Raw genomic sequence first — 282,091 nt, forward strand, 5'->3', positions numbered from 1 at the left:
GATGACAGAGATGCATTTCAAAACTCTTGAACTCTCACATTGTGTCTGTGCTGCCCTGATGAATGCAAATAGCTGCATTAAGATCTCAGGGCCACATGGGACACAATGGTGTGAAGCTCACTCTGGGACAGCTGAGGGTGAAATTGTTCATTAATTTTGACACATCCATGTGAGTTGTGTCAAGCATGGGGACATTTCTCCTTTCAGTGGTGGGAAGGTAATTAGTAACCAACTTGCTCCTCTCATTCTCTACCTCCAGACGAACGTATCATAAGCCCATCTGTCATTTTGTTCTTTAGGAATGACAGTCAGAGAACACTGTGTGCTGATCAGCTCTGTTAAAAGCTAAACCATGTCTTTAAGGCACAGCTGAGCCCTGGGAGTTCAATGTGATAGATGTTTGCTGTTCTGGACTGCACACAATGCAGCAGGCACAATCCTGGCACTCACTGAGAAGAATAGCTGCTTTGCTTTGGCTCTAGGGAATTTGCATAGCCCTTCTGCACAGCAACAACAGGACAAGAAGCTTCCAGGAACCACAGGAAACCTCACTGTTCAGTGAGGTGACAAGTTGCAAAAACATAACTATGCTTTGTTTTCAACATGCAAATTGATTTAGACCCATTAAAAGGATTTAAAATCTGGTGATGACTGAATTTTCCAAAATACAGGACACTGTAAATAAATTTCTTTGCTGAAGGAATTCATACTTGCATGACCATGCAGATGGGATCCAGATGGTCAGCCTTGCATGGCAGGCTCAGCAGCTTCTTGCCACCTACAGAAATCCAGAGGCTGAGGACTAACTCTGCTGAGACTGGACTTTGTCACAGCCTCAGACCTGAAAAAGATCACTAGTCTCATTTTCCATCCCATTTGCCTCACCTGCAGGACCTATTCAACTAGACATTTTTGAAGACATGTAATGAAATAGATTTTCCACACCAAACTCAAGCAGAAGAAAAAGGAGTCTCGTCTCTGAATCAGGAGGCAGAATTGAATCTCCCTGGCAAATGCTCTATCTGTTCAATAAGATTTCAGTGCGCAAATCAGTACTGCTCTAACTGTTCTAATGCAGCTTGAAGAGGGTCTCTTGCACCTCTCTAGCTGAATCTGTTCCACTTCACATCAGGTAAATAATGGCCCACAAGGCGACAGTAAAAGGGAGACCATGCAGCTTGGTGTTTCCAGCACTTAGCTGGGTGGAACAGTGTGTCACAGGCCCTGCTTCAATAAAGAGCTATGAAAGCACCCTGACCAAGCAGCAAAGACTTCCCAAACACACAGCCTCCTCTGGCCCAAGCAATCTTCAGTTGAGGGCTTCAGTTCGGAAGGAAGTGAGAGTCTCCACACACTACAGACATATGAAGGCAAAACTTCTTTAGAGTACCTCACAGCCTAATGGCTATGGGCCAAAATCACTGCCAGATACAGAGGAGATTTCTGTCCCTTCAGAAGGACAACACATTGTGACCAGCACCACCAGGTGCCATTTGGGCACCCTGAGCACCAAGGCCATCACACTTTGGGCAGCTCAGCTTACCTAGCAGCTGCTCCACTCTCTTTTTTCTCAATGCACTTTGTCCCCTCATCTGTCATCCAGACCCACCATCTCACAGATGGCAGCTTTGGTATCACCCTGACTACTCTGTGCACTGACTGAGCACACAAATGTGACTCTTTGGAGGAGTGGGGATAGATTCTCACTTGGCTCATGACCAGACTCAGTGCTGAGAGCTCTCACTAGCACTAGAGTTGGCACAAGGTGCAGTCCAGAGGACACACCTCTGGCAGTGAAACACTAAGCATAAGGCTACGCAAAGTTGCTGCATTTTGTTTTGCAATATCTGTCACGTCTGGTCTGCTGCACTTGAGGAGGTGAATTGGAGCTTAGTGGAGTAAGCTAATTTCCAGAAAATTAGAAGTTAGTGTTTGTTAGGTTTTTTTCCCTAAAGCTTTGTAATTTTCTTCTCTGGATTATTTTATGCAGTTTTCTGCCTTTGGCTTAACTGTTTTTATTTTTGGGGTGACAAGCATTAGTCTGTGCATTTTAATAGGAAAGATTATGCCTAAATTTGAAGTACCATTATAGGAGCCAGACAGTGCCTGGATTGCTCAGGGCTCTGTCAGTGCCACTACTTGTTACACTGCCTGTGTAGATGGGAAATAGAAAGATCCTTCCACAAATTCTCTCCTGCTCCTACCATACAAAGGAGATCTCCAGTCAGCTCAGAGATAGGAACAAGTTCATATTCCCACAGAACAGACTTTTGAGAACCTGCAGAAGGCTGTGCAAACCTGTATCAGCTGGTTTTGAAAGAGAATGAAGAATTTTTGCCTTTTTTTTTCTTTTTGACATGTTTCTCGCAGAAGACTCAGTTAATCTATTGTGCCACATCCACAAAGACTTTCAGTAGCATCACTGTCCCTAAATTACTCAAACAAAACAGTCAAGTGGTAGACATGATGACATCCGAAAACAACGGAGGAGAGTCATTATTGTCTTGCTTACTTGCATTCCATACGGCTTTGGCAATCAAAAGGTTTTGAAATAACACATCGAGGGAAAACATGCTTAAACACAACAAGATGGGCAATACTACTAAAGATAAAGTAGACAGACTTTTTTTGTGAGATGCTAATTTGGCATAACTAAGGTTTTGGGGAAACAGGGTGGAGAATTCTCAAACTACTGAGAAATTAGAAATCTCTCTAAATATGGCCATGCTAGAGTCTTCTATTTTAACTAATTGCAGATACTAATGAGACACAGAGGGAGAAGGAAAATATATTCTATCACTATGTTTCACTACAGACTTGGCAAACATGGTGTCTTTGTAAGACAAAGAAACAGTCAGTTTATCTGGATGGCCTGTCTTCATTTTAGGAGAACCAAGTATTGTTTCTTCTGCTTAATTTAGTCTTGGGAATTATTGGGGGGAAAGTGGGATGAAAAAGAACAGAACAGTAAAAAGGAAAAAAATGAAAAGGAAAGAAGAATTTTTTTAAAAAAAAATATGGGTGCGGGTAGTAGAAATGTAGAGTCTGTCCCTATATGAGCTAGTGGAAAGAATTCCACTTAGAATAGGCTCCTGCACAAATACTGTCTTTGAAGAACATCACTTTTTTAGTGCAGTTTAGGAGCTGTTTACTTTTCTCATTCAGAAAGATAATACTTAAAGGGGTAGCTGTGTACACCACAGATTAATAGACATCTGGTACTATTCCCAGGTTTCTAAGGCAAATAGCAATATTCAGTCTTTAAATATTGTAAACAATTAGTTTAATTGTAATATTAAACTAAGTGAAATTTTAAAAATATCAATTAGGAATACTTCAAGGTTTTTGATGAAATATAATTACTATCAATAAGACTAAAATAAAAGACATCACCTTGCTTAAAAAAACCTTCAACTGTTTAGACCATTCTAGTTTTATGTCATGCAAAACTATGCTTATCTACTATTTCAAAACTTTCATTAACTTCTTTATTTGGTAGTATAAAAATTACCTTTGCAAATTACCATTTGTCAAAATGTCTTTTGACTGTCATCCAGTCCTTTATCTAGGACTAAAATAGTGAAAGGTCAGAGGTAGAAGTTTTTTATGTACTTAGTTAATTTAATGGAAATATGCTGAGAAAAATTAAAGATTTCTACAAGTCTTGAGATAGAGATTATCATTGGTTTTAAAGAGAACTTGTCAGAGTCGAGCTCTACTCTAAAAAATTACTCTTTGTGTCATTCAAACTCCTGCAGTAGATTTACTCGATTTATAAGCAAAAGATTTTGACATCATTAATAACCAGATAAGCAATTACCATACTTTAAAGCCAGTCTTTTGTCACCACTTAGTAACTGCTCTTCAGGCCACCAAGTTAACTTTTTCCTTCACCAGTTTTGGCAGGGGCTGGTGGGGGGGACAGAAGCAAAAACCCCCCAAAATCAGTGTGTTCAGGAAAATTCAGGAAATCACAGGCAGGTTGCGACAGCACCTTCCACTGTGCTGGGGGGCCTCTTCAGGGCAGGACAAAGCAGTTGGGTGGGTCTCCTTGTGGGAAGAACCGCTCCTGGCATGGAACATTGTTCACTGCTGCCGCTCAGAGGTTACAGGCTGCCAGATTCCCCTTTTCCTTAACAATATATGCCTGCTACCTGCTATGTTAGCCAGGTGTGCTGCATCTTCCTCAGGTAGTCTACCAAAATCCTGAAGTCTTGTCACCAAGGGTGTTTACACTAATGTTCAACCATTTTTAATTCATTTGAAGATAAGTAATTCTGACTTATCTCAAACATCTTTAATTGGTACTGCCTATTTTTTTCACTGTCCACTATCAAAGGACACAGAATTTAAAAGAGGCTGTAAATCTTTTTACCTGTTTAGATAAACAGTGAGGAAAAAACATAAAAATTGAAAATGCCTACATAGAAAAATGGGTGGTATCAATTTGTAAAACAGCCTCTGAAAGCATTTCAACTGTAAGAACAACAGTTCTTGAAAGAACAACTGCCTTGAAAACTAGTGCTGTCACCAGGCTGTGAAGATGACTTCATGGAAGTGTTGTGGCAGCTGATGTTCTTCATCTCACCACAGCTTGGGAGCAGAAACTTTAACAACCACAACACCCTGAACCAATTCTCATATTAACTTATTATTCTTCTCCCCGAAAAATGTTTTCTCAGAGATGCTTAAAATTTAGTCTATCATTAAAATAACAAACCCTGGTTTGTTTTTGTTTTTTTCTTTTTGTTTGATTTTGTGGTGGTGGTGGTGATGGTTGGCTGTTTTGGATCAATTTTCTTTTTACACCTCCAAGTGTCTTAATTGTATCTGCTTTGCAAAGGGATAAAAAGTTTTTGATGACTTCTTAATTCAATGCTTATAGCACCTGCTTCTCTATGCCTGTATACCCAGAAGTCCTGTAGGCTCCCTCCTCTATGCATTTTATTTTTTGTTTAAAATTCTAATAAAAGATGTAATCCATGTAGCCACACTCTAATAGTTAGAGTACAGACTGACAAGACACTTGAATGGCAGGCAGAACCACTTGTGGGGAGGACAGCGGAAATCAGAGAATGAGCAGGATTTTCCCATTGTGTAAAGCATAAGTGCACTTGTAAGACACATTCTGACTGAAAGATGTATGAATCCAGCAATTAAAACCATCTTCCATGACAGCAGATGACGAGATGGTTCAATCCACTTCAGCCAGTACAGATGGGTTTTGGCAATGATCTTGAATCTGATAATGCCAAGTGTTAAATGGGCAGTACAGGTTTCTTCCAAGAAACCAGAAGGAAATATGTCTTGATTAATGCAATGAACTCTTGCATTAATCTGTCTTAAAGATGCAAGAAATTAAAAAGTCCCACTTTTTGTATCAGATTATTATAGTTTAATTTTTCAGATATAACACAGGAATTAAGAGAGCACATAGTATAACTCCATAAGTACCAAGTGGTGTGCATATGTGGGCATGGCCTCGTGTCCGTTGTGACAGTCTACAACCTAGGTAGACAGGAGATGGACAGGACTAAGAAAGCAAGTCTCAGTTATGGGTCACAATCTGTCTGCAATGTGTATACTGTCCCCAAATACTCCTCCTTTATTTCCAGCTAAGTCAATCACAGCATTTCTGGTAATCCCACCTTCTCCCTCAGTTCTGCACTCAGAAACAAACTCAAAGTCATTGTGTACATTTTTTTTGCTTTTGAAGAAAAGTAGGAAAGCGAAACACTGCGTGCTCTTGGTAGATCCTCTCGTCAGCAGCGAAGGGCAAGGCTGATTCTTCCGTACCTTAAACCAAGAGCTACTAAGGTCCTACTGCACCCATCTGCATGCACCTACTTCCAAGATAATGGAAAATACACTGTTACACAGTAACATATATCAATACCAAGGAAGTGGGTCTTCTGTCTTCTAAAAACGGAAAATAAAACAATCATTACCACCTCTTCTGTCCTAGCACTCACAATGGTGGTTCACCCTCCAACTTCTGCTAAGTAAGGTGAGAGGTGCTGTCTGGCCACAAGCGACAGGCATTTCACCTTGGGAAAACGGCTCTAAAACAGATGCTCCATAATTGCTGGCACAGCCTTTCTTCTGAGACAAATAGCAAACAAATAGCAGACAGAAAAAATTCCTTGCAGCCTGTGCACTTCCATTGTTTTCTTAGCAATAAAAAAATTACTGCAAGCTACATGAAGATGCTGGCAATAATTTGAGCACTTTGATAACCTAAAGCATGCAAAAAAGTACATCATAAACAAAAAAAAAAGCATACATACATTGGAAAAAAAAAAAAAAAAACAAAAAAAACAAATCAAGGAAAAAACCACTTATTATTTCAGAAACTTTCAAAGATTTACTTCTTCGCCTCCACACAGCCACAGAGACCCATGGCAGACTGGGACAGATATGGCACTGCATCCAACCAGTTTCCTCACTTGGAAAAAACAGGCCACTCTTGATGTAGCTTAAGTCACTGAAACAATCTTTCATACTCCACATACCCTGCTTTTTCTCTCCTTCCATTTAGGCTATTCTAGAATTTGTTTTCAATTGACACTAAAGACACACCTTAACAGTAAAATTTATGTTCTATCTCTGGTAGGAAAACAGTGACAACTATAGCATAAACTTAACTGATGCCTACTTAATGAAGAGAGGCATTTCTCCGCTTTTCCTGTGGTAAGGAAAACAGCCAGTCACTGCAAATTACTACACATAACTTAAAATAAATGATGTATGCAGACTCAAAAATGCAAATAAACTGCCTGGTACACATCCAGCTAAAGCAACCATAATTAAAGTACACAATCAAAGCATCAGATCAGATTCATGTAAGCACACATTCTTACACAGCTTTTTGCTGTTCTAGTTATTATCATCTTCTCTAGCTATGACTTATTTTCATTGCTCCCTGTAATCCTCTTGATTGGAAGTATGTCTGTGCCAGATTCTAAGTATTAGTTCCCCTTAATAACCCAAAAAATTGAGAAGTGTTGTACCAGACTTTTTTTCCTCTCCCGGTTTTATTATACCATTAATTATTCAGTCACAAATCTGTTGCATATTTCATTCAGACTGAGTTTTTGGCAGTAACTGTGACTTCTTTAGAAACAGTTCACTACAGTTTAAATTCATTATCTGCTGCTAATTAAACCGATCTGTTTTATTGTCACAAAAGAAAATCCTGTTACAGAAACTAATGAGCTCCAATCTTCAGTAAATGAGAGGACATGTTTACAAGCAGGAACACTTAATGCCATTGCCAATCAGATGCTGGAATTAAGTACATTTTCTAGATGTGTATGTTTAAGTCTAAATAGTTTAAAGCAGTGAAATGCACTGTTTCATCTTTATAAATAATCTCTTGCTTCTCACTGGGGGCAGTATTTGTTAGTTCACAAAACAAATTATAAGATACTCAAATAGGCAAATTCATACAAAAAAATAAATCATAAACCCAACTGTAATTTATAGTTTACTTAGGCTACTTTGGGCAGTACATAATGTTATAGTTATGAAAATGGTTTCTAACATTGTTTATTTGCATCTGTTGATTTACTAATACTTTGCTGACTGTGCTCTCCTCTAATTCCACCTAAGTTTTTGAGTAGGTGTAAATACTTAAAGGTTAATCCCAATTAGACCTGCTTGGCAATGGCATTACATGTTCTGCTTGTAAACACATCCTCTCAGTTACTGAAGATTGCAGCTCACTAGTGTCTGTAACACAATTTTCTTTTGTGACACTAAACCAGATTGTTTTAATTAGCAACAGGTAGTGAATTCATATGGTAGTGAATTGTTATTGGGAAGTCTAAGTTACTGCCAAAAAAGCCAACCTGAACAAAATATGCAACAGATTTATGATGAATAATTACAGTACAGAATCACAAAACAAATCAGTTTGGAAGGGACCACAGTGAGTCATTTGATCCAACCCTCCAGCTCAAGGTCATCTACAGCACATAGCACAGGATTGTGCCCAGACATCTGTGGAATACCCTCAGTGAAAGGAGACTCCACAACCTCTCTGAGCAACCTGTTCCACTGGACAAAAAACTTCTTCCTCATGTTCTGGTGGAACTTCTATGCATCAGTTTCCACTCTGACTCTTGTCCTATTGCTCAGCACCAAGAAGAGCCTGGATCCATCCTCCTGGCACCCTCCCTTTGGACACTTACAGACATTTATGAGGTCCTTACTCAAGTCATTTCAAGGGTGAGCAGGTCCAGTTTCCCCAGCATTTCCCCATTGGAAAGACGCTCCAATTCCTTGATCAACTTTGTAGCTCCAGTTAGTGGTAGAGCAAAACAGGGAAGGCAAAAAAAATCCCCTTTGTTCAGGTTACTGAGGGCAATATAATGTTCAGAACCTGACACAGACATATGGGAGCAATGAAATTCAGTCATAACTAGAGAAGCTGCTGATAAACTGGATAGCAAACAGCCATGTGAGAATGTGTGCTTACATTAATCTGATGGTTTGATTGTGTGCTTTAACATCAGGACCAGTCTTCTACCTCATGCTATGCATTCAAGTCTGAGTCTAACACTGGGTAATCTGGTTGTGGTGTGTGCTGAGCACTGCAGTTACCAATGGAGTGCAGGACTAGTGGTGGACCATAACGACCTCTGTCAGTAAACACAGTAGTTTAGACTGATTTCAAGAATGTTAAACATGGGAATTTAAGCTAGTTTACTTAACCACTGGCAACCAACCACTGGCAGTTGCACTGTACTTCACATTGAAGAAGCTGCTATCTTAGGAGAAGCAGTACCTAAGTATCTGCTATTACTAATGGAGCCACATCTTGTCAAGCTAAGTAACAGTAAAGAGCGACTCCTACAGCTGGAGATTTAATCAATCTGGTTCAGTGCTTGGATCAGTCTATCAGCACAGCCCTGAGCACCAGCAGGGTGGGTGTTCTTTGAATGCCTTATGAAGGAAGTTTTGGATTTTTTCCTAAATGGAGAAAATAAAATATTGGCTTCATTTTTCTAAATCAAAATAAGGTATAGGAAAAATTGATACCAATTTGGTATCATGTGGAAGTGAATTCACCCTCCCCCCTTACCAAAAAAAAACCCAAAAATCCCTCCAAATCCCTTGGGTTCATTAGGGCTTAAAAGAGTGTAGTTAGATGTGAATGAAAGCAAACTATGATCCATTGGAACAGTCAGCTGTTCCTTCAGGGTCTTCTCTGAAAAAAGTCAAAGACACTATTTTCATTCTATTCTTGTTAGTTCCTAGGGAGGATAGCCTCCATCACAGGGTAAGAATGGGACTTAAGAAGTCCTTCTGGTTGGTCTGGTTTTTTCTTTTTTTTAAGGAAACCAGGAGGGAAGGGGATTAAAACAAATACAGTTGCTCAAATACAGTATGCCCAGAACAGATGCTTGTGTTTCTACGGTAACCGTGACACGTTACATGCAAACGTTAACAACACTTAAAACATTTTTGTGCAAGTTATCAGGAAAGATTGAACGCCCTGATTACATGTTCAGAAGTTTCCATTAGCTCTTAAATCTTCAGATTTCAATCTCTGAGGACAATGTTCTATTGTGCACAAAAGAATGAGTACAATGACAAGTTGTTTTAGAAATTATTTAATATATAAATGCATACACTGCTTCGTAAAACAACCATGGTACAAAATCTTACCAAATCTCAGTTGACTGCAATGATGTAAATAATTATTTTAGGTTCATTTACACTACGAAGTCAATTTCTCCAGTAGTGCTTCTATTCCTTTTACATGTTTATTCTGCTTCAGCTTTGGGATGAGCTTTTTCAGTCCTTTTTTGACTGTGTTTGCCACGTTTTCATCAGTGCTTCGGAGAAGGCTGCAAGACATAGGAAAAAAATGAAGGATATCAATGGTCAGCATGCAGGTTAGGTTATAGAAACAGAAAATGTCCATGATGGGAAACAATAACTATTTAAGAAGAATATAGTTCAAGCTGTACACTATCATCTGGCTATATATACTATAAAAACAATGTAAAACATTCCATAAAATATGAAACACCTAGTCAGAACACAGCCAACAAAGGATAAATCAGCCTGCAAGAAACTACTGACCCCTATTCAATGCACGTTCAAATATTGAGTCAGACCAGGTTGTTCTGGGTTTCACCCAGTCTGGGCTTCAAAGCTGCCAGGCTGGCAACAGCCAGAACTCCCTGGGCCCCAGCCCCACTGCTGCACCATCCTCATAGGGAAAAGGTTTTTCCTTATCTCCAGCCTAAGCCTCTTGTGTTTAAGCTTGTGCCACTGCCTCTTGCTCTCTACCCATACATTGCTGTGAAGGGACCAGCTCTCTATCCATCCCCTTGGTGCCAGACATGCTCTCAGGAGCTCAAAGCTGCCCCTTTTCCCAGCTGAAACAGACTTGGCCACATAGCCTCTCCTCCCAAGCCCAGGGACCCAGCCCAAGTCTACGCCAGTCACCCTCCATTGAATTCACTCCAGTTGTTGGTGCCTTTCTTGTAATGTGGATCCTAAAACTGGATGCAGTGAAGTGCATCTATCATACATGCATTGCTTATAAATGACAAGCTCAAAGGACTAGATAGCCAAAAATTTTCAAATGGACTCACTGAGTAATTCTGAGTTTCAGATCTGCACATATGTGACAGATGGCTTCTGAAAGCCAACAACAAAACAAAAATCAATCATGGCTTTAGGTGGAGCTAGCATTGTCTGAAAATTACCTCTGTCTGAACATTTGAGATTCTTTATGACAAAAGAAGTTTGTTTGTTTTACATGGCCTGGTTTTTGGTAGCTGGGGGTGCCACAAAAGTGGTTCCCGTGAGAAGCTGCAGAAGCTTCCATCATGTCTGGCAGAGCAATCCCTGATGGTTTTGATGATGGACATGCTGCTGGCCAAAACTGGACTAATGAGAGATGTTGGTAACGCCTCTGTGATCATATATTTAAGGAAGAAATTCAAAACAAAGTAGATACACAGTTTTTTTCTACCCAGAGAACAGGAGCAGGTGAGAACATGCGAGGGAAACAACACAGCAACACCAAGGTCAGTGTAGAAGGAGGGCAGGAGGTGCTCCAGGTACCAGAGCTGAGATTCCTCTGCAGGCCGTGGTGAGACCAGGCTGAAGCAGCTGTGCCCCTGCAGCCCATGGGGATCCAGGGGGATGCAGAGATCCACCCACAGCCCGTGGGGGAGCTGCCCATGCTGGAGTGGGTGGATGCCTGGAGGAGGCTGTGGTCCAGTGGGAGACTCTATGGAGAGAGGGGGCCCTGCTTCCAGGCTGGAGCAGCCTGTCCTGGGAGGACTGCACACCATGGAAGAGTGACCCATGCTGCAGCAGTTTTGGGAGGACTGCTGCTCATGAGAGTGGACCTACACCAGGGAAGTTCACAGAGAACTGTGTCCTGTGGGAGGGACCCCACAGCCACACAGGGGAAGGGCTCCTCTCCCAGAGCAGCAGAAGAAAGCCTTGGGTGATGAACTGACCAAACCCTCACATGCTGTCTCCCTCCCTGCGCTGTCTGTGGAAAGGAGGGGTTGGAGGAGAAAAAAGTGGTTTTTTTTTTCAAGGGCTTATTTTACTCCTCATTATCCTCTGCTGATTCTGTTAGTAATAAATTCACTTTCAACCTTTAAGTTAAACCTGTTTTGCACTTGGAGTGTTTTTGCCCAGCCCTTATCTTAACTCATGAGCCCTTTGATAATTTTTTTTTCTCTCCTCTGCCCAGCTGTGGTAGGGGAGGGTGAGCGAGCAGCTTTCATGGGTGCCTGGCATTTGGTCAGTGTCAAACCACGACAAGAAGTATCTGTTTTTTTTAAATTAAAAGGTTTTTAAAAACTCAGCCATTACTTTATGTTAAAAAATACCCTGCTGTTACTAAACACCAGACTAAATTAATCACTTCTGTACAATTTAGGCAGTCTCTTGACTTCAGTGCATGCAGTTAAACAAAAATGTGATTAATTGCTACGTGATAGTGAGGTACACAAGTGTGACATGAAATGGAACAGGAGATGATTATGTTTGTGCACTCTCAGCTGCCTAAACAAAAGGACATCATGCCTAAAAAGTCATCAAGAGAAGATCACTCTAGAAAGAATTTAGATTTAAGTGAAATAAACCAAAGACTACCAAAAAAATTCCATCAAACTTACAACAAACAGTCCTACAATATACTTTTTTCTCTCGTTCCTGTTAGTTAAGTTTCATTATGGGTGAAAATACTGCCAGCCTGGGAGGTAAGATTCCCCCATTTGGTAACAAAGGACATTTCTCAAGGCTCCACCTGTAGTGACATGAGTAATAGCAGAGACGGAAAAAGACTGCCATTCCTCACAGATTTTTCCTCAAAATACAAACGCCTGTGCCAGTTTTTTTAAAGCTCAATTATCAGTTTCCTGTTTTATCTCTAAGTCTTCAATCTCTATTAAAAGACTATTGTCACAGTGATCACAAACAGTTATTAAAGTGTTAAATATGGGGGGAAAAAAATGTTAATTCACTTTACAACTTTATTTGGACAATCCCAACAGCTTAGTACATACACCAGCAACATCACATGTTAAATGAATCTGTTCAGCTTTGACTTAAAGGAAAAACGTCCAAGCATTAATATAGTGTCAGTGAATAAGCCTTTCTAACAAAACTTCAATGAACATCTGTGCACAGGATCAGATAACTTAAAGGCATTAGGTGCATTTGTTGAATTCTAAAGGCCTGTTATGAGAGGCAAAGAAAGAACATTACCATTTTGGCAGCTGAACAATCTTAACAGCTACATACAAATGACTAGTAAGATGTTGTGTGAACTGGTTTTGTATCTGGATTGCAACTACTCCTCTACTACCAGTTCCTCTCACTAGTGATCTGAGTAACAAGGACTAAAAAAAGTTAGAACTAAACTCAGATTAGCTAGCAGAAGTGAAAATGGCTTTTGATTCACCTTGCAAAAGAGCACGAACATCAAAGTAGCCCTACTCAAAAACTGATAAGGAGCAGAGATGGAAAGCAAAGAGCGAGGAATCTAAAATAACTTTAGGAGAGAGAAAAGTGGAGCAGAAAAAAGAGATCAAGGGACTTAATGTTGTCTGTTTGAATTGTTTGCTGAATTTGGTTCAGTGAAAGTCTTTATGAGGCACCAGAAGGGCAAGGCTGATATACAAGTTCCAGAGCACAGACCACACACTTCAGGTTATAGGACAAAACCTTGGGTTTCTATGACCTGATACTGACAGGTAGGTACAAAGTGAAAGCAGTGAGTTCGCTCTTGATAAAACAAAATGTTAATCTTAATCTGATCCCTGTAGGGTGCTTTTGTTTTCACCAGCTGCATGGTTCACTGCTTCAAATTCGTGAGCCAGTTAGCTCATCATAGGCCTTTGCACTGTCCATTCTTATGTATGGTCTCTTCCAAACACTTCTCTGCTTCAGTGTGAGAACTTCTTAGGCTTTGCAATTGAGGCATCAACAAACAAAACAAAACAATTTCCAGATTTTTGTATGCTGCCACCAGTCCAAGGTATTCTAAAGTTAACTATTTTAATGTAGCTATTTGTGGACTGCTCTTTTGAGTTTTGTGCTTGTAAAATAAGACAGGGTAGGCACAACTTTAAAAATAGTTTTGTTTTTAATCTTCAGATTTTGTGATACTGAGCTGCTTCCTAGTACTAGAAAAGATGAAACTCAAGGAATAACCTATGGAAACTCTGATATGAATCTTTCTAACCCCTATTTCGTTCCAGACTTGCCAGATGCATTCAAGATAGCACACACTGAATGTCCTTTTGTTGGTAGAAATTTCAAATGATGCTCTCTCAGCTGTTCAAGACATTAAAAATGTAATCTTATCAGAAGTAGTCATGCACCATACTTACCAACAAAGAATAATGGCACCTCGATTTACTTCTGCCCAGGTCTTCAGATTCTCGATACCAACATGTTCCACCAACGTTCTTCCAAAGCAAACTGCAAAATGTGAGAAAAAAGCAGGGAAAGGAAAAAATGAGACAATATCTTTCTACAAAGAAGCCTGTTTAAAGTTCTCTGTAGTTTTGATTTCATCAAATAGTTTTAGTACCCACCAAGTATTCACAAAGTTCTGCCCCCTAAAATAATTGACTGTTCACTGCAATGCAGACCTTTATAAATATTGGACTGCTTCCAAGTACTGCATGGAATTTGTTAGACAACAGCAGCACTGTGTGACAGTTTACTATTATAAAGTACACAAACTTGTTCATTTTTTAAAATAGTGTGTAAAGGGCTATAAATATCTTAGAGCAGGCATCCAGTCCAAAGAGAGAACCCAGCAAGAATCACAGAATCATTCTGGTTGAACAGATCATGGTATGCAATATATTAAATACATAAACACCTCTGTTGAAAAATGCTACATTTTTAAGCATCTGACTCTACAACTGAAGGAAAATAATTTGAACAGAAGTTAATTAAAAATTCAGAGCTAATCCTTTACTGATGCAAAAACTTTTGTCTTTTTTAGCTATACTGATGTTCCAGGGCTCTATTTCTTTGGTGGCTTTGAAAGCCTAAGTTTGACTTCAGACTCATTACATTAACCTAGGCTGACTTCAAGGCCCCAGCTGAATTTGAAGAACTGAACTGCATGGAAACTGCTCTTACAACTTAGCCTGCTGAGCAAACTTACAGTAAACAATGCAAAAAACCCCACCCAACCCCAACACCAGCCTCCAAGCACTGAAGCTATTTTTCACTGTCTCTTTAGATCCTAATTCCACCAGAAGACAGGTTAGGTTTTATACAACTTTATACAACTATCTCCTTGTGATAGCAATTTGTTTGGGGTTTAATAACAATTTAATAAACTCAGAACAGCAATTCTGAATGATACTTTTTGGAGGAAACCAAAGGGAACAGCGTGTGATTAAAATGGAAATTTTACAATTTTTACTGAAATAAATCCAGATTACAATCATCATTTCAGATAGGCAAATCTCTGAAAGACACTCACAAAAGTCTTCCTTTGGACATTTTCAATGATCTGCTTGAGAAGTGGGAAAACAGCCTACTTTCAGAAACATTTAATACAACAGAACTAAAATTTTTAAAGGAAATACTGGCTACCTGAATGTAGCAAGAGGAAAGGAAATAAAAAGTTTAACAAGATCTGATAATTCTACATAGAAAAAAAACTATTACAGAGAAGTTCCCTCAGATTACACTTTGCCAACCATGTGCTTTCATTTTTTGAGTTTTTTTGTATGAGAAAAAGTAATCACTATTAGGATAGAGTGATACACACAGATTTTATAGTTACATAATAACATAAGTTTAAAAGCTAAATTAAGATGAGAACATCTGTGCCCAATATCTGCCTTATGGAACATAAACTAGCAAAGATGTCCTATTTTTGTGCACAAATTATTTTAGTAACAGTTACAAAGCATTAACCCAGCAGCACTAATGAGCACTCAAGATTACAGCTTGGCTTACAAGCACTAATGAAAAAGGGGCTCCTATAAGAAAGACTTCACTGTTTCTATTATTATCCTTAAACTACTAAGTAATTTAGCAAAGCTATGAAGACATTTTAAGCACAGAAATGAACTCCACCCCAAATACGCATTAATGCACTGAGAAAAGAAACCCAACTACTACTTGCATTGCAAAAAAAAGCAAACATATCCTTGGTGTTCTGTTTGTATAGCAGCTCACAACAGCAAAAAGACAGAAACAGTAACGTTATATTTTCCATATACTAGTATACTCAAAGAAATAACTGCAACTATCTTATCTGAGAAAATAAAGCTGTATTTCCAACATACCTTCTTTTCCACTCTCCTTCATTTTTTCATCTTGCTCTATTAACCATTTCAAAACTAGATGGCCTGCCGGATGTTCTGCAATGTGGAGCTTTAAGGGGAATAGACAAACCAAACCAAAACAAAATTATTTAGTGATGTAGGTTCAAAATTCAGTTACATGTCTGGCATAAATATTTCTGCTTGATTTATTCATTCTGCTATCACACTGATTCACTGAGTCATGGCCTATGCTGATATTAACAAGTTTGATGTAAGTTATTGGTTACTATTTAAATTGACTATTTAAACTCTTACTCCCTGCAACATTTAATTTTCAGTACATCAACCAACATTTCATCCACCCTTCCAAGGACTTCATTCTTAATAAAGAGAACTTCCTGGTCTAACTGTCTCTGCCAGAACTTCTGGACCTCTCATATTTCCACACTTGAAAACCAACTAAAGTATGGTTCACAGAAAGTCACAGAAAACAAGTATAGTTCACATTAAAATTTCATAGAACGTGTATCAAAGAATGCAAAACACATAGCTAAAACACCACAACTATGGAAATCTGGAGATATCTACCTTAACTACAGCATACACTGTATTTTTTTTTTTGTTTTCTACTCTATCACATATCTGACTGAGTTTAACAAAGTAGGGGAGGGGAACTCTTTGAAGAGAAGGTCATAATGTGAATACAAACAGCTCTTATCTAAGATCTTTCCTGGCATGGAGATATGCACACCTGAAAGGTAAGAGATCCTGTCCCTCTCCATGTAAACAGTCCAATGACCTATAAAACTTTGCTAAGTGCTTGACTGCACAGTGATAATATTAGACTGTGTAACATGCTTGTTAGCAGCTTTCCCACTAAGCATTTAAAGCAGTTCTGAAGATTGAAGATATGAAGCACTTTGCCCCACAACTCATATGAAATGCTGGCTCAAGCCACCATCTCTCCAGATGCACTAATAATAAACTATGAATTCACAAGTCAGAAAGCTGGATCGTATCTAATGTGCAAGTGCTATCAGGGCAGCACACTGATGATTTACATAAAGGAAATCAAGACCAGACTTCATTTTAGTAATGCAGAAGATCTGCAGGATCTCAGCACCTTGTCTTCTGTACATTACCTGTCCATCACGGCCCCCTGGAACCAGCTCTTCTGCTGCTAACTTAGCAATTGCATCTAGTGCAGGCTGGATATCACCAAGGGCTGTTCTTAAAATATCAGCAACCAAGACAAAAGTAGCTTTGTCTATCACTACTTCTTGGGTATGTTCTTGCAAATATTCTAGCAAAGGCGAGGAAATGGCCTCCAGGAGTTCATGGCGACGGAGTTCAGTATTCTTCTTACTGATGAAAGAGACAGCACATTACTGCAGAAGATTTGCACTGTATGCACATCAAGCAACAAGAAATTTCAGAATGTATGTGCTATTTCAGACATTTAAATTACTGCTAGATTCAAATACAGGCATTATTTTTCCCTCTGTTTCATGTACAATTAAACGCATGTTGGACACAGAATTTAAGAACGCATGGAGTGAAAACGTGTTTAAAGCTGACTGCCTCAAAACCTCTGAATTTTTTCTTGTAAGTTACATTTATTATTTCTTTTCATTTTGTTATCTCAACTATGGCAATGTATTTTTACACAGCTTACTAGTCATCTAGAACTGCTCCATCTTGGAAAGCTGGTAAGCATCAGTGTCAATACCAGACTGAAATCAAATTCACAATTTCCATTCTTATTGCTAGATTTTGAGATATACTTTTATGCTACCCAAAGCACCACTAATGCATATTACAGATTTTATTCTACACTGATTTGATACATGAGCTTACACGCAAAATATATCACAGTATTTGCCTTTTACAAAAGGGGCAAACATGTATTATTTATTTATATTTACATTACTTAGATTTATTAAGAAGCAAAGTTGAAATTAAATAATGACAACAAGTTGCATGACTTCTTCTGGACTCTTAAGAAAAAAACATGTAACCTTCACATCTGAGTTACCTATAGGCATTTCCATCTCCCTGTTTCAGAAGTGTGATGATTTCTGGAACAAAATGCGCAGGATCTCTAGGACTTAGCAAGTACAACAAGACCTTCTTTCCATATTTGTTGTTTATTATATCAGGCAAAGAAGCCTTTATTTCCTGTGGGAGTAAACAAAACATTAATGAAATAACAGTTCTTAGTCACTATCAGTATCAGAACTGTGAAAAAGTACCAGAAGAAACTCTAAATGACAGAGACATGCTATCTCTTGTTGGTAACGTCTCCGTCTTTTTGGAGTCCTCATGAAAGAGAGGAATTTTGTGCTGTAATCTGCCTGAGTCCTTACACATGCCAAGCGCTCAGTGTGCAATTCCAATCACACATGAAAGTTCAAAGCACCACAGACTTTGGTCCACGACTGAGATTCTGTGGACCTGAGAGATGATGATAAGAAGAGACTTTCCTTCAGAGGATTTAAAGAGCTTAGAACCACCCTCCTTTACCTACTAATTCTCAGCCATACTGCCAACCCAGACAAATTACGAATTTCGTAATATTACCAAAAAAAATCCAAACCAACAAAAACACCCCACCCCCCCCCCAAAAAAAAAAAAAAAAAAAAAACCCAAACAAAAAAAAACCAACCTACAAAAACCCCCTTGCTTTTTCTCCCTCTCAAGTTTTACTAGGTTTTTTTTTTTTATCTTCCTAAAGCTAGATTTTTTTATGGACAGAATGATCTCTATAAGGTAACTCTGAAGTATAACTGCTCTTTGAAATAATTTTAAAGATGAGTTTTCTCTAAAGAAATCAAGCTCCAGTGCTTGATTTTAAGATGCCCCCACCTCATCATCTGCTACTAGTTTTCACTGACTATATGAAGAGCTGGTTTTGATTACAAGATTCTTTTTCCTCTTCCTGACATCCCTTCCCCATTCCTGACCACACATAAGCCCTGATGGGCCAATTGTGTATTTGCGAAGGCCACGTTATGTTCTCCATTTGCTGTCTGGACTGATGTCGTAGGATAAAACATTAAACATTCCATTACCTTTGATAATGGATTAATTCTTGATCTTAGATGATTCTGTAATTAAATGACATCTTGGAAGCTCAATTAAAGCATTATACCTGTACTAATAAACTCTCCAGAAAGCAGAGTGCTTGTTACCCAGTACAGGAAAAGGTCAAATATCTCATATTAGGACAGCTCAGATATGTCAGAACTTACTCCCTTAGACCTTTCCCAGAAGTTGTTACATTCCAGACCTGGCTGTGGGAACCAAACCCAGCTGCAATCACAGCTGAAATCCTTGAGTAACAAAAGCCACCTCTACATGAAGACCCATTAGAGAGGGTCTTTTCATCACTCCAGACCCATTAGACGGGCACAGTCTAAGGGCCAAATCCCTGTGATAGGGTAAAAAATCCCAATTGCACCCTACACCAAGTTGCACAAGGGAAGAATTGTTCCTACTTTGCAAAACAAGCCTCATCAGAACCACTTTCTCCTCATACTCCATCTCCACACACAGAAGATTTGCCTCAGCTTTATCTCCCTGCCACTTCCCTTAAACCCATCAGCCCTTACAGCTACAGCATGAGTACTACTGCAGGGAGATTACAACACGTACATCAATGTGAATTTCTCTGCTGAGAGATGCAAGTAGTTTTGCTTGTAAAATCAATAAGACACCATCATAATTCTGAAGTTTTCCACCTACTCCATCTCTAGAAATACTAGTAGAGCTCAAACTTCTATGATAAAACGCATTGACTTTAAAGAGACTCCAGTCACCCCTTATCCAGAATGAATGTGTACTAAAGGGGAAAATTTCAGCAAGTACTGAACCTAGATTAAAAAATAATTCAAATAAAGAATTAAAATGATGTCTGGAAGTGCTAAGGTCTGCTAGGAAAAAACTAATCATGATACATAAATATAATGAAACAGAAAAGATGAGAAGTATTTAAACAGTCAAAAAAAACAGATGGATTCCTACTCTCATCCTCCTATACACTGACAAACATACTGACACTATTTAATATACTATTTTAGGAGAAATTCAATTACTTACTGATATAATTAACTGCTTCACAAGTTTAGTGTCATCAATGCAATCAAATGCTGCCAGCAAGACCAAATGAGAAAATTCACCCTGCAAAGATGAGACATCAGAAACCACATGCAGTCATTTTTTATGAATATGCTAATTGACTTAAAATAAGGATTTCTGAGGGTTTGTCTCAAACATAACACAACATGAAGCACAAGCAAATTCTGACTACTGTCACAGAATGAGAGAAGTCCAACATTTAGGTTTCTCTCCAAAAGCAAGTCTTGTTAAGAGATATATGTTGTTAAAACAAAGGTAAATCTTCCGTTTCAAGTAGATATACTGTTTTATCACATTCAAGCTATTAAGCTAATCCTACTGTATTATTAACTTTTGAAATCATAGTATTTTCCCTACAGCAACATTACATACAGACTTTATTTCTATTATTGATTTGCTCAGAAGTGAACCAAGTCACATACAATGTTTTTGGAAAACATATCTCTACAATGAGCCATACAGTTTTTATTGCATTGCAGGAGATCAAGTCTCCAGTACACTCAAAGGAGCACAAACCAATTCACTTGTATGTCAGTGAGGCTGTACATCGAAGTGAAACCAGATCTTCTGTGTTCCAATGTTGTGTCAGTTATTATTTACCGACTGTCTCATATTTCCATATAATACCTAATTTATAAAATGAAACAATTCATTTATTCTAGTGGAAAATTACAGAGAGAAACATTACCTACACCCTGTGGTGGCCCTCAAAGTGGGTTGCACAAGACAATCCATTGTGGTGCAGAAAGGAAATATTTTTGGAACCATTAATGAAAATAAAATAGCCTCTGGTTATTTTATCATTATCTCACCCTTTCAAATTTTCTATTTCTATTACAATGTACACTATTATAGTAGTAAAGGCATGTGATTTATACATAAATATATACATTGTGGATACATGCCCAGGATGTGATCAAAATGCTTGAATGTCACTGGTTGAGACCACAATAAGTATTAGCAAATAAAAAAAAACTCATAGCAACCAGGAAGGGAAATTTTAAAAGCTCTTCTTTAAAGCTATGGTTTTGCCCAACTCCATGAAACCTGGTTTCAACTGTTACTCTGCTGATGCTGCAGACACCAAACACATGTTATTCATTAAAAAATAAAACACACTTCCTTCCATTGTATGCCAATGTATTTCAAAGCTTCGTGACTTGAAAAAAATATTGAGCATCTTCTAAGAAATACACATGTTCAGAGAGCCTTTTCAATGACATCTCCACCATACCTTGATTTTTCTCCCTCCTCTTTATGCAGGCTGTTTTGCTCCCAGCCAAGGAGAATTAACCAATGAGCTGCATGAAGATGCGGTACAAAGTTGGGATCAACAAAATAAAAAGTAGAAAGAAAACTGAGGAATAATAATGAACTCAGCTATAATGAAGCATACTACTACATGTAGTGCTCACAATGAAGCTTCTTGGTGTGCCTCTAAATATTTCATACAGTTCAATTATTTTTAATAATCTCATACATCACTGCTATTTTAAGACTGGTTTTATTAACCAGTCTTTTTATTGTTCCCAGTACCAAAGAATATTCTAGCTAGCCTCTATCAAATCACTAGTTTCAGACACTATTAAATAAACGGTTAATGAACACTCACCGTTGCTATTTTTTCAACATATGTCTTCATAGTTTTCACAATGACTTTTCTGTCCTATCCAAAAGAAAAGAGGAAACTCAAATGAGCTAGAATACCAGTGATTCTGAGTAACTGAACTGCTATTTACACCTTTCAAAAAGATAATCTTACATGTGCTTTCTAAGGCAAAGGCATCTACTAAAGACTCACACACATTCTATTAGTTTACACTCAGAACCAGTATGGAAAGTTAAAGTTAAATTGTGACTTGATCCCAGAGAAATCCTGCGGTATATTTACAAGTCCAGATCACCAATGGGACATGTCAAAAAAACTTGGAAAAAACCACAGCAAACAAAAAACTCCAAACCATCACATATGTTCACCTATATTTTGTCCATTAATTAAAGAAGAATGCATTTCATATCTTCATTTGGAAAGAAACATATTCAACAGAACTTGAAACTCTAGCTTGGTTTAAACCCCTATTACTAGGCAAGAATATTTTGTCAGGAAGTTCCCTTCCTGTATTTTGGCTCTTGGAATCACTGCTCAGTCTCTTTAGATGCCTCACTACGCCTAGGAACTTAATTTTTTTCTGCATTCTTTAACAAAAGGAATATTTTAATAAGTCATCTTTTTTATTTTTTAATATAGAAAAATATAGGAGGCATTACAGTATTTCCAAGATGTATTACATGTATTAGACCAAAAGAAGTCCTGGATACTGTATCAGCTGATGAAACTAAACCACACTTTCTGTAATATTTTGCAAGTCTTTGCATTCCAAAGCCAAACATGGCTTCACATTATAACCTCTTTACTATCCTCTCCCTATTGTCAATTTCACTTATATTAAGAAATCCATGGGATAAATGAAATTCCAATAGCCTTACAGTAGAAAAATTACTCCATGTGTCACTGTCAAAACCTCTGCTAAAAATAAAAGGAGGTGCTTCTGCTATAGAAGTTCTAATGAAAGCATTTGATTCACAAAAAGCACAGCTTAAGTTTGCCAACAGATAAAGATGGGCCAGTTGTCAACCTCACTCTCAAATTCTAAATTGCCTGAAAATGTGCACAAGTAGAAGGACCCACATGGGCAGTCAGAGAGAACTAAGTAGAGGAAAACCAAACATTACCTTGGGAGTGCCATGCCATAAACAGTGCATCGCTACTCGGGCTCCATCGTGCGTGTGTGCCAGGTAGATGACAGCCTCTCTGACAGCTTCTATCATTTCCTGAGGAAGAAAAGGTGATAAAGCAAAAAGATCAAGAAGAGGCTTGAGGAACTCAAGGCAGGTGGGCAAGAAAGAATTATTCTGTCTGCCCATACAATACTGCTCTACAATCCACCACTGGCTCTACAGACCCACTCTCATTTCACGGATCTATGAAAAACTGCCTCAACAGGAATCCAAAAGATTGTAAATGACACAAGCTTTCTTTAAAATTACACTGTTCATCATAATCATGCCATGAAATTACAACTGTATGGAAGCTTGTCAGCTGTCCTACTACAAAAAATTCAAGAAAGGGTGCTCAGAACTGAGACAAAAATTAAGAGAAAAAGACAACCATTAATTTAGGAAGAAATCTTTGAAGCTGATGCATATTCACACATACAGAGTATAAGCCAGAAAGTAAGAAGAACTCAAGTAATTTAAGCAGCAGGTTATGTTATAAATCAGATATTACAAGACACAGCCAAAAGTTTTGTCTTCACATCAAAGGAATGAAGTTTTCTGAAGCTGACAATATCATCGGCCAAAGAAAAAAATCAAAGCAAATCAAATTACACCCTCTTGGGTTACTAAATATTATTTCTGTTACTATCTAATAGATTTCCTTGAAATGCACCTCCTATCTATGCCTCTTTCAATCCCTAGTTCTTCTTGCTCTCTAGTCAAAGGCTCCAAGCATTTTACCAATTATTTACAAACTGCTCAGTCACAATACAGTTTGTGTCACTGCCCATAAGCACAGGTAGGAAGAGATCTGCAGAAGGGGTTTCCAAACCCCAAAGGGCATGTCTATATACTAGTACATTTGCACAGAAAGCCAAGCGAGGAGATATGACCTTATTCCCCTGATTCACACAAGCTTGTAAATCCAAAAGCATTCTCAGACATAGCATTACATAAAACCATGCACAGGAATGTTCTAGGCTCAGAAGATTTGGACTCAGAATAGGCCCCAAATAGTCCACTTCCCTACCCTTAGCTTTGGGTTTATTAACAGTAACAAAGAAGTATTCAGGAGTCCAGTCTGGCAGAAAGAAGCAAGAGACAGCAAATTTAGAAGGCTCTGCCTGACATGAAGTGAGATGGTTCTGAGCTGCAGAACCACGTGAGGCTGATGGACACACCCTGAAGACAGGTAAAGTCAAACAGGATACCAGCTTAAACCATGTCACATCACACAGACAGATTTAGGCCTGAATACAAGAATGTCTGACATAATCTTAAACCTGTAATTTAATACAGATATAGCAAAGAAAGTTTTGGTTGCTGACAGAAGGGCCAATCCCATTGTATTTTGGTCAAGAGACTTTTGGATAATCACTGCAAGTTGTTAAGAAACTACACCCTGGAAAGCTAAACTACTGCAAGCAATGGTCCTCACTTTAATTATATTCTCCACCTATGGAGAAGGGTCATTTATCAGGAAAAGAAGAAACATCAAAGTCATCTCACTTTTTAAAAAAAATTCATGTATCACAAACACTTGTGAAAGTTCACTGTGGCTATAAATCTCTGTACAACACTACTCTTCATCATCTATCTAGAATCACCAGATGTGTAGAACTCTATTAATGAAATATGTGTATTTTTGTCTAGTTAACTTGCAACATTTTCACGAGAAGATAAAAAGCATTTCACAGAAAGGCAAAAGAAGATAAAAAGCAAAATAAAGATACTTACAGATCTTTGTTTCGGAAGAGCGTAAGTGAAAAAGTCCAAAAATACTTTATGTACCAGTGAGTGCTTTATCACCGCCTCTCTGTATTTGAATAGATGAAAATAAGCAACAAGCTTCCCACAATCATTTTAAATTATGTTAGCAATACCTCATTTGTATTTTAAAAAGTTAGGCAGCATGATGAGCAAAAAACATACAGTCATTTTGGATTCAGGTGTTTAACATTTACAGTGTGTGGAAGATTCTAGGACAAATTACAAATTATAGACTGTATTTTCTTCACTGGAGAAGCATATCTAATATATCATAGTGTAACATTTCTACCAATGGTCTGACTGGGACAGAAGATGCTATAACTCACAGAAGGAGAGTTCAAAATTAAGGGAAGATGCTCATTATGACACCTGGGACAAAATCATAGACTATTCAGCACAGGAACGTAACAATTTAAAAGAGTATCACTACCACTGTCATCTGAACTTACAAATATACCAGTTGTCAGAAACAGATTTCTGCTAGATTGTCACACCTTCAGCTGATTTTTGTCCTTACTTTTGTGCCATTGGTGTAAGAATCTGCTTCATTTCATCCAAGATGGCCTCTCTCTTTTCAGGTTGAGCTTCTATCACTTTATCCAGAGTTGGGACAGCCGGTGTCTGAAACGAATGCACAGAGGTTTAATCGTACCAGTAAGAATCAGAGTTCATAGAAAATTACAATGCTTAGACATTTTTTAATCAAGTTCAGGAATATCAAAAACAAAATGAATTTCCTGCAAAACTAACAAATTTTACGATTTTAAAAATAAAAAGCTACCTTTTCTGAGTATGTCAGAAGCTGTAAACTTCAGTTTCTACAAATTAAATATTCCTCATTAGCAAACAAAATCCCCTTCTATAGCCTGAGCTGCTTTTTGCCAGTTACATCAGCTCTTCATGCCAGATACAAGACAAAATACATAAAACTGGCATTGTGTTAAGGTGCTGCTGGGCTAAGCAGAAATCCTGCATTAGGCACACATCAGAAGGCAACACAACAAGTTAATGAACTGAGAAGCTAACAAAGGCCCAGGAAATTCCAGGTCAGGAACAGCAGAGGGGGAGAATATATACCATGTACCTTACACACAGAAGTACTTCCTGGTATCTTAACAAAAGAATTACACTGGTAACTCTTAAAATAATCTGCTGTTAGAAGACTGACTGGATAGACAATTAGAAGAAATATTTTTTAAACCATCCCTGCTACTTTTTAAAGACTGCACTGCAATATTTTACAGACCTACATTTTGCTGAATCTTGGTTTTGCACCACAATGTATGGCTACTTAAAGCAGTTATGCCAAAAATATCAGAATGATGGAAGCTAACAGTGCACTTCATTTCATAGGCTGTTTGACTCTCAGTACAAATTACAGCCCAACAAATATACGTCTCTACTACTCAGTGTTGCAAAATGCCTAACTAAAACTTACAATAACCTGTCAAGAAAATACAGGCTCAGAAATGAGCTGTTAATTTCTTAAGACAGTTCTAACAGAAATCTTTGGTATAAGTGAACAGGTGAAAAAGTAATTAGAGTGGAATTAGTAATGGTGTAAAACAGTTCTGTACTTTGTAGCAAAATTCCTAACCCTAATGGATACCAACTTTACAAGTCACCAAAAATTAAAAACAGAATTCAAAAGAATGGAGGTTGTAGTTTTTAAGAATACTCCAACTGCCTGCTGAGGATCTACCATAGACCTAGATTTCAGTGGAGTTTGGACTCAAGTCCTACAGTCTTCACGGGAAAAGGAAACAAAGAGAAAAATATAAGCCTAAATGGAACACTGTATGTGGATACTGGCCCATTCTGCCCACACTCAGTGTTCACAAGATGTAAGATAGCTCTGACACAAGAGTCATCAACAGTATTAATGAAGAATTATGCCTACATCTTACCTCAGCAAGGATGATATCAGCCTAGACATGAGAACTGAAACTATGTAAGAACAAACCGTCTTTGACGAGCAGAGCAAGCTCATACATGAACATAGCACATTTTACATAGTTCGAACTAAAACAACCCACAACAATCTCATCTAAACTAGAAATGAGCAAGTAATCATTACATTTAAACATGCTAAACTAGACTACCTTTGGACAGCTGACAGAAAGAAACATAATCAAAAAAAAATAGTAGGTGAGATAGGTAAGGCATTACGAACACACCACCTTATGGGCTAAACTATCTTAAACTACAAAGTATTGAAATACCACCTTGTAAACCTGGAAAGTGTTCCCATATAGTTCTTCTGTCAGCATATTCCTCTGCTCCAGAATGGCTTTGTCATTATATGCATATTCCACCACAGCAGATGCTTCGGCATGACGGAGCATTTTTTTCACGTGGCCTTTAAAACTTTTTATTATTTCTGCAACTTGTGCTTTTGTCCTTTTTTACAGGGAAATACAAATAGCAAGAGTTAAAACTTCTAGAGATAAGTATACCTACTGATAGTTTTACTTTTAGAAACACATTTATGTAGTAAGTTTTATCACAGAAACCATGAAATTCATGAATGTGAATCAGCCTTATTGTAAAGAAAGCCAGGAATGTGGAAAAATTGTAAGGCATTTTGAGGGAAAGTCAACAGTGAACAAATTTTAGAGAATAACAAATGCCATACTGAAATGCTTAGCAAAGAAAATTTTTAAAAGCCAGTGTTTTATATACAGCAGACATCAACTCTGACAATAAATCTAACCTTATTTTTGGTCATGTTTTCCTTGTCATGTACAGCATTACCTTTATTTCTTGCACCCCCCTGCCTTTACTCCATAATATTAAAAAGATGTTGCCAGAGATATATTTTTTATTCATGCTCACCACTATAGATTAAGAAGCAGCATTCACACTGGAAATGAAACAACACTGATGAGCAAATACACTTGATACTCACCCATACATAAGAAACTTCTTCACAATATTTCTGGAATATTTTGACTTGCTCAACTCTATTAGGCTATCTAGAAGAAGGGAAAAACATTCAGCTGGTTTATTTTTCACTACATTAACTCCATGAAATTATAAGTCATTATTTAAATAAGTATGAAGAGTTCACTAGAAATGATGCATCAGTTCAGAAAAAAAGGTAAAAATATTCAAGAGAAAACAACATGACTTGTTAAAATCCTCCCTAACCACAATACAGAAGCCTGTAAGTAAAATGAAAATACCTTTCAGTTCTTCAAATGTCTCTTGCCTTTGCTTCTCATTACCATACTGAATAAAGCACTGGATCACCCGGGTTGAATCGTGTGCAAACGCCAACTAAAGGACAGAGATATTCTGTTACTCTAAGCCATTCAAAAGGCAGTATGTACCACAATTATTTTTATGTATGTGCTCTCTGGTATAGTGTCATGCCACATGTAATGCCAATTATAAAATTAGAAAAGCAGTTACCTACTTATAACAAACCAAGACTTTGGACTATGGATTTTTACCCTTTCACAAGTACTCTATCAAAGAATATACAGACAACAGCTGCTGACAATTAAGGACAAGCATTAAGGTTTTTTATACTGAAATAAAACCACTAAATGGTATTTCCATTTTGTTCCTCTTCTTCATAATTTCAGAGTAAGTATGATGAAACAGTTCCACTTCAGCACTGAATATGAAAAGCTCAACATGCTCTTTGTGGCAGATTTATGTATTTCAAGAATAAAGCAGAAAGACTGTTTAGTATGATTAAGCATGAGGACACTAACTTCCCTAGAAAACTGCAAAGCAACAGCTGTGACTAATCAAACCTCTGAGCTCCTGATCTCCAGCTAACATCAAACTTCACAGGACTAAAGCTACTTGGCAGCCTTTTACAGCAGCCAGCTAACCACAAAGCATCCCAGGACTACTGTCCTGAAACACAGGTGCTAAATGCAGTCTTCCAGCCCTGTTTTTATTCTCTTTACTCACAGTTTCACCATTCATTAAAGAAGAATTTGTGAATTTGTGCACTATGCCATTTGTTTTTTCTTACGTTTTTAATTTTCCCACGAAGAAGCTTCTGCAGTTCATTCATCAGCTTTTCTCGTTTCTCCTTATCGCATTTCTTCCTACAAGCAAAAAAAAATCTACTAAAACAATTCTAATTGAGGAAGCAGCTTTTTTGCAGTATGATTCACTTATATATATAAATTAAGAAGCAACACAATACAAATAAAACCAGATTGGCTTCTGACAATGCAAATTTATACTGCCATTCATTAACCCTGTACAGAGATGTGATTAAGCTGTTTCAGTTCATGGAAATCAGAAGAGAATTCCACACTTTAACTTTATTCTTTTTTGAGAAAAAATACTTCTTTAAACATAAACTCAAATTAACAGTCAGAGCTGTTTACAGGTCCAAAAATCCGTAAGCATGCAAAGCACAAACACTCAGGACAAGCAAAATGAACTTTTTTTGCTGACATGGGGCACTAGTTCTAGAATTACACCCTCAGACAGAGACAATGAACCTTCACATAAAACTCATACAGTAATCATACTGCAGGATCAGGGTGAATTGTGCGTGCTCTGTATTTCAGGGCTAAAAAAACCCCAAAACACCCCACAATTTCTTAAGCAATTATTCACAAATTTAAAAATTTTAGTCGAAAATACAAGTTAAATCCAGACATTCCTAGGAATACTCTGTTTGACCTCCGTATAAAATTGCATGCAATGTTACTGTTGACTCAAAGACATTCAGTTTAGAAATACAGTTTTATATAATTGCAAGATGAGAAAGATTATATTCTGGCAATTTATGACTAGAAGTCAACAGAGTGGAAGAAAAGAAGTCATTACCTTCTCACGCATTCCCATACTTGTTTAGCTTTTACAATGATGTCATAATTACTTTTATCATTAATTTGTCTGGTTTGCTTTAACTCTTTCCTTTTCTTTTTGAAGTCATTCCAATTTGGCTTCTTAGAATCTGACCCTTAGGACAAAAATAAATATATTTTCTACAGTCAATAAATAAAAGAGCAGCAATAGAATAATTTACCAGTCTAAACTGCGGCAGTTCTATGACTTGAATTACTAACAATTCAGGACCTTTGCCTGCAGTTACCCAGCTAGCCAACATGAAACCATAAATCTTGGATAAGTATGCTAAGCTAGTGATCTAGACTACTGGGAAAACAAGGCAAACAATTAATTTTCCTCAAAACTGTCACAGGATGCATCACAAATCCCTTAATAGCTTGAAAATTGACTGAAGATGTATTTAGCAGCTATGGCTGCCCCAATAATTCTCCCATTTTAATTTACTGGTAATTCATGCATACCTTTCCCCTCTCTAAAAAGGAGAACCCTAACTCAAAGATAAATATCTGAAAACTCTATAAAATAAAAAAAAAAGTCACAAATTATGAATTAAAGACATCACCTAAATGTGTAGAGCTTAAAGCACTGTTCACTGGTGTTTAGCAGCATGCACTTAACTGTTTTACCAATTCAAAAACCCATGCTTTTCTTTTTACAAATAATATTGATTTTTATATCACTGTTCCAAAGCAACAGTGACAAGAAAAACTTGTAATACTTTGAGAGTAGTGCAATACACAGAGGCTTTCATTTACTCTTTTGAACAACATTTAAATGTTTGCTGTGGGTTTCCTTTTTTTTAAAGCAGCCTAATAAAACCATTCTTCTGTCATTAAATTTCAGACATCTAGTGTATATTCCATGTGAAGCCATTCTGCAAACATGCAAGAACAGAATAAAATACTCAACATAGTCTACTGTCCTTCAAACAAATGACATATTTCTGCAGAACTTCAGAACCCCTCATTTAAAATCCCACTTCTCATTTTACAACACTGATTAACTGCCCCAGTAGAGCTTTACTTTAGAGGAGAGGATGGGACAAGATGAAGACCTCAAGCAAAAGAAATTAATTTGAAAAATAAGTCCATTTAAATATGATAAAACCAGACAACTATTTAGTTTTTCTGCATAAACACCAGAAAGAAAAAAAGCTGTAAAACATAAAAGCAGTGTTAACACCCATTATGCTTTTTTTTTTTCTCTTAGAGCATGTGACCAGATAGTCTGGACCACAGAAAGTAAAAAATGTAAAGGATAATCAACTTTGTTTCATGAATTTCTGTTCCAAAGCTTATAGCAAGTACTTTTACAAAAGCCCTGCATTTGCAAATCATGTGTAACAACTGCCAGTTTCTACATGACCACTCAACACTGCCATTAAAATAAACAGAACTTTAGGATGTTATGACAATCTCAAAATTTGCTACTGTGTCTTACTTTTGACTTCCAAGAAAACTCCAAACTGCTGATTTTCTTGACTTGACTAAGCCTCAAGCTTAGTAAAGTGAAGTAATTTTTCCCACAGCAAAGATTAAACAGGAAGTAAACCTGGAGTTATTCAGCCAATTTAGAATGGCAGACAGAAAGAGGAAAATCTAGATAAACAGTGGTGTTTCCCAAAACCTGGTTTCCCTGGATAGCCAGGCTTAAAAATCTGCTCACCTCCCTCTTCACCATCCTGGAGTTTTCTTTTCTTTGCAAACTTTAATGGTTGCTGTTCATTCTTGAATTGTTTGACAGTAGCTTTTCCAGGTCTTATCTGTCCTTTAACAAATTTCTTGGAAATGGATTTAGGCTTTCCTTCCTCATCTCCTTTTTTAAAGACTTTCTTTGGTGGACCTGAATCTATTAACCAACACAAAAGAAATTAAAATGCTATCCTATAGCTACTGTTGCTTAAAAAAAAAAATTACTGTAACGAGAATTAGACTACTTTCTAACAACAATTCTGTGTTTAACAAAAATTCTTATGTGCTTCTCAAAGCTGGAGTTTTCACTGCAGCCCTTGGGTGTGTGTTTTCTCTAGGGAAGTTCTGTCCAAGCATTATCTTCTGGGCAGCAATGTAACAGCTCAGGCACAAAAAGGATTATTCCATATTAACAATTTCACCATCCCCGACATTAAACTCATCAATCCCAAATCCCCAAACTTTTCATAGTTCATGATCAGAACTGTTTCAACATCATCTGGCAGCAGCAAAAGGCGTCTTCTCAATCCTAACCCACAGCAGGTTCCCATCTGGCTTCACATCTCAGATAATTTTGTCTTAATGCAGCAACGTCAAGTCTAGAATCTAGAATCAAAAGGTTATCAAATTGAACTTTTTAACAGAGAGTATTTTAGGTGAATCAAACAGAGATGAAGGGCTTTCAATGCAACCTGCTTAAAGCACTTCAGCAAATTAGTGGTTCACAGACAGTACAGTTTTGAATGCAAGACAGGGTTAAAGAATGGCTGTGGCTGGAAGCCACCTCTCATAAAGTCAAATGGTCCAACCCTCCTGCTCGCACAAGGCCACTCAAAACCAGCTGCCCAAGCCCACGTCTGGGTGGCTTTTGATATCTCCAATGTGGTAAACTCCACCATCTCCAGGAACAGCCTGTGCCCATGTGCAGTCACTCCCAGAGTAAAAAGGTCTTCCTGATATTGAGAAGGAATGTCTGTGTTTTAGTTTGTGGCCACTGTTCTCTGATCCTGTCACTGGGCACTACTAGAAAAAGTCTGGCTCTGTCTTTGAACCCTCCCTTCAGACACCTGTACACACTGAGCACATCTCCCTCAGCCTTGTCTTCTCTCTGGGCCTGGCTGAACTGACCCAGATGTCTCGGCCTTTCCTACCAGAAGAGATGCCCTGGTCCCTTCATCATCTTTGCAGCCTCCACTGGGCTCTCTGCAGCATGTCCATATCTCTACTGCACTGAAGAGCCAGAGCTGGAGCCTCACCAGGGCTGAGGAGAGGGCAAGAACACAGCCCTCAGCCTGCTGCCAGCACTCCTCCTAATGCAGCCCAGGATGCAGCTAGCCACCAGAGCACACTGCTGGTCCATGTCCAGCTCTGACAGCAGGAGCCCCTGGGCTCTCTCTCCCCAGTATCTGAGTGCATGAGGGAGCTGTTCCCTTTAAAGCTGCAGGACTTTGCCCGTTGCTCCTAGGAACTTCACCAGGCTCCTGCCATCCCACTCATGGGACCTGCTGACATCCCCCTGGAGGGCAGCACGACCACCTGGTGCATCTAACACTCCCTGCAGTTGTGTGTAAACCAGAAGGTGCTGCACTGTGCCCCAGCATCCAGGTCCTCCATGAAGCTGCTGAACTAACTCGACCTTGTACTCACTCCTGGGCTCCACTGCTAATCAGTGGTCTCCAAAGAGCACACCACTCTCTGGACCCAGCCCTCCAGCTGGTTTTCAACCTACCTCACCAACTGCTCCTGCAGCCCTCAGTTCATCAGCACCTCTGTGAGGATCTCAAAGGAGAGGAGACACTGTCAAAGTCTCACTGAGCGCCAGGCAGACAATCTGCCAAACTAATCGTTTCAAAGCATGCATGTACCGAGAGAATAAAAACACAGAACTCCAAGCATGCCGGTACACGACCGTAACCATTTAGTCAGGGCTCCTACTGACGACCCTTCGCCTCCTTACCATTATCTTTTTTAAATCTCCTTTTCCCGTGCGGCGCTTTTCCACGAGGTCCTTTTCCACCCTTCCCCACGAACTTCTTTTTACCCATGTTCTCCATGGCGGCAACACTGCAAACGGAGCAAGAGACAACATTAGCGGCCCGGGAGGGAAGGACGGCCCGCGCCTGCTGCTGAGCAAACCCTCCCAGCGGACGGTACCAGAGGCCGCGCACAGGCAGGCAGGCAGGCAGGCTGGGCCCGGCACGCCCGCTGTCCCGCTGTGTCCCTCTGTCCCGCTGTGTCCCTCTGTCCCGCTCCCGGCCCGCCGCTCTCACCGCACACGTGCGGCCCGGCCGCGCCTGCCGGCTGCGTACGCCGGGCGCCGCTCCCCATTGGCCGCCGCGCTGCCGCCGCGCGACAGTGCCGTGCCGTGCCGTGCCGCGCTACCGTATCGTGCCGTGCCATACCGTACCGTGCCGTGCCGTGCCGTGCCGTGCCGTGCCGTGCCGTGCCGTGCCGTGCCGTGCCATACCGTACCGTGCCGTGCCGCGCCGCGCTACCGTGCCGTGCCGCACCGTACCGCGCCGTACCGCGCCGTGCCGTGCCGTGCCGTGCCGTACCGTACCGTACCGTGCCGTGCCGTGCCGTACCGTACCGTACCGTGCCGTGCCGTGCCGTGCCGTACCGTGCCGTGCCGTGCCGTGCCGTGCCGTACCGTACCGTACCGTGCCGTGCCGTGCCGTGCCGTACCGTGCCGTGCCGTGCCGTGCCGTGCCGTGCCGTGCCGTGCCGTACCGTGCCGTGCCGTGCCGTGCCGTGCCGTACCGTGCCGTGCCGCGCGCGGCGGGCGGGGGCTCCGAGGGGCCTCAGGAACAGAATGCCCAGCGGGTCCAAGGAGGTGATCCTTTCCATCCTGCTGGGGCCTCACCTGGAGTGCTGAGTCCAGTTCTGGGCTCCTCAGGATAACATGGAGCTCCTGGAGCGGGTCCAACAGAGACCCTCCAAGAGAGGCGACTGAGGGAGTGGAGCATCTCTTAGGAGGAAAGGCTGAGGGAGCAAATTCCGTTCACAGAGTTGCAGAATGTGCTGAGTTGGAAGGGACCCAGAAGGACCATCAAGTCCAGCTCCTGGTGCTGCACAGCTAGCCCCCAGAACCACACCATGTATCTGAGAGCATTGTCCTAATGCCTCCTTTAGTACTGTCACCACTTCCTTGAGGACCCTGTTCCAGTGCCCAGCCACCCTCTGGGTCAAGAATGTTTTTCTGCTGTCAAACCTAAACCTCCCCTGACACAGCTTCAGGCCATTCCCTCAGGTCCTGTCGCTGGTCACTGCATATTCTTCCTCTCAAGATGTACTTATTAGCATAGGAAACTTTTTTCTTGTTGGGACTTTGTGTGATAATGATGTCTTCTAGAGAAGTACCGTGTTCAGTTCTGTGCTATTTTCTGAACCCAGGTATATTTCATGCTTTGTGGTAATATCCTTCTTTATTAATGTTTTTATGAGTGTTTGATTAACGTACATTTAGGATCTCTGTAGTGTTAGCTGTATCACCTCTTTTCTGTGTAGCACAGAAAACTACCTAAAACTCTGAAAACAAGTCTCTGCTTCCCCTTGCACCACTGAAGAAATGCTAAAGATTGGGATTGCTCCACAGATACTCACAAACGTTTACTGTAGAAAAAAAAAATCAAATTAAAAATAGCAATTCAAAGTAAAAGCTGACTTTTGTTCAGAGGCCATTAAACACAAGATTTATTATCTTAAGTTCCATTGAGCCATAGAGCATTGCTTTGTTGGCAGTAGTTTGGAATTGGGATGCATTGGATTTCTGACTGCAGACTAACCAGTTACACGGGGAACATCTAAAAGCTCCTGCAGAAAAATGCTGAAGTCTCCATTTAGTGTTGAGAGATGACATGCCTGAGAAATGGCTGATCTGGAGAGGGGCAGCCACTGACAGATATTTTTATACTTCCCACTCCCTTTTCTTTGTTTTCTTGGCTTTACTTTTGTTTCTTCTGTAAATATGTGCATCTAAGAGTCACTAAAGTCAGTGTGGGTTTAGCCTGGTGAGCTGAACCTGAACAGCTAACAGGTATTCAATGCCCTCTTGGATGCTTACACCAAGAAAGTAATTTTTCTGCCTGACTCTCCTGTTGAACTGTTGTCCTCTCTCCCTCTGGCTCTCCAGCTACACTGTGACAGTGCATCTTTCCCCAGTTTTAGCTCCCATTTGGTCAATGCACAATTGTAAATATGTGTGTTTTCTAATTATGAAACATAGAAATGTGCATCTCACATGCCAGGGCTTAAGGAAGAATAAAATACATGCAGTCTGGAGACTTATTCTTCCAACCTCTAAATGCCTTTTTCTCCCTCTTTTTTTCAGGTTTTTTAAATCTAAAAAAAAGAATAAAGCACAACATGTAGAAACTTAGTACTTAGTTAAGCAAATTGACACCAACGTAGTTATTTCACTGCAGTTAGATCCAGATGCAGCAAAGTTGTTTTTTGATACCACAGTTGTCATAATTGTTGCAAAGAATTCTGTGGATCTAGCACACACAACATGCAGTAAATAACTGGTACTCTTAGCAACCACTACATTAATGGTAAACACATTGATTTCCTATACTATTCCTAAGGACAGAATAGTCTAATACCAGTTCATATAGATAGCATTCAAAATGAATGCTACTGAAAATGCAACTTACCATTAACTGCTTACAAAAATTTAAATTTTTAAATCTGTATCCGTGTGGGGTGAATGTAAAAAAATCAACCATATGCAGTTGAAAAGATAAGCCACAAAAAGCATTTCTTACTGCTGTAATTTCTTGAAGATGAACCTACTACATGGCCATGGATCCAACCTGACAGTGCTGTCTGCTGCTGTTGTTTTCCTCCCTCCCATTTATTTTCTTCCTTAAAAATATGTGAAATTTTCACACAAAATTCACAATGTAAGGTCTTTCCCCGTAGAAAATAAGTGTACAGATACTTTTAGAAGAGGTTTGAGACTGAAATTTGAGATCAAGACAGCCATGCAGGTCAATAGGAGATACAACAAATCTCTCAGCTGAATTCAGATTTCATGTACTCCATTCATTGTTGGCAAAGGAAACTTGCCAGACTCTCAAGAACTGAACAATGGCCGCCTGGTATTTGGATTCGGACATTCCTGGATTTGTTGCCTTCTCATACAGGCCTCAAACCACCAATCCCTGTACAGACTAAATTTGGGAAGGATAAATAATCAACTACGTGAAATTGTGTCAGAAATCTCATTCCACTGCTTGTGTAGGGTAGAATGATTGTTTCTGTTATAATTCAGAGACGGCACCCCACATTAAACAGTTGGGGGTTTTTTAAACAGTGTAACAAAGCAGTTGTTTGTTGTGCCAGCTTAAGTTTATACTAGAAATCTCTCACCTGCTGTATTAAATTCTACTAGAAATAACAAGCCAGTCATAGTCTGATGCTACCTTCAGTGGTTTCATGGCCTCACCCAGGAAGCTCCAGCCATTTACAATTCCAACAGTTTTAGGGACTACTTTCCATAATGTCACAAACTATCTTTAAATATCTGCAAATGGCCGTTGACTTGGAGAAAAATCTCTGAAACTACAGCTGTTTCTTAATTATTTTGAGCAGCATGTAACTTCCCCAGGGGAGGAGGGTTAGTTTTCCTGGGGCTTTTCATTCAGACCAGCCTTTCAACAGCATGCGGAAGGCTAAAGGCTGATTGTATTGTGCTAGAGGTAACACTGCAGTTATGTTTTTGGTATTAAAATGATATCTGCATTTCTGATTTGACTCTAGCTCATTTGTTCAGAATTAAGCATACATATATAAAAATCACTGCGTGCTAGTGGATGACATTACATGGAGAGAGATCTCCTTAAAATCTGTTCTACAACTCTATAGATTTCTTAATTTGCTAGGTACACAAATGAAAAATTGATATTTATATAGCTTGCACTATCAATATTTCTCACAGAGCTACAGAAAAGATGAAAAACACACATATCCTATAGTTTTTAGTTTTTCATCATGCTATGCTGGGGGAAATTTACAGATACATTTTGTTAGACTTCTATAGGTAAAGAGAAATTTCAGAACCGTTACAAAGGGTATGCAAGATGACTCCAGGTTCATGTCTCAAAATGAACCAAATTGCTGAGTCTATTGAGAGAAAATTGCAGTATTTAACAGACTTCTGTGGTGAGCCACAGGATTATCCTCACACAGGGGAGTACCTGGAAACAGTACTGAGTGCTTAAAGCATGAATGCTGCATACTGCTCAAAGATCTTCTGACATGTTACATTCACATCATGAACATGATGTGGGTTTTGTTCAATAACCTAGAATATTGGTAAGAATATTTTAAAAAGTAAGACCAGTGAACCTGTGCAAGCTTACTGTAAAAGAGTAAAAAGAAATGCGAAGAAATAGTTCATTTTCTATCTAGTGATCTCTCAGGAATAAAACTGCGTCTGGTACAATTCAAGTTTAAATGTCAGTGCAAGCTAAATTTCAGATTAAAAAAAGGAAGTTCAATATTCCTTTCTCATGTGACTCACATACTGTGATGCACAGCTGCAAACTGATTTTATACAACACCAGTAGGTCTGTCAGTAACCTCTGTTTTCAGATGCTGTATTATGATATAGTCTATCCATACCTATAAATTGATGAAAGAATAAAATGCTTTTAATAAAAATATACAATTCTACAGCTTACAGCACTAGCTGAACTAAGTAAACTTAATAAATTCCAATATATTTTTTATTTTACTCTGTAGTAAAACTATTGGTAGCTTTTTGGTATTTAATAAAGAGTGTTATGAAATTGAAAATGTAAGCACAACACTTGGCCAATGTATGTCAGAAAAATATCATTGGAATATAGCCAGGAAATCAGTTCTCTGTGGCATTACTGGATTTGTTTAAAAAAAAAACAAAAACCAAACATTATTTCAAATTTGGATTGTAAGTCTTTTAATCTTGATTTTCAGCTGTGCAAGCAAATGTGAAATGCTGCCAAATCCACTGTCGTTTACTTTGCAAAGGCAGAGGCTTTCTTTTGCTCTCAAGTATAACATCTCAGACCATTGCCTTCATAGAAGTGAAAGGTTTCACTGTCTGGTGAAGTCCAATATTTTCTTTTTTACCTTATGCTGCAAAATTACTACGGAGGTGTTTTAAATCAGAAAAAATTGCCCAGAACTGCCCCTTCCCTACTATCCATCCATGTGGTACAGACGTAAATATTTGCATCTGGGAGACTTTGAAGCAGTGACATAGAAGAGAGTCAAGCCATATGTGTAGGCAGAATGTCCCACCATGCACAGGAATTAACGTGTCCTAGTTTAAAACCTGTAATTTTTTTATGCCTTACAAATGCTCTGAAAGTTGTCTCTTGCTATTGTGAATAAGCCTTTTTTTTTTTTTTTTTTGGAAGTATTCTTTGCCTTTGCTTTTTCTTTCAGATTTCTGGTAATTGTTATGGGAGGGCAGAGGCTGATGGAGAAGAATAAATTTAAAAAAAACCCAAAACTTTAATGAAGCCTCACAAGGAGATCCTATTAAATATGGTTAATATTAAATATGGTTAGTGTGCTGTGGCAGGATTTCACAACTGAACACTCTAAGAACTAATGTATATAAGAACAGTAGTCAACATAATTGAACTCAATATGGTTAAGTGGCTAGCAACTATGAACACATACAGTTATCCTTTACTTTCAATTTTCAAACTAGAATACCACTTCATATAACTTAGGGTATTTCTAGATGTAACACACAATTTGAACATTTTACTTGGTGCTTTCTTACAAACGAGTGATAGCACTCTGAAAGTGATTTCTACTTTTTTTGTTGCTTCAAAACTTACTAAAAGTTTATTTCACTTTAAGTAAATAGACTTGTATCATCTTTGAAGTAATTCATGCAATGGGTGCTGAGAATAAGAACAGAGATTTTAGAAAACCAGTAAACTTGCTCATAATTATCCTCACAAAAAGCTTTTAGACTTGAAACCAATTACCCAAACCAAAACATAAGAAAGCTAGGCCCTGTCAATGTCACAGGTCAAACCTAAGGAAATTGATATTTTTTAGTGCTGCACTTTTGATATGCTGATGAAAATTAATTAATTTTCATCAGACTCCGTGGATATTTGTTTTTTAGCATTACGGTGGAATTTTCATATAGGTCTGAGTCAAAAATACAAAACAGGAAACAATGTGTTTTCCATGGGTACTTCCAGGAAAAAAAAATCAATTCCACCAGCTGTATTTGCATATTTTTATGGTAAATACAGCATAAGAATGCAAACAGAGCAAGCCTGTTTTACTTAGAAATACTTTCTTTTTCTTCTTCTTCTTCTTCTTTTGGAAGAATTGATGGCTCCTTCCTCCTGCTTATTTTGATCTGTAATTAACAGTTTTTCTTCCAAAATATGCTGCTGTAAACACCTAATTAAGGTCCCTGCTCAGTTGGAATGGATTGCAGCAGGTTGATTTCTTTTTCCTCTCTGCAGTTAAAACAGAAATGATGTCTCCTTCATTTCCAACGCCAATATATGTACTTAGCAGAGTGCATCTTGGCATACTGCTGATTCCTCCAGTCATGCATAACAAAAGGAAACAGCAAAAGATTTAAGTACACATTAGTTAAAGTAAGTAAATGTCAACTATTTTGTCACAGCACTAAATCATTACTGAAGTTATATAAAGCTTTTGTCTTTTGCTCTTTGTCACACAGCCTAAATAGAATTTTGACTTATATAAGTAACCACTGCTAATACAAAATAACAATGCCTGTACAAATAAAATAAACTGTAACTGTAATAATAAGATCAGAAACTTGCTTTTCTACAGTATGTGTGCTTTATTTCCTGTCCTACAAGAGCTGACCACCATTGTAAAATACAGTGGTGTATTTTAGTCAAAATGATTTCTTACCTAGAAAAATTGAAAGTTCATCTTCTTTTGCAATAATAGGACACCTGCTTTGGCATGATCTCCTGGAGTAGGGTTGTACTTTCCAAAACTCAAGACCACTTTGGAAAATGTTACCCTCTTCTTTAAAGTAAACCAGCAGAAAAATGATTCACCCAAGAAGGAACAGTGCCCACCAGGTTTCAAATTTATTTGCCCCTGACTTACTTTCACAAGTTGCCTTAACAGTAATTTCACGTACTGGTAAAAATCAAAACAGACCTCATCGTGCCTTCTGTTTCAGCTTACCTAACATCAACTAGATCCTGTGAAGTATTTCTTTAGTACCTTTAGTACCTTTTGGGAACCCGAAAGTCTCCTTTAGTACCAAGCTTCTGTTCCTGATCTTTCCCCTTCTCCCTGAGAAGTTAACCAGACCGGGTTTCTCATCATTAGGCCCTTTTGACCACATCTCCTTTATGTTCTCATGGCTTTTCTCTGCAACCTTGCATTGGGTTTAACTGGCAAAGTCTTGTAAAGGGAAGCAGGATAGAACAGCACGGGTGGCTGCTGTGAGAAGACACCAGAAGAGAGACACTGTTTCTCCCATTCAGCTCTGCTCAGCAACTTCAACAGATGTGGCTGGCTTCTGCTTTTCTGCTGTGACTGCCCTGCACTCCAGCAGGTGAACAAGGCTGCAGCAGCCAGACTGATGAGATGAGACTGGTATGGGATTTACCAAAGCCATGGAGATTGGCATGTGGGGCTGAGAGTAGGACCATCCTTCCCTGTCTACTTCAAATTGAAAGGCTACACACCTCAGATGCCAAAACCATCCTTGTCAGTGTGGGCCCAGAACAGCAATAGAAGCCACAAACAGCAAGGACACGGAGTCTGCCAGAAGGTGTTACTGTAGCTGGCATGGCAAACATGTACTGTGCTGCATCTGTGTTTCACTGTGCTTTGTATAGGAAGGCTGACACTGCCTGGAAGCACTTGGTTTATTAGGCTTGCACTTGGGCTTGCACTTTGTTGCTTACCCACCACAGTTGAAACTGGATTGGATCCTCAGCAACCAAACACATGCATACTGCTCTCTGTTGAATGTTTTTTGGAAGGACCTGTTGGCAAACTGATGTAGAGAGCAAGGTTTCAGTGAACTTTCCAAAGACGCTGTGATGCCCCATGGAGTATATTCCTGGGAGCTTTTAACAGGCAGTGCTGGAAGCCAAATACTGCTGCCTGCCACAAGGCCTGCACACCCTCATGCGACCAGCACAGTATTCACTGGAGCCTGTCAGGAATGTACAGTCCCAGCTTCTGCCTCCCTTCCAGCTTGCCACTGGCACAGGCTGTCTAAAGAAGCTGTTCTATGCCTGGAAGTGTTCGAGGCCATGTGGGAGAGGGTTTCAAGCATCCTGCTCCAGAGTAAGGTATTCAGGCAGGGGAGTTGAAACTAGATATTCTTTACAGTCCCTTCCAACCCAAAGAAGTCTATGACTCTATGACTCTATGCTGCCCCTCCACTGTCCACTCAATAAAGCCACTGTGCCCAAAACACTGAACCAGCTGCTCTGTGACATCAGCCCTGGGGCCAAAGGTACTGCATTAGTTGATGGCTGCACTGAATGAGCCCTCACTCCTTGCAGTTGATGCATGCCACAGGAAGTGATGAATTTGCTATGCCTCCTTGTCCTACTGGCCATGTGTAGATCTGTGCTCAGCACATGGGACACCTGTGGGTAAGTGGCCTCAGGCTCTTGGAGGTAGTTTGGACAACATTTGAGGGGTGTTTCCCATCCCCTCTGGCCACAGTTGTGTGACCCCCATGCAGGAGCTTCAATTCCTTGACAGTACCCAAGCTGCAGCACAACTTGTCTACGGAGGCTTAAGCAGAAACAGGGGTGGACAGACACATGTCCCATGGGATTCCCTGGCTCTGCTGTCCATGCAAACAATGCCATGTGGGGAGGGAAGCTGGCTGACCTTCAACCTGAGCAGCAGCAAGCCATCAAGCAATGACTTTCTGTCTACAGAGGGACCTGTGGTCTCTGGCCCATGTCTGCTTCCTATGAGCCCATGGCTCCAGACTATGACCCCATGGCTCCAGACTATGGTGAACTGCACATCGTTGGTGGCACAGCTGTCCAACCAGGAGCCTGGGCTGGGATTGTCAGCATCCAGGATCCCTGGGAACCAGGCACAGGGCATATCTGTGGAGGGTCCCTCATCAGCACAGAGTGGGTCCTCACAGCTGCCCACTGCTTCATCAATGCCAGGTAGGGAGCAGCGGGGAATGGGTACATCTCCACTACACCAACAGGTACCCTGTCGGCAGCAGCATGGGCTACTCCCATTCTGTGTCCCTGCAGTATGCCCAGTACCTGTGCACTGCAGACCCCAACTGAGAGATTACTCAAGAGAACAATCTGTGCTCTTGCCACTGCTTTCTAGAAGCCTCTAGGTCAACATTCTCAGAGCATAAATCATGCTAGGGCAGTCATACACACTGCTTTCTTCTCTGACTTGCAAAGGAGAGGACAGGGAGCTCCTGTGCTGCTGCAGCACATGGCTCTGCTCCCTCTCATCTCTTTCTCCACGTCCTTCTTAGGAACACCAATATGTGGCATGTGGTGGCTGGGGCTACCCGTTTGACTCAGCTGGGCCCTGAGGTGCAAGTGCGCCAGATTAAGCAGCTACGGGTTCATGAACACTATATTCCTGGTGAGGAGAGGAACAACATTGCCTTGCTGAAATTGGACAAGCCCGTCGTGTGCAGCCACTACGTACAGCTGGGCTGTGTGCCTGACACCACACTGAAAGTGTCAGAGCTGGAAGCCTGTTACATTGCTGGCTGGGGTACTACCACTACAAGAGGTGGGTCCCAAAAGGAACACATGCTCTGAGGGCAAACTTGGCACATAAGGGAGATGAGTTGGGCTTCCCAACAGCAGAGGCCAAAGTCAGAGTCAGTCTTCCAGATGTCTGCCTCCAGAGAGATAGTCCTGGATCATTCCCCAAAGCCAGACATGGTATTTGCCTGGGGAACCCCAGGGAAGCCCTAGGGCAGGGCTTCACCCCCAACAAGGGAGGGGAGTGGCCAAGGAACTGCTGTATGCTCATTTCTTTCTGTGCTCACAGCTCAAAGACCAAGTGACATCCTACAGGAGGCCAAGGTCCACCTCATTGATATCCAGCTCTGTAACAGCAGCATCTGGAACACCGGGGCCATCCACACTCAAAATCTGTGTGCTGGTTACTCAGTGGGTGGCATCAACCCCTGCCAGGTAGGAGTGTGAGACAAGCCACTCAGCCCCCAGCAGCACGGGCAGCCTGAGTAGCACCACTCCAACACAGTCCAGGGCCTGCTTCGCCTGGCCAGTCACCCTCCCAGCCCCAGCTGCCCACCACTGTTAGGGCTTCCCTCCTCTTCCCCATTTACATGTCCTTCCCCAGTGCCCGCATTGTTCCAGAGGTATTACAACCAGAAAACACATTGAAGTGCTCTTGGCAGTCCAGAGGTCCAGATGCCAACCCTGGAACATCCATCCCGCACATCCACGATTACTGTGCAGAGACAAGAGACAGCCCTACTGTATAAGCCCCTGACCTGTTCCCAGACAAGGTTCTGAAGGCTCCAGCACCTGAGCTGAAACTTTCTCTACCAGGAATACAGCTCTGTCAAGAGCTGTGAGAGAGGAGACAGATCTAGCGCTGACAGCAGCTACCCAGTATTACCTTATTCCTCTCTTGCTCCACTGCAGGGTGACAACGGTGGTCCTCTGGTGTGCAAAGATAACAATGCTGCCTTCTTCTGGCTTGTTGGTGTGGCCAGCTTGGGGAAAGGCTGTGAGACAGCAAACCAGCTTGGAGTCTACACCTCCGTTCAGCACTTCTATGAGTGGATTCTGGTCCAGATAGACCCGCAGCCAGACAGAAGGACATCAAGACATTCTATGACTGCCCTAACCCCCCCTCAGAAGCCAAGGCCAATACCAACACCGCTGGACAGGTTTAGCTCCTGCCCATTTTCACTCCAGAAGCTGGTGGAATTTTTTACTCAGGTGCAGGATCTCTTTCAGGTCCTAAGGAGAAAACTGGCCAGAGAAAGAGGATGAGCAGGATCCAGTGCAGGCTGCAGTGGACCATGCCCATTTCCAGGGCAATGCCTTGTGATCCAAAGAGCCTCAGTGTCCAAGGCCTGCCCTATCCATCTCATACTTCTCCTCTGTGTGCACACAAATCCTGAATCTGACTTAGTTGTGGAAATAAAGTTGCCTGATTTCACTGCTATCGGTGTTTTCAGTCCCAATCAGTCTCCCATGCCAGGCAAGGACTTCCATACCTCATACATGCAAAATGAGGCTGAGGACAGACATCAGGCTCAACAGAAAAAAGTCAGTCCAAAGGACTGAAACTCTGCTTGGTCAGAGAGGAGGGCAAGGGTGCAGAAGAAGAAGGGAACACAGCTCACAGAGCAATGAGGGTCTTACAGATCCTAGAAATAGCACTTGGAAGTCTAAAGTGCCTAAGGCTGCCTACTGATGGGATAAATCTGTGTTTGTGCACAGTGCACTAGGGAAACAGTGGACTCTTTCATGGAGACATGGTTCATAGAAAGACCCAAACTTTGCACCAAGGACTGGGTAATGGACTTGACATCCAGCCACAGACAGTACATGGATAAATTTCAATTAATTTCTATACTGTTATTTGAGGAACATGATGTGCTTATGAATATAGGGAGTGAAGGTGTGTTCATGTTTCACTAGAAAACATCCAATCCAGATCATTTAGAAAGATAGAAAAGGACTGGACTGTGTCAATGTTCATGGAGGGGGATGGTTATGGATACTTGGGTGCTAGTAAAGGTATTGCTCTGTCTATGTCAACCTGGTTTGTTGCTCACAGTAACTGTATAAGTCTCTGTGTCTGTTTCTCTATCAGTGTACCTGGCTCTTCAGAATGCCACAAGCACAGACACACAATTTTGTCCTTTAGGAAGCACCTAAAATACCTAACAAATAGTTCAGAGCTATCAGCTACCACAGACACTACTCATCTCTGATAATTGTTTCCAAACATGAATTATTATACCGGCCAGGCAAAGTTTATCCATCTCAAGAAGTCTCATCATATATAAGCCAAGTTGAGAATTCCTTGTTATTGTTATGAAATGCAGAATGAGTAACAAATTGCCATTATTATGGTAATGATATCATAACTAGTGGTTCTTAAGTAAAATATTAACTCTGAGTAACAGAAGAACTACAGGGCTGAATAGCACTGAATTTTCATTGCTATTTGTTATCTATGCATTGAGAAAGAAAATTCCTTTAGGAAAATTATGACTAAGACCTTTTCAGGAGCTTGTATTTCTTGGCAGCTCTCACCTTCCTTTCAGTCTCATAAATGCATGCAGTGTGAGCTGTGAAAAAAAAATGATGACAATCAGTTTTCCTAAAGCAAGCTGATATGATTGCTCCAACATTTTTATTGCAGTATAAGGATGGAAAATTTCAAGCAGAAAAAAAAAAAAATCTAATAATCTATTCAGAGGAACCATAAGCCACCATTATCCAGCAGTATCGCTGAGATGCCTCTATAACGCAAAATCCATAGCAGTAAGAGTGATGCCTGACTGCATTTTCCTTAAGGAACTCCATTTGCACTATAAACACTCCTAGCTTATTACCATAGGAGAAAATGGCCAACACTTCATACCTTCTTTTTTGAAATTATACTAAACAGTAAGTTGCAGACTAAAACTACTAAGAAATCATTCACTTGCCAGAAATGATGGTTCTTTTCAGCTTGATGATTTTCATGTGTTCCCTACAGTATATTTTCTTGTATTATATACTTATATAATGGCATTTTTGTTGGACATGAGGAACAATATGTAATTACATGCTTTACTGTTGCAATTTGAGTCTCTGGGCACAGTGTTAGTAATGATATTTTCTTTATCCACTGTTCTTTTATAGCTTTTTCAAAATTAATTCTTTCCCCAATTTCTTTAGGGAATCCTACTTACAAGCATGGTCTCTACTAAATACTGTTAATTTAAACAACCAGACCTGAATCATAAGAAAGGTTAAAAAGGAAGCATGAGTGGAGTAAGATTTATTATTTTTTTCTCTCACACTACATTTGCCTGCGCTCTTGGACAAGTCTCTGAACTGCCTTTCTAGGGTATTGTTATATATATACTTAGCAGCAGGACAAAACACAGCACTAGCTGCTGAGAATAAAATCCCAGCCAAAACTGGGACAAATGCAATACATGAATTATCTGCTCTTGCAACAGTGAACAGTGAGAATTCAGAACTGGAACTTAAAATATGATTAATTTTAGGTGCAAAACTACCATGTTTTAAAGGAAAAAACCTGCAAAGAAACAAAACATTCTACACCCTTCAGTAACCCACACTAATAATAAACATGCTCAAAACCCAAGCAGTTTGAACCGGACTATTTAATGTCATGACATATTTGCAATCTGAAATGCCTATATACTTTAACTGCATAACCAGTATCAAAAGAGGCCTCTAAGTTTACAGTGCCTTTGGTACAGGCACATAGCAAATGGCAGGGCTGAGGAGTAATGTGCTCTGTTGACATGTGAATGATGATACAGAGCCAGAAAAAGAAATAGTTAAGAATAAAGACATAGAGTAAGTATATAAGAAATTTATAGTAAAACCAAGAATGAGATACTTTTTTAAGAAGTGTCTTATTTCTGAAATGACAAACTCTCATTTAGCACAGAACAAGACAATAACGTGAAAAATATCCCTGGTTGAAATGTTCCTTGTACTGAAAAAGTGTATTTAGCACTTGTGCACTGACATGCATTTTCCTTTCTCAAACATCCTACTGTTCGTGTTAGCTTCGTTTTCTAAAACTACAGTGACCTTGTTTTCTTACTGATGGATCTTTACCAATTGCAGGATCCTATGGGGTATTCTACTGTCCAGTAATTAATTTGTATGTCTTTGCACAGCAGTTCCAGGTATGGTCCCTGATGACTATCTTTTCTACTCCCATCTTCATAGAATCACAGAATCTACTAGGTTGGAAAAGACCGACCTTTGAGATCATCGTGTCCAACCTATAACCAAACACCACTTTGTCTACTAGACCATGACACTGAGTGCCACATCCACTCTTTCCCTAATACCTCCATGGACTGACTCCCTCACATCCATGGGCAGACCAATCCAATTCCCAATCACCCTTTCTGTGAATAAATGCCTCCTAATTTCCTCCCTCCCTAACCTAAACCTCACCTGGCACAGCATAAGACTCTGTCCTCTTACCCTGTCACTGGTTGCCAGGGGGAAGAGCCCAACCCACACCTGGCTACACCCTCCCTTCAGGGAGTTGTAGAGAGAGAGGAAGTTCCCCCTGAGCCTCCTAAACAACCTCAGCTCTCTCAGCTGCTTCTCATACTGTGGACCTGTGCTTCTCAGGACCCATGCTCCAGACCCTTCACCAGCTCCATTGCCCTTCTCTGAACACATTCTAGCACTTCAGTGTCCTTCCTAAATTGAGGGGCCCAGAACTGAGCACAGGATTTGAGGTGTGGCCTCACCAGTGCTGAGTACAGGGAGAAAATCCCTGCCCTGCTCCTGCTGGCCACACCATTGCTGGTCCAGGCCAGGATGCCATTGGCCTTCTTGGCCACCTGGGCCCTGCTGGCTCATGTTCAGCTGCTGTCAGTCAGGTTCCCAGGTTCCCTTCTGTCTGACCACTATCCAGCCACTCTGTCCCCAGCCTGTGGCGCTGCCTGGGGTTGTTATGGTCAAACTGCAAGACCTGGCACTTGGTCTTGTTAAACCTCATACCACTGGATTCAGCCATCGATCCAGCCTGTCCAGGTCCTTCTGCAGAGCCCCACTGTACTCCAGCAGATCAACAATCCCCTCCAACTTGGTGTCATCTGAAAATTCACCTGTGGTAAACCCTAACAATTCAGCAGCTATGATACTGCAGCCTTCCTTATTACAGGAGATGTGATATGTTGTAATATTATCAAGAGGGGGACATCTTTAAACTAAAATGGGGTAGGTCTAGGTGAGACATTAGGAAGAAATTCTTTACTCTGAGGTTGGTGAGACACTGGACACTTCTCTGGTTGTCCAAGAGAAGCTGTGGATGTCCCATCCCTGGCTGTATTCAAGGCCAGGATGGATGAGCCTTTGAGCAACCTGGCCTCAAGTGGAAGTGGGAGTGGACTAGATGGGTCCCCTCCCACCCAAGCAATTTTATGATTATATGAATGTATATAAAACTTTCAACATTTCATATTTCCTGCTATCCAAACAGTAATAATTTTTTTTTTTTAATCTTTGTACACTTCTAGCAAAAGGGAATGACATTAGGGAAGCAGAATAGGTATTTGTTGTAATCTCACAATTTAAACAATTTAATTTTTCCTACTTTTACTAATCCTTTTTCCAGGACAGAAATCTTGGCAAAAAGATAGAGAAGGATGTGGGCATTGGGGTTTAGGAGGTGCAGGGAAAGGAGCAGGTAGGGAGTCAGATGCTGCAGAGTGATTTCAGCCAATGATAGCTCTTTGAGGACACAAACCTAAGTGCCAGCTCTCAAAAACAGGCCACCATTACCCAGGGAATAGGTCTCTTGGGGGTAGCTGGACAAGCTGCCTCCAAAGAGTCTTAGAATGGCATTGACTCAGCAGGGAGCTGAGGGAGTTGCAGGGAGGACAGGAACACCAAGGATGACTGAAGCAGTTGGCACTTGCCTGGGACAGAAGGGGGAACCCTCATGCTAAGGACCTGCACCCCTTTCAGGGACAGGGTGACCACATCTATTGAGGGGAGTGCTGGGCTCCCACGGCCCTGAGGGTCCCACAAGCCCTATTCCCCCAAAAGTGGGGGTTGTGACAGCTCTGGGGCTCCTGAAAAGCTCAGGAGCTGGTCCCAAAGAGGCGTATCCCACAGAGAGGGATGAGGTATCACAGGTATCACAGACCTGAGGGTCCTGATGAGCCCAGCCATCCCCCACAAAAGATGTGTCATTACCCTGGTTGTCCCACAGAGAGAGGATGTCATTACACCATGGTCTGAGGTAATAGGGGTGTGTCATTGTCCCCGAAGTCCCACCAAACCCAGCATCCACAGGAAGAGGGTTCTTATGGAGAGGGATGTCCAGAGCTATGCCGCTGCCATTCCGCCACACAAGAGCAGCAGTCATTGGCCAACACTTGTCCCTGCCCCACCCACCATCCCTTGAAGGTGTCTCCAGGTCTGCAGAGAAGTAATCATTCCAGCCCTCTCCCAGGCCAACGGGTCTCCATTTTCCCAAGCCTGCACATCCTTCCAGCTGTTATAAATGAGAGGCTTGACAAGGTAAATATTCAAGCAGCAATTAATTTATTAATTAATATGGTAAAGTATGAGCAATACAGAGCAGTACAGTGGGGGAAATTTTCCCTCTAACTGTACACTGATAGTTGGGGCTTACAGGTATTTATAGGAGTACTCATAAGCTTTCTCAGCAGTTTCTAATTTTTTACGTCACAATTCTATACACTATTGTGATTTAGTTTTTTTCAGGATGTATCCCAGAAAGGAGTATCCCCAGATGGTGGGGTCCAGCTTCCAAAAGAAGAAAGAAGTCTCCCAGCTGGTGAGGTCTAGATTCCAGATGTGGATTCACCTTTTAATTGCAAGGACTATAAATCTCATAACAGTCATGTCTAGATTCCCTTGGTCGAAACTACCAATCCTTGAGTTGATGTTCATCTTCCTTTCTCAAGCTGCTTTTTCATGTTTTATGAAGGTGTCAAGATAAGCATGTTTTCATTTTATATATTCTAAACCTATAGTTTCAAAGATTCTTACTACAAGCAATATTTTAAAATTATACTTCAAAAGGTTATTATTGCAAAACTCTTTAAGGCTTAGCTAGAAGCAGAAAGTTCTTGTCGAACAGCAACATCCTTAAAGCTTTAATTCGAATGCTCCTAAATCAACTTAAGACTTACAAAGGTTAATTGCGAACAAAGGATAGGTTCAAAGGCTTTCTTCTATGTTTTACTTCCTCAGTTATTTATTAAAATTGTCTTTATAACTGTCACATGGTCAGTTTCTACACATATCACAATTACAGATACACGTTGCCTGTATGTACCTGACACAAAACACAGCTTGGTATTTCACACAGCCCAGCCTGGCACCTAACTTAGAGCCCCAAATCAGGGAGCACTGACCCCCAGCAGCCAGCATTATGGTGTAATACAGGTCAGGATCCAGGCTTGTTCTCTCTCCAGGAGTTATCCTGACTGTGTATAAAAACAATCATAATAAACAGGATGAAACCAAGATCCCACACTGAAGGAACACTTCCCATCCTCCAAGCTTCAGGGCTAGAATGAAGTCCCTCCTGTCCCCTGAGGTTCAGCCATAGTAGGAGGCAGAACAGTTCTCTCCAAAACCTCAGAAGTCCTTGAGGTGGCTGTAAAGTTCCCACCTTCTGAGCTTGCCCTCATAGGTGAAGCTCTTGAAGCAGAACTTGCACAGCCCCTCCCTGAAGTCCGTGTAGTCCGTGGGCCCATAGTCTTGGGGTCTGCAGTGTCTAGAGACCCGTGGCCCCGTCAGCATCTGCAGCACAGCCCTCAGCCCCGACCCTTCCGGGGCACCTGTTGCGTTCCACTGTGGGGAACTGCAAGTTCTTTCAGTACTGGAACGAAAACGAAAAGGAGTTGTCCAAATGAAAGAAAGACAAAAGAGAAGAGACAAAAACGACGAAGGAAAACGAGGAAGGAACGGCAGAGTCGGTAGAAACAGAAGACAGAGGAAAAGAGGGCGTTTCCCGGAGCGAGTCAGGGAAATGCTATCGGCGCCCAGGCGGCGGGGGTGTGCTAGCTGCCTGCCGTGGGTGGGAACGGGCCAGTGCGGCTCTGGGAAAGGCGCAGTCCCGGTGGCCACCGGCTGCGCCGGGGCGGCAGCGTGCGACCCGGAGGGCAAAGGCACGGACGCCGAGACGGAACAGGCGGGGCGTTGGTCAGACACACAGGGAGGCGGGGCAAATGGGGCAGAGCCAGAGCCGGCGAGGACAGGAGAGCCAAAAGGCAGGCTTGGGGGTAGGGCAAAAAGCCTAAGACTCAAAAAGCCCCGACTCAAAAGCAAGATTCGAAAAGCAAGTCTCGAAAAACCAAGCCTCAAAAACAAAAGCACAGGCTCAAAAAAGCTCAAGCTAAAATCAGAAAGATTCGAAAAGCCCCAGGTGCTTGTTACGCAGTTACTTTTTATGCCCCTGGCCTTGGCCCAGTCCAACCTTTTGCCACCCGATGGAAGCAGCCCGCCTGGGGCGTTCAGTGTCTTCTCTGCCTGCCCCATGTGAGGCGTTGCCAGGTGGAATCCTCCCAGAGACAAGGCTTTTCCTAGTCGCTTCCTGCTCATGCACACGTGCAACCCCTCCCCCATCCGTCTCTGACATCCGTTGTTGAAGCGGAACAGAACTAAATGAGCTCCTCACAGCACCCATGATGTCTTACTGTGTCATCTGTCTTTTGATTAAAAGCCAGCAGCTCTCAATATGTGTATTTCCGTCTGTTCATTCAGAGCCTGTGTGGCATTGTTCTAGGTTAGGACTACATTAGTGTTACTGTGCAACTAACAGCTTCAGCAGTCAATGAAGTAAACTTACACTATAGTTTGCACTGTAGGACTTAATTTTTAGTTGCTTTAAAGATATTAAACTTTATTTTCTCGACAGTTCGTTGTTATGTGTTTCTCAGGTTGTGTACACAGACTGGGGATTCCCAATGCTCTCTATTCTTGTCAGAAGTGTCTTTAAACCCCGTAGATAAGATGTCCCTTCCCACTCAAATTCTGCTCCACAACAGTATGGCAGTAGCCTACTGCCCTCCAATATTATTCTAGTTCTGGCAAAGGTGACCATGAGTTATTTTCCTTACTGTGATTTCTTTAGGCTAAGCAGTGAGATGGACTTTCAAATTTAAACATGCATTCAAATTCTCAGAAGCAATTTGTAATGATACTGTTTAATGTAGGGGCTGGACATAATCAAATATTTACAGTAAAACAGATAGAATGTCCAATAGAGATTACATTATGGCTTGCTTCATGTCACCCTTAAACTTTACTTGCTGTACTGTTTCATCCCCTTACAGGGCCATTAAGAAGTGTGGTTAAAAATGGTTTTCTGTTCCTACTCTGTTAGATGTAAATGAATAGTAATCCATTATTTTTCTAATAATAATGCTGATAAATAAATGTAATAGGAGATTTATAAATAAAGACAATAGTTAACTAAATTACAGTAAGATACCACAGGTGCAATTACAGAAAATTCACATAACTGAAGCAAAAGCATAAATAAGATCTAAGCAGTCCAATGGGTAATACTAATGAATAAAGAAAAAAAAGTCATTTCAACAGAATTATTTGAAATATTGATCAAGATGCTAAACAGCATTGATTTAAAACTAATAAACATTTGGAATTCCAATTTGGCATTCCAAATGTGTTCTTCAGAAACAAAACCTGCTGTTGTGATTTTTACATTTCAGAAAAAAAAAAAAGACAGTGCAGTTATGCTTTGTTTATTTTCAAGTGGGAAAGAAATCTTGGGGAAAGTCTATACTCCTTTTGTCATCAGGAACACTATAAAATCAGGAACACTATGTAGTTATATTCCTTCCACCAGCTGGATTCCATGGCTGGATTCCATGGCACTTTTATTAATGTCATGCACACATGGCAGTGAAAACACTAAGCAGTCCAACTATTTAAAGAGCTATATTTAATAAATGATTTATAAGTGGTTTACAGGTTGAAGGTGAGAATTGACCTTTTTGAGCCTTGTAGCATTTTCGCCACTGACCTCAAGTAGAGCCAAAATGTCACTGAGACCATTCAAAACCACTGTTCTCTGCTCTACGTCGGCCCATGACGAATGGACTGCAGCAGACAGGTCAGCAACAGACTGTTCAGACTGTTCAATTAGGGTACGTACCAGCTTCTTTGGCACTAAACGATGTTTCTTCATGTTGCTCTTATCTCTGCTGGCAATTTCTCTAAACTAAGAAGACTTGCCTGTTACAGACATCCAGGTGTGAGTTTTGTTTCTGCTCCTTCATAGTGTAGTGTGCAGGTATGTCCCTGCTTCTTCCTTTCCAAGCTTGACAAACTCCTCCTGACCACCCTTGTCTTTCTGTCTTGTTGCTTATCCAGCTTATGTCTCTCTTTTCCAGGGGGAACACATGACCACACATCAGCTCGGCCACTGGAAATGTCCTGCACAAAGATTACCAAAAGAGTCAAGTCCTTTATCTACAAGCATCTACTGCCTACCTTTTGATTCTTGCTCCTGGGAGGCAGAAACCCTGAAGCAGGATATATTGTAACCTAGCTAGTTTGGGGCTCTAAGTGTCTTAATTCACAACAGAATACACATTAAATAACGTTTACAGGGCAAAATTGTGCCTGCTCCATCAAAACCAAAAACCAAAACCAAAACAAACAAACAAACAAAAAATCCTGAATGTTTTATGTTGTTTGGTGTTTGGATTTTCTAAACGTGCCAAGTTTGGCAGCAGTCTTCTGGCCATACCAATTGTTGGGGTTTTTTTAATATTTCACTAGTTTTTTTCCTTTTTTAAACTAGATTTTCAGCTTTTTGAAAAGAAATCAATGGAACTTCAAGAGTTAATGGAACCGCAACAGTTAATGGAACCAAAGAACACTCCCTTTCTTTTAAAATATAGACTAATGTCCCACAGTTTTTCTTCCTTCCCTCTGCATTTTGGCAGAAGTCTCTTCACATGGTACAGTATGCTTTTACAGGACTTCAGTGTGCTGGAATGAGGCTGTTAGAGATGGAGAAAACATTCTATTCATTCTCCTATCCATCCATCCATCCATCCATCCATCCATCCATCCATCCATCCATCCATCCCTTGCATCATTCACCTATTAGCCTACTTTTAGATCTCAAGTTACAAGTTTGAGAGTACACTATCACTCAGAAGTGGCTGACCTTTAAAAAGCTGAAAGTAATTTAAATCAGCCAATAGAACTTGAATTTGGCACTGAATGAACCACTGTGCTTCTGCTTCTCAGTATCTTCATAGATCAGTGGCAAATACAACTTGTTTGCCACAGAGATGCCATGCTGGTGACTTAGCAGCTGTACAAACACATCACAATATGCAGTGAGAAGTACTTATGTGGGATCTCATTAGGCAGAACAGGAGACAGGGACATTGCATCATCCCTAAGCAACCTGGTCCCAGGGGGTCACAGGTCAAAGTGATCTCTGCTCACTCTGCTGTGTTACAGGGACTTGGGTGAATGGAAGACAGCAATGTCACAGCACTGACAGTGACATCAGCTTCAGAAGAGGCACACCATACTTGGCAGGCAGTGAGGCAGAACAGAACTTCTGCTGGATGGCTGCAGTCCTGGACAGAGTGTAGGGCCACCAGTGTGTCTTTAAATTTATTCAGATAAACATTTCTTCTTGTTATGTGTCTGATTTGCCTCAATTTTTAGAAGATGCTTTCCTTCCCAGGCTTCTGGGGTTTCTGGAGTCTGGCCACTGTCTTTTCCCCTTTTCTAGCACTGGCTGTGCTCCCCCTCTTGTGGCTGTTGTCCTGTCATGATATTTCTGCTCCTGGAGCAGACAACTAGGATGTTTCCTGTGGCTGTAAGTGGTCCCCTGCACAGTGAGTTTCAAAAACTTGTTAATGATATTACACTTAAAATCTTCTAGTAGACTGGTGGTTTTTATTTTTAAACACGCTTCAACTGTACTTGCCAGTTGCTGTTCCCACTTGCAGCACAAAGATGATATGTATTTGATGAGATGACAGTATGCAGCATTTGTCATTTTGCATTTTCCTTTAGACATGTCTTTTCTCTGTGCTTTTAAAAAGATTGAGAAACCCTCCCATTCTTTTCCTTTCTCTCTGCCTTAGAAAAATATAGTTGCATTAAGTACAATTAAGGTCTGAGTGAGTCCCCCAAAAGAGGAATGTGTCTTTAGGAATGTAGTTTAAATGCTTCACATGTCAGAGGCACATTAACTGTGGTTCATGATAATTTCATTAATTCATCTTCTTAATGCAGGGGTTTACCATGGCCACTTCAGGTAAAATGTAGAAAGACAGTGTTGGTCAGAATTTATAGAATTCACAGAATGACTAGGTTGGAAGAGACCTTAAAGATCATCAAGCCCAACCCATGCCCTAACACCTCAAATAAATCATGGCACCGAGTTTCACATCCAGTCATTTCTTAAACACATCCAAGGATGGTGACTCCACCACCTCCCTGGCAGACCATTCCATTACTTTATCACACTTCCTGTAACAAACTTCTTCCTAATATCCAACCTTTATTTCCCTTGGTGCAGCTTGAGACTGTGTCCTCTGGTTCTGTCAGCTGCTGCCTGCTGAAAAATACCGACCCCACGTGACTGCAACCACCTCTCAGGGAGTTGTAGAGATTGATAAGGTCTGAGTCTCCTTTTCTCCAGGCTTCTTAAAGAACCCCAGCTCCCTCAGTCACTCCTTATATGGCTTGCGTTCCAAGCCCCTCACCAGCCTTGTTGCCCTCCTCTGGACAATTTTTTAATTTACGTCCACTATGAGGACATCGGGGGAAAAACCCCAAAACAAGTCAGTAACTTACAACTGATGAACTGTGTGTTGCAACAATTCGATTTCTAAATCTTTACTTAAAGGATCTCATATGTGCGATTTTTGGCTCTGATTCAGGGGAGCTGAGCCCATAAAGCAGCAAAATAATAATTTAATCTGAACCCCAGAATCACAAAGCCATAGAACCTTCTCTCATAGTATCTGCCCTGAACACATTAAGTTTTACATAAACTGCTCCAGCTTTTCTTTCCATGTATGTCACAGCAACTGTGAGATCTGAAGGACCCATGGTATCCTTAGGTAGCACCACGGCTCAGCGATTTGCAGTAGTAAACTTGTGAAAGGACACCTAAGGCTGTGAGATGGTACTGCACTATTTTAGGTGCCTGTTTGGGTACTGCACTTAAACCTCAAAAAAGCCTTGCAAGTTCGAGGTGCTATGTCTTACTTCACTTAGTTTCATTTGCTCCTCACTATTATGAAATGGTCTTAAGAGGAGAGAATGACAACACAGACTGAAGATTCGGGTAGGAGCTGTCTACCCACATGGAGCAGAGAGCAATGAGGTAGTGCTGACCATGTGAATCAGACACAGCCTTTTGCACAAGCTTTACAAAAACTCCAGACTTTCTGAGCTCATTCCCATCCCAAAATTAGGAAGATCTGGATTATATCATCTGTTTCCCTTTGTTGTGCTAATGGAGGGCAGCAATGTCACAGGTCTCTGCTGGGCTGCACGATCCTGCCCATCCTCAGCCATCCCAGTAATGGCCCAGGTAACTGTGATACTGTTTGCAATGCCCTGGACTGGGGAACTTTTCTTTGGATGAAAGGTGAAAAAGGTCTTTCAGATATCTAAGGTAGGCCTCATGTGAGCACATCTTAATGTTATCAGAAAAGCAATATGGCCAAGAGCTATGTAATGTGAAATAAGATCAGAAGCTAATTTCAAACAAAATAAACAAAAATGAAAGAGTCTGATGAAATATTATTTGAAGGAAAAGGCAAGGTTTTGAAATTTACAAAGTATCCACGGATATATTTTCAGTTCATGTGATGAATGTTACTTAACAATTCATATTTTAGAAAACTGGTATGTGTTGAATAATAGCTGTTAGCATATTCCTTCAAGCAAAATTTTATTGAGATAATAACTGACATTTCTATGAAATTTTTCCCTGAATTTGAGAACATTGAAAATTACTCAATTTGTGTGTGTTGCTAAAGTAGATCTCAAAGTCTTCCCTTCTCCTTGCCATTCTTCTCTATGTTGTATATGGTTTCCCACAGCTGAAAACACAAAGATTCAAAAAGCAGAACTGCTGCAGTATTTTCCTTTGATTGGCCTCTTCATTTTCAAAGCACACTGAACTTATGTTTTGGGCAACTTTTTTTTTTTTTTTTTTTTTAATACGAAGATTTTAAACATACAAAAGAATGCATGTTGCACCTTTTACCTAAGGACAATTTGGTGTGTGTATATTACTTTTAGGTCCTTGCTACACTGCAGGCAGTCTACAGGCACACTGAAACACTGTGAACCATGTCACTCATTGTAGATAATACAAGCAGGACCTGTGACATACACAGTGAGAGGTATATAGATATTGAGATTTGCCTATTTATAAATAGGCAGCACAGTTGTAGCAACTTGTAGTTACATGCCCTGTGTTTACTGGCAGCAGATCTACCTTCCTGCAGAACAACCCTTTTCTGACACCGCGTGGACAGAGCAGCCACCAGCACGGGCAGGTGACTGGCTCCCCCCAGGGCAGTGCCAATTTTCTGAGCCCTTGCCACCCCCAGGCCGACCGCGGCCACCCATGACCCGCCCGTCTCACCGGTCCTTCCGACCCCGCCGAGGGACGTGGGCGACGGCAGCGAGGCCCCTTCCAGTAATGTATTGCAAGTCGTCGGTCAGGCGGCTGGTCACCTCCAGGCCAGCGTCCAGCTTCTCCTTGTTGGCCTTGGTCAGTCTCTTGATCTTTACGAGGAGGTCGGGGCGGCCGAAGCGAAAGTGGGGGTTCCAGAAGTGGTGCAGGGGCCCACCAGCGTGGCTGGTATCGCCCCCCGCCGTGGCCGGCCTCGGCCTGGACCCGACCGCGCTGCTGGCCGGACTCACCGTCAGCTTGTGGAACCCGTATAGGTTGAGCTGGCGAACGATGCTGCCGAAGTTCTTGGTTTTGAAGAGCTCCTCCTCCCCGGCGGCGGTGGGCCTCACGGCCAGCAGCTCCTGCTCGAAGAGCCCCTGGTCGATGAACAGGCCTTCGCCGCGGGCGTCCCAGCGCACCGAGTGGACGAACGGGCTGTTGACCAGCAGCCACAGCTTCATGGGGAAGGTGCAGGGCCGCGGGACGACAAGGCGGGAGAGGGGCCAGAGGGCGGCGGAGGAGGGGCGGAAAGCAGCGGGCAGCGGCCCCTTCGCCATCGCGCCGGGCGGCAACTGTCGCCACACGCGGCGGCGCGCGCCCAACGCCCCGCCGCCGCCAACGGCAGCCGCGCGAGGGCGGTGCCGCCCGGCACGCGCCCGGCGCACGACGCGCGGCTCGTGCCGGCGTCAGCCTCGCGCCCCGGGGCCCCGGTCCCCTCAGAGCCCCCAGCCCACTGCCCCCCGCGTCGCAGAAAGGTCGGGAAGAGTACAACTCTCTAGCACTGTAATTTCAGTGTTACAAAGCGGGGGGGGACACCCACTCCTCCTAACACACGCCAGCACAGTTCCAGAATTCTCGTCCCCCTTATTAATAAAGCTGTACACCTTATAGCTTCGGCATGCATACACAATTGGGGAACAGTCTCAAGAGGGTCTCTGGTGGATATTTGGGGAATAGCCCCCACCTTACTTTATCCTTTCATGGACACAAGTTCACCTGAGGACATGACTTATGAATTGGCACACAATATGCTGTCTTGGTTGAGCAACTTCTTTCCTTGGTAAGAAAACCTTTTTTACGGTTTATGAAACTCTAAACAATGGGTCTCAGTTTCTCGTCACAACTGAGATACTGCAAACAATATGCTTTTTGAGTATTTACATTGTCAGTTTCATGTCCCCTCAGCATCCCCAGCCCACACCCTAATGTCCTCAGCCCTCAGCCCCACCATCCCCCCACTGCCCCCAGCCCCCTCAGCCTCTTGTCCCTTCAGTGGCTCCCCAGTTCCTTCAGACCTGACGGCCCTGAAGAGGACAGTGCTGATGCCGCCAGCAGCTCCGTTGTTCCTGTGAGTGACCCATCTGAGGGGGTAACACAGGGCGGATGAGGGGGCCAGGTGGGAAGGGGTTCAGGGGACATGAAAAACAACCCTGGTGCCGGTGAGAGAGCATCCCTGCCTGGCCATGGGCATGACAGACTGGCTGAGCTCACTCCGGGGAGGCACGGGGCACTGCCTGGATCAGTGGTAGCACACACAGACCATCAACCACTCCTCAGACCCAAAGGTCATTAACGCCATGTGCATCAGAGCATTGCCTCTATCTCGGGAACCCATAATGAGCAGTGCAAGTCAGTGACTGCAGACTTCAGTAGCAGCAGTAAAAAAATGAGGGATATTTCATGGCAGAACAAAGGGAATAGGAGTGATGTAGTCACCCTAAAATGGAGTAAGGGACTTTTGCAAAAGCCTCAGAGACACTTTATGCTCTTGATTCAGAATGTGAAAGGGAAGTGGTGAAACATAAACCAGAAGCTGGTTGCAATGTCCTGGGCACAGTTACATTAATAAATGCAATACAACTGCTGGAATCTGATATGGATGACTAATTGCCCCTGTTACAATGTGGTATCTACTTGCTAGGTCCTGCATATTTATCAAAAACTGCTCAGGACCCACAATTATGAGATGATGAAGAAAGGCTCATAGACCCATATTTTATTGTAATTGCTGTGTGTTGTTAATCAGAATCTGTTTTTATGCTTTGATCCTTTAAAAGGTCCTTAAATGGTTTTCTTTTGTAGTTGTTTTTTGGGGTTTTTTTGCATGCATGCATGCTGACTAATGCATGCTCCTTCTATAATATGGAGTATGAAGGAGGCTGATTTTCAGTCAGCAGTGCATCAGGGAGAGACAGCTCAGCCATTATTTGTCAAAAGAGAAACAGTCTTTTGTAATATGGGGCAATCTCTGGCTGAAATTCAATAGAACCAGATTATCTAGCCAAGAAGCTATTGAAGAGTAAAGGGATTCATCCTTTGGTGCAGTATTGTACAGACTTTGGGATCACTGTCATTGCAAATTGCTTTTCCAGCAAAAGAGGCCTATGTGCAAAATAGCATGAGGGATGGAGACAGCACTTCCTCTGTCACTTGCAAATATTATGGTTTTCTGCTCCATTTAACCTTAGCTAAGGATACTTGTGCTGGCTGTGTGATTAAAGCTTATAGAAAAATACTTACCAAGAAGTCTGCCTGGGCCAACACTTTTGCTCTTACCCTGAAAAAATGAATTGTTTCTTGGATTTACAGCAGGAAAATCAGACAAACCTTAAAAAAAACCCATTTCTGGCTGCTGACTTCAGTCAAGGTTGCAGCCAGAGAGAGAAGGTGGTGGCTGAATAAACTCAGAGACCAGTGCTGGACCAACTGTGTGTGATGATTTTGCGTGCACGTGTGGAGCAGGAGGTACAGTGGCTCTGCAGCTGGCAGGAGTGAAGTGGAGCAGCAGCCAAGACTAGCTCTGGCAATTAAATTTTACTAGAAATAGTTGCTCTTAGGTTACAAAGCAGGTGGCCTGGCACTGCTCCAGCAGAGCTACAGCTTTGCTGTCCTCCCCCTGAGCCATGTCACATAGCTGCTTGCAATTCACTGTCCAGCCAGTCACGTCTGTGAAGTCGATCAGAGAGAGGGGTTCAACTTGCTTTGTAAGAAATAGGCCCAACAAATTCTCAGAGGTCACAAAACACTATTTCATCACACTGTAGTTCTCACATATGAGGGGCTTTTTATCTTTAGCAAAATACTCAAATAAAATAAGTGAACCAAGCAAACTCGGTCTGCTCAGGCATGAGCTCATATTTTCAAAGGCACTGAAGCATCCAATGCAATAGTCTGGAAGCAATGTCTGAGACTTTTTCTAATGGTTAATCAAAAATCTGTGATTTGCAAACTGTCTCAAACAAATTGCTGTTTACTCAGGCAAAAGCTTGAAAACTGATTGCACATTCCTGTGGTATAGCTATATTCAGATCTACTTGTGGAGGTCATTTATCACCTCAACTAAAGCTGCAGAATCAGAACAGATGCCTGGAATTCTAAAGTCGGATTAATTTTACTTATACCATATTTCACAGCCTTTCAACAATTCTTTCTTCCCATGTGCTCTGCTGCCCTTTCTTTGTCATTTCACAAGCAAAATCAGTCATTGGTCTAGAGGTAGAAGGGTCTCAAAACCAACCTTCTTATTATAATGAGTAGTAAGTCATAGCTGTACCATCCCTCAGTTTCTGCATGCCACCACAGGGGCGGTGGCATTTTCTTATTCATTAAGGCAGTTGAGCATAGGAAGAGGTGGAAATAGTCAGATGTTATGAGACTGCACAAGAATATCTTCTTTCTGCCATGCCAGACAGAGTCTACATTTCAGGAGTCTGCAAAACTCTGAAAATCCCTTACTCCATGAAGAACTTCCACTCTGAAAATCTTTGTGGTTAGCTGCATTTGCCCTAGATGAGATAAACCTCACAAAGATACAATATCAACAAACTTTAGGTCATGTTAATGTCTGGAGGAATCTAGAGGCTCTGGATAAGGCTTTGATCTGTCTAACTTTCATCATGGATTGTGAGATGTGGTTACTCAAAAGCCTTGCAACGAGGTCATCCTTGGCACAGTTAGCCCAAACCACGCTCAGAGCATATGCTAGAGCTGCATGCCCATCCTGCTGCTCTGCCTGTGCTGCTCCCACATCTCTTCTGACCCTTGTTCAGCCTTATCAGATCCACATTTCCCCAGACAACTGCACCTGGAGATAAATGGACAGGTTCATCTGTACTGGAAATGTTGGTATAAAATTGATTGTGACAATAGGAAAAACCAGAGTGGAGTCCCTTATCTCTCCTACACCTTTGTCATACTCTCTTTGTCCCACCTCAGTCAGTGCCTGTAGTAAGGACATCAAAGAACAGTAACAAAGCCAAGGTGTTGCCAGAGGTGTTGTGCAGTGCAATGCTCCTGAAACACCTCTGCTGGACTTGCAGGCCTCTGCCAGGCAATGCAAGCCATGGACATCTAAGGACAAGTGACAGGGATTGCCAAAAGCAAAGGCACCCCTGAAGCTTCCAGGGTTCCTGAATTAAGTACTTAAGATGAATACAGAACAGGTATTTGTAAGTCTAGACTGCTGTTTGCTGTGAGAAATTAAACACTCCTGAGATGTCAGCACTTTTTGCAGTGCTGTCAGATCGTTTTTGCATCCTTTAGACTTTCTTGTTTTAAGCAATTAAACACCAGTGCCTTCATCCTGTTCTTACTATGCTTCTTTATGAGTAGTCTCAGTACTCCTAAAGGCGTGAGCTACTGAGATAACACATTCACTATAGTTTCAGCACTATTGTTTCCTGCTGTCTGTGATGAATGAGAGGGCAAGAGCCCAGGCAAGTCCTGCCTTAGATGCAGATTTCTGAGAGTGGCTGTTTGAGGCGGCCTGTGCCACTGTGAGATTGCTCTCACTCACAAGTTCTTAATAACAGTTGATTAGGTCTATTACAAGATGAATTATTTATTGAATTAACAAAATTAACAGACATAAGACTTTAAACAGACTACTTCCTACATAGGAGTAAGACAAAAAGAACTACTAGTAGATAAAACACAGTGCATGATAAAGGTACCTATATTTACAGCTAGCAAAGAAATAGTATAGATTAGGATTCAATGTAATTTACCACTGAATTGGTGATGGAGTACACATAGAATTCTTTCATTCAGTTCCTAGGAAAGTATCTGGCAAATTTGCATCCAAACTCTGATTGAGAAGTCCCACACATTTCCAGGGTGTGTGTAGGTGGTTTCTGCCTCCATTAAAGTTTGTGTAGCTTTTATAGTTTGTAAAGTAGTGTCTCTCAGTCAGGAATTTCCAGCTTATATCCCTACATCTGTTCTCACACTCAGGTGTTTATTGGGAGTTCTAGCCCTGGTGCCACAGAGAGAAATAACTCACTAGCAAGTCAAGAGAGCTGGCCTGGGTCGTCTCATCAGGTGTAGGGCAGAATGTCCAGAGCTATTGCACCAGAGCTATTGCACCAGCTGATCGACAGAGCAGATAAGCTCTTCTGTGGTAGGGGGATGTGCCATCTCCTTGTTTCCTCATAAATTCCCTCTCAAATTGCACATCAGTGCATGCTCTATTCCTCATCGATACTGCTTTTCTTCAAAACCTGCAAGTGTCCATAGTTTTCCACAGGCAGTTAAAAAAATCTCCAAATAACCAGACTAAAGTTTCATACAAAGGGTATCATCAGGCCCACTTTGACAGCAAAGCAAGCAAACCTGATATATATTCCCTGGGAGGTCACAAGGCAAATGTCCGTGATAAGGGGTAGTCATTTACTTGAAACGCCGCTTTGGAAGAACTAGAAATAGCCTAAGAGACTGAAGTATCTGATGGTTGAATAGAAAAGAAGGAAACAGAATTCCATCTAGCTGTTTTGGTGAGCAGTATCTGTTTTTAAAAGCCTATTTTTTTTCAAGCCACAAGAAGATAGGAGACAAATTAATGAGTTGATTCCTGGTACTTTTTTCATTGGGAGCATCTGATTCATTGTACAACCAGCAATGTTTCATTGAGCACCACAAAATACATTTCTGAAGGCAAAGGAGGGCAGTATCTACTGTCAAAGATTTAATTTCAAGTACCACCTGTTCCAGCTACATGCACTAGAAATGCTTCCTTGGCATTCTGCAAGAGGGCTTTTGTCTTTCACTAATCATCCTAGTGTGATTTAGAGCAGGATTTCTCCTTTTCTTCTATTTTGAATAACTTGTTTGCCATACAGTAGTATACTTACTTGCCTTGCTTCCTTCTTGGTAAGTTGGAAATGTAGCCCTTCAGTGAATTTTTAATATTGAGAGACCTCCGAAGCCCAATGTTACCTAAAAGTGCTCTGACAACAACCAGAAGTTATGCACCTCAGCCACTTTATTGTATCCAGTTATAGCTCGTGCAGAACTTCACACTGCTATTTGAAAATTGATTTTATGCTGTTCCTGTCTGTTCAACTTGACATTTAATAAGTCAGTGCACCTCCTTCTTTGTACAAAAAAATCTTGGACCTGGTGTAAAGTTACAGATTTGCAGAGAGAAGGCCACACTCTTTTTCTAATTACAGATATATTTATTTTTACTAATTTCATGTCCACATCCTTCTGAGAATATCATTACATTTCAACTATAGTTTTATGTGAATAATACTTAAAGAGAATGCGCTACCATAAAACAGCAAAGAAAGAGTTGTGATGATACATGACTTCTGATCCTTTATATTTCAACCATAACAACATCAACAAGACTGAAATTATCAGATCATCATAACCTCAGCACGGATGGTTTGCTTTCCAGGTATCTGTATTAAAGAGCTGCCTGCAATTTGCTTTTGACACAAAATAACATAATCCTATAAACACATGCAAGTGTAATGCCACCCATGCACCTTCCAGGTATATGGCAACTGAAGTCAATGGCAATAAATCACAGCAGAAAATTTATTAGTATACATTTTTATAGGATGAGGATTTGTGCCTGACTCATACAAAATTATAAAGCTCAGAGAGGCAACTCCCAAGGAAAATGTGAAGGATCTTAAATAATATAAATATGAGTAATAATATAAATATGTGATAAGATACAGCAGACTTTCCCTGGGGCTTTCACTAATTTACAAACTCTTACAAAATTAATGGCCTTCCATAAATGAAGACACCAACAATCTAAGAATATAGTCTTTCTTGCATATGTAATGCCCAAATTTTACTCCCTGTCTTAACTTGACCTAACACATATAAGGACCAAACCACAAATTTATTACAGATTATCAACTGTAAATAGATAGAAACTAATCTGCAACCCTCCCAATTTTTAGGTTTGTCATTTACAATTAACAAGACTATTGCAGATACTGTTACATGGAACGTAACAGGAAAGAAAAAAATCAGGATTTCAAAAAAGACTGTTTGCTCACTTTTCAAAACAAAAATAAGGACTACTCTTCCAGTTTCTTCTAGACCATACTATCCATGTCCTTTAAATAAAAACACAGTTTGCAAAAACAGCTTATCTAGGCATTGGTGAGTATACTCTGTATATAACTAGAGAGAAAAATTACATTATCTTTTAGGCTGCTGTTGAATTTTGTCAAAATATATGCTGAATCAGAAAAATACTACTTTCTCCCCCCGACACTCACTCCAAACTACTAGTAACAGCTAATAACCCTTTTCTAATACCTTTCAAAGGTATCAGGGATTTTGTTTCCTAGTAACCTCAGGCAAAACAAATGAGTGAAGATCTAGTGTAATGGGCTTTTGTCCAGAATTGCACTTTAATGCAGAAATACATGGGTTCTGCACCTGTTGGCTGTGAGTTCTTCTTTTCAGCTTCAACAGATCTAAACTTTGTTTCACATTAAAATTGCCATGACTGAGGACATTGTTATCTACTTCTGCTAGGTACAGTGAAGCTGGATGTGTTTTTCTCTTTAGAAGCTTAAATGCTGTCTGTGTTTATATTCTTGATACTTGCAAGGGACAAAAAAATACAGTAATAAATCAACAGAAGAAACCAAAACCATTACAAGATTCCAAGGATTCTATGCTTGTAAGTGTATTCAATAAAGTTTATTTAGACCCTGTATTGCCCCAGCATTCATCCACATGAAGAGGCCTGAGCTGGTGGAATTCTTACAAACAACTGGAAGCAAAAAGCACAAAGTCCAGCAGCCAATCACCCACAGTATAACCTACTCACTTGTTAGACTTTAAAATCACTCTTGAGTACCAGTAATAAACTATATGTAATGCTATGCAATGTAGTCTACATTCCTCGTTAGCTCTATACTTAATTACTATTATTCAATTACAGACAATAACACAAAAGAATCAGACAAATGCAGTAGTGATACATGAAGTATAAAAACTACAGATAAACTGAGTGCTGTAACAACATCCAGTCCTGATGGATCTGAACTTGGATTAATTTTTGACCAGACAGTTTGACCAGGTAGTACTTTATTACTTGAAAAGTACTTTATTACATAAAAAAGTGTATGCTTTATTTTCTACAAAAATATTTTCCAAAAAAATAAATTCTTATTGATAAAGAAAAAAGATGGTTTTGAAAGCTAGAATTTTTTTTCATTTTATTTTTTGTTTTTGTTACTTAAGTGACAAAATCATTTAGGTTGGAAAAGAGCTCTTAGGATCATTAAGTCAACTATTAATTCTCTTTTTTTCCCCACACTTATTCAATACGTAGTTTGGGGATGTAGGAAGTTTGAAAGTAAAGTAATTTTCATAATTTCAATTTGAAGCAGGGAGGGGGAAAAAACTGAAGATTTCAAATTATGTAAATTCCTTTTATTGCTTAAATAACATATATCTAACATACGTGGTGTGTTTTTCTAGTACTAGTATCTGCTTATTAGAATGATCTTACTAATGTTTAGTAATGTATGTATTACAGTATATAATGTTTAGTAATACTTAATGTATTTTCTCACCTACTACTACATTATCAGTATTAATAATAGGCTGTACCATCTAGCTATTTGCAGACTTCTCTTAGCTAACACACAAAATATTCAAGTTGCATCAAGTTGCTGAACTACCAGATACCATTAAAAAGTTTTATATTATCCATAGGGTCTGATAGGGCATAACTTGACCATCTTATGGAAGGAAAAGAAAAAAGAAGACAGCCTGCACTTCAAAACAGGTTTGCAATATTCCTCTCTTTTAGCAAGAGTGACACACCAATGCACCCTCATCCAAAACTTCCAAATGTGGTTTTATTAAACTAAAGCCCAGTGTTGCTGGACACAAAAAACTCAATATACCCACACTATAGCATGAAAGTTTTCAGTTGTGTTCTATGTGAGCCCTTACATTAATATAAAAACATTAATATATAAAAAATCCCCAAAGCAAGAAATTGTTAACTTTGAATATGTCTCTGCTTCCAGCAAGTCTTTCACATACAAGAATGTGTATAAAAAGAAACCCCAAGAGAACAGTAACTACAGATCAGTCTTCTAAATAATACAGTGCAAGAGAGAAGCCCATATCAGCTGTGATTAGTGGTCAGCTTATGTCACTCATGCCTTCTTAAATGACATGTTAGATGACTGAAAACCCAAGTCCATATGCCAGTACTAATACTGATTCATTTGCATTGCTGAAAAAAACCAAGCACAACTGTAAAACATCTATTCCATCAATCCTTTCAGAAGTTACTGAGATCCATTTTGAAAAACCAAAGCCACGACAAAGCACTGCATGTCTAGAGCAGCTCCGGGTTGGTCTCATTCGTCCACCTCACTACTTTCTGCACATACGCCAATTTCAGATGGGGTTTTTTTTCACCATCTTCCCACCACATACCTTCAAGCAATTGGTTTTATTTTAAAATTTCAGCTGTGCTATTACCCTGTAAAGACACGAATTTGAAAGACTGCTTTCAAGAAAGTAAGTTAAGGTGTCCATGCAGACATTACTCCTGCATGTTAAGCCAGCCAATCTACAAATAGCAGAGCCAGGGAGAGTTACTTCAGGGCTAAGCAGTACCCTTCTGGACCAATCTGGACCTGCCCAGCAGCACAGTGCATCTCAAAACACTGCTGTGCTCTGCTGCCGTCCCAGCACAGCAGGCCAACTAGCAGCAGCAGCAGAGAAACAAACGTAGCTATGTTCATACAACTACAGACTGGCTTCCATTACTTCCTTCCCTTTCCAGCTGGTTATTTTCTCTCTTCCATTTGGCTGTATAGTAAGAAAAGACCCTGTCTTTCAGGTGAGGGGGAAAGACCTCTTCTGACCATCCCTGCCTTAAGTTACACACTCGAGAAGAGGGAGAAGAAACGACCCTGACACGGCAGTGTGTACCTTCCCCCGACGGAGCAGCTGCCGACAGCCGAGGAGCGCTGCCCCGCTGCCGGGCTCGCGGGTAGCCGGGACAGCCGTGCCGGCCTGGCCCTCCGCCCGAGTGCCAGCTGGATCTTCGCCAGCAGCACCAGCGTCCGCACCCGAGGAAAGCCTCTGGCACAGACACGTGCTCCAAGGGCTGAAGTGACCCGGCCTGACCAAGGCTGCCGCTGCCGAGTCCCAAGGTACCGCACACCGCGAGAGACGCGGCCCGGCGCCCCCCGGCCCCGCTTCGAGGTCACCACCTGGGGAAGGCGAGGGAAGACGGCGGGAGCCTCTCTCACCGCACCGGGGCTGCGCGCAGTGCCGACGGCCCGTGAGCCACAGCACGTCTTCCCGCCGAGCCGTCAGCAAGAAGTGCTCAGGGCGCTTAGGGACCAGCTGCTTCCCGGCGGAACGGGATGCGAAGCCGGCCCTGGGCGGCGACGCGCGGGAGGAAAAGTCGCGGGCTTCGGTACCTACCCGAGTGTCACAGTCACGTCCGCGCACCCCTCTCTCCAGCTGCAGCACGCTCTGGCCGGGGCTGCAGTCCCTGGCGCGGAGCATCCTGGCGCTTCAACGCTGCGGGTACGGAGAAACCCCACCCTGATCCCGCGCCCGCCGCTCGCCCTCCCGTCTGTGTCGCTGCGCCCAGGGGAGGCAGCGGGGCACGCGAGGCGAGGAGGCGGTGACACCATGACACCCTTCCTCCCTCCGCCCGTGTCTCCCTTCTGAATGACCACGGCCCTTGGGGGCAGCCCTGTGTTGAGACCGCAACCTGAGGTTCGTGGAAGCGATGCAAGGGAGAAGGTTCGCGAGCCCCGTGTGAGTCCAGCTTCCCCCTTCCTGGCGTTTTCACCTTCGCTTTATTTTCGAGGAGCATAAGGGTGCAACTGTGATGTCCAGCAGCGGGTGTCGCTGTTTTGCTATAAAAGTTTTTCCTGGATTGTGCGGTTTTTGTTGGTTAGGTAGTGCCAGCCCCGCCCCGTCGTGGTAAAAGGGGAAAAAAAACCAAACAACCAAACGCCTGTTAATTAATTTAGTATGTACGCCTCTGTGTCAAAAATACACTATAAAAGTTAATTAACCAATATTTGAGAAGTGCTCTTGCGTTTAAGTACTGTGTGGCCTCAGCTCACTGTGTTTCCATACATTTTGTAAGAAGTATGTCAGTGATTTGTGGACTCAAATGGTTACTTGGGCTATCCTGTATGGAAAGGAAGCAGACTGACCCACCCTGAATGTATTCAAAGGATTGTGCAGTTGTACAAAGTGGCGTGTCCTGTTACATAGAGAATGGTTGATCAGAGAATTGTTCCTCTGAGCTTCTTTATTTACAAAATGTACAGATGTGGCACACATTGCTGAACCTCTGTTTGCACTAATGACTGAGAGGGTTCATCTATAACGATAACCTCTTGACTGTTCATGAGTGAATTTGATGTTACTCCTGTATGAAGGAGGAGCAAGGATATCTGCATGTGCCATCAGATGCATAGCGCACTGCACACAGTCAGTGCTTCAGCACTCAGCAGGATCCTTACACCCAAAGCCAATTCCACCACCTCTTAATTAACATCTAGTCCAAGTAACAGAGATTTCTGGGCTGTCAAATTCGTTCTTGCAGTGAAAGGTTGAATACAGGTAATGCAACACTGCATTTGTTTAGCATAGAAGAAGGTATCTATAGGTAGCTCAAATACAGGGCAAATGCCAGCTAAGAGTTGTAGAAACCTAGTGGATAAGCAGGAAAGTGACATGCAGATAGATTTTACATCTCCTAGATGTGAGAACTGATGACACACCAGTAATAAAATGGAGCAACAGGCAAGGTGCTGCTCACACTGCTCTGGAAAAGATGGTGGCAAGACTAGTTTGGAGGGGTAAGATTTTTTCACATGTACAAGGAGACAGAAGAGTATATTTTTTTTTACCAGGGTCTTTACTGGATGACTACCTCACCTCAGTAGAACTGTGACACTGACTGCCATGAGCATAAAACAAAAACTGTGTCCACAGAAGAGGCCAGCTTCAGACAATGGCTGTTGCTGCTTTTACTGCCTCAACTTCAACTTGCATCCTTGGTTCCAACTGCAGGCACCACCACAAAACCACTAAACAGCTTTATGCCTGCGGGTCCCATGCGCTAGTTTTTAGCTGCAAGAGTGAGTATATGGTAGCAAGCTTGCTTCCTGAACCACATATATGTGGTTTTGAGGAAGGAAGGGGGGAACAGGGACATGCGGGGAAGAGTTCTGAGATAATTTCTGTGTTGCAGCACTTTATCAAACATTCACTAAGCAAATATATTTTCTAAAGGCATAAATTAGTTTTAATTATCAAACCAAATAAGAGGACAATGTGTCTGAAAAAAACCATCTGTATTCCTAAAAATTTGAACACAGCTAGTATGAACTTGGAATACTGAAGACAGGGAATTTTGATTCTTCCTTTTAGTCTTTAACGCACATGTTGAATTGTTAGGTGAATCAGCAAAAAAAACCCCAAAAAAACAAAAACCAAAACTCAAAAAAACCAAAGCCCAAGTGATGATCAATTTATATTCTGCCTTTGTAATTTCCAATTATTTTCCTATCCAGATTTCCATCTGTCTCTTTAAACTATGGTGTTATTCAAGAATGCGAGGAAATAACTACAGGTGTTATTGCTCAAACAAGTCACACCATATACCCTCATGCAGTGAATTCCATCAAAATTTGACTGTAAACACTCTGCAAGATGTTGCTTACCTGAAATTGCTATCTTGTTGTAAATGCTTTCTTGTGCGTGCACCATTTTGCTTTCAAAACTGATCTGTGGAAGTAATAGGAAAACAGTTTTTAATTCAGTTTTGCCTTTCATTGGTCATCAACAAAGTCAGCAGTAATCCGTAGTGTCAAGTTAATGCTACCAATGAGCTCCTTGCTAATACTATAAACACTAGATTTTCAGTCTCTCTTGTTAAATCAAATATTTTATACTTAAATCCAAATTTAAGTCTAGAGGTGCAAGAACATGTTCTATTAAACATTATTGTTTAGCTGCTGCTTTGACATTGAAGGCTAAAAGAGATCAACCAACACTTGTTCCACAAGCATACCTGTAGCTGCAGCTCTCTTCACAGAGAGCAGAAGGCACAACATTCCCAGGTTTGTTCCTGGGGAAGGCAGTGACAAAGTTCAGAGAAAGAAGAGGAAACATTTCCTGTCTCTATTTACTGCGCCTGTTGTTTGGCACATGTGGAATGTGTTATGGAGATTGTTTACCAAAGAAAGATTTCTTCATTGGACACTGGTGATTATTGTTTGCATTGATTGACTGATTAGGTCAAAGCTGTGTCATGACTGTGTGTAAGGGGTCACAGGTTCTTCTTTAGTTTAGTATAGAGTAGTATAGTATAGTTTTAAGATAGTATAATATAATATAGAATAGCTTAATAAAGCAATTGTTCAGCCTTCTGAATCATGGAGTCAATGTACACTACTCCACATTCTGGGGTTCCCTGTGCTGCAGCACAGAATTGGTTTTGAATGTCACAGTCTTTCCCAGCTGGACTGTTGTCTCTGCAGAGCCCCATTGCTTTTAAAATTGAGAGCAACAGCAGGTACAATCCTGCTTAGTGGGTTTAAAGGTATCAGATCTGGTGGTGTTAAATGAGACCATTTCTTTCCCCATCAGGCATCACAACAGGACTGTCTATAATGGATTACCTATTTGACCACTTTTTTGTTTTTAACAACAAGTCCACCCCCAGTTTAAGGAACTTTAAATCAATTAAATTACCTTTAATAGGAAAAAGACAAAAAGCTTGATTGGGGTGGATTATTCAACATAGATATTGTTAGTTATTCTGGCAAGTTTGTCAGCAGAAACATCCAAAACCAAGGGTTTTTTGTCTATTTGTTGGTGTAGTAAAGCATGGATTTGAATTTGCCATAGTAAGTGGATGGAGGTAAAGTGTACCTTTACCTAAAGGCAGAAGAATTATGCTTCCCAAAGACACACAAAACAGTACCACTGCAGGAAGGTAATGTGGTCATTTATGTGGTGATGATTAGGGCTGTCCCATTTTTGTGATTTTAATTATTGCAACTTTTGATTTTGTCTGTTTGACTTTCTTGGGTGAAACCTGGAGGAAGAAGGGAAGTCTAATTTTTTCTTGGGCATTGGAAATCATGGAAGACCAGGGAAATAAATTAATGAAGTGATTGCTACTGTTTTGAGTGACAGTCACTGTGTTGCTCACATGGACCAGTAAATTCAATGCCTGTGTTGCAATGACACAATCTGTGATCCTCACTTCAACATGTTGCTATTGCAGTTTTTTCAGCTGTTTCTGACTTTATCTGCCAGGACACCACTTATTGTGGGGGAAAGGTAACATCCAGCTGCAGAGCATTGAGACAGCAGTTTTTTAATACCTCTTCCATCTAGAGCTCTGAAAATATGTCTGACTAACAAGTAGGTTACTAAATAAGTACTGACCAGCTACATCTGCCATGAACGCTGATCATAAAAGCAGCAGCAGATCTTGTGTACAGTGTGCCCATGGCAAATGTCCATACACAGAGTTACTCTTTGCTAGAACAGTTCTGCTTATAAAACATTTAGAATAAAATGTCAGCAGTAGCATATTTCGCTAGCATAAGAAAGAGTTGTTTTGGTTTTTGAACAGGAAAGTCCAACATGTTAGGTTAGTTAATGTATTGGGGAAGTACATGTACAATGGGATTTAGCAAAATTTTGAATAAGACCAGCAGAGCCAAGTCAGAATAAAAACTCTCCCTAGCATACTGTGCCAAAAATAGATCAAGGTTTCTTCTTCTTCTTCTTACTTGCCTTGGTCAGATGCTTTTGTGGAAAAATAACTGGCTTATATTTCATGTGGTTTTTGGCATAGACCTTGATACAGAATTAAACAACTGATGCACACTGGATTGCTGCAGGCTCTATGTGATTTTACATAATTAAAGTGAATGCTTTAGGTAAGTCAAATTAAATACATGTAAAATAACTCAATGTAAAATGTATCTTACTTATTTGGCAATAACACTGTGCAGAAAATTACCTCACAGAAATAATAGAAATAATTAATTACCTTCCTTACACTTCTTTTTTCTTACAATACCCAGTATTTTCAAATTTCTCCTACATTTTACCTGTACTTCATGCTTAGAGGTCTGGATCTGTGGATCTGTGTTACTGTGAATGAAACTTCCAAAATAAAATCAGTTCAATGAATATGAACAGCAACAGAGGTTGAATTTTGCAGGGTCTTCCTGGTAGCACTGTCAGTGGAAAAGAGCTGAGCAATGTAGCCTGTTGGCTGTTTCAAGAGTTGGTCGGTCCCTCTAGGGACAATGTCCCTCTACACATTGTTTTGCCATGTATGTGTCAGAGAAAAACCTATTTAGTCTCAGCAAGGCACATGCTAGAAAATGAAGCCTCGTCTCAATTAGCAAACCAATTAGGAGTATTCTGAAAACATAGAATAGCACTCTTAGGGAGTGATTTGATTGTATTGAAATTGATGATTATGACGAAGATGACACGGCTGAGTGTTTATGGTAAGACAGGGGACAATCAGCAGGGCATATGTCATGGTGGGAGTCTGTTACAGACTACCAAACCAGGATGAACAGGCAGACAAGGCATTCTTCAAGTGGCTGCCAGAAGTCTTGTGGTTGCCCTTTTGTATGTGTATGACTTCAGCTTGCCAAATGTCTGCTAGAAATAGAACACAGCAGAGATGAAGCAAACAGGGGCTTCTTGGACTGTGTGGAAGGTAACTTCTTGACACAGCTGGTAAAAGAGCCTACCAGAGAAGATGCCCTGCTAGATCTGGGTTTTTTTTTTTTTTTTTTTTTTTTTTTTGTTTTTTTTTTTTTTTTTTGTGTATGTGCTCATTTTGGCAGGGGTAGAGTTAACTTCCTTCATAATGGCTGGTATGGGGCTGTGTTTAGGGTTTGTGCTGAACACAGAGTTGATAATACAGAGATGTTTTTGTTATTGCTGGGCAGGGCTTGCACAGAGCCAAGGCCTTTTCTGCTTTTGGTACTGCCACACTGGGGAGGGGAATGGGGGTGCTCAGGAGGTCAGGAGGAGACACAGCCGGGAGAGGTGACCCAAACTGACCAAAGGGATATTTCAGACCATGTGGTATCATGCTTAGAATGTAAGTGGTTCTGCTTGAATTGTGTGCATTGCTTTTGCTTTCCCTATTAGACTGTCTTTATCTCAGCCCACAAGTTTCCTGGCATTTATCCTTCTGATTCTCGCCCTGATCCCGCTGGTGTGGGAGTGAGCAAGTGGCTGCCTGGTGCTTGGCGGCTGGCTGGGCTTAAATGATGACATCGAGCAAAGAAGGACTAGTGGGTGATGTGGTGGCTGGTGGCTGTCTTGGGCAGAGAGAACATGAAATAGTAGAGTTTTCAAAACTGGATAGAGTAAGGAGAGGCACCAGCAGAACTTGCACATTGGATTTCTATCTAGCAGACTTTGGCCTGTTTAGGACATTGATTGACAGAGTGGTTTTGGAGTCAGTCCTGAAGGATAAAGGAGTCCAGGAAGGCTGGATGTGCTTTTAAATATTCAGGATCAGGCTGTCCCCTTGTCTAGAAAGACAAGTCATCAGGAAAAAAGATGTGTTAAAGAGAACTTGGGGGTACAAAAGAGAATCTATCATCTCTGGAAGGAGGGTCAAATAGCTTGGGAGGACTGTAAGGATGTTGCAAGATCACATAGGGAGAAGATTGGAGGGGCCAAAGTCCCACTGGAACTTGATTTGGCCACAGCAGTTAAAGACAGCAAAAAAGGCTTGCATAAACACAGTGATAGCAAAAGGAGGGTCATGGAGTGTCTTCATCATTTGTGGAATGCAGAGGGCCATGTAGTGAGTGACAGGGCATGAGGAAAAGGCAGAGGTATTTAATGCCTTCTTTGCCTTGTTCTTAATACCATTCCCACTTGTCCTTGGGATACCCAGCTTGAGAAATTACCAGAGCTGGAAATTGGTGATGGGCAGATGAGTGAAGCCCCCATAATGCAGGAGGAAATGTTTAGTGACCTGCTGTGCCAATTAGACACTCACAAGTCTATGGGCACTGGTGAGATCCCCCCAGAGTAATGAGGGAACTGGTAAAGTAACTTGCCAAACCACTCTCAATCATCTACCAACAGTCCTGGTTACTGCAAAAGTTCCAGAAGAATGGAAATCAGCAAATGTAAGAACATCTGCAAGAACTGTTGGAAGGATGATCCTGGGAACTAAAGGGCTCTAGTTACCTCAGTTCTGGGCAAGGCTATGGAAGATATGCATGAAGCCCATTACATGGCACATGCAGGGCAACTAGGGGATCAAGCCCAGCAAACATGGATTTACAAAAGGCAGGTTCTGCTTGACCTGATCTCCTTCTATGACAAAGCAACCTGCTTTGTAGACAAGCAGAAGACTGTGGGTGTTGTCCATCTAAACTTGAGTAAATGCATTTGATACCATCTCCCACAGGATCCTCCTAGAAAAACCACTTGTGGCTTAGATGAGTGGACTGTCATGGTCTGGCCAGGAAGTGAGTTTCTGGAAAAGTCGTGGTCAAACCAATCAGTGGCCAGATTTGAAAATGGCACCTGTGGGTGGCCACTGAGGATCTGGATACGCCTCTGAGAACACACAGGGGTTAAAAGAAGAGGATTCACAGAGAACTTCCTCTTTTGGAGTCCAGCAGTGAGTCGATCTGACCTCTCCCCTGCCCAGCTGCACCTGGGTGGGGGAGGGGAAAGCCATGCGGCCTGTGGGGAGGGAGGCCGGAGACCCTGCAAGGTGCAGGGGTGGAGGAGACCTGGGATGTTTGGGCAGCTCCCCCCCGGGAGAGAGTGATAGAGACTATTGGCAGCACAGCCGGCCAGAAGCGGGGGATGTGGCAGAGAGGTGCCCGGCAGCTGTGGGAGTCCTGGGCAGGCAGAGGCGAAGATTTTAACCCTTTTGTAGAGTAATGGAAACCTTACAAATACTGAATCCTCCTGAATCACAATGAGGAGAGAGAGATGAAGCTGACAAAATGGGCAAGTGTGAGGAAAGCTGGAAGAGGTGAGAAGAAACCTAGGTGGGAAGAGATGATGGAGTGGCCTTGGGCTGGACTCTTTCTTGTATGGCCATGGACAGACCCATGTATTTCCTGTGACCCGGAGACTGAATTTAGGGGGAGGCAACACCTGGGAGTCAAGAGTGAAGCAGCAGCATGAACAGAGACGGCTAAACGGGGTGTGAGATGCCCTCTGTCTTCAGAGAAGAGGAAGATCTCTGTTCATGAGGCCCCTCGGCCCCAGGGGGTGAAATTTGGGGGGGACTGGTGTCCCAAAGTTGAGAGACTGCTGCTTCTGGAAGTGGGTGGAGCATCTTTAAACGGGGAGCCCTAAAAGCAGTCCTGGCCTGTGTCCAGTGGTGAGAGCATTGGACATGGAGGGGGAGAAGTCAAGGGGGCAGATGTTCTCTGGGCAGTGCCACGAGTGACATGGAAACACAAGAGGTTTCAATTGTGCTTCTAGGGGAGCCTATGATGAAAGGGAGGACTCTTCTCTCCCTGATGGACTTGAGAGTTGATTATTTGAGGGGTGATGATGGACTGAAAGTTGATTATGTGAGAGATGGTGACAGGGTGGAAATCTATGGTGTTATTTCATTCTGTGGAGAAAATGGAGGGGGGAGGAGGAATGTATTTGGAAGGTTTTCATTCTTAGCTTTGTGTGTGTTCCTTTTTAGATATTGTAATTAATAAAGTGTTGTGGTTTTCCCTCCATCCCCAAGTTGGAGCCTGCTTTGTTCTGTTTCCGGGTCACATCTCGCAGGAAATACACCTTTCATGGGGGCCCTGGCATTGTGCCAGGGTCAAACCATGACATGGACTCTTTGATGGGTAAAACACTACCAGGATGGCCGGGCCCAGAGAGTGGTGGTGAATGGAACTAAATCAAGTTGGTGGCCAGTGACCAGTGGTGCTCCCCAGGGCTCTTTTCGTCATGTTTAATGTCTTTAACAACTATCTGGGTATTGCAATTGAGTGCACCCTCAGTCACTTTGCAGATGTCACAAGCTGGATGGGAGTGCTGATCTGCTGGAGGGCAGGAAGGCTCTGCAGAGGGATCTGGACAGGCTGGATCCATGGGCCAAGGCCAGTGGTGTGAGGTCCAACAAGGCCAGTGCTGGCTCCTGCCCTGGGGTCACAGCAACCCCAGGCAGTGCCACAGGCTGGGGCAGAGTGGCTGCAAAGCTGCCACAGGAAAAGGAGCTGGGGGTGCTGCTGACAGCAGCTGAACATGAGCCAGCAGGGCCCAGGTGGCCAAGAAGGCCAATGGCATCCTGGCCTGGACCAGCAATGGTGTGGCCAGCAGGAGCAGGGCAGGGATTGTCTCCCTGTACTCAGCACTGGTGAGGCTGCACCTCAAATCTTGTGTTCAGTTCTAGGACCCTCACTATTAAAAAAGACACAGAATTCCTGGAATGTGTCCAGAGAATGGCAACATAACTTGTGGAAGATTTAGAACATGTCATATGTGGAATACTTGTGAGAGCTGGGTGTATTTAGTCTTGAGGAGGCTCAGAGTGGACCTTATTGCTCTCTTCAACTGCCTGAAGGGAGCCCACAGTGAGGTATGCCTTGATCTCTTCTGCTGTGCTTGCAGTGAGCGGATGAGAGGAAATGATCTTAAGCTGAGACAGGGGAGATTCAGGTATTAGAAATTTTTTTTCACTGTTAGGGTGATCAGAGATCGGAACAGTTTGCCCACAGAGGTGGTAGAGTGACTATCCCTGGGGGTGTTCATCTGGGTCTGGTGATGTGGTGTGGTGGTTTATGGGTGACAAGGGTAGTGCTGAGCAGATGGTTGGACTGGGTGATCTTGAAGGTCTTTTCCAACTTTGACAATTTCCCGACTCTTTAGTTGCAGCTGGTCACTGGTGTAGTTGTAGTCTTGTAAGGTATAATGTAATGCAGGGACCAATAATGTACTATACTAAGCTTTTGGTCTTCATTTGAAATTAAATAATAGGCAATGATTGGACCATAATTTATGGCTGAACATCCTGAGAAAAGTAAGATTTAGGATGCAAGTCTTCTACCTTTACCACAGTTCTGTGTGAAATACCTGTTTTAATCTTGGTATCCGATAGTTATTTTATATGTTCTAGCATCTATTACTTGGTGGGCCCTCCCCATTAAAATGAAATTCAGCATTTCTTTATATGAAATATAAAATGAAATATATATGGTGCCTGCAACACATACTTAAGACTCATAGAATATATGAACCTGTGAGATTAGGCTTTCAACTATGTTTTGTGAAACTGTCAAAACATCTAACACATTACCATATTGCAGAATATTTACAGCAAAAAATGCAGAAGTAGGTTCTGCTGGTACTAAACTGACACCACTAATTCCTGGAGGCCAGAGTCCGCATGCCTCTCACTGTTAGCTGTTAACTACATAAATCTGTAATGGGAAATTAACTGTTAACACTGAAATGAATAAGTACACTAAAGTCTCTATCTACTGGGAATATGACAGCAACTCAGTTGAACCGACACTTCCTAGGTTGATCCTGCCTTGGTGGGATGGGCTGGATTAGATCATCTTCAGAGGATCCTTCCAACCCTAGCAGTTATGTGATTCAAAATACTTGGGGTTTTTGCCATCTGAGACACATTTGTTACTTAGTTCTGTTGTTGTTAAATTAAAAAAAAATAAGTGGTTTTATTTCAAAGGTGTAAGTGCAATAATTTTTCTCTCAAAATGAACAGTACAACAGTCCAAAACTGCTATGCAAGAACTGAAGCCATTCAGATATGTTTGTAACAAGAAAACAAATTTATTGATTTTAAAAGACAAGACACAATTTTGTTTTGAAAAACACAAGAAAGCTAGCCTGAGTTCAAGTCTGAAATATTCAGAAAAATCCTACTGTCTTTAGTATGTTCCAGTCATTTTTTTTATACAACACACTAAAAGTTAATATATATTTTTATAATTATAAAAGGTCCCCAGTTATTGTACAGTACACAATACAAATTGCCAACAAACTATTATTTAGCTCCTGCCAGTTTTGAGAGGACATTATATACTAAAAGATTTAGCATTTGTCACAAAAATCACATCAGGAAATACGTATTTACAAAATCAAATACATTATACAAAAAAAACCATCACGTTATTCTGTAAAGATGTCTTCTTTAAATAATTAAAAAGTATATTCAACTGTAGCCCAAAAACTGGAAAAGAACATTACATTATCTCACACATACAATCTACAAAAAGTTGCTTACCTCATTTACATAATATATTCAGTCAACTGGAAAATAAGAATTTGAATATGTCCTAGTGTTATGATGTTTCTGTGCTGTGGGACTGGATAATGTAATCTGCCACTTACTAAGTGAAATTTAAATGATGGCACTTAAAAAAAATACAGTATAAAATAAATGCAAGAAGGGAAGTTTCCTAGAAGGTAAGAAAGCCCTGAGTGATGATAAAATTACTGATTGGTAGCTCTAGAATTAACCTAATTAAAGTTTACCACCTCAGGCACAATTTTCCAAGTTTTTGAAAGGCACTCGAAGTTTCTTTAACAGCCTCATTGGTTATAAACTGTAAATCCAAATTTTCAGTGGGTATGAGTGGAAATGGGCAACTTGCTTTGGTACAAAAGTGATATCTTCTCAACATAGTTTAAGTTGCTTAACTGGGTTACTTAAAGATGGGTTTTTAATGTTTAAATACAAGGCAGTCACTTTAATATTGTATGGAAGGAAACTTTACTTGGGGAACCCATTAAATATTCTTTGTGTAAAAAGCTTTTGCTGGTATCAGTGAGTCAAAAAGAATTGAACTGAGTTCCTGTTAAAACGCAATCCATTCAAGGTTGCTCCTCTGAAGTCTAAATTCCTCCTAAAAAGACATTTATTATTTCAGAGTAAAATGAATCTAGAACTGAAAATTCCTGTAAGATGTTTGCACCATAACCGAGAAAGTGCTTAAGAACATACAAAGAACATCTTCCTGAATTAGTGTTAAGTGAGGCTCATTTGATGCCCATAGGCTTTTTCTGGGCTTTGTTTTCTACAGTGAATTTCAGCCTTAATGAGCAATCTCTAAGAACAATTCTTACCAAATATTTAACTACTCAGGGCTTCCAATCCCAAAATGCCAATTTATTTTTTTCAACAGGAAAAGGAGAACAAAATCAGAATAAAACAAGAGTTAAAATGATAGTTTTCAAACTAAGGCATATTTTACTTCAAACAAACACTAGGCAGTCACTTTGTAAGTGGCTTTTACTATTTCTTAGTTAAACTGGTAAATTAAACTCAGGTCTACTGGCACATAAAATCACTAGCAGCAATGATCAAGGCATGCAAACTCAGAAGCATTTACAGTAAATCATGAATAAAAAAAAGTTGTTAAATTAAAACCCTTTGAGTATTGCATTTATGTCAATTAATTATGCATTAATTTGCATTAACTGACTAAAAATGTTTACAACTTACTTGCACTATACTACTGACGTAATTCCCTTAAATAACTTTAAATGATACTCTTTTTCTTTGCCCTCAGCTAGACTTAAATAAGTACAGCTGCTTTAGTGTTTGCTGACTGATATTGCAAGAAACCAGTAGAAAATGTACTGTATTCTCACTTAGTAAGGTGGCATCAGTATCTTTAAGTTAAAAGAATCTTTACTTGCTGCTACACTTGTTCCCTTGTTCCTGTAAGCAGTAATTTTAAGAACAAAGGGGCTTTTAAAATTATTTGCTCGTGCAATTTCTAGGTTGCTTTTAAAATTCTGACATTCGGTAAGGGCCATCCAAACTGTACCCTTGTATGTGAAATTTAATAAAATACCTTAATCTTCTAGCTAGTCATTATTGCAGTGACTGAGTTTTAAAAGGAATATTAACATAATTGTGCACTTTTTGTTCCTGTTTCTCACAAACACTGCCAAAATTTTATTGCAAACACATCAAATATTCTGCAAAATTTATTATTACTAAACCTTCTTTTAATCCTAAAGATTTCTCTTTTACAGTACCAGAGTATTCCAATACTAATCTATCTCAGGAAATTTTCAAAATAGCTGAATATATTTTCTAAATATATTCCTTTATCTTCTAAAGGAATCTTAAAGTAGACAACTTCCTATCTGTAGAATCATGTTTGATTTTCTTTGTATATATATGCAGTTATGAAAACCAGGGAGCTGAAGTACTGTTTTATATTACACAGTACATATAAATGGCAATGAATATTTTGCCTACATCTACTGAGGCCCCTATTAATAAAAAAACATCCCCATATTGTATGCAAGTAATGCAAGTATTTACTTTAGACATAAGTAAAAAAACATTTACAACACTATAAGCTATTTCAAAGTATATGCTCAGTGGACTAGTTAAATTGTCTAAAAATCTTTGTTCCCATCATGTTACTTACAATGCTCAAAGGGTTAATGCAAGGCATTATATCAAATTACTATCCTAGTCAGAACTAGAACTAAGCACTGTGTGTTTATGCTTCTATTCCAGTTTTTATTGTCAGTGTTAAATCACCAAACAAATTAGCAGAGATACTAGAATTCCATGTACCAATTTGCTTTAAACCGTATACAAAGAGCATGTCCTGTTAGTGCGACAAGGGCCCAATTTTCAGAAATTCATCTTGCTCTCTCAGATCTGTATTTTAAACTCTGAAATTATTGTTGTATACTTATATTACTAATAAATCTGGGTTTTTTGTCAGCACATTTATGGCTCTCAGTGGTTGTTTTTGTTTTGTAAAATCATTCTGGATTAAATTGGATTGCAGTGCATCTCTAACATGGATTTTTTTCTAAACAGTGCAGATGTCAATTGGTGAGAATGATAAAGATACCAGATAATTTCTCCTACGGTAAACAAGATAAAACAAAAAGTGTTTCAGATATTTAAAAATACCTTGCTTTAAATTAAATTTATATACAGACCTATGCATTCCTGAATGACAGAACTTCATTTTCCTATTTTTTTTGAACTAAAGGCAGTGAATGCCTTTAAAATCATCATTTTATAGGCAAATAATTTAACACCTATTTTCCAAATTTTTACGGAAATTTAAAAAAATGAAGGTGCTTTGAGCATACTACAGTACAAGCAAAAAAAAACCACCTCAAAAAAAAATGTTTTAAAACTGATTTACCACAAGAAAGATGAAAATGTAACAAAACACTTTAACATATATAAAACTTTTGAAAATTGGGCCCTGTGCTTTGAAAAGGTAGTTCAACAAGACCTCCTTCCCCACACTGTTCACTGTGCTATTTTGTGCTAATGGGGGAAATGCCTCTAAAATAATTATTCTGGATTCCATTTCAAGATTAGATAAAACACATAAATCATGTCAACTCTCATAATGTCTACCCTGTGGACACACGCTACACCTCTCCATAGCATTGACAACAGACTTCAGCGCTGGTGTGGCAATGCAGCCGCACGCTACACGTTACAGAATACACACTGAGGTATTCGTATCTCTCTACTTCAACAAGTACTAAAACCCAGCTATTAAACAGCAAGAGTGTGCAAAATGTGTTATCTAAGCATTTGATTGAAATTTCAGTAAGAACAAAACAAAAGACCCCCAAATCTGTTAAGTTTACAACACAGTAAGATAGTTGCTCTGAAAAAAGCCTGGTAAAATCTTTAGAATTTAAGAGTAAGAATACAGACTCCAGTCAGTTTTCTGAACCTGTGAAAGTTCCAATTTGTCTTTATAATTCATTGTTTTTAGAAGCTATGAAACACATTCAATTTTTTGTATTCAGATTTTTGTTTTTCACTTTATGACATTTAACAACTGAGTGGAGTGGAAAGCTAAACAATGAAAGATAATCAAGTCCCACTGTATTTAGCAATCTAGATTTACCTTTTACAATTATACTCTCTTCTCAGCAACAACAAATTCAACATTAAACCAAGAAAGAATAAGAAAACACAAACACAAAAATTAAAACAAGTACTACAGTATTAAAAAAAAGCTGAAAATGAAAAAAAAAGTTGAATTATTTCACTTTATTTTACTTGTAAACATCTTATAATGCACAATGAAGGGGAGTAAATATTTATCACAGCTTAGTTTTAGCATTTTTGGTGAAGGGTACAGATGTGCTGATTTCTAAGGAAAAATCAGGACACACTGAGCGATATATGTGACAACAAAATCTATAATGAGATTCAGTGCATTTATGAGTTTAGAAATAATGAATATAAATGTCACTTTTACTTTTTACTGAGGCAAAAGCCACCTACTGACATTAGTAGGAATTATGCCTACACAGAATGAGCTGGATGGGTTCACAATTCTGCAAAGGAGTTAGTTTTTTTTTTTTGTGCACCAACAGTGTTAGGACATTTTAGTTTATGTGCAGCTGTATTTGGAGCATATGTAAACTCTAGCAACAAACTTGTTTGTTATAAATACACTTCCATTTTACATGCTCTTCTCCCATTTGGTATATATGACTTTAAAGTCATTTCCAGACACACTAGATAAACCGGAATAAAATAATCCTATTTTTTTACACAGTCTTTCCTGTAAAGTTGATCTTTTTGTGTTCTCATTCACTTTTTGGATTTTTTAAAATTTTATTACACTACTTTAGTGTAGCAAATTTGTGTGTCTGCATAATGAAATGCTTATGAAGAAAAACTTGAGTTCTTTAATGTCAATTAATATGGTCTCTATAACTGATATTATTTAACCATTAAAATGTAATATCTGGCTGATACACCACAAAATATAGAAATTGAAAACATGCACTGCATTATGTACCTGCTCATTTATTTCTTTTTCATTTTTAAAATTAAAAGTAGGCAAGGGTTTAGAAAATATATAATCATGCTTGGGACTATGGTCAATCTATTTTGACATTTGAAGTTGGTATTAAAGCTAGTTTTGCTTTCCAAATTCCCAAGCAAATTTTATTTCTATTAAAGTGAAATCCAGCTAGAAACGAGAAAAAATAGGTCTATTGTCATTCTAAGAGGGATATTAAAATTATTTGATAATAAAAAATCCTTTTATTCTTTTGAAGGCTGTGTAACCTGTCCTTACTTCTTAGGGAATTTGAAAATGACAGGCACACCTTGTTGAATTAATTTAAGAGTTAAGAATAACAAAAAGTACTAAGTCTTAGCTTCAGTTCTGTTTAAGGCACCATGTAATAGCCGAGGTACAATGATCCCTGATGTACATTCTTAAATGGCAATGGTCCATCTAGCCACCTATTCAAATTCTACACAATTGGGAATAGGTTCAAGTGAGGTGTGCCAGTTACACTGCCTTATCTAATTTTTGTAAAAATTTAAATCCACTTTAACAACAAGGAAATGTTTTTGAAAGGAGAATGATGCAGGTTGCTACATTCCTTGCATTCTATAAATCATCTTTTCTAAGAGCAGCAGATTGAACCACTAGTAGGAAAAGACCTGGAATAGAAGAAAGTCATCCAAATGGAATGTTTTCCTGTATGTCCAGTTCAGCATAAGTAGCACATACACTTAAAATTAACAATAATCAAGTCACTTCTTTTTTAGCTTCAGTTTCTAACAACTACAGTGCCACTGAACAATCAAAAGCATCTGTTCAGTGGCCTCACATATAGAATCAGTAGTCTTCAAAAGAGAGGAACTGGTATGCAAATAATATCTGAAACTGTTGATTTTAAATGAAGCTTGCATTGTTTACATCATGTTCAGATAATTAGGTACATTTATGCCATACAGATTACCACATTCTGATACAATTCTGTCTTTTAAACAGCTTCTTCCTCACAGGAAGAAACTAGGAGATCTTCTCAACCCTCCAGCATTATTACAAAAAAATCCCCCTGAATACTCACAATTTTATCAAAATAGTGTCTTCTCGTAGTACGATGAAAAGCACCTTTTATAACAAATTTGATACATCTGCTGTCAAATAAGTATGCCTCCAGTGTAAATCAAAGAAAATAGTTCTTTTGATATTTCACAGAAGTGCATCTAATTAAAAACCTATCTATATGAAATCAGCATAATAACTAATAATTAACATTAAAATATTTTTAAAACTATGAAAAAAATTAAATTATTATAAGAGGACAAAACATTAACATTAAACTTCGCAAAAATCTTCCTTGCATTTGATACAAAGAAACCTCTTCATATTGAGTGGCCAAAGTAAAATGATTTCGTTTACAAAAATTTTTTTGTTTCTAAACAGACCTGGCAAAATACGTACACCCATTCCATTTAACAACTCCAACGAAATAATGATCAGAACAGTTACATTTGACAACAGTCAACCTTCAGACTTATTCTCTTTTTTTTTTTTCTTTTTCATATTAAACCTAAACAGCTAATGAAATGGGGTGTGTGTCGGAGGCCAGGGAAGTTTCACATTAGACTGCAGTATATGTATTTCCAGTAGCACTGCATTGTCTGATAGTCTGAGTAGTTGCAACAATGTGCTCATTATGAATTGGGTTCAGGAGGTTCTGCTGTACTCCACTCTCAAGCACTGGCTGCATGCAGCCCACCTGGAATGCCTGGTTTAGCTCAGTTTTCTCCCTCTTAGCTTGTGGCTCTCCACTTTCATCCAGCTCTTCATCTATTTCACTTTCAACTTCGCTGCCCTCATCTGCACAAACAAACCAACATGTAACTACCACAAAGCAAGAAGTTTCTAATACAAGGCTCTTTATTTTGTATACAGGGGAGCAATCTCCTGTAAATAAACTGCAAATTAAAATTTTAATGGAAAATAAGTCAACTGTTATCTCAAATAGATAAACAGATTCAAGTTTCACCACTTGAGCTACACACTTTTGATGTGGAAAAAAAGCCTGCAATCTCAAAAGGTCTTACAAACAATATTAACTTCATAATGGAAAATGTCTCATTTCCTAAACATGATGAACAGGAGTTGTTACTTTTAGGTACAGGTAGGGAAATTGAGGCGAGGAGAGCTGTGGTCACTTGACCCCAGATTTTGACAAACATTCTTATATTCATTAGTTGAGTTCTGAAGTCAAATCACCCCAAATCACTCAAGTAGTCAGTATAAGAATGCATGTCAAAATAGGGCATGAAGAGAATTTAAGGAACTAATTTCTCCCTGATTACATGCAATTCTGCCTCTTGACTTAGCAAAACATTCAGTACAGTTAAATATCCATAAGCATACTCTTGCCTTTCTTTCCATAGCTGTTACCCTCCTGCATCCTATTAGATGTAACAAAATTTGCATTAAAATTGGAGTATTTCTTTATGACAATAATAAACATCTTCAAAATAGTCTTACTGTAAAACAAACCTACAATATTCCAGTCATTATTACATGTGGCATATTACATACAGAGCTATTGTATTATATCAATGTATCCATACAGCATATACATGCATTTTCAAGGATGATACAGCTCTAAATTCTGTTTGACTGTTTTTTAAATCCTTGTGTTTTTAAAATATAAGGATTTATTTTTCTCAGACACACATTAGTTCTAAACAGACTTATACCCTGGAGACACTAAAATGCTTACCTTTATCCATATTTCCAGGGGACACAGCATTTAAATCACCAAACTGCAAAATAAACAATTAAAAAATGGACACAGTCTTAAGCAAATGTGGACTTAGAATATCTGTGATGTAGAAATCTGTGCTGTACTGGTTTGATGCATTCATTCAAATGCATGGTCTTTGCTACAGCCATATCTATAGCAGAACAATTTCCCATTCCATTTCAGTCTTGTGCTTATTAAGACAATTATCACTAAGTAAACCCTCAAAAATTAGAATGGAGAAGTACAACCTTTTTTAAAGATTGCCTTCTCAGGGCCTTTGTTGTTTGAAGTGAGCAATTTCTGTGTCTTATAAAGCTATAAATTATAATGGATATTCATTCTTAACTGCCAATATTAGAACAAAAAATTCTCTTTAAATTTTCCCAGGCACCGTTTTAATTGTGCTGGAACAAAAATGAAGTATGTCAGTGTTGGTAATCTACCTGTAAGGCATATGAAAGGCACTGCTGAGAAAGGGTTTATAACCTGTAAACTGATTTACATAAAAATCCAGAGCTTTTAAAAGCATGGAAGTTAGAAACCTTCTTCCCTTTCCTTCCTCCGTTTCCCTTGTGTGAAATTTGGAAGAGTAAAATGCCACCAGTGGATATCAAATGAAAAGCACATTGTTTAGATAGATACATTTCTAGCCATAAATGATGATACCAGTCTTTTCCAGAAGAATTTTGCTGATACCTGTGTCCAAGGGTGGAAGAAGAGGAAGGGAGAAGTATGAGAATGCTTTCTCAGCTGCAACCAGTTTATACTGTTTTACAGTGCTTGTTGGACTATAATGTTCCTCATTTTATTTCAGCCTTTGAATACACAGAAACATAAGAAGACATGCATTTAATGTATTACTTCTATTCTGCCTCTCATCTCCAAAAATTTTGCAATAATTACTTCCTCACAGTATTTCCATATTCACTCTTGTAAGATTTTTAGATGGCCCAATGCTACATTTATGTCTCTATCATATAAAGTCTGCTGAGACAACAAAAATGTAGTAACTGCATACTTGTGTAGTACTTTCTGCAAATAAAAGGCAAGAAAGGTAAGAGCATCTTATACTGATGGTAGGTCTTTCTACTAAGCAGAAAAAATATTTGTTATGAAACATGTCATGACACATGATATAAAATAATTTGACAAAGCAAGCTGAGACACTTTCCAACTTCTCTTGAAAATATACTATTTCTTTATAATATTTAATAAGCCCATCAATATATCTTGTGGGAAGAATGACAACTCAACTAGCAAAATTACCTGCAATTTATAGGTAACACAGAACATGACAGAGTGACTCACAAATGTAAAAATGTAAGAAATCTGTCCTATTAACAATTTAGCCTATTTTCAAATATATTCATTTTCCAGCATCTTTGAAGCACTATTCTTTGGGAATAGTTCATGCTTTCCTTACTCTCTCACTCAAAATAAATGGTCAGGTGAACTACTGAAAAAAAGAGGGATAAGAGAAACTTTGCTTGAAGATGCCATAGCTGAGTACAAAAAAACAGTTGTGCTTTGAGACTCTAGATCTTCTTTTATAAGCCAATAGTCTTCGAAATAACTGTATGAAAATCGAATGTGTTGCAATCCTCTATGTATATCTGCACTGGTATGTGAACAGGTCTGTACAAGCCAAAATTCTGCGTGTAAACCAGCCTTCTTATGTCAAAGAGGGTATACATTTTGTGTGGAAATTATGCGTGCAAATGCATGTAAATAGATCAACCGAAGTAACATTTTCCTATAATTGTGCTCTTTTTTATTTTAAAATAAAATATTCAGGTCTCAAAAAGTGGAAAATGGTTGCAGGTTGATCAACATTCTTCAAACTATGCATATGAATCTGTGTGCAGATTTGTAAAAGAGTAAGTTCATTTAGAAATAACTGATTTTAAGAATTCAGTGTTATTTTAATACTCTTACAATGAACCAGTGAAACAAGTTTGAAACCGTATATATTTGTAACTCATCTATTGTAATACTGCAGAACATCCGACCATTCTACATACACACTTAAAAATGTGCAAAAACACTTTCTCCAATTCATGACTAAATCTAGTCTCTTACATATTATCTTACCTCTCCCATAACTGCAATAGGTGTCTCTCCTGTTGCCTGAGCAACACGATGTTCTACTAAGTAAAACATGTATTCATCGTAAAGCAAGCGGATCAGATGAAAAGAGCCAAAGCTAGCAGCACTGCGCAAGGTTAAATCCCGAATCACCATTGAGCTATTCAAAAATAAAAATATATATATATGTTTATGTATTGTATGTCACAGGCATTTTAACATTTATCCATGTAGACAGACATTTCACCTCAAAACAAATATTCTCAAAAGTAACATTATCCTCAAATATCTGATTTAAAGCGATGACCAGGAAAGGGCAATCATTGGCTTCTCTCCTTTCTCATAACGTACTGTTGAACACCACATAGGAAATAACCAGACTGGTTTAGTTTTGGTATTGACCTATGCATAACTGCCACTAATTGAACGTGTGTAAAACTCAACTTGAAAGAGACTTTGTTGAAAACCTAAACAACTAAAATGGCAAGAAAACTATTTGTTTTTAAAGAAACTGTTGCTTAAATAATGTCTGTTGTGTCAATCTTTCCACAGCAACGCTTTTAATTGCCAGAATTTAAAAAGCTTTGAAACATAAAACTCAAAAACAATAGACTTATTGTGTGTTCATATTATATCTTTGTATCTTGAGCAAGCAGTCACTACAGTCATGTTCAAAGAACAAGGTTTACTCTGATAACTGTTTCAATAAGCAGCTAACATGAAATGATTGTCTTAATGTTCTTTTAATTTATTAAACCCAGCTTTTGCCTTTCTTATCTAATAAACATTGATGCCACAATGTTTTAGAATGTAATACTAAAAACAGTGACTTAATAACTGTGTAGTTTTTAAACCAAAACAATTCATAATATGTTTCTAACTCTGGACAAAATTACACCTGCATTCATTTTCAGATGGCCTTTAAAACAATAAACTGGGGTCATTTAGGTCCCTGTTCAGTTGCTGACAGCCCTGAGTTCAAGGTTAATTACAGGAGTCCTCTGGAAAAAATCCCATGTTTTTTATGATGTACCAAGCCACTGTTTGATATTAGATTTGTCAGCTTCATTACAATGCACAATTTGGCAATTAATAGAATCGTTAGAATGTTTTAAGATCAATTTAATACTACCTGTAGAAAGACCATTTTAACAGAAATTGCCGTGCTGCTTTAGGAAAGCTGGGTCTTCCTTCATATGGTTTCAATGCTTGCATCATTACATTATCAAGCCAGGCAGCCCACTGCTCCAGAGTGCTCTGCTGTTGAAGAGTCATCTTGAAATCTGTTTCGAGTCTCTGAACCATGTTGTCATCACACTGGCACACCCAGGAAGCCTGCTCCTGTTATAGCACATGGCACCTCTTGAATTGACAATACATAAGCCAAAGCACACAATGTAATTGTATCTCAAAGGTTCAGCTGTTCAATGGATGAAAGAGACCAGACCCACTTACTAGACAGTCTAAGAAAGTGGTTTTAATTTTACATCTCTTGTAATTTTGTTGAAAGCAAATAGGTGGGAAAAGCATAGGCTGAAAGAATAGATATCAATTAAAGAAATTAGAACAAACAATGTAAACAAACAAGTTTCCTGTTTCCCACATTCATTTGTGAAAAAAGGCTTCTACTTTTGTAATTTTTCTATTGAAGTACTTCTATCTTGTAATTTTTTTCTGGGACTTCAGGCAGGACAAGCAGGAGGAAGAGTCAAATGCAGGGGACTAAAGTAATAAAGGAATTAGTGAGAAATCAAGTGTAACATTCATTTTGTTCTGAAGAAGTTAAGCTTTAAGACAAATCCTGTTGCATCATCTTATAAAAGAAACTTTGTATGCAAACAAGGATTGTTTGCTGACTCTACACAGTAATAGATTACACATCACTTAAAGACAACATAAACTGCACACAAGTGGAGAAACACACTATGCAGCAATCAGCAATTTAGTCAGTGTTACCAAGTTTAAATAAAGTTAACTGTTAAATTCAGAAAATGAGAAAAAAATGACAGTTCACTTACTGCAAGCCATTTCCATTTAAACTTTAGTTGTCATGTGCCAATTTAAAGTTTTATTCACAGACTCTGTATCCATGTCAATATATTACTGTACTTAATATATTGTATCTTTGGTCAAGAACTCTTGACTAGATTTCTGTTAAGTGTGTTAACAAGTACATTAAAACACTCTTTTACAATGAAGAGAAACAGAGAACTACCAGGAATCTGAAACCTTTCACTTCACTGGCCAAAAGGACAAAAGTATTTTTCCTTGGACAAGCAAAAACATGTAGAGAAATTAAGCTTAGTAAAAACATGAATTTATACTCAATAGGTTCTAATCGTACTAATCTAATCCATTATTCAGCAGATCTTGTAAAATTAGGCAGAGGCATGTAGAAAAAAAATACTAATGTATGGGGTTTTAATACTAATGTATGGAGATAGTCTCTACTGAAAATGCTATGCATTTAACAACTTTAAGAGACATTCAGAAGATATGCTATTGAGTTCTAATCCTAAAATAACATTTTTGCTATTAGTAAGATACGATTCACGGTACTCATTCTAAGAAAGTATTGCTCTACATATGCACAGAAGTTGGAAGAATACGTGCATTTCAAGACAGTAAATAGAAACAGGCAATGGTTCTGAGCTCTTACTTTCCTAAAGCATAGGACTGAGTCACAAAATATATGAATGAGCAAAATATTAGCACTTGACTTTCTTGATAGAATAATGCCTGACAATAATGTTCAAAATCACAGAAAAAATGAAACTGAAAAAACCCCTGCTATTCAAAACTAAATTTTACCTGAACATTGGCAAAATCAACACGGTTGAGATCATTGAGCATCTGGTTGATTTGAGAAGTATTTTGAAGCACAGCACGAGCTGCTTGAGCCAGGTGATTAAGAGATGTGTATCTTCGCAGAGTCTGGGCAAAGGCACTTACAGCGGCAACCTATGAAGAAATTTATTATTTTTAAATATGGTGTTCCACAGATTAATTCTACAGATTGAGTCTTGACTTTCATTTTAATGGTGTATATTAATGAGTCCTCATATTTGAATTATACCACGTAGCAGATCAAATAATATTGTTTCCTCTGCCATTTGTTTGATGCTTGATGCTAAACCTGAAATTTAGCATTAACGTTAAAATGCTTCTCCTTTTAGATGCTATTGCCCACTTGGTTTGCCACTACAAGAATAGTACTTCAAGTTTCATCTACCTTGGTTTGTATCATCCTCTGTGGAATATTGTTCATGGCATTTGAAAGCCAACCTTCAAGGCTTTTTGCAAAATTGCGAATGGCTTGGGTCAAGGCACCTGTGCATTGGAGAATAAAAACACAATGAAAAGAAAGCAGTGCACGTCTTGAAATGTTTTGCATCCTCAGACCTCTTTTACACAACTTTCAGGTCTGCTGCATTTATTTACTAGACAAATCTATTCTAGGTTCAAAATGTCTCACTGAGATGAAGATTACACAATAATGTATTAATAATATTATGTAATAATTATTTTTACTTTTGGTTCAATAACCAGTTCTGACTTCTTCACCAGACAATCTTCCAAAGAAGTTTGTTACTTAGCATTATTGTTGGGGGCTCTCCTATACAAGAACAACACTAATTGCAGCAGTTGTGGTGGAATTTTCCAACACAAATTTTCAGCTTTCCATTTTACCTAGACACCTCTTTCAAAAAGCTAAAGTCTGGGGGAAAAATCCACTTATAGGAATACTGCAGTTTCCTCAAATAAGTCCAAAGTAATATTAAACTATGTCATAGTGCTGCTTAGTACAGTTTTAAAGAATAAATTCTGTTCGCATGCAGTCCTTAAGATACCATCAATAAGCAAGATATAGGAATGTGTTTCACTGACAAGAAGTGAAATTATTCAAATGACTGTGAAATCTGTGTGCATTTTGTTTCTTTTCTATAGCATCCACAGAAATGGTGAATGGCTGACAGATTTAGAGAGACACTGAAGAAGCCCCTATAGTACTCTGCATTACTAAAACCAGAGATTTTGATTTTTCAAATGAGGAGAACAGGAAGTATTGTCCCAAGGAATAGTATCTGGAAAAAATAAAATCATATCTTCTGAGTGATAGAAACTCAGCTTTCCCATGCCTAAACCTTGCACATTGACATTACAGCAGCACACTCAAACTGCTGCAAAAATTAGGCAAAAAAAGAAAAAAACTAAAGGTTTCTGATGACTACTAGAGAATGAATGCAACTACAAAAGTGAAGAGGAAAATAGCTATTGAAGTAATACCTTTTTTAATAATACCTTTTTAAAATAAAGCTTTCTAACAGAAACATAAATTTACTAAAAGAGAAGCTGTATATTTTGTGATATCTTTTCAACATGCAGTCATAAGCAGTAGAATCCATATTGGTAATTCTTATAACCCACCACACCTTTGGATGCTTATCTGACCACAATTTGATCTTACAAACTATCTATGTTAGCTGAGCCCTCTTATGGTATCAGGTTTTTTCTCCTTTAAGGTTTACATGTGAAGAACAAGCTTTTTTCTTCAACCCTGTCAATCCCCTAGCTCACTTGTGTCGCTTTGTAAATTATTTCTGTGCACTTACTAATTGACTATGTATTCCTTTTCTTAACTACCAGACGAGATGGAAGTAATATGTAAAATGTAAATACTGTATGAATAGTACTTAGATATTTAAAAAAATATTACCGCTTCTTCACTTCTATTGTTCTCACTACTCTTTTTTACCCAAGTATACATATATATGTTACAAAATTATTTGCATCACTGTAATGCTGATCTCCTTTAAAAATAAACATGGAAAAGCAGCTCAGGCCTTAAGAAAAGCCTTTACCTAGAAAGAAAAAGGAACAATTAAAAGGAATTCTAAGTTGTGAAGAAACAAAAATAGCTAAAGTAGCTAATCAGGCACCAGTATTGTATAGAACCATCATGAATTTCTAATAACCTCTGGAGATATATTAAATACAGAATTTTTCTCATATCCCCAAGTACACATATAGCTATTGCCAAAACCATAAGTACCTACGTCCTTGAACTTTTAAGGTCACCTGAACCCTTTCAAAGAATCTTTGTATGATAAACATGGTTCAAAGTAAATGGCCTAAATCACTAAGTGTTCCTTGTTACACACTAAAGGATGTGGCAATAACAGTTATAGAAAGTTGGATCTGCAGAAGCACCTAAAAAGCTTGACTTCTGAACCAAAACACCTCTGACTTCTACAAAACTGAGCTTTACAGTCTTTCCAGTACTTCAATTTTTTGTCTGTCTGGAATTGTGTAACATGGAAGTGTGGAAGTGTATTTTGCATAAATTCTCCACCTATCATGGAAACTAACTCACAAGGAAATTTGTTACTTTCCATTCTGCCATGTGTGAAGATGCAAGATGTTCATTGTAAAACATAACGGGGCACTAGATAATTATGGTCTCTATTCCTTACTCCAATGGACAGCATTTCACTTTCTTAGGAAATGGAATTTTGTTGTTTTATACACAGCAATTCCTCACTCTTTCTGTCGGTACAAAATATTTCAGCTGATAAATGTAATACAGAGGTTAAAAATAAAACTTTTTTTTCCTCAACAATCTTTTTTTTCTCTAGTCCAGTAATATGTATCAACAACAAGACTTGTTAAAAAGAAAAAACACTAAAGATCTCAGTAACAAAAAAAAACCCTTGAAAAAAATTATGCTTTCTTCAAGCCCCTTTCAAATTAATATTTTCCCTATTTTGAGCAGCAGCTGCTGCTATCTTCCCATTTTTTCAAAAAAATCATAAATATGCCTTCAATGAAGCATTTATAGTCTCAGCGCCTCTACAGGGTCAAAACTTTCCTACAAACTGCGATTTTCCCACAAAGGATGATGAATTTCTTTGCTTCACCCAACTGCATTTTTGTTATATTCAATCGTAACCCATTATTTTAGTCTCTTGTAATGACTGTCAAAACCAGGAGTCTAAAAAATCATAAGACTGTAACCGTTTAACAGTGAAGAAGAAACCTAGATGGCCCATCATGTAAAGGAAAGCTGCTAAAAAAAGCCATTTAGTTAGATGGACATAAATGATAAAGTAAGAAAATATTTTAGCTGTCTTCCAAAGGTAGCTCAGTGAGTGCAATTCTGAGCAGAAAACCACTGGACTATTCACAAAAGGGAGGCAGAAGTCTCTTGGGATGAATTTGTCCTGGGATCAGAGGATGTGTTTGAACCCAACAGTCCGATAACCATCCCCAAAACAGGAATGTCAAACACAGTAGGTATCAATTATTCAAATATAACTGGTAATTCTAGAAAGAAATAAATAGCATGAAAAAGACATGATGCATCCAGTTATTGACAGTAACTGATTTTGCCCCGATTTTATTGAAATCCTGTACTGGCAATGCCCAATGCATCTTACGAAGCAAGACAGGAAGACAGCATGATGTCATTTAAACATTTCTCTAGAGCCTGCCAAGCTTTGTAGGAAAAGTAACTGAAAAGGAGAGGATCAGGTTTGATGAAAAACTGTCTGCACTACCTTTTTATTCAGAAATTAATTTGCTTTTGCAGGCGAGAATTTTCATTCAACCTATTAAATGTTATAATTAAATTTGCGGGAGTTTTTATTATTACCTGATTGTTTGTGATACACTATATTACTCTAAAATCCTACCTAATGGTATTGTCATTAGAGAAGTAAAACCTTAAACACAAACCAATGCAAAATGATTTATACAAGTAATAGTTGTCAATAATTGCATGTATTTGAGAAAACATTTTTTCCTTTATTCTGCTATACAGATGCACAAATTATGCCAATTGCTAGGTAAAATGTGCATTGTAAATGGCAAACCTTAGTATTTTCTAAATGTCTAGTTTCAGTTTTTTTGTTATTATACATAATATGCTAAAACTTGATTTTATTCCACTGGCAAGAAAGAAGTCAATACAACATTTTTGCAAGGCACTACCACCAAATATTCTTACTGAGTGCTTACTACTGCTGGACTCAGTATAGCAGAGGAGGTGTTCACAGCATGACAATATAGCTTTGTTGCCTGCAAAACTACTTACAGCCCTAATAAAAAAAATCAATCCAACTTTTTATAGTAAATACTGGGGTTTTTTCATTGGAAGAAGATAATACATAGAAATTATGAGGGTTTTAGTGGGTTGCAAACATGATTTCAACATAACATTTAGGACAGTATATGTGAGACAATAAATACTTCATGAAGGAGTTAAACTTTCTTCACATGAATTTGTTTCCTACCAAAGACAGCCATAAAAATACATTGCTGGAGCATTGACAGATTCTAATAAAATTGAATTTGAAAAGAAAGCTCTCCTCCTGGTAATGGTGGTATGACTGGACAATCACTCACTATTTCACGCAGGTTGTATGACAGGAAAACAGTAGATTAGAGTAATAAATTGGACTAGGAATTTTTCATTGCCTTAACAGTTATTAGAATTGATTTCAGCTGCTAGGGATAAAGTACCACATCTCCAAATATGGAATCACAAAGACCACAGTTCTCTTCCAGACGAATCAAAGATTAACATGTGATGTAAGCATTGCCCAGCACAACTCCTTACACAACAAAACTAAGGATAAATGATACAGTATTTTGTAACTTTCAAACTTTTTTCTTAAGCTGCCCCGTGAGGCACAAGTGCACCTCCATCATATATATGCTTGCAGAAAAATCTTTACAAAATGTTTCAGGTGTTGAACTTACTAGGAATAGGTCTAAGGACGTCAGGAATGAGAATCTCCACCAAAGCCTGGTACATCACATGGTCACAGTTACACATCCATTTCAGAATAGACTCATTCTTGCACAGAGTAATCAGCTTTGCTTTAGGAAGTCGACTTTCTATTTCACTCAGATTGCTGGTGTTAAAAAAAATGTGGCAAAATAATAAAAGATAATGCATTTATGGCACCTAGGGGTATGGTTCAGCATCTAACTTGGTAGTGCTAGGTTAACAGTTGAATTTGACTTTTCTGACCTAAAGTTTCTATGATTCTATGATTTACAGCAGGTAAAAAGCTGGGTGTTAAAATGTACTTTTTTATACAGGCATCATAGATGTCTCATTTGCACCCAATATAACTTATTTGGATGTTGTCTCACATGAAAATGGATTTAAAAAATGTCTCCATAATTCTCCTACAGCTCATAAACAGCGCAGACATATGAATGATCCTTTGGCTTAAAAGAAGTGGATCGAATATTGGGAAGAGACAACTTCTCTGTAGTTGTCCATGCAAAATACCCCCATGGAAGACACAACTGTTTCAAGACTGTCTTTTTACATACACCCAGGCTATAAAAAACTGCCAGACAGCATACATTTAATTTGGAAAATAATCATAGGAGAAGAATTTACTAGTTAAAACTAGTATGATTTTTTTTAATTTCACACTTACATTATCGTGAGACATATTAAATAAAGAGAAACATTTGCTGACCTTGGTTCATTAACAGGAGTGCCATCAGGTGGAGCAGAAGGAGAATAGCGCCAGAAAGTTTGCCACAGTTTTTCTATCAGGCTGAATTGAAGATTAACAACCACATCCAGTATTGCCTGAAAAAATGAAACATGAGATCATATTGTCTTTCACCCAGAATCCCTCCACTCCCAACTCCAACTAGATCTACAGCTCTTTTCCTTCATCACAAAGTGGAACCAAGGCAAACTGTATATTTCTCAAGTTATAAATGGTGCCTGTTTTATTATCTTTGATACCCATAAATTATCCAGCACTTTAAATTGTTGTGCACAGAGACTTGCATAAGGCTTGCATGGAAGCCTCTGGGAACTAGTATGCCCTATGTAAATATATCAGAGGAATTTACACACAGAAAATATTTACTGCTACTGCAAATGTTACTCCTTTTCATAATGCCTTATAAGCTGGAAGCATCTTCATAAATAATTTTAAAAGACATATTGTTCAGTATCAAATGTGGTTTAAATGCCTTAATGTTTATTTGATACGAGAAAAATATTACTGCTTTCAATGTAAAAGAAAATAAAATTATAATCTAACCTGATTTACATTTGCTATTGACTAAACCAAATATCTCCACACACAATCTAAAGTCTAACATTCTGAAAAACATACATGTAACAATATTTCATTCTCAGTATTTATTACATGTTACTCTGTCCCCTGTAAAGGGGATCATTCAGAAAACCCTTTTTGCTCTCCTTTTTATTGAGATAAGTAAAATATTGTGGGGAAAGTCACATGCCACTATCATGGCTGCAATATATTTGGCACTATTCTCTTGTACTGGTTTTCAGTAAAAGCCATGAACTTTTGAAAATAAATGGTTTATAGGAAATACCTCACAGTGCTCTCGATAAAGACTCTGTAGTGATTTGATGTCCTCAAAGGTAGTACCATCTGGCAGAGAAGATATTTCAACTTCTCCAAACTCTGGCAGTACTCGAGATGCATCTGTTGTCATGACAACATAATGAAAGAGGTGCCAGTTACAGTATAGTTTAAAAAAATTTAAGGATTATACAAAGACATAAATTCCAAAAGGTCATAATATTCAAAGGGGACATTATTTAATAGCTGTTGTATGCCAAAATACTAAATACATTAACAATTTTTATTAAAAAAGAAATACAAAATTATACTTGAATATATTAAAATGCTATAGTGTATATGGTATACCTATATGGAGAACCCAACACATGTTTTTTCAGACTATTACAAAGAAATCAGTTCAGGAGAGACTAATCCTTGAATAATTTTTTTGTTGCTCAGCTGAAGAGTTTCCATCCTGCCAGGTGTGATGGGGCTTAATAAACTCAATATACATTTTTACTTGACATTTACTAGACTTTCAAGTAGAGCCATTGTGTGCTTTTACTATTTGCCACAAATGTTTCTGAGAGACAAGCTGGTAAGATAAAAATATTGGACTGGAAGATACCTGGAAAAGAAGATTCAAAACATTTTAATGCTACCCTTAGGCTTTAAATGGTTTTAGTAATAGCAAAATCAAGCCAAAGGATTTGGTGCTGAAAACCCCAACCAAATAAGCCTACACTAATTGCACACTCTATCAGCACAGCCAAGGATTCTTTTTACATAAAAAATTAACTAAATTATGATTTGTTTCTATGACTGGTCAACAAATCCACAGTTTGGGTATTTTTAAACATGACCTTTAGGTTTTCAGTTGAAACTATTTGTCTATTTCCAGCCACAACACTAGAACGCCCTTTCAAAACTGCCAGAGGTGGCTAACCTGCACAGTGGTGCAATGCCATCCCCCTATGCCAATTTTCATGAAATACAATGAATTGTAATGCACATGAAGGAAACTACTTTCATAGCAAAAATTTCACTATGCACATTTAATATACTAATGCAAAGCAACTTCATATATATGTAATATGAAGTATATCTCACACTGTTTTTCCTATTTTTCCTTTCATACTTACATGGGGCACATTAAATATTACATAAAACTTAAATTACATAAAGTGTAATTTAAGTGCCTTTCAGTTCTGTTGAGAGTAAGGATTTTAGAGAGGGCATGATAACTTCAGACACAATTATATTGCTAGTCTGGCTTGATATTCACTGTGAAAACAAAGTTCATCTTATTTATATAGCAGTATAAAATCTGCTTTCATACCTAGAAATTGTTGATGATGTTGACTTTGGGCAATTACAGTTTGTTCAACAGATGTTCCTGTCTGTTGACCACTTCCTGTGAAGCCATCTGCAACTCCATCCACTTTCTGCATAGGCTTATACCTGCAAAAATATCAAGTACAAAATTATACTTTCTGCTTACTTCTTCACAAATAAAACAGTTTGATTTTTCCATCTCAAAATAAAATTTTCAGGACAAGTGCCGAAAGAATTTAGATATTCTTACTTACTTTGTAAAAACCAGAAGAAAAAACCACTAAGGGAAGCCAGAGTGTTAACAATGCATTACAGAATTCACAAAGGTGATATTCCAGAAGTACCCTCAATTTCTGGTAGAATTTAGCTTAGTAACAGCATATTGTAACACCAGCAAATTTATACCAAAAAGAATCAAATCCTTCCCTTTCCACACAGATTGGCATAATTTTGTAATATAAAGGTAATGCTTCATTACTTTTAAGAAGAAACAACAATACTGTCTGAGGATAACAAAGACTTCAAAATGAGCACTTTGGGGGTACTAAAGTTATGCAAATCCAAAAGGTTCATGGTTTCCAAATTAAGAAAAGGAATGAAGAGAAATGAAGCATACATTCAGTCTACAGCCTTTGCTGAAGAGAACTAGAAGTAGTATTTATTCAATTAGATGTGTTTGATAGAGATGGTAGAATTGGTATAGCTACCCAGAAAAAGGTATATTGACTACAATTTACCACTAATTTAAAAGACAAATGAACCACTAGAAATATTAATAAGTTGACAAAAGAGAAATATTACCGTAATTGTGAAAATTACAATATTCAGTTTTTTAGTTCTCTCAATAAATCCTGCTAGAATTTATCAATACACTTGGATAACAATGATAAGAACACATGCTGTCATATATGAAACACTGAAGCTAAATACTAACCCTTCTATAGCACAGTATTTTTCATGCAACAGCTACCTATTGTACATAATGGTATCTTGCAGTTCCCACCCCTCATCAACACCTTTACAGATTCTCGCAGCAGAGCTTAGGATTGGTGTGAATTGAGCCTGAATTGGGTGCATGTTGGTGCAGGTACATACGTGCAAGTGCAAACCATGGGGCACAGAAGTGAGCACTAACTGCACACATTGCCATATGTGTGATTTTGTTTGGATATAATTAAGGAACATACTGACTTAAAGTTAAGAAAATGATGCCAAACATACTTAGGTAAAGAAAATAAGGGAACTATGTAAGACACACAGTGGTGTTAAATAAAATAATCAAGCAAATAATACGAAAAGAAATATCTAGTCCTAACAGCTATATAATGAAATTCTAAAATCACTTTTTCTTTGTGAATCACGAAGAAGACGAGATGTGACAATGTTTGGTGTAATTTTTCCAGAAATAATTTTAGTTAGACCATTGTGGCCTATGTTTTGGTGCACATATGTAACTTTGGGTGCAAGTGAATGAAATGTGTAAGTGAATGAGATTGAGTGGGTAAAATAAGCTTGCTGGAAGATTTTGTAAATATCTATCATTGTTCCTTACCATATAATTCTGCCATGGTTTTTGTAACAAGCATTTTCTACATGATGTTATTATGAGACATCTCATACTCCTGTATTACGCTCAGCAAAAGATAGTTAAGACCATATATTTTACCATAAGCTACCATTTAGTGTTGTAAATAATCTGTACTGTCTGGAAATGACAGTAAAATCATTTCAGATCAAAATGATCTTTGTGTTTGAAGTCAAAGTTTGAAGTTGTGTTTTCCATCTCAGTTGTGCACAAGGACACAATATATGCTTGGTACACTATACCAAACTGTTCATTCAATTGAATGTTTTTGGAGGAGTAAATGTTCTAAAGGTGACTTGCTTGATATGGTGCTCTTCTATCTATGAGTGTCGTGAAATTATGCATCTAATGTATTTTACTTCAGGGTAGTATGACTGGCTAGTAACACTAGTCAAATAAAAATTAATTTCAAAGAAATTTACTCATTTCCAATTTTCCCCCTAAAATTTTCTGTTTAACATAGTTTTTAATGTGCATATTCACACATTCTTTCACCATCAGTACAGTCCTGTGCTACAGCTTTCAACCACTGAGCCTTCACAGGTTCCTCAGGAACTACAGATACTAAGGGAACATACTTACATATACTTGGAGATAAACCATTGTGGTCATATTAATTCTTCACAGGGATATCAAATAAATTCCAAGCAACTTAATAGTAATTTCTCTGATAAGAAGTGTGATCATAAAATGATACAACAATGCAAAGAAACAGGAATGTTTGAAATTAAAGCTCTTACTGCTTTTATTCAGCTTGTGCGTCAATAATTCAATATAGTTAAGAAGAATCTGTCCATATTATAGGTAATTTTATTATTATTTATTTTCTGCAAATTTATGACAATTTCTAGGTAAATATTCTAAAACGACTGGTGCCTGACATCATTGACATCAACTGGGTATTCAGCATACTTTTGTTTTCACAGCAAAAAAGCTGAACAGGAATTTCAACTTGTCCATGTAAGGAAAAGTAAGACTTGATGAACTAGAAATAGTGTGAATAGTTGTGTTTCACACTTTACCTCTGTTTCTGCTGCATGGGCTGTTGTCTCATGGCCATATATTGCATGTCCTCTTGTAGTCGATTAAGAGGAGAGTCTGGCTTGACACGAATCCCATAGTAATGATATTTGGAGTTCCCCCTTTATGAAAAAGCAAGAATTAAAAGAGCAGTAATACTAGTTTTACGTATTTACATTACATTTACTTTACAATTTACATTGACTGAAAAACAACACACACAAATCAGGTCTGGCTCTCCTGTCATACCTGTTTTACATGAGTGTCATTTTACTACCTTTGGGAAATTAATTCACTCTCTTAAACAAATATTATCAGCATACTAACTTGCACTCCACTTGAGTAAGAAAAATAAAATGCAAATAAATATAACTTATCTAGTGATGGGCAAACAGTGTTCTTAGTGATTTCCAAATGGAAAGTTATGTTTTATTTGTAATGATAAAAATCTGAAGTGTAGTTACCAAAAGATAAACACATAAAATGTCAAAAGCAGAAGAAATAAAACTATAATAGCATCTTGAAATAACATAGATCTGTTCAACATGAAGAAACAGAACTGACAGAAAACCACTAATATTTTAATGCAGGTCTTACGTATTCTTTTTCCTAGCAGACTAGTTTCTTATTAATTATTCTTTATTTTTTACCTTTATTTTTTATTATAATTCAGGATTTCAATTGCACAAACCTAGTTCCAAGTCTTCTGGTCCGTAGTCCCATGAAGATTGACCGTATGAGTTTTCCAAAGGAGGCAGCATTGACTGGATCCAACTTGTGCTCCTGACAGTGTCGTAAGTAATGGTTGTAAAGGGTACTTCTTGGAAGGCTCACTCCTTCTGCAGTTTCATAGTTGTCTAAAAGCCATTGAAGCTATATCACATACAAAACAGAAAAAAACCCCCTATTATATACTTTATTAAAAATATTGTATGCATACAGCATTAACTTCTGACAGTTGGAACCACTCTTTAGGTCCATTAAAAAATTACTTCCTTCCTCAGAGTGTCTTTAAATATTAAACAACAATGCTTTAACATCCTCAGAATTACCAAGGAATAGCAGAATTCATTGCACTTGTGACCTCAGGAAAGTGCCCTTTTCTTAAAATATTTTTGATTCAGTACCACACATCAGTATATGATAAAGGTATCTATGCTTTGAAGACAAATTGTTAGTATCACAAAGAAATAAAGGAATCATGAATGTAATACATATAAACTGCAGAAAACAAACTCCTTGGGCACAATAGGTAATTAATGCATTTGTAATTCTGGAATATGATACTGTTTCTCTTTGCCTGTTATTAAAAAACATTAAGATACAGATAAGAAAAAAGCTACCGCATAAAAGTCAAAGAGCTACCTAGGTAATTATTGAAAATAATTGGTACATCTATGAATCATTAGGGATACAAACCCTTTCAGCTGTAGCCTGCTTGCCTTTGACTTCCAAAAGGAACAGAATGACTTTCTTGGAGAAACAGTAATCTTTTCATGTAATTGTAGTAGGTAATTAGAAACATGCAAGAAGAGACATTATGTAACATCACTGCATGTGCTAAGTACTGAATACTCATGAAACATCTCTAGCTGTTGCTAATATACAAAAAAAAAAGCTAAAAGGACAATTTAATACTCCTAGATTTAATATTAAAGGAAAATGACAAAATATATAAAAAACAATATAGTCTGAGAATACATTTCATTGTTTTAGTTTTTTGATAAGTCAACATTTTCCTTATTTGTCCCAGTACTTGTCATGGATCCCTAGAATTTTCTAGGCTCCAGAAAAATACAGAAAGACGATGCAAATGCTTCCAAGACATAAAATTTTTAGCTTGATTTGCAGGCAATTTTGCATTTCAAATAACAAAAATGAATAAGTACAGTTAATTATCACTTATCGTTGTTTTATACATACTAATATTCACAAGTGCTTCCAAACAGAGCATCTGCTTCCAAACAGAGCATCTGTCATTTTGAAATATAGCTGAAGAAAAGGTATAATTGTTAATATTTGAGTTTTGTGTGAATGTATTAAACTTATTTCACTAGTGATCTGACGGAAGCCTGTCTTGGTTTACAAACAAAGGTAATTACACTTTCAACAGCTGCAATCTATCCATATTGAAAATCTGTTATTACATCTCCATTTTTATTAATACATTTATGTAACATTTGTCATATATTATTACATCTAGAATTGAATCAGAACAATACAGAATGTGAAGTACTTCTGCTTTTCCCAAGGGGAAAAACTCTGTCAGTCCCAAAAGACTGACAAACAAAAATTAATTATTTTGTAATTAAGTTCTGTATGTAGCATTAAAGATATTTTCCTCCAGATGGTTTCTAATTTATTATTAATCACTTTGAGTGCACTTCATTAATTATATGAATTTCTAACAGATGTTATTTCAAACATAACTTGCATTATTCAACACACAAAAAGTCAAATCAAAAGTTAAGTGCAATACAAGAATTTTTACTCTTGGAAGGAGTTACTTAGTAGCAAGGGCTTGAAATCCTTACTTGATAGATTATAGCCTAGAAGAAAAAGTGCAGTTAATTCATGATTTTAAGAGAAAATGGAATCCAAACATTACTTTAAACAACTTTTTAAAGAACCCAAACGTTTTTCTATCAAGCCAAAATACAATACTAAATCTGTTAAGGTTTGAGTAGTATAAATTTGTACTACTGATCATAATGTACTGGTAAAATGGGGAAAGGTATAAAATATTTACAGAGCCAGATCTGTTAAATTGAGTGTGATTTCAATTAATCTGCAATGTTTATAAAACACTTAACTATCACTTAGTTGAATAAGTTGATCCCATGCAGAAATACATCAAGAGACAAAAGAAAACAGGAGAAATTACAAACTCCTTAAAATGAGAACTCATGTATTTAGGAAAAAAAATCCTACAAAACCTCATTGAGGTATCAAAAGGTGAAAATATAAATTCCAAAGGAAAATATTTCCACAAATTAATTTATCACCCGCTAAGTGTATAAGTTAATAAAAAACACAATCTAGAATTCTGTTTTAAAATCTGTTAAGCCAATTATTTTAAGAAATGCCAAATGAAACCATTAGAAGGCAAATTCAAGAAAAGTTTAAAGAGACAAAGTGTACACCTACACTTAAACTTCCTTTACAACTGTCCCTGAGTTTAAGGACAATAAGCACTGCTTTAAAAACAGGCAAAATATCCTGTAGGCTTGATCTAGATTTTAAATTTCTTTCAAAATGACCAGAAGCAAGAGAGAATTTTTGCGCAAAAATGTGTACAAGGGTTGTTTAAAATTATTCTTTCCACACAGAGTCAAAGATACATCCCTATCACAGTATTTTTCATAAAGTGTTCACAGTCAAGAAATACCATGGTAAGTCTTCACAGCTGGAAAGACTGTGATCTTCTATGCAAATCTTGTTATTAGGAAGACACTGTGAATAGCGCCTAGAACTAGGAATGAGTGAAACACAGCTTACAGAGGCACTGCAGCTTATCTTGTAATCTTTCTTGGTTTTATACAAAGACTATGGACTTCCTAACAGCTTTAAGCACAAACTTAGAATAGTTCTACTGTTCTAACCATCCTTCTAGATGGTTCTAAAACATTCCCAAAAAAGCTATGGTCTGTTAAAAATGACATTTAAACAATGATTTTGATATTATTAGTCAAATAATATCTATAATTATTTAAATAATAATTTTGAAACCACTTTAAATTCAAAATAATTATTTTGTAAGCATACAAGGTGGAATCTAAATGTCTTTCTGTATATCATTTCCTGTGACTTTTCATAACACAGTTTTCCTCTTAAATTTTAGATTTAAGAAGAAAAAAGTTTGCCTAAATTCTCCACAAAACATTTTTAATTTTAACTTCAACAAAACCAGACCCCAACAGGAAAAAAAAAAAATCAAATCCAAACCCAAACCTTCTAAAGAATACATTTTTAATCTGATTTCCAAAGGACAATCTCTACCATCATATTCTACATTCAGACTGCAAATTAAATTTCAGTTTCTTCTGTAAAGCAATAAGGGTATTTGAATTTATATAATAAGTAAAGCTGAGAAGGAAAAAAGAGCAATATGAATACAAACCAATCAACATGGCAAAAATACAAAATTCAAAACCTTAAGAATCAATAGGAAAAAAAAGACATTTCAGAAAGACTAACAACTTACAAAGTAATAATATTATTTATGTAACAAGTTTAAAATTAACTTGGCCTCTTTCCTTTATTTTAAAGTTATATATAATGAACTTATCACTATATTTGGAGATCATGTTTTCCCCAAATATCTTTTAGCTTTGTCTATGAAAAGTTCTTAACTGTAAGACTTACAGGGTAAAAACAAAGTAAAAGGCAGATGAATAAGACATTTCTGTGTACTTCAAGTTAAGGCACTGCTTTCAATTTTTACCAGGTCATCAGAAGGATCCTTAGGATTCGTAAATAAGTAATTTCAAAATAAACTCACTAGTCAGAATAAATGAAGAAACACCTAGGAATAACCTAAATATATTATTTAGGTGTGCTGTTTGTTTCTTCTCTTCCTCTTCACATGCTACAAAATTAGTATATGGTACACAATTCTTATGATGTAGACAATTGTTTTTAAAATGCCAAAAGACAGCTAATTTAGAATTAATTGAACCTTAGCTTGACATTTACACTGTAACCCGCAAAACAGTCAAATATGTTAACTCATCCTAACATAGGTGTACAGCATAGGAAACAGGTAACACTCTGCAATATACCATAAAGACATTTAATCTGACAAAATAAAGCCATGGGAGGTGTAGTAGAAGATTACAAGCAACTAAGATGGGAAGATTAAGAGCAAAAAGTAATAATAAAATAAAACAAACATTTAGAGGCAGGCTAAGCATGCAGAACAAGCAAGAGAGAGTGTATGTGAAGAAGAGACAACTTACATGGCTGTTGAGAAGAGAGCTTCTGTGAGTGGACAGACCATCAGACTTTTGCAGTGTCTCAATCGCCATTTCAATCTGATAATAGATGTCATTAAAAAAAGGACTCAAGATGGGATAGTAAAAAAGCCTGATCAGAGAAGTTTTGACAGATTCCTTACAGATAACAGAAATGCCTGCTTTATTCCTGGCTAGGGCATATATTTCATTAAAAGGCCTCATTCTAGAGTCCCAGTGAACATAAGCCACCTCAATGAGGTCAGGAAGTCCTTGCACATATCCAATTTTGCTAGCACGTATACTGCAGGATCACAGCCTCAAAGTTCATTTTACCTTCCAAGCTGCTCAGAATGAGCTCAGGAAGTAGAATTACAGGTGAGCTGCATTGAAATAAAAAAACCCAGACTGAACAAAAACATAATCACTAAAGTAAAATAAAAAATTAAGTAAAAAATCCCTAAACGATTTTCTGGAAGGCCTCCATATGTTTTCCCTTCAACTATACCAGGAAGAAACATGCAGAGCTTGCAATAAGAATTGAATTAGAAACAAAACTTTAACTATCTGAAATCACAGAATCAAATCCCAAACCAAAGTAATTCAACAGGCTTTACACCATTAGCTTCACTGGGACAGGACATCAACCCTTACTCCTGCCAGCACCCTTTGAAGATCCCCAGCTGTCAAAGTAAATGGAAAGACAGGAGTTACACAGACTGCAGGATCCAGCCTTTGGGAAAGCAGATTTGTTCACAATAATTTTGCTTTTAAAAAGGAAAAGAAAACACAGTATAACTAAAATACGAAGTAGATTTTTTTCAAATGCAAATATATGGTTATTCTCACATCCATTTTCTTTCTTTTCCTTTTAAATAACAATGGATATTTTGATTTTGAATGGTTTGGCAACAACATCAAAGAAAAAACCTAAGTGTAATTTATCTGGGGGGCCAGAAGAGCAAAAACCAACAATGAAAATGACAGAGACAATGGAATGCACAGTAAGAAAAGGCACACAATTATTAGCTACAATAAATGGCCGAAATGAAAGCAATGGAACCACCACTTAAACTTTTGAAAAAATACTTATAATTATCTCTTTAAACATTTTTAATGAGCCCTCTCTATTGTACTTCAAATACCACAGTACTAACTATCATTTTAATGACATAATTTATCAATATTGGCTGAATTTTCTCTCTGTATAATAAAAATGGAAAACTACTATAGCTGATGTTTGAATTTACCTGTAAAACTAGTTTCTCCTTTTTTTCCAGGGCAATTGACAAGTATTTTAATATATTAGCTGTGAGGAGTAATTTCTTTTAATTGTGTAATATTAGCTTTGCAAGTCTTTAAAAAAAGTTACATTATTAAATATATACAATTACTATCTAAGAAAACATTCTTGCTTGGCAATAATGTTCTTTCTTTTAACAGTCTGACTTCTTCACTGACTTGCTTCAGTAGAAAATGAGGTCAAAGTATTCAAACACACAGGAAAGATCGAATTTTAAAAGCACGCTTCAAGAAAAACACTACAAGCTCAAAAGATCATCATAAGGTCAGTTTACTATATATTGTAGCCAAAGAGTTCCCCTTCCTAAAAAAATACTACAGTCAAACAATTGAGAGTGTACAGACATTTAACTCCTAAATCTGAATGTTAGGTCACATGCACCAGAGTACTTAATCCACTGCAGTACTGTACACCAGGGTTACACTGCCTGCTGCGCATTCCCACTACTGCCCTACTCTCATTTTGTTGCTGCAACGTGTGGTCTTTGTGCAGAGATCCAATCTGCTAAAAAATTGGCATCTCTAGTAATTTCACTTGAAAAGTGGCATCACAGATGACACTGACTCCTCACTGCCATATTGACTCCATGGCTTTTGGGGGTAACTGTTGGGCTTTTCATCATTTGGGAAATTTTTGTTGCTGGAGTTTCTTTTAGTAGATATCATGAGTATGGCCACTGAAGGCTGAGAATTTGTGCTCAGTTGTAGTGCATCACATAAGCCAAGCAACACTGGCTACCACTAAAACATGTTAATTACTTTATCAAGTTCAGAAATGGGATCTATATTTAAAATTAGTCTCCACAATTTCTAATAGGACAAGCTTAAGGAGAAATTGTTTTCACTACTAATTATTCTGTTCACCATTTTTAGATGACATTTTGATAAAATGAACTTCCACCTTTATCTGACAGATATCTCTACAATCCCAGAAACCCTCTGTGCATATAGGTTACAAAATTACTTATCTAACTATTTTTGAGCATAGATTTGAAGACAGATTTTTTACACAATAAGTGATTCATTTGCCCTTTCTGCAAACTTATGGCTGCTGCTTGTTTTATTCTACTGGTGCCCTACAGGGCCCAGTTCTAGGGCCAATTCTGTTCATTTTTAACAATAAACTGGACACAGGAGTTGACTGCACCATTAGTAAGTTTGCTGGTGTTATCAAACACCAAGTCTGTTGGTGCTACTAAACTGAGAGGTGCTGTTCACTCTCCTGAGGGATAAGAGGCCTAATAGAAAGAGGGATCTGGACAGAGTGGAGCACTGGGCAATCACCAGTGACATGAAAATGGCAAGTCAAATGCCAGATTCTGCACCTGGGACAGAGAAACGCCAGACACAAGTCTACACTAGGAGAGGGGCAGCTCTGGGGTTGCAGAAAGGGCTCTGAGGGTGCTGGTTGGCAGCAGACTCTGTGGCAGCCAGCAGTGTGGCCTGGCAGCCAGGAGGGCAGCAAACCCCATCTGGGTGCAGCAAATGCCATCCTGAGATCAGCAAACCCCACCCTGAGATCAGCAAACCCCACCCTGAGATCAGCAAACCCCACCCTGAGATCAGCAAACCCCATCCTGAGATCAGCAAACCCCATCCTGAGTGCACTCTATGTGTCCCTCTGTGTCCAGGGTTAGGGCAGGGCCCCACCCTGCCGAGTGCTGGGTCCATCTCTGGGCTCCACCATTTCAGAACCATGGGAAGGTTCTCAAAGGTGTCTGGAGAAGGGCAAGACAGCTGGTGGAAGGACTGGACACCATGGCTTTGAGCAGCTGCTAAGGGCTTAGGGTTTGTCTAGTCTGGAGGAGAGCAGGCTGAGGGGCAACCTCCTTGCTCTCTACAGCTTCCTGAGGAGGGGAAGTGGAGAGGGAGGTGCTGATCTGTTCTCCCTGGGATCCAGTGATTGGATGTGTGGGAATGGATCAAAGCTGCACCAGGGAAGGTTCAGACTCACCATTAGGAAGCATTTCTTTATAGAGAGGGTGATCAAGCCTGATGATGCCCTGAGCCTATCAATGTGTAAGGGGCATTTGGACAGAGCCTGTTTAAGAGCCTGCTTTACCTTTGGGTTGGCCCTGCAGTGAAGCAGTTGGGCTAAATGATTCTTGTAGGTCCCCCACTGCTGAAATATTTTATTTTCTTCAACTCTGTTATTCCAAGGGTTTGGGTTTTCAGGAGATTCTACGTGGCACCTGTGTACAGGAAATAGAAGCTACCCAAGTAAAAGGTTCCTTAAGAGAAGGATCTATTCCTTAAGTGAAGGATCTGTTCCTTCAAGCTTTTAGGTTCTAAGTTCTGGCCAGAGACTTTTATTTAGGCTGTAAAAAACTGAACATTACGTCTCTGTTCAAATAGCACCTAAGCACAATCACAGAATAACTGCACAGGTAATACAGTGTGCATTATCATGATATTTTGTGTACAGATTAAAGTAATTTTAACATTTAAAATTATATTCTGTGTAAATACAAAAGGAAAGGACTGATACCCTTTTTAACAATAAGCTGTGAGAGTTTTCAGGCACAACTTTCTACATGTTTATCTGATATGTCAATAAGATGAATTTCATTTATTTGAATATGTGATCAGTCATACAGTCCCCCTTTTCTTGTCTTAATAAGACTAAAAACATTTATTTAAAAGTACTGATAACTGAAATGTACACTATCCCTCCTACTGCAATTCCAACTAAACCACGTTGAAGTTACACTAAATGTAGGAACACTAATAGGTTTGTAGAGTTACAAGCATAGGCAGTCACTAAATTAAGAATATTATAGATGAGAAAACTATGATTATTAATTTCTTCAATTTACTTTATTAGCGAGCTAAAACACTGCCTCATACTCTGACACAATCATTCAGGAATAAGGATATTCTCCTGGGGTTAAAAACTTCAGGAGTTTGATGCCAGTATGTGCATTTATAATGTAACCCTTACATGATCTACCTATTTGGAAGTTATTGACTGGTTTTGCTAGTTATGTCTTAGTATTCATTAATATGTTACTAGATAAACAAATGACATATAAAAGTCTAAGATGCATATAGCACAGACATAGCAAACACCTATCCCAAACCCACTTTGCAAAAAAATCCCTTCCTCTTAGGAAGAAGAAAGAAATAGTGCTTTTCTACATGATTGAACTAACAATTTCTATGATCAACTAACAATTTAACAATTAGTACAAAATGTTTATTGTAAGTTGCTCTGAGGAGTTAAAAAAAAAAAAAGAGAAAACTGTGCAGAAATTGAAGCCTTGAGGTTCAGTGAATAATCTGGGTAGCCTACAATTTTTTTTCTTTATCTGTTTGCATTTGCAAACCACCCTCCACCAGCAGCAGGGCAGGCAGGTGGTATCTTAGAATTCAATATATTGTTGCAACATATTGAAAAAAGATAGCTACTGTCTCTTTTTCCACAGGCACTTCTCATTCACAATGCCCTTTATCCACTTCCAAAGGTTCACCCTTTCAGGCTTGAAAGGAACTGAAATTCTAAAGCAGCTACCATCACAATGCTCCATTATGAAGGAATTACTAATTCATCATATGTATACAAGAAAGACTGATCTGGTGGTACAGCTAGCTAAGTTCTGGGTACTTGTAGCAATTGTGCCTACCTAAATAAGGCAGAATGAATCTGAAAATACAGGATAAATGGACACAGCCCTTTTGAAAATGTGACAATTTCAGCCTTTTAGGATGCCACAAACATGCATGGTTCATGTTGGCTTTCAGTACTATTTCAGGACAGAGTATTCATGTATGTCATACTGTTTTTTGAAACCTCTGCCAGAGGGTTGTGTTAGGCAGACAAGCTTGCCCACAAGAAACAAGCTTGAAAATGAAGTTATACTGACGACATGAGGAGAACTCCACTCTAGCCCATACAGCTGGAAGACTTAAATCTAAAAGATTTGCATTCCTGTCAACAGAAAAAGCTGAAGCAACACCTGCAAAATTTTGCTCAAAGTATTGAAACAATGCTATGAAGACAGACAGAAAGACACTTCTTTAAGTCTGTGGAATGAACGAAATGTAAATATGCAGAAAGAGAAGAAAAAAAAAAGATGTAAAATTAGTGCAGTATTTTACATAAAGCTGACCTTAAAAGAATACTGATGAACTTAAAACTTAGAAAAAGAAGGGCTTTTTTATTCCTAAAAACTCCTCTGACTAAATTGTAAATATGAAAGTTTAATATACATAAGAGATACAGGTCAAAACACCTGCTGCAAATGCACACTACCAGTACTCTACAGGTACATAAGGCATGCATCCTGACTAATGAATACAGCATGTTCTCTAGTAATTATAAAAGAACATATGGAGTTGTTTGGGAGAAGAAGCACACCTTGCAGTCACAGACTGGAAAAATAAAAAATGCTTGGAGTTAAAACCAATTATCTTTTCCTTCCCACATTTTCAAATGTAATGTAATTGGCCAGGTCCCAAGGGACCTTGACACAATTCAGGTGGGCTGATGCAAATCTCATGAAATTCAGTAATGTGAAGTGCAAGGATCTACACTTGGGTCATGGCAATCCCAGGCTACTGGTTAGGTGAAGAAGTGTGTGAGCAGCCCGGCAGAGAAAAATTTGGGGGTGGTAGTTGAGGAAAACCTCAACAACAGCTGGCAATGTGCATTCACAGCCCAGAAAACCAAACGTATCCTGGGCTGCATCCAGAGCAGGGTGGGCAGCAGGGCCAGGGAGGGGATTCTGCCCTTCTGCTCTGCTCTGCTGAGACCCCACTGCAGGGCTGCAGCAGCTCTGGGGTCCCAGCACAGGAGGGACGTGGACCTGTTGGAGTGAGTCCAGAGAACGGCATGAAGTTGAAAAGAGGACTGCAGCATTTCCTTATGAGGATAGACTGAGGAAGTTGAATCTGTTCTGACTGGAGAAGAGAAGGTTGCGTGGAGACCTCAGAACAACTTCCAGGATCTGAAGGGGGCCCGCAGCAAAGGTGGAGAGGGACTCTTCATAAGGAACCGCAGTGTTAGGACAAGGAATAATGGGTACAAACTGAATTGGGGAGAAACAAAGGTTGGATATTAGGAAGAAATTTTTTACTGTGAGGGTGGTGAGAAACTGGAACAGACTGCCCAGAGAGGCGGTGGAATTGGCATCTCTGGCCAGTTCAAGGCCAGGCTGGATAAAGTCTTGAGCAACCTCATCTAGAGGGAGGTTTCCCGGTGCATGGCAGAGGACACTGGACTAAATGATCTTTAATATTCCTTCCAACCCTTAACAGTCTATGATTCTATGTTTATCTTCTTTGCTAGAAGTTCTCCAACATAGGATCAAACTGACTAATTTACCGTCTTTTCCCCATTATTTGTATACCTAGTGTCTCTTATACATATCTTTAAACATACACTAAACCCTTTTCTCTGTGGTCATTTTCCCCACATTTGGAAAACAAACCAAAAAATCCCATGTAAAAATCTGTTGTCAAGCTTGTCATAAAGACTTTTAAAATATATACATTCCACCTAACACTGAAAAACACATGTAAATACATCAGTTATTCACACCAGAGAACTAAAATAGAGAAACTAAAAAGAAAATTTAACTCAGATTACTATTAAAATCAAATCTGAAAACATTTATGGCATGACAGCCTTAGACAGAGAGGGTGACCATATTAGGACAAATATTTATTTAATCAAGACCAAAGAAAACCTGTAGTCCTTCAGAAAGGTGAGGCATCTATGCCATTGATAACCAGACTGTTTTGAGAACATCATAATGGCAAGTCTCCTGGCATACAATTTATAACGCATTCTCAAACAAAAAGAATTAACATAAATTCTTCCCATGGATTGAAAGATACCTAATTTTTATATCTTATGATGAAAAAAATAATGTTTCTTACAATCTTTTAAAATCAGAAACTGGAATACTATATTGGAATAGACCACGTTTCCAACAACTTGTTTTTTGGATAAACAAATACCAGAAATAAACATTCAACTGCCATAATTGGAAACACTGTAATTGCTACGGGGCTTTTATAGAGAAAACACACTAAAAGCCAATGAGGCCAGCCTGTATCAGAGAAGAAGCAAAGAGCATAGACAGAATCTAGTCGGGGTAGCTGTGGCTAACCTTAGTAGCAATAATTCTCCACCCCCATTCCTTGTCTTGTGAAGATCGCATAGTCTCAGTGCAAGATTTTACAGTGTAGCAGCAAGGTACTCAAAGGGACAGAGAAATACATAATTTGTTTTGGTGACATTGCTACACTAAAACCTCTGGAAGAAAGGGGGAGAAGCGATAATGCTCCACAGCCTGAAGCAGAGACCAAAGCAGGAGATTTATCAAGGCACATGAGCCACCTAATACCTTTTTGTCACAGAAGAAGTCACTGCACTCAGTTGCAGAAATGGTAAGTAAATATCTTGCATGTATATGATGTCAGGCAAAATGATCTGATAATCCTTTTTGCATAAAAGTCTGTGCATCTTTGATTTGATCAGAAATGTTTTATTTTATGCTAAAATGGATTTAGCTACATCAAAATTACAAGAAAAGTTAAGAAATGGAGGAGTAAAAAGTTCCTGTACCTAGAACAAGACTATTAAACAAAATCTCACCTCAAACTTAAATCCAAATTATAACCTTTATGCCCTTATGTAAGATGTGATAGTTTTTCTGAAATAGTTATAGCACTTCCACTAGAATCGTATTATCAGGATATGGTATTTGCATTGCAACTTCTTACTTCTTGTTTTCTTTCCAATTATTACAACACATTTTCAGCAGGTATTATCCTTCCTTTAAAGTTATTCCTTTGCATGCCATGCAGAACTAAGTTTGTGGGGATACATTGATTTACATATCAATTTTGATTTTATTTTCATGCAGATTTAGATTTGCACTGAAATAGTATGAATTTCTGTAACAGCATGAGTGGAGACTCCTGTGGTTGGTGATGACTGCTGAATGACAATTGTAAATTGAGGATCAGTCATAAAGCTTGTTAGGAAACAAGACTAATAGATGGGAACCTCTCACTGACTGACAAGTATAACAACGCATTTATTACTAGAAACTGTATGATTTTTTTAACCTTGTGATATTATGAAATATAGTGATTAGATTACCTTTTTCATCACAAGAACAATCCTTAGGTGTTTACATATGGGAAAATAATGGAAGGGGATTTATATTTCCATAACATGGCAATCAATCCAATTTTTTGGAGAGTCCCTTAAATGTAGCAGTTCCTTATTTGATGAGAGCTGCCAGTAAACCAAACAGATGACTTTCATACAGGTTTCAACATGCAAACTTGTTTCAAACAGACATCCAGCTAGGCTAAATCAGTTCTTCAATGCAATCACAAACGTTCTTGACCAATCTACAAACGAAAATGATAGTTTTGGAAATCTGCTTATCTACTGAGCATCTTATATAGAAGTCCTTATAATCTGAATGCCTTTCTGGCATTTCTTTTGTGAAAAAAACCCACCTTTTCAGCATGTAGAGAAAGTAGTTTAATAGGCCAGCAAAGAATATAATGGAAAGAAACAGTGAAATCAATGGAAAAGAAAAAAGTAAAGAAAAAGCTAACCAAAGTTATTAATGCATACCAACATAAACCTTTACTGTATATATGGTGGAATAGTTTTGAGAGAGCATAAGTCCTGACATTTTGTTTATGAAAGCAGTGCTACTGCATGCTGTAGCTGAACAAGGACTGCTTTCTTGTATGAATGTTTGACAGAAAATTAAAACAAATTAAATATTACAATCAAAATATTTGCTCTTCATTAAAATTCTGAAGCAGAACTCAGAATTATATTAAACTAGATAGAAAAAAGTGAAAATAAAATTAAGTTTAAAAGTCTATCTTTTATTGAATTCTGCATAAAACAAATACCTTACCTGCTGAAGAGCAAATTAGATTTTTAATTTAACTTATCTAAAAGACAGTTAATAAAATTTACCTATTTTATAAATTTGACTTTTAACCTGAAACCCTTGTTTCTTTCTTTAACTTAAACTAATGCATAGGAAAGAGTTAACATCATTCATACAATAATTTGCTTATTACATAATGTAATAATTTGATCAGTGAAGGTGATAAATGACAAAACAAGTGAAGTTATCAGCTGAAAAGAGTAAACAGAACTAATACCTCTATGGCAAAATAAAGAGAACTTGTGATAATTGCATATATTAATAAATAAATTCTTATTAATTTCTACATCCCTTTTCTCTATATGAAAATTTTCCAAACTAACTCAAAACTGGGAAAACTTTTCTGTATATTATTCCAGCAAAACAGTCTGGATACAGGTTATTTTGATTGCTCCAATATATTCTCTACACAAGAATGAAAAGTTATGATGATAAAGATCAAATGAGGATCACAAGTGAAACAAGCTCTGCCTAACAAAGGTGCAATCCAATTAAAGTATTACATTGCTCTATTTAACTCAGTTTATTATGCCACCAAGCAAAATTAAAACAGACATAGTGCTTTCAAGTGAGCCTAAACTGAACCTTTAGTGTTTCCATAATTATTGTATGCTTCAGCTGAAACACACTTAGCCTAAAATTATTATCTAAAATCATGCTATGTCCCACTTCCTTAGCAAGAAATGGACTTCTAATGTACTCTAATGTACCATTCTTACAGAACTGTATTATACAGAAGAAATAACACTCTAAGAAACAGAGGAAATTATTTTAGTGCCAAAATGCAATTTAGTAATTATTGTCTAATTAGCAGTATTTTCTCCTATTCTTGACAGTGAGTTGATACAGCACTATAGAATTTATTTTGAGCAACTAAAACAGGCTATTTTACTGACACATAGAGAAAGAGAAAAATGCTGCTGAAGCCATGAATTTTAGCTTTTGTTCAATGTTGGCAAATTCTACTTTTAAATTGTGAAAAAAAATCAAACCAAAAATCAATTTTTAATTTGCAAAAATAGTGTGCAGTTCTGACATTCAAATACTTCTAGGATTTTCAACTTCAAAGTAACTCTATTACTCTTCATTTTTTTTTACTGGATACATTTAAGCCTCAATTGTTTTCACAGACAGTTAAGCATCTGAAATCTGAAAGAGGAATGACACATTTTTCAGAAACTCTGTTCTTCTATTAAGTCATGCTAAATACAGGCAAATGTTAATATACACTCTGTTTTATAACTCAAGTATAAAATTTTCTGTTGCTTTGAAAGGTCCCACTATGTTCAGGTGGGATAGTTATACTATTAATGAATTATGACTCTTCACAATTTTTGTTTTCCAGAAATAATACTGCATGGGTTTCTTGGATTAAGAAATAACTTCTTGCATGATACCAAAAATTGTATTTATTCATACCAATCACCTTAAGATTTATATTGGAGAGAATTTTCAGATCATCTAAATTATCCAATGCTTTTACATTAGTTCTTAAAAATTAAGTCCCCTAACTTTATTTATTGCCTTTGTGAATACTTATGAATTTGTATTATTACTGGTGCTTTATCTCCTTTATATATTTTTAAACTGCTGCTACCCTATGTTTCACAATTCTCTTCCCCATTACTTCCAAATCTCTACGTGCAGATCAGTAAACTCATGAGGTTACCTCAGAAGCATGAGGTAAAAGTATTCCTTAGGGCAGCAAAGGTAAGAGCAGTATAAATGCATTTTCCTAACTGAAATATAGACTGAGTAAGTTCTTAGGTAAAGTTATCCATGCTCATGTTTACATATCCACAATATTCTATACCACAGTTGTAACAGAATGCATCTTCCCATAGCACTGTCAGACATTCCCACAAGAGCTTTTAATCTGAACACAGTTTAGAAACATAACATAGATAAGTAAGAATGAAGTGTTAAAACATATTACCTCGCATTCTGAACAAATGGAAATTTTTAAAAATAAGTTACCAAAACTATACTAATACCAGGCAAACAAACTCATCAAATGCAAGGAAGTTACAGATACTGATCTATAAACTTACATTATTTAACGTTTATGTCTAAGAGTTACACTCAACAACACTGTATTTTTCTTACGTTTTCAGAAAAATGACAAAATATTTAATTTTAACATATGAAATGTAATTATTCATAAGCTGTCAAGGGAAAGGTATGCCTTCATTATTAAATTTTCGCAGTATTCTTACTCCTGTATCTTATACATATATAGTGCTCCTTTCACAAAAAGTACTATGTAGTCCTTATTCTGACAACATAATACCGCAATGCATTCTGTCACAAAAACGGGGTCAGTATGCAAGAATATCTGAGTGACTAAGAGACGAGTCTTAATGGTTTTGCATCAGTCTGAAATACTTACTGTCGCTGGAGAGGCCCGCGTTGTGTGAGTCACTGTATGACCAGAATTTTCCATTGAATTGCCAATCAGATAGGTCCCTCCTGAGCTGCTAATAAGTTGTCCTCCTGTTACGCCCATCTGAATCCCTCCAGTGCCCACCATGCTATGAGACGAGACCACTGTTGTCACCTGTGCAGAACTTCCTTGAGTATCAAAATAATTTCCCCCAGTGTTTTGACTGTACATCTGGGTTTCTGTGTAAGGATAAGTTGTCGATCGGCTTCAAGAAAAGAAAATAAAAGAAAAGGAAAACACATTATTTGCATTTCATTTAGCTGAGGGTAATGTTTATAACTTTAGAAACTGATTTACAAAAACTAAAATCAAATCAAGTAAGATTGGTAAACAATCCCTGTATCCTCAGAGAATAACAGTCAATCAAGTGAAAGATTTATATAACTAACTCGGTGTCAATGGTAAGCCAAGCATCCACTGAACATTACAGAAAAACTGTCAGTCTTACACAAAGAGGAAGAGAGAAAGGAACAACAAAAATTGAAGGCAGGCACATAGAGCTAATCTAATTAGTAATATATTGCAAAGTAATCTACAAAGCTCTGTCTGCATCAACTTTTTTTTTAAATTTTACAATATAATTTCAATTTCAAGTTGGATGCTGTATGTTTTGCATAATGTGTAGTTTAGAAAGTCACAAACAATTCATACAAATATCAGCTAACAGAGTCCAATGTCCAAGAATCCTCTGTTGTCTACTGTTTTTAAATTCACTGAAGCTTGAAAATCTGAGTCTGCTGGTATTTTGGGAAATGCAATTATTTTTACAGGGCAAATTCAAAATTAGACATGAATTCATGTAAAGATAAAAAACAGCATTTAAGAAATAAAACCAAACAGAACTATAATTTGTAAAACCATCACAAACATTAGAGAAGTTAAGGAATGCAACAGCAACATTTTAAAAATAATTACCAAGTATGAAACATTTACATGTCATTAAACACTTCACCCTAACAAACTACTCAGCTACTGAAACCTTCTATCATGTCTTTCATATTCTTATTTACTTATTTTGAATCATTATTCTTCATGTGTTATAATCTACTTATAATTTTTGAATTTGTTTCCACAAACTAAATTTGATATTTAACTCTTTATATTTCAAAATTATCAAGTAAATATAATTAATTATTTCAAGGATTGGATCTTTGTATGTTGACAAGCATGATAACAAGAAAAAATCAGTCAGCCTTACCCAACCACTAATTTTCTTATTTAAGCAAAAAAATCTGTAATATTTTTTGTAATCCACAGGCAATATCAATTTATACGGCATGTAACTAAAGTTAAAAACCCACACAACCAAACAACAAAACCCGAGACGCTTTTGTACAGAAACACAAGAGGTGGATGCAGCACTCATGTTTTGTGCAATAAACTGATGATCAAGACACCTATGCAAGAACCTGAAGTCAGGCTTTTCTTTCCCTTTATCTATATAATATTTATTTTAAAATTAATATAGAGAAAAAAGTCAAGGCACTTTACTGTTGTTTTTTAAATTATGCACACTTACGTAAGATTATTTAATTAGTAAACATCAGACCCAGAAATTATAATTTCTTGTTTATCTTCAGAAAAGCATTACTTCTAAATAATTGAGGAACATAATAGTACCTCATCAACAACCAAAGTCAGAAATTTTGCTTTGTTAACTATAGCTACAACAATTTTTCCCTTTCCCTGCCCAGACTTCCAGAATTTCCCAACTTAAGTTTCAAAATCTGAAATGTTTCATAAGCCTCATACTACCTTATTCCCTCTTACCCCTCTTTAAGCTACTCAAACACTTTCCATTTTATTTTGAGTATTTCAAAAGCCTTAAGATAGCTGCAAACAACTTTGAAGCTAATCCAAAAGAAATGCCTTGTAGTTTGCTGAAAGCAAAGCAAAATAGTTCTTTTAGGGACTAATGCTCAAACAGATATTTAATCTATTAACCTTTGTTTTGAAAGTTAAAATCAGTTATCTTTGTGTTGCAACAATCTATGCATTTATTGAGGTCCTGTGCAAGTCATGGTTAATTTATTTTCTCAAGCCAAGGCATTATAGTGGTCACCTTAGGGAAACTGTTTACCTCAGAACCACAGGAAAGATCTACTGAGTTGCTAAGGTGCAAAACCAAAAATCACTGAATGCTGCCATCTTCATCCCTAAATCACCTCCCCACATGCCACATCTAGATGTTTTGTGGAAAATTGCAGGAATGGTGGCTCCATCACGTCCCCACACTGCCTGTTCCACTTCTTGATTACCCTTTCCAGCAAAGAAATTTTTTCTTAATGTCTAACCGAAGTGTTCTTTGGTGCATCTTGAGGTCATTCATCTTGTGATGAGCACAATAACCACTAGCAGACTGGATGTTGCCTCTGTCTTTACATCTGTGAAGAGTGCTATGCAGCAAAGGACAAATGTAGGGAAATGTTGTGATGTAGGCTCAGCGGAAGCAGTTCATGGAAATGATCACCACGCGACTGACACTGTAATTTCTCTCACAAGAGGAAAGAAAAATCTTGGTATCAGTAACAAAAGTGGTGAAAGGATAAGATCATTGTTATGATCTTATATTGACAGCAAAAATAGAGAAGGCTAGAGGAAATATACTGTACAAAAGATGCAAGGAGAACAACTCTCACTTGCAGAAGTGGAACTGAATATTGGAAGCAGTGCAAATCCTAGAGAATGCTTCAAAATTTGAAGAAAATTTAGTCACAGATTTGCTGTGGAATAAAAGATGAAATATTTGTTTGCTTTTACATTGTTAAGGTATATCTGTATATCATATGTATCATCTGTAGACCTCTCTATCACACACAGTCTCTAAATAAGGACTGGTTGTAACAGAGCACCTATTTCTGCTTATAATAGCACTCTGTATCAGTGTAGCGATGTGACACATCAATGGGTCTGACTCCAAAATAATCACATTCTTCTGTTTGGTCCAACAACCAACAAGGTTTTCTAGAACACCCCATCATTGGAGATGATTTAGCAAACCTTTCACAACAGAGATCAACAGTCTACTTAAAAGTGAGTTATTAATTATTATTAATTAATATATCCAATAATAATTGCAACTTAACAAAGAGACATTTAATTTAATGAAAATTATGCAACCTGGAAATTAAAAATGCAAGTGAATAAGATGATGTTTTAGAAAGCAGTTTTGAGAAATGATGTTTTTAGAAAGCAGACTTAAATGTTTTAAGGTAATTGCATATGGTAACACAACCCTTTAAAATAAAGTTTCAGCAAATGGGAAAATAAATTCAAGTAAGGAAGTGATCTTCTATTTCTCCACAGCACTTGTAGCACAAATATGTAATACCTTCTCAAATAGCCTGACACATAGCATAGTCAGTTCCTTCCCACTGCAAAGGTTGTAAAAGCGTTCCTACCTCTTCTCTCCTTTAACAGCTGCATATAAAATCACACAAGGAGTAATCTCGAAGTTTTCTTGCTCTTTATGACAACACATTGATGATTAACTCTTGCTTGAGATAGCAGGAAGGCAACAGAACCTGATAGTTCCTACTATTCAATCACTGTGAAGTTCAGTGCTTACTAGAATGTGGTATTAGAAAGCTTACCAGTTACAAGTAAATTTAAAGTCTAAGTAGTTAGGCTGCAGTATCCTGGTTTCCAGAAATCTGTGCAAACTAGATCATGTGTACCCTGAGAGCAAGCAACAACAAGTCAGACACTGTGTGAATTCAATTCAGATTAAGCAAGCCCAGATCATCAGGTGCCTGATGTTAAGATCCCACACTAGAAATTATCAATACCAGCAAGAGTCAGAGTAGCATTGGAAGGTACAATAATCCAAGGCATTTCCTATTATGCCTCATTGCTTGCTTACAAACATATAATAATGATTTACAAAATATAATGTTAGAAATAAAAGAGATGTAGTTGTGGTATAAAGTCGTTTAAAACACTTTTTTTTTTGCACATGAAACCAGAAAATAATTTATTTCAGTAAGTCCCAGCACTACCACACAAATAAATTGCAATGTTTTGCCCTACATTACAGACTCTAATATAATGCTACTGAGCCCAACTTTTGCAGACACTTCTGTCTCTTCAAGATACAGACATTCTGAAAAAAAGAGAAAAATAAAAACAATGGCACAGAAAGAGTAAACTTGTTATTGTCCTCCATTAGTTTGCAGTGTGCACATGCACACATTGGAAACAATTTATTCCCATCTTCACCTGTGATCAGATTCTATGTAAATATCCAATCCATTGGACCACTATGTATGACTGTTCTACCTTAGGAAACCTCCAAAACAAGAAATTCTTTCATGTCAGAACAATATCCACAAACTCTTTCAAGTTTTTAGGATAATTCTGTGGTCTTTAAGCTAATAGAGAGCTTCAGAGAAACTAGAGAAAACCGAATCCATTGTCTAATACTGAGGGAAGGCCTTACCATAGCCAGGTTCTGGAGGTGATGTATCCTAAGCAAAGGGAAGAAAAGTGAAGTGCCATACACCCTGAGACTGTCACAACAGAACATTATACAGCCATTTAATTATAATAGGGAGGCATTTATTAGCCATAAAAAAGAACTGAGATCTTCAACACTCACTCCAAGACCATTTTCCACATGGAAACAAAGCAATAAGAGCACACACAATGCACAGCTACAGAAAACCCTGCAAGCCGGAGAATATAGTAAATTAAAACAAAGGTGCAATTCTATAAATTTTATTCTGAGGATCTGTAATTTAGACAGTTAAGGAAAAATTAATTACAAATTTCTAAAATTCTGGTTAAGTACAGCAGACCTATAGTCCAAGAAATACGGTATTGCCACTGTTAGGAACATGTCATAATGTCCAAGGGTACATAATAAATCTGCAAGACCTCAGGAGTTGGGCTTGTCAGGCTCTCTTTGTCCAGGCTTCTCTGTCTTAGTCTATAGAGTTTTGTTCTAGCAGTGATTACTGAACAATTAGACAAATGTTACTTAATCTGTTTCCATTTTATCTTAGCTTTCTATGGTTGTGTGGTATGAAACCTATAATTAAAATGCTGAGGCATTGCTCTGTCTAACAGACGTTAATACCAAATAGCTATTCTGTACAGAATAAGCAATCCGTAACCCTAGATCAAAACTACAGCAAAGAGAACTGTGAGCTGGCCTAACAGTATTGAAGAAGTATCCATTCTGGCAAAAAAAGACCATAGAAAACAAATTCAGATAAACTATGGAAATGGAAACCAGTGAATATACTGATACAAATAAGGTATAGACTGTGCTAGAACACAAAAATAGCTGCAAGTGGACACACTGTGCAACCCTTATCACCCATCATACATTGTTCACACATGACATCTGTATTAGTGGTAAATTGCTGTAACTCTCTCTAACTCAGACAGCAGCCATTCACGTTACTATGCATAAGGGTAGTAAAAGGAAAAGGATAATGTCAGAGAAAAAGGGATAGATACTAGTAACTAGTAGGAAGATTAATAATTTTAACTATATTGATAATAATTGCTTTATTTAACCGTTAAGGTTTCAATTAGGGTAATAGTAAATTCTTGCGTTTGCATAAATGGTGCGTTTTGCCAACATAAATGCCACAAATTGTTGTACAACAAATTGTTGAAGAATGTGGTTTGGATCCAACAGCAACAGCAAACCTTGCACAAATCCCAGCAATTAAAACCCTGTTTGCTGCATCAGAACTACCGGGTACATGGCTACATTTTATTAATCTGTTACAATGTGTAAAAAGAAAGTTCACTTCTTGTATGTGGAACCAACTGACTTCTTAACATATGTGCAGTGATAATAATCTTAATATATTCTGAACAGCCAGGTAAACCTGTAAGTGGCATTGCAACAACAATGCACTTTTGTTTCAGGATAGAGTGACATGCTTGACAAGCGAAATTGTTGTTAACTAGAGACAAATGTAGATAAGTTAATTCAAATATTCTCATATCATACAGTATATGTGACAAGTTGTGGGCTACAACCTTTGTATAATTATATTGCCTCCAATTATAATAAAACCAAATAACTATTAAGTGTAGATAAATAATGATATAAAATGCGTGGGAAGAATTGTATTATAGGAATACAACAATTACACTTGACAAAGAATGTGAAACCTGACAAACTTCTTAGTTTGATAATGCAAAGAATTAGGTAACTTTTTCTTGATATACATTGTAACTGCATCCTCTGTTGCTACTGTATATGGATTTAAATCATTGTTAGTTTGCAAGTGCTGTATTTTAAAATAAAGGATAATTCTTTCACAGAACTGTAGAATGGTTTGGGTCAGAAGGGACCTTAAGGATCTTCTAGTCCAGCTCCCCCTGCCATGGGTGGTGAAACCTTCCATTGGTCCAGGTTACTCAAAGCTCCATCCAGCCTGGTCTTGAACCCTGCCAGGGATGTGGCATCCACAACTTCTCTGGACGACCTGCTTTGCCACCCTCTGAGCCAAGAATTTCTTCATAATATCTGTCTCATCTAATGTAAATCTCTCCTCTTTTAGGTTAAAACTATTGCCCCTTTAGCTTATCATTATCTGCCTATAAAAGAAGTCCCTCTCCCACCTTTTTTGTAAGCCTTCTTTAAGTAATGGAAGCTTACAATAAAGCCTCTCAATCTGTCCTCATCTGTCCTCATAAGAGAGGTGCCCCAGTCCTCTGGTCATCTTCATGGCCCTCTTCTGCACCTGCTCTAACAGGTCCATGTCCTTCTAATTGCTGAGGACCCCAGAACTGGACACAGCACTCCAAGCAAGGTCTCATGAGAGCAGAGTGGAAGGCAATGTCTTTCATCAGGCATGCTGTGACAATTTATTCCAGAGATTCCCGTATTAATTAATGTCTTTACCTTAACTAAGTTTTGCAGACTTCTTATTCTGCTGCTAGAGCAGTACTGTTGCTTGATAGATTACAGAATAATCCTATATCTGATTTTGAGTTAGAATTGATTTTGATTTATCATAAAATATATCAAACACATAATCATAGGAAGACTACCCAAAATCTGGTGCATATAAGTATATGCTTCACTATATAGAATTTTTGAAAAGTCTGAGTAGAAACACAGACTGGGTCCATTCTCCGTCAACGAAATTACAATCTTTAGAAAGGCTAATCTTCCTGTAAGGACTGAACAGCAAATTGCTTGTCCACTACATTGCTGCTCACAACAACATAAGTAAGATGATCTTTGTGGGAGAGAAAAACAATCTAGACTTGGCTCACATGCTAAGAAGAGCTTTCTTTTATATCCTATTGACTGATTTTGCAGCAACTGACAGAGGAATTCAGACACAGAAATACAGTAAAATAATGGAAACCTGAAGACTCATACGAAGCAGTCAGTCACATCTGCTTTTTTTCCCTTGGACTGTAATAAGCAGAGTAGTACACTTTTTGTATACTGTCAAAAGTCCCAACAGCACACATAAGAATTTAAAAGTAATGAAAAGAGAAACTTGAAAATTAGCATATTTAAGAATGACCTCTTTTGGAGGCTAGTAGGTTCTATCATGGTCACAATGACATTATGCTGCTGTAGGTGTGTGCTGACTTTGGCTGGGGTACAGTTACTTTCTTCACAGTAGATAATATCAACACCATTTGTAGCACAAGTCCAGAACACAGCTGTGTACTATCTACTAGGAAGAAAATTAATCTATCCCAGACAAAATCAGTACAACAGAGAAGTCAAATACCTATTTAAAATATATTGTTCAGGATTTACAAGTGAGAAAAAACCAGAGAAGACAGTACCTTTAAAATTAATAAATCAAAATGTGCTAGTAGAAATGACCAAAGAGCACAAAGAGAGTGTTAGCATCCTAAGTCTCTGAATCCAAATAATATTACTTTTTTGAACTGCTTTTGGATTGCCAGCAATAAATAAGTATCTTCAGACAATCAATAAGCTTTCTAAATTGTACTTCTTCAAAAAGCCAATTACAAAGCAAAAATGATACACAAAAAAATTACATTGAGAAGCTCCTTTCCGAGCAACACAGTCTACTTTGAAGTTTGAGCCAACTTCAAAAGTGGTGCTGCTCCAAGCCTGTTATTAGACTAGGTGATGTCCAGAGGTCAGATCAAATTTAGATTTTTTTTTTTTTTTAGTCTTTCTTAGCTTATGTATTGAAGAAAGAAACCTGTTGATGAAAAAGCTTGTTCAGGAAAGCAGGAAATGCACAATCTTTAAAAGATGTTAAAGAAGCAGCAAATGAGACTGTTAATTTCCTTCCTCTGCTTTTTCTCATTCCTTTGGGAAAAAAAACAAAACCAAAACTGATCTCATTTTATGAAACACATGAATGAAATTACATTACTAGATAGTAACTACAGCTGCTGCACTGTTTCATCATTTGCCACTAGGATTGAAGCCAGGAAGACAGAAGGCCCTGCCTTTTGTCCTGAGGACAGAAGTTATACAGTATGTCTTTCAGACAGAACTCACCCATGAACTACAAAACACTTTTTCAAACAACACTATGCCATACAGCATGCAACTAAAACAATGACAAGAATTTTACTTACACAAAACTTCTACCTTAATAAAAACAAATAGTGTGAATTCACATTTTCATCCAAAAACTATTTTGACACTGGAAGAACTGTAATTGAATAATTCTTCATTCTTATTTTTCTTTCTAATTCAATATACAGTAGTTGTTAGAATCTTACTGAAAATATTTAACTGGAAGTATTTAACTTCACATTTTAATGAACATTAAAATTCTAACTATTTTCCAACTTACATAGCTCCATTAGTGTAGACTGTGTCACTTCCCTCCACATACTGAACTTGGGCTGGATAGACATGCTGTACCTGCTGCACGGTCTGTACTTGCTGTACCTGAAAACAAGAAAATCACAAGTTTGGGATATCATAAAGAAGTACCAATGCTCCAGTGGAACTAGTGGCTTCTAAACAATCTGGGATATCTCTGTTCCCAAAGTTACTAAAGGTATACCACAGCACTAGCAAGGAAAAGTACTGTTCTTACACAATATTTGTGCTGTAAGTTTGGTGAACAGAGCCCTAACACTGAAGATGCATGCTCATACACATCTTCAAGGCAAAACTGGAGAGCACAAAGATGTGATGAAGTGTAACTTTCCTTTGCACCAAGCTGAAGAATTACATTTATTACAGAAGGAAGTATAATTTAATTACATTTATTCTTTTTCTTATTTTGTTTAAGTAGTAAATAGTACAAGCCTTAAAATCATAACCCAAATATGATGCAGTAAGTTTAGAAATAGATGTTGTCATTAAGATGCTTTAGCTCTTGTTTAACTGGAGTTAAATTACAGTGATACAAGATTTTTTTTGCAGTATACAGTTATGTGCCAAAACCCCCAGTTTGAGTAACCCCTTTCCCAGAATATTATCAGCTATTAAAAACTCCAACACAACCTGGTTTTACTTCAATGAACTAAACAAAAAGAGGCAGTAAGGCATGGATTATCTCCACATGTATTGCTAAGGACAGTTACTTATTAACTCCTTTGATTCATATGCTATTGTAGGAATGCTTCAGGTCATGCAAATTTTCTCTCCAATCCTAATTTTTTGTCTTTGCCATAGTAAAAATGAAGAATTTCATCTTTTACACCTTCCAGCTTTCAGAAAAGCCACATTTTCGTCCAAGTGCAGTGCAGAATCTAAAATATTCTGAAGGATTTACAGAGACTTCACAGATTGACACAATTTTACCCAAGGAACTGAATCAAGAAAGTATCAATGCACTTATTTAGTAAATAGATTTAACATTAGGTGACAAGAATTTTTCTCATATTTATTGTTATAAGGCTACTTCAATCTACCATTTGATTTTAATGACTGCAAACACCATAATCCCAGATCAGTCTGGGTTTCATGCACTTGATGAACCCCCTCCAAGAGCTCTTTAAAAATATCCTAATCTAATACTTCCACCTGTGTTGTGTTTTAAAAAGTTCTGCAAATAAGCACATTTCCTACTTTCCCATAATATTGACTCTGACTTTGAAACAAAAATCTAGATTTTTACAGAAACCTTAGGTTGACAGTAAAACCCAAAGTCTGAAAAAGAGAGAAAACAGCCAAAGTTTAGAATGCAGCTATATTACCATGATGAAAAATCAGATGCATCTGTCCATTAACAGAAATAAGACAGAACATGATGGCTAAGATATCTATTAAAATCCAAACTGTTATGATTTCCCATATGAATCATTACATAAATTGAGAAATACACCTGAAATACAATTTCTCAACTTCAAAAAGTATACTTTGAAGATGTCTGCTTAATTATTAAGGCAAGGAATCTGTGTACATTTCTTCTCCTAACAATACTTAGTTATTTAACAGAAAGGTTCAGTTCTCAAAGTAATCACAAAAAACTCTAATCAAAATTATGCACATTACTAAGACCTTAGAAAATTGTCTGAATTAAAAAACAGAAATAGCTGTATTGTGCAAACATCTTCCAAAATTAAATTATTTCTATTTCCATCACTTTTGACTTAATAACTTAAATTAATTCAAATCATCATTTCATGGAATGGGTTTGATTGAAATCCACTGTAAGAAAGACCTGTAACCTTGTTATTAATCTGTATCTCTCAAAATTCAGATCTGCCAAACTCTGACAAAACAACCCACTCATGCAATAATTGGCCAAAATACATATGTGCTTTACTGTGAAACATTTATGCAACTTGCTGTCGTGCTATTTTTAAAGTTTAACTCTAGGCTTATTTATTCCTTTTGGGTGAGTAAATTCTATTACCTTCAATCAATGGGAGAAGGGGAGTCATTGTTGATCAGTCTATTAGAGAACACCAAACTGATCTACTTGACCTATGCTGTGAGAAAACATCTTGAAAACGGGCTTTGTTCTTAAAACCAGTAGCTTGTCACCTGGCATGTAATGGATATGCCCCATTTTCTCTCTCAGTAGCACAGCTGGGGAAACACTGTGGAAATGATGCTGTTGACAGTATCAATTCCATGTTCTCACCCAACTACTCCCAAAATGCACTTTGTTCCCTATTCACACACACTGAATATGGCTTAGTTCCTATTAAAAATAACCCACACTATTTTGCTATTAATAAAGGAGACATGGTTTTCTCCCTGTAACCTGCATATACTGGTAAAATGGAACTCTACATTGTGTACAAACACAGCATTAAAACAGAGGTCATGTTCCCCTTCTATATAAGGCATTATTATATCCTCACATTATTCTTGAATACAAGCTGCCACCCATTTCAAAAGCATCAGATTCAGCACAGTGCAAGACCTTTCTGTCAGAACTGAGACGATACTGCAGGGACAAAGTGTGTACACAGTGCATCAATGTTTGCTGTCTATTGGACAGAAAATGGAAAAATTCCAAATGTGTTTCTCTTCTAATATGGAGTAAGAACAACAAATATTTAATTTACCATGAAACAAAATACCAAAATCTCTTAAAACTATAATTTGCATTACTTAATTTCAATTTTCCAGCAGCTTTTATGTAAGTTCTTTAACAGCGTAACATGTAGTACTACTAGAAATATCATGACTTTTTATGCATAGAAAGTAATTTATTTTTTAAACCAACATTTAATAATGGATATGCTACAGTGCTATTAAAACATTTTACCTACTTCTGAAAATCAAAATGTTTTTCCTTTAACACTGAAGTTCAATACAAATAGGGTCACTGAATTTTTTTTTTTGCAATACAGTAATTTTAAAAGTTTACAAAAACACTTACTTTGCTTCAACTTCTCTGAAACTCAGTACTGCTACAATTAAATTAATTATCCTGCCAAAGGAAGCTGTAGTCACTACATGGTATTGCAGTGTACTAAGAACTTTAGGGTGGGGAAGGTTAGAGGCAAATATTTTTCCTGTCAAGCTATGACAAATAAAATAAGTAAGGAGCCTTTAGGATGGCCTTGTATACGAAATCTCTGCCATGATGAAAGTCTTTGTTGTATGATATTTCCAATAATAATTTTATTTCTTATTTTGTTTCATTTTCAATTTTTAATGAGAATTAAATCTGAATTTTTTTTTAATAATCAAAAGAAAGAAATTAGATGTGTATATTTACTCTATATGAGCACAAAATTATTTGAGCGAAGTTGGTTACGAAGAAACAAAACACTATGAAAGATTGTGGAAAATATGAAAAAGGTAGGTTTTTTCTTCATATCTGTTTTATTTATCAGTATCTTTTTGCTTTTTATTAAGCTGTTAAAGAAGTGCTATCAGCTAAGTCGTGTAGTTTTTGGGGCAGTGCAGAAATTGTTGGTTATTCTCAGTGTTTTCCAGAGGCCTAAAACTAAATGGCCTTCTTGTATTAAAAAATACTCCAATAATTAATTGAAATGGGCTCAAAACAGAAAACAATAAAATATTTATGAATATCTGCAAGTTCAAAAATTATGTTCTAAGGTGGACTAGTGAACTAGCCATGGTAATTTTCATTATTTTCTGGCTGGAAAACAGAAAATTAACAAACTTGTACAGCAATTTTTGACTTAAATAAGGTCAGATAGTAGAGTTTTCATTCCTCTTGCTTCAGTGACTCTATCCTGAAATAAGAAACTTGAATAGGATTAGAAGCAAGCAGCTGAAATGTTGCAGACAACAGTTGAACGAAAACTTATTTCAATATACATGTGTAGTTATATTTATTAGCTGAAGAAGGAAAAAAAAGGCAAAAATAAATTGTATTTTTAATTATACTACCTCAGAGGAACAAACGAGGGGCTGAGTTATATTTTATCTATGAAAATTTGTCAACAAAATAAAGCATATAAAAGCATACTGAAATGATGAAATTACACTGAAGCATGAATCAAAATGTAAGAATGAACTTTGATTTCCAATAAAAAATGCTTCTGTTCAATGTACCACTAAGCAAAGAGTAGAACAACAGAGCAATACATACATCTAAGGGTTTTTAAATTCCGTATAAAAAGAACATATAATTATCCACTGTGTCTTTGCAAACAGCTTGAATGTGCAACATTTTCTGTCCTTGGAGATAAAAATAATTTTTTTCCTTCATTAGTATGGATTAGTTTTGGCAAGTAACATATAAATAGCACATGCTGTAATATTCTAAGCACATTCACATTTATATAATGGCTAATGTCAGTTCATGATTATGTGTTTCATATGCTAAACATGATTTTGCATTAGCAGCAATTTTGATTAGTAGAAGTCTGCATCTCCAGTTAATGAATGATAGAATGCTTGTGAATGCGATGGCCACCGAATTCAGTGAGTGTAAAGAAATGCTTTGCCAAACTTCAGATGCATGGATATATTTTTATGAAATAGCTTAATTTTAGTTTTGTTTTTCTAATTCTTCCACATCACATGGCACAAACTCAAAAGTGAGTTTAATTTTGAATCCTTAGAAGCTTATTGCACTGAGCTGAACACTGCCTGTTGAAAAAGCAATCATATATTAATGAAAAATCCCAGTATTCAAGGAAACAGAAGACTAAGAAAATTTCTTAGGCTATTTAAACAGAATTTAATTACACTCCCACATTTTTGGTCTTACTGTTGTTGCTTATTGCTTCTTATTCCCCTCTATCCCATCTCAACAGTGACTTTTGCTATGTTGCATGAAACCAGTTGCCACTAGAGGCACTTCTGCAAGAGGAAAAGCCCAGGTTTTCATAAATGGTACCTTTATTGTTGCTATTTTCAAAGCATTACAGCAGACTTTTATGAGCTGCATATTAATACCAGTTATATGGAAATTAGGGATTTGTTTAGCTATAAATATTATAAGTTACTCATTTGTTGATTGTTTTTTCAAAAGACAGGATACCTGAGTACTAACACAGCTGAAGAGAAAAGGCTCTCAATCTGCCCTTCTACTTATTCAGCTTGCTCCTCTTCAGGGCACAAATATTTCATTTTGAAAAAAGGGTAATTTTTTTGCGCATATCAGAAACATGATGTCATGAAATCAACCCCAAATTAATACACTCAGGCAATGTCATTTAAATATGGTGTACATACAGGAATAGAAACTTCAGAAACAGAAACCTCCCTAGAAAAATTAAACACTATACATTTAATATTAATTAAAACAAATTCATCTGAAATTGCATTATTCACTAGGAAGTACTAATGAATTACTACAAATCATGATATGGAAGTTTCAGCTTACACCAAATTGTTCTATATACATGGAAATTCATGTTACAGTATCTTTGAATTTAACAAAATCCCAGAAGTGTCCCATTGTTTTTAGTAATGCATATTCACAAGAAAATATAATCAAAATTTGAATAATCACACATAATTTGGATATAGCTGAAATCATTAAGCATGTCCACTATAAATCATAGACAAAAAGAAACCATATTTTATATACTCTTGCCTAAAACCTTCTCTCCAGATTTCAACTTTGGAAACTTTGAATGTGCAGAAATAATAAGTCCTCCCTCTGCCATCAACAGAGTGTCTACTAAAATAGCTATTATAATGGCTCTTTCTCCTAATTTTCTTTAGGTAAATTGACTTATTCCTACTAAAGGAATATAAAGGCAATATTAATTTTATTCCAACGAAATTTATACACAGGTCATTCCTCAGGACAGATCATACCTGCAATTTCCTCAACACAGTGATTGTTTTTATATTTGCTATTCCTTTTTTTTTCAATTCTGCAACTGAAATTACCTATCCCACCTACATTCTTCATCACATTTCCTGCTGGCATACCATAGTCACATCTTCACTCTTCCCTTCCTCCTCCTCACTACTCCCATAATCTAATCATCTCTCTCTACACATATCTCCCATACATATGTGTTTCAATCACTGAAATACTGTCTCCATTGGACTTTCAAACATTCTTGTTGGATCTTCAATCCCCATTCCTTTAGATTTCTTTTCTCAAACATTATGCTGATTATATAGTCAGTATTAAGAGTCAGTCAGAAAATATAATTTACTATGTCCCCAGGGAAAAACAATCCAATATAATGATGGTGTATTCAATACAAGGTGATACTCAGAAGTAGCAGTACTAAAGGAGATGTAGGTAAAGGTGATCAGGAACAGTTTTACACACTCAGATTGGGCAACAAAAATACCCTGTTTGCTGTTCCTACAATCAAGGAAAAAACCCAATCTCATCCTTGGCTTCTATGTTTTGACACACATGTAACATTATTAGTGGACAACTAGCATTACTTTAGAAAATATATAGACAAAGTTGGTGACAAAGATTAATGCATCATTTACGTAAGAAAATATGTTAAGGAAAACTCCCAGTCTGACCATTCATGAGACTCTCAGGCAGTCACACTCCCAATGCAAAGATATCAAATGCAGGCCTGAGGTCCCTTCAGTAGGCAGCTCCAGTCAACAAACACAAGCAGCCAATTCTATCCTAGAAGTTTTCAAAAAGGTAGAAACTTTGCACAAACAAAGTTAACAAATACCAAAGTCCTGCTCATTCTCCATTTTTCTATAAGAGTAGAACACAAATGCATAGAACCTGACCTTAGAGTTCAATCAATACAAATACTAGAACTGCTATAAAGTATCCTATATGGCACTAACTTTTTTTTACCAGTTTTTTACTGGTAAAAACTTTATTTTACCAGTGTACTAGTTTTCAGTCCTTCACACTGACCAGTACTTCACAAATTCAGTATGTAATATTAGACCATTGAATGTACATCTGATATGCTGAAAACAAGCAACAATGTAGCACTACCAAACTGCCATCTTGTATCTGGAAAAGTGAAATACAGAAATAGCAAGGAACAAGTCATGTAAACAACATGTATTAACATCTGTCATCATGAAAGAAGATATAAATCAAACAATTATCCAGATTGGATTTCACAAGGGAAAATAGTCTTTCACTCAGAAATCTTACAAAAGAATTATAGACAAATCTCCTACAAAGTTTAGCTAAGTTCAATCATCATACTATACAAATGGAACGACAAGGCACTACAAACTGAGTCCACACAACAGGAAAAATATAAGTGAAATGTATGAGACTGTGAAACACATATATAAAAATGCAGTGGCATTTAAGAACTTAACAAATGCTGAAGAGTTTAATTTAGAGAGAGGTGCTCCGCCAGCACAGAAATGAACAGCACTGTTTAACAAAATATGTCTAGGTTTCATATTATTGATTTGGAAAATGGGAAATCAGATTTTGATGAAAAACATCAAATGTCATCCAGAATACCCACCACATGGACAGCTAATTTCTGTGTTTTCTGGAAAAGTCCTAGACAGTCATCATGGCTTTCACAGTGAATCCCCATTTTCTACCTCCATACTTTTCCTTTTTAGCTCTCCATTTTCTTCTTCCTCCATTTCTTCTAAAGCTCATGGGTGCTGCATAGGAGTAATCACTTCATGTAACAGAACAGTGCACTGTTCTGGCTGCTACACAAATCTTCTTCCTTCCCCAGCAAATTTACATTATGAGTTATTGACTGTCATATCACAAAAACTTTCATAACATTGTGCATATATCTGCACACATTCAAGCCTAGAGGTGCAAAGAACAGTGCTTTTCATATTTACATTTGTATTGTACTTGGACATCCAAACAGATGAAGAAATTATATAGTCAATAATTTCAGAAACATATGCATTATTTAAAGGAAAAAATGTAAATATTCAGTAACATAAAGCAAATTTCTGTGAGCAACTGCATGAATTATATAATAAATAACAGCTAGAATCATGGATGAGTACTACCAGATCTTGTCAGATGCTCTAGTAAAGGAACATATCCTGAAAATAGCTTGCTTTTCTCTGGTTATTTTAATTCCAGCAAATTAAAATTGATAAAAGCAGAGCAAGAGTTCCTTTAGCAGTCTTGCACAAAACCAAGCTATTCATTATATTGTAAAAAATTATGATTAGGAAATTTTTTTAATCTTCTCAAAATTAACAGCCACATACCTGTTGCTGAACTGGTACCTGCTGTACTACCTGTGTGGGAACTGCTGCCTGGCCAGCCACAGATGTCTGTAAAGTCACAGTTGAACCTGTATCTGCCCCAGTCTCTGATGTCTGCATTGTGATCTCTGAATAAAATTAAAATATAAAATCCAAAAGTTAGTGCATAAATGTTTTTATTTGCCACTTACATTAGCACACTAATTTGTCCCTTATTTCTATTAATATTTTAAAATTAGCTAGTACCAATCTTGTTATGAGCCCAAAGATTTTTCCCCCTACTAGCACACGAGTTTGTAGAAATAGAGTTTTAGGTTATTTTTATCTTACTTATATTTGAAATATCTTTTGCTGACATATGAAGAAACGCATCACTTATCAGAGCTTTGTCCCTTTAGGAGTAACTCAGAAAAATCAAGAGCAGATCCTGTCTTGGCTTGTAAATAACTGGTCAGCATTCAAAACCATTTTTTCTCTGTCTTACTGAACTACACCAAAATCTCTATACATTCAAATTCAAAGTTAAATTTGAAGCAGACCACTGAATGAAAGCCTCTACTCTGGAAAGTAACCTCTGAAAAGCATTTAATCAGTCACAGTGAAAAAACCTCTCAAATAACCTTCTTCAGTAGAATGCATTAAAGCAATTATTAAGAAATTTTTTTACTCTAAAACCATTTAGAAATACACAAATGGTAGACAAGTGCCTATGATCATGACCCTGATATTTAAAGGGAGCAACAAAATTTGGGCAGAATAAAGAAATGGGTCAAGAATCAAGGAAAATGCCTGACATAGAAAACTTATCAGAAAAACAACCAAGAATGGCATGCCTTCATACAAAACAGATTGTGAGCTGCACACTCCTCAAATTTGCACAGCCAAAATGACAATACAATTGAATAGTGACAAACCAAAATGAATTCAAAATTGTGAATCATCCTTTTTTTCCCTTTCTCCTTAAATTTCTTTAAAGCAGTGGATGATTAACCAGTGAAAATAACAAACAGTTGAGTAGTTTCTTCTTCACCTGGCATCTTCAAAACAGAAGACTGTATGTGTCTGTGAAGAATCACAGTGAACAAACACAAATTACTAGTCTATAATCCAAATGTTCTGTGAAAACCTTTACTGCCTTCAGTCTCTATTAATCTATATTAGCTACAAAATACTTTGGCAATCTGAGAACCACTGTCACTAAAAATTAGTAGCTTTATCAGCATAATGAAAGAGATTTATATGAAAAAAATTATAGCTACTTAGAATGACCTATGCAAGTCATTTTTTTTCAGTTTAACTCATGAGACCCAGATGGCAGACAGTGATGAAATCCCTTCAATCCCTACCACCACCGCCACCAAATAACAAGCTCCCCCAAAAAATCAACAATTTTTTTTGAGATAAAACCATAATAAAAATACAGAGGGATATACCACTAGATAACAGGAGGAATTAATTATTGTATGAAAAAAAATTCAGTGTTCTCCTTGCAGAGCCAGCTGTCAACAGCAAACTTTCAAGGCTGGGTTCCACAGCAGTTAGGGCTGGTTGGGCTTCGGCAGTAGTCCCTCTCTCCAACTGTCTCTAGTTCACTTTGCATTTAAATGTAGCCACTGCAAGGCAGGAAACAGGTATATAAATTTGGTATGAAGTCAGGTGATAGGGCAAGGACCTTGCCAATTGGGACCATTCTTGGTTTAAACTTCAGGAAACCATGCCTATGGAACACCTGATTGATTTAAATTCCTCTTCTGAAATATTCAGAAAGACTGATAAATTCTTGATCAAAATAATTTCAGTTTAATCAACAGACTCTCAGAGTCTCACGTTAACTAAACCCTCTACTTTTAAGCAGTGGATGTACTTCAGCACCCAGCACACTTGACAAAAATCAGCATACAAAAGAATAAATAAGTAGAACTTCAGATTACATTTATATATTAAAATCTTAACAATTAAAATGGATGTCCACACAACAAATATGGAGGAGTTGGAAGCCTCCATGCTGCTAGAAAGTTACAACCTAGTTGTGATTACTCAAATTTGGTGAGATGAATCCCTTGGCTGGAGTGCAGGTTGTTCAGAAGGAATAGGTGAGGAAGGAGAGATGGGTATATTTTGTTTGTCTGGCAAGGCTTGGGTAGCAAGCAAAGGGGACTACATGGGTGGCTTCTCTGAGAAGCTGCCAGAAGGTTCCCTTGTGTCTGATGAAGACAATACCAGCTGGATCCAAGATGGAAATATTGCTGACCAAACCTGAGTCCTGAGTCCATCAGTGACTGTGGTAGTGCCTCTGAGATAACATATTGAAGAAGGGGGGAAAAAGTTATTGGGCAGAAGCAAACTGCAGTCACAGAAGAAAGGAGAGTAAGTGAGAGAACCTGCAGACATGTCAGTGGAACAGCAGGCTTCAGAAGATGCCTGTGCTGAGATAGGAGCAGGTTGCTGGCAGGACCTGTGATCCCAGGGGAAAGTCATACTGGAGCAGCCTGGTCCTGAAGGGCTGTACCCCATGTGAGGGACCCATGTTGGAGCAGTTTGTGAAGAACTGTAGCTCACAGGAAGACTCACAGAGAAATGCATGGAGGACTACACAGAAGCTGAGGAAGAATATGAGTTCATCCCCTGAGAAGGAAACAGTACAGAAACAATGTGTGAGGAATTGGTGATAATCCCTGTTCTGAATTCTCCTGTGCTGCTGGAAGGGAGAAGGTAGAGAATTAGGAATAAAGTTAAGTCTGGGAGGAAGTGGAGAGTGAGGAGAAAGTTTTTGAAGATTTAGGTTTATTTCTTACTGTTCTATACTGATCTGATTGGCAATAAATTCAAATAATTTTCCTCAAGTCAAATCTGTTTTCCCTGTTGTGGTAATTGGTGAGTGATCCTTCCATGTTGTCATTTTCCACAATGAACTTTTAGTTATGTTTTCTCTCACCTGTCCAGCAGAGGACTGGAGGAGTTACAGAGTGGTTTTGGTGAGCACCTGGCATTCAGCCAGGACTGCTTCCATTGTTCTGGTTTAAGTCTCTATCCTAAAGGTAAAATTTTATTATAGTTCAGTACACTGTATAGATTTTTCCCTCTAGGTGCCGTACAATATGGTTTGACAGTCAACCTTAAGTATCTATCTATTTAATGGAAGTTTTTCTAGCATCACATCAATGATGCAGTCAGTGTAATTCCCTTACATTGCATCAATATTGAGAACACACTGCTGGTTTTGGCTAGGGTAAAATTAACCTCTTCACAGTGGCTGGCATTGGGCTGGGTTGAATAGAGTGTTGATAATACAGAGATGTTTTTGTTACTGCTGAGCCAAGGCCTTTTCTGCTTTTGGTACAGCCACACTGGGGAGGGGAATGGGGGTGCTCAGGACATCAGGACAAGATGCAGCAAGGACAGGTGACCCAAACTGACCAAAGGGATAATCCAGACCACGTGGCATCATGTTCATCAGGCTCAGTGTATAAGGTGATAGGAAGAAGGCAAAGGGGGTTGGGGGGAGTGGCATTTGGAGCAATGGTGTTTTTCTGCCCAAGCCACTGTTATGTGTGATGGGGCCCTGCTCTCCTGAAGCTGCCTGAACACCTGCCTGCCCATGGGAAGCACTGAATTAATCCCATGTTTTACTTTCCTTGTGTGTGTTGCTTCTGCTTTCCCTTTTAAACTGTTTTTATCTCAAGGCCTGAGCTCTTCGGCTTTTACCCTTATGATTCTCTCCCCAACCCCACTGGTGGGAGAGTGAGTGAGTGGCTGAAGGGGCTTGGTTGTTGCCTAGGATTAAAGCCACAACAATAATCTAAACACAGACTCTCCCATTTTTTCACTGACACTCCATGTAAGTAAAGGAAGTGAATATTACAGCAGAAAAGACTTGCCTAATTGCACCGTCAGGTGTATGACAAACAACAGATGAATGTTTGACAAGGGCCTTTTTATTCTGCCTAATTAAGCAGTTGGACACACCCATCTATTAATGGTATTGCTTTGTACAGCCAGTGCTTATTGCTTTGTACAGCCAGCGCTTATTGCATGATGTGAATGTAAGCTAAAACAGGCCGCATTCTGAAAGAAGACTAATTAACCCCTCCAAGTGGGAAAAGATACTGTCGGGACCCAGCTGCTGAATGCAACAAGGTTAGTGTTTCCTCAGTATAATGGGCAGAACTTAGGCAAAGCTGAAAATTATTCCTTTCCTATATATTCTGTGCAGTTTCATGTTGTCTGTTAAATTCCCTAAAGATTTTTTAATATACCCAAATTCTCAGTTGGAATCCTTCTGGTTTTGAGACTTGAAATACGAAGACAGAATGATTTAAGAGTATAACTTGTTCTAACAGTTATCAAAAGGGATTGTTAAAATGTGTCAGATTATGATTTATTTTGTTCTTGGACTACTTCACACTGAACTAATTTACCTTTTTAAGTGACCAGAGTTTGCAAAGTTTTGTTCAGCTACATATGCTTTATTGTTTTGATCAAATAATACAGCAGGCTTTAATTCAATGCAGAAAATGAAAGCCTGTAATTTACTTTCAAGTGCAGCAGGAAATTTCTTTTTTCTCCTCTAGAAGCCTAAACAAAACATCACAGAAGATAAACTGAACTAGATCTCATAATCACATGCAGTAATGGCAGGCTTTTAATAGTCAGAATAAAAGGCTAATCTTAAAATCTTATCTATTTATAATGATGAATAGCCAATATACTAATTAAGAATTTGCAGCAACATAATGTGTTTCACAATAAAGGAAAACTCAAAACATTGTTTCAACAATTAATACGGAATACTTGGTTCCTGAACAAGAGTATAAATGGAAACAGTTTTCAGTAATACACTAGTTTCACATAAGCATTCCTTGTCAATTTTTGTATAAACAAAAATTTCATTAATAATTGACTTCATAATTGTGTTGTGTTACTCCAGAGCAGAAGACAGATTACTCAAGCCATTCACAGAGGAAGAACAGAATATTACAATAGTTTCTAGATACTGATGTATTTTCATGTTAGAATCCCACTGTCTTACTAAACACAATTTGATTGTTTGTCTTCTCCCAAGGTTCTTGTGAATACCAAAGTACACAGCTGGACCATGCCTGGTATTAGTACTAGTTGCTAAATATTGCAGTTAGTAATAGAAATTTCCTTACTCTTTTTTAAACTTTTCACAGATTTATGGAGGAGTAACAGTTAACTGAATGGCACAGAATGAAGTTTAGAAACTGCCTCTCTGGACTTATATATACACTTCTGAGTAGTAAAACCCTGCAAAAGAGTAACAAACAGAAGGGTGAGATACAGAGATGCACTCTGGAAAAGACCTGTGCAAGTAGAAACTCTTAGTAACTCCTTCAAAGAAAGTTCAGAATATAAAAAAGTGTTGTCTTGATGATCAGTTTAGCGAGTCCCTAGGAATGGTACTAGTCAACAACAGTCATAATGAAATCCCGTATTGTCAGGAACTCACAGCACATAGGCGCTTAGATTGAATGACTATTTCATGACACTCTCACTTTGAAATACTTACTAATTTTACCTTCAAAACCATCAGAATTGTATCTTCTCCTGCTGGAAAATTTAATCAGTAGCCTTACCCATTAATACACACCAGCAGCCTTACCCATTAATACACACTAGCACCAAGATTACATTCACTTACAGACTAAAGCTTCTCAAAAATTCTGTTGTGAGAAAACTAGTAAACCATCAAAGAATTCCATTTGTGCTATTCTAAAGCATTCATTTGTCCACTAGAAAGTCTGTGAGTAGAAAAGTCCAAGAGGTGTTTTCCTTCATCCTGGGTGAAAGGATGCGAGGAAAAGGGCAGTGATATTGCATGTAAACACCTGATTGTATAACTGGAATTGGCAACAGGGCTTTGGTCTTATGACCATAGGACCTTCTCTGAGGTTAACAACTTAGGAGAGCTGAGATGTGCCTCATTAAATGGGGCAGAGATATTTCTTCCAGCATGATAGCTGACCTGGTAGGAAGACACTGGAGCAAGGAGTGGTATGGGGAGTGAAATACTTTCCAGCAGCCCAGTGAAGGAGTGGTGGACAGGTTCAACAAGCAAAGGCCTGGGGTGACATGAATGAAAGGCAACACATAGTCAAAAAATGAGGCTTAAGCAGGGTCACCTCAAGCATGTGCATATGAGCAAGGAGGTGGCTACAAGGCATGTTTATGAGGAAGCCACACAGATCTTCTTTCAGAAATCAGCATTCTGAAGTGCCTCTCTGAAAAGCTCATACAATGGCCTCACACTCAGCATGGTAAATAAACATGAGGAATAGAGACCTCTGTGCACTTGCAGGACTATTGCCTTATTAAGATGACAGTGATGTGCTGGGACAACAAACATGACTGAATGGCATCAATGGAGGGACATAAGCTATCTAACCTTATAGTTTGTTTTTCTCAGAAGTAAAAATGTCTTCAGGAAACAATCTAGGATGAAGTTCACAGGGACTTTCTTGTCAGGATGGTATTCTGTAGTGTTTAACCAGAAATAAGTTTTGATAAATAATTTTATTATAGAACATTTCTACAAGTTTAGTGTGCTTTCTAAGTTGCTATTTACACTGTTAAGTCTAGTATATTATGGCTTTTAATTCACACTTAGTCAAGCATTATCCATCTTTAATAGTACTAAGATACTTTTCAGATACTGAGGTATCTGTCTTTATTATATGAGCATAACTGTCATGGGCTGGAATGAGCATGTTCACAATCTCCCAAAAATATCTCTATGCAGAATGATAGTTACAATACCAAATGAAATTTCTAGTTTGAGCAAAGATCTTATTCTAGGGCACTAATGATAACAGCAGAATTAATTATAAAGTCTAACATGTATAATGCTATTTCTTCACACCTTTCAAAATTATTGACAACAAAATGTATTTTGATAACTTTTTGAGGAAGAACATGAAAGCAGGAGAACCACCTGAACAAAACAACTTTTTTGTTTCTGCATAATTTATACAGTTATGAAAGGAGATCTCTAGGTTGTTTCAGAAGTGAGTTGTGGGTGTTTGGGTAGGTTTTTTCCTTCTAGTATGATACTGTGCTGCAGTCCTTTCATCAAAAGAGTGAGCATGTACCTGATAATAATGAAATAAAGGGACTAAAAGTGATGTCAAAATGGAGACTATATTTCTTTTGACCACTCAATAGATCAAAACATAAAATGAAAAAGTAAAAACATTATAGCTGGAAAAATCTACTTTATTAACAGGCTGAGCAGTATTAGAGGAAATAGCTTACATTCTCCATGTGTCACCTCTGTGTCACAAATTTTCTGTTTGTGATTCTTACTACAGGACTTTTACCAAATGGCAGTACAGTCCCAGAAACTGGAAGGGACCTGCTCAAGCAGTGCTACCTACCCTTCCTTCTGCCCAGGACCATGTCCAGGTGATTTTTGAATACAGCCAAGAACAGGAACTCCATAACCCCCATGGACAACCTGTGCCCATCCTTGGTCAGCCTCACAGAAAAAGCCTTGGTTCAGGTAGAGAGAGGACCACCTCTTGTACCTACAGTGGGCACCACTGAAAAGAGTCAGGTCTGCCTTAGCCCATCTCATAACTTAAGACTTAAAAGTTATGGTATTATTAACACACTGACATCTTTCAAATGCTTCAGAGTTAGCTATTTCTTCACCAGGTACAAGAAGAAGGAAACAATTCATGCCAGAATTATGGCCCCAATGACTGTGTTGGTAGTTTTTTTCCTTCACCCATCACCTTAGCAGCAGTTAAACAGATGGTGAGACAGGTGACAACCCACAATTCCCCTATGAATGGGGACAGGGGAAGCCAACTAAGAAAAAAAAATAAAAAAAGGAGAGGAAAAAAAAGATAATGTAGAGGGAGAGACATAGGTTTCACCCAATAACAGCCTACCACATCATATTCAGGTTATCATCAATATCATTTGCCAAACTAGAACTTACAGCCACTGGATAGGAAAGAAGGCTTAGGACAAAAACTGATGAAAGCTCTTAAAGGGCTATTTAGAGCAGTCTAGAAACCAGAAGTGGTCCAATACTAAAATATCTTTAAATTTTGGAACATGTACAGAATAAAAGGTTAAATAGCGTGATCCTGTCTTGCTACATCAAATTAGAGAACAACATTTCTAATGCAAGATTGTGCATCTAAGAGAAAAGAAAATGAGGAGAGACATCTTTTCCCTTATTCTGAATTACAGCAGTTTGCTTCAAAATCCATACCTCACAAAACTATCAGATTCCAAACGGCTAAACTTTTGGTTATTTTAGTTAAGATCCATAAATCTTAATATTTCAGTTTTTGAGAAGCTGAAGCAGTTCAAAACACTGGAAACAGTGTTAGAGGCTCACAAATACCTGACGTGATCTTCATGCAAACAGCATTGATACCGATATATAATCCTAAGCCCCACAACATTTAACTGAAGTGCCTAGTATACATACTACAGTAAGTGGATAACTGTGTGATGGCACCCTGTGTATACAACACCTTTGAGTTAGGTGAAATTCTGTATTTTTGCTGGAAGTATTGCATTACAGTATAATTAAAATTTTATATTCTTTTCACAGAAAGTGTTTTGATAGTAGCACACAACAAAACTAAGTTTATGCTAGAAAAATGTACTTATATGTGCATGTTAAGTAGATGTTTAAATTAAAAAAGTATCACATTGTCTGGCAGCAATATAGCAAGTTTTGGACATTGTCTGGCAGTAATATACCAAGTTTTGGACATTTACTATCTGCAACTCCCGTTTCTACTATGTGATATTGTTCTCTTGACTAAGATACAGAATACTGCTCTGAGATTTGAGAATCCTAATGAAAAATACTGTTGACACACTGAAAGTTATTTGGAGATGTATATTCTGAACATCTCAGGTTTAGGCTCTGAAAAACGATGATAAATTATCACAGAATTGTAGAATCATTAATACTGGAAAATACCTCCAAGTCTGACCTTTGATCAAACAATGACATGGCCACTAAACCATAGCACAAAGTGTCAAGTCTGCTCATTGTTTGAACATTTCCAGGGATAGTGACTCTACCAGTTCCCTGGGCAGCCCATTCCAGTATTTAACCACAGTAAAAAAATGTTTCCTAAAATCCAACCTGAATTTCCCTAGGCAATTTGAGGCCATTTCAGCTTGTCCAGTCACTTGTTGCCTGGGAGAAGATGCTGACCCCCATCTTGCATTGTCTCCTTTCAGGCAGTTATAGACAGTGGTAAGGTTCCCCTGAGCCTCCTTTTCTCCAGGCTGAACATCCCCACCTCCTTCAGCTGCTCTTCATAGGACTTATTCTCCAGACCCTTCCCCAAGCTCCACTGCCCTTCTCTGGACATGCACCAGCACCTCAATGCTCTTGTATTGAGAGGTCCAAAACTGAACGCAGGATTTCAGGTGTGGCCTCATCAGTTCGGAGGATGGGGGGTCAATGCCTGCCCTGCTCCTGCTGGCCACACTGTTGCTGATTCAAGTCACAATGGCTTTCTTGGCCAAATGCAAAATCCATTTGGTTACTAAATACAGAAGCTACAGCTGTCTTTTATCTACGAAAGTACAAGGAATAGGAATAAAGACATAAAAACAAGAATATTGTAACTTTGTCACCAGTAAGGACTAGACTGCCTTACAACAAAGAAGCAAGCTAAGACAAATCCTTTCTATATTGACCGGGGAAACATGGAAATAGTCTTATAGCTGGGATATCTGCAGGATTACTTCAGGGATAACTATATGTAATCTACTTAAACAATGAATGGAACAGATAAAATCTCACCAGTTTCTCCTATTCCTGTCTTCCTCAACCTGCAAGTTTATTTTGTAAGAGAAGTATGTATATCATGCATGTCAAGAGACAAGTTAGTGACTATTTTACTTTGCTAATGACTGAGACATCATCTGAAGCATATATTTCCTTGGAACTTTCCTTCCCTGTACTGAGAAGGTCTATTAGTGAAACATTTTATTCTTGCTCTGAGACATTACACCGCTTGCCTAAAACAGAAAAATTAAATTCTTATCCACCTTACACACAGACACCTAAAAAGAATGAATTATAAATCAGAAGTACAGTATTTTATCATATTGGATTGTGTGCCACAGTCTGCAACTATTTGCAGAAAACAGATGAATGGAAAGATGTCTGAAAATAGGTATCAACCCTTAGAAGAAACCCAAAGACCAGTGTATTTGATTAGTGCTTGATTCTTAGCTTGTAACAGACTAGAAGTAGAGCATATAAAAATGTGTCCCTGAAATTTGGAGATTTGATCAGGGTCTCTCAAAATATTAGAACAGCCCAAATTATCCAGTAATAATCACTGCAATAATTCACACCTTAGCTGCAACTGGGACTCTGCTTGGTATGGTGTCCACATAAAATGGAGAAGTGCTGGGAATGAAAGATAATTCTGAAATGCAATGCAATTAGAAAAGAATTAAGATGCCAACAGGTAGGGAATGTAGAAGATGATAAGGACACAAAGTGTCCAGATGAACTTCATAATTCTCATTTACATCTGTCATTCTACATCTAGCAGCTGCATAGGCAAACAAGCCTTGCTTATCCTTATGCCTTTTTCCCAAACTACCCTCCTATCCTATATTATTCTTACTCATGTTTATGTTCCTACTGAAAGAGGATTCATTAAAGAAAAAAAGAAATAAAATAAAATTAAAAAAAGAATAAAACAAATTCTGTAATTTTGGCTGGAACAGAGTTAGTTTTCTTCACAGTTGTTCGAGTGGGACTACGTGTTGGATTTGTGCTGAACACAGGGTTGATAAAACAGAGCAGCTTTTGTTATTGCTGAGCAGGGCTTACACAGAGCCAAGGCCTTTTTTGCTTTAGACACTACCATGCTGGTGAGGAGACTGGGGGTGCACAGAAGATTGGGTGGAGACACACCTGCAACATCAGCATATAAAGTGGGGGGAAGAAGGAGGAAGCGAGGGACATTTGGAACAGTGGCATTTGCCTTCTCACGTCACCATTATGTGTGATAAGGCCCTGTTCTCCTGGAGATGGCTGAACACCTGCCTGCCCACAGGATGCACTGAATTAGTTCCTTGGTTTTTATTCTGCTTGTGTGTGTATCGTTTGCTTTCCCTATTAAACTGTTTTTATCTCAACGCATGAGTCTTCTCACTTTTCCAATTTTCTTCCCAATCCCAGTGGCAGGGGAAGAGAGTGAATAGCTGCATGGGGCTTAGCTGCCAGCTGGGGTTAATTCATAAGAATCCTTTTTGGTGGCCAATGTGAAGCACAAAGGGTTCAAGATAACAACAGATTTGACTCAAATGTACTAGATCAAATTTACAACTAATGCCATTTAGCTAGTAAAGAGCAGGCTCCTGTGCTTGCCATGGGGCTTGCTTGCCTGACTGAATATCAGACACTAATGCTCATTAGTGGCCACTTGTTGCTTTTGCTGCTCACTGCAGCACTGTGCTGCTGATCACCTCACTGTGCTGTGCCCAAGAGCACTTTGAAAACAGCCATGGCAAAGTGCCTGAGCTGGCACTGTGGCAATTTTCTGTGCTGCTGTAGTGGACAGGCTGCAACAGCAGTGAGAACTTGAGCAGAAGGATGAGTCCATGCAAGAGCACGTATCCACTTTGAGTCCATGGAGGAGCCCAAGGTGGAGTAGATTGATAACTGAAAGCAGCTGGGACCGCACACTAGGCTCCTGCTGGCGCAGATTCATGGCAGGACCTATGAATGCATGGAGGAGACAGGAGCCCACCATGGAACAGGCTTGCTGGCAGGTCTTGTGACCCTGTGAGGGACCCATGGTGGAGCACACAAAGCTCTTTCTGAAGGACTGAAGGACCTTGTGGAAGGGACTCAGACTGGAGCAGGTCACGAAGAGCTGCAACCTGTAACAAGGACCCATGCTGAAAAAGTTTGTAGAGAACTGTCTCCTGTGGGTGGTACCCCATGATGGAAGAGGGGAAGCAAGAGATTGCCTAGCAGCCTGTTTTGCGGAAGACCATGGTGAGGCATGCTGTCTCTCTGCAGCCCATGGAGGTTAATGGTGGACCACAGCAGGAAATCCTCACTCGTAGGCAAGGTAGAAACAAGTGAAGGAGTTCACTGCAATGTTAAACCATAAAACCTGGCCCAAAAGGACGAGGGACATAGCTCTTAATGGATATACCTTTAAACTGTTGTTGTAAGCCATGATCTGAGTTGCATCTTATAGGAATTACCATGACACTAACAATCCAAACCAATGGAGAAGACTTACAAGAAGCAGCTCCAGTACAGCTAGGACGTGACCTGAGCTGACTTTGGTGCCCAGTTACTCCATGCAACACACCACCTCCCCTATCCCAAATGACCACCAGAACAGATGGAGCCCAAAGTCATGGACTAAATAAACTCAATGAATATTTTGTAGACATTTTATGAACACTTTGCTGAGGTGGTTCTCAGACTAAGGGAATGCTGTGTATTATATCAAATGGAAAATTATTACACCAAATGGAAAGTGGGTTGTGATTAATGAGGTCATACCAAGTAGTATGGCACCTGAGTATGATGTAAATGCCAGGAAATAAGAGCTGGAATGTGCTGGGTTTAGCTAGAGTAGAGTTAATTTTCTTCATAGTGACTGGTACTGGGTTGGGTTTTGAATTTTGTTTTTTGCTGAACACAGGACAAATGATACAAAGATATTTTTCTTATTGCTGAACAGCGCTTGCACAGAACTGAGGCCTTTCATGCTTCTTGCACCACCCCACCAGTGAGTAGGGTGTGCAAGAAGCTGGGAGGAGACACAATCAGGACAGCTGACCCCAAATGACCACAAGGATAACCCTTCTGATTGTCTCCCCCATCCTGTTGGTGAGGAAGTCACTGAGCACCTGCAAGGGATTTAGGTGCCAGATGGATTTAAACCATACTTAAACCTAAAAATATTCCAAAGAATAAAATGCAGTGCTTTTGCATTGTCAGAAGCACTGACAATGAAGCCATGAAGAAAGAACCAAGTTTCGTGAATGCTTCAGTGTAAAGCTTCGGTACTGATCACATTCAGCCATGAATTATGCAGCATGGTCTGGGCAGGTCATGAAAACTCTTCCTTAGCATCAGAGTAATTAACTCCAGCTTGAAGCCTCAACCAGCCCTGAACACTTAGCATAGCTTGCTCATAATGGTCTGTACAACACCAGGCAGATTCATCCTCTGAACTCCCTAAACTGAAAAAAAATTTCTGAAATTATTTCAAGGACATTAAACTTTCAGACCTAGGAAATCAAATAATTAACACAAAGGCATGGAACATGAAAATATGGAACTTACAATGGAATTTTTTTTTAAAATGTAGCATTTTAATAACTTCAGGTCCTAGACCAACCACAAATTGGTGGCTTAGTATTTCTGACTTATCAGAAGGCTTGTAGGCTCTAAAACCATAATCTGATATATTTTGTGTATCAATGGACAATATACCTCTCTCTTCCTAAGACTACTTAAAAGTGTTCCTGTCTTGACAGCATTTGCTACAGCAGAACATTCATCTTTCAAGATATTTTGACAACTTTATTTTATATTGCAAAAAGAATCTGCAAGGACTAAACTGTTTAAAGAACACACAGTGGAACATGTTTTAATCTATATCTGTGATTTTTAAAAGGTAAAAATCCCAGCATATTAGGCGCTCTCTATTTTAATAATAGTAGTAGAAAAAATATTCTCATATATTTTATTTGTGCTGATAACTTTAATTATGTATGATTTTAACTTGTTTCAGATGAGTCTTTCTGATCTCCCTAAACAACAATACACTGTAACACATATTAAGTGTTAACATGATAAAAATTACTAAGTATTTAGACACAATTGGAGTAAAGAACATAGAACTGTAGATTGATATATCCTTGCAGTAAAGACAACCAACAGATTTCACTGCAACAGCAAGTGTCTCAGTTCCAGACTTTAGACTGGAGGTAATGAAATGCTCTATCCATCTGAAATGCTCTATCCATCTATCCATCTTTGGATTCCACAGAAGGGGGTAAAAAGAAAAAAGAATAAAAAATAAAAAAGCCATTATATTTGATGTGGAAGGAAAGGCAGACGAGAAGATCAGAAGGGATTTGTTCAGCCTTATTAAAAGAAGTTTGGATACATATAATTTCCTGGAGAAGGACTCACAGGTAAATTGCCTCCTTAATTTCATGACATAACTTTACAACTTCAGAAACATCGAAATACTTTTAGTAATAAATATGATCACCAGCATTTCTCTGAGATAGCCTCCCTAAATACTCAATCTTAGAAGTGGCCAATTTCCAGATGACTTGTGTTCTAAATGCTAAAGATTATGCTTATGCTGTAGCACAGTGACTATAATTCTCAAATAAATCAGTAATCCAGTAGTTTTTCTAAGACAACCTAAACCTTCATTAAAAACCAAAACAAAACAGAGACTTAAGCAGAGTGCTTAGATTTCTTAATTCAACCTAAAGAAAAACTAACAGCCTTGTTCCCATAACTCATTTATCTCTTCTTAGACAGATAAGGGGAAAAAAAATCAAGCAAATCAGTAGTTACCAAATTATAAACCAATATTCAGCTTAATTGACATTCTTGCTTACCTACTGCTATCTTCCAGGTATCAAAAGAGCTAAGATTTTAGGAAAAGATAGGAAAATTGGAATGTTTTAGTTTTCTACAGAGAGGTTCACTTACATTTAAGAAGTCTGTACATACAAAAGCGAAAAAAAACCCATACTGACTCGCTGCAGCAACTGACGAATTGACTACAAGAAAGAACGAACTCAAATCAAACTAAGACAGTTATTGACAGTATGGTTCCAGGTTCAATAGTCTGTATCTGATCCACTGTGGTTGTACACAAAAGAATAGCGCAACCCAAAAACGATGCAAGCAGACTGGAAGATGAAGTTTAAAACACTATACGTAAGAAAAAAGATACAGGTTTTTCAGGTAAGAAAATTTCCTATTATTAAGAAAGAGCTTGGATCTGTACATCATTTTCACAAGTAACAGATGAAAAGACAGCACTCAGATTAAAAAAAAAAAAAAAGAAACTAATTTCTCCACCATTTGACAGGTGGAAATAGTAAGATTTAATTTGAATGGTTGGTCAGGTTTAAGAAATAACTTAGCATACTTCCTAGTTCACACAACTTTGCCTTACTAAGAATGAACTTCAGCATACACCACATTATTATTTGCCTGGCTTGGATTACAGCATGATACCTCCCCATCTCCAGCTAAGAGACACAAAAATTATTTGTTCTTTCACTGCTCACATCCTTGTAGCATTACAGCAGTAGGCTTATTATCCTTATGGAAAAAACTGTTTAACTCCTACTGCAATTTCTTACAGCTTTTGTTCCTTAAGGCCTCATCCTGTACTATAACTCTTTCTCACTTTGCAAAAATTACACTGGTGCTACTATGCTGGCTTCTTTTCACATACAAAGAAAGGACCCTGATGCCAACATTTGGAACTCACACTGTATAAACAAACATGTACTGCCTTTAAGTATAAAAAAGTGTTATTATTATAGAGCTAATATTCCAAGTCTGTCTACAATTTCACAGCAAATAGTCCTTACATTACCCACAAAACAAATCAGTACTGATTTTTTTTTTGTACCTTTAGAACAACTGTAGCATGAAGAGCTGAAAGCCTGAGCTGATCTCAACTACTCACTCCTTTTGCATACAGAGAGACAAATATTACTGGTAGTACTACTACAGTTCAACAAAGCAAGCAAAAACTATCAATCATTGTAAAGGCAAGTTCCTTGATTGCAAATGAAACTTGCCTGTCAGACCCCACAAAATTAGCTGTGTTTTAAACAAGTTTGCTGAAGTGTTACTGTTCACAGCACGTACGCCAATGCAGCTATTATATTTACATTTAATATCTGAGAGGAACTGACAGGTATCACACTGACTATATCAGTAGTGCTTAGATAAGAGCTGATTTTTTACTTCTGGTAAAGAGCAGCTTTCCTCTAATTCTGTACATTGTACTCCAAGTTTCTGGTACCAAGTAGAAAAATGTGCCAACCTACTGCAAGATTTATTTTCTCTGTAACTGAGTCAACATTGATTTGCTAGATTTTGTTATTTCTATGTAAGCAACACTGCCCACATAACTAAATATTTATTTTATCTTCATTCTAAGAAAAAACCCAGAAGGCCACAGAGCTCTACCCATAATTAAAATACTTATTCAGTTAAAATGTCCAAAACTGGTATGCCCCCAAGTCATTCTCCATTTTTGGTGAATCAAGACAATGACACAACTACCTCAATTGCTTTGAGATGGCAAGACAAAAAATGAAGTTTAACTCACACCAAATACAAAATAACATCGGTGGCAATACTTACAGGAGTTGAAAAACGGACAGATTTTGTTCCAGCTCCTGCTATATCCTCTATACTTTCACAATATATTTGCAAATAAGCACAATCTAAATGGTCTACTCACATCTGAAATGTCAAGGCTGTTTACTAATCAATGAAGCAGACAGTCATACTGGTTACTTTTTTCAATTACAGTGTTTGAACACTTCAGGCAAAACAGAAATTTCCTTATGAAGTAAAAATTACACAAATCTAGAACACCAGGGCAAGCTGCAGTTATCACACACCACACCTAACAAAATATTAAGGAAATATTCTTCCCTTCTTTTAATTTTTTTACTGGAAGAGAGATGGTGTATCTCCTAGAATAAGAGGATGCCACAACAGTAACCTTAACTGAGTTTTGTGATACTTGCAAGAACTGCTGTTTTTCTCTTCTATCCCTTCCCATCTCTCCTCACACCTTCCCACTATCCTCAAGCTCCTGTACAAAAGTTCTCTACCCTGCAGAAGACTACCTGCATGTTACTCCTACCTAACACAAACCTTTAAAAATGCATTAGTTTTGCACTTTGAAATGTGCCATATTTTGTATCAACAGAAACAATTCAGCATTTGCATGGTTTTCACTTAGATATGGTGCACACAAAAAAACTATTATACAACTACCACCTAACAAGACACAGCACAATAAAAGGAAAGGTGTCTGAAGTTCTCAGTGCAAGGTATATATGACAAATTTAAAATCTTTCTGTTAAGAATTTGCTCTAGGACCAGAAATTTGTTTTAAAATATAAATAAATTCCATGTTTTTTACATGCCATGAATATAATGAGCCGTTACACAGAATGCTAAAATATTAAAAAGAAAAACCCAGGAAGTTCTGTGCAGACATAACAGAAATAAGTTCCTGAACTAGTGGACAGAAGAAATAACTAGCAACCTTTACATACACATATACACGCCTCATCTAAAAACAACACAAAAAAATTTATAAAGTTATTTTTAAAGTTGCTGTCTCTAACTAATTCTAAGATAGTCCAGATTTGCTCAACAGAACCATCTTCAAAACACCAAATATTTTAACTTAACCTTGCTACAGCTGGATGCCATGTAACCTGAGCAATTCATGTGCCAAGGAAACACTTTCATGTTTAAACTATTGATATGTACATGTATACGCACAACAGGTTCCATCCTGCATTTTACCCCCTTGAAAGAAGCTAGTTTGTATTTTGCTACAAAAATCCCCAGCATTACACAAAGTACTGAAGACAAGAAAAGGGAGGTCATCACTGGCATCTGCTCAGCACTGGTGAGGCCACACTTGGGAGTACTGTGTCCAATTCTGGGCTCCTGTATCAGTTGGGTAGCAGTGGGGCTACAGGGTTGGCTTTGGTAAGCTTTCAGAAACTCCCCCCATGTCAAAGAGAGCCACTTTCACTTGCTTCCAAGACAGTCTCACTGCTGACCAAAGCTGAGCTGAACACCAATGGTGGCAGTGCCCCTGTGATAACATAATCAAGACAGGGTAAAAGGTGCTTTCAACAGCACCTGAGAAAGACAAGCAGCCCTGCAGACATCAAGGCTAGAAGAAGGAGGGGGAGAAGGCGATTCAGGTGCTGGAACAGAGATTCTTGAACCCTGTGGAAAAAAACATGGTGACACAGTTTGCACCCCTGCAACCCAGAGAGGTCCACAATGGAGCAGATATCCATTCTGCATCCTGTGACTGAAATAGAGGAGGGTCCTTACTGAATATCAGGAAAAACTTTTTTTTTTTTCTGCGAGGTTGAAACACCACTAGAACAGCTTGCACTATCTCCATCATTAAGATTTTCAAAAGCCATCTGCACATGGACCAGAGCAACTGTCTCTTAAGTGGCCCTGCTTGAGCAGGGGTTTAGAAGGGATGGCCTCTAGAGTTTACTTTCCACTGCCGAAGTTTTCTTACCACAAGCAAGGGGGTCCTTCTGCCCTGACAGATCTTCGAAGAGCCAAGACAGAGTGCTCCACAGGGACCAACAGTTCCCTGCCTGCACTGCCTGTTGCTGAGTCCTCACACTAAAGGGAAACAGTCAGTCACTACAGGATCTGAAGAGACTCATGCTTATCTCAGCTCAAAAAGCCACCACAACATGATAAACATCCTGTGATTCAAAGATTTTCACCCTTCCGGGGTGTTTACTGTCCTCCCCAGGTGCGGGTTGTGGTGCAGGCCCAGAGAATTATGTGTTATCACTGAGGGACAAACAGCCATAAACTCACAGCACTTCAGTAGCCAGTGCATTTGGTCCTGGCTCCTGAGAGTGCGCTGTGGCTCTTGGCATCCCCGAGGGCTCCCAGCCACCTCCTCCTTCCCGACGCCTCCCGCAGGTACCCGGGCCAGCGGAGTCCCCACTGGCTGTGGGAAGAGTGTGGAAGGGAGATTTCTCCTGGAATGGGGGGCAGCTTGCCTGCGAAACGGAGGGGGAGGCAGGTGTCGAAGGCAGCTGAGGGGCTGCTCGGTCATTTTCCAGTAAAGTCTCCTTTTCCTGCAGGGAGACCCTTTGGGAGGTCCGTCTCCCCTCTCTGCCGACACCGAGGCCCTTCGGGAGGCCCCTGTCCCCCGTCTCTGCCCCACACCGAGGCCCTTCGGGAGGCCCCTGTCCCCCGTCTCTGCCCACGCTCCGGGGCCTTCTCTGCTGCCCGCTTCCCGGCGCCACAGAAGCCGCGGCACTCGGCCCGTCTCTCGGCAGCCCATGGCGGGCGGGGCCGCGGAGGCTCTGCAGGACAGCGGCTCCGCCGCGCCGGCCGCCTCCAGCGGGGCCCAGCGGGAGGCAGCGGCAGCCGGGCCGTGCCCCATCTGCCTGGGCGACCTGGACAACGCGGCGCACGTGGACACCTGCCTGCACACCTTCTGCTTCGCCTGCATCCGGCAGTGGGCCGCCCTGCGCGCCCACTGCCCGCTCTGCAGGCAGCGCTTCGGCCGCATCCTGCACACGGTCCGGGCGGACGACGACTACCAGGAGTACGTGCTCGGCCCGCCCGGCTGCCAGCAGAGCGCCGCGGCCGCGCACAGCGCGCTCCGCACGGCCCCGCGCTGGCGCTACCGGCTGCGCCCGCGGCCCCAGCGCCATCCCGCTGCCAGGAGAAGGGGGCGGCCGCCAGCGGACGGAGGGAGAGCTCCAGCAGCCTCTGACACCTCTGCCCGATAGGCTGCGGGGCAGCGCTCGACCCGCCCTGCCGGGGACCTGCCATCCTCTTGCACATGCGGGGGGCGCGGCTTGCGGCCCTCAGGCACCTGGAATCAACACCCGGAGCCCTCCTGGAGCACGCGTCTCTTACAACCCCTTGGAATAGTGGACGCTCTTTTTCGTTACTAGTAAATTACACTTTGTTTAAATTATTAAAGTGTTTTTGCCTTAACCGATGAAGTTTAACTTTTCTCCCCCGCAGTGGATGGGTGCGAGGAGGCAGTAGTTGGGCGAGGGGAGTGAGAGGCTTCATAGTGCTTAGTTCCCACCTGGGGTCCAACCATGATATTCCGCGTCTTTTAAAATGAGTCGTGGTGGCTCCCAGGGGCAAAAAGGAGGAGTGAGCTAAAGCTGTGATAGTTTTTAGGGGGCATGTTAATATTTTCAAGAATTTCAGTCTTGTCTTCTTAAGAGAACTTCCTATGTGCTGCAGATATTGTAACAAATTGCATTCCAAAACCACGGTTCATTTTTTCCTTTTTTTTTTTACATCAATGTTCCTTGCCATTTATTAGATTGTCTTATACAGATAATCTGCATAGGTTAACAAGAAGCTGGATTTTGTTGCTAGTAAGTTTCTAGATATATCTAAGCAAGTAAAAGGAAAAAAACCCAACAACAAACAACAAGAAAATCCCAAGAGATATGTATCACTGAAGAAAAGGATGATTTTAACATAAATATGTACACAAGTAGTACACAAAGTGCAAAAGCTGAATATGACCTCAAGTAAATAAGGGTTTACTTCCTTTATCAAGCTGTCATAAATTAAGCTGTTACTGTTAGCATACTCTGCAATAAATGTCAGATAAGAATACATTCAGGAGTTAATATATTACATCAAAGTCACAATATATTAGCACTTCATCATTTCAGTCTTCAAAGTTATTGTCTAACTTTTGCATGAATGTTGATGTTTCTTCATGATAAGCAAATTGTTAGAAAATTCAGTTGTGTCTTAGTTTAGGATAAGCAGCACATTATTTGAAGCCCTATTTTATTAGAGCCAGAAACCAGTTGACAAAATGGAAGAAGGTAATAACTAGTAACAAACACAGACTCTGAAACAAGACAAATAGCAACTGTACCATCTGCAACATGTCTCACGGACCAGAGAACATGAAGTGGTCTTCACAAAAGCACAATAAAACCTCAATAAAATATAATAGCTTAAGAGCTGATTCTGTCATCAGATTTATAGGATATTTGGTCTCTACCAGCAATTTATTGAGATTAATTGTTTTCAAAGTTAAAACCCATGCCGATTTGCAATTTATTGCCACATGCTGTAGACAGAGCTTGAAAATAAGAAATAAGGGAAGTTGAGGAGGATTTATATAATTTCACTCATTATTTCAAGTAAATTAGAATATTAGCTAATAAATTAATAATACAACATAAAGGCCAAGGGAAGAATACTACTACCGATGAAAGCACAAGGCAAGAAAAGTGAAAGTAAATGAATGGATTGAATCTAATCTATTTAAAAAACCAGATTTGGATAATTACAATCTTATGTGTCAAAAAGTCCCAAAGATTTAGTATCTTCCCCTCCTTTCCTGCTCAAAACCACAATACAGTTACTTTGGGATACACCTGAAACCTGGTACTATAGTGTCATCTGGAATGAAACCATCATTACAGGAAAATAAAAAAATGTTGCTGAAATATGAGATTTGCAAAAAAACAGGAATTATGATTATAATCAGCCTAACACACATAGTAAGAATTTCACAGCAATACCTGTAATGCAACCCTTATGAAACAGTCTGTGAACCAGGGCCCACAAAACTTCGAGTATGTCCTGTGAGTCTTTTTATATAAGCATACAAGTGCAACATTGAGGCCCGAGAGAGAGCCTGCTCCACTTGTGACTTCTTAGGACTAGAAAGCATGCATACTAAAGTCTGTGAAGTTCTGAAACAAGTATTTGCTGATACCCACATTTCAAAAGAGTTCTGAACAGAATTTAACAAGAGAGGGTTGTGACCAGTGGCACAAAGTTCAGCAGGTGGCCAGTCCAGTTACAAGGATCCATACTGTTTAATGTCTTCATTAATGACCTAGAGGATGGAACACAGTACACCTCAGCAAGCTTTTGGGAGATACACAACTGCAAGGACTGGTTTGCAGATAGTGGTTGGTAGTGACTAAAAGCCATCAGGAAATCAATCTCCTTTTAAATTACTTTAGCAATTTACATTCTTGCGTTGACAAATGATAAGGATCAATCTTTGTGAAGTAAATGTGTAAGATAAAGAATAAAACACTTGAGTTCCAAAACATTTTTCTGGAGACTGATAGATGCTAAACAATTTTAGCACTCAATTTAGCCTCATTTCTTCTCTGATGATTAGGATATGTCAATTTTATACCAATATATTGTTTTCCTCAGATAAAAGCTCTTCAGTCCGATTGAAAAATAGTCCATATAAAAAGTAGTAAAAAAATAAAAAAGATAAGTCAAGACAGGTATCTCTTAAGTCCTAGACATTTCCTTCTAAATTCCACAACAAATTCAAGGCGCAAACCCTCAATACATCAAAAAATCTCACACTTTTGAGGAAAAAAAAGAAAAAAAAATATTACAACCAAAAAAACCCCTTAATACTTAGAAACTCTGACTAAGGACCAGCTAAGAAGAATTAGATTTGTGAACACCTTCAGGTATGTGGGTGTAAACAATTAATTCTGGACCACACACACAGAATTTGCAACACACAGAACAGACTGCAAGTTTCCAGATTAACACCCTTATTTCTGGATCTTCTTTCCTTCTCAACAGACATGACAGATACTAGAGATAAGCCTTCCATTTAGAAAAACACATTTTTGTAGTTCATAACCATCTCTCACAAAAGATAACCACAAGTCCTACATTATTTCCCATTAAAACAGTATGTTTTTAGCATATTAGTTTCTTTTCCTGTGTCTTCCACTTTACCTATTTGGATTTGACAGTTTTGACATTGGTTTATTTCAAATGGGGTAAAATGTTATTTCAGAGTATAAGATAAATTTTTATTTCTCCGTAATTTCCATTACCGATACTGCTGACCAAAAAAAAACAAACACAAACAAACAAACAAAAAAACCCAACCAAACCAACTAAAATCAACAAAACACTGTTTTCAAAGTAATATTTAAACAACTGTTTCCATACTAAAAGCAATCTAAAGTAGCAATCATTTTTCAAAGCTAACTTCTGAAACTTGAAGTGTTAAGGTTTATACATTTAGGACATTCCTTATGCTCCACCACACACTTGTTTTTTTTTTCTGTAGAGAGGAATGCAGCTGTCAATAATGCTTTCTCTTGCAACACATATGTTTTGCAACTTTTACTTATCACTTCTATTATATGTAATGTAGGAAGGTTAGCACTAAAAACAACTGAAGAACCTGCATCAGTTAAATACATAAATTATTATTAGAGTGACAGAAAATGTAACAAATGTCTTGTGACTCCATTTGCTTTGTTTGTTAAGGAAGAGAAAGCTAATTAACTGCAAACACCAACCATAAAGACCTAGACCTGTTTATGTCAACATAAGCTTTGGAGAAGCTAAAATATATTTTACATTCAAACTTCATTCCACCCCTGACCTTTCTCCTTTCTGGAAACTGGGATGTTATTACAAAACAATAAGTCTCTACAAAAGAGTGAACACATCAGGCATAAAAACTAGAACAATTTATTTTTAATAAACAATTCCCTGTATTATTTTAATTATGCATTTGATATATAAAACAAATATATTCTTTTTTATTATCATATCTAGAATTTTATTGTAAATAATCACTCTGTATAAAAAAATTAATTTAAAAATCACAGCAAGAATAATGGTTGCAAATTTAAACTTTATGTGGCATTTTTCAACCTTTAGACTAGAAAGGCTGGATATTTTTTATTCCACAAAAAAATGGAAAATACTGCAATTTTTATTTAATTTCATATTCAAAGAGAAACCTAAAGTGTTTTTAAAGGATGTATTTTAAGGACACTTAAACAAAGTGACAGCTTTAAAACTCTCTTCTTTCACTGCATTCTTCTATCACAGTTTCTTGTCTGGCAAAGTATAAGAAAAAGAAAAAAAAGCAGAAAAGGGGAGAAGGCAAGGGCAAAGGAAGGGGTGGTGAACATACCGGAAGAAAAGAATGAAAAGTGTACTTTCTTTCCTCATTTTTCTAACTGTTTAATGTACAGAAGTCACTGCCTCTAGAGCTTTCATGAAATCTTAGTTTTTACTACATATTTTTCAAAAACTAAAAATTACTATCTTTTATGGAAACCTATCTGTGCTGCAATCATTCTCAAACTTTTCCTTCCCTGTTCTTGTAGTGAATGCCTTGTTCCTTTTCCATCTCCATCTACAGCACATGCTTATTACAACATGCTTTCTCAATCCTCCATGCTATAGTCAAGGCCTCACCTTTGGCTTTATCTTCCTTCGTGTCTGCTATCACAAACTCATTGATTCCCCTGCACAAAACATGATTTTCCAAAAACATCTTCCATTTACAAACTGCTGTAACAGTCAACTGTCCATACAGAATGGCGTCCAGGTAGAGGAAGAGACCACATTGTCAATCTGAAAATTGAAACTCCTGGCCATTTTTAACATAGTTTTTCTTAAATTGACACCATGTGCTATGAAATGAGCTGAAGAAAAAACATGTTGCTAGAATCTTGAGAAATTCCAGTCATTGATAGTAGAAACTGAAGTGATCAGGTTCCTAGGAGAGTTCATGCTGAATTTAAGACATTAGGAGGAGTTTTGTTCAACTTCAGCTCCGAAAACAAAAATGGTAAAAAACAACTGCATAAAAATCCATGTAAGAAAAAACATAACTGTTCCTCTCCAGGAAACAAAGGAAGAACTCATTCTAGAAAAAAAATAAATAGGCCCACAGGGTGGCAGAAAAGACACACACACAAGGTGTAACAATGAGGTACTATACTGATTTTTTCACATGGCTCTCTTACACATTCTTTATAGTGTGGAAAGTTAGGTAAATAGTATATTATAATGCACAGTTTTAAGAATACTTCCTATACATTTTCTACAATAACTAGTATCTAGAGATACTAGTTTAGTAAGCATTGCTCTTTCCCAAAATGTGTTCTGTCTTACCCTTAAGTTAAAAAAAAACTTGTTCATGTACTCCAAGGTTCTGAAAAATCTTTATTACAGTGAATGCTGTCTAGTTGTTGTTCCAGTTTAGCATTGGTATAGTGGTATTCCAGTTCCACTAAAAAAATAACCAGGACAGGGGTCTGCATGTTTTCAAGCAAGGTCAAAGAAAACCTGAGACATAAGAAATTAACACTTCCTAACTATGATACCCATCACCACTACTGCCATAGTATCTAAATGATATAACTACAGAAGCAGTATAAAGAAAGCAAAACAGTTATTTACATAATCAGACTTAAACAGTTAATGGCATAGAAGTTGAAGTCTTTAAACTTACTGAAACCTTAAATGCCAAGTGCATAAAAATAAAATTAGCTACTGTAGAGATATTTGAAAATAGGCTGAGACACCAATCCTTGTTTTATGACAAGCACCCACTAGAAATACTGCACACACCTGATGGTTTTTAACTCCAAATGCATGCCTGAAAGAAATCCATAACCGAATTTTTTCCCGTCTTCTCATGACTACTGATACTGACTGATACCTACAGAGAATTTGAAACCATATGATATTTATTTAATTTTGCTTTTTTTTGATCTTTCTTGCTGTAGTATGCAGAAATTTTTTTAAAACATGAAACATCTGAAATTAATGAAATGTAATGGAAGATTAAAATATAATCACCGGCATGATCTTTCTTACCCACATGTCATTTTAAATGCTTTGATTAGTTATCTCTCTCATACTAGATCATATTTATCTGACCATTAAGTTAACGTACCACTTTAAGAATTCCCCTACAGTGACTGAACTGATGAAACTTACTTTTTAAAATTCAGTTAATGAAGATGTTATTAGGCAAACTCCAATAGTATAATTGAAGATAAACTGATAAAACAATGTAGCTCTATTATGTTACAGTCATGAATGAATATGAAATTCAAATATTACCTTAATTACATTAGCTTCTGAAATACCATTATGAACATGTGAATTACACAGACATTAATACACTAAGAATGTTGCTAAGCTACAGCTAATCCTAGAAATTCTAGTCCATGGAAACTCTACTTTGGCTGCTTACTAACTTCATTTTAGTACAAATTGTGGTGGCTTATTATGCTGCTTGAGTAGATTTACTGATTTGGAAAAGTGCAAAATCATTACAGAAGGCGTGTGCTGTACAACGTGATAAATAAATCTCAGGTGATGATAACCAGTTTCTTCAAAATGCAACTAATGTCCTAATCCTCTTGTTTTTCTCACCCCTTTTTAGAATGTTTAGAATTCAACCCTATAATAGGTGATAAATGAGTGATTATATTGATCTTGTTAGAGGGCTGAATTCAGAGCTAGCAGCAGAACTGAGTCTCTTCAGCTCTCAAATGTAATAATATACACAAAATTAACATCTACCTCCATATAGCCATTTACTGTTTTGCATGTCCTAAATATTTCACTGACATAAGCATAGAAAAAAATTCTCAATATATCCAGTAGATGTTTCATTCCCTATCTAATCTCTAGATTAGAAAAACCAAAACAACTCTCAGGCATCCTGGCCCATGCACTAAAGATCCTTGTCTAAGAGCTGAGAATCTTTAAATTCAGTACTGTTTTTCCACACTATTTTTCATTATATTTAATATGCCTCTTTGCCATTTCAACCATCCAATCCTCTTCATCAACCTTCCTATCTCTGAAGCAGTAATTTCCAGTAGGCAAGAAAAGGCAATATGCAGCACAAAATGAATTATTCACACATTTGTAGGACTGAAACTGTTGACTGTAACAATTGAGTCCTGAGATATTTCCTACAGAAATAAGATCTGGTTAATGTTTATGACCATAAATCAATTCCCAAATACCTAATCATATTAATTCAAATACTCCCAGATGAACAATAGACAATGACAGCAATTGTGTAATTTGCAAAAATTAGATTTCCCATTTAAAAGCAAAAAACAAGGAATAAGCTCATTGCCAAACAGTAGGTCACATAGTAAGTTATGCAGTGACAAAGCCATGGGAATGTTGACATGGCATCTTTTTAACCAGACCAGCATATATGAAAAACAAGGAATAGTTCTATGCAACTTACTTTAGGATCTAGACTATCACTACGGTCTGGCATTTAGTTCAGATTTAGCTCGATAGTTTTTTTAATTAAGGTATTTAACTGACTAAATTAATGAAATCCAACTCAACATGAACAATTATATTCTTTAATTACTTCCTTACATCAGTCTTCTACTAGTAGTGGCCATACTATCCTAAAGCATCTTTTGTTGTGGTGTCTTTTTGTTTTGTTAGTAGGTTTATTGTTTGATTTGTAATTTTGTAGTTTCCTTATGCTGTTTCCTTTTTGCTCCTGCCCTTTTCCTAGAAGTTTAATCACTTTTTGTGCTATTAGATGCCAGTTTCTTTTTGAACCTTCCTTCTTTCAAGAAACTTCCCTGTCAGTTCTGTATTTCTCCAGACTTTATTAGTTCACTGAAACTGTTCTCCTCCCTCGGCATTCTTCGTTGGTTTTTACATTGTACTTCCCATCTTGTTTTTTACTCCCAATTCACCTGATTTGTTAAAGATTGTATCTATCCTCCCGTTGGGATCTGCTCCTGTGTATAAACTACTGTCCGCCCCCAGTTTGGGGTCCTGGGATGAAGAAGAGGGGAAGTTTTACCATCAAATAAAGTTACCCTGGGACCCGTGTGCTGCCCTGTGTTTTATGCTGTGCCAACACTGGTAACTGGGACTCAACGGGGCTCGAGGGGGGATCTGCCGCCCCCCCTCCTGTCATCAGCTAGCCGGGAGGAGCGGCAATCTTTAATAAACCAGATAGCAAAACAGCATTGAAAGCATTTTAACTAAATCATATCATGTTGCATTCAGAATAAATTTTCTAAAAGTGGTAGCTGAGTAGCTCAATTATCTAGTGCTAGTATCGGTTTTTAGTCAGTATTCCACCAAGAAAGAAAATATAATCCTAAGCAAAAGTGAACACTACATAGAGATCTATTAATTTGAAAAACAAAAAAAGGTTTAATAAAATGGACTAATACATGTGGAAGAATGTGCAGTTACTTTTAGTAAGAGTATACATAAAACAACTGTATTTCTGTGGTAATTGTCTGCAGACAGAAGCATGGATCAAAAATGTAGTGAAAACACATATCCCCAGCCCCACATCTAGAACATCCCCTGACCACCATGACCTTTCAAACAATCAAGAGCGATCTCCTGGTAGCATCGGTGAGCTCCCTCAGCATTCCTGTGTGCATTTTCCCTGAACCAATGGAAATTTATATGTCCTGTTTGTTTAAATCATCCTAACCTGACATTCCTCCACAGAGGGAAAACCTTCCATGATGCACAAGTTTTCTACTGGTACCTGCAACACCTGAAGGCAGATCTTACCAATAAAGACCAAGGTGAAGTACCTTGGTACTTGCCTTTTACCATTGTCCTTTTCTACCAAATCTGCCCCAAATTGCATCTAGAGAACTCATTTTCAATTTCTATCTGGATATTTCAATTCCCTATTCTCCCTTCCACACATTTTCATTTTTATGAAAATAATTTATGAAAATAATTCCCAGAGAGAGTATTGACAGCAACTTATTTTTCACAGTGATCAGCTGCTCCCTTGTAACCAAACTCACTGCAGGGTATGCAAGACTGTGACATCACAGTCAATGGTTTTAGTCATACAGCTATAGTTTGATATTTTGTTGATTCATCTCAAAATTAAACTACTTGATTTTCTCATTACCCATCTGTCTCACATACTTAAGAAGAAATACAGAATGGCAGTGAGAAGTGCAAGAAAGAAGTGTAGTGTGCAGTCAGAAGTGACTAACAGTACAAGCCAGGAGTCAAACTCTCCACATTTAAGGCATCATTATCTGGTAAAAGATATTTTTTCAACACTACAATGGTTTTATTTCAGATATTAAAAACAACAATATCAAAGAAAGCTGAACAGTACTAGAATTCGTTTGGGAATATCCCCTTCCCCGCTTCTCCCAAACTCAAATACATGACACAATTGGCATGTTAATAAATTTTGATAAAATTACCTAGTCAAACGCATTAAGGAACTGAAACCTTTTAAAAGAACTGATGTATGTCTGAACTGATAACACTATGTTTTTACAGTGAGCATTACTGCACTTATAAATTAGTATTATTTTGAAATAACAACACCAGATAGATCCTACATTTGCCACTTTTATATGAGCACTGCCACACCAAATAATTATTCAAAGGAACTACACTGATTTTCATGTCACATTTGTTATGTCAAAACACCCTCAAGTTCAAAAGATACTGTCTTCTACAGTACAGAAAAGGAAAAAACAGGCCTAGCTACTGAGATTTCAAGCAATTGCAGTATTATTTATCTAATAATTAGAGGCTTAATATATTTTATTTCAATGAGGTAAATGACTGTAAGATGGTATCATCACTATTCTCATATTCATTTAAAAACTGAATGGCGTATTATCTCAAGGCATGAAGAACTTCATGCTACTCACCATTTTGGCTTGGTAGTTATATTCCATGATCAAGTAAGAGAAAATTGAAATAAGATTTGCTTTATAGGTCAGCACCTTCAATGACTGTAACAGAAAATTTCTGTGCTTCTAGAAAGACCTAGAAATTACCAAGTTTCAAACACTGGGCTTTTTATTCTAGTATGCTTCAAAAATTAAATAATGAGAGGCAGCAATTCACACACTATATCTGTAAATTTCTTAAAAGAAAAGTCCTTAATGATAGCTTCCTCATCAATAACTAAGGTATGAAATAGGAAGCCCCAAGGGCTACATTTAAGATTGTATGATCATAGTCAGCACTTCCAGAACAGTCAAAAATTCTATTAAAAACATGAGACAAATGAAACACAAAGAACTAGTACATGAAAGTATAAATGTAAAGTTGTATGTAATATTTAGCAATACTATTTAGATGCTCTCCTATTTATTACAACATAAAATGCATTTGGAAGACAAATGGCAAAATAATATTTTTTTCTCAGAATACCACAGAAATCTTAGATTCTCAATTGTCAGAAACATAGGAAAATACCTAAGAAAATCTGTAAATCTTAGGCAGCTTGGAATTTTCCAATAATGAAACCCTTGCCAAAAAAACAAAAAAACCAAAAAAACCATGAGCATTCTGAAGAATTACTTTCCAGAAATATAAAAATACACAATTCTCATATATACAGGCATAAATTTCATAACATGAAAATTCCATTCTCTCTCTTCAAAAGGTCACCATCAAAGATTATTTTTGTCCATCTTTGTCCTCTCTAGATAAAAGCAGGTCTGATTCCCAGAAATTCTGCACAATAGCTTCCTACACCTTTTTTACCAATACCAAGTAACTTTAAAATCTTCAAGGGCGTATCAAAAAGAGAGATGCTGAACACACCAGTTCAGGTCCAATGCACAAACAGCATTCTGTACTTATATCTGATTAACAGCTATGTTTATGTGATGTAGACCTATTAAGCTGGGTGTTAAGTATTTAATTAAGCAGAAAAACATCTCATTGACATTCTTCACTCTTCTTGGCAGATAAATGTGGCATAAATAACAGTATACGATCAAAGAGTGAATATTGTACATGGGTAAATTTATGTAAGAATATAATACGTGCCCCAGTAGCATATAAATAGCAGTTAAGTCCAAAAAGTTAGTTAGATCTTGTAGTCCTCCACACAAGAATTACATTTAATGCTAATATAGCTTTTTGCTTGGAAGCATTCACTATTTCAGCCTGTTTCTTTTCCCATTAAAAAAATTCTACATTTTTAAACATCTTGTAATTTTACACAGAATTTCATTAACACTACATAAACCAACATTATTGCTTATATTTGTTATTTTAGTCATAGCTAGGGTATTGAGAAACGAAAGACATCACTACAAAAATAAATAGAAAGCATATTAGGTGTTTGCTTCAGAATTGGTATCTGGTCAATTATTCCAAACTATAGTTTTCAACTTATAGATGTTAAACAAAAAAATAATTGTTTTGACATCTTATACTAAACTGTAGTGTAATTGTTCTTACAATAAGTCAATATGAGAATAGAATGTTTACATTACATGAAAAATTCTGAAAATAAATTTGCATATCAACAGCACTAATTAAAACAAAATAGCATTAAACGCTCAATGCCATGCCACGTCACAATGCATTACGTTTCAGGGTAATTCAGTAGGAGGATAAATGTACAGCCCAATGGACTACACAGATTTTTTTCCAAACTTCTTGCTCTCTATTGTCCTTTGAACTTCAGAGACCTACTTCCTCCCAGCCTTTCTTTTTACATTTCCAAACGCTTGAATGAATTTCCTAGAATTACATATCCTTACAGTTAACAATAAATAAATAAAATTGGTTTTTAGCTCACCTTCCATTTTGTTCCTCAAGATTTTCTATTATTACATGCTACAAGACCCTAGAATCGGTTTTCTGTCCTCCCAGTTTTTAGTTATTATATTCAATAGTTTTTTTTTCTCTTTCATAAAAATTGCAAGCTCAAAGAAATGCCAAGCATCCTTTCCAGATGTAAGTTTCTCTTGAACTCCCCTAAAAGCACAGGAAGCAAAAAACGCTCATCACTATAATATCTGGCACAGAGTCCAATATCTAACCTCTGCTCTTTTGATCTGAATGAAAAAGGGATTTTTGGGCTTTTCACACTCTGAGGCAAGCAGCCTGATAGGTCAGGTCTGGATGAAGTAGAAGCCTTAACATGCAAATCCAGTTATTTGTGTTTGCCCAACAAGAACAATATCAGTAACTGTCTATTCTAAGCAACATCTCTGGTCCAAAAGTAAAAGCAAGCACTAATACAACATATAGTAATACAGCTATGTAGGAGAAGGAGCACAGGGAGCTGAACAAAGTTAATGACTGCACTTCTGGAAAGTAAATTCTTACAAGAATTCTGATTGTAATGTACATGATTTAAGAATAGGTATTTGCCATAATAAATACTAGATACTATCATTACAATGTAAGATTAAAATGCTTGAGACTTGTCTGAAAATATCACAACTGTACTATACAAAACAATTCTCAATAAAGATACCTTTAACAGTCATAATCTATGAATGCTATAAAAGTTATGTTCCTGTATTTTTTAAATTTCTTCTTTCTATCTCCTAGCTATGATTTCATTACCAGATTTTAATTTTATTCTAAGTTACAAACCTCTAATTCTGCTAAACCCTTCAAACTCTCCTAGCTCTCCAGCTGTGGCAGTAGTTATGTTACCACATAAATACCTCTGTAGAGCACAAAATTATTTAGCAATCCACAAATGATAGTCAAATGCTTTTGCTCAGATGTCAGACTCAGATTAGATTATACTCCTAAATAATTTTTTAAGCTTTAAAATTCAAGAGTTTAAATGGGTGGATAGTCCAAATTACAAACATAATACAGATTCAGAATGTTGTTCAGACTACTGCTTAACTCACAATTCAAAGAACTCAATTTTTGAATACAATCACATAAAAGCATCTTGTTTCATTTATTATATCCAAAATATGTCTCTGACACCATGCTAATACCCTTCACCATGCAAATTCTAGTGTCAAATGAGGAAAAACTCAGTAAGAAATTCTTTACTGTGAGGTTGATGAGACACTGGAACAGGTTGCCCACAGAAGTTGTGGATGCCCCAACCGTGGCAATGTTCAAGGCCAGGCTGAATAAGGCCTTAAGCAACCTGGTCTAGTGGGAGGTCCCTGCCTCCTGGCAGGGGAGTTGGAACAAGACAGTCATTAAGGTCCCTTCAAATCCCTTAACATTCTATAATTCTATCAAAATGCTGAGATTAACTAAAACGGAGAATACTATCTATAGTCAGACCTAAAAGGTCCACTAAAAATAAAAGGCTTTTTTCAGAATTCAGTTTTAAAAATTCCTGAGATAAAACACTACTGATAAACATCTGAACACAATGAAACATTAAAATCCAGTGAAGTATCTCAAGTCTCTAACTTCCAAATGTCTAATTTTCTATTTTTTCTTCAATCCTGTACAGCCCTCAGAGTTGGCCCTGTTATCAGTAACTGAAGATGAATGTTTTATACTCTTAGAGCATTTTTCATCTATTCAGAAAACAAAGAATGCCATATTAATGGAATACAGCATATTACAAATAACTAATTTGTCCTTTTTGTTAAGGTAACTGGCCTTTACTACAGTGACACTTCAACACCAAAACCAGATACAGGAACTGAAAAGAGGTGTTACCCTAGTGTTAATCTACATATTTATTTAGGAACCAGTGTTACAATTTTCAACTGTTAGCCAGGTCAAAACATTAAAACTGAAAGGTAATCATCTAGAATTGCAACTATTACTATTTAACAAGATTATTTCTGTCTCATTCCAAGTCACTTGCTTATCCATAAATTTCTGCCTTTCACATATAACAAGCCCTGAAATACTGACAGATTAGTGCCATGAAACAAATCTGTTAATCAGTTTTATTCATTACCTTTTAACAGTATACTGACAAGGTATTTCCTAACTTTTCTAAACAATACGTATATCAGTACAGCTAGGGGTTTTTGTGAAGATCCAGTACAGGTCAATTAATAAAAGAAGTTGGGATTTAAAAGCAATGTAAACTAGTTACTAAATACTCTTTTTTGTTAACAACTAATTCAACGTTTCTTTGTTTTCTCCAATGTTCCAAACTACTAGACATCAAAGTCTCTCATTTTAAGCACCTTGTCTGGGTCTTGGTACCTCAATTTTCAAAACTACTTTCATTTTGCAAAGAGGTTCACCACTTTGAGAAACAGAATCTCCCTAAATTTAACACTAGTTTACTGTGAAAAGAAAACCATGACAACTGTTTGTACTCTTGCTTTATTATTACATCCGGCCTAGTCACTATTGGAAATTCAATCTATTATTGTTGCTAGGAGCCCGTTGCTATGCAACCTAAAAGGGTTATGCGGCACTTTCAGGCTGAGAAGCCTTGAAAACACCACAGGCCCTCTCCTATGGCTCTAACCAGTTTATTTAAATAGATTAACACTCTTCTTAGGCAACCCTAATTCCAGGCATACCATTAAAAAAGTTACAAGGGAAGAATTGAATATGGTATACAAACACAAACTCCAAAAAATTCCACAGAAGCAATATATCTGGCCTATACTGCACAATACAACAAAGCAGACAGCCGTATTTCCTCTAACCCATCATTTAAATTAGCAAAGCTAAAATCTATTAACTCCAAAACCCATTAAAGTCTAACCTCACATACCAACCAGCTAGTATAATGGAGTTGCTAAACATACTCTGCAAAGATATTTTATAATAAACTTTTGACAGAACAATACATTTTCATACAATTTTCATACTCTAGATAACAGAAGTGGAAATTTGAGGAAAAAAAGAACTAACTCTGAAATGTCAGAATATTTCTTATTTATAATCTATATCAAAAGATGTTCAACAACCCTCTAAGCAGATTTCAAGTGAGTTCTAGTTTTGTGTGTCTTTGTCACCTTTACACATTCTACATATTAGATATCTATGTACATCTTTATAGATTAATTTCTTTCAGCAATATTTTTGTAAATCTACTGAAGAATGGCTAAGAAATGACAAGCAAAAGAGCTGATTATTATGGCTTTTCTTTCTAATAATCTGAGGCAGTTCCAGTCTGCATCAAAGAACAAGTTCTTCCATGGCACCAGAATTAAGAAAGCAGCATTTCCTCCAGCTTGGTCCTTTAAATGGGTCCATACAGCACTCTAAGATGAACTGTGAGTATTTGCTGCCTGACTATCCAGAATGCTGGGAGTGAAAAGTTGCAAATGCCTCTTCTTCAATGGTAGCACCTATTGTTTCTTACCTTTTCAAACTAATTATTTTGCTAGTATGTTTTTCTGAAACTTCTAATCATCTTTTGAATAAGACAGACAGGCATATCAGAAAAAAAAAAAAAACCACAAAAAAAACCCAACCAAAAAAAATCCAACAACAACAACAACAAAAAAAAAACCACCAAATTTATTTTCTTAAGAGTACAAATTGAAGAAATTAATGCACTGTCCTAGTAGTTATTGGAAATATTAAGATCAGTTATCTAGACAACAGATGTAAAAGACAGTGCCACAAATGGATTCCAATAGCAATATAAGGAAATGCTAGGGTTTATCCTTTCCAAAATGCTTTGTACTACTCAGTGGCTGATGTTTTTTAGGGGAACCATGAAAACAATAACAAATGTGAAGAGTGTTCTGAAGAAAAAAATCTCAGATGATTGAGGGTAAAACAACAAATATCAGCAGAATGCATTCATGAATTCAAACTCTTCCAACTACAACTTTGTTACTTTTTCAGAATTTTAAAGTTTGCTAAATCTGTTTCAAAGGCAAAACCGAACTTTTCACCCGTGTCAGGGTAACACTCAAATAAATAAAAAAAAACCTGCATTAGCCCCTGTACTTGAGGGATCTAGCTTGGAACAGTTGACAGCCACAAATCTAGTAGAGTCTACAACAAAATGCCAGAATGAAACACATTCTAGCCAAATCCATAAATCTAAAGAATTGCTGTGTATAACCACCATTGCCAGTTTATGTTTTACAATTTTGTAAGAAAAGAATCACTGTAATATGTTACCCTAGACCTATCATATGTTACCCTAGACCTATCATGACCTCAAAGATGACAGGCTGCTTGGACAACACCAACAACTAGATACAGCTAGAGGAGTAATAGAAGCATGTCATGCTGTAAAACTACCTAAGGTTTATAATTAAAAAGTAGGTACTGATTATCTGAATTAAGTTCTGCAGTCAACATTTTTGTTAGAGCTTGTAACGTACTTCTGTGTTGCCCAAGAATTTATTAGAGAAAAGGAGGACTTTGACAAAGAGAACAGATCCAAAGCTACCTCCATCCACCATTTTTCCTTAAATGTTCTTCTGTAAGTATATTTACTTTAATGTTAGTGAAGGAAATGAAATTTGTAGACATCAGTGGTTTTTTTACACAAACATGCCTTGATGCCTTCAGTTTGGTGAGACACTCTGGTTGTCTTCACTGACAGTTTAGTAAAAGATACTTGACCAGGTCTCACTATAATTAGCTTAAGGACGAGCCTAAGCTTCCTTCATCCTTTATTACAGAAGATAATTTACTTGTAAACTGGCCATTCAAATAAGTTGTACAAGCTGAACATTCCCTTGGCTCTAGGAGACAATTCCACATTAGTAAGATTACTTATGAAGGTAATGTTTCTCCCATAATTCTAGAATCCTATTCTTAGGATAGAATTCATTACCACCACAGTTAGTCCAAACCAAATACATGGTCCATACAACTGCTCCTCTGAGTTTCCTGAAACAACAACAACAAATATACCACCTCCACCAAAACCCCCAAATGACTCAAGATCTTATTTTAAGATATTCTTCAAGCATTCCACTCCTCAGTAACTGGGGTTAACAGGGTAACAGGGTCTGGAGATTTACCTATTTTTATGCAGCCATTAAAAGAACAGATTCTGAATTTTTCAATTCAAGTTATTTCCAATTATATCAAACTGACTAAAAGAATGTTTTTCCAAATATATTTTTAAGTATCAATTCTGTATACATTGCCATGAAGCAGGCTAAAGCACTCGGAGAGAAAGCTAGAGATTAGCAAACATAAAAGCAAAGTGGCTGTTCGTAAATAAAAAATCAAGTCCCTGAAAGCCAATCTTGGCACCTTAGGCAATCCCTACAACCATGTCAGCACAGCGTGATGCTTACCAGACTAGTCACACCCCACTACCTCAGGTAAACTGTTAAATATTAAACCACATCCAAGCCAGGCATCCAACAACAAAAGGGGAAGAAAACCAAGCAGCAAAACTGTGGATACTGAACCACAGAGCTTAATAACTAAAGGTGAGTGCCACAAAAGTACTGAAAAAATAATTGGAATTGGAAAATATATGTAAGCAGATATTACTGTCACCAATGATGATATAATAAAAGCAGCAAAAAATGAAATACATTATAAATGCAAAAGAAGGAAAAAATGCTGACATAAAAAAACCCTCAAGACTGGCATATACTTTATTTGAAAGCAAGAGAGAGAAAGGAAGATTTACAAACTTAGAAATTTAGAAACCCATTTAAAGAAGGCTGTCTCGTTATAGAATCCTGCTTTATGTCCTAAAGATATCCTTTACCCTGCCCTACCATCTGAAATTTAAATATCTCTTTAGAAATCTACTTAGCTTTGTAACCATGTATTTAAAGTATTGTAACTGTAACAAGGCAACTAATATTCCACTATGTTTACCATGTTCTTTCTTTTATTATTTAAGAAATTTATACTCAATTTAAGAGCAAATTCAGCAGCAGCAATGCTACGGGAAAGAAATGCATTATATTGAAAGCAACAACAAAAAAACCTCTCACTACAAAATAATATTTTATCAAACATGCTTGAAATTTACTATCACATTTGACAACATTATTTAAGATATTAATTATAACTTTGTTTGCCTTCCGGTGTGAACTTTGCCAACACATTAGCTTTCACAAGCAGATATTTATTCACAAGACACTGTTACTACCGGTGTTGATTTTGATGTCACATGAAATGAAATCTATTTTAACATTTAAAACACATACAAATCAAACAAAAAAAATTCTGTAAGCCAAACATACATAAACCTTCCCACATGGCTTTTTGTTGACCTCACTGTAAAAGACACACAGTTCCACAGCACATTCTGTTCTGCTTTTCCAACATAAAAGTACTGAGCACCTGAAAAGATAGTGATTTAACAAACCACAGCTTGTATTTCCTGGATAGATACCAATCTTTTATTTTTATTCCATGTGTGACTTAGAACAAACCATTTCAACTTATACTTTCAGCCTACAGGCATTTATTTATAAACAATATCCTAAAATTATTAAATCCTTTTTACTCACCACTACTTTTCTTTCAAAGAAACAGTTCGCTAAGCTCTTAGCTAAGATTGACTGAAGAAAGCATTTGAAAACATCAAACTGTAGAATGAAAACATGTATAAGGATTCTTATTAGCTAGGTTTATCTAGCATGCCTTTTTTGCCCTGAAATCAAAAACCTGAGTTAAAAAAAATTAGGTACAATGTAAAACTCAAGTGAAGTAAAGAATAATGAAAGGCATACCAGCATACAGAAATGAAAATAAAATATAATAAAAAAGTAAAAATTTAAGGAAAATTCATTAATTATTTTAAAAAGAGGGAAGGATGTCATTAATCAATGACAATGATGATGACTGCTACTATACAACACTGAGTATTTAACTAATCTCTATTTTCACAATAAATGTACTTATAATACAAATTGAATATTAAGAATTGCACAATTGGATCCAAAGCATATTTGTTTGTTTATTAGTTTTCTGGCTTCTAATGTTACAAAACATTCCTAATGGAAATTTTCATATAATCTGACAAAATGCTTGATGCTCAGGAAGTAATATTACATTCCAAAAGATGGTTTGAGAAAAGGTAATGGTAACTGATTTTTGTAATTATCTGGTAACTTTTTTTAATTTGGCTCCAGCCTACTGCACCTACAGAGAATAAAAAAAAAATCAAATATAAAGAACATTCAGCCACAACATACAGGATTTATGTCATGAACAGCAGAAACTGAATTTGATTTCTAAGTCCTAAGATAAAGACATATGACTATATAACATACCATTTCATTGTTCTTCCATAATTGCCAAGTAACGGTAAAAATAATATCAAACAGATATCATTACCTATCTCTTTATAATCTGGAAATACAGAAACCTAAACTACGACACGTACAACAACAACACTGAACACTAATTATATAAATTTTGAGATATCTTTATTTCACTTGTTTTCCTCATTGCAGCTTCTTGTCTTGCCCACCAGGATTTCTACTACTTGACTTTCTTGATATTCATTTTAATCACTGACTTTGAAAAGTCAGGCAGGACTTGACAGGAACATTCTAAAATACTAGCACAATAGAATAGAGGTACTTGAAACAGGTACTGACTATGTCATAGTATTAGATCATTTAGGGCACTCTGAGTCTCACTGTGCATTCACGTACTTTACTCAATCAGAAAAATTATTTTTTCCTTGGAAAAAATTCACTGGAAACACTTTACAGAAATCCTACACCCCTCTTTAACTTAAATTCTCAAATTTGACGAGATAAATTTAACAACTTATTGATAAAATAAAACCACATCATAAGTAATGTATCTTGCTTATCCAGGCCTTAATCATTCCATTCAACTCAGCTTATTAGCTCATATGAAACATCTCCATTTAAAAAAAGGGATTACTTTCTAATACTGCCATAATTATGAAGACTACATTTATCATAATTAGTAATGCATACATATGTTTTTACTTATCCCTCAAGCAGTGCTAAATAAGAGCAAAAGAAATCAAAGTACATTAATTTTGCTATGGATCTGAATGTCCCATCATAATAAACTCCAGCCAAAACAACCAAAAAACCCCCAGTGCTTCAGTCAACAGAAGCATTGATTATCAACCTATTTTTTCTGACTTCACCTATAATAGTTACTGCAATACATACTTCCTTAGATCCTTGCTCTTGATCTTTATCATTGCTATTAATTTTATATCTGTAGCTATATGATAAAGCAAACATTTTTTTAAAAACAAACATCTCTTTACATGTACTCAAAAATGATCGCGCTTGCTTCTGAAATCCCTTTTTTTTGGACACAGTCCAGTTCTTATCAAAGTGAACAGAGGTATAGTCAAGTTACAGGAAAATATTTTAGATACCCTCATTACAAAAAAGATTGATACCCTCTTCAGATTGCTGGCTGTTATGTACATTGAACATCACTCACAAATCACCAGGCAGTAAGCCAAATATAGAATGCTTCATCAACACCCCTGAACTTGTTTCAGCAAAGAAAGGAAATTATCCAATTTATTTTAAAATTCTGAATAATTTCCAATAAAAATGTCATTTGCAGTTCTTTCTCTTTTAGTTTATTCTTCTCTCTTGCTCCAACAAAAGAACTAAAAACTGAAAATTAAGACTTTGATAAATACACACAAATAAATGTCCACAGAAATCAGCAACTGGGGTTTGGTTTTGCCAGGTATTCAAGCAAGGTCCCTCCTTCGTTCATAAAACTCTTTGCTCATCATTGTCTTTTCCTTAAGAGACATAAAAAAATTTGGTTTCCTGCTACTGCTTTTATTTTTTTTTGCCTCTGCAGAACTCCAGTGAAAACTCTGAAGGATAAATGAGAGGAAATAAATATTAGTCTGTGTCCAGACCTAAGTTTGCAAAATCCATAGAATGAAGTGTTGGACGAAAATAACAGAAATGTAATACACTGAAGAAAAAAGGAACCCAAGAGTTGTGTTGTTAGGGAGATCATCTCCTGGGCACCCAATCCAGGTTTTTATAATATATGTCAAGAGGACTATGTTGTGACTCTAGCCCTATCCCTCCACTTCTACATGTGAGGTTTTAAATGCAGCCCTAGGAAACTGAACTGGCCAACAAGACTAGAAGGCAAACTAGATCATGTCCAGGAACTTCAGCTGTAGAGCAAAAATCCCAAGTAAAATTATAGTATAGCTTGGGCTGCCATGGATATCAGGAGCTGCCAAGCCCAACTTCCCTCCCAAAGCAGGTTCAGATTTGGCATTAGACTAGCAACCCAGGACTTTATCCAGTCAGAGGCTGATAATCTCCCAAGATGGAAATGGCAAAACCTCACCTGGTCCAAAGTGCATTGTTGGGCTGTCCTCATGGGGAAAAAGGGTCTCCTTGTGTCTAATCTAAACCTCTTGTGATTGTCTCCTATCCTTTCACCACACACTTCCACAGGAAGTGCACTTCCAGGGAAGGCTGCTGTTGGGATCCCTGTAACTCTCTCTTCTCTAGACTGAACAATTCCATGTCTTTCAGTGCCTATTCACAGATGTGCACTCTAGCTCCCGACCATCTTAGTGGCCCTTTGCTGAACTTACTCCAACCAACATAATTCCTACAACTGCAGAAGAGTGACAGTAAAAGCAGAAATGCATGTAAATATTGTATAATAAATACAGAAGAGACATGGATAAACATTTCTCTCAATTTCCTGCCTATACCTGTGTCCATATAGCCCAAGAGACATTTTTGAACTTCCTTACAGCAAGGCACACTGCTTGCACATGTTCAGCTACCTGACAGCCATGGACCTGGGGGTCTCATCCAACCTGTAGTCTCAGCCACTATGTTCCCAGCCTGCAGTCTGCAGCTACAGGTCTGTGAAGCCCTAGAGAGCTTCACAGGACTGGCATTTCTCTCCCTTTTGGCCAGAAGATTCTTGTAGAAGTAGGTTAAAAGAGTATTTTTTTCATGACCGCTTTTCTTTTAGATTTCTCTAAGACAACTGTGGTTATAATAGGTAATCTGTATGTTTGCTGTAAAAAAAGAAAAGATAATACACTGTGAAGGATGGCTAGCAGATTATTTGAGACAATATGCTCAATACAGAAATTACATACCAGCAAGTGATGCGAAAACCACCAGTTTTACCCTTTGCCCTAATACAAGTAACTCCATTTGACAAGCTGAACCACCTGGATTAAAATAAAATGTCTGGCTAGATGATTCTTATTCCTATGAAAGTATCTTCCACATTCTTTCACTCTTCAAGGAAGAAAACCCCAAACAACCAAGTATGAAACCCCAAACAATCAACCAAACCAACAGCAAACTACACATCATACTGCACTGAGTACCTTAAGCATCTCCTGTTCCTTTGGTTTTATTGATGCCGTAAAGATCTAGAAATGAGCAATATATTTTCAAGACAATATTAATACAGGATGTAATATAAGGCTGGTCATTACTGGAGACCTGCAAGAGGCAGGTATGTAAAAATACCCATCCTGCACAGGGTGAATACAGTTTTATAAGTTTAGCAAATTAGCATAATTTAAAAGAATCCCTAATTAGAAGCACAAGTGATGAGGTAATTCCCCCTGGTTCTACCCTTTCCTGAATTTCCCCCCCATCTTAGATAGGAGCTAAACTTTATTTATGAAAATGTGTCTCCAAGAGCTGGTTTGAACCTTGGCTCCCAAAGAGAAGCCAAGACGGGGGCCTTGGGCCCTTGGGGCTTGGAGTTTCTGGAATGTGTTTTGTCTTTCTGCCTATCAGGATAGAGCTAGCTAGGAGCTAGCTAGGAACTACATAACTATGCAACAATAGTCTAAATACAGTCAAAAATATATATAAGAAGGAAACAAGAAAGCAAAAATTATTCTGGAGCCATTACGGTAAACTTAACCATTTCCATAGGAACAAGTTAAATCCTGTAACTAGAGCACATAAAATGCTTTTGTATCAGTCTGTGGAAGACAAGAGTACTTCATGTGAAATGAACTTATTTTTAAAAATGAAATTTAAATATTAGTCAAAGAGAACAGATCAATGGAAGGTCAGAAGCATAGCTATAAAACAAAGTTGAACTTGTGACCATGCAGTTTGTTTTATGGAGATGACACATGTAATTTCATTAGAGGACGTAACACATTATGAATCAACATCTCAATTCCCACTATTAACACACAATTACATCTTCAAGCCGTTTTTAATGGCCAAAACCTGTTACTTTCCCATTCTTATACTGCAAACACTGGGACAAGTACTAAAGCATTTCTGATCAAAAATAACACACATATACACAGCTTTCTTTATCACAGATGACAAAAACATAACTTCTGTTTTCCTATCAGCCAGATACACCTGTTTTTCTGACTTGGACACTGTATCTTTTCCCATTTTATAAAATATGGGAAGAAAATGCTCATAGTTTTTCAAAATACTCATTATTTTTAAGTACAGGGGGAAAAAAAATAAACTACTGGCTCCAGTTTAACCCTTTTTTCAATAGGCTACAGATGGTCAGTCTGTTGATGTTGAGCTTTCAAGAAATTCAGCTGTGCCTGAAGAGCACAGCTCCATCCTTGGATCATAGCATGCAACAGAAAATACAACTGTGCTGACACAAGAATTGTGAGTATCTCAAACTTACATCTGTGTTGAGAACACAAGCCATTAAAAGCTTCTGAGATTTAAAGCACTAAGTTGTTACAAGTCTTAGCCAAATAATCTAGTATTCCATCCTGAAATCAAGCAGTGGGTGCCCTTATATGGCAATCTTTCACATGGAAAGTAATCCTAAAAATTCTCTTCATCTCAGTTGCCTGAAATATGTTTCTGACAAACAAACTTTTAACTGGTGATTTGAGACTGCATGAAGAATCCATCTTCATCAGGCCACGAATGTTGGTCACTGCATTGATATCATGATCTTGTGTCCAGCTCTTCCCTGAATTCAAGAAATGTCAGTTTCTTCAGAATTCAATAAGGAGAAATAAATACTAAAGTAGGCCAAGGAGTGAAAATACTGAAGACCTTCAAGCCCTATTAAGGATAGAAAAATTGATTCAGTGGCCCATATCAAGATCATGGCAGAAAATGTTAATATCTGAAATTTAAATATGCCTCCACAGGAAGTATGGATATAAAATAGTAACATAAAATCTGGATATCCTAGACCAAGTTCATAAGGTTATAGTGTTTGACAACTGACCATCTGAATGACCTCAAAAACAACAGTAAAAAACCACTACACCAAACAGATACAACTGAATCAGTGTAAACTCACAACTTTTAAAATACTGGAAGGTCTTTTTCATAAGACAGAATCATTACTTACATGCTAAATTACACTATTGCTTTGTAGGACCATCTCTAATTCTGAGTTCGCTGCAAATAAACCTTTCCGCAGCATGACATAAGTTTGCTAGCAAAAGGTACTTTGGACACAAAACCTAAATTCTGTGAACTAGCCTGAGGTTTGCAAAACCCTAAGCCTATCTCATCTTCACACCACTACAGACCCAGCATACTAAAATCTCTATACATTTACTTGCTCACTACTATGCAATACCCTCTCAGGACTGTGCTCCTTACACTAGAAAGGAGTTTCAAAGTTGGAGAAAGCCAGAGCAAGTCAGGACAACCTTCCATCAGAAAGCACTTGGAAAGAGAAAATGAAGAGCTGCGTTTTCATCATAATCGCCTCACTTCACTCTTGTCTCACTTCAAAATCCAGACTTGCAGCTCAAATATATTTCCAAAAAATAAGGGAATGAAGCTATATTTCTGTCCTATTCACCTCCACTTATCATTAAATAATAATTATATTAAATTACATTAAATCTATGGTTTAATACTAAGCACATTCTACTCTTTAAAACAACTGTAAGGATGATATAGTTCACAGAAGAGCTTCCATGCTTTTCAAAAAGCCAAACAAATAAACTTCCTAGAAGTTACAGGGAATTGCTATTATTATCACCCAGTTTCAACTCTTAGGAACTAGAAACACCCTGGATTCTACATTTTTCCATTTACTAAATCTGACAGGAAAACAATACAATGAATATGGAAGAGTTATTTATCAACTCCTCTGCAAATTGCAATTCAGTTGAATTGATTTAATACAGAGTGGACAAAACAAAATAGGAGTGAACTAAATGCTAAAGACAAATACAAATGTAGATATGAACTTAGCTACCACAGTGTGTCAACTCACCTCACAGCTAACAATCAATTTGATAAATCATCTACTATACAGGTAGCTCAACTGCTCCTCACTATCCAAAGCTAATGTAACTTTGGAAACAGATGGACTTTCCTACAGAAGTAATCTAAATAGTTTTCTTAAGTAATGTATTTTATAAATGCCTGTAATAGTGTCTTGAACTATATATATTTAAACACGCCTTTCTATAACTTAACTGTAAAATGCATATCAGATGATCATTAAATTATTCCAGATTTTTCAATCAGAAATTTTGAGAAAATTTCATTTTTAAATGGCAATTATAGAACAATAATTTTCTTAAAAACGCTGAAAAGGAACAATGGGATTTTAGTTAGGGAAAGGTTTAATTCCTTACTGTATCTTATAAATTCTCTGAGATACAAAGTAATTAACACTGACTTCCAATAATAAACACAATATATAAAATATTAACTAGAAAGACAAAGTAACAGTCCTTTGTGTATAGCCACATGTCCTTCCCAATGGAAGAACTACAATGTGCATCTCATCAGCAAAAACAGAAGGTAGGAAACATTCTTCCTTCATTAAATCTGTAACTCTATTGTATCTACTCTCAAGCCACAGAACAATAAAGAGCTAAAAATACAACAGACATCTTACTGGGACAACAAAACAGTTAGGACTCTAAATGGAGAATTTTTAATACTTTTTGCAGCAGTTAAATAGAAAATAAGTCTTTAAATTTATGAGACATTTAATATAAGACAGAAATCCTGACACTGACTGCTGCTTCCAATGGCATGAGAACTACAGCTATTTTGGGGGTTTTTTGCTTTCCCCCTAGCAATAATGAATAGATTAAGTCATCTTTAGATAATGCTAGTTACTTTTTACCATTCAACTCTGGTAGTTTCATTGTTAATTTCAGTCCCAGCTTTTTGCAGTGCAGAATGCTACCACAATGCAAGGAAGAAAAAGCTCAGGTGATAAGACTAATTTTGTTAAGATGATGCCCCACAGTACAACAGCAACATTTCAAAATGCTTTGTGGATAATCTGCAACAGATCACACCAAAAGACAACAATACAAACTGACAGTCCTAGTCATCTAATCTGCTAGAAAGGAAACTTCAGAAATTCAATAAACATCCAATATCATTGTCAGATTAAGAGAGATACATAAGCAAGAATGCTCTCCCTTCTTCCTGCCCCATTTAGGAACTATTGGGGAGGGGGGAAGAAAATCAGACAAAAGTTATTCGAGAATCACCTGAAAATTCAGCAGACATAAACTGGTTCACTGGAACCAAAAATATATATTTTAATAAATACAGATCTATAACCTTAATAACTGTCTTTTAAGTGGTTCTGTCACAGAATCCCATTAAGCTTTTAAAGTTGCTTGTAAAGGATGTATAGTTAACAGCACATAAAAAAGTAATCAGACAAAAAAACACCAAAACCCAAGAACACCTCAGCTGAGGCAGAATAATCTGAGTCAATGGCACCTGCAAACTGACATACTTCACCTTTTAACATATATGCCTCTTTCTATTTCTGCTTTGCAATGTTGCATGATTTAACTACATTGAGTTTCAGAGTTTAGAAAAAATCCCTGAGGTGGTATGTAAGAGAAGGCATAGTTAGATTAAATACAATGAGGAAGCAAAACAGAAGAGAGAATCCACTTGGTACATAAACAGCAAACATGGCTTTGAGTCATTAGTTGTAGTAGCAGCCTGAACAAAGCCCAAAGCCTGAACAAAATCTAAATACATCATTCTTGCCTTAAAGGCCTTACAAACTCATTTGAAATCAGTCTTCAATAAGAAGAAATGAAAGGACTAAATAGATTGTTTACTCAGTGATGGTTTAAGAAGCTGAGATGTACTCAACAAACTCGGTCCAGGGGTGAATGAAATGACCTTTAAAAATAGTGCTAAATTGCTCTTTCCTCTCTTTGATGAATGAATAAAGTTATAAATGCTACAAGTACACTCCAATTCAGTTATTCATTTACAATATTTCGGATTCTCATAGCACTGCTATTAATGTTATGCAAGAAATTAAAGAAGACAGGTTAGAAATAAATTAGATATTCAAAGAGGAAGTGTAAATTGCTAGAAATCAACCTACCAAGTCTCACTAAAATTTACATTGTAAAACGGGAAATTTCTTTATCAAATAGAATTTACAACATATTCCACTACCTCTTGATTATAGGACACCAAAACTGAAGTTCCTAACTAACCAAACAACTTACAATAGTGGAACAGGTAGAACAACTAAATTGTTTGCAACAGTGTCCAAAACAAAGCAATTTAAGATGTACTACCCTAGATACACTCTGTGTCTTTTTGCATGTTTCCAAAGGGAAATTACACTAAACTCAACACCATTAACCATATACACATAGGAAAAAAAAATTGTCCTATTAATTTTATGGGTATGATAAAAAAATAGATGTTACTAAACTACAGAAGTTTCTAAAATTAATTTCTAATCCGACAGGTTAATATATCCATAGAGAATTTTTTTAAATGAAACTTAGTGGTACTTATAAATATGTAGAGGCAGGGGCTGGTTTGGGAGGGTTTTTTGGTGTGGTTTTGGTTTTTTTGTTTTTTGGGGGGTTTTTTTGGTTGGTTTGGTGTTTTGTGGGTTTTTTTTGTTTGTTTGTTTGTTTTTTTGGGGGTTTTTGGTTTTGTTTTTTTGTTTTGTTTTGTTCTGGTTTGGTTTGGGTTTTTTTGTTTTGCTTTCTTTGAGGGTTTTTTTGTTGTGGGATTTTTTTGGGGGCGGAGGGAGGGTGTGAAGGGGAGATGGGTTGGTGGCTTTCTTTCCCACGACTACTGATTGATAGAGAAAAATATCCAGTCCTTTTTGCAATTCATAAATACATACCCCCCATGTCCACCTCAGTTTCATCTGGGAAGAGCTTCAGTGAGAAAGGAAAGAAATTCTATACACAGCAATACATTTTTTAAAAAGGGTTCACATATGAGCAAATTAGCTATATAAAATGTGAACAGAGACTTATAAAAGAAAAATATAACATACAATAAAGGTCACTCCAAAATGCATCTGTGTCTTACATGAGTTCATGTAGTACTTCAATGAGTATACAGCTTAAATAGTTTTAGCTATATGTGAAACAGACATAATTTACATATAAATATTTGTTTTCTTTTGATGAACAGAAATTGCATTTTAAGTGTGTGAATCTACATACACAGACATAATCTGATCCAGAACAGCCAATTTACTCTATCATTTTTCACATAATATTGTCAAAACAGCAAGTTTGCTATATTGCAGTGCACAAAAAAGTGTGAAAATTTCAGTAACGTTTATTCAAGTCTCATATGCATTATCAATGCATTTCAATGAACAAACTTTTAGGATTTTCTCTCCTTTTTGTATTTCAAATAGCACAGCACCCTCTGGTGCATCTGTTAGAAAAAGAAAACAACTAACAATAAACACCAGTCATTGCAATAAAAAAGTCAACATAAAAACAAGAAAAAAGGAGTCCTTAGAAATAAAAATATCAAAAATTATTAGAAAACTAACTTCAATTTCATAATTGAGAAAATTATAACTACTGAATAAAAAAATTTAAAAGAAACCTGCAAATATGCTAATACAGCAAGGTGCCAGAAAAAAAAATTAAACATAATTTGTTTGACACTAATCCTGTGTTCTTAATAGTAATTCTTTTTTATTACAAAATATTCCAAAAAGAAATAATCTTTAAGTACAAAAGATAAGGCAGTGAAACAAAATGTTACACCAAGCAATATATCTGCTCTTGGTCTTGCAAGAGTAACAGTTATTAGGTCTACAGCTATCCACATGCTCAAACTGCTCAATTTCGCACCAAAATACTCGTATCTCCTTTAAAAGTCCAATGAGAAAAGAAATTTCAAAATCATTGTATTATATGAAACATTTCAAACTGCTATGACATTTTAACGATTAAAGCATAAATTCTAATATGACACATCAAACTACTAAAATACACCTAATCACTAGGAAAATAATTTCCTACAAAAGTACAGTTTTCTAATCACAGAAGTGGAGATCACCATCTGCTTTAGGAAGCTCTTTTGTAAACCTCTGGAAGTTTCAACACAAGGCACAAGAAATGAAAGTGACACCTGTTTAAATCAGCCATCTGTCCCTAACAAACTAGATTTAGCCAAATCTAAAAATCAAAATCTTAGCTGTGAAAAAAGAGAAGTATTGTTTTGATTGACAACCAACTGTAGGCAAAATATACAGACATTAAACTTGTGGCTAATTGAAACAAAAGGTCTTAAACTTTAGTTATTCATTTTAAAAGCCTCATTAAATTTTCAGCCCTAATTCTTGGAAAAAAAAAATCTAAATACAATTTTCATTGATAATTTCAAAACATTTCTCTTTTTGTATTCTAGTACATAAATTTGACAAGGAGCTCGATTTTCAAATGGAACTCCAACTACAAGGACACTACATTGCCACTGAAAGCTCATTTTTTATTCTGTATTGTAGAGCATTCATACGTCTTTCCAACTGACAATGATTTTTAAAAAACATTTCAATAGTCATATATATTTTTTAAAGCCTATTCCTTTTTCAAGCATTCTGCATGTTACATACTTACAGATGGTAAGCTGTTGAAGACTGCAGGTAAAAAATAAAACTAATCTAGAGTATTTTTAGAGGGAAAAAAGCCCTTCGTGAAAAAGCATGAAAATGAGAAACACTTGTACAACACCAAAAGGAACTACAATGATAAAGTACTATTGCATTTTAGACACTGGCTTACATTTCAAGTAAGTGAAACAAACAAAACCAGACGGATTTCTAAAAGTTTAGTAAATGGAAATAAAGTGCAACATTTACTTCTCTAGGCAGTTTTTGATTAACAACACCCTGTCAGGGAGGAACAAGAAATGGGATAGTGCTAACAAAGCTGAACCGAATTATCTGTTATAGCACCATGACTTTAAAATCTTTAACAGCCTTTAACAGTATCTTTGATGCTAATTTCATTTACCTACACTACCTTACTGAAAGAATTTCTCCAAAGTAGCACAATGTATGTTAGCTTACTAGTAGCACAATAGAGCAGCTGATCCTTACTGTTTTATTTGGTTACACTGAAACAAAATTAGATAGTCACACTCTGTAAGTTATGAAAGCCTATGCATTTTAAATAAATTAATAATTAAATAAATAATTATCACAAGCCATGTCATTTTTAAACATTGGTTAGCATCACAAACATAGCATAAAAAACTATTTCATTACCCATGGGCATTAGGGAATCAGAATGCATAATGCAGATCTCATCTGTGGTCACTGCACTATCTCAGAAAAAATAAAGAGTAAATACTTTTCTCAGTGCAGTCCATAATATTAAAAGCAGTGATTACACCTGATTTATTACTTGCCAAATTGTAGTCACTGACTAAGGAAAATGCAGCCAAATAGTACTATAAAGGTCTTTGGTTTTAGACAAAAGCATGTGCTTTTAGTATGATTTTTTTCAGAAACACCTGTACACATCACCTGGCAGACTGAGAACAGAAACTTTGTCTCACACAGAGGCACACACTTTCCTTTGCTACCCAGCAGGCTGGATACATGTTTCTCAAAGACAGATTTCAATACCCAGAAATGATCCCGTCCTGAGCAGTATCCTGTCCTGCTCTAAGAGAGCTACTCATGAAAGGCAAGGTGCAGAGCTGACATCTTTTCAACAACAGTAGATGCCAGTAATTATTTCAAAACCAATAAATCACAGAAACTAACAACAAAATCATAGACATAGATGTGCCATATAACTGATACACTACTAGAAGTCACACTGAAAATTCTTAATGTATTTAGAACTTATTTACATCAGGGGCTACAAAATTAACACACAGTGGTTTCAGCTTGGAGTAAAAAAATTAAAAAATTATGAGGTAGAGGCTTTTGGTCATTATCTAAAATAATTTATTTTCTAAGTTCTTGTGAACTATGAAACACATTGAAACAATGAAATATTAAAACACATTTTAAAAAGGATCCAATATGCCTTGCCTCAAGGAATATCAGTATTAAACAATGCACTAACCACCTAGCAGATTTTGTAGTTAATACCTGCTTCAAAAAACTGCCCCAGTCACACTCATTGGTAGTTCCAATGTGAGACAAATCCCATATCTTACACAGGATATCTAAGTATATAGAAATGGAAATATGTATGTACAATTAAATGCAGGGTTTAGATTAAAAACAAGAACATTTTTTTTCCTAATTATATTACTAAATAAATGAGGAAATAAATAAGTCACCACTTCAGAAAGAATAAAGTCTACCAAAACAACACATGATTTGACAAGTCAAAGGGGAGAGTGCGAGTGGGTATGGAAATTCTAAGATATTAAATGTTTCATTTCCATAAAGGATGCCAAAAATTAATTTCATCCAAAGAATGCAAAAAGTATATGAAGCATGATTTGACATCAATGACAACACAAATCTTTAGATCTTAATAAGCAATCACAAAATGGATGAAGAAAGGAAGCATTTTGGATTAAAAATAAGAATTAAACCATACTCATTAATAAATGAGTCCTCCTACATCTTTTTGAGGGGTAAATAGCTGCCCCTTCTCCCTTTCACAAAAGTACTCTTGAAAAGCAGTACCACTAACAAAATCACACAGACTTCTTTTTCATACTGGTTTTTTTTCTCCTTTCTTTGCTGCTTAGTGCTGAAACCCAGTCAGTATCTTGAATTTCCTTCAGCGTGGAGAGTTTAAGGAAACAAATGGATTCTCTCCACATGAACGTAACTCACTGTGCAATAAACTAGACCTACACATGCACTGTTCCATGCTACTGTCCGTATGAAAGCATAATTTAAAAACAATTCCCTGCAGAAAAAGTGCAATAAGGAAAAAAAAAAACAAACCAACCCTGCTACTCTATGTATGTATTAAACAAAACCCCATTTCACAATACAAAGAAAATATAGTTTGCAAGAAAACAAACTGCAACATTAATTATGAATTAAAAAAATACACAGAGAAAGCACAAAAAAGGGGGGCTGATATGATGAATAGCACGAGAATATCATTAAAAGATATAGCAAATTCACGAAAACCTGCAACATTTAGTCATTTAGTAGTCAAATCAAATCAGAACAAGGCCCCTGTAAGTGAAAGGGGGAAATCAACCCCTGCTCTTGCTGTTCTACAGGATCCGTCCCCGGCTGCATCCTTCCTCCCATCCCTACGGCTTTTTTCAGGTTTAAAGCCATTAACCTTTGCGGCCGCAGCGCGTTCCCCGGTCTCTCCATCTCCCGACCCGTACAAACGAGACCCAACTCAGACGCACACCCACCGCATCCCCGCGATTGTCCTGGGGGTCCCGCAGCGTGCCTGCGTGCCCGGCATCGCCCAGCCTTTCCTCCCGCTCGGCCCGCGCGGCGCCCGGCCCCGCTCCCCGCCCGACACCCCCGCCCGTGCCCGCCGCCCCTCTCCGCCCGGCCGCACGGCGCTCCGCGAGGGCCGCGGCGCTCGGCGGGGAGCCCCGAGCCCCACGGGCGCAGCCCGAGGGCGCAGCCGGGGCCCGGATGCCTCCCGGAGAAGGAGGAGGGAGGGCCGGGGTGCGCCCGCCGAGCGCATTCACCTGTGCCGGGGCGGGCTGCGGCGGCGCTCCCGCTGTCGTTGCTGCTGCTGGCGGCGGCTGCGGTTGTTGTTGTTGTTGTTGTGGTGGGTGACGGTGAGGCAGGGGGTGCGGAGCAGCGGCAGGAGGAGGAGGAGCAGGAGCGGGAGCGGAGCGGCTGTTGTTGATGGGTAACAGTCGCCAGGACTACGGTGACTATGGCGCTCGACTCACAAGGCAACGGTTGCTATAACTCACAAAAGGCGAGCGGGAGCGGGAGGGAGGGACCGACGGGCGGACGGAGGGAGGCGGGGGCGGCGGCGCGGCCGAGCGCCCCGGAAGGGGCGGGGCCTGCGGTAACGGCTGGCGCGCGGCGGCTCCCCCGGCCCCCCGGCGTGGGGCGCGCGCCGCCCGGTTCTCCGCCCGCGCGGGGGGGGGGGCGCGCGCGGCGGGCCCGGCGCAGCGCGGGGCGCGCGGCGACCGCGCGAGGCCCGGCGGGCGGGGGTGTGGCCGCGCGGGGGCCTCCTGACGCCACTTCCGGCAGGAGGCCCGGCAGGAGGGGCTCGGCGGCCGCCGGCCCTCCCGCCTCAAGATGGCGGCGGAGGGGCAGCTCCCCCACCGCCCGTGGCCCGCGCTGCCATCTTCGAGGGGGGGAGGAAGAGGAGGAGGAGGAGGAGTGGGTCACCGGCGACAAGCGGCGATTGAAGGCGAAGGGCTGCCGCCATCATGCTTGTCGTCTTTCCTGTCCCGCCGAGTCGCCGGTGGCCTCGCGTCAGCCCTGCCGACCCTGGACTTCTGCAGGGCCGAGCCGAGGCCCCGGAGTGCGCGGTGGCCGCTCTCGGCCCACGTGGCCTCCTGGGCCCAGTGCGCGCGTTGGGCCGTTGTCCCAGCTGGCGCAGCGACTCAGAGAATCCATTGGGTTGGAAAGGACCTCTGAGATCGCCGATTCAAATCTGTGACCAAGCATCATCTAGACACAGCACTGAGTGCCACGTCTAGCCTTTCCTTAAACACTTCAGGGGAGGTTACCACTAAGTGTGATAATCGGATGCTGTCCTGACAGGCTGTGTCTGCTCCTTCCAGGTGTATACAGTCACAGGGTTGGAAGGGACCTCGAGATCATGTAATCCATCCCTTCCCGTGCCAAGGCAGGGTCACCCAGAGCAGGTTACACTGGGACAAGTCCAGGTGGGATTTGTTCAAAAACAGAGAGGGGATATCCAGGACCTCGGTTAGGCCCTTGTCCCAGGGCTCTGCCAAACTCAAGAAGTTCCTCCAGTGGGTGTGGATGTGTTGAGGCTGTGGATGTGCCCGGGCATCCACTGGCTGCTGCTATGTCTCCCGCTAGTCCCCGTGCATCCCCATCTGCAGCCTGTTACTAATCAGAAAAGTATCTCTGAAGCTTTTATACACAGTTGCAGCAGTCTGTGTTGCCAGTAATGCTTGCCTATAATCCGTGTAAACCGTGGAGTTCCCTCTTGACCTATGTACTGGTCTGTGTCCTCCCCTGTTCTACCAGCCTGTGGTTTACCAGTCACATCTTTCTCATACCTCCTGCCATTTGTGTGGAATGGTCTACAACCAATTCTACTCCACCTGTCCCTACAGAAAAAATTTGAAATTGCTCTTACGTTAGTAGATTTACTTTGATTTTCAGGGCCCTGTGTAACCATCTTAAGCTGTGGCAACTATTTACTGAAAAACACTGGGAAACAGGGTTAAGTATATACAAACAGGATATCGATTGGCAGGGATTTAAGTCTATAACAGAACAATCTTAAATTAATAAAACTATTTAAAACCCTTCTACAGCTGAGGCTATGTCTTGATATTTCTGCTGTGGAGCCTGATTTTTGTGAGATGCTAAACTAGTAACCAGCTGAGATCTTCAACTTCACTGGATGTCTGGCTGTTTTAAGAGCTCACACTCACATGAGTAACCTTTTCAAAAACATGAAAATGAGACACTACTCTAAGCACTCTAATTTAATAAAATTATATACCAGTGCATTCAATTAAAGGTAAAAGATATTTTGATAAGTATCTTTCATACCATCTAGCAAATAAGGGTACTTTAATTTAGCTTGTACATGGAAGGGTTTTATGATTTGTGTTTCATACAATTTTAAATTTTATATGAACAAGGTGAAAACTAAATAGAGGTGTCAGGTACTGAGTAGTTTCACCAGATAATTGTTGCCAGAGTGATGTGACCTAATTCCATGGCAAAGCTTTAGCAACATTTGTGTCATCTATGTTGCTAAAGAAAACATTGATCTTAAGCTCTTTAATTCTGGATATTTTCTGTTGTGTCAATTGCCACTTGCATTGTTATGTGCTTGGCAACCTTAGTAGGGTGAGCTGTGGTGAATGTGGCAAAGTTGGAGGATAAAAGCACTGGGCTGTTGATTTCCTTCCTGAAATCATGGAACTTTATGTGTCTATCTGTGTGGAAAGAACAAATCGAGGCCTTGGCAGAAATTTGAAATATAAATATCACTATACATCTTCCCTGAGCCAGTATATTTGCAAATATTTGAATCTATGGCAACTTTTCAGTCTATAGGAAAATCATCAATTTCTTTGTTAAAGGGAAGTGGCTCTTTTGTTCCAGGAAGATTATTTAATCACTTCAATATGTTTATGCTTCTATCTATGAAGCTAATTTGCAGAGGTGCCGACTTAGATCAGTCAGGACCTAATGGAATCTGTTTCAAATAATTTCAAGTAAATTTCTGCAAATTTGTATCCCAACATTTTATCAATTTCATCTTTATCAAAGAATGCATGTTTAATCTTTATTTTTGATTAAGTCCTTTTTTGAACTTAACAATTATTTGCTGCAAGACAATCACTAAAACGTTCAGTCCCTTCATAGAATTTTTGTAACTAATGACAGCATTAAACAACCTGCCAAATTTAAATATGAAAGCGGTGTTGATTAAAAGTGGTTGTGTTGCTAAAAGGCTTGTGTTTTGTGCTTAGATGCAGAATATGCTGCATATCTCAAAGTAATTTTATACCTTACTATGTGGATAATGAATTAGAGGAATGTAATCAGTGTTTTTTTACTAAAAGATGGTTGGACAGAAGTTGCTCGTGTACCTTGAAAATTATCACTTTTTGTTGCCAGATTCAAAACTTCAACACCTCTGAAAAAAATAACTGGTGTCATATGCAGGAATTTCTACTGCAATTTTGTATGTTGAGAATGGTAATGGAAGACTATTCCTATGAATTACTTTTTTCTCATACTAGATTTATAATACTTTTAAGTTTTTTATTTTTGACATTGAAAATAAAATTAGAGCTACATTGCTATCCCTCAGAACTTTTCCAAATTACAGAATCTTACACAGTTTGGATATTTCTTATAAAGTCATAATTAGCCTGTCTAGTAATTTCATCTAACATTGCCCATTTTTTATTTAAGTCCATTTCATAGGTTGTTTGCATTTCCAAATGGTTTTCAGGTACATTCTGCCATTTGTTGCACACCTGAAACATACCATCATAAGTCATTCCTGTCAGCCACGTTGTGCAGAACATGGTAGCTATCCATCTTATGAAGCAGTGTGAAGACAATCCAAAATACTGAAGTAAAGTGTGTAACAGCAATCAAACTGATTCAGACCATGGGTATGCTTACTGGTCCAGATAGTGTAAGTTAATGCCTCAACAAGTGCAATAAGAAGTGTAAGCACTTGTTACTTGTTTAACTTTGCCAACCTGTGGCCATTTTCAATGACTTTCTGAACTCTGCATGATTAATCTTTTTATCTACATCAGAGAATCTTTTCCAAGAACTTCACTAGTCACCCCGTAAACTCATGTATAAATATTGCATTTGCAAAATCTTTCATCAAGAAAAGCCAGCTGTCTGGAAGCTATTATATGAGGAAACAAGCCCTTTTGCTTTCTTGGAAGTCTAGTCCCATTGACTTTTGTGATTTTAATTCTCATGATGCGGGGGAAAAAGGCAAAGGAGGTATGTATAGATGGTGATGTTAAAGGATAGGCAACTTAGCCAGATGTAGATGCTGTAATGTCCAATTGCTGGCCAGGCATGATTCTTTTGGATACTATTGTAAATATACAGAAGACAAAACAATTATACCTAAGTAAGTTAGTTAATTAGTTATTACTTACTTCGGGTAAACAGTAGGACATATAACAATCTTTCTCTTCTTTTATCTTATAGCCATAAGAAGTCATTAGCTTGTCTCTTGAGTATTTTCTGCTTATCCTCTTTATGGAGTGAATATTCCCTCTTACTTGGTAATCTGCATACCTTTACTCCAGCTATATGTGGTACATGTTCTACAAATGCCTACTAATATTTTGGGATTTGTATATGGTTAGGTGAAGTTGTCTTGGTCCACAGGGTCAGTCCCTTGGAGTTTGCAGGAACAGTATATGGGGTTTTTTATGTTGACTTTTCTTCAGCTAGCATCCTGGAATGTCACAGAATCACAGTCCTAAAATATTTTGGATTGCAATGGATTTTTATAAAGGTCATCTAGTCCAACACCCCTGCAGTGAGCAGGGACATCTCTTATTAGATCAAGTTGTTTGAATACGTATCCAACATGACCTTGAATGGTTCCAGGGGCATTCACCAGCTCTCTAGGAAACCTTTGGCAGTATTTACCACCCTCGCTGTAAAATATTTCTTCCAAATATCTAGTCTGTATACCCTTCTGAAGCTTCAAACCATTGTTCTGTAGTTACAGTCCCTACTAAAAGGTCTGTTTTAATCTTCCTTCTAAGTCCCCTTTAAAAGTAGGGAAAGGGCGCAGTAAGGTTTCCCAAGAGCCTTCTCTTTTCCAGGCTGTTCAACCACAAATCTCTCAGCCTTTCATTATAGTAGAGGTGCTCCAGCCCTAAGTCTTGTGGCCCTCGTCTGAACTTCTTCAACAGGTTCATGTCTTTCCTGTATCAAGGATTCCAAAGCTGGATGCTGTACTTCAGGTGGAGTCTCACTAGAGCAGGTAAAGGGGACAGTCACCTCCCTTGTTAATCATTCAGATACATCAGGATTTCTCTATCAGTCTGTACCAGATAGTTGAGGAACTGAGACTCCTTTTTCTTTGCTGACTCAAATGCCTGCGCAATCTGCATGTTTGACCTTGGAGATGGGAACAGATGGCCTCACTGCTTTGCTGGACAGGAGACTCGGTACACTTTAGGGTTGCCTAGGCACTCTGTTATACTGCTATGCTGCTCTGCAAGTCCTGGGGTTTGATGAGGATAACTTGTTTTCCACATAGAAAAGACTTGATTTTCTTAAATTATATTTTGTCCTTGCTGTTGGGCCTCTCATCAGTGGCTGATGAGACATCACTGGTGCACCATCAGTTTGGTGTCTTCCTTGTACTGTGAATTGTCTGTCTGCACAGTTTCACAAGAAGTGCACTTTCCTGGATTCCCTGTGGGTTTCTGTGTGGCCCACTGTTAATAATTCCAAGACACAAGTCATGGGCAATAGCATCATTTGCAGGAATGAGGAAGGGGCAAGATTGCAAGAACTTGCCTATTCTTGCAAGAACATAAAGGCTGATCATAAAGAGTATGTGTAAAACTGGTGACACCTAGCCTTTTATGTGCATGAAAGCATTGCAGGTTATGGCATAAACTGTGCATACTAAGAGCTTTCATACTGAGAGCTTTCTGCTCCTACCTCTGTGCTTGCTATACATGGATGGACTTAAGTGGGTGCAGCCTAGTCAGTGAGTTGAGGCTCTTGCATCTGCATTAGCAAATAAAACATGTTATGTGAACTCATGGAATGCACCTTTCATGGGTTACATTGGAAAGTATTTTGAAAAGCTGTGTGAAGTTTGTATGTACGAAAATGGCATCATGAAGGGAATCAAAGCATGATAACTGAGTGTTATAGATTTGCCTTGACAGTGTTTGAGCTTTAGTATGAGCTAACCATATCCATGGATAATTCAGAAACCTGACATGTTAATCAGTATTTTCAGTATAATTAGTAACTTAGAGATAAAAAGGGAGGGTTTATGACCTTGGAAGAAGAAGTAGGTAACTCAGGAAGAGTACAAAGATGTCATTAGCACATGTAGAGAGAAAATTAGAAAGGCAAAAGCTCAACTAGAACTCAATCTGGCCACTGCTGTGAAAGATAATAAAAAGTGGTTTTATAAATACCTCAACAAAAGGAAGGCCAAGGAAAATCTCCATCCTTTATTGGGTGTGGAAAACATTATCATCAAGGATGAGGAAAAGGCTGAGGTCCTCGATGTTTTCTTTGCCTCAATCTTTAACAGTAAGACTCATCCTAAGGGTAACTAGCCTCCTAGCTGGGGTACAGGGAGAATAGATCTTCTGAAATACACAGTTAAGTACTGAGCCATTTAGACACTCAGAATTCTATGGGATGGAATTCATTCAAGGGTACTGAGGGAGCAAGCACCAAGAAAATCTCCACCATTAATCCTGGCTAACTGGGAAGGTCTCAGACCTGGAGGCTGCCCAACATGATGCTTACTCACAGAAAAGGTCAGAAGGAGGATCTGGGGAACTTCAGGCTGGTAAGTCTGACCTCACTGCTGGGGCGGGTTTTGGAACAGATTGTCTTGATTGTAATCACTCAGCATATATAGGACAATCATGGGATCAGGGCTAGCCAGCAGAGATTTAGGAAAGGCAGGTCCTACTTGGTCAACACAATCCCCTTTTAAGACCAGGTGACCTGCCTAAAGGATGATGGAAGAGCTGTTGGTATTGTCTACCTGAACTTTAGCAAAGCTTTCAATATTGTTGCCCATAGCATTTTTCTGTAAAAGCTGGCATCCCATGTCTTGTACTGGTACACAATTTATTGGGTTAAAATCTGGCCGGGTGGCCAGGCCCAGAGAGTGGTGGTGCAAGGAGTTACATCCAGCTGGTGGCCAGTGGCCAGTGGCGTTCCCCAGGGCTCAGTACTAGAGCCACTGCATAGTATCTTCATCGGTGACTAGTACAAGGGTGTCAAGTGTACCCTTGCTAAGTTTGTGGACAGCACCAAGTTGAGTGGGAATGTTGATCTGGTGGAGAGTGGGAAGATTTTTCAGAGCAATCTGGACAGGCTGGATCAGGGGCCAAGGTTCCCAGGTCCTGCCCTGGGGTCACAGCAACCCCAGGCAGTGGCACAGGCTGGGGCAGAGTGGCTGCAAAGCTGCCACAGGAAAAGGAGCTGGGGGTGCTGCTGACAGCAGCTGAACATGAGCCAGCAGGGCCCAGGTGGCCAAGAAGGCCAATGGCATCCTGGCCTGGACCAGCAATGGTGTGGCCAGCAGGAGCAGGGCAGGGATTGTTCCCTGTACTCAGCACTGGGGAGGCTGCACCTCAAATCCTGCGGTCAGTTTTGAGCCACTCACTCCAAGAAAGACATTGAGGTTGCTGGAGCATGTCCAGAGAAGGGCAGTAGAGCTGGGGAAGTGTCTGGAGCACAGGTCCTATAAGGAGCAACTGATGGAGCTTGGGTTGTTTTGGATGGAGAAAAGGAGGCTCAAGGGAGACCTGATCACTCTACAACTGCCTGAAAGGAGGGTATAGCAAGGTGGGGTTGGCCTATTCTCCCAGGCAACAAGTGACTGGACAAGAGGAATGGCCTCAAACTGTGCCAGGAGAGGTTCAAGTTGGACATCAGGAGGACTTCCTTTACTGAAAGGGTTGTTAAGCATTGGAATGGCTGCCCAGGGACTTGGTGAAGTCACCATTACTGGAGGATTTCAAGAAATTTCTGGATGTGGCGCTAATTTCTATGGTTGACTTGACGAGGTGGTGATGGGTCAAAGGTTGGACTCAATGATCTTAGAAATCTTTTCCATTCTAATGATTCTGTACTCATGTGATTTAAAGTTGCTTAGAGTTTGGATGCACTGTGTTTTTAATAAACAGGTATCATACAAAGAAGTGTCAGTAATTATTTTTAAAATTATATTGAGATATGTTCCTAGAGCACTTCTGCCTGTTATAATGAGTAAAAATAACCCAGGTGCAGCACAAGACATTTGTTGTTTTTCAGTATCTGATATTAAAAATGTGAAATACTTTTAGTAGTAATATATTATGCCACATTGTATCTGAAATAAAGAAATACAGATTTGTTTGGTTGCCACACAAAGTCTGAGATTATATAAGCCACTGAGAAGCTGTATTTCTTTTCAGAAAATTACAAAAAATTTCATCCCTAATCCTGAAATAAATTCTTTTTATTATAGAATTCAGAGTTCTCAGTTGTTTAACCAGAGTTGGGATAGTCATTTAAACAATTGCTGCAAAAGTAATTTTGCTCCACATTTTTAATGTCAGGGAATGGTGCCAAATTGATGACTCTTGTAGATGTGGCAATGTCTGATACTCCTGAGTCTAAGCAGTGGTGTTTGTACAGACACCAGAGAAGTGTTCAGCTGTCTGGCTGACCATAGATGTGGCTTTAAAATTTCTTCTTTATGCTCAGATACAATGGCAGAAAGGTCTTTGGATGGGTGGATGGAATTATCCTCTTGATCTGTTCTAATTAAATCAATCCACTCCAGACAGTGACAAAGGATAAAGTAATTAATTGCCACTTTCTGCACACTAGTGCCCAGCAGAGTTAGTACAAGTCCTTGCCTTCATCACAGTGTGGCTGGACTTCATAACTGCTGTGAACACCAAGTAAGCATTGTCCTTTCCAGAAAAACAACTTTCAGACTACCTGAAGTAGTAAATGAATGCCGCACACAGTACTGTTTGTGAGAACTCTACTGCCTCCTCCATGAGTGGGTGATACTGCAGATGAAATTTAAGAATCTAGTAGAAACCTTCTCTAATACAAATATCCACCTGGAAGAACATATGCCTAGAAGATTTTAATTTAAATTCAGCATACCATTATAAACCAAATCATCCACTTACTTATAGAAATTTGGCTTCTTTGCTGAAGTCAGATGGGGATACTTCCTCACTGGCTGGGCTACAGTAGACCAATCTAGGGTCTTCTAGTGGGCTTGGCATCTGTAAACAACAGCACTTGTTTGTGATAGAAGGCTTTGTATCTTGGGTTGGTGAACCAAATACATACAATGTTATGAAAATGTAGTGGGAGTTGTGGTATACAGTCAAGGGCACTATAGCCTTCTTTTGGTATAAATATGTACAGTTTTCCACTACAGTTTTTTACCCATTGTAGTGAGCCTGGAGAAAACATTTATTCAAGCCTATTCTGTATATTTTCATTTCTTTCCTAATTTGTACAATCAAATCTGTCAAATTCAAAATCTGTTACATACTAAAGCTTAAAATCTGTTGCTATTTTGGGATGTAATTACTTTCTTTTTGGTAGCATCTAAAATAAAAATATTGTAAAAAGACTCAGAAAATGTATGTCCCGTTCCGCATAGGCAGAGTCCCATTTACTGGATTGCAGCTCTGTGGGGTTCTCCAGCTCATTTTCAGAGTCTGTGATACTTCTCCTGGAAGCTGATCTTACAACAGAACAAGGCTGTCTGTGTGCGTGAGTGGTGGCTGTAGGGCTGTGAAATGGAGGCAAACAGTTCTGTCAAAGAAATGGTGGTCAAGCAGCATGGGCTGCAAGTGCCCAAAAGGCATGCCCTGGGAGGCTGATGGGGGACTTTGGGCTGCGCAGCACGGAGGACTTGGGCTGTGCAACCACAACAAGCCTCATGCTTTTTTAAAGAGGCAGGAGCCAGGAAGAGCAGTACTATTTGCGAGAGCTTGATGATCAGGGCAGGTGCAACTGCTGCCAGCAAGTCTGCTCCATAGCCTTGGCTCCTAACTCAAGGGGTGAAACAAGCTCTAGTTCTTTGAAGAACATGGGTGTGAAATCCTTCCTTGCTAAGAGCATCACTTGAGTTTCCTCAGCAAGCTACCCTGGGCTGTGCAGGGCAATCTTATGGGTTACTGTGGGCCAGGGTAAGCAGGAGCATCCTGTGAGTGCAGAGCTTCCTCACCAGGCTGCTGGTCACACAATTGCCAGGCAGGAGCATGGCATGGCAGCACAGCAGGTAAGTCAACACAGGGGAGCCCAGGATATCATGTGCCCTGCAACAGCAACTAGGAAAGACAAAGGCCAAGACTCAAGGCACAAGATGACTGGTCAAAAAAAGGGATACAAACTGCCATTAGAAGACAGGGGCAGAAACAAATTTTGGTTTTCATCCCTCTTAAGGCAAAACCCTCTTTTTTTTATTTTCTCAGGTGCTATCTTGTTTTCTTAAAATGAATGAAAGACTACAGATCTACTCCATGTGCCCTTGTGCTTTCTAAATACAAATTCAGATCCTGTTCTTTCTTGTTGAGAGAATATTGGCATTAGCACAGTGTGTCCAGTCTTTGTTCCTGTTACTGTGCTATGCTACCATTGGGTCTAAATGAGGTTCTAGCTCCAGAACTGTAGAAGCATCAAAGCTAGTTGGCACCTCTGGAGCACACACAGTCCCACCCCTGCCCAGAACAGATCAGCTACAGCAGGATGCTTAGGGCTGTGTGTCCAACTAAGTTTGAGTATTTCTAGGGATGGAGACTTCACAGCTTCTCTGAGCAACCTGTTTACAACCACGCTCATTCATTTGTCAATCAGTCACCCTCACTGTAAAAGAACTTTCCTCTTATTTTTGAAAGGAATTTTGAGTATTTTGATTTTTGCTGTTTCTGCTGTCACTGGGAACTACTGAGAGGAGCCTGGTTCTGTCTTTACTCTGCGTATCAGATACTTACATATAGTGATAAAATCTCCCTGAGATTTCTCCACACACAGCTCTCTCAGCCTTTCCTTCAGTGAGAGATGCTTCGATTTCTTTATCATTGTGACCCTTTGCTGGACTCACTCCAATCTGTTCATGTCTCACTTGTGCTGGGGAACTCAGGACTGTGCACAGCACTCCAGGTGTCTCTCATCAGGGCTGAGCAGAGAGTAAGGATGAAATCTCCCTCTCTGCTGGCAACACTCTTCCTCATGCAGACAAGGAGGCTGTTGGCCTCTGCTGTAAATGCATGTTGCTGGCTCGTGGTCTACTCATCCTCCTGGCCCTCTAGATGTTTTTTGGTCAAAGCTTCTTTCCAGCTCATCGGTCCTCAGTCTGTGCTGATGTGGAGGGTTATTTTCCTCTAAGTGCGGGACTTGGCATTTTCCCTGATGTTTTTGTTGACCCATTTCTCCACCCTGTCCAGATCTGTCTGAATAGCAACGCTCATCTCAGTTTTGTATCATCTGCAAATTTTCTAAGGTTTCACTCTTGTCCTGCCACTTCTAGGCCCTTAATGAAATTGTTAAACAATAGTGGACTCAGTCTCAGTCCACCAGTATTAGCATACTGGTATATAGCATACCAGTAGTGACCACCCCACACTAGATGGTGTTTGTGCAAGTTACCATAACCCTTTGAGGCTGGGATTGAAGTGAGGATGACAAGTCTCATTTTCTGAATCTTCCTGTGTGCCCTTCTTGAAGATGGGGATGGCTTTTTTTTTTTCCAGTCTTCAGGAACCTCTTCCAGTTGCAGTGACCTTTCAAAGATACTCAAGCATGGCCTCACAAAGACAAGGGCCAATTCCCTCAGCACTCATGTGAACAACCTGTCAGGTCCTATGGATGCATGAATATCCAGTCCATTTAAATGCTTTCTCACCTGCTCCTCCTCCACCAAGGATAAGTATTCCTTGCCCCAGTCTTTCTATGTTGTCTTAGTGAACTGGAATAGCTTTATCTCTTAAGACTGAGGTGAAGAAGGTATTGACTACTTAGCCTTTGCTGTGTCCTTTACTTCTAGATCCCTGACCATTCAGCAATGAGCCCACATTTTCCCTTTTCTTTTTCCCAACAATGAACCTGTAGAAAACTTTGTTTTTCTCCCCATATCCTTTATCAGAGTCAACTTTTCTAACCCTTCATAAGCACCTCTTCTCACATAAGGATTTGCCTTATAATCCGTAGCCACCAAACCCAGCCACCCCATCAACTATCCTGAGGCAGAGAACCAGCCCAGGGCAGAGACCCATCCATCCTGACTGCTCTCACATAAAAGGTGATGTCCCCTCCTCACCTTCCCAGCTTGTCCTTCCTGCAGACGCTGAATCTGCCCATTTCACTTCTCTCATTGTGTAAGCTGTCCCAGCATTTTCTCTGATCACCAAATCTTGTTTCAGGCCTTATAGTTACTGTATATTGGTGCTTTTAAGCACTAAGTAACTGTCACTGTCATGATCACTAATGTATTTTCATAATCTTTGTGAGTCACAGAAATCCTCTTGTACTTCAGTATATGGACTGCATTTCCCAAGAATCTAAATACAATGTATGTGATAAAAGTGCACTCTTACCTTATATCACTCTTAAGAAAAGTTAGGAGTATATTTTCTGAATTTAGTAATTCCTTATACAGAATTTCATGTAAGATTTTAGATGAATGCATTTTTAAATGACCGTGATTAAGTGGATGTATCACAAATTAGAAGTTACTTCAAGTAACTGTAGCATGTTTTATCTTTTATTTTTGGCAAGGTGTAGGGGGAACAGTAAGATTTAGATTGTGTGAGTTGCTTACTGCCAAATTCAGTGTCTATTCAAATACAACTATATCATCCAAAAGAGTACAAAGACATTTTTTGAGGACAGGAGAACAGAAACATGAAGAAGTGTGAAGATTTTTCCAGGATCACTCAACCAACAGATCAAAAAATTTGCATCCTCACATTCTGCATCTTGGTAAGAATATTTTACTTCTCTGATACCTATATAATTATTACACAAGTTTAAGGTACAATTTAAACTCTGGAATTTCATGACACTGTCTTATATGTCCTATACATCTATGTCCATTCAGAGAGTACAATCTGTAGGTTGTAGTTGCTGGCTGCAGAGACACAAGAAGCAGTTTTGGCATGCAGTCCAAAAAGTATATGTTCATAGTCTCACTATGGACAAGAATGGAAGGAATTTGGTTTAAATTAGTGCAGATTTTGTCGAGGCAATGGAAAGGGAGTTGTGGTGGAAGGGTAGGTTTTTTCAGCTCAATACCCGGAAACATATTTTTCACAAAAGTGATTATACAGTATCTACCAAAAGCAGAAGCGAGGATCCTGGCTGGCCATGAAGATCACAGAAGATTAGTTGCCAGATTAGTAGGAGGGATTCACTGTCCCTTATGAAGGCTAAAACCATTTCACTTTCAACACTCTTTACAGTGTTGTGCTCTTAAGCCTTTCATTCTGGTAGAGCAACAACATAGAAATAACATGGAATCACAGAAACATGTGGTTAGGAAAAGACCTCTAAGAGCATAAATTCCATTATAAAAACCATTACATTCCACTGTCAAGTTCACTATTAAACTTGTCCCCGAGTTCCACATTTATACACCTTCTAAATCCTTCAAGAGTTGGTAACTCCACCACCACCCTGGGCAGCCGGTTTCAATGCTTGGGCACTCTTTCTGTGAAGAAAATTTTCCTAATATCCAACCAAAACCTCCATTAGCCATCTTGAGGCCATTTCCTTTTGTCCTGTCACTTGTTACCTGGGGGAAGAGGCCAAACCCCACCTTGCTACAGCCCCATTTCAGGCAGTTGTAGAGAGCAATAAGACCTCCCCTGAGTCTCCTTTTTTCTAGCCTAAACAACCCCAGCTCCTTCAGCCACTCCTTAGAGGACCTGTGCTCCAGACACTTTGTGAGTCACAGAAGCTCCACTGTCCTTCTCTGGACATGCTCCTGCACCTCAATGTCTGTCTTGTACTGAGATGCCCAAAACTGAGCACAGGATTTGAGGTGCGGCCTCACCAGTGCTGAGTACAGGGGACAATCCCTGCCCTGCTCCTGCTGGCCACACCATTGCTGGTCCAGGCCAGGATGCCATTGGCCTTCTTGGCCACCTGGGCCCTGCTGGCTCATGTTCAGCTGCTGTCAGCAGCACCCCCAGCTCCTTTTCCTGTGGCAGCTTTGCAGCCACTCTGCCCCAGCCTGTGCCACTGCCTGGGGTTGCTGTGACCCCAGGGCAGGACCCAGCACTGGCCTTGTTGAACCTCACACCACTGGCCTTGGCCCATGGATCCAGCCTGTCCAGATCCCTCTGCAGAGCTTTCCTGCCCTCCAGCAGATCAACATTCACTCGACTTGGTGTCATCCATACATTGCCAGAGAGTGCACTCAGTTCCCTGTCCAGATCATCAGTAACAATATTAAGCAGAACTGCCCAGGCACTGAGCACTGGGGAGCACCACTGGTGACCAGCCACCAGCTGGATATAACTCCATCCACCACCACCACTCTTTGGGCCAGGCAATATGGCCATTTTGCTTTCACAGTGTACAGTGCACCAATCCAAGACAGTTTCTCTAAGAGAATGCTGTTGGAAATAGTGTCCAAAGCTTTACCAAGTCCAGGTATACAACATCCATAGCCTTTCTCTCATCCAGTAAGCATGTCACTCTGTCATAGAAGTGGATTGGGTTCGTTAAGCTGCATCTGATTTTCACAAACTCATACTGACTGGCTCTGATCTTCCTGGTTGCTCTACAGTTGCCACACGATGAGACTTGGGATGATCTATTCCATGCCCTCCCACAGCACCAAGGTCAGGCTGACAGGCCTGTAGTTCCCAAGGTCCTCTTTCCAGCACTTCTTATAGATGGGAGTAACATTTTTCAAAATCCAGTCAGCTAGGACCCTCCTGGGTAGCCAGTACTGCTACTAAATAATGGAAAATGGTTCATCAAGCACTTCTACCAGCTCCTTTAGTACCTCTGATTGCATCTCATCTGGCGTCCTAGACCTGTGTGTCTAAGTGGTGTATCAAGTCAGTGAGTGTTTCTCCCTGTATTGTGTGAGCTTCATTCTGCTCTCCATCCCTGTTTTCCACCTCAGGTGGCAAGGTACCCTCAGAACACCTTGTCTGGCAAAGGTGAACACTAAAGACTGGCAAAGGTACCATCAGTTACCTCAGTCTTTTTCTCATCCTTTGTCACTATATTTCACATCTCATCACTATATTTCTCTCCAGCATCTAGTAAGGGATGGAGATTCTCCTTAGCCTGCCTTCGTTGGAAATATATTACAGAAACATTTTTCATTGTCTTTTATGACACTAGTCAGATCAAGTTCTTGTTGGGCTTTGGCCCTTCTAATTTTCTCCCTGTATAACTTCATTACATATTTGTAGTCCACCTGAGTTGCATGCCCCTTAAAGCTTAAACTCTCCTCTTTTTTTCTTGAGTTCCAGCTAAAGCTTCTTGTTCAACCAGACTGGTCTTCTTCCCTGGCTCCTTGTCTTTTGGTACATAGGGACAGCCTGCTCCTGTGTTTTTAAGATGTCCTTATTGAAGAATGTCCAGCCTTCCTGGACATCTTTGCCTTTCAGGACTGCCTCCCAAGGCTTTCTGTCAATCAATGTCCGAAACAGGCCAAAGTCTTCCCTCTGGAATTCCAAGGTAGCCATTTTGCTGACCTCCATTCTCTTCTCTCTGAGAATTGAAAACTGTAATTTCATTATTTATGTGCCCAAAACAACCATCACATCACCCATCAGTCTTTCTCTGTTCACAAATAACAGTTCTAGCAAATAATTTCCCTATATTGCTCGCTCAACACCTGTGTCAGGATGTTATCTGCCACACACTCCAGGAATCTCCTGGGCTGTTGTATTTCAGCAGACATCTGGTAAATCGAAGTCCTTTACAAGAGCAAGATCTAATGCTTTTAAGACCTCTCCCAGCTGCTTACAGAATATTTCATCTGCCTCTTCATCTTGATTGTGTGGTCTGTAACAGAAACCCACCAGGACATCTGCTTTGTTGGCCTTCTCCCTGATTCTTACCCATAAACCTTTAAACCCATCATCACAATTAAGCTCTAGATAATCAAAACACTTCCTAGCACAGAACACTTCCTCAGACTTACCCCACCTCCTCCCTTGTTTATCCCTTCTGAAGGTTTCAAAGCCTTCTGTTGCAGCATTCCAGTTGCCTGAATCATCCCACCATGATTCTGTGATGTTGACTATGTCATAGTGTTCCTGCTGCACAGAGGCTTCCAGCTCCTCCATTTCTTGTGCATACTGTGTACATTGGTATAGAAGCAGTGCATTTGATATATTGATCCTGCCACTTTTCCAGGGAGAGAAGCTGTACTGCTTATGTCACCATTCCCAGGCACATCTGGTTTCTAAGGCATCAACAGCCCACACATCTCTGCTGTTGCATGGTCTCAATATCCTACATCTGTTGAGATGGCTGCAAAGCAACCTTGGTAGCATACCACCCCTCAGTGTCATGCTGTCCCCAGGCTTATCACTAGCAGGCCTGGTTTTATCCCTTTCCCTTAGACTTTCTCAATGAGTCCTGTTGGCTCTTGTGCAAATTCCTGTTCCTCCTTTGAGACAGGTGTACACCGTCTGTTGCCAGCAGGCCTGGTGTCATGTAAACCAACCCATGACCAAAGAACCCACAATTTTGCCAGAAACACCAAGCTCAGAGACAGGTACTGGTCTGTGATCTTCCTGTTTCTTCTCTCATGATTGCCTTCAAGTGGCAGGAGAGAGGAGAGCAAACACTACCTGTGCTTCTGATCCCTTAAATCACTCATCCCAAGGCCCTAAAATCTCTCGTTTGCCCATGGACAGAGACCAGCAGAGTCATGAGGTTCTGATTCCCCCAGAATCACTGTTACACATCGTGTATTTGCGAGCAAAATCCTGGGAAGGGGAGGAAAAGCAACATGAAGGTACTTGTTTCTGCAAATCAGAATGAAGAGGCCTGTAGGAGGAAGGAGAGAATATGTCCTAAATCAAGGCCAAAAAGCAGACAGGAATTGAAGAATCGAGTTGCATATAGTATTAGCAGCAGGTCAGCATTTTGACAGAAATTTTTTAGTAGGTGCTAAGTTCAAGGATAGTAAAAGAACATTACACATTTTTTGGCCTGTTTCAGCTTGTTGTCCTTCACCTCTTTTGATATGTGGTGCCATTTTGCTGTGTAACCCCTAGTAATAGAATGTAGGCATTGCATGTTGCTTTTGATGCAGACAGCAAAGACATTATGGTGATTGTAAATGATGGGGTGTTTGGTGTCCCTTTTGTATGTAAAGATTTTGGCGTAATAGATTAACTACTGAGGCAGCTCTAAGTTTAAAATTAAAGTTTGATTCTGGCATTTCCGAAATTCTAAGCATAATTTCACAAACTTCATATTCTTTCAACCTCTTTTTGTTTTGGTTTTTTTTTTTTTTTTTTTTTTCTGTAGGGAATGTTAAAAGAATCAGCAGTAGAGATAATTCTGTCATGTCATGTCATTCATAGCCAATTAGACTCACATCAACTTTTAGAATACTCACACATGATTATATGTAATTGTCTGTCTACAAACCCAAAGAGTCAAGAGAGAGTGCCTTCAGAAAAAAATTGTTTATTTGTTTGTGCACTTTAGTTGAAGAAACAGGATTCTAGAACAAAACTATTGTAAAATTATATATTAATTCTAATATTTACTTTCTTATAAATACATGGCATTATGCTTTTAATACTACAATATTTTCTTTTTACAAGTTCTCATAAAATAGGTCTTCCTTTAGAATTACTTTGGGGTTTTTGTTTTGTTTGAGGGCTTGGGTTAGTTTGGGATTTTAGGTTTTTTGTTTATTTATTTGAGGGTTTTTTTGCTTGGTTTGGGGTTTTTTTGGTTTTGTTTTTTTGTAAATTCCTTGGAGATCTCAAGATTATTGCAGCTCTATTTTTTATTTCACATTTTGCATTTTTTTAATACAATATTTGATGCAAAATCAATGGTATTCTATTGGATTCTTTGCTCAATATATATTGCACTTTTCTTGTCTGGGTTCAAATAGACTTAGTCAAAACATGAAAAGCAATTTTTCTTGTCCTGGCCCATTTGATTAAGTCTCTAGGCTCCATGCTTATTTAATCTATATAGTTATTAGTTTATTTAGCATGATAGTTAATTTCAAAATATGATTTTTTCACTTTTCACCAAAACAATTTCCAGTTTATGCTAATAATTGAAGTACAACCCTATCTAAAAATTATTTCATAATATTGCACCTTTTTTATTAGATGAGGACTCTGTATATACAGATAAGATAGATGTGATGTGAACCCTGGAGATCTCATAAGCAGTGTGAGAGACAGGGAAAGAACTAAACCAGAGAGGAGGAAAACTAACCTTCACAGGTGCATGTAAGCACTGTAGGACTTCCTGTCTTACTGAGAGAAGAGCCCAGTTGCCCCAAAAGAAAAAAGGAAGAGACTGGGATTTGGCAGTGTTTGCTTGTTTTTCATGCTTCAGTAAGGAACAAATATTTGGGGAACCACCTTAAGATGCAGGTAACCACTGCAGAAGGTAGCATGCCAAGCAATGGCTTTATCCACTACTCTTCAGCCTTCCATTTGTATAGTGGAATGTATGCCTTCTCAGGAGACATTTTGGCAATAGTAACCCAAATATAAGTGACTGCAGTGAAGGCAGAGGCTGAGTAGCATTCAAGAACTAATCAGAAATAATTAAAAGCAGAAAAAGAGATTACCTGTGTGATATTGTGGAGCTAACGAGATGCACTGGTAGCTTGGTGGTAGCTTGCTGCTACCATTGCTGGCTGCTAGTTTATGGAAAGTGTCATTCTATTATTCTCCTTCATTGCCCCAGTAAGTCTGCCTGGCAATGCCTGAAAGCAACAACAACAACAACAACAACAACAACAAAAGCACTGAAATTTTAAATGTATAATGCAGCAAGTAGCCTCAATTTTTTTTTTTCTGTATTATAGGCTTGTGTGAGCACACAATCCTTTTTTTAATCAGTCATTCCTTGTTGAGGAAGCTAGCTCAGCACTTTTAGGAAGCCTCCTCAGGAGACTCTCTCAGAAGTCATTCTGAAATCTTAGAGTAAATTTTCAAGTATAAGAACATTTAAGTTCTTACAGCAGTCCAAAGAACACTAAGAATAAAACTGTCAAGCCTTCTGACCAAGCTTCCGTTACATACAAAAATTTAAGAATGGAAAACTGCCCTTAAGGACACAGTTGGTGTCTGTCACTCCTGCCTCTGCTGTTTATAAAACTTTGAAAAGATCATCCCTACACACCCCAGCTCAGATTGTAACTTCTCTGTGCATGTTAGGAAAGAAATACCTAATCTCATTTTCTGGTATTTTCAAATATCTATATGGCTGTAACCAGCACATATCAGTACTAGAAAAACACCAAGGAAGTAGTGAAGCTGAACACCAGCTAATGCCATGCAAGCAATTTGAGCTATCATGGTTCAATTTTGCCAAGGTGTCGTTTTCCCAAAAGAGCTGGACAAAGGTATACTGCCACAGTATCTAGGACCAGCACCATCAAAAGAGAGAATAAAGAACAAAACAAAACTATATGCTAATCAAAACAAGGTTGCTAATGGCTCTTTCAGCCTCTAAAAATGGCTGTACAGATTCTACTGTGTCTCCTGCTGAGAGAAGTTATAGGAAACTCCGTCCTGACCTTTCCTGTTTGTCTGGGCCAGAAGCAATGCCGCACCCGCTACCTGGCAGGTAAGTGTTTATACATACCATCAGCCACATTTATAGGACTTAAAAAAATTTTCTGTCAGCCTTATGAGGTAAAAACAAGTGGCAAAATATTTAAAGACTTCCCAGCAAAACTATGTAGGAACCTAAACTTGAGTAGTCCTGATGCTGCTAGAACAGTTTTATCTATTTTTACCTTTGGAAAGCTAATGTAGAAACCAGTTAGAAGGTTTCTATTATAGGAGAACACTAATTTAGTAGTAGTATTTCCACTTTGACAGGAGTAACAGCATATCTCAAACTAAAGAGAAAAAAATTAAATAAACAAATGGTAAGGAAATGTTTTTTTCAACCTTATACCTATAATGGCATTCATGGATATTGATTAAAAAAAACTAATACTGCCAAAGTAGTCAAGTGAAAATAACTAGTTAGTACTTCCAGATAATACTGTTTGAAATTTTTAAGATTTTTAAAGAGATTATACTTGCTCAGCCTGTATTTACCTTGACAAGAATTTTTCCTAAGTCACACATTCCTAAAATGAAGTAATGTTTAAAGGTCAAAATATAGCCTGAAATATGTGTGAGATATTTTCTCTAGCTGCATAAGGACAACTACTTTAATCCCCAGCCATTACAAGACAAACAACCTACCTTTTCATCCTTTTAAACCTGATTCGTGTCTTGCAACATTTTACTCCATCTTGCCTCTGATTACTTTTGCAGTTTATTCTCTGTACTCCTGCATCGCATTTACTTACCTTCTCCTCTCACTTTAGGGTTCTAGTGTACATTCTCCAACATCTCTTTTGCTTCTCACACTTTCTCAGCAACATTTCACAGTGCCCTATTCAAATCAACTATCCTCCCCACACACAGAATGATAGTAAGTCCTGGTAACATTGGTCTTAATTTTACTAAAAAAAAAAAAAAAAAAAGAAAAAAAAAGCCATAAAGAAAGCATTTTGGCATCAACTTAACTTCTAAGAATGCCTGTTTACTGAAAATTCAACTCTGCAATAATTGAACATACCTATGTGTATATGAAAATTCTCTGAGTTGGGGCAAGCAATGCTTCATTTTGCAGAGCAGTATCAGGATATCAAAGCTCAAACACTGCTGATGTAATGTATCAACTAAACCTGGGATAGTTTTTGTTAATTTGTATATGTAACCTGCATGGGTATTTTTACAGTCTGAATTTTCCACTGAACTGTACCAGCTTACACGACTTAATTTGAAAACAAATACTTTAGAGAAAAAGAGTCTATCCAGTTGACTTCAGACTTACAGAAAGTAACCAAAATACATGGACTTTTGGCTGGGGAAAGGAGACTGCTGAACATTACCGGTTACATGCCAAAGTATACACACCAAGCTTTGTCACTACTGCTAACATAAATAAATTAACAAATGGAGATAATATACATTTCCTACAATGCCCTACAAGGCTGGAAACTGGCCAGGGGCAAACCATGTGCATAACAATAATAACGGTAAAGACAAAAATAGTTAATGATAATGAATTTTAAGTTCAAGTCAAGATGGAACTAAGAAGCATTTAACCATTTCTCTTTGAAGAGAGTTATGTAAGTCTGTGGGATGACACAAATGACAGCATTTATATAGGCCAAAGTACAGCACTAAACTAGCTAAAATAGTTCAGAACAGAAAATATTTACAATGTGTTTTCTACATACCAAAAGACAATATAAATTTACATTGTAGGAAGCCCTGCTAGGGCTCACTAAATTTTAAATGGTTACCTTAGCATCTGATTTATGTCATCCATTACCAGCTGTTAGATGAAAAGGGAATGGCTTATCAGCTGAGCTTGACTTGGGGATCAGCATGCTGCTTTGGAGCCTGCTGATCACTCACAGCAAGATTAAATGCCATTAGCTTCCAAGAAATGAATATTTGGAGTCACTGGAATAAAAATCTCTACTCGGTTTAGTACAGTTACTGCAGTAGTACTCAACCACAGTCCTTTCATAGCAGTCAAAGAGTCCCTTTGACACAAAGATCTAAAAAAAGTCAAAGTGTGACCAAAAGATGAGAGGTGGACAAAGCAAAATCAGCTAAAAGTAGGAATACACTGATTTCTGCCAATACACAAATTTAATTAGGTATTTTTTTCCTTTATATTATAAATTATGCATGTTTACTCTTTCATTCTTGTGTGTCATGGTTTGAGGCTGGCACAATGCCAGTACCCCCATAAAAATACACTTTCCCTAGTGGCTTCTGTGAGATGTGATCAGGAACAGAGCGAAGCAGGCTCCAACTTAGGAATAAAGGAAACAAACTTTATTAACTACAACATCTAAAAAGGAACAGACACAAACTAAGAATGAAAACTCTCCAAATACATTCCTCCTCCTCCCCTCTTTTCCTCCACAGCATGAAATAACACCATAGATTTCCACACCATCACCATCTCTCAGATAATCAACTTTCAGTCCATCATCACCCCTCAAATAATCAACTCTCAAGTCCATCAGGGAGAGGAGTCCTCCCTTGCACCATAGGCTTCCCCTAGAAACACAATTGAAACCTCTTGTGTTTCCATGTCACTTGTGGCACCGCCCAGAGAACATCGGCCCTCGTGACTTCTTCCCTCCATGTCCAGTGCTCTCATCACTGCACATGGACCAGGGGCTGCCTTTAGAGTTCCCTGTTTAAGGATGCCCTGCCCAGTTCCAACAAAAGCAGCAGTCTCTCAGCTTCGGGACACCAGTCCCCCCCAGATTTCACACCCTGGGGCCAAGGGGCCTCGTGAACAGAGATCTTCCTCTTCTCTGAAGACAGAGGGCATCCCACACCCTCCTTAGCCATCTCTGTTCATGCCACTGCTCCACCACACTTTCTTGGCTTCAAGGCATTGCCTCCCCCTAAATGCAGTCTCTGGGTCACAGGAAAAACATGGGTCTGTCCATGGCCATACGTCCATGGCCATACAAGAAAGAGTCCAGCCCAAGGCCACTCCATCATCTCCTCCCACTTCTTCGGACATCTCTCACATGCACCAACTTTCCTCACACTTGCTCATTTCCTCCTGCTTCATCTCTCTCTCCTCATTCTGATTCAGGAGGATCAGTATTTGTAAGGTTTCCATTATTCTACCAAGGGGTTAAAATCTTCGCCTCTGTCTGCCCAGAACTCCCACAGCGGCCGGGCACCTTCTTGCACCGCATCCCCCACTTCTGCCGGCTGTGCTGCCAGTCCATGATATCACATTCCAAGGCAGCACAGGCACTGGCTCTCTCTATCTCATTCTCAGGGGGCCCGATGCTTCTCAGGACTCCTCCACCCTTCCATCTTGCAAGGCCTTCACCCCTCTCCTCTGCCCGAGGCTCCGGCCTACCTCACCCGGCCTCATGGCTTCCCTCCCGCAGCCAGCCCTGGCTGGGCAGGGGAGCTCTGACCTCCTTCACTGACCTGGACCAAGGGAGAGTTCTCCTGGGTGTTCTTGCTTTTAACCCCCTGTGTTCTCAGAGGCAGTCCATACCCTCAGTGGCTAAACCGAGTCCCAATATTCAAATCCAAGCACTGATTGGTTTGACCACAACCTCCCAAAAAAACTTACTTCCTTCTTAACCTACGACACTGTGGAAATAGAGGAAATGATGACATGAAATGACTGAAGGGTGAAGATGGCTAGAGACACCTACGAGAGATTTTAGTACAACCAACAAATCCTGTCCCATCAGAGTTACGTATTCAATGAGGTTTCTCCCTGGTATTTCCATTTTTCTATAGTAGGGGCTTTGGTGGAGGTCTGAGAAAACAGAAAGGAGAGGGAACAGATGAAGCTATGATTTATGGCTTTCATGATCTATCTGCTTTTGCCTTGAATGCACGGAAGGAGCTGAGAAACTTCCACTGAGCCAGCAAAACCCCTCCAGCAGCCCGTTGATGCACAAGTCAGGGGAGACCTTTGCAGCCCATGTCTGATCTTTTCCAATAATTATTGTGTTATAGTTAGTATTGAATCTGTGTGCTTGGCAGAAAGGAAAGTGTTTGGCCACAGATGTGAAATCACTAATGAAATAATTAGGAGAGACTTTATTTCATTTCCCTCAGAGTATAAAATAAATTAGTTTAGTATTTGAGAGGAAAGGCCATGATTTGATATTAAAACGGAGTGCAGCAAATTAAGCACTAGTTGTTACCAGCTAGCACTAGCTGACCTGCAGAGTCTTCTGTGGAGACCTGTGAGCTAGCTGGCAGAGTGAGCTCACATTGCAGAACAGCTTCATGACAATACTGTCATTAATCCTACAAAACCTCAGGCATGCATATTTTAAAGAACAAGAATGGTCCCAAAACCCAGCCTGTCTCAAGTCAGTCTTCACAGAAGATTTGGTCCAGCCCTCATGTTTATGGCCCTTTGGACTTCAGCTGGATGCAGCACTCCAGACGGGGTCTCATGAAATAAGAACTGAGGGGCAGAATCCCCACCCTTGCCCTGCTGGGCACACTGCTTTGGCTGCAGCCCAGAATGTGGTTGACTCTCTGGGACGCAAATGCATTCTCATCTACCAATATGCTCAAGTCCATCTCTGTAGGGCTGCTCTCAGTCCATTTATTATCCAGACTGTATCCATGTTTGGGATTGACCTAACTCAAGTGCGGGACTTACCACCTGGCCACATTGAGCTTTGTAAAACTCACACTGGCCCATTTCTCAAGCTTGTAAAGGTCACTCTGGATGGCATTCCTTCTTTCTAGCATATCAACTGCACCTGGAGCATCAATTAAGCTTGGCATTGTCAGCAAACTTGCAGAGGGTGCGCTCAATTCCACTGTCCATGTTGCCACAAAGATGTTAAATAACACTCAGTACAGATCCCTGAAGGACCCAAGTCATCACTAGTCTCCACCTGGACATCAAGTTGTTGGCGGCATTTCTCTGAGTGAAACATCCAGTCAATTCCTTATTCACCAAATGTTCCACCCATCAATGTCTCCCCAGACCAGAGAAAGGATGTAGTATGGGACAGCATCAAATGCTTTGCACAAGGACAAATAGATTATGTCAGTCACTCTTCCCCCACGCACAAATGCTTTTACCCCATTAGGAGGTTCACCAAAGCATGCAGGCACAATGTGCCATTATTGAAGCCATGTTGGCTGTCACCAATCATTTCCCTGTCCTCCATATACCTCAGCATATTTTCCAGGAGGATTTGCTCCACTATCTTGCCAGGCACTGACATGAGACTGGCTGGGTCTCATATTGCATTTCCCTGGGTCTTCTTTTTTAATACTTTTTAAAAATGAGAATTATGTTCCCCTTTTTCAATGAGTAGGAACTTTACCAGTTTAAGGGAAGCAATATCTCCTTTAACCTTTACTAATCTCCTTGTTTGGCTGATGGGACCATCACTTTCTCTAGGGATTGCTGGTTTATTTGTAACAGAACACAATCCATCCATCCTGTGTAAAGAAAGCTAAAGTAGATTGTATTTTTTCTCAATCATTAAGTATACCCTGCTTAAGTATAACTCGTTTCATTGCTGGACATATGTAATTGTTTCTGGAATTATACTTGAAATATTTGTAGTAATTTTCAATTCTGTTAAAATTTACAGTATCATATTCATAAAAAGTGTTCACAACATAACACATCATATTATTCCTAGTTCATGCAACCATCCCCAAACAAAATTAAATATGGGAAAGAAATACAGTTAGATTCACTCACACTATATATAGGTATGTCTGAAAAAGACAGTTAAGTAAAATGTAAAAGTCCTTACTGGGGAATCTAGACAATTGATATTGAAAACCCAAACAAATTCACATGGATTAATACTTCTGAGCTTTGTTACAAGGGACCTAAAGGTAAAATCAGAAGTTCTTGTGCATTGAATATATTGAGATAGGCATAGTTTCTAAAAGATACTATATAGTATAAGGAATAGGTAAATCTGGCTCTACTTGAAATATTTAGGTTTAGGTGAAATCCATTCTGCCATACCTATTTATCATGGGGTTTTTTTTTCACCTGTTCAAAAAGCAGTGGTGAAGATTTTGAAACTTATTTTACACTTTTCTAATGGTTAAATCACCAAAGATACTGCACAGTATATATACAAGAAGTGATCTTAGAAAGAACTGATCTTAAAACACACTTCTAGGTAATAGGATTTTAAAGAATTTCTGAGGCATTTTGGAGGATGTATATATACAAAGGTACAATTTAAAACTGTTTTAAGAAATTAGCTAATAGTTTTTTCATTACTGTTAACTGTTCTAACTACACAAAAGGAGTAGATGCACTCTACTTAGGCGTTCAATAAAATTACTGCATTACACATACCATCTGAAATGATTGAAACCTTTCAAAGATCATGCTCACAGTAAGTGGAAAAAACACATATCATTATCTGTCTTCTGCATGGGACATAAAGACTTAGAAAATCAAGGTTAAATATGTTAGAACAAACTTAATTCCTGAGAAAAGTTAATAAATTAATGGCAGGTAAGGGGGAGAAGTATGGCTAAGGTTGGAATGCACTATGCTTTTGAGAATCTGTAACTTCAAGATAATTAATTTTTTGTTAAGAGTAAACATTATCTTTCCTCTCTGTCAAATATCTCTCTTCTTATTTGGTTTGGTTTTTTTTCAGTTTATGTCATGATCTCCACTCATGGTGATGCTAAAGAAAAAGTAAGAAACCCCAGTGGATAGGAGACTCTATCTCTTTACCTTAAGTAATAGTAGTAGTAATAGAAATCATAGTAGTAAAACATTTACTATAAAGTGGGATATAAGCAGACAAATATAACGTAAGAAATCTAGCTTTTGTATTAATGCAGTAAAGCTAGACAACTAAAATGGAAATCTCATGGGACTTTTCCTTCTGCCCATCCTTGCTACTACTATATGATATCAGTATAAAATTTATCTGAAGTTTTTCAGCAGAATTGTCTTGATTCTACATTGCCGCATGATTTTGTTCTTATAATTCTGCCATATCAAAAACTCTCACAGAAGGAAGGCAAATAAATCTGGTATTAAAGCATATCACCCTTGTTTAAGACAACTCTCATTATAAAATTGAAACCTTTTTATACACATTTAAAATTTACTTTTGGCAAGGCAGCCACTTTACAGAGGAGTCTTGGCTATTGAACAATAGTGAAAAAAGGGCACAACACTTTTCCCTGTCTGCTTTTCCAATTGTTAAAATAAAAATAGCAACTCTGAATGGGATTGAAATATTATTTTTTTACAACATTGCCTTGCAAAAAACATTTTTTTTGTTGTTAATTTAAAATTTATTGATCTGAAATCCCCACAGTACTGATTGCATCCTGCAAACTTAATTCTCTTGAGATTAGTCTTCAGTAATACAGATGTTCACTGACAGAAGCCTTAACACATGCTGTGCCTATGTATTATCACAGTGTAACAGAGGTGATTGGGCCATGTCTTCAAAAGATCTTGTTACCAGCTGATGAGCAATGCTGCCAGGTCCAACCTCTTCCTGGGAGAGGAAACAGAGATACAGAAAAACACCCAACATGTTCTTCTTCTAAATTGCCGCCAGGTTTAGATTAATAGTTTCAAGGCCATTACTTCAGGATTCTCAGTTCACCAGGATACACACTTAACCAAAACCCAAAAAATAAATTAAAGTAAGTATCACTTACAAATTATCTGCATAAATTTAAAACTCAAAACTTGTTCCTGGTCAAGACAATGCTTTGAGGATATAGACTTACCACCTTCAGTTTGTTTAGTTGATACTTTTCTAATAACTAGCAGATGGATCAAGCTTAAATGAGGAAGTTACTTTTCAAAATTGTGCAACTCTTGGTATATGCATGGAAACAAAAGCTTCTATCTCATGTCAGCCATTCAGGAAGGAATCGTCAGCCATTTAACTACTGATCTTCTTGATGTTCAATTAAATCAGCACTGGCTAGAGACTCTTCACTGAAAGAGGCAAGGGTCCTGGCTCTGAGGCATTCATAAGAGATGCTAAAACTTAATATGATTTTAAAAGACTGCTAAGATTAAGACAATATAAAAACAGTGCTCATTATCTGTGACAATGTACATGGAACCGTAGCTCAGGAGAACTTTTTTCCTTTCCCTGAGACAAAGTGAAAGGAAAAAGTAAACAAAGCTGTATAGTTTGCATTGTTGTCCCCACCTTCTGATCTGAAGGCCAGACAGAAACTGGGGATGGGTTGTGTATTCTTTCAAGATCTTACAGTCAGATGAATGGTTAAATGTAACTCTGAAGATAAATATGTCAACCATGCATCTCTACTGTATAATGAACACTGAAGTGCCTTACTGCTCAGAGCTGCTTTCAAGCACCTCCTGGATATGTATATTAGGTCCTTCTTAGAAGTGTCTTTCTCGGCTATTTTAGAAATTTTTAAATGAGAAAGTATCAGGAGACATGAGCCCAAAAGCACTGCACCCGTTATCAGCACAGTGAAATCAATTACCATTTTGTGCATATTTTGCTCACCATAACCACAAAATAAACATCTTCAAAAATTTTGACAGACTACCTTTGTCCAACATATCACCTGGGCATATATGGGCTAATCAGCCTCCCTGAATTTATTTAGGCATATTGGAAAAAAATGGGAGATTAGGATTGCTGAAGAAGGCCATATGGACATGCATAAAATCAGAAGATGACGTATGTTCTGTATGCTTTGTAAACATCCAGAGGAGCTGATTTTACTGTGACATCTATGACTATCATGGCAAGCATTAACTCTTCATTCACAATCAAAATTACTCATTTTAATATTAATGTTTTGGTTTGTGGCCTGCCATGTGAGAAAAATGAACCATAGTTACTCAGCAAAGTCAAACTTGAAGATGGTGGTCAGAGAACCTTCCTTACCATACTTACTCAAGGCCTCAGAAACAAAGCAGACATGAAATTCTTCATATGAAATAAGCCAATCTTCAGACATGTATCATAAATTCATATTATGATTACTCTTCACCTCATATGAGTGATTCTCGGAAGTTTTTATACCAAATTTATTCTTTCAGTTAATCAGATTCATGAATCTCCCTTTTAAAATAAAGACAATGGATTGATCACAGACCTCATTACACTGTACAGCTTCAAGCTGAGAGATGAAGTGGAAGTACTCTTTAGTAATAAATAGATGAACTGCATATTTATTTCACTAGAACAATAATGGAAGAGAAAACTGTCAGCCTGATTATCATCTGCAAAGATGTACTTCATGTACCTCAGCACTGAAGATGATGAAAATAGACATATTTACATTAGCATTACCTTCAGTCCAAGCGTGAATTATAGGGTGTTTTACTGTTGTGAACAAGATGCTCTGGAGCAAAAGCATATAACTGTAGAATAATACCATTAATCATGACTAGGAACAAAAAAACCAACCAAAAAACAAAAAAAAAAAAAAAAAAAACAAAAAAAAAAAACAAAAAAAAAAAAAAAAAAAAAACCCAGAAAAACAAACATCCCCCCCCAAAATACCACCCAAAAAAACCAGCTTGTGCTGACAAACATTGTCAGTTCTGTGTTCTGTCTTCTCCTGACTTGTGCACTTTGGTAACATCATGTAAAAAAGCTGCATTCTTGCATGTTCATGTTTTGTTCAAGTACCATCTGCCAGGGACTGGGAAAAGCTGACTGAGTGCCTGCAAATGCAATTTCTGCAGAGAAACTTCTCTATTGACTGCAGGAAAGGCAGCTCCACCTACTGACATATCTGTCTGTCTGCTCTTTAGGAGGGATTACTTAAAAGTGGCATCTAGTCTCATTTCCCAGAGGAAATGCTGTTCCCAAAACACTGGCATCTAAATTTTGAGCTCTAAAGCTAGCAGTCAACATTGGGGTGTATTTTCTCTCCTAAGATATCTCAATCATTCTGTAGATTCAGTTACTTAAAACATGACTTTCTGATAATATGAGATCTTTCTAAGCAGTACCCTAGCACACTTTTAAAATGAGATATCAATTTGACATTAACCATGATCTCTCCTGATACAGCATAAGTCTATCTCTTCACTTTTGATCTTCTCATATTTTTCTATATTGCAGATGTTCAAATATTTATCTTTACAACCTAGAGCATATTAGTCCTCAAAGGTCTTTCAAAGGATTTTTTGAGAAACGGCAAACTTTTGTCAGGTTTGTTTCTGTACATCATTACTGTACTTGGTACATCAGTACCAATATCTAATGCATGGTCAATGTCACTGAGGAAAATAACCCTTGACTTGGACAGTATCAGGATATCACACCTTCTGAGCAAAACGTGGTCCATGACTTCACAAAGACTGCTTCTGACTGCTCTAGCACAAGTCAGAGAAACTGAAAGCACACCTTTCAAGTGGCCAGATGTGGAAAAGATGAAAATATCTGTTGTGCCCTGAACAGCCTAGACTGACTGCTGTAATGAGATGTTTGGGTGGAAATGTGAGTGAAGTGAGCTTGATCTGAATGCTAATGCAGCCGTAAGTAGAGCTGACCTGATTTCTACTGACTGAGTAGATGGGAAATGAATTTACACAACCTTTATTCTGCTTTTTCTGGGAAGGGAAGATGTCAAATACACATACATCCCAGATTCTTACAAAAATTAATTATTTTTTAAAATTCCATATGGCACAACTTTGCCCCCAGATTTTGCAGAATTTTGAATAATTTGGCTTAATTCACTGACTTAGAAAAAGTAAACTTCTAAGTCAAAACAAGCTTGCCTTGCTGACTTTGTTGACCTGTGTATTCCCTTTCACTAACTCAGGCTTTTTCCCTAGTTTGATTCACACCTACAGTAGTGAAAATTAGCTTGTCCAGTGTTAGTGATAAACACTGGTCAGTCCCTTAACATATCCAGTAGATGGCTAGTCAGCTAAAAGCAACTTGTAGTGGAATATTGATCGCAACTTGCAAGAGAACCTTGCTTGCTACAGCGAAGACATGCAAAGACAGAAACAAGAGAGCATTTTAGTGGCAGATTTGGTGGTGTAAGTATTAGCTGGAAAAACAGTGGTGCCTGACTGCAAAAAATAATATGGGGGTTTTATCACTAGAATACTGTCCAGTTCCATGTAGAAAAAGACTGGGTTTCAGACTGAATCTATACATAAATATCAATATTGTGAACTGCTCTATAGTTGAGGACAGGTGCCTGAGAGCTTCACTAGCAGCAGCAGTGAAGGTGTTACTGAGTGAGTAACTTCAGCCAATATCTCAGATATTATGGAGTTATGACACAGAAACTGACATCTCAGATATGAGAAAAAGCTGCTTTGTCTGCATATAGGTTTCAGTAGCAGTTAGGATTGCTAATTTTAACAGTGAAGAAGTAAATATACCAGCACTTCTACCAGAGAGATATCACAACCATTGTCAGGTTAGCATGCGAATGGTCCACCTAGGCTGCTGTTGAAAACCAGGTTTGGAAGAGAACTCTTGTTTCCGAGCCTCAGAGAAATAGGTTTTTCCCCTTCCAAAGGCACACAGCTCAAGCTGAAATAAACCAACTCTGCCTCAGAACCTAGGGTCCTAACTATTCTTTAACACAGGACTTCCATTTATCATGTCTGATGTTTCTTTGCTGAGTAGCTTTATGTGCATTATTTCATTATTATGCTGGAATAAAACTTACTAAGTGCTCGGCACAAGAACCCAAGGTCATTATGGCCCAAGGTCAGACATATTTCAACACTATAAAATTGACCCTTAGAATTTCTCTTTTTTACCACTGCAGATGTGGTTCCATCTCTTTTCAAGACACATTACACATGTTGTAAATGTAAGGCTTTGGGAGCTCCAAATGACAGCTCTCAAAGGCAAAACAATGTGTTCCGTTGTTTGTCAGGTGATTAAACACAACTGTGTTGAAACTCCTCTGTAATGAAGTTGTACCACTTTGCAATAAAGGCATTCAATTAACTGAGTTAAGGTCTTCATTTTCAGACAAGTAAGACAGCATTGGCTTTTTTCAAGCTTTTAAAGCCGTTTCACAGGTGCATGGCTGATATTCAGATAATTTCAGAAAGGATCCAAGTCAAGAAACAAGGGACTAAATGAGTGTTCCAGAAAGGAAGATTGATGACAGACAGGCAGATTACCAAAATGATGTAAAAAAACATGGATCTAGATGTAAAATAATTAACTTATTCCTTCCCAGAGAAGTTGTCTGTGTAGAGTCTGCTAACACTACTACTCAACAATACAGGGGTATAGTTTAATTAATATTTTCCACCAAGGCTTACCAAATTGTGTCAGTAGTTCTTGATCTACACAGAAAACACTTCTGCAGACCCCTAAAAATTCCCAGTTATGTGAATAAAGGATATTATTATTAGCCTGCTTTCCAAGACACGCTATTCTGTGAAAAACTAATACCCTGATATTTCTTTCTCATTTGGTTTCTGCCTCATATCTCTTCCAGTTCTTTATCCCTATCCTCTCTTGTGCAATCCTACTGTTCTATTTCCCCTTCTGTCTTGAGAACCTGAATTTTGCTGTTGGCATATGTTCTGTTATTATGTAGTCACAGTATGAGATACGCTGCTGTCCCCTGAGCCCCAGAAGATGCTGTTGCAGTAGAAAACATAGACTCCTTGCTAGGGACTGTAATGAAAATGAGGATGGTAGTCTATTGTTCACAGCAGATTCCTTTAACAACTTAAAAAAGGGTAGTACATCATTTTGTCATTAACTGCTGAGAAATTCCTGAAATTGGTGAAAATTTAGCACGGGAAAAGAATGGAGTCTTAAGTTTACCTTCTGTGAGTTATTTTATGGCATGTAAAGAAAGTGCAAGTATAAAAATTATTTCTGCATAGTTTTGTAAAAATCCATTTGCTTCTGTTTTCTCTGCCTCTCTCCCCTCCACAAAGGATTTTATAGTTTTATTGTTTACATCCGCTTTGCTAGGCCTTAGTTTCTTGAGAATCTTTAAACTACCAACAACATGAAAATAGTTTGTTTAATCTGAAATCATATTTGAAATACATAATAAATAACCAGACTCTAAACTGTGTAGTTTATAATTGCTTAAATTCTTAATTGATTTTCTGTTTTGTTTCCCTGTTTTATTTTTTCCATGTTGGCATGTTAGATTGTTGGTTGTCGCCATGGTAATTCTATTTTTTTTTCTGTTATTGAAGCTTTTCAGAAGAGAAGCCCATCTTTACGCACATTTTATTTCCTGTAGAACAAATGATCACACTGACTGCTATTCAAGTGTATAATGTAGCATCATATTCAACACAGTGTTATGCCTAGATCCCCAAATTCTTGCCATAACAAACTCTTGTATAAACTTCCTGAATAAAATCTGAGGTAAAGCATTTCTAATGTATCCACACAAATACGAAATGTCTTTCAGGGCTCAGCTGCCATCCTAATTTCCAGCTGTAATTTTGTCAACACTCTTTTATCTCTGAGCAAAGGGAAATGTTTCACTTACAGCTCTTCAGCATGCTAATGCAAACATACTTTCACTAAACTGTGATTTTCATTACCTACATGTGCCCTGCTGCACTCTGGAAATTTCTCTTTCTTTCACCAATCATAAAATATTGACTTTGATTTTCACATCTCCTTTTAGCCTTACATCCCATGTTTTACTTCCTCACCCTCAGGAATTCAGCTCTTTCCTCTAATCTGTCCATAGTAGTAGTATTTGTTGCCTGTTATTTATACACACAAATGAACATTTTCACATACTTCCTTATGGTCAGAAACAACTCACAAACTATCTAAGGTTAAATAATCTCTATTGTAAATGTAATGATAGAATTAAGAACATCTTCAAAAACCTCTGTAGAATTGATTTGTCAGTCATAGTTTTAAAAATGCAATTAAATATGTTTATTTATATTTTGGTGTCATTTCAGGCATGTAGTAATAGAAGGGAAACAGATCATCTCATATGTTGCGATGGTATCCACATTTTGCAATCTATAGTGTTTAGTCAAGCGTGAGGATTTATAGCTTTGTGTAATATATACACATATATGTAGTTGTATGATTATATATCTAAAATATATGTATCTCTCCATATACATATTTAAAATTATAATTTAAGTATACATTTATTTTTTTTATCTGAGGAGATGAAAAATATGGGAGGAAAGCACTTTCTGTAGCTTTCTGTAGCTTTTCTGTGAAAGTACAGAGAATAGGATTCCTAAACACAAGAGTCTAGGAGTTTCTTGAAAATATGATAAATGCAGAAGTGTAATATCACTAGAAGGCATGCAGATGACTTTGACAATAGGCAGCATTTTTAAAAATATTATTCATTGTCTCAGAAAGGTGGAATAAAACCAGTGGAACCTCAAGAGAGCACCGCAGGCTCAAGACCAAACCAGCACAGAAACCAATTCTCTATTTCTTTGCTAAGCTACGCATTTGCTTGCCTGTAAACTTATCAACACAGATTTATGTTTACTTTTGTTTTTATCTCTATCAGACTAGTGCAGCTCCATTTCAGAGAACTGTTCACATAGCTTTCACGTGCTGAGCTCTCACCCTGAATTAGCATGACCTTTCTGGTGCCACAGAAACAAAATGGTGCTTGAGAGCAGCTTGTGAGGGGAAGTGTGCTCAACTTCCATGTGCATGGCAGCTCAGAGAAAATTCAGGACTTGCCTCTTACCCCAGCACAGAGCACTACAAATCTCTTTTTGTGGCATATTGAGGTTTTGCTGCATTATGACTCCTCTAGTCTTGTTATCTTTTATTTGTGCTGCAGAAACACTCTCTGGCCACTTACTGTATGGGCTGCTTTGGAATAGGAAATTATGATGCTTTAACACCATTAGTCCCATTATTGTTCAACATGTTAGGATAATTCTTTTGAGATTCACAAAAGTTAACAAAAAGCTTTTCTAAATAGAGCTTGAATGTCTTAAAAATAAATCTGTCTTTAATGCTCTGCAATTATCTTGTCTATTATCTCATCTGCTACTTAATCTTTCCTGCCTTCTATATGGAGGGGTTCCCATTTTTAAAAAACAAAATGTAGCTCTTCAAACAAATTCTGCGCATTGATTTTTTTTCTCTTCTGATGCTTCATAAAATTCACTTGAAGGAAATTAGTTTTGGGTCCTCATACAGAGATCACTGGCTATTTTAAACTTGAAAATAGTATCTAATTATGTGATTGCATTAGAGTTCCTTAATTTAAAACAAAAATATTTTTTGACTTGCCTAAAGCACAAAATGGTAATTCTGTTACTTTCCTGTGTTAAGTTGTATACAAAGTTTTTCTGCGCAGACATAGTAGCATTAAGGTGACTTTGGAAGGTAGATTTGCGGGAGTCAATTTCTAGATTTTTCTGCATAGTAAAAACATGAACTTGTGCTGAGTCTCACACAGGACTAGATACACAGGCTCAACAACATTGACTTAAAGACAGCACACCATCCAAGAATTGTCATTTGGCTTAATGCTATATTTTAATGCATTTTTCATCCATATTTTATAGAAGATAATGTGTACTTAATGATAACTTCATCGCAGCTGTTGTTAGAAGTGTAAGAGGCCCAGTTGTTTGTTCCTGGCTTATTTTGACTAGTCAGTTTTGCACAACCAAGTACATAGGGAGCAGGTACAGGGAAGAAGATTACCTTCTGCTTCCAAGGTATTGGAGACTAAAGATGGCAATTAAATGTATAGACAACTTATTCCACAATATCCCAGTCTATGGCCACCACCACAGTAAAAAGTTTCATCTTGCATTTACATGGAATTTTGCACATTTCTTCAGGCAGAAGAGGGTTGGGAGGGTTCCCTGTCCTGCTGGCAGCACTCCCACTGCCCCCTAGGAGCTTTTGGCCACAGAGCACACCAGCAGTGTCATTTGTATGTTCATGTCCCCAGGACCTCCAGACCCTTCCCAAGTGGAGATGGGAAGTCTCTGCCAGCAGGGCTGAGTACCTATGTGGGATAAATCTGTGGGGCTGCCCCAACAAAAGGGGGTTGTTGTGGACCTTGTGGAAATGTTCAAATATGGTGCTGGTGTATCTGAGGAGAGGACTGAAAGTGGGAGACTGGGATGGGTTCAGTAAGACTCAGACGTAGAGAGGGGTGGGAAACCCATGTTTTGGCCCCTGGCACAGATGTGCTTTGCTTGCACGCCAGTCTGCTTCTGGGGTGGCTCCCGAAGTCCTGGGATGCTTGGAGTTTAGAGCTTTGCTCTGCAAAAAAACACCAAGCCAAGGTGTGCAGGTCAGCAGACGGTCCCCAGCAGAATCTTTTGTGAAGCCTGAACCCAGCCATCTCCTCCTTTGCAGCCATGGCACTGGGGTTTGGGCCAGAGTTGGGCTGCTGCTGTATGGAAGGGTCAGAGGAAGGCTCAAAGGGCTGTGACAGGGGCGTGAGTGAATCCATTCAGGTGTGGAGGCACCAGGAGGGAGAGGGCTGTCAGCGTGGCCTGTGTCCATGGACCTGGCTTTGCTTCAGGTCCGGCATTCTGGCTGATGGCCACAGAGCTTGGGCAGCGACGCTCTGGTGCTTGGAGAGGGAAAGCTTTGGGAGTTCAAGTGAAAGAGGCTCTGTTGCAGCTTTTATATAAAGAAGTTCACAGCACGTTCCAGACATTCTCCCCTTTTGTTTTCCTACACTTACAAGGCACTATTAGAAAGCATTGCCTGAAGTGGCTTCCTTTGGTTTTGAGAGAATCGTGCTCTGAAAAGCTTCTGGAGCTTTGTTCAGTGTCCACAAAGCCAATGATTTTCCAGCACCAGCACCAATGAAAGCTGGGGTTCTTCCAGCTGGAGAACGCCAGCCAGGAACTGAGATCCATGCACCCACTTACCACCCTCTCCTTACTGGGGAGGAGTATTGGAAAAAAAAGGATAAACCTTTTGGGTTGAGATAAGAACACTTTAATAATAAAGAAAAAATAACAGCACTGTTATGACTAATAATAATGGTAATGAAAAAGAGACAGAGACAAAATAACTCCTCCACTGAATTAGTGCATTCATGTGCAGTATTCCAAGGGGTTGTAAGAGACGCGTGCTCCAGGAGGGCTCCGGGTGTTGATTGCAGGTGCCTGAGGGCCGCAAGCCGCGCCCCCCGCATGTGCAAGAGGATGGCAGGTCCCCGGCAGGGCGGGTCGAGCGCTGCCCCGCAGCCTATCGGGCAGAGGTGTCAGAGGCTGCCGGAGCTCTCCCTCCGTCCGCTGGCGGCCGCCCCCTTCTCCTGGCAGCGGGATGGCGCTGGGGCCGCGGGCGCAGCCGGTAGCGCCAGCGCGGGGCCGTGCGGAGCGCGCTGTGCGCGGCCGCGGCGCTCTGCTGGCAGCCGGGCGGGCCGAGCACGTACTCCTGGTAGTCGTCGTCCGCCCGGACCGTGTGCAGGATGCGGCCGAAGCGCTGCCTGCAGAGCGGGCAGTGGGCGCGCAGGGCGGCCCACTGCCGGATGCAGGCGAAGCAGAAGGTGTGCAGGCAGGTGTCCACGTGCGCCGCGTTGTCCAGGTCGCCCAGGCAGATGGGGCACAGCCCGGCTGCCGCTGCCTCCCGCTGGGCCCCGCTGGAGGCGGCCGGCGCGGCGGAGCCGCTGTCCTGCAGAGCCTCCGCGGCCCCGCCCGCCATGGGCTGCCGAGAGACGGGCCGAGTGCCGCGGCTTCTGTGGCGCCGGGAAGCGGGCAGCAGAGAAGGCCCCGGAGCGTGGGCAGAGACGGGGGACAGGGGCCTCCCGAAGGGCCTCGGTGTGGGCAGAGAGGGGAGACGGGCCTCCCAAAGGGTCTCCCTGCAGGAAAAGGAGACTTTACTGGAAAATGACCGAGCAGCCCCTCAGCTGCCTTCGACACCTGCCTCCCCCTCCGTTTCGCCAGGCAAGCTGCCCCCCATTGCAGGAGAAGTCTCCCTTGCACACTCTTCCCACAGCCAGTGGGACTCCGCTGGCCCGGGTACCTGCGGGAGGCGTCGGGAAGGAGGAGGTGGCTGGGAGCCCTCGGTGGTGCTGTGGGGCGCTGCCGGTGCAGGGCCTGGGTCCTGCTGAAGGCCGCACGCTGGGCCAGGTGTGCGAATACAGGAGCCTGTGGCACCCGGCTGTTGCCTGGTGAGCACAACAAACAGCCCAGAGGGAAAAGACCCCGCTCCACGGCGTGTCAGACGTCTTTTGGTGGCCTTAAACCCCCCAGTTTGTCAGGTCCTGTGGTGAGTGGTGCCGCTGTGTCTTCTCCAGGGTGAACTGACCCAGCTCTCTCAGCTTTCCCTCACAGGAGAGACGCTCCTGTTCCTTCACCGTGTTTGTGGCCCTTCCCTGGCTCTCCCCAGTAGCTCCTCATCTCTCGTGGGCTGCAGAGCCCAGAGCGGGCACAGCAGTGCAGGTGTGGCCTCACGGGGCAGGGGAGAGGGCAGGATGCCTCCGTGTCCTGCCGGCGGCACTCCCAGTGAGCGTGGCAGGGAACTGGGGCACTCACTGCTGGCCCCTGTTGCTCCCAGGCCTTTCTGGTTGAGCTGCTGTTGGTTCATGGCGTTCTTCCTCCCCAGGTGCAGTGTTTGGAATCTCCTTTTGTTAAACAGCATGAGGTTCCTGTTGGCTCCTTTCTCCAGCTGTTTAAATAGAATTGTTAAAACAGTTGTTTTTTAAAACACAAGTGATAAGGCAATAGTAATGTCTAAGTTAAAAGATTATTTTTCCTTCAAGGGAGACAAGAGGAAAGAGGAACAAGAATGAAGAAATAAATTTTCATTTTTCTTGAAGAAAAAATGGTGAAGTGATTTGGGATCCAGTTGTATTCTATACAAGGTGACATAAAGCAATTGTACTAGTATATCATTGGTCTGTTTTACTCTTTTTCCACCTCACCTTTGCCTTCAGAAGACATGGATATCTCCAAATTTGTTGGCTTGGCTTGGTTTACTTTTTTCCCTAAAATCTAGGACATTACTTTTTCATTGATAAAACTTTTTAATGGGAGGTTCAAACAAGATGTCTCACCCATGAGATGTACCTTCAGTCTTCACATCCTCCCATTCTTTTGTCCTTTTGCAGGTCAAATTTATACAAATTAATACTGATAAATGTACATCAGTGATCCAATAACATCTGCAGTCTTTAAGTCTGTAGTGAATTCTCAAACTAGGCATACAGTCTACCATATATTTGTAGGTTTACACTTCATGAAAACTAACCTCAATGATAGCAACTGACATTTTATATCATTGTTATATGCACTGAATGATTTATGTGGGTTTAAGGTTGACTCTATGATTTTGTGATTTAGATTTTTCTAAATCACAAAATCATAGAGTCAGAGAATGTTAAGGGTTGGAAGAGACCTTACAGACCATCTAGTCCCAACCTCCCTGCATTGGGTAGGGACACCTTCCACTCAACCAGGTTACTCAAGACCTTATCCAGCCTTAAAAATAACATCTACCTGGAATATTACTCTGCATCTCTGGAATGTTTTTTTCTTGAGAAAAAAAATCGCATCAAATTTCAAAGTTGATTTCTGAAAAACATTTAGATAATGTATAGAAGTCACTGACTTAAAATTTGGCGTGCATGATATGAAAACACATACTTGATGATCTCTCATTGTATATAATAACAATGTCCTAGAGATCTACAAGACAATTTATTACCTTTATTCCAAGAATGTTGCATGTGAGTATTAAGGTGACTTTTACATAAGCAATGACCTCATCTGCATTGTTTGGCATATGCATATTTACTGTACCTGTTTGGAATAACTTGCAACTGACTTGATTTTGTCCTGGAGCTGCAAGTAGAATGTTGCAGCTGACAATAAGAAAAAAATCGTCATCATGATCTTATCATGAACCTCAAAATTTATTTAGTTGCATTGCTTGTCTGTCTTGTCGAAACCTTGTTGTCGTTTAGGTAGTATGTAAAAAAATTCCAGATACTTTAAGAAGGGCATGAGAGGGAGCAAGCTTTAAAAAGCAGGGCAAGAAAGGAAAACACATGCAGTAATTTCGTGTACTAAAAGCAGCTACTGGAGCAAACTTCTAATTAGGATATTTTTTCAATAACATTTTCTTATCCTTTTTAAGTACTCTGTACAAGTTTTATACAGGGGAAACTGATACCAAAAATGAGGGGGATTAGGGTAATAAATTAAGATTAAATATATCACAAAGTCGTGATATAGGAATCTTTATTCCTTTGTTAGTTTAAAGGATAATCAATGACTCTTGTAAAAAAATCTGCATCAACATATGGGGATTAATTATAAGTTGTATGTAATGTTTTAAAATGTTTGTAAACATTTTGTAGAGTGCATTGAAAGTAAGCATATTTCTGCAGGAGATTTCCAATCAATGGCACAATATCCTCGGGTATTACCATGAGACAGCATGTTAAAATGAATGCACCCAAAATGAGTCTGCATGGTCTGCTTTTATTGTTACAATTGAACAAAAAAGAAAAAAAGAAACCCATCAAAACTGGGTCTTCATAAAAGGGATTTTTTAATGGAAGTTTTCTAGAAAAGATATGTTCAGACATAGGTTTTAGTGTCCCTTTCAGTTTGTGAGGTCAGGCAGAGAAATTTCTTACACCTGCAGATCCTTCACACTGCCCTCAAGGCTGGCAATTAGTAAGATAAATAGATATCCATTTGCAAAAATAATGTTTTTGCCACTTTTGATTCTCCAGAAACTTCAGAGAAAGGAATTGTCTATGTGATTGAAATATTACATTCTGCTTTGCTTCACCCAGAAGAGCACACTATAAAAGAAATTCAAGGAATACTATTATTCTTTTCACAGCAGGCTATAAAGAAAAAGCCTAAAACTGATCTATACAAGCCATATGAAGTAACACAAATACCTTGTATCTTAGACACATTTAATTCAATAAATCTACTGTCAAGTTACAACAAAAAAACTCTTTCTTGCTGTAAGAACGGTTGAGCATCTATTCAAGGTAATGGCTGCCTTATCAAGCAATCAAATAATATTAAATCCTCTTGCTGGAAGCATCAAATTGTTTCTCGGAGAATCTCAAAACAGTTTTTGGTTTGTATAATAGTCTATATAACAGTCAGATCACAGTGTATTTGGTGCATGAAGAAAATTTTTATGTGTGAACATAATACAGATACAAATCTAAGTATATGTGTTTATTGTTGAGGATTACCCAGTCTTTAATGCCTTATTTCATGGCATTGGACTGCAATGCTTATCTAATTTAAATGCGGTGAAATATATTGGTGAGGACAGCAATGAGAACTGGTTGGATTCCTCTGTTTTTTCCTATGCATGTATATGGAAGTATTTTACCTTTTTCTAGTAACAAAAAACTGCAAAGATCTGTATTTTTACTGATTTCACAGGCATCCTTAGGTGACTCAGTATCTAGCCATGTAAATTCATTATGCAGATTGCATATTCTCTGTGGTGTATCTGTATCCTGAACCACTGACCAGATGATAGCGCAGTTTTGTGTTTTGACTGAAAAGGTACTTTACTGAGGCCCTTATTTTCCCCTTTCATTATGTTAGTAGCACTGCTAGCTATTAGGTCAGTGCTCTCAGTTACATAATGTACTTATTCAGGTTGGAAAAACAACCATTAAATATGACAAGAGGTTTCTTCATCACCCATATTATGTTATTGATTTGTTCATCAGAACAGTGGCAGGGTTTTCTTGTAGCACTTTCACACATAGTGTTGGATCACATGTAACTGTAATTTAAAATGTCAAGTGACAGCCCAAGATATATATATATATATATATATATATATATATATATATATATAGTATCATAGGCTGTCTTTGAGTTGTCCTTTACAGCTGAAGGACACATGATGGTTAATGAAAGTTGGCAGATTAGCCCGATGGAGAAAGGCTTCTTTTATATTTGTAGCTGGGTCGAATGTTAACTTTTTATGCCATGGTTTTCTGAATCTGAAACCATTTTTTGTTTAGAAGAGACCAAAATGCTGTATTTTAATAAGTTCTGAAGAAATACAAGATTCTTGTATTCTCTAGAGCTGCCCTTCTTTAATTGATGAACACCTAGAAGTGTGCAAAACAAGCCTAGCTTCCTTAGGAAATGTGGGAATCTTACTGTCCTGACACCCCATTCTGTAGTTCAGGAGAGTTAGAAGTGAATATGCTTTCATCTTGCCACTTCAGGGATGGTTGCTTTCCCAGCTCTGCCTGCATTCCTTTTTCTGAAAAGAGCTGCTGGGTAGGAGAAAGCACCATCTTCCAGGCTTTTTGTAGTGACCCTTCAATTTTCTCAGGTTCTGCTTTTCTAAACAAATTGATTAATCTCATGATTTTCCAAGAAATACTTTGTTTTCTGTAATGTTTCTGAACTTCCTTGTGAGAAATAAATTTGTCTGGCTGTGTTAGACTGAAGTCTAGGATGATGGAGAAGAGAGAGATGGGAAATTTAAACAATGTGTGGAGCTCAGAATTGCCTGCAAAAAAAGTTACACTACACTATGAAATTCTGCAGTCTGTTTAATAGTTTGAATGTTATTGATAAATTTTATAACTGATTAATAGAAGTGTAATGTCTAACCTCTGGTGATTTAGTGCTTCCCTTTTTATTGAGTTGTAAAAATGTCCTTCACTTCAGCTGTGAGTTTGCAGTTATCTTGTATCTCCCACATATGGGCTGGATTTCACTGCCGGAAGACCAGGAATGGTAGAGAAATGTATACAGCTGGTTTGTCTTGTACATACATTGCTTCCCTGTGATAAATTATTTATCTTAGCTATAAATCATACATAACTTTTACACATATGTCTAGGTTAGATACTTTCTACTTTATATGCATTCCCATAATGAAATAACAGTTGTTAGCAATTAATTCACAAATTCCAGCTTCTTTCTTTAAAACAATATTAAAAATTAGTTTAACATTTCAGACACAGTGTAAAAAAATTCAAAATGTTTTTTATGGTGGTTGTGATGCAACAACCTACATCATGCTGTCTTTTTAAAGAGTGGTTTATGTTATGTGTTATCACAGTCATTGTAAGAATTGGTGTGCTTAAAGAAGAAGAGATAAATAATTCTCTTACTCTACATCTCCTTAACTATTCTCCAGAGAAGTGCAGAGTCATTGAGTTGGTTTGATGAAGGGCTTCCCATCATTAATACATGACTCCAAAAGGAAGAACTTAAAACAGGCTTAGCACAGAGTGTTTGCAGAAAGAGCTGTTGTGAAAAGGAACAGTAGGAACCTTCTCAGTGCCCTAAGCAATGTCAGACAGTGCAGAAAGTGTCTGGATTCTCCCTGTGATTGCTGTACCATTTAAAGATTCCTCTTCTCTGGGTCATAAAAGAAATATAGCATTGATAGAGTGACTCTTTTAAATTTTTTTAATGGATGCAGGAATACAGTTCATTAGATTAAACCTATTTAAGATGTTACACTAACTTGTACATCTCTCAGGACTGGTGCTAGTCCAGCTACAGAAAAGCTGTTTTCTTTGACATGCGCTAAAAGAATGTGTCCTTTTTGTATTGCTTTTCTTTGGTTTTTTTGATGATAGTGAGCATTGAACTATTCTTCCAAGTACATCTTGAGTTATAATTTAAATGCAGTGCTTAGTTTATTCAGCAGGGGTCATCAAAGGTCTGGATTTTCTTTGTCTGCTGAGGTGAACTGAATGATGACATTTCACAGCTTTCTTCAGGACTTGACCTTTGGAAATGCTCATGTACCCTCTTACAGCTCTATTGCTCAGTCTGTTGTAGCTATAGAACGCATTCTAAAGGCTTATTTCAAATATCTAAGACCACAGTGTTTGCTTTGGCAGACAACTTAGTTCAAGCGTCTTTTTTATGTGGTATTATTTTTCTGTTAGTGAATAGTGTAAATGAAAGTGTTAGACAATGCAGGAACCATAACAGTTTTTGTTCCTTGCAAGTGTTTGTAAAAGCAAATATGGGATAAAGTAGCAAAGCTTGCATTAGGTACAAATTTGATCTTACTCTGAATTCTGGACTGTTTTGGCAGCAGAAAAGCAACTTTCCAGTTCTGACAGCTTATAATGTCTCCAAAAGGCAGCAACAAGGAAGAAAGCAGATATATATTTGTCTAATTAAACACTTCTAGTAACTCCTTTTCCAGCACTGGGTGAAATGTGTACTGGTGGGGATAAACAGTGCAGTGTAACGTCAGTATGACTCATGTTACCTGTAGGCTTTCGTCACTAAAACACTACAGAGGAAGTACATATTTTCCTGAAGCAAACTTGTAGATGCTGAGTTATCAGATCAAGCATGTTCTCCATCAACTTCAGTTGGACATAAACTGGAAACAGTTCAACTCACTTTGCCAGGCAGTTTAGGATGTTCTTCCTAATCCAAGCCTGACAACAGAGTCAGTGAGAGCTAAGTTCTGAGTGGCAGTAGCAAAATCAGCAACTTCAGCTTCTCAGACTGAGTCTGAGGTGCTTTTCTTACTGTTTCTGCTGGTGAATAATGGCAGCTCCCTAAACCAGGATTTTGTTGCTCAGAAAATGATTTCTAAAAGGGTGGGATAGTCAGGTAGTGTAATTAAAACATTACCTATATACACTACCATGTGTATTAGAATGTTGGGTAGATAAATGAGTCCAACAGACCACAGTTCAGACAGTTATAAATGTCCTGGCATTACTCTGTCATGCCTAAAAGTCTGTGATAACCTACTGTGTGCTCTCAACTTTATTAGTGCTTCCCATGGTAGGGGTATTTAGTGATCACCTCACTTCTATTAGACTAAATACTAGACTTGTGACACATGGATTTGCCTTTTTTCAGAGGACCTGTAAATTCTCTTTAAAGTGTACTTTCCACCCAAGACATTAGCCACCTTCACAATTTCCACATTTCTAAAACATCCAGCTCCATGAGCAACAAATCACTATTTCCTCTTGTTTCTATTTCATGTTTGCATTATTCTGTGTCTTGGATTAGATGCACTCATATTAAAATTTATCCTAGAATGAGAAATTTTCTGTGTATGTTTTCAGTTTCTAAAGGCAAACTGCATTCATGCTGCATCCTGACAGTGAGTCACTGGAGCACTGTTTAGTTTTCTCTTCTTTGCTCTATTTTATGTGCATCTGCAAGAGCCGTTATCATTGATATCTGTGTCACGCATTCAAAATGCTCAGGGGAGACTTGATTGACACAAATATTTAGAGATAGCTAAGTTATAAAAGTATGTTTTACTTTTATAAAAAAGTTGCCTTTACTCCCAGAAAATATCCTTAGGAAGGAGACATCTAGCACAGCCACACTATTGCCTGAGAGAGAATTTTTATGCCCATCTTTTTTGCATTCTGTGCTGCCATTTGTAACATGTTCATGACAATTACCTTATAAATGCTTGGCACTTCAGGTTTTTATGTCCTTATCTGGGTTTTTATATATATTTTTGACTACATATATTGCTAAAATCTTCCAATGCTTTTATGATAAGAAGCTTGATAGGTGAAAAGAAATTATTAAAACAGTAACATAAGAGAGTCATTTGTAAAAGAATACTTAAAATATGAAAAAAAAAACCCAACAAAAATATTATTTCCTAACAGTTTCCATAGATTCTGTATGTTCCTTAAGTTGCCTTGTGGCCTTTATTGAATTCTCAAAAAGATTACATGCTCTGACATACTGTGTTTTACCAAGAATACATATCTGATTTATCATCATGGTGGTCATTGTGAGCTGAAGGTAACCAGACAGAAAACGTACATGCAGAGATTAATGCAGCAGTATTGATTTAGACCAGCCATTCCTAATTCAATAAAATATTTGTAGGTCTGTACAATTAACAATATTAACTGCTTTTTTTTTCTGAGAAGTATCTATTTAATAGTCTAGGTCAAGAATAAGTAAGATGAAGTAGAAAACAACAGTGAGGGAAGTTCCAACATTGATATACTACTTCTTTGAGACCAATTTCAATAAAATTTTCCAACAGATAATCCCTTTGTTGGAAGGACAATGAAAGATAATTTAAAATAAAATTATAGTTTGCCTGTGATTTCATTTGTCTTAGTATGAAATGTGTGTCATTAAAGGTAAAAGCAAGAAAGTGTTCAGCAAATACAGTCTCTGACTAAGTAGCATGTCATGAAATACATTCAATGTATATAATGATGCCCTAAGAATTTCCAGGTTTCCCCATCTGTTCTGTACTTTACCTGTGCTGAATTTTGAATTTTCTTCTTGTGCTTTAAATATATGTATATAGATATATATATATAGATATACAACCACACATATACATACATAGATACATATATATATATATATATATATATATATACACACACAGCAACTATATATGTGGAACTAATACAGTCTCTTACTCCCAAACAGGAAAGCACTAATTATTGTACATTTAATGCCTTTAATTGTGTAGAGTTTGTGGTCACCTTTGATACTTCTTTGTTGATAGACAGTTGCATCTTTGTAAGCTTAAGTGTTTTCAATAGTAACACTGAAAGAACACTAGTGGACTTTTCCAAAACCACACCTAGGAAAAAATGTTTTTCCATCAGTCTTTTACCTAGTTTTATCTCACAGATCTCAAAATTGTTATGTGGCAACATTGAGGAAAATGCTTAAGTGGTGTGAATACTCCTTATACACTTGTCAAGCAATTTTGCCTCTTGAGGAAAAACGATAGCAAATAAATAGTTAACTTTTTATAAGCAGGCCTTGCTTGGCTCACCTAGGAAAAGTAATTGATTTACTTTTTTTGCAACTTTCCATTCTGGCAGCTGGGATCGGCAGAAGGCCATGAGCTGTCAGTGCATCTGCATGCATCTCAGATCTTTGCCCATCTCATTTTATGCACTAAGAATTTCTACAGATAAGGAGAAGATATGCATGTGTGCCAGGCTGCAGCATTAGGCTCACATTTACTAGTGTCAGTCTTCAGCAAAACCACTGGATCCACAGGGGTGGTGATTATCTTTCTGCTTAACCTGTCTTACTTTTCTTCCCCTCCCCCTACCCTCCTCTCCTATTTCTTTCTCTCGTCACCTAACATTTACTATTAAATAAATTCTGTACCATTGACTTTGGCATATAGTCTTTTTTGCTCCTTAATTTGGGCAGAGGCATCTCTAATCTAATTATTAGATCGTAACACTCTCCTAGGAGGGAGGCAATATAGCAAGTCATTAATATTCATTTAACATAAGTATAGACATTGATAAAACATGCCTAATTTACAAACACAGGTTTTGGCTGTAGGAGTAGGAGTGTGTGTTTTCTTTTTTGTTGCTTGTGGGGCTTTTTATTTCCTGATAGACAGCAGTTTATCTTTACTTGTCTTTCACTTATGAAACTGCAAGAGTGAAAAGTAACACACTGGTTTGCTATCAGTGCTATCTATGAAATTATAACAACAGGATGTGTTGCAGACTCCATTAAATATGGAGTGCAATAATACTGAAGTTGACAGTTTGAAGTATCAGAATGCACTTTGCTGTCCTTTGCTCTCATTGGAATAGATGTAATTGATTCACTAATCACTTCTTTCTTCAATATATTTGGAAGAATTGTTACAAGTTGAGTAACATTTATGTCCTCTCATAAATGTGTGTACTAGTGTGTACTTCCCTGTGCACTCCCCAGAGTAACAAATGTTTCTGTGCTGGAAAAGGGAAGAAAAATAAAAAGAAAATTATGATTGTAACAGTGAATAATTCTTGTTGTGATTCTATGACTACTTCTGATTAAACAACTGTTATATCATACCTTTCTGTGCCTTGCAGAAGAGCAATAAAATTGAAACTGCTCTGCAGATAGAATAATGCTACTGTTAAATCTTTTGCTTATTTTTCCATTTCATAAAGATGTTATAGCTTTCTTAGTTGAAACTCCATTTAGACAGGATATTTTATATTGATTTTAAGACTTTTGTTGTCCTTGAGTGCTGTTAAAAATGTGGCTTTAAATTATTCAACTTTACTTTTCATATAAATAGATTTTTTTCTGTTTTTTTTTTTTTTTTTGGTTTTTTTTTTTTTGTTTGTTTTTTTTTTTTTTTGTTTGTTTTTTTTTTAGTTTTTGGGGTGGGGGTGTAGCAGATATTTTTGTTTTGTTTTTAACCTGGGGGAAACAACGTAACTGTAAGGAAACAGCATAAAAACGGTCTCTAAATTAATTGATGGAATTACATGCAAATGTGTCGAAAAAAATGTGAGGGGGTTACTTTGGACAAGTGTGACACATTAAACAAAAGAGTAAGTTTACTTTTTAAAAGTAATTAACTTTATAGGCTATTATCCCTGTAAATTGATGGATTACATGAGGAACAGTTAAATATACTAAAGCCAAACCTTTTGAAATTTATAGGAGGACTAACCTGATTAATTATCATATGCAACCAAGAGCTGTAGGAAGTGTAATAGCACAAAACAGTGAATAGTCATTGTACTACTTCCAAGTCACAATTTTTGCTGACCTTTAGAAGAAAATGGTTTTATTTTGTTTTGGCTTTGTTTTCTCCTGTGAAGATAATTGCAACATCTTCTGAAATACTTGTGAAATCTATTCATTTTACCTATTAGAAATCTATAACTTTGGCTTGAAAGTGTCTTCTTAAGTTTTAAAGAAAGAGGAAGGCTGAGAAGATTTTTAGTACTCCAGCTATGAATTTTGCCATCTATTTTCTGCGTGTCCTTTACTTGAAGTGCCATATAGTTGCCCTCATTAAATGCTATACAGTACTGGATTTCTTTCAGCTGACTGCTAATAACCTGGCAAACATGCAGCAGGATATTTTTACATGAATTATATATCCTTATATATATATTATATATATACATAATATATCCTATATATATATATATATATATATAATATACTATCTTTTTCTAGGTAACTTAAAGTAAGGTGTTGAATTTTTGACAAATCAAAAGGTTTCAAAATGAGTTTAGAAGTAATTTTCTGAGGCATTTTCTTTCAAATACATTTAGACACCTATCTGATTCTTGAGTTACTTTCTCAGCAGTAATGCACTTAGAATTGAAGATCTGTAGTTTATTCATAAAGTTGTAATTTAAGGTAATCATTGCAGTTGGTACATTTCCAGCTTGTGTTGGTTTTTCCTCCCAGATGACTTCTTTGACTGATAGTTTACTGCTAACGTATGGCAATTATGTTTCTTGGATTTTAAATAGCACTTCAGTTAGAATCTACTAGAGTTTCCACTAGATTTGCCCATTTTTTAAAAAAGAAACCATTTTTCTGATGTTTATAACATTTCAGATTCCTTTGTTACTTGTTTAATAGCTGTTGGATTCTTCATTTTAAAGCTGTATTAATCAGGAAACTCAAAATGTCTTTCCTAATTTGTTGCTTGTTACTATGCCAAACTCTGTCTCAGCAAATTTTTCATTACAACTCAAATAGAAAAAGTGGGAAGTGAGAGACTGGAAGTTTGGTACCAAACACTACACTGAAGCTGATTGTGTTTCCTTTAAAAGTCCTTGCTGTTCCTGTATATAAGGCCTTGACCTTTGCAATTGGTTTTGACAGCAAGTAGTAATATTCTAAATTGTTCCAGGGATATGATGTTCAGAAATTTGATAAAGGCTTTCAAATGCTTTCATCAAACCCAAATGTCCATGGTGAGAGATTTTTGCTGTTGTATGGTCTCTGTTATTGCTGAGTTGAAGGTGATCAATGTCTAAAGTCTAACCTGAACTCCACCTCGGTCACTTCCATTACTCAGCCTTAAAAAGTTTTCCTGACTCTACATGTACTAGAATTGAGTGATTTTCCTAGTCTTCTTCATGTCAAAATTTTTCACTTCCCTAATCATGATCTTGATCTTCCCCTTCAGCTTTCCTTGATTTTAACTTTCTATTTTTTCTTCTTTGTGACTGGAAACACTGCGCTGCTTTGGATATTTAAATTCTTTTACGAAAAGATCACTGGGTGTTTTGGCTTTTGTGATTTTGTTTTGTTGTTGTTGAAGTTTTTTGTTTGGTGTTTTTGGGATTGGTTTGGTTTGGTCGGTTGGTTGGTTTGTTTGGGGTTTTTTAACATTGAGCATTTACTAATACTTGAAAAAATCTGTTGCTTTTTTACTTAAGGTCTTTCTACAGTTCCCTGTTGTGTTGAATAGCACAATGTTGTCAATTAAAAACTTGCTAAACGAGATTTTACAACTTGTCAGTTTTAATGATATCCTTAATGGCTGAGAAAATGTTTTTAAGTATTCTTGGTCAATATTTACAAAAATATGCTCATAAATAATTATAATTATGCAAAAATTACTACAGAGAATAAAAAAATATAGACATTATTGTTTTGAGATAATAGGAAAAAATAAAAATCCATCATTTCTTAAAAGTTTTTGAATGTGGTCAAAATGCATAATGAGAAACTGTTAGATCTGGAGCCACATTTACTACAGTTGATTCTGACCCAAAACAGACAGAAGTTTCAAGATAAAAAAAATATAACTTATTTATCAGTTGTCATATTGGAGAATTTTATCTTTGCCTTCTCTTCCAGTTGCAGCCATCCTACAAGTACATACAGTCAGTTTTCATTGCTTTATAGTACAAACTGTACAAGAACATGGAAGTAAATCTAAACAGCTCTTAGAAAAATCAATAAATACTGTTTCTAGATGCATGACTCAAATATTCATCATCCTCCAAGGCTCTTTTTAAAATCACTCTCACAGAGATTTTGGCACCATGAGAACTCATTGACCTTTGCATTTGACTTTTTCATTTTGAAATACTTAAGTTTACAGTTTACAGTTAATGGATGGTAGACAAAGATGGAAGATGTGCAGTGCAAATAGTTTCTCTCAGCATTACCAAGAGAATTACTTAGACATGACATTGTTATCATACACAAAATATCACAAATATAGGATTAATGGTTAACCATGAAGTGTGAGTCATGAAGCTTTCTGCTGGTGCTTACTTCAGTGGCTGTTTTCCACTGGTGTAAGATGTGAGAAGAAATATAATTTAAGGGATTTCTGTCTAAGGATCTAATTAAAAAAAAAACAACAAACCAAACAGAAAAAAAAAGACCAGCAGTCTTTGTCTCTGAGAAGAAATTGTCAACAGTTTTGCTCTATGCTCTCAGCTGAATTTAAGAACACATAATCATGTCAGTCCAGTGTCTTAGGCTGCAAATGGGGGTGTGTATTTTATTGCCATCTGTTAGAGGTGGAGCACTTACCTTCTGTTAATTGGCCACCTGTTAAAACCATGTGGGGCAGTTTTTCTTTGTCTCTTCCACAACCAATTCTACCTCAGGGAGGTATCTCCTGTTCATGGGCCACTGAGTGCCACTGATAAAATTACAGCATCCCACTGTGAGATGCTCTGCCCAGGGGGAGGAGCCAAGCATTCCTACCTGGATACAATCTGACATTGGAACACCACAGGCAGCCTTTTCCACTGGATTCCCAGAGGCATAGCTGTCTTCTCCACTGGATTTCCAGAGGAAGACCAGGCCCATCTTCACCACCACTGGACCTTCAGAGGAAAACTGCACCCTTCTACCGGATCACTGCTTCAACAGAACCACACCTGTCACTGCAGGAGGACTGCAGCCACCATTTAATGGGAGTGCTACCAACACCCTGACCAACAGGGTGTCAGGTCATATTCTGACTCTGTCAGTGTTGTTTTGTATTACTGCATTTTTATTTTATTTTTATTTTTTTCCTAATAAAGAATCATTATTCCTACTTCCATAGATATTGCCTGACAGCCCCTTAATTTCAAAATAATTTGAAGGGAAGGGGTTTACGTTCTTCTTCATTTCAAGGGAGGCCCCTGCCTTCCTTAGCAGACACCTGTCTTTTCAAACCAAGACATCCAGATTTCACTGTAGTTTGACTGTGGAAATGAGACCATTTTATCCATACTCCATCTCATATTTTAAGACTGCTAAGTAATAAATTTCTCACTTCATTCACTTTTAGGTCACCTTATGCTGCCATGTCTGTGGCACATTTGCTTTTGAAAAGTAAAAAATGTGATACTGATGTCAAATTTCTATGCATCTGCTTGCAAATAATTTGTAGTTCCTTTATAACCTATCTTGTTACCTGGAACATCATAGAGGAGATCCTTGGAGCAACTGCTACCAGCTATCTTAAAAACCAAAATTCATTTAAATATTTTTATAGTAGAGTGTTCTTTAGAGTCAGGGCTCCAAGTGAGTGGATCTGCATGCACTTCCCAGCACAGTCACCTTCTAAGGCTGAATGCCTGATTTTGATTCTGCCAATACTGAGTTATGTCAATTTAGTTCCAGAAATTTCAGAGAAACTAATGTGGGATTATAACTGCTGTCATTCCACAAGTACATATCTGATGAGTACCAGCTTCCTACAGAAAGGAAAAAAATCCTGTGAGCTCATTTTAAGATATCTCCTAAAGTTTGACTGTATTTTCCATTGTACAGAAAACTGTTCTTTCCATTTCATAGGCATATTATCTTCCCAAATCTTCTCTCAGCACAACCTTTCAAACATCAGTAAAGTACACAGCACATTTCTGCTAAGCACAAGCATTCTATGTATTCCCACTGTAAGCATAAAATTAATTCCATGGAAACAGAAAGACACCACTTCAAAATTGGAGTAACTTAGGTTAAAACCATAACTATCAAACATAAAGAAAGGAAGTGTAACAAAATTAGTGTTGTCAAGCAGTAGGACCAAGGACTGAGAGACTCAACAAATTTAGAAATATCACATACCAACTGAATGAGGCACATAAACAGTTACAGGAGTGATGGCACAGTTTCTTAGAATTCTATGACTCAGCAACATTATTTGGGTTGGCATAAGATTGGATTCTTTTAACAGTTTGTATATTTTCACTTGTCTTATGCAACTGCCATGTGTGTTACCAGGGCTGTTGCTCTGAAACAAATAGAGACTTTTTCCTCTGTTTTGTTGCTTTTGTCTTTGCAGTTTTGTTTTTTTTTTTTTGTTTAAAGCAAATTTAAAAGTTTCTTGAATAGTAGAAGAAACACATGCTTGCAGTTGTTCTGCTGCTTGAAACATGCCTCTTGCTAATTTTACTTTTTGGTATTGAAATAACTCAGTGGCCAGTACCAGCTTTTGTTCTTTGTTCTAGATGCTTGTAAGTTGTTTTACACAATAAAGAATCCCTTGAGCTCAAAAAGGCATGAGGAGATCTTCCCTGACATTGTTAAGAATATTCTAGATACCTGTGACCCCAAGGGAACAGGCAGGTGTGGGGCCTAGATCTCTCAGCAAATGCAGAGCCCAGGCAGAACTTGCTGTTATTTTTATCAGCACTTGCCTCTTGCTGCAGACAGAGGAAGGTAGAAGGGATAAATCCTCAAAGTTGTTTCAATCAATTGCCACATTTTAGATAGCAGCTCTTACTGTCTCCGCATGTTGTTCCATAACAGAACTCTTTCACCTTGGCTGCAGAGGAGTTAGGCTCAGCAACATCCCTGAGTTTTCCTCAGGTGCTAACCTTGTAGTTCCATGAGTAACACTGAAAGTGGCTTTTTTACTTTCAGAGATGCTTGATGGTGATTACCTTGTAGAAAGACAGAAAGTCCAGGAGATAATCTGGGCAATGCATCTTTCCAACGTATCCTTACTTAGAAAATGCACACTCACAAAGGAGAGTTTGGGGGGCAGGGATGGTGGGGTGTTATCTTTGCTCTGAATTTGGTCTGAGGCATAACTTGATCCTGCTTTTCAATTTGTTTTTCAAGATATCCCATGCTTATATTTTAGGGGGCTATCACAATTATGTTATTCATTAAGATTGTGACCCCTTGAAGAAGCATGGTCAGGCATTTTTCACCCTATTTATGGAGTGCTCTTCCACACTGTTAGATTTTCTTACTGTGCAAAGATGTTTATTTGAAATTTCCATATACATTTTTCAGGATTAATTAACGGGAGGCTGTAAGGAGATTCAAAGAAGCAAAGAACCTCCTAGTCCTTGCATGTAAAATACAACCCTGATGCAACAAGCCTTTACACACTTAAAACAGGTTAAATGATGTTCAAACAGGTGGCACACTTACTAACTGCCATTTTTCAGCAAGTGCTCCATCTCCTCTGCTGAGAAGAACAAGCCTGTTTCTGGAGCACATTAAATGTTGTACTGAAAGCATGTTATCCTAGACGTCTCAGTGAATTATTAACATGCCATCATGTCAGGTGCTCTTTGTCCCATTTTTCTCTCACTCACTTCTGATAATTAGTGGAAATTCCACATTCAAGAATACTGCCTTTGTTAAATGCCTCTGGGATGAGGTAAGGCTACAGGATTAATTCCAACATTTTACAGACCTAGACATAGTTTAGCAAGTAACAGTTCTGAGAGGTGAAATAAGTAGATTACTCACTTTTTCTCTCCTCTCCAGCAAACCCCAAGTATATGAAATTTAGATGAGATTTTAGTGTGGCACTTACTAGGCTTGATTCATGTAATATATTCATGTACATTACAGGCTTTCGCACTATAGACTGTAGGAGAATCACACCTTGTTCAGATCAAATGGGGCCTGGATTGAAGTTAATATTTCTGTGTCACTCTTTCATAGACTTTTCTATTATCCCCCACTTCAAGAAAAAACTGGATGATAAGATCACAGAGGTTCTTCCTGACTTTGGGATGAGATTTTCCGTTCTTCCCACATTGGCACACTTGTCTTACAAATGAATCTCAGGGTATTCAGTATATAAGGGTATTCAGACACAGAAAAACCAAGGAAGATTGCATACCAGGTATTCTCAAAAAATGTGAGACAAAAGAATAGAGGAATAAAAGAACAGGAATCTGTGAATGCAAAATTCTCCTCTGTAGTATAGTTTATGCAGTTAGTTGCTTGTCTCAGGGAAGAGTGGATATACAATTCTGCCATGTCAAAATTATAGTATTTGTGAACATAGCAGCTTGTTACTAACAGGTACATATAGCAAAGTGTCATTGAGAATCTGCTGAAGGGTTTACATGGAATTGAAATAAGACTTTCAAGTGCTGTGGCCACATTAAGGCAAAATTAGAAGGCAAACCCCACCACTGCAAGGTTTTCCAGGTTGTAAGCAACCTATGCCTTCTAGTAAGCAGTGATTTCTGTTTCTGATTACGTTGGCAATGGCTTTACCTAGACTGAAAATATGTTATCTATAGTCTTATAAGTGCTACTGCCAACTAAAATCCCAAATTTAGGTTAATGCTGCATTCTCCTCTTGGTTTAGGAAAAAAGCTCCTAGACCTTTGAAAGGAAAATACTTTTATCAACTCTTGTATATCCTTTCTCTGTATCTGTACATATATAGAGCTATATTGTACTATGTTATAGTATGACTGCTTTTATTTTTTCCTTCACATGTCACATTTCCTTCAGTGATGTGTTTCCTGAACTTATCTCTGACTTATTTTTGCTTTTGAATCCAAACTTAAATTCAGATTTAGACTTATGTGTGATTCTCAAGCAAGACATACAACATCAGTTTTCCTACTTACCTTTTTCTGCAAAGAGAAAGGGGTAAATTTAGCATCTTTCATATTTATGCAGCCCCAAAATTACTTAAATATTTAGTGTGCTTTCTCAGGAAGACTTTCTGAACAACAAAAGAGAAAAGATATCATAGAAGAGAGAACAGCAGAAAAGAGAATTTTCCCCTCTCTTTTCTTAGTACTGATTTTAGCAGTAAAAATGTATGCTAAACCCACTAAACAGAAAGATACAGCACTAATAACAGGACAGTATTAATGGGGATCAATTTGATGCAATATGTTGCATTAATTGGGAAACCGCCCCATACTAGGTTTCTGCTCCAATTTTTCTCTAGGACAGGCAGCCAGAATTACATCCAGTGCCTTTAGTGTTGCCCAATAACCATAATCCTTCCAAGTCCTGTGTAAAATGCAGCTAGCCAGCTTTCTGAGGATCCTTCCTGTGCTGGGATTCTCAAGCAGCGAGAGTTACCACAACCACTGACCTTTGCAGAAAGTGTACTTGGGAGAGGTGGAGGTTGTGGTCAGCTGTGGCCCACATAGGTCTCCAATTCCTTCAGTGAACCTTCTGCCATCAGAGTCCTCCAGTTTCCACCATCAGGCCCAGCACTTGTGATCCCTTGCTCTAAAGGAACATCAAGTTCCTTTTAGCTATCATTTCCCTTAAGGTCCTTGTTCATCTGCCAACAGCCTTCATTGTATGTGATGACTTGTGTAAGGTCACAATTCATATGGTGAAAGTAACAACTTCATCAATAAGGCATGAAAAACTGATCAGACAAGCATTCTGGCTTCTATTTGTTCCTGTATGGTAAATTACATAGTGATGTGCAAGTAGAATGAAGAACAATGGAATTGGCATGATCAATTCTTTGATTCCTTAAGCGTGGCCTCCTTGCCTGTCACATTAGGGGTAATGATCAAAGAAGAAAGTTTAAAGTAAATGCAAAGAAGCAACTATTACATAAGCTCCTTTTAGCTACGTGCAAACTTCCCCCTCCTTTACTCAAACTACGTTTGTTCAGCAGAGTGTATAGCGTGTGATTTTTGTGAAGAAGGCCCACCAAAGTAAAAAGTCCAGCTGCCAGCACAAACTCTGCACCTAACAATCAAATGGGCTCTTGCGTACCTGAGACACACAGCTGCAAGTAGGGGGAAAAAAGTGTAGCAACAAGAGTACTACAGTGAATATGAGTGCCATTCTTTGCGGTTCAATCTTTAAGTAGCACTTCCATTAGTTGGGTAAAATCACCTTATTATAAATGTTGGTTCAGCTTTGGTTTGAGTAATTCTGATTTGAATAAATCTGCACAGTTCTGCTTTGTGAGGACTCTATTTTACAAGGTTTCCTAAAATCAGTTTAATAATTTTGATGCAGTTTCTCTTCTACTCATACCTAGGTAACAAAACTGCTACTATATTCAATACTTTTGTGGACTGTCTTAACAAAGTCACAAAAGAGAAAATTGACATTGGAACTAGAAAATTTTACCAAGCATTCTTAGGCTTCTACAGAAGGGTTGGAAAAAAATATGTATAATAGGAATGCAGCCTTCACTGATTTTAAACTTCCAAGATAAAAACTTCCAATTTCTTTTAAGACCTGTTTTAACTCCTCATTGCATAAAGGTTTCATGCAATAATGGAGCCATGTAACACTATTCCAACTTCTTCAATAGATGAGCTGGCTCAATATTACTGTTTTAACTTTCTTCTCTAGGAACTTCCCTCATATACTACTAATATAACTTCCATTAAAGTATGCTTCCTTTTCTTCCAGTCAAAGAAAACTACAGCTTAATTTCAACTGTGCAAAGTGGTGGCTTAACAAGTGAAATCACAATGCTGCCAGTCCAATATGGCACACATATCACAGTCGCAGAAGCTACCTTGGGTTTTATTTTTCCAAAATATTTTAGCCAGAATTTTCGGGAGCAAAGAAGGCCAGCTCACCCTTTCATGAGCTTAATCAATCTCACTCTGTCCATTCCTGGAATAGCTGAAGCTAGATGTTCTACATGCGGCCAAGCTTGAAGTTTGCCCACTGATACATTTTTGATCAAAAGGGAAAAAAGTATAATATTGTGGAAATGGTTGTATTTTGTTCTATCTACCTAGATATATTTGTAATGCTTTGTCCTGTGTACCTAGCTGCAACCATGCATAAAGTTTGCATTTTTTAGTTATAACAAAGGAATGTTGGAGTGTTTAACTAGACACATAGAAAGGTGTTCATTGTTACAGTTCACTGAACTAACCCATCATGTTTGTGAATCATTAATGATACTGACTGCTGTGTAAATTTACTTGGGTTGTAAATCTATAAATGGCATGGGAAGATGTGGTAGAATGATTTTTCATACTTAGCTTTTAAATGAGAACATTATGGTTTTAAGGAACATGAAGGAAAAATATAAATTAACATTTTGGAAGAAGACATAGGAACCTTAAAAGAGATAACATTTTTCATTCTGTAAGATTAATTTTACCATTCTGCTTCTTGTAGTTCATTGCAGCAAGTGAGTATAGACAGCCATGCCCAAGTTGTCCACTTTAAGACTATCCATTATGGGAGAAAAAATTTAAAACTGCTTGTCAAGAAGTCATATTTAGAGTGGGTAACAGACACAGTCTAAAAATTAGGGAATTCAAAACATGTATGATACTTGGAGTTACAAAGTAACCCAAGGTAGGAAACAGCATGTCTGAAAGAGAAGCATTTTCTTGAGGATCATGGCAAGAATTTTCCTGAGGAACATGGTCTAGGAAAATAGTCAGTTTTGTTTTCATATAGACATCCTCACTCTTATCTGCAAATATAAGGTATCGTGTAATTAGGTGCAGTAAGTACAAGTAGCTAAATATTCAGAATGGAAGAATTATGTTTATTTTTTCCCCCTGTTATTGAAGGATATTGCTGTACATAAAGTTTTATTGAAGTATTTTCCATTAGGGCAGAGATGATATAAATTCATTAATACAGTGGGCTTTGGCACAGTGGGCTTTGGCACATGGGAGAACTCACAGCTGTAATTAAAAATGCAATGAATTAACATCATCTCTCCCACCCCCCAAATTTTTATCTTGTAAGAATTTCTGATGTTGCAAAAAATAATTCTGTTCTGAAATAGGAAAACCCCAAACACCAACACTTTATCAAATGAAAAGTTTAGATAACTTTCATTCAGAAATTATTGTTCTTTGCAGGAATATACCTGTCACATAATGACATAATAATGACTATTTTTCTATCGGATAGTTTTCAGGACATCATGATACACTGGTCCAGCTCAAGCACACAGGAAAAAGCACATGGCTTTGAGATATATTGAGCCATGTTACTTTCCACTGCATGTGGAACTTTTATACTTCTTGTATATTCTCATTTTAATAGCTCTCCATTAAAAAAAAAATTGGAACAACCAATTTAGCAACTCTCAGTTCTTCATGGTAGCTTTTAGAACTCACTAACAACATTTGCTAAACCATGGATCATATTTCCTATATTAAATTAAGATGCAGGGTAAATAAGATTGCACTGGGCAAAGCATATTTTTAGCAAAACTCTATGGGATCACATATGTAAGTGTCAGCAACTGTGTGCTTAGTAGTTTTTTATCTGCTCATGGTTGACACAGAGCCAACCATGTCAATAATTTCATAGTAAGATCAACTAGGACCATTATTTTCAAAGGTCTCTTTACAGTCCTGTAACAGGATTTTTCTACACTCAATTATTTTATTTTGTATTTTTGATTTCTAGCCCAATATGTGGGTGTGGTGTGAAGTAACTTCTTATCTCCTAAGCATGTTGAGTTTTCAGGATCTATTTTGGACATAAGCAAGCAGCAACTTCTGTCTCGGCCTTTTATTTTCATATTGTCTAATGCAGTTTAAAAAATGCTCTGAAAAAATTTAATTGCTTGAGTACGTTAGAAGCAATAACCAAAAAAGCAAAATACCTTGATATGTTGTACTGTCAAATCACATGACCAAAGAATCCCATAAAAATTTAAAATTATCACAGCACAAAAATAGAATTCAATTTTGTTCTTTTATTTGTGTCTCCACCCAGGGTGTAAACACACATCCAGGCATTCATTTATCTCTACAAATCTCTAGCCTCACCAAAATAATAATTAAATCCAGACTTAAAACTCTGAGTTAAGTGAATTTTTTTGAGAAATCTCCAAGAGTTTGTTTCCTATTTATGTTTCTAATTCTATAAACCCATACAAATACTAGTAGTTTTATGGTGAAGAACAGTGCCTGGAGCAGTTCTCTTTAAAGGCATCTCACAATAATAGGTTCTACAGGTAATGTAATGGAGTTACAATTTTCCAGTTTTATTTTGTACCATGCACACACACCTTTCACTTTTACCTTTTACATAAAACAGAATGTTATGAAACAGGACAAAAACAACTTATGATTGTATGAAAAATAACTGTAAAAAATCACAAAACTACACATACTAGTAAAGCAAAAGGTGTAACTCTTTTGAATTTTTGTTTTTTTCATGATGTGCAACAGACATTTCTTTAGAGCAAGATATATCAGCCAGATATACAGTATGGCACATTAAGATCATATGTATATATGTAAGCATGTATAAATATGTAGATTACTCTGTAACCTTTAGGAAAAACATAATCCCACTTTTTCTCCTCACCAAAGTGCTTTGTGTAAAAACTATTACACAAGATGCTGTTTTCTGTACAGATGCTGCTTTCTGTACAGAACAAAAGGATTTCTTTTTCTTAAATAAAAACTCAGATAATTTTCATTTGTGGTTTTTTCTTTTGCTTTAACTGCTTCAAGGAATTACATATATATATATATATACATACAAAAAGCCCCAAACCAAGAACAAAATTTCAGACAAACAAGAAAAAAGTGCCGTTTAAAAATTCTGCTATAAAATGACACAGGAAAAACAGGGAATAAACAGTTAGAATGTAATTTTCATATTCATTCACATCTTTTCAAGAAAAGCTGAAAACCATATACAGTGTGAGAGATGGCCTCAGCACTGCCATTCTTCAGCATCTGGTAGTAGTAAACCACGATGCCTACATGTTTGTGTGTACACACACACAGAAAGGGAGCCTCAAATCCACACGTGCACTCTCATACACTTCCACTTGTACACATGCACTTTGAAACTGTATTTTAAACTCCAGTGTAGAACCATTTCTAATGCAGGTATAAATAGACCACTGAGTTGGGAAAGAGTTACATTGCATAAAAGAATAATTGTAAATAATTTATTTTGAATATTGTTTAATGTCTGTAGTCTAAAATAACTTCATCTCTTAGATATGAATCCCTTTAAAAAGTTAACAGTACAGCAAGTAGAATAACAACACAAAACTCACTGAGGCACAAGTATTTGCAAATAACTCAGTTATGCAGATAACCCACAAAATTATATTTTTTCAAGCACCATTTTTGATTGTGACAAACAGGATTCCCTACTTAAATATCCAATATACATGAGATACAATGAGGCTTTTTATGCAATTGCCCTCAGCGATTAAATTGATGTCTTGAAGTCAGTCCAATTTCCAACTCCAAAGAGAATAATGAAATAATAGTGAGGAATCCTCTTTGTCTCTGAATGAGAAGTAAACAAAGGCCTACCTTTTTACAAACTGGTAGCCCATATTCATGTGCTTGATTTGACTGTTCTCTAGGGCCTTCTTTTTAAGATTAAGGCTCATGGAAAGTTGTAAAAAAAAAAAAATATATATATATATATATATATATATATATATGTATAATATGTATGTGAAAGAATGAATTAATGACTTGCAAAAGTTTCCTTTTTTGAAGGTAACTGATGAACGCTCAAGTTGAAAATGCCCTTTTGGAATTCTGTACTCCCACCTTCCCTTTGGTCAGCATGTTTCAAAATGGATAATTCCCCAACTCTACAGAACAACTTGTACATTCAGATACTAGAAAAAATATTTCAAAAAGTTTAAAAGTCAAGGTGGTACAGATCTGAAGATAGCAACAGTATTTCAGTTTTGTAAACAGCAATGGACAAACTCTGGACAACCATGTGGTTAAAAGAATTTTGAAGGATTTATATATAGGGAAGTATACAGGTACATGCATATGTCCACACATAGTCTGATCCTGCCCTTGCTGAATTTGGTGGAACAAAACACAATTCCATACATTTGAAATGGAAGTGTTCGTGAGACTAATTATTCCTATTGAAGTAAGTTACACTTGTGTGGTGACCACAGAATGGGCTTTAAGGCAGTATAAAATTAAAGCTCTATTAAAAAGCAAAATTTGCAGTCAATGCACATTATGCAAAAGGACTGTCTGATTGCATGTGTATAGCTGTGAAGGATGCCTGGTGTCTTTTAATCCAATGCAAATCATATATGGTAACATCTAGACCTCTTACTGAAAGCTGGACCAGAGGGACACATTCTCTTGTGATGTGAGAAGCAGAATATATAGGGGAAGAATTTAGCACAGAATTAGCTGCATTTTAATCCCTTTTCATTGTACTTCATTTATGTGCATGGTTTATCCATATATTCTATGTATCAGATGGAAACCACTCCATTAAATATTTAAGCAGATGAATGCTCATAAGAATATACTTCCTGAATACAAACCTCCAAAGATTGCCAGTGTTCACAAACACCTGGACATAAATTAATCTATTCCACATAACTGCAGATTAAATTATGAACTGGACCCAAACTGGATTTAACAAGTCTCAAAAGTTTGCCAGGAAAAACAAAGGTTGTATAAACCTTTTTATTTTATCTTTTTGGAAGAGTTATTTCTGAAGCATAGTTATGGTCCAGTCTGCAAGGATGAACTTTTCTGCCCTTACTCTATCAGGTCATGAAAATATTATGATGTACACGACACAGTAAGAAGTCCACAAAATGGATGAACGGGAATTAAAACCTAAAAACTCAGTCTTACTAATGTAAGAGCTGTTCTCAAGGCATCACAATGATGATATCTCCAACGAAAAAATACTAGTTTTAACTCATAACCTTGTATGTTTTATGAAGGACAACCTAATTTGCTTGCATCCTGGACTAAATTTGAGGACCTTGAGCCTGACATTGATCAGAAAAATCAAAACCACCAAACCAGTCCAGTTTTATCTTTCTAAGTAACCAGAGGAATCATAGTACACTTAAGAGTAGTTCTTTCTGAAAATGTGTTATGGAAAAATATTAGGACAACCAAAATTTAGTTGAATTAGTACAGACACCTTAAAAAAAAAAAAAAAAGTGGAATTTAAGGAAGAATCTTTCCCACAAAAGATTTTAAATCTTCCTGACAAAGACTATAGCACATACAGCAACAATGCTCTACCATCTAATTAAAAAGCAACTGAAAGTTAAAATGCATTTATGCTTATCTGGCAGATGTGCTAAATAGACACAAAGCCCACATAACTTCTTGTGTATTTAAACCACCTTTTTCTTGCTTAATAGAATTAATATTGGGAAAACAATAACAGCTGTACTGTGTGACTTAAAATAAAGAGGGAAGGAAAGGACACCTAGCCTGAGGCCTGTAAGAAATTCTCTACCAACAACCTATGATCCAAAAAGCCACACCAGTGCCTCCAATAGGTAGTGCCTATATACGTCTAACTTCTCTCCCTTTTGGAAACTGGCATGTGTTCCACTTTGGAACTATCATGTGCAGATAGGTTGTGCAAAAACTGTATGCTTTGAAATGTTTGTAGTATGCTCTGGTTTTGCTTTTCCTTTTTTGAAAAAGGAATTTTCTAAAGCTGTATTCTTCTGTAAGTGCAGCCATCCAGCTTGAAAGGATTACAGCCAACAACCAGTTTTCTTATTTGGTCTCTGAATTCCCTTTGAGAAATTAAAAGAAGAAATAATTTCAAAAGTATAGTTGCTGTACCACAGATGAGAAGAAAAGAAACAATTGCTAAGGTTTTGGCAAAGCTTGCTTTCTCCAAACATTCTCCTTCTCAGTTGGCTGCTTGATTAAATGAAGAATGCTTGCTAATTGCTTTTTTCCTCCCCATTATGTATGTATATCTAGTCATATCCCCATACATACATGGCAGTTTCATGGAGAGAAAAAGTTTGTAGGGAAATAACAGAAAGGCACGATGAAACAGAATCAAGTTCTTGTAACTAGATATACATTACTTTAGCCTTCAGTGTATACAGAAGAAAGCTGGCTGGAACAATGATCCACTGCATTTACTTGTAGGAAACTGCTGTCCTCTGGCATGCTGCAAGCTGAATCACCAAAGATACCTACAGACCCTGCAGGAAAGTCATACACTGGGAGAAGAAACAAACAAAAACAAAAAAAGCCCCAGTTAATAAGTAGGATAAGTATATAATGAAGTATGTCCTAATACTTATGCACAGAACTGGAAATGGTTTTAAATCAAATACACAAATAAAATAAACAAGCCAACATATGTATGAAATTAATTACACAACTTACTGCTTACCAAGGGAGGAATTTTCAGTTGTCTCAGAAACAAGTCTGAAGTAGAGCAGATTTCATTGCAACTAACACCTCCCCATTTAATGGGTGTTAAAACTGTGATCATTTTAAAAATAAACTTCACACATGTTTAACAAATTTCATCATATTGAACACAGGATAAAAGACAAGAAAATATTGTAGAATATTGCCATAAAGTAGACCCTGGCACAGAAATTACTACCTTTTAAAAGTGACAATAGTAAGCCCAAGAATAACTTAGACACGCTCCCATCTTTTGGATAACATGTTTACATACTGTGAGATTCCTCTTTGTAATTACAGGTGCACTGTATTTGCAATACACTTCTGAAGGACCAAGACATAAAAGGGACTTAAAAGCACAATAGATGTTAAGTGGATTCATCCTATGTGGAAGGACAGTAAAAGACCTGGGCATTAGTTGAGCACTAAGATTAGGCTCACTGTCTTGTATTGATCCTTTGCACAGAGATCTTTCAGCCTTCCAAGCAGCATGCAAGCCCCTTAAGTACTTTTCATCTAGGGACAGACTAAGTTACATGCACATAGATGAGTGTGCATCCAGGCAGTTTTTGTCATGGAAACACGAATAAATGATATTCAAGACTTACAAAAATCAAACATGCACCAAGCAAAATCAGTAGTTTGAATAATCTCAGGTCCCTGCCACAATATGTGGAATGGAGTGGAGTGGCTGCACAAAGATCACAGAGGGCTCAATGGACTGTATTTCAGCTCCAATACACAAGCCAGAGACTGTCTAAGCCCCACAGGCTATAACCTTGAGAAGCCTTCAACAGTGCTCAGATGGCACACAGGCCGGTGGTTACTGTCACCTATGGCAACTTCCAGCCTCCAAACACCAACTGCTCCATGAAGGTCTGAAAACTATCTCCTCTTTGTAAAAAGTCAAATCTGTCATGACATGTCCCACCCAAATGCCAAATACACAGCTCATGCATATCTGCCAAAGTTCACAAACTCTACACCATCATACATGGAGTGACCAGCTGTTATTTACCTTTGATACCAGAATGATCTGAAAAACTTCCATGGAAAATGCCAAGCCCTCCCTGGCCTGCTGATGTGAGTGCTGAGCAGTCAACAGGAGGAGCCATATTGCAAGAAACACTGTCTTGTATGCTCTTCTGAGTGTCAGCATAATGTGGAGGGCAGAAAGTCTGAAGCTGCCCATAAAAACCTAGAATGAGAAGAAGGCCATCAGTAAAATAACTGGACAGAGATAAAAAGGATAGTATATGGAACCATGGCCATGAGAATGAAAAAAAACCTCAACTGCCCTACCACCAGGTCTTCAATAACATTAAACAAATAAAGCAGTATTAATATGATGCTCCCTAAACTTCCTCAGGTTCCTGCTAGTTTCTAACACAATCTAATACATGGGCATCCTGACTCCACCATGGCCTGTGAGAGGCACTGACTGGCTAGAAGCTGAAACTTTTCAGGACATTTCTCCCTTTCCTGTGCAATCCTGTGTCTGAACTGGTACTCTCCAGAGTCACACTGTGCATCTGCCTGAAAATCTAAGAAAATGCTAAATTCAAAAGGAAAGAAGATTATGCAAGTAAAGTCTGAATAAAATCCAAGGATCTATCACTGATGCCAAGACAGCTGGCTGATAGTAGGGTCATGCATAGAGACTCTGAGCAAAAATTTTTTATGATGGAAAGAGAGCACAGAAAAGTAGTGTAACTTTCCTGCATACAAGTTCTTTTCACAATTAGGTGTCAATTGTCCATCTTTTAAAATAGAGAGTCATAAACAAGAAATAAGCATATGTGCTTCTCTTCCCCTCAGTTATTTAGCACTACTCTAAATGTCTTTGTGAGCATCTGCAGTGCATCAAGCCACAGTGCAGAGGTCTTAGAACTGGAGCCCAGCAAAATCTCCTAACTTGGTGTCTTTATTCACACAGCGTCATGCCCAAGATATTCTACAATACAGCTGAATGTAGGATAACATGAAACCATATCCAGTTCAGCAGACCCTGACCATACTTGAGATATCTGTTAGGGAACTAACTGTACCATCAGTTTTCTGTGTTTTCATGCAGCACTGGAAAAACAACAAAAAAAAGGCAAACAAGTTGGCTAATAAATTTCCAACAACAGAACATTTCAGCTGCAACTCTGGACTGTAAAATTTTGTCTCTTATTAAACTATTTAAAACACACACATGCACAAGGTTATATTAGCAGTGTTTCTTTGAATCAGTACACTACAGCTAATATTCATGATGTCACGGTACAGAAACAAACAGCTATTCTGACATGACAGCATAACCTACCTAGGAAAGAGAAATATTTTTGAATATGATAGAAGTGTAAACTGTAAGAATTGTTTCTAAAAGTAAGAAGTTCTTGTTTTTTTATAACATAAAGAGTCTTGTTCTGGAGGCTCGTTCTAAAAAGCCCTGGTAGACAGCTCAGCTCAAATTCACTTGCACAGCTGTGGTCCACATACATTTCTAATAGTGTCCTTATCCTATTGAACTGTTGTGGACAAAGATTTCATTATAGATATGTAATGAATGACTGCCACAATTATAATTTCCATATGGTAGAAAGTTTCTGATGGACATCAGAAACTTCCTCCTCAGTCATCTCTCTGCCTGTCACAAGAAAGAGAGAATATTTTCTCAAGAAAATCATTATAGTTGCCATTCAGAAATATATGCCATGCGTGAGTAGTCTTTGGTTCTATGGCATGTAAAATTCCAGCTGTCTTTGGTCTGAAATACTTCAAGATAGTGTTTCTTTGCAGTATATTTCTGCATGTCCATTAGGCAAATTACACAAACACCATGTAATCGTGTGGTACTACCTGGCTGTGAAGAACAAAAGGAAGAGAAAGAGTAAGAGAGAGATCCGAGTCACAAACTGTACTAACAGACAGATTTGCAAATGTGGAAAAATAGAAATGTTTTTGTTTATTGAAATCTTATTATTTTTAATTTAAAGATAGCTGTTACTAGTACACTTGTCTGTATAGAGGCACTAATATAACTAACTCATATAAGCTAACAATTTTTTTAAAGAAATTACAAATTTTTCTTTTCTTTAAATGGATACTTTGCCTTTTTTTTTTAATTTCTTCCATAACTCAGACAGCTCTGGTCATCAGCTTAACTCACAAAGACATGTAAGCAGAGTTACAGACACGATTTTAAAGAACAAACAGATTTCTAGTGCAAAAATGTTCACAGTATCAGATGCATCCAAAAGCAAGTCAGCTTTGCCCATGCCCAAAGAAGTTTTACCTTTACTTTTTAGTTTTAAAGTTTTACCTTTTACCTTTACTACACAGCACAATAAATTTTATCACTGTGAAGAGAGAACTTCTGTTGCTGTTCTTTCCTTTCCTACCTAGCACATCTATTCTGGCTTGTGATGAAGAGCAAGCAATACCATATTCTGGCATCTGCCTGAGGACTTTAGGTGCCTGTGTCCTCAGACACCTGAGAGTTTTTCATGGCTGAAAAGAAACACCAGTACAATACAGGTGCTGGGCAAATTGTTCCAGATTTTCTGTCTACAAACATACATCTGTCTACATATTACATTGGCATACAACAGCATCTAGCTGGGAAGCTGTCATTCCAGTCTCCAAGTCAGGATAGTTTCAGATTTATGGAATGGCAATACAGTAAAAGATATTACAATCTAATGAAAGGAAAAGAAGAACTTCACTTCTACAGCTCAGTGAGGCATCTAACATCAATTCTGAACATTCCATGCAGCAAAGGATATTGGGAATTTCACAAGAGCAAGAAAAGGCAATATTTAGTCAATTATGTAATATTAACTGAGGCAATAGAAAGCCCTCTCTGACATTACTGTGTATGTTGAAAATCACTCAGAACAAATAATGAAGGTTGAACTGTAGACAATGTTCTTCCAAGGAAAAGACATTTCACAATACAAGTAGTCATTAGATACAAGGAGGCTGTCAGTCTTGGATGGCATAAATATTTCTCTCTAAAGAATAGGACTTTGAGATCACCATGATCTTTTAAGATGTTCAGGCTTTCAGAAACTGTGTCTGTTTAGAACTTGTTTTCTTCAAAAAGCTTTTGGGCAATGAAACTCTTTCTTCCTTGATAAAGCAAATTTATATGGAACTGACAAGTTTAAGCCTACATACTAAGGAAGATTGGTACCATTGTCTACTAGCAGATTGAGTTGAAGTGGCTATAGTTACAGCACTTGAAATTTTGAAAAGGTAGGTTATGAACTGCAGGAGGTAGAAATTAACAGAACTTCCCACAGCCACTTCCTGTATACATAATAGTATGGTGTGGAGATAACTCCATGGTGTTCTTCTACATTGTAGTGAATTGACCAAGGAAGACAGCAATCTTTGTATTGGTCCTGGGAAAACATAAACTCTTCAAACATCTGCTTTTGAGAGAGAGAATTTAGGTAAGCCCTTAAGGCACACAGGACAAGGCTTTCAATGTAGTATATATAGGATGAGACAGCTGTGCTTAAGCTGGAGGGAGTACATTCTGACAAAATACCTTGTACAGTGACAACAGGTTACTTGATCTTCAAAAAAACATTTAACACCCACACTGTGGGTGTTGAATTGCACTGTATTGTATCTTTCAATACAAAATAAAATTATTAAGAGTTCAGTATACATTGTCTTCACACTAGTTTTAAGTGCAAAATTGTTTAGAATTTGAACTTTGAGTTGCTATCTGTGTGCAAATAATTCTTGTCAGTAGTGTGTCTATTTTCAACATAAGCTTTCCTAGGAGAATGAAACAGACACAGTAATGATAACATGGGACAAAGTATTGTACAGGTTTAAGGTCCAAGCCCTTGAAAGCCAACCATTTTATGATCTCAGAAGATTAAACTGTATCTTAAATTTGGGCATGTAACAGGGCTTGAATTCAAATGTGACAGATGAAGGTCTCTACTGGGCCTTCTTCTCGCAAAGAATGATGACCCACACCTTTAGTTTTTTAAAATCCTCTTTGGACTGTAGGAAAGGGAGATGGGAACACAGTAGCATTGTTTTGGCCTGCCTGAAGAGAAGATGCCCAAGGAGATATGAAGGTTGCTGCACAAGACAGTGCAAGTCCTGTGTGGAGCAGCAATTAATCCAGGGTGATTTGTGAATCTCTGGAAGGCAGGATTCTTTGGAAAGTCTTCTACTTTGGAGTAACTGGTTGTATTCCCAACTTCCAGGATTCCTAAAACTCCCATGGCCATGAGGGGAAGAAAGTGGTAAAGCCATCTGTATAACTGAAAGACAATTTTTCTTCCAGGCAAGAAGACAGATCTTAATGTCTCCATGCCTTTCAAGATTATTTCTTGCCAAATGTTCAACAAAAAAGGGAATAAAGTAAAATGTTTTGTACTGTGGCAATAGAAGGGCTAACCTGATCCCTTCAAGCCTTGCACTAGGAATTTACTGCACCTTTTCTGGCACGTTTTCACGTATGACAATGAACTGTATATTAAGAAATTTCACCCTATACTCTGTTTGCTATACATACATTATTAATGAAATGTCTATCAGAGAATATAGAAAGCCAACTATAACTACTTATGTCCATTGGTGAAGTTCATGTTCTTCTAGTACTGATCAGTGCTGTAAAGAATTACTACTTTGTGGAGAAAACCACCTGCCTCAGATCCTGCTTCTCTGTGGCCAGTACAATATGAAGAATGTAACAGGATTGGCACTTTCCTTTCTCTCCTTCACATTTATGAACTTAGGAAGATGCCTGTTTCTTCTCTTTGCTGAGAGAGACTTCTTACATCAATGGAAGAAAATAAAAGAAGCCTTGTGTCATGGTTTGACACTGGCCTAATGCCAGGCACCCACAAGAGTTGCTCAGTGACCCTTCCCTGCTATAGCTGCGCAGCAGAGGAAAAAGGGAGAAAAATTAACAAAGGGTTCATGAGTGAGATAAGGGTCAAGAGAAAATGCTTCAAGGGCAAAACAGGCTCGACTTAAGGTTGCAAAGTGAAATTTATTACTAATAGAATCAGAGGAGGTTAATGAGAAGTAAAATAAGCCCTTAAAACACCTTTTTCCACCCAGACACTCCCTCCTTCCCACCAACAGTGCAGGGAGACAGGGCATGGGGGTTTTGATCAGTTCATCATTAAAATTTTCTTCCACTGCTTAGGGAGAGGAGCCCTTCTCCTGTGAGTCCATGGGGTCCCCCCTGTGAGACACTGTGAACTTCTCCAGTGTGGGTCCACTCTTATAAGCAGCAGCCAAACCACACCTGCTGCAACCTGAGTCCCTCCCACAGGCAGACAGTCCTCCCAAACTGCTGTGGCGTGGTGACTCTTCCACAGGGTGCAGTCCTCCAAGGACAGGCTGCTCCAGCCTGGAAGCAGGGCCCCCTCTCTCCATAGAGTCTCCCACTGGACCACAGCCTCCTCCAGGCATCCACCCGCTCCAGCATGGGCAGCTCCCCCACGGGCTGTGGGTGGATCTCTGCATCCCCCTGGATCCCCATGGGCTGCAGGGGCACAGCTGCTTCACCCTGGTCTCACCACGGCCTGCAGAGGAATCTCGGCCCCAGTGCCTGGAGCACCTCCTGCCCTTCTTTCCCTCACATGTTCTCACCTCCTCCTCTTCTCTGACTAGAAGCAAAACTGTGCCCACTTTGTTCTGATTTTCTTCTTAAATATATCATCACAGAGGCATGACCAACCTCATTCCTTGGCCCAGTTTTGGCCAGCAGCATGTCCATCTTCAGAGCCATCAGGGATTGCTCTGCCAGACATGGTGGAAGCTTCTGGCAGCTTCTTCCAGGAGCCACCTCTGTGGCCCCTCTGCTACAAAAAAACCAAGCTGTGCAAAAGCAATACACCATGCTCTTCTCAGGATGTTTCCTATGATAGCTATAATGATAATTCTCAGGAAGCCTGATCAATAAGCAGAATCCTAAGACCTTTAAAAGTCCAGCCTACTATGTACTTTGTGTCTATAAGTATGGCAAATCACATATTTAAACAGTTCAGAGGAAACAACAATACTGCTGTCAACTCCTGAAATGTTAAGCTAATTAGCATTCATTCTCCACCAACTAGGAAAAACAAACAAACAAAACGACCCATGAACTGATGATTTTTTGCTTTGGCTACAGAAGCAATATACAGGACTGAAGAGAGAGTGAGAGGCCTTGTAGAAATTAATTACACAGCACAAGTGAGAACACAGCTGCAAGAGTCTTCCAGGCTTACACAAGAAGAGTTCTCCATCTCCCCATAAGTGTAAGGGACAAAAATATCCTACCTCTTGAAAAGCAAGTTAACACTTATGTGCTAAATCAGGAGGGATTAGAAGTATAACATTAGAAAATTTAAAGCCATCAGAATTTTTTGACATTCTGTGCCAAGAACAGCACTGAAAATCAATATGAAGAGAAACATGTAACTCCATACCAGGATGAAGAACAACTAGCTAAGGCAAGCATTTTAAGGAAGTCTGATGGCAGGGTTCTGAAGGCTACCTCCTAGGGTTTTTCAAGGAAAAGTACCTTAACAATATCAGTGCCAGTCCCTGAAGCACTTAATTTGAAGATAAGCAACAGCAACAAACAACTAACATCAGTGATGAAGGTTCTTCCTTCTTACCCTGGATGTGAAAGGCATTTGGCTGAAAAGAAGGGCTTTCTGCTGGTTGGTACATCTTCAAAGGCATCCCCGCAAGCTGTGGAAGCTGAGGAGGTTGTGGAGTCTGTCTCTGCATCATGGAATGTTGAACGGTCATTCTCTGGGGGCTGATGTGATGAGAAGGAGCTGGAGCAACAAACCTAGAAGTTCAAAACCACAAAACTGTAAGATCTCCAACACATAAGAGCTAAAGATTGTTTTTACTTTATTTAGATCACTTTAGTTATTTACACAGATACAGACTTCTAAAATAAGAGTGTGCAGCCCAAAGAGAGGTAACATATTTTAAATGGTGACGTATCATTAGACTTGACATGTGGGAAAATAGCAGGCTGAATTGCCCCTTATCATGGAAAACTACTTTTAATCCACTCCTTCTGTGTGTGTGCCTAAGCCATAAATGGAGGAGATGCCTCAAGGGGGACCTGACTTTGGAGCCACTGCCAGCTCTTTATCATAAGACTTTGTATCAACTTTATTTATCAATGAAGATCTGTTCTTGCTCACTGACAGTGAGAGATCAGTTCAAGTCATTGGCCACTGAGGTGTGAGGTGTTAGGTATTAGGTTCAGGCCCAGGTTTCAGGCTCTAGAAATCTTCGTATGTTACATAGAGCTATTTGAAAATAAACAATCTGATGTCAATATAATGCAGGTAAGGGCAAGTGTTAAATTGCTTCCAGAATCTGACTACATCAACATCTTGATCTGGGCTTAAAGTATAAACTTACAAGACTGGCAGAGGAGAGAATGCTTGAGAACAAATCTGGTGTTGCATCTGCCACAGGGGTTCATCACCTCAGGAGGATGTTTTGCACAGCTCTGGCACTACTGGCACTACAAGGATATGCACTATTTTTGAAGATTTTACACAAGATTTTTATATAATTTAACTTCTTACTGAATTGTTTCAGCATTTCCTTAAAACTGCATACCTCAAAGTATTACAGATAGGTCATGCAATCTTTTTTGCAGAGAGAAAGCTAGGATTTTAAAAGCTTCTGTTTGTGCCCCAAACCACCCAACAGACTGATGGGATCCAGCTGGTTAATGAAAGCTCAGGAATGGCTCTGGGCCACATTTTTGTCAATGAGAGGACAGCTGGAAACATTCCCAAACACCAAAAAAACCATGATATTCCCGCAAGAAGGTGAGTGAAAAGTGGCATGTCAAGTCTTGCTGCAGATCAGCCTGTCTCTCCACCACTAAAAATAAGCTGTGAGTCTGCTGAGGAGGAATACCCTTCTCTGTGTGCTCAGTGGCTGCTAGGAGGGATCAGTGCCTGCAGTTAACACAGTCTGCCAGTGTTCCAGTCTGTTCCAGCCTGCCAGGATCTGGTCCCTGTTGTCCTGAGACTGGACCTCAATATACTAGATTACTTTTTTTTAACCTAATAAAAAAGCATGTTTTTCCCTAAAAAGTGTCAAGGAAGTTTTTATCACACCCTGAAGACAACAGAAGGTGTAACTCCAGTAGCAGCTCTACAGAACACCTCTGGGCAGGATCTAACTGTATTTAAATACAAGTCACTTGAGATCTTTCATGCTGCAGCTAAGAACTGTATCAGCCACATGTTATCTCTATGTGATTTTGACTTCATTTGAAATGTATTTACTACATTTCTGGTGAATCATAATCTACATTTAGAGTGTAACAAGTATCAAGATGAACTTTAGATGATGTACTGCCTATTCAGTTTTCTGTGAGAAGCACATTTTTAAAGCATATTAGGTAGGGTTTGGATGGTCCTGCTGTTAATGTGATATTAACTTCATAAATATATTACTTCAGAAATGCTACATGGGTGGAGGAAATAAAGATGTTACTACTGAACCCCTGAGTCTTTAATGTGTCAAATATTTAATTGTTCCAGATAACTGATGCAGAGTAGACCGAAAGACATACCAGGGAGGAAGAGAACAAAGCATGCACATATTTCACAATAATACTATTGTACAAATTTTTTTTAGAAATAGAAATTAGTAGTTATATTGTGATAAAAATATCAGAGATTTTTAGAAGTGCTGTAACTACCTGCTTATATGTCTCCTGAGTAATAACTGGAGTTAGATTTTTGTATAGGAGTCACATAGAAAGACTGTTATCTCCTGCCAGAGACTGAGAGCCAAGCACAGACAGTCTTTAAATACTATGATTATTTTTAACATAATGGAATATAATCCGTTGTGTTTTCAGGATTAATTTGGGAAAATTAATTTCTGAAAAATTATTTTAACCAGTAGCCACTAATGGGAAAAATCCTTTGCAAAACTAAAAGTGGAAAGCACAATTTTACAGATTTACCTTTGATTTAACATCCAAAAAACTTCCTCCCAATAATAATACACTATATTTTACAGCCAGACAGGACTCCTTTTTAGTAGACATAAGTGCTTTTATAATTATTTATAAATCAACCTGGCTTACCCATATCCACGACTATAGTTATCTACTTTTTTTTTCCTTCCGCTTAACAAAAGAGAAATTTGTACTTGTCACAGCCCAGATTTGTCTCTGAACAAATCTCATTATATTCCTGGGAGAACACCTAATTTAATTTTGTTCCTGAAACACTCAGGACCAGCTTGTAACCACTTGGAAACTGCAATCAAGAACTACAGTCGGGCCCAGGTGTCAATTCAATCAGAAACCAGTCAGATTTGCAGAAAGTTCCTCTATCCTATGCCTGTTCAAAAATCGAAGCAGAAATGTTTCTGAAGCCATTAAATGTTTTTTTCTTTTCCAATTTTACCTTTGAAAAAGCATCTTGCTGGGCAATGACTAGATTTGGTAGTAAGCAAGATGGATGATAAAGGTACCAAAACTTACCTATTTTGCTGAGATTAGTTAAAATGCCACATACAATCCCACATGCTTTACTGGAGCTAGCACAGTAAACAGTCACTACAACTACATGCACAACGCAAGAAATGTGTGGAAAAGGAAGGGAAGAGGAAATCTAAGAGTCATAATATAGAGTATAAATTGTGTATTTATATAGTGCTTTAATTTAGTTAATTTTATCATGGTTGGCCATCTACAAATAAATCCTTTTTTGAGTGGGGAAACCACCTCTTCTGTCTCTGTAGCAATAATATATATAAGATGTTTTTTCACCTAGAAACCCAAGTGCTTTGCAACTCCTCGATTCATTTCACTGCAACTGAGTATTTTTTAAATTTTTAAAATATTTTTCTCTATATATTGAAAGAAAGGAAACTGCAACTGCATATAAAAGACATAATTTGCCTTCCATTAATCCATGCTACACTACAGCGCAAAATGCTACTAACATTAAATATTTGAGACAGCAACTATGTAACTGTTTTGGATGTAGTTCTGTCTTCATTCTTCTTTTTTTTTTTTTTCCCCTCAACTTTGCAATGTAAATTAAAGCATATGCCACCACTCAGACAAAATGAATCCTTATGGTTGCTACAGATATGTTGCTGAAGTGGAAATTGAACATTAAAGCTGAAAACCCTGTTTTTCTTTTTTTTTTCCTTCAGAGGCCATAGTTTTCTTTGAACAACTTGTAAACACAATTTATTGACTTGCTGCTCTTTTAATTGGCTGAGTCCTTTTTGCTGAGCTTCAGCAGTTTGGGAATATATCCAGATGTTATGCAGTTCACACAGTAAGGTGATCAGGCTTTCATCTCACTGAGCTGAATGTTTGGCTGGACAGAGGACTGAACTACAAGCTCCCTGTAAGAGGTTGCTGTGTCCAACACTGTCCTGTGCAGTGCTGCGCTTTCTGACAAGGTTAAATGAAGAAAAATCCATGATCATTCCTTCCTGAGTGCCTTTTTATTTCTAGGAAAATCCAGAAAATCTGGGATGATGTCTCCATTCTCTGCTCTGACATTCTTTCTGTGAATTCACATTCTTTGAACTCACACTTTATGCTGTGTCTTAGTGTCTTTACAGATCCTCAGTCTGCTGTCAGTGAAGGAAACATTCTGTTGCAACCCAGCATGGTGAAACCCAGCATATTGCACCATAAGTTAGTTTGGCTACCTATCAGTGACAATCAAATAAACCTGCTTTAAAAACACATTTAAGGAAAGCATACCTTTTGCCAGGAACAAAATTGAAAAAATAAGTTGTTTTCCCCAAAGTGATGAATATATTCCTTTGACCAAAATAACAAAAGCCTAATTTTTTACCTACCTATGATGCATGTTTCTCTCCAATGATTTCTCTGCTACAAGTTTTGTGAGTGTTTTCGTTTCAGAGGTTTTTGTTTGTTTGTTTTGGTTTGGTTTTTGGGTTTTTTGTTGTTGTTGTCATTCTTGTATTTTTTTTTTATTAAGGAATTGCATTAAGGAATGCAATCTTCTTGCATAACAGAAATATTTTCGGCAAGAAAACGAAAATCTAGCTGAGAGAAGGGATGGCAGAAAGAACAAACAAACTCTCTGACCAGTACCTCATCTTCTCTCTGGTGAGAAGATGAAAGAAGAATTTAAGCGGAATTTAAACTGGAATTTAAGGAAGGGAGCTGTGACCAGGCACCTCTATATATTCATATTAGTGCAGCACTCAAAATTAGTATCAAAGAGCTGGGACAGACAAAGTGTAAATCTGTACTTTTATTATTTATGCTCTCTCCTTGATAAATGAAGTGATGTCTTAGATTCAAACTCTCTAACTGCCTTACACTATGTGTTCTCAGAGTTTTGTACACATAATGAATGCAATGTGAGATGTGTTCCATGTTTGGCTCAGTTTCTCACCTTAATACGGCTTAATCAAGTCCACACTTTCCCTCCCACCACCTAGAAGAGATAGATTTAAAAGAAACCCTCCCATTATTTCTCTATCCCATGGCATGTGGAAATGTAGGGAAAATGCTTATTTCCTTCTGCTCCTGTCTCTAGTAAAACTGAATCTGCTGTCCAAAAGTGGCACAAGTTGGCCCCCAGCATCAAAAAACAGCCAGGCCAGTTTGAATCAGCTTCAGTCTAACAAATACAGCCTTCTGCTGCAATAAATGCTGGTCAGCCTGTCCTAGCATGTGGTTGCATGCACAGTGTGTCAGCAACCACACAGCACAGAACCACAGAACAGTTTGGGTTGGAAGGGACCTTCAAAGGTCACCTACTCTGACCCTTACTAGCGTGAGGGGCAACAGATGCTCTCCTTGCACTCCTAAATCCTGCAGTCCTCTAAACAATGAGGTTGAAATAAACAGAATGATTCACACCTTTCCAAGTCACTATCTCTGCCATTTTCTCTACTGAAGGTTTGTTCATGTTTTTGCTGTTCTCATCATACCCATGAAGTGAGGTCACAGCCTACTCGCAAGGCCCCTAGGTGAGTGTACTGTGTTAGATTCAATACACAGATTTTGCCTTAGCTGTTTGTTTAAACATTTCCCTTAGCTTCTGCCCTATGTATTGTAATCAAACCAACACTGTTGTAATACTTTTTTCCTTTTCTGAATTTAAATTGTCATTTGTCACACTACCTAAATGAAGACACTGGAACTTTTTTTAAATCTAAAGCAGTTCCACATATGGGAATTAGCACTTTAAGCCTTTTTAGAGAGTGTGTATACACTTAACACATGATAAAGGACTATACCATGTTAGCTTTTTATTATTCTGTAGAGTACTCTATTATCTTGATGTCTGAAATGGATTCAATAACTTGAATGAAGGAAGTCTTACTCTAGGCACCTCTGCTATGGTTTTACAGCAGACAAACCTCAGAAATGGGCTAATAAGATCACTGCCTTTTATAATTACATTTATACCTATAACAACTATTAATGTGTCCCTGCCTATCACCTCATGCTCTGGCAAACATTGGGTATGGATGGACAGGCCATGCATTGAAGAGGGAACTGTACTGGGACAGAAGAGCCTGTGTGTCAGGCACGAGAGCATGGCCAGCCCCGAGGTGTGCACAGAGGGCCAGAGCCAGCACAAGGGAAAAAGACCAGGATCATGGGGGCAGAGTGGGGAGGAGGGAATGAACCAAGTAGATGAGCTCCAGTGATCATGAGGCAGTAAGCTCCATCTCAGAAAGATGCAGAACTGGCTGAATTCACACGTGAAATCTGAAATAAAAATGTACTTTCACCTGTTGTTAATTTCCTGACGCAACATGTTCTTCTGTCTTCCTGATACAAGGCAGAGTGAATATTGCTTCCATCCAAAGAAATTATACTCATTTACCAGTAATTGAAGTCTAGTAAATGTTGGTTTTAGGTTTATAATTGGGGATTTTGCACTCTTCAAATTACTGTCATATCTGTCACTCAAGGAAATTAAGTACTTTGAAATACATTAGTGAAATACAGCAATTTATCACTGAGAGCACTGAAAAATAAATTTTAAAAATAATGTTTAAGTATCCATGAGCAGATAGTAAGAGTTTAGTATTTAGTGTGAAATGTTATCTTCTTGACTTTTCCACTAAAAACCATTGACTTAGGCATCTTCAGACTTGTGATTTGGTAGACTTCTGGTTCAATGAACTATAGATTTCCACATCTGTAGTACCATACACTATCTAAATCATTGGAAAGAGTGCTGAAAATAATTTAGGGAATGTCTAACGATGAAAATCAAAACACATCTGAGCAATTGATTTTTATGTCAAATATCTAGAATAATAGAATTTACCATACTTAACCAGCATATAATAAAACATGGATAACTGTCATAAAATAAATCCTGACTATAAATCAAACTCAAAAACCAGCGAAATAAATATTTGTTCATTATCTATTGTTCTTCATAAAGTGGCTATTAAAAATAAAAAAAAAGAAGGCAAGGTCTTCCTTCAGAAATGCTTAGTATTGGGAGAGTATTGACAGAATATGACTCTTTTCCCACAAGTAAACAGAAACATGAATCTCAGGGCCCCCATTCTGTAAGGTAAGGCTGTGGTCATCGGAAGTTCAGTGTGGCAGCTGGTATCACTTTCCTTTCTTGGGCCCTTCATCAAGAAGGGATTGGAGGAAATCCCTGAAATGGAGATGGATGGAAAATCTCCCTCTCAGACTGGAATAACACAGTCCATTTCACCTCTCCTCCTGATAAACCCCTACCCAGAGCAGTTGTTAGGCCAGGGCTGCCACCAGTGGCTTTCTGTACACCAACAATTGTATGTCCCCCCATCCTGGCAGCTCTGAAGACAGTCCAGCCTCAGGCTCAAGCTGGGAAGCACAGGCTCTTACCTCTCTGAGTCTGCAGCTGTGAGAAGAGATATCTGGGGAGGATGCAGAGGACTGCCCTGTATGTTATGACCTGGGGAAGAGTGGCTGCTGGGATGGGACAAGGACACTGCCCCAGCTGCTGCTCCACTTTGATTTATCTGTGCACTGGGGATCACAGCTGCCAAAAGTAAAAGAGAAATAATGATCATCAGGCAGGAAACAGCACTGATAACTGACCAAACAACAACAATATTGATCAGTGACCAAACACCAACATGCAACCCCTCTGTCAAGCTGTAGTGCCAACTCTTAGCAATTAAGAAAACAAAGGGTTTTCTGATGTGTTGTTTTCTGTACAAAGGGAAGAAGAAGATCCACATGAAAATAAGTAAGTATTCTTTGCTTCTGCCAAATGACATTTCCATAAAACCAGGCATGAATGATCACAGCCATGCTCATTGTTTTGGAATTTTTTTCTCTGAATAAGGCTGCAAATCTTCTATACTTTTCTATTGTAGAAGATGTGTCAATATTCCTAAGATCTGTATGCTTAGAACTAGTGAACAGAAAGAACTGTTTCATAAAATGTGAAATGCTTTCTACATTTCCCCCTCGTCTTTAAAAAATGACAAATTTCTTGAAGAAATCCTATCATTGGTCCAGATTCCTCAGTAATACATACAAGAATTTTAAATTATCTTTAACAGCTTATATAATTTTCTGTGTGTTTTCTCTGCTATTTTTTTTTCTAACAAGGAAAGTTTCCTGCCTGTTTCCTTTCTCACTAAACAAAAAGCAATATAGGACTGTGTTCAAATGAGCTAATTAGTTGATCCCAAATCCTGTAACCTTATTTTCTGATAACCCCCTTAAAAAAAAAAGTTTAAATCAGAAAAATTTAAATCTTTGTATCTCTGAAAATCCAGTTACCCAGCTATTTCTACTGACATTTGTGTCAGGTAGCTTATGCTGATGTTGACTGGTAGACAAATACATGCTCTTAAATATTTTATGAGCCCAGAGAATGAATTAGATAGTCTGTCTAAAAGATAAAAATTACTTCTCCTGTTTGTCTGTTGTATCTTCCTGTGTCTTAAAAAAAAAAAAGTATTGTTCAGGCCTAGGTTACAGAGTAAAATTCTACCTATGAAATTTTCATTATGCTAGTGAATATGTTGGAGCTAATGATTTTAATTTCTTGATAAAATCCTAGAGTTTAAACCAGTTCCCCAGGGGGCACCATCAGTAGTAAAACATCTTTCTAGGCTGAAATAGCCCATGTACGCTGCAATCCTAGCAGAAGAAAGACTGCATTAGAGGTAGCCTCACTATAGATCAGTCTTCAAGGAAATGATTTCACAGGTCATCGTTTTCTCATTCACAGGTGTCAATTTTGCAACAGAAGATCAAAAAGGTGAAAATTCACCTCACCTCCCAAGTCCTCAGCCTCCTTTTGGAAAGACTCTATTAATCCTTACAAGCCCACCTTTGTGACACACTGGAATTCACCAAGCTAAGAAGGAGTTAAGGAGGACACTCAGGAGTCTAATCATGCTGTAGCCCCTTTAAGGAGCTGCCCTGGACATCTTTCATCTGGTGGAAATGACACACAGTGCAAGACGACAGACAGCTGTCTGCAGTCACCAGTTTGTGAATAAAAGCATCCAATACAGATGCTGTAGCGGTAATGTCAAAGATTAGGGGAAGTTGACACTGGTGGTCAAAGCTGGAGGAACAGAGGCTGACTTTGGTACCAGGCTCTGCTCTTTGCTAATTTGTGTGTGGACCAGAGCCTCCTAATCACAACCCAAGTGACGACAGATATCTGACAGCAGAAGACATGCCAATCCTTAAAGAGGAACAGAGGAGGCAGGTCCCGCAGGAAGATAAGACATCACTTAAAACAGCAAAGTTGCAAAGAAGAAGCTGAGGACATCTTCTTACTAAGACAGGGGAATTTTTTTTTTCACTTTGCTCATGCACCCCAAAAGTTACTTTTTCCATGTCTGTCTCTCAGCGTAGCACAAAGACAAGTGCAGAAGATAAAAACAAAGGAATGAACTTTTGAAATTCTTATTTTATCTTATATGCAGCACAGAAGAAAACACTGAAAAACAACCAAGCACACATTCTGACAGCAAAAGCAGAGAGAATATTTAATGAATCAGGACACTGCAAAGGAATGCCCTGATTGTCTAAATAAGAAGGAACTATTTAAGTTATTCATTGGCAAAATAGGGTAACTTGCATTTTACGATGACAAAAACTAATAAAACTGTTTAAAAATATACAATGGCTTAGTTTACCAGTACTGTGATCTTTGCATTTAGAATTAACCTCTTCAGGATCAGGAGTAAAAAGGCTGGATTATGACCAGGTCTTCAGCACAAGGCAGCAAGAGTTGTTCATCTTGATGTAGCCGTTCTCTTCCACAACCACCATTAGCATTCCATACAAGTATTTTGTAAGCCATGCTTGCACATTTTCTAGCTGGTTCAGGCTGTGTTACATGTGAGTTACTTGCTCAAAGGACTGCCAGTAAATACCTTTCCAATGTCTTTTCAATCCTGATCCCATTAAATTCCTGATTCAGATGGTATGAAAGCAAGATGGTATGAGCAAGACATGGGTTTAGGAGGGGCAGGTCATGTTTGACCAACGTGATCTCGTTTTATGACCAGGTGACCTGCCTGGTGGATGCAGGAAAGGGTGTGGATGTTGTGTACCTGGACTTCAGCAACGCCTTTGACGTTGTCTCCCACAGCACACTCCTGGAAAAGCTGGCAGCCCACGGCTTGGACAGGAGCACTCTGTGCTGGGTTAGGAACTGGCTGGATGGAGGGGCCCAGAGAGTGCTGGTGAGCAGTGCTGCATCCAGCTGGGGCCAGGCACCAGTGGTGTCCTCAGGGGTCTGTGCTGGGGCCAGCTCTGTTCAATGTCTTCACTGACAACAAAGATGAGGGGATTGAGTCTTTCATTAGTAAATTTGCAGATGACACTAAGCCAGGATCTGTTGCAGGGTAGGAGGCTCTTCAGAGAGACCTGGAATGGTTGGATGGGTGGGCAGAGTCCAATAGGATGAAGTTTAATAAATCCAAGTGTTGAGTCTGCATTTTGCCCACAATAACCCTCTGCAATGCTAGAGGCTGGGGACAGTGTGGCTGGAAAGGGAGCTGGGGGTACTGGTGACAGCCAGCTGAACATGAGCCAGCAGTGTGTCCTGGTGGCCAAGAAGGCCAAAGGCATCCTGGCCTGGATCAGGAACAGTGTGGCCAGCAGGAGCAGGGAGGTCACCCTTCCCCTGTACTCAGTCCTGGTGAGGCCACACCTTGAGTGCTGTGTCCTGTTCTGGGCCCTCAGTTTGGGAAGGGTCTTGAGAGGCTGGGGCGTGTCCAGAGGAGGCAACGAGGCTGGAGAGGGACTGGGAACACAAACCTTGTGAGGAATGACTGAGGGAACTGGGGGTGTTTAGCCTGGAGAAAAGGAGACTCAGGGGTGACCTGACTCAGACTGACCCCCACCTGACTACAATCTCCTCTCTTGAAAGGAGATTGTAGTCAGGTGGGGTCAGTCTCTTTCTCCAGGCAGCAACTGACAGAACAAGATGACAGAGTCTTAAGCTGCACCAAGGGAAATATAGGTTGGATGGTAGGAAAAAGTTCTTCATGGAGAGAGTGATAAAGTAGTGGAATGGCCTGTCCATGGAGGTCGTGGAGTCGCCATCCTTGTATGTGTTTAAAAAGATTGGATGTGGCACTCAGTGCCATTATTTAGTTGAGGTGTTAGGGCATGTATTGGACTCATTGATCTTAAAGATCTCTTCCAGCCTAGTGATTCTGTGGTTCTGTGAAATGTTTGTGACAACCAGCATGCTCACTGACTCCAGTATAGCACCACCACGTAGGTCCAAACACAAAGATTTATAGTTGTTAGTTTAAAGTGGGTTTTAAACAATAAGAGAAGAGGTTTAGATTAGATGTCAGGAAGAAATTCTTTACTGTGACGTGGTGAGATACTGGAAAAAGCTGCCTTGAGAAGCTGTGGATGCCACAACCCTGGAAGTGTTCAAGGCCAGGATGGATGGGGTCTTTGAGAAATCTGATCTAATGGAAAGTGCCCTGTCCATGGCATGGGGGGTGGAACCAGATGATCTTTAAGAATTCTTCCAATGCAAACCATTCTGTGATTTAATCATTCTATGATTATGTAACAAAAAGGGTTTCTACAAGAAGGCTTATCAACTCAGAATAAATTAAGACCTTTAAAGCAATTTTAAACATGTTCAGATATTTTGAAAAAAACCCCAAGCAACCTCAATAAAAACCAAAGAATCATGAGTGCTGTTCCTCTCTATCCCTTAAAAATTCCAAACAACAACATTATTTACAAGATGGATATAGCTTAGTCCAACTTAGTCCTGACTATGAACCTCAGTTTGGGTGACAGACACAAAGTTTCAGCTAAAGAGAGGAAGGAGTCGTGTTTTCTTTTCTGGAGTCTCATCACATATCCATTTATCAGTACATAAGAATTTTCCATGAGAATATTTCTGCAAACAGTTGTCTATGAGAAGCTAAATTCACATGTACCTCACCATGCATAGGAACAATTTAGGCGGTTGAAAGAGAAAAGGATGATTCTGAATAAGGTTTCTTTAAGAAAAAGAAAGCCAAAAAGTAGCATTGAAAGTGTCACAGAATCTAAGGCCAAAAAAAGCTATTTTTCAATGGAATCAGAAACCTGTAATTTCATGGAACATATTCAAATGCAGAAATGTGCAAATGACCAAAAGTGCTCTAATTGAAGAGCATCTTGGACTTACTACCAGCACTCTTAAAAACAATTTCTGACACCAAAATATCTCTCCTCTAATTATTGACAGTATGAATTTGGAGTACGGATGAGAGTTCTTACTATGTAGAAAGACAATGTGAATATTTAATTGTGTAGCTCAGTTAGTTACACACATACATTTGCAAGGTTGCCTTATTTTTTAATTACTAAATACAGCCTTCTATTTCTGTAAGGAATATTTATGAGCTCCTTGACAACAAAAGATTTACTATTGCGCAGAAGGAAAAATATAAAATAATTTTTGCACTTGAAAGCATCACCTGCATATATGCCCCTCTTTCACTTCCCTTAGGAAGTCCACAGGATTTTGTAGCCAGGAGTATGTGGGTATGTGCTGAGTTGTAAGTGGTAAGCCCAGCTAAGGAAAAACCTATTTTCTGTTTTACCTTTATCCTCAGCTCACCTGTAAATCTGAAGTCTCCAGAGAACATGAAACTCAAGAAGCCATCATGCACTAAGAAGTACAGCAGAAGTAAAAATTGCATTTTCAAGATAAGTCTGTCTCCAAAGCTGGTCTGTCACATTGACCACCTGCACTGCCTTTCTATGTGTTTTCAGTTATTTTACAGGTAGATCATAGTTACTGGAAAAGATTAAAGTACTGAAGCAATAAAGCAGGGACTAGTCTTTTAAGCCATTCCTGAAATGGCATCTCTAGATCACATCCCTGCCTTTCATTTTCTTATCTTTTAGTGGATTGCAGTTTCTGAATTTCAGTCTCATAATGATGAATGGAACTACAAAAGGTGCAAGTGGCCGTGTTGCCTACAATGTTTGTAGTAGCCCATTGTTAAATGATCTTAAAAATGGGAACCCAAACATTACATCAATTTTTGGAGAACCATGAAGTTGTCCCAAAATAGAAATTATAAACTCATAAGTAAAACTGGCAAATAAAAGGGCAAGTCTGAGGGAAAGCAAACTATCCTCCTTAAACTAAGATAATATTATTAAGACTTTTTTGCCCGCTGTAATGTGTGTATGGTCCAACCTATGACTACATCACATTAAGCAGGTGTTCTAGATATGTATGCAATAATTAAATTCAGCCTAAACGGTGAAAACAGAGATCCTCTTCATTATTGGTAGTCTTACATTACTGCTCCTTTTAAATCCATTTCCTATGCATCAAATACAATTCTGTTTTTCATAGCAAGGGCCATTCATATGTCAGTTCTTCCTTCTCATTCTTGTTTTTGTCTTGCAGGAATGAGCTGTAACTACTTTCCAATGCTATCATCCTTAAAAAATATTTTTAAAGAAAATAACAGACTACTTTTTAAAAAAGAAAATTAGATTTTTTTTTCAGACATCTCTTAGGACTCACTAGGACAATTTCTTTAATAATTTCATTAATCTCTTCTTGTATGTGTCCTTAATCTCTACCTGCCTGTTGTACCTACCTACTTTCCTATCATTACCTCAGATAAAAACTCCTGGGGGATTGGATTTTTTCTTATTATGTGAACAGAGCACCCAACTTAGTAGAACTTCAGTGAGGAAAAAAAACAAAGAAAAGCACAACTCAAGCAAAGCACAGCAAGTCATACACATAGAAGTAGTTAGATCAAACTTTCACAATACAACATAAGACATTATTTAAAAAATACTCAGAATTCAAATAAGTTCTGTAACTTTAGTGACATAATTTTTTAATTCCAACTTTCAAAGAAAATTATGCACTTGACAAGCTTTAGAAAGATCCTTTGCTTGCTCTGGAGCAGAACTTAGTGTGATATTCAGTAACTACTTATAAATCAATTACATATTCTGGCTGATGATTAAATATGAAATGGTCAAGTTTTATCCAAACAGTACAGTAAAAAGATGGGTTTTTTTCCACTGAATTACTTATGATTCTTATGGTTTTAGTGATTCCAGATTGCTCTATACAAAGTAAGTTCATAATATTTCACAACAGGAAAAAAACATCATGCCCATGTTAATATGAGTGTATTGCTCTCATCTTCATTCTGTGAGTTGAGTAAACCAAAATGCCTAGGTATTGTTCAAAATTTAAACATAGATACTTTCACAATGCTTAGCCCTTATTCTGTTTGCTTTAGTCACATAAACATAATTTAGTGATAGTTTTAAGCAAAGAAGCTGTAATGCTACCTCACTGTGTTAGTAAGATAATAATCAGTTTGGATTTCTTCTATGAAGTTATAAAGACTACATGATAAGAAAAAGCTCTTTTGAAGACTTAACACCAAGTGATAGATCTGTATTCAAAAAGGTTATTGTTGTATTTCATTTAAAAGTCTCTGTGTCTATAGATTCTGTAATTCATCAGTACTGAGAAACTATATAGTGGTCACTACAGGTGTTTTACTATGTAAGTGAAAATGGACTTGCATCTAAACATGTACTTTTGACATTTCTGACCTATTTCTAATAATTTGCTTTCAAACATTTACTCTGTAGACTTCTTCTACAAGAAAAACAGCTACCTTTGCTTTAAATGTGCATCAATAGTAAGTGAAGTCACCTTCATGTAAGGAAAGTTTGATTGGACACTACTGAAAGAATGAAAATTTTTCTTCCTTCTACTTTAAAAGTGGAGACATTTCAGCTAATGTGCCATCTCAAACAGTACCCAGTTTGAGGTATAATGTATTTAACTTTTCAGAAGTCCCAAAGCTATATTTAAAAAAAAAAAGTTTTCAGTAAATTTTGAAGGGTAGATTTTCTGAGGCAAGACACTTAGTTTTTTGTGCATTTTACTTTCCTCTCTATTTGATGTGAATAATTTTCATGTTTCCATTTCAATAAAATAATTCCCTGCCTGCCAGATTTATCTCATTTGTTCACATAGTATATCATCCTGCAGTATCCTTGGTGAGTAGTTAATGAAACTATTTATTTCAACTGGATCAAGTAGTTGTCAAAATGGAGTGACACGGACTGCTTTATGCCTGACATAGTACCCTCTAACTGATGTGAAACAACACAAATTACTAGAACTACAAGAACTTTGCCAAATTATAGACAGCTGGGAAGACATAAGAGAAAGCAGATTATTATTTACACAGAAATTAATACTGATAAGATTACATTGCTTAATTACCATAAAAATTGCCATCTAACAGGAAGCAGTGCCATGAAAGAAACTTCCAAAATATGATATCAAAGAAGGTTCATAGTTAGTGGTGCTGCAAACATCAAGTATTGAAAGACAATGCACGAATGAGACTACAGAAAGTTATGTCTCAGTCTCAGAAGTTGTCTATGAAACATCATGATGGCAGACAATTGCCAGCTGAGGGCTGGCTGGAGGCAGCAGCTTTACCCAGCTTGTCTTGGGCAGCTGCTTGTTCAAGCCACTGTCAGCCTGTGTTTGGACTGACCCAGCAGACAGAGCTGGACATTTAAGCACAGCCTGGAAGCTAGGGAGGAGTGCTCAACAGACTGCTGTGGCCATCTCCTGTGAGAATACCCTCAATTTCTGAAATCTGACACACTGCCCCATCCCAGCTTCCATTCTGTCTAGGAACTTGAAAAGAAAAGAAAATGCTGAGTCTTTGTTATTTCTCAGTTTTGCATGTTACACTTGGTAAAACCATAAATATTTTTTTTAAAAAAAATCTCAACATTCCTCACTATCCAACTCCCTCTCAATGCACAATGTAAAATAAACAACTATAACCAACTACATGTTCCCAGAGTTTCTCTGGCCAAAATCACATTTTTAAAACCTGAAATTTCCCTTTTCTTTCCCATAGTAAATGTCACACTCAGTTGGTACTCAGACTAAGGCATTTAAAAGTTAACAGCATACAAGTGATAACAACTACTTAATAAAATAGAATATAATAAATCACAGCTTTAAATGTCCTGATTTTTGTCATATAAACCTACATCATACCAACTATTGTGTGACTCACAGCAGCCTTGACATAAACATTAAATAGAATTGCTAGCTTTACAAACCTCTCAATAAAATAAAACCACTTATTGAAGTGGCCACTTCATATAATGTCACTTTCATCACTGCAGATAACATCAGTGAGGCCAATTCATTCACTTCCTACGCCTGGTCCTCACTTAAAAGTTGGAGTGATAAAAAACATAATGCATTTTGCCTGAAAGTTAAAAACAGAAGCCCACACAACTACTAAAATATTGCATTAAAAAATGTTAACATCCTGCCCACTGCCCTCTTGAGCTTTAAGGTTTATTGTCACTCGTAACTTACTGATAGTTTCAAATGTTAACAAAAAATTGTACATGTAGGAAGGTATGACAAAGGTATTTTAGTAGGAAAATCTCATATTTAACTGAAAAAATACAATAGGATTATTACATTATTAGTATATATGTGTTTATTGTATATTTATAGTCAAAATATGTGAAGTCATAATGGAACATTTCAGTTCCTTATTGTAGATCAATTTAAAAACTGGTATGTGATCCCTGAATAAGGCAGAGGAAAAAATACTGTGACTTTAAATGAAGTAATGTATCAAGATGTCTCCAAGGAATGGTAGAAGTAAATTGGTAGCAGAATCAAATGCCTATAGAGCAAAAAATATCCATCTATGTTCTATTAAGTCTTTTCATGAATATAGTATGATTGGTTCTCCTTCCCTCTGAAAAACATATAAAAACATGTTCTTTTTCTATATTGCCTTTCATATTCTACCCTTTTTATGAGATAGTTATGGATTTCAGAGCACATTCCACTCTACAAAATGATCCCTATTATTAAGTGAGAATAATACAGCAGCTTTTTATCTGTCTTATTTTGTACCTGGGTAAATATCACAAGCAGGCCTTGGGGAGTGTCCCATGGTGTTATCTACAGCATCCTGTGGTGACAGGGCTGGCTGGAGGGGCTGGATTGCAAGGCAGTCATTCAGGATGTCCTGGCCAATCTCTGAGCTTGATCGCAACTGAAAAACAAGAGATAAAAAAGGAGAAATTGTAATGAAAGATGGACATGAACAAAAGAAGGGAAACAATCTTAAAGAAAAAATCTTTAAGACAGTGGAAAGTTACAATGAAGAAATGTTGAGGTTAGAGAAAGAAATGGATCACAATCAGAAACCTTCTCTTTTAAATCATCATTAACACCATCCTTTCAACTTAGCAGGCACTTTTTGAACGTGAGGAAGAAAATGCTTCCAGATGCTTAACAAGCCTGTACTCTAGGACAAGCACTACTTGTACAGGTGGGATCTTGGACAGAAGGACTTCAGTGCTCTTTTGTCACACACTGCAAAAGAGAGAAGTGGCCTAGTTAATGGGTATTGAACATTTATCAAATGTCTGACATGCTTAGAGTAGCAGAGGGGTACTTTAATGAATACAAATATTTTCATGCTGGTTTAATTCCCTGAACTGCCCCACCATAGGACCAGAAGAGCAAAGGTGCTCATAACACTGGAAACGAGTGACTGGGAGCAATCACTTAGGAGAGGTAATATACAGGCAAATGGAAATAGGACCACTTCAATATGGACTAAAGACTAAAGTTGTCTTGAGACACCATTCTTAAACAGACTAGGACTAGATTTGTTTCACCTTACTCTAGAACTGAAAGTGCTCTGTCACAGCCAGTAATCCTAGCTGCATGCATGGCCACTTGTCTGGTACCTGATCCACCAACAGCAAGATCTGGCTGATCACCAGAAATTTCACTCTAGAAACAACGAATAAACAAAGACATAACAAGTGTTTTCCTTTTGATGAAACTGGATAGAGAGTCTCAATGTAAGGCTGCAATAAAATGCAGTAAAAGACCACAATTTAAAAAAAAAAAAACCAACACCAAAAATAAGAAAAAGGAAGAAAGCCTGCTGCAGCACCCTAACAAGGATGGTGTAGCTGTAATGCCAAACTGCATCCTGAGGTTTAGGACATATTATGAAGGCTGCTGCAGGCTGCTGGGACTGATGTCTATCCTGATCTGCTGCCTGATTTTAATGTTATATATATTTTTAAAAATTGCCTGTTCCTTTAAGTCATTTTGGTTGATGTATTCATTTAAAAGCCTGGAAAATGAAGGTCTGTGCTTACAAGCATGTGGGCTACTGCAGTGGCTGAGATGCCCACAAATATCCTGTCATGTCACCAGGTTTGTGCAGCATGATGGAAAGAACCCTGACCTGGTGCACTAGGATGTGCTGCACTTTCCCAAGAAGCAATCTCACAGAGACCACTGAAGCTTCTCCTCTCTTGTTTGGTGACATGGGGGCTGAGAAGGTAGCAGTTAACTAGAAGATAGTCTAGTACCTCAAAACAACTCCTAAGGGGAGGAAGAGGAACCAAAAGACTATTTCTGCACATACTGTACTCAGAAATTAATCCTTTAATTTGAAGGAACAAAGTTCCAACACTCCTGCCAGAGGCAGAGGCACAGGCACCTTCTGCTAGATCAGACTGTACAGAGCACCATCCAGCCTTGCCTTGAACACCCCAGGGATGGGGTGAATGAAGAAAGAAAAGTAAGAGCAAATTATTTTTAAGGCAACCATAAAAAGACCCATTGCCAAAAGATGACCCTTGTGCCACAAAATGCTGAAAAAAACTCAAATTACTTTTGATAATATGCACTAGTGTAAAACCATGGCAACTGAGTGGAGAGCTGGTCTTGCACATCCTAAGCACCTGATCCTGTAATTGGAGATGCTGCATAGTCTGTGATACCTCTGCACACACCCTGCATGCTGGAGATTTCTTCTCTTAAAAACTTAACCAGCCATTATTAAGCCCAAAGGTACACTACCTCTGTGAAGGTAGGTACATTTGCCATTCTCGAATTGTAGGAAGAGGGAGAATGGATGGGGAAGAGGGAGAAGGGAAGAAATACCCTGACAAATGATTTTATTATCCATATTTACAATCTGCTGTAAGCAGAAACATTTCTCCCACTTTGGTACATGTCTTTGTCTGCTATTACCTAGTAATTGTGCTAGGTTTCCTGCTATTACGAGGAACATGGCTTTTTTACGGAACTCAGTGCTTGTGAAATTAAATGTCAAATATATCCTCATTAAAATCCTTACAGTTATATTATTAATAAACCTTAAATTTCTATGGAATCTAAAGTGAATAAAATACAAAAAATTGGACTTCTATAAAAGAATTGGGATTCTGTCATACAGAATACACAATCACAGAAGATGCTTGTGTAAAATTGTCTGAATTTTTTTAAAGAAACAGATCCATTTTCTATATCCGATGACACTCACAGATAAAACAGTGAGAAAAACAAGGAAAGGAGAGATAAGTATTTACACATTAGTTACAAGAATTAAGTAATTATTGTAAAATAAAATAGGCAATCACCTATTTTACAGATTTTTCTAATTTGCACTGCTCAGGAATCTTGCATTTGTATATCTTTTGATATTTAGAACAAATCTATCATGACAATCTGTGCTGACATAAATTTTCTGACTTTTCAAAACTTATAAAAATGAAGAAAACCTAGGATCATCAACAAAACACCAAAAATAGAGAAAGACACAGCTGTGATCTGATTTCTGAGAATAGTTCCTATTTCATGCATTGGCTATGGTTGATTAGTATTTACAATCACAAGGTCTAGAAATACAGTCACAAGTCAGAAAAGGGCATAATCCAGCACACTCTATATCAGTCAAATATTTTTACATATTTTACAGAAAACTTACTAATTTTTTTAACTTAATTAAATTTTTTAACTGAAAGCAATGTCTTGCATTGTGACAAATGCAGGGAAATCTGGGCTATGATTCTTCTTTAGTACATCAAGAAACAAGAACAGACACTGAAAAGACAAATTATCTTAAAACCAAGTAAAAACCACAAACCATTCACTGCAACTGTAAAATTTGATCTTCAGTTTAAAAAGCACTAAAGAAGAAATAATAGTTGACCTGCTGTAACTGCTGCCATCCATTTCTTGATCTGTTCTAACAACACTGCACATCTTTTCTAACCTGGACTGTAGATTTACCATCCAAATGAAAAAGGAATTTGACACTCTCTTTGACTTCTGTATGAATTGTATCCCAGCACAGATCTCCCAGCACCGTGACTGAGATATGTCACTGCCCCATGGTCATCTTGCTGCTTTCATGATCACTCAGCTGAGCACCAGCACAATTATGCTGGGACTGAAAACTTGGCAATCTGTTTTGAAGAACTGTGTGGCCATAAAGTCACCTCACTGAAGGGTGAAATCAGCAACTGACAAGTCTGACATGGTGAGCGCAGCCATTTTCTGTGTGCTGGAATGTAACCCATATTTATGACCAAAGGGCAAGTTGACAATCAATTCCTCCACTCACTTAAAACTCCGCTGTATTTGATATTTGGTCCAAATAATATTTTTGAATTAAATAACTCAATTTTATGGTAAGACTTGTGAAGTTTTGTATTTGGAAATACAGAAGCACTTGCATTACACAATGTGTCAGTTTTTCCTAATATACAAAACAAATAATATTTCAGTCATGGTTTACAACTGTTTTACTTCTGTGAAAATCAGCTAATGTATTGCCTTTCAGAACAATGGATAGAAATTCTACTCCTGTACATTTTGCATATGAATAAGTAATTACCCAAATTAAATGAAACAAGCAGAAATAATTAGAAGGGTTTAAGATTCTTATTCCTCAGTTTTCAATTTCATTATATTTGAGTTCAAAAGCAGCGGTGTGCTGTTGATTTGATGCATGACATAACCCCAGAGAAAACGTCTCCTTACAAGAAAAGATAATTTAAAAAATTTTTCTCTCACTAATACGTTTTTCTTCTGAGATCTGCATGTTTATGTACCACCTGACTAGTTTCTTCAGCATTGCTCCTGTATAAGAGAAGTCAGACACCATCAAGAGAAACGATAGGTGTGTTTATGAATGCACTTAATAAGAAAAGAAGCAGTATAACTTGAGAAATCCTAAACCACACAAAATAGTTCAGTGACTTCAAAACCTGCCTGTATGTATTCAGATTAACTTGATTGATTCTTCAGCAAAGTCTGGACACCTTCAGTCATTCGAACATGCCAGTTATCTCATCAAATCACAACATTTTAAATCTTACTTACACAAATGTGTGATTAATATGCATGCATGTTGTGCACCTAATACAGTATTTACATATGTGAGACATTAGTTATAGTCTATTTATTTTTATGCAGGTTAGATGTGTGTCTGCCATGTCTAAAACTAGCAAACCCCCCCCCCCCCACCCCCAAAATACTGGCATGTTTCATTGACAGGAATTTTTTTACACTAACTGTAATAGTTCTATAGATGTGTTTTAGTTTTCTGTATAAAGACAAGGAGGAATTTCTGCTATTCACATAGTTTGTGTATTAAGTTTACTAATGTCAGGTTCAACGTAGGTAGTTTTTACTCATTTTCATTGTCTGTAATTTAAGCTGGCATTGTGAGAGCAAAACATGACCTGTCTATGCCACATTGTACCAGCTTTTCTGAAGGAGTACCCATAATTTAATATTTACTTGTACAGTTAGGGTAAGATTATGTCCTGCTAGTATCATGACATTGAGAGTACACAGATGTCACCACCAGAAAATTTCAAGTTTATGAAGAGATGCTGTAAGACAGTATTTACTCCTATTATGTTTTTTCTTGCTGGATACAGATCATCCTTTTACTCACAAAGATCAGCTTCAAGGTCCAGCACTTTCTTGCACAGTACCAAACCTTTCTGACAAAAGACAATGACACAGAATCAATAAAAATTGTCCTAATTCTTGCCTCTGCAGGCTACAGACATCTTGGAGCAATGAAACAATGCAGACAGAAGGGATCTCTGTATCCTTTGTTTTCAGCAGGACTTCTAGAGAGAAATGTTCTGCTAATTGTCTACCACAGCTTTCAGATATGCCTCTGTGTGTGTGTGTGTGTGTGTGTGTATGTGTGTGTGAGAGATACTTTTCCCTGCTTTTAGCTCCCATTTCAATTAAACATTTGGCCAGAAAAGAACAATCAAAATCAAGTTAAACTAGCCCACCTGCACAGTAATGTTGTTAGGTTCTATGCAAGAAATAATTACTTTTGTCACTCTCAAAGTTTTAGTACACTGAACATTTGGGCTCTATATAAAAATTGTTTCCATCTTCATGTTCTAGCATAGATCAGGAAAACACATAAAAAATGTTTTTCCGTGTCTTGCATTAAAAATCAAAAGGACCTGGAACCTACACAATTAAGTAACTTTGGAAAATTTCAAGTCAAGAAGAAATCTTGATTTTAAAGCAATATTATAAGGAGAAAACACTGTTGCATTAAGATTCATGACACTAAAATGAATTCTGCTTTTATTATATATAGAAAAGAGAGTTTTCTTTTGATTGATATTATTCTAATTTGAGGAATATTTTGCATTAAATCATCACTAAAGTGATACAAACCACCAAGAAGACCACTTTAAGGGAAAAATTGCAGGTGGGACAGATCTGAGAACAAACTTCTAATTTTGAAAAACCCCTGAAAATCTTACTTTAAAGAAGGGAAGTACAGTTTGAGTGAGTGCAGTAGCCTTTTTATAAAATAAGCAAAAAACCACGGTCCAGTTGAAAACTGAAAAGAAGTCATACAGATGTTTGAACACACACACACAGACACACACACGCACACCCACACACACAGACACACATATTACCTCTCTTCCTGTCCCACATCAGGTCGTATCAAATCTGAAATGCTATACAAATTATACCTATGGCCCTTTTTGTTTTATCCTCTTCTTCAGGCAGTTCCAAGAGGCTTGTAGCTGATTTTTATGTGAACATCAGTCTAATACCTGACCTGTTCAGTTCAAAAGCAGGAAAAAACCTACTGTTTTGTGCCAGACTGATATGGGGATATAGCTATTATATGATACTGCTAAGCATCAGTTTTTCCAAGTAAATGCAGCCTGACAAAGAAAACACTTGTACTGCAGAATTATTTGCTTTCCTGTTCTGAAAATACATCTGTTTGGCAAATTTTCACTTCATGAGAGGAAAAATGTGTAAAATAAATACATACTTATCCACCAGGTGCTTCATTTAGCACAAACATATTTTTCTCATCACAGATTACCATTGCCATGGTAATGGCAATAATGTCAACAATTGTTTATATCGAAAGATGTTTTCAGATTTCATTTGTAATTTTTTTATTCTTTAACTGCAGCCTCCTTTACATAACACTGGCCTTCACTTTAAATATTTAATTCTGTATTTATCTCTACTTGAACCTAAATGCATGCATGTACTGGGTCATACATTAAAATATTCTCTTCAAAATAATATCTTGAAGAGAGTCTAGGACTAGAACTGAAAAACTCTACCACTCTGCTATCAAGAGGTCTAAATCTTCAGCCTTCAGCCATATGACTTTTACTTTTGCAAAGATTCCTCAAGGCATCCCTGTACATTTTCATTGTCTGTGATTTGTCTGTTTAGTGTGCTACATGGCATGATACTGACATCAGCCAGACAGGAATTTTCTAACGCAGTTTTGACTACTAGAGAGCAGGCATTCTTTAGTGCAGTGCACTGGTCACTTGGGGGATCCTTCCTCCACCTGAGTGTCCTGAGCATCACGTAAACAGAGTGTTTATCACACACACCAATCACACATTCTTCAGCTATCCCCACTGGCTAG

General features: G+C 38.2%; 6 protein-coding genes and 2 long non-coding RNA genes across 20 annotated transcripts in view; 4 read left to right on the forward strand and 4 right to left on the reverse strand.

Moving 5' to 3' along the window:
- Positions 1-9,601: 9,601 nt before the first annotated feature.
- Positions 9,602-33,331, reverse strand: PUM3 (pumilio RNA binding family member 3). Of its 2 annotated transcripts, none has more exons than XM_064403433.1 (18): positions 33,259-33,331; positions 32,946-33,052; positions 30,963-31,145; positions 29,274-29,409; positions 28,462-28,537; positions 27,656-27,749; positions 27,379-27,445; positions 26,696-26,870; positions 24,988-25,091; positions 24,438-24,516; positions 22,656-22,754; positions 21,535-21,588; positions 19,884-19,964; positions 17,821-17,963; positions 16,928-17,150; positions 15,807-15,894; positions 13,878-13,968; positions 9,602-9,854 (listed from the first exon to the last, which is right to left on the reverse strand). In XM_064403433.1, the coding sequence occupies exons 2-18, from the start codon at positions 33,040-33,042 to the stop codon at positions 9,725-9,727; spliced, it is 1,920 nt and encodes a 639-aa protein (XP_064259503.1). In that variant the 5' UTR covers positions 33,043-33,052; positions 33,259-33,331; the 3' UTR covers positions 9,602-9,724. The 2 variants fall into 2 exon arrangements, with proteins under 2 accessions (XP_064259503.1, XP_064259504.1); XM_064403434.1 differs by having other exon boundaries at positions 33,143-33,287.
- Positions 33,332-41,400: 8,069 nt separating this feature from the next.
- Positions 41,401-44,167, forward strand: LOC135289654 (acrosin-like). Of its 2 annotated transcripts, XM_064403435.1 has the most exons (5): positions 41,436-41,616; positions 41,911-42,153; positions 42,486-42,751; positions 43,016-43,161; positions 43,639-44,167. In XM_064403435.1, exons 1-5 carry the CDS (start codon positions 41,531-41,533, stop codon positions 43,990-43,992), a joined length of 1,095 nt encoding a protein of 364 aa, XP_064259505.1. In that variant the 5' UTR covers positions 41,436-41,530; the 3' UTR covers positions 43,993-44,167. The 2 variants fall into 2 exon arrangements, with proteins under 2 accessions (XP_064259506.1, XP_064259505.1); XM_064403436.1 differs by lacking the exon at positions 41,911-42,153 and having other exon boundaries at positions 41,401-41,616.
- Positions 44,168-52,655: 8,488 nt separating this feature from the next.
- On the reverse strand, positions 52,656-57,991 carry LOC135290310 (heat shock factor protein 5-like). The gene is made up of 2 exons (XM_064404240.1): positions 57,374-57,991; positions 52,656-53,166 (listed from the first exon to the last, which is right to left on the reverse strand). Exons 1-2 carry the CDS (start codon positions 57,958-57,960, stop codon positions 52,947-52,949), a joined length of 807 nt encoding a protein of 268 aa, XP_064260310.1. The 5' UTR covers positions 57,961-57,991; the 3' UTR covers positions 52,656-52,946.
- A 20,484-nt stretch (positions 57,992-78,475) lies between these two features.
- Positions 78,476-203,240, reverse strand: RFX3 (regulatory factor X3). 5 transcript variants are annotated; one of them, XM_064404984.1, is made up of 19 exons: positions 203,206-203,240; positions 196,211-196,309; positions 135,239-135,363; positions 127,038-127,135; positions 118,213-118,471; positions 109,955-110,104; positions 106,597-106,671; positions 102,330-102,511; positions 101,641-101,760; positions 99,038-99,159; positions 97,727-97,839; positions 96,844-96,959; positions 96,107-96,261; positions 91,578-91,675; positions 91,157-91,306; positions 89,478-89,686; positions 88,352-88,505; positions 86,237-86,279; positions 78,476-85,335 (listed from the first exon to the last, which is right to left on the reverse strand). In XM_064404984.1, exons 3-19 carry the CDS (start codon positions 135,353-135,355, stop codon positions 85,097-85,099), a joined length of 2,400 nt encoding a protein of 799 aa, XP_064261054.1. In that variant the 5' UTR covers positions 135,356-135,363; positions 196,211-196,309; positions 203,206-203,240; the 3' UTR covers positions 78,476-85,096. The 5 variants fall into 5 exon arrangements, with proteins under 5 accessions (XP_064261054.1, XP_064261053.1, XP_064261055.1 ...); XM_064404983.1 differs by lacking the exons at positions 196,211-196,309; positions 203,206-203,240 and adding an exon at positions 187,328-187,604; XM_064404985.1 differs by lacking the exons at positions 135,239-135,363; positions 196,211-196,309; positions 203,206-203,240 and adding an exon at positions 134,515-134,639.
- LOC135291208 (E3 ubiquitin-protein ligase Topors-like) lies at positions 147,258-156,001 on the forward strand. Its single transcript, XM_064405236.1, has 3 exons — positions 147,258-147,336; positions 152,810-152,934; positions 154,160-156,001. The coding sequence occupies exons 1-3, from the start codon at positions 147,258-147,260 to the stop codon at positions 154,814-154,816; spliced, it is 861 nt and encodes a 286-aa protein (XP_064261306.1). The 3' UTR covers positions 154,817-156,001.
- Positions 168,985-176,143, forward strand: LOC135290984 (uncharacterized). The gene is made up of 3 exons (XR_010353832.1): positions 168,985-169,142; positions 169,408-169,519; positions 169,701-176,143. It is a non-coding gene; the product is annotated as an uncharacterized LOC135290984 (long non-coding RNA).
- LOC135290986 (uncharacterized) lies at positions 188,106-195,628 on the forward strand. The gene is made up of 2 exons (XR_010353833.1): positions 188,106-188,491; positions 189,116-195,628. It is a non-coding gene; the product is annotated as an uncharacterized LOC135290986 (long non-coding RNA).
- A 43,070-nt stretch (positions 203,241-246,310) lies between the features above and the next one.
- GLIS3 (GLIS family zinc finger 3) overlaps positions 246,311-282,091 on the reverse strand; it is a 202,290-nt gene continuing 166,509 nt past the window's right edge. For all 7 annotated transcript variants that reach the window (XM_064405112.1, XM_064405113.1, XM_064405115.1 and 4 more), the window contains 5 exons: positions 275,230-275,371; positions 265,644-265,800; positions 258,415-258,593; positions 251,802-251,981; positions 246,311-250,587 (listed from right to left, as the gene is read on the reverse strand). In XM_064405112.1, coding sequence (XP_064261182.1) covers positions 250,451-250,587; positions 251,802-251,981; positions 258,415-258,593; positions 265,644-265,800; positions 275,230-275,371 — 795 coding nt within the window. In that variant the 3' untranslated portion in view covers positions 246,311-250,450. The remainder of the gene's footprint in view (positions 250,588-251,801; positions 251,982-258,414; positions 258,594-265,643; positions 265,801-275,229; positions 275,372-282,091) is intronic.

The sequence above is a fragment of the Passer domesticus genome, chromosome Z, assembly GCF_036417665.1.
Source record: "Passer domesticus isolate bPasDom1 chromosome Z, bPasDom1.hap1, whole genome shotgun sequence".
Taxonomy (NCBI): Eukaryota; Metazoa; Chordata; class Aves; order Passeriformes; family Passeridae; genus Passer; species Passer domesticus.

What these genes read in the sequence shown, in the direction of transcription:
- LOC135291208 (XM_064405236.1), top strand. Translation starts at nt 147,258, where the DNA reads ATGGTGAGGCATGCTGTCTCTCTGCAGCCCATGGAGGTTAATGGTGGA. An exon ending in AATCCTCACTCGTAGGCAAG is followed by an intron (nt 147,337 to 152,809) that starts GTAGAAACAAGT and finishes TACGCACAACAG; the next exon opens with GTTCCATCCTGCATTTTACC. An exon ending in CTGGCATCTGCTCAGCACTG is followed by an intron (nt 152,935 to 154,159) that starts GTGAGGCCACAC and finishes CTTTTCCTGCAG; the next exon opens with GGAGACCCTTTGGGAGGTCC.
- LOC135290310 (XM_064404240.1), bottom strand. Translation starts at nt 57,960, where the DNA reads ATGGCGAAGGGGCCGCTGCCCGCTGCTTTCCGCCCCTCCTCCGCCGCC. An exon ending in CGGCGGGGTCGGAAGGACCG is followed by an intron (nt 53,167 to 57,373) that starts GTGAGACGGGCG and finishes ATCTTTGTGCAG; the next exon opens with GACATTTCCAGTGGCCGAGC.
- RFX3 (XM_064404984.1), bottom strand. Translation starts at nt 135,355, where the DNA reads ATGCAGACATCAGAGACTGGGGCAGATACAGGTTCAACTGTGACTTTA. An exon ending in AGGTACCAGTTCAGCAACAG is followed by an intron (nt 127,136 to 135,238) that starts GTATGTGGCTGT and finishes TCTTGTTTTCAG; the next exon opens with GTACAGCAAGTACAGACCGT. An exon ending in ACTGCAGGGCCAACCCAAAG is followed by an intron (nt 106,672 to 109,954) that starts GTAAAGCAGGCT and finishes ATCTATTATCAG; the next exon opens with ATTGAAATGGCGATTGAGAC.
- PUM3 (XM_064403433.1), bottom strand. Translation starts at nt 33,042, where the DNA reads ATGGAGAACATGGGTAAAAAGAAGTTCGTGGGGAAGGGTGGAAAAGGA. An exon ending in AAGAAGTTTCTTATGTATGG is followed by an intron (nt 26,871 to 27,378) that starts GTGAGTATCAAG and finishes CCTGTAAAAAAG; the next exon opens with GACAAAAGCACAAGTTGCAG. An exon ending in CAGGGGGCCGTGATGGACAG is followed by an intron (nt 15,895 to 16,927) that starts GTAATGTACAGA and finishes TTCCCCTTAAAG; the next exon opens with CTCCACATTGCAGAACATCC.
- LOC135289654 (XM_064403435.1), top strand. Translation starts at nt 41,531, where the DNA reads ATGCCACAGGAAGTGATGAATTTGCTATGCCTCCTTGTCCTACTGGCC. An exon ending in AGCACATGGGACACCTGTGG is followed by an intron (nt 41,617 to 41,910) that starts GTAAGTGGCCTC and finishes TTCTGTCTACAG; the next exon opens with AGGGACCTGTGGTCTCTGGC. An exon ending in GTGGCATCAACCCCTGCCAG is followed by an intron (nt 43,162 to 43,638) that starts GTAGGAGTGTGA and finishes GCTCCACTGCAG; the next exon opens with GGTGACAACGGTGGTCCTCT.